At 40.2% G+C, this 275,443-nt stretch overlaps 8 protein-coding genes, 1 long non-coding RNA gene and 1 pseudogene across 14 annotated transcripts; 5 read left to right on the forward strand and 5 right to left on the reverse strand.

Moving 5' to 3' along the window:
- Window positions 1–6,560: 6,560 nt before the first annotated feature.
- On the forward strand, window positions 6,561–8,111 carry slc18a3a (solute carrier family 18 member 3a). The gene has a single exon (XM_076286507.1). The coding sequence runs from the start codon at window positions 6,561–6,563 to the stop codon at window positions 8,109–8,111; it is 1,551 nt and encodes a 516-aa protein (XP_076142622.1).
- A 6-nt stretch (window positions 8,112–8,117) lies between these two features.
- On the forward strand, window positions 8,118–21,416 carry chata (choline O-acetyltransferase a). The gene is made up of 14 exons (XM_076286440.1): window positions 8,118–8,129; window positions 10,590–10,781; window positions 11,136–11,254; window positions 11,947–12,000; window positions 12,869–13,049; window positions 14,522–14,699; window positions 19,390–19,559; window positions 19,636–19,736; window positions 20,019–20,147; window positions 20,307–20,429; window positions 20,536–20,677; window positions 20,786–20,848; window positions 20,970–21,107; window positions 21,198–21,416. Exons 1-14 carry the CDS (start codon window positions 8,118–8,120, stop codon window positions 21,414–21,416), a joined length of 1,821 nt encoding a protein of 606 aa, XP_076142555.1.
- Window positions 21,417–36,441: 15,025 nt separating this feature from the next.
- cunh10orf53 (chromosome unknown C10orf53 homolog) lies at window positions 36,442–37,075 on the forward strand. The gene is made up of 3 exons (XM_076286508.1): window positions 36,442–36,641; window positions 36,786–36,905; window positions 37,011–37,075. The coding sequence occupies exons 1-3, from the start codon at window positions 36,548–36,550 to the stop codon at window positions 37,073–37,075; spliced, it is 279 nt and encodes a 92-aa protein (XP_076142623.1). The 5' UTR covers window positions 36,442–36,547.
- ogdhl (oxoglutarate dehydrogenase L) lies at window positions 37,021–49,841 on the reverse strand. The gene is made up of 22 exons (XM_076286509.1): window positions 49,641–49,841; window positions 49,305–49,475; window positions 48,673–48,775; window positions 47,623–47,738; window positions 47,146–47,300; window positions 46,885–47,031; window positions 46,703–46,793; window positions 46,420–46,599; window positions 45,905–46,033; window positions 45,583–45,762; window positions 45,260–45,412; window positions 44,195–44,297; window positions 43,918–44,046; window positions 43,041–43,191; window positions 41,119–41,246; window positions 40,784–40,962; window positions 40,510–40,581; window positions 39,676–39,801; window positions 39,117–39,189; window positions 38,852–39,015; window positions 38,507–38,661; window positions 37,021–38,174 (listed from the first exon to the last, which is right to left on the reverse strand). The coding sequence occupies exons 1-22, from the start codon at window positions 49,839–49,841 to the stop codon at window positions 38,051–38,053; spliced, it is 3,030 nt and encodes a 1,009-aa protein (XP_076142624.1). The 3' UTR covers window positions 37,021–38,050.
- Window positions 49,842–55,423: 5,582 nt separating this feature from the next.
- On the reverse strand, window positions 55,424–123,644 carry parga (poly (ADP-ribose) glycohydrolase a). 6 transcript variants are annotated; one of them, XM_076285289.1, is made up of 18 exons: window positions 123,505–123,644; window positions 122,582–122,624; window positions 121,804–122,427; window positions 120,631–120,760; window positions 116,471–116,593; window positions 116,235–116,315; window positions 114,741–114,815; window positions 96,994–97,086; window positions 80,954–81,108; window positions 76,790–76,869; window positions 76,605–76,665; window positions 76,075–76,150; window positions 74,609–74,756; window positions 66,383–66,461; window positions 65,738–65,846; window positions 65,372–65,477; window positions 57,548–57,676; window positions 55,424–56,445 (listed from the first exon to the last, which is right to left on the reverse strand). In XM_076285289.1, exons 2-18 carry the CDS (start codon window positions 122,605–122,607, stop codon window positions 56,276–56,278), a joined length of 2,265 nt encoding a protein of 754 aa, XP_076141404.1. In that variant the 5' UTR covers window positions 122,608–122,624; window positions 123,505–123,644; the 3' UTR covers window positions 55,424–56,275. The 6 variants fall into 6 exon arrangements, with proteins under 6 accessions (XP_076141404.1, XP_076141403.1, XP_076141406.1 ...); XM_076285288.1 differs by having other exon boundaries at window positions 122,866–123,644; XM_076285291.1 differs by lacking the exon at window positions 122,582–122,624 and having other exon boundaries at window positions 123,312–123,644.
- Window positions 119,130–119,244, reverse strand: LOC143124963 (5S ribosomal RNA; annotated as a pseudogene).
- Window positions 123,645–126,699: 3,055 nt separating the features above from the next.
- On the forward strand, window positions 126,700–171,462 carry myofl (myoferlin like). The gene is made up of 53 exons (XM_076285293.1): window positions 126,700–126,835; window positions 127,172–127,227; window positions 127,382–127,473; window positions 130,260–130,368; window positions 130,678–130,774; window positions 141,190–141,350; window positions 142,238–142,366; window positions 142,670–142,732; window positions 143,368–143,418; window positions 143,607–143,637; window positions 143,816–143,931; window positions 144,514–144,640; window positions 144,815–144,918; window positions 144,996–145,064; window positions 145,296–145,339; window positions 145,480–145,562; window positions 148,926–148,964; window positions 149,496–149,620; window positions 149,699–149,812; window positions 149,927–150,104; window positions 150,206–150,330; window positions 150,435–150,544; window positions 150,674–150,866; window positions 152,768–152,923; window positions 153,025–153,156; window positions 154,085–154,245; window positions 154,763–154,877; window positions 155,702–155,807; window positions 156,011–156,147; window positions 156,225–156,389; window positions 157,352–157,439; window positions 157,643–157,720; window positions 157,809–157,990; window positions 158,098–158,256; window positions 161,120–161,221; window positions 161,318–161,479; window positions 162,312–162,468; window positions 162,561–162,634; window positions 162,796–162,903; window positions 166,648–166,776; window positions 167,128–167,283; window positions 167,414–167,505; window positions 167,591–167,761; window positions 167,856–168,004; window positions 168,109–168,248; window positions 168,327–168,415; window positions 168,511–168,606; window positions 168,710–168,851; window positions 169,732–169,831; window positions 170,082–170,275; window positions 170,370–170,479; window positions 170,571–170,718; window positions 171,310–171,462. Exons 1-53 carry the CDS (start codon window positions 126,748–126,750, stop codon window positions 171,343–171,345), a joined length of 6,138 nt encoding a protein of 2,045 aa, XP_076141408.1. The 5' UTR covers window positions 126,700–126,747; the 3' UTR covers window positions 171,346–171,462.
- On the reverse strand, window positions 133,873–139,445 carry LOC143124038 (uncharacterized). The gene is made up of 3 exons (XR_012986981.1): window positions 138,582–139,445; window positions 137,986–138,050; window positions 133,873–134,292 (listed from the first exon to the last, which is right to left on the reverse strand). It is a non-coding gene; the product is annotated as an uncharacterized LOC143124038 (long non-coding RNA).
- A 10,452-nt stretch (window positions 171,463–181,914) lies between the features above and the next one.
- Window positions 181,915–185,737, forward strand: LOC143124819 (uncharacterized). Its single transcript, XM_076286510.1, is given in 2 exon segments — window positions 181,915–185,085; window positions 185,088–185,737. Coding segments are annotated over 2 exon segments (3,150 nt in total). The 5' UTR covers window positions 181,915–182,364; the 3' UTR covers window positions 185,517–185,737.
- Window positions 185,738–193,232: 7,495 nt separating this feature from the next.
- Window positions 193,233–198,331, reverse strand: LOC143124715 (serotriflin-like). Its single transcript, XM_076286426.1, has 8 exons — window positions 198,277–198,331; window positions 198,093–198,191; window positions 196,982–197,100; window positions 196,342–196,432; window positions 195,370–195,512; window positions 194,517–194,611; window positions 194,220–194,305; window positions 193,233–193,360 (listed from the first exon to the last, which is right to left on the reverse strand). The coding sequence occupies exons 1-8, from the start codon at window positions 198,329–198,331 to the stop codon at window positions 193,233–193,235; spliced, it is 816 nt and encodes a 271-aa protein (XP_076142541.1).
- Window positions 198,332–275,443: the final 77,112 nt, after the last annotated feature.

Raw genomic sequence — 275,443 nt, forward strand, 5'->3', positions numbered from 1 at the left:
ATTACTTAAAACAAGCATGTCTTTCTATAGATACCTATAGAATACCTTGGATACCTTGGGGGCAGCCGTGGCCTACTGGTTAGCGCTTTGGAGAGTTGCCAGTTCAAACCCCGACCAGTAGGCACGGCTGAAGTGCCCTTGAGCAAGGCACCTAACCCCTCACTGCTCCCTGAGCGCCGCTGTTGTTGCAGGCAGCTCACTGAGCCGGGATTAGTATTTGCTTCACCTCACTGTGTGTACACTGTGTGCTGAGTGTGTTTCACTAATTCACGGATTGGGATAAATGCAGAGACCAAATTTCCCTCACAGGATCGAAAGAGTATATAAACTTATACTTATACTTATACTTACTTATCAGATTCCTGAACACTACAAAATTGTTCTGAACAATTTATTTATTTACTTTTTTTGTTTTGTTTTGCTTCCTCCTTCACTAGGCTGACCTACCTCTTTCTGTAACAACAATTAACAACATTGTTGTGTGGCAATAAAGTCTCTCTATATGTCTGTAAGTCGTTACTAACGGCATTCCTTTCACCTGCGTTGCTTCAACGAAGGGCCCTGGCAAAATAGAAAAAATTAGGTAACACTTTACTTGAAGGTACATAAGAGTGAGATGACACTGTCATAACACTAACCAGGGTAGGAATTTCACGGTGGCCACGACGGCCATGGCCGTCGTAGCCCCTTGCATTGGCCGTGAGGCCCCTTTGAAAATCAGAGGTTTACAGGCCGCGGTGGCCTTGGTGCCCCCTTCTTTCAATATACTGCTTTGCGTCCTACTAATAGCGATTTTTATTTAGCCTGTGGCCTGTCAAAATAATCTTAGCATTCACGGCGCAAATTAATTTAGTCTTTTACGCAGTGGAGAAAGTGACAGAGCAAGAAAGAAAGTGCGTCCAAATTCACCCTTTTCAGTTGAACTACTCGCGAAGTAGCCTATTCATCACACAGACATCACAAGTATCACATGAAAGAGCTTTTTCCTCAGCTTTTAAACGATGTTAGCCGATAATTGCTGTGTTGAACGGTTCGCGAGAAAAGTAAATAATATAATTCAATTTAATCATACATTCTACTGAAGGTTTTGCGTCCCATGATCTCCCTACCCATTCATCTCGGTGGAATACTTTACGAACCCTTCTTTTAACACATGACAAACCATATATCAGAATAAACAGGAGACCTTACCGAACACAAAGGCGTAAAGCAGTCCCCTGCAGTCCCCTGTAGTCCCCCAGTTAGCCGTTCCAGAGTAATCCAGTTTTGAATTTGCAGTAAAGTTCGACATACATGGATGTCTCCAAATTTGGGCTTTTACATTGTTCCACATGATTTCATAACGGGCCAAATACAAAATAAATGTTACAAATATCGCCTAGATATTGGTAAATCAGAGGACAGCTGACTAAGAGTTTGTGAAAGTAGCCTTAAGATCACAAAATGCTAAGCATGCATCTAGGCTATTTGAGTTTCTTAAAGCTGAGCTGTGCTTAAATTGTTCAATACTTGATTTCTTACATAACAGGCCAAATATAAAATAAATGTTATATATAGCCTATATATCTGTAAATATTAGATGATCAGATGATTTACAGTTCTATGTAATATGTCATGTTTCATGTTTTTGTAATGTTTCATACAGTGATGCAGGTCTACTGCAGTGAATAGGCTAAATACAACTTTGATCATTTTTATAGCCTACTACTGTAGGCTATAGTTAACTTTGGCCTTGGTGCCCTGACATGTGGCCTTTGTGCCCCCCACCAAATATGCCCAACTGAAGGCCAAGTGGCCTTGCCCCCGGAATGGTGAAATTCCAAGCCTGACACTAACCCTAACGTCATGACAAAAACCGAATGACACTTGACAGAAGCGAGTGACAGCAACGTTATGTCATACATTTATTTAATTTATGACTTGTTTACAATGTTTATGACACATTCATGACAGTGTCAGGTCACTCTTATGTAGATACCTTCAAGTGTGACCAAGAAGTATTCTCTTTTTACCAGCAGATGTCAGTAGCCTACTAAACTACAGTAGGGGGAGAGACCGGGTATGGTTGTAACATGGGGTGAGTTGTAATAGCACCATTTCCACAAAGCAGGAATAAGATATTAGACATATGATCACCTCAGCATTTGCACAATTCCACCACTATCCCACCACTATCCCACATGTACGGTGTACATTTTAGGACATCCTCAGCTGTCAGACTCAGGTGTCAGACATCAGATGAAAAGGCATCAGGTCTCAGGAAAACCGCTGTCAAGTTTACGGAATTACACAGTCATGTCTCAGACATCAGATGAAAAGGAGTCAGGTCTCAGGAAAAGCGGAGTCAGACGAAAAGTTCTCAGATGAAAAGTTATCAGAGTCAGGTTTCAGACATCAGATGAAAAAGAGTCAGGTCTCAGGAAAAGCGGAGTCAGACAAAAAGTTCTCAGATGAAAAGTTCTCAGAGTCAGGTCTCAGAAAAAGGGGAGTCAGACAAAAAGTTCTCAGATGAAAAGTTATCAGAGTCAGGTCTCAGAAAAATGAGAGTCAGACAAAGAGTTCTCAGATGAAAAGTTCTCAGACTCTTTCTCAGATTTCTGTTAACTGGTACAACAAGCAAACTTATTTGTGATATAATAGGCTACGAAATAGTTGTTTTCTGAAAGCTAGTTCACTCGGCTAAAATAAACCCACGTTGCCATGGATACTACAAACAAACTCGGCTGAAGAATCATACATCACGTGGACTTGAGCAGTGCTCAAACTAGCTTGCAGAAAGAAACAATACAGTCTATGATTATATCACAAATATGTTTGCTTGCTGTACCAGTTTGCTTGCTGTACCAAACCAAACGTATTTGTGATATAATAGCCTAGCCTACTGTAAGGGAAGCTACACCAGGAGCGTTCCTTTTGCAGCGCATAAAAACATTTAAGAGTGGTCTATTTTTTTCGAACGTATGCGCCGCTATCACGTCTGGTGTAGCTATTTCCATTGATTATAGTGGAAGCTTTGTTGCAGCAGATGCAACGCTTCAGTTGTGTAGCTTCCCCAAAGATTGTTTTTGGCTTCCCTGTAATACGAAATAGAATTCTTGTTTTCTGCAAGCTAGTTCACGTTATGATTCTTCAGCTGGATTTGTTTGTAGTATCCATGGCAACTGGAGGACTAAACGGGGCCTACACGAGTGAACTAGCTTTCAGAAAACAACTAGCATTTTATTTCGTAGCCTTTTATATCACAAATGAGTCTGCTTGTTGTACCAGTTAACAGAAATAGCTGTTTTTCTGAAACCTGACTATGATAACTTTTCATCTGAGAACTTTTCGTCTGACTCCTTTTCTTCTGACAGCGGTTTTCCTGAGACCTGACTGATAACTTTTCATCTTATAACCTATCGTCTGACTCCGCTTCTCCTGACAGCGCTTTTCCTGAGACCTGACTCCTTTTCATCTGATGTCTGAGACATGACTGTGTAATTCCGTAAACTTGACAGAGGTTTTCCTGAGACCTGATGCCTTTTCATCTGATGTCTGACACTTGAGTCTGACAGCTGAGGATGTCCTAAAATGTACACCGTACACACATGGTGATTTTTAAGCCTAGAATGTCACCCATTCTAATTTTATAGAGGAAAACTGATTTTGACATAAGAGGTAACATTTTTCACCAAGGCTATATTTTGTTTAGTACTTTTTACTATTGTAGATAAAACCACATGCCTCATATTAAATTAAACTGTAGTCTCTGAGGCAAATCATGCATTTTGGCAGACAGGGGTAGGTGTAGGTTGTAACACTTACATGTAGGTTATTAACACTGGCACATCACACTGTACAAGTTTGTTTTGTGTAACATTGTATACTATTGAGACCAATTTACACAGAAAAACACAAACAGACACCTACGCACACTAACAAACACCCACATATGTACCTCACACATACATTGGCTACTCTGGTTATGGTCATTCAGAGAGAAGTAAATAAAAAGACAATGTTCTCTTGTATTCATAGGCCTATTGCAATGCCCCAAACATGTCGGAAACATATTGCATGGTGTGGGCTCTCTTTTTCTGTCTTTTGTCTAACTCTTACCACTTGCCCCAGTATGAGTTACAACCCACCCCGGTAGTGGGGTAGGTTGTAACAAAGGACGACCTTGTATGTGATTTTCTTGCAGAAATTTGAGTTGGTTCTATCTGAAGTACACAAATGACGGTATTTTAAAAATAAATAAATAAAAGGTTACAGGATTGTAGCTCAAAAATTAGGAGAGTTACAGGTGCTAAAACAAACGTGTTACAATCATAAAAGGTCTCCCCAAAACCTAATCACACATACAGTATTGCAACCACAATGACACAGGACATCACCTCTCACTCATCTGCCACTGCCAACCAACAGCCTGGTACTGACTGTGCGCCCTTCTGCCCTGCGTTATGCTCTTTGTTATCTCTACTGTGTTGGTAGCTATACTGTAGGACATCATGTGTAAAGCTGCCATTTCAGACAAACTTCCATTTCAGCAGTGTTAAGAGTACATCTGACTGTCCCATTGGAGGAAGGTGTGGAGAAAGTCTTTGCCAGAAGATGCCAAAATACAGAGCTAGCTGCAGAATGTAGAGATTCAAGTGTACTGTAATCTGCCACAGACAGAATGATGATGCAGCAACATTACTGTAAGTTTGTCAGGGCAGCTGGAGTTGGGCTAAAGAAGGCAGTAAGTGAGATGGCTGATAGCACCAAGTAAGTGAGCCTCTGACTCTGGCAGAGAAGGAAGGACAGGGTATGGGAAATAAATAATAGGCTACAGAGAAACATTAAAGAATGGCCCCTAGCTGATGATGCACCATCAGTAAAGAAAGCGGACAACTAAATCCAGATTCAGATGATCATGAAGGACGGTCGAGAGAAGGTGGCCATCTACTTTGTGTGACTATTCAATTCTAGCCTGACATATCCATACCCAATTCTATTCAGAATTTGAGTCTGATATCGGATGACCAATTTACACAGAAAAACACAAACAGACACCCACACACACTAGCAAACACATGTATTACACACCTCACACAAAAAAATAAAAAAGGTTACAGGATTGTAGCTCAAAAATTAAGAGTTACAGGTCTAAAGCAAAAGATTTTACAACCATACCAGGTCTCCCCTAATTGATGTCACTGAGTTTCTCACCCACAAGAGGGTGGCAGTAGGCCAAACAATCCAAACAGCAATGCATCTAAATAGGCTAAATAAAGGTGTCGTTATAGTCAACATATCTTTTTTGTTGTTTTCGCATTTACACGTATGTGATCTATGACATAAAAGAGTGTAGCCTAAATTGTTCTCACATTAAGGTAAGTTACTAGTCCATACATCCAATAAACACACGGGCCTATTTCTTGTTCAGATATGCTACGGCAGGTGGCGTAGTTGTTTCGCTAGCCTAGACTGTAAATTAGTGTTATGCTCTGTCTCCCACTGGAGTCGATACTGTTCATGAAAAAGAAATAGAATGAAATGACCGACCAACTCATCATCAGCCATTGGCTAGTGGTAGCCTTTACCCGTGTGGCATAAGTGTTCCTGTTTTAATAGGTCTTGCCAGTGAATGATTTATCTACGCGTGGTCGAGTGAGGATGGGAAGTCTCCAAGACTTGCGATTCTCGTTTCAACAACTGGGATAAATAAATGTCATTTCACACAGCTTAAACATGGAAAGTACTGAAAAGAAAAACAATAATATTTAAATGTTGTGTTGTCAACCCGTGTTCAGTTGCATTGACTAAGTACAGATCATTGCATTGCATTTGTCATGAAATGGCTCGATGATTCATGTTCAACCACACAGAACAGAGTACAAATTAAACTTTAAAATCAAAAGTACACTACCCTAGTTATACTGTTACCACCACATAACAGACCATCGATGCCGTAGCTGTGATGTGCTGACTTGGTAGGGGTTTGTGTGCATTATCAGCATGGAAAACGCGGCTAGCTGGGAATCACAGAAGGGGAGGGGAGGCAAGTCAGCAGTGCGTCACAGCCCTTGGAAAAGACGGTGAAAGCTTTCTAAGGTACTACTAACAAACATGCCACTGTATATCAACCGGTGACATCAGACCAGATTTGCCAAACAGTGATGGTATCATACTTTTCTGCGTCACAGGTGACTGATCATCAGCAACTATCCGACCTTTTTGACAGCGGAAGAACCTCGGTCCCCTTGCAAAATAACTCTCATTTTCAGGATGGAACAGAAGTTAACACAGACTTGAGTTTATTTGGGTCCTCCTCGTCACAGAGCAGGACAAAATACAATGAAACAAGGTCGGATAACCTACGCTGACAAGAAGAAACTTCAGTAGAGCGCAAAAGGGGCGAGCGCAATGAAGTACAGCAACGCGCGAAGGTAAAGAAGTTCGTTTTTTAGTGTTGCAAGAAGAGACTGGAAGTGAGCGTCTAATGTGATCTGTAAGCGTAGAGCACACCTAATATCATACAGATCAAAGTTTAAAAGCTGTGATTCAAGAACGAAGATCTGACAGGTCGGCCAGTCATGGCTTCAGAAGAATCCATCGGTTTAGCGCAGTCTGCTGCTGTGAAATTATCAGAAATGGGGGAAAGAACTAAGCATTTGGGCAATGCCATACAAGACCCCGAGCGGCAAAGGAGAATAATATTAGTTATTGTTTGCGTTGCTCTGTTACTGGACAACATGCTGTACATGGTGATAGTACCAATTATACCCGATTATCTTGTAAGTCTCGAGCAAAAGGCAGAGCACGCCCATGCAGTTTTGCATATGAATAACTCAAACAGCACGGCACACATCGGAAAAGAAAACTTTGATGTGGAAATCGGTGTACTCTTTGCTTCAAAAGCCATTTTGCAACTTCTAGTCAATCCACTCACAGGAACCTTTATTGACCGTGTCGGGTATGACATTCCACTCCTAATTGGACTTACGATCATGTTCCTATCCACCTGTATATTTGCTTTCGCTGAAAACTATGGAACTTTGTTTGCAGCACGTAGTCTGCAAGGTTTGGGATCTGCATTTGCAGACACTTCTGGAATTGCCATGATTGCTGATAAGTATACGGAGGAGGGAGAGAGGAGTCGTGCCCTGGGCATTGCCCTTGCATTCATATCTTTTGGGAGTCTAGTGGCGCCCCCCTTTGGAGGTATACTTTACGAGTTTGCAGGGAAGCGGGTCCCATTCCTTGTCCTTGCCTGCATTTGTTTTGCCGATGGTATATTGTGTCTGACTGTCCTGAAGCCTTTTTCAAACAACACTCGAGAGAACATGCCAATAGGCACTCCCATTTACAAACTCATGATTGATCCCTACATAGCAGTTGTTGCAGGGGCGCTGACAACCTGTAACATCCCCTTGGCCTTCCTGGAACCCACCATCGCGAATTGGATGGAGGAAACCATGAATTCTACTCAGTGGGAAATTGGACTAACTTGGTTACCAGCGTTTTTCCCACATGTTCTTGGTGTATACCTTACTGTGAAATTAGCAGCTCAATACCCTCATTTACAATGGTTCTATGGGGCACTAGGAATGGTTATCATTGGTGCAAGTTCCTGCACTGTGCCAGCTTGCAAAACATTTGGACAGCTCATCTGGCCATTGTGTGGTATATGTTTTGGTATTGCATTGGTAGATACAGCTTTGTTGCCAACACTTGCGTTTCTTGTAGATGTGCGTCACGTGTCTGTGTATGGAAGTGTGTATGCTATTGCAGATATATCCTATTGTGTGGCCTATGCTCTCGGGCCAATAGTTGCAGGTCAGATAGTACACAACTTTGGCTTTGTCCAGTTAAATCTGGGAATGGGACTTGCTAATGTTCTTTACGCACCGGCCCTACTGCTGTTGCGCAATGTGTGCTTAATGAAACCGTCCCATTCAGAGAGAAATATGCTATTAGAAGAGGGAGCCACAGGTCTTTACGACACTATAAAAATGGAAGAGCGCCATAACAAGGGGAAAATTCTCAGTTCATCGGGGAACTGTGTATCAGTTGATGAAAATGGCACCTTTGCGCAACCGAGAGGATATTCTGAAGAGGAAACATCTGAACCAGAATATATGTAACACGCCATGGCACCAACGGTACGGTCGTGCAGCCTCTCCCATTCCTCTCCCATTAGTCAGACTGGGAGTACCTTCAGTGTGATGCATACATATTCTTACCCCCAAATTACTGATTATGTACCCCCCAAATTACTGATTATGTAAGGTTACTTTCTCTGTTTCTTACAGAATTATTCCATTAACCCACCCGTCTTTTCAGACTGATTAAAACTGTAAATCATGGCTAAACGCAATGCTGGACATCTCTGTTAAATTAATGTTCTAGCTCTGTATTACTTGCTTGTTCAAAATCATATTCAGGGATGTATACGGTGTTGCACATGTCGAAATTATATTGCTCGTTTTTCAGTGTAACATTCAGTAGACCGGCCCACCCTTTGCTCTGTTTGTGCTGCTATGACTTTTATGCACTGTCACACGACACTTTCTCGAAAAACGGATTGAACTGAATCCCAAGTTGCATTGTCTGTTGTCTGGATTTGGTGAGAATCAATGTACCTCTGGAATGCATACGTATAATGTTAAATAATTGCTGTATATAGATGTAACATGTGTAAATAAATTAAAATAATACGTGGATTGATTTATTGCAGTGTGTTTTGCTCTTCCAACATAACGACACGATCATAATCGGTCGGTTGAATTGAAAATTAATTTATCCCAGACTTGCCATTAAAACAGCTTTGTTGGGTCAAGCTAAGTCATTTTATTTGAAACAACAGAAGCTGACCCAAAGTGCTTAATGTTAAAGCCCAGTTGATCTATGAGTTTGATATTTTGTTAGGCTAATCATAAAGTGGGTCCTACTACGTGAATGGCATTAATTCTTAACTGACATAAAAAGTTTATTTACAAATAGGCCTATGCTTAAGAATGTAATTCTTTCTAAAGCCTAATTAAGTCCGTGCGTCCTTCCTGATAACGTAAAGTCACAGCCCATCTTGAAACAGTATTTTGTTTGATGTGTTTGGTGATTTAAGTGAAGATTGTATAGAGATCATTTATAGGCTATTGCTGGTTGCAAGATAAATCTTAATGTGCTATTAGAGGTACAATAGCCTAATCTATGACGATATAGGCCTACATGTAGCGTATCATGTAATTCCAAAAGCAAAGAATGCGATAAGTAGGCTACAAGATGAATAATCCGTCGGGTTTTTTTTTGTCCACAGATCTTGGTCACTGAAACAGCAGACAATCTACATGAAGTAGCCTAACTTATTATGTATTTAAGTACAGAGATTAATGAAAACTCCGTTGATTTATTTGATAAACTATCGAAATGTCAAAAAGCATCGTGCTTTTCGACCATCTAGCCTAAGTGGTACCTGAGCGCTTAGAGATGCGAACTGTCAGCGGCTCTGCGAATATAGCCCTCGATGGGAGGAGCTATTTTTAATAGCCGGAATGAAGTATCCACCTTCTCATTGCTCTTACCAAGCATCTCCAGCTTCGCAATGGTGAAGAGGCTAGTTGGCCAAAGGTGGCGGAAGGAACATAGATGTACATTTGGGAACCTGGATTTGTCACCCGAATCAATAATAACGAATATGAAACTTGAAGACAAACTTTCTGCATATTTGAAGGATCTGTCCCTATGGTAAGTACATTTTTTTTATTATTATTATTATTTTATATATATTTTTATAACTAATTTAAACGTTGGTGTATATCCACGTAGCCAATGTCAACTTACTGTACATGGGTCCCTAATCAGAAGTGGGAGAGATGTTCTTTTTTTAGAAGTGGGGAAAGGCTCAAATAAATATTCTGCTGCTGCTTCCAAGGTGTCCAATTCCCTTTATTGGTTTAATTGTTATAGGCTACTGGTTCAACCATACATCGTGTGTATAGCATATAGATGTAGGGCTGTGTATTGTATACGGTTTTATTTTTCAATTCAATATGTGTGTGAATCCACAGAATGTCAAGCACAAGCTGTTAGGCTACCTGTCCTCCACTGGCTGTAACTCCTTTTGATCAGGCAGGCAGAGAAAATGCCAGTTTTGGAGAGGGAACAATCAACCAATCCTGACAATAATGTAAGAAAGCAGCCATCACTCAAGACTGTTTCATAATGGCAAAATATATAAATAAGATTAAAAAGTCTGTTAATCATATGCATGTGTAAAGACTGACTCTCTCTCTCTCTCTCACACACACACACACACACAGTTTTATTTTTTTGGATTTGCCTTGTCTTATAGCATAATATGTAACATTGTTTATCCAAGTTTCCTGGTCTTCACTTAGAGCCAAATGTCTCTGCTTTACAAACCCTGCCACACAAAATGCTGTAAAGTATTACCCCTCTTCATGTGCTTGGTAAAAGTGCATCAAAATAGTTAATCAATTGAATAACTGAATAATACTGGTACCAGGCATGAAACCATTATTGAAGTAGCATATATACTTCATGTATGTAACATAGACACATATTTCCATAAGGTTTACTCTTCTCATTTTGCTTTGTGTTAGGGTTTGCCTAAGCTGCCAGTTCCTGACTTACAGCATACACTGGACATGTATCTTAAGTGTATGAAACACTTAGTACCTGAGGAGAAGTTCAGAAGGACCAAAGGCATTGTGCATACGTTTGGAGCTCCTGGAGGAGTGGGCGAGATGCTTCAACAACAACTTTACAAAAGGAGAGAGAGCAAAGCAAACTGGGTAGGAAATGAGACCAAATCAATTTAAACATTGACCATCAGGTCAAGATCAAAATGATCTATTTGAAATTGCCATGTTTCATACTATGTCTTAACATTAATATTTGCATCTCTCAGAATTCAAGGGGTTATGACGTGATATATGATATATTAATAATCAAGAGAAGTAGTTCCACAAAGCTGCTGTTCCCACCAGCCCATTACGGCACCTATTATTATTAATACATATGTATTTAGTTATCTTTTCATTAAAAAAAATAAAAAATATAGTCCTGCAATAGTCCTTGTCCTGCAACAAAAATAAAATGTATAAGGATGAGCAGGTAATCTCTCTTATTTACTCTCATTTTCACAGGTTTATGACTACTGGCTTGATGATATGTACTTGAATAACAGATTAGCATTACCAGTGAACTCTAGTCCAGTTATGGTTTTCCCAAAACAAAACTTCAAGACTGATAGTGATGCCTTAAGGTACTGCATGCTCAGTATATTTCCATATGTCTCCAAAACATTTCTTCAACTAAATCCTTCATACACAAATTCATTATGGAACTTAAATTTAACAATTAAATGTAGATTTAATTTGCATGTAACTTCAATGGCCAGAACTGCCACCCAACACAAATAATAACTGGTTGAACAAAGGTAGGATCTGGTAGTTTATCCGGTTACACTTTACTTGACAGTGTCAACATAAGAGTGACATGACACTGTCATGAACGTGTCATAAACAAGTAATAAACGTTTATGACATAACGCTTCTGTTATTAGGTGACATTCGTTTTTTGTCATAACAAGTTAGGGTTAGGATTATGATTAGGTTTAGGGTTAGGTTTAGGTTTAGAGTTATGGATAGGGTTGGGGTTAGGATTAGGGTTCATGTGTCATGACAGTGTCATGTCCCTCTAATGTCGATACTATCAAGTAAAGTGTTACCGTTTATCCTTATAAACGGTATATATGTCACTTAGCTCTGACTGAATCAGCTGAATAATGTAAAACCATTGTAATACAGAGTGTGTTTGACTTTGACAAAGCCCATTTGCCTGTGTAACACTTCATACTATGTTCAGAGCATACTCTGGAAGATGCATGCTACTACATGAGTAGATCTGCCTTGACACATCAGCAATGGTATCGTCACTACTTTGACTTCCTTTCAGATTTGCTGCTCATCTCATCTCTGCTGTACTGGAATATAAAACACTACTGGAAACGTAAGTATAGAGATACTTTACAATTCTCACTGTAGTCTGACCCTGGTGTGTTCAATGATAGTGAAATAGTGAATTATACTGTACAGTCGTAGAGGCTGAAACTTTGAGCTTTAGCGTTCTTGGGAGATTTCCCTGAGAAGACAGGTTGAGGACACATCTTTCCTAAGTCATGTTACACGGTAGTCAAGTTAAAACATTTTTTGTCACATACAGCAAACATCTCCTCATGATCCGCTAGCTGCCTGTCCCCTGAATACGCTGTAAAAAACATGGTCCCTGTGGACCACCCAGGCTCCAAAAACGGCAACAAAAACAGTCTGGTCCAGCCTGAACCATGAAACATAAACTGCTGCAGCCAATGACCGATGAGATGCACATTCATGTTTCAATTGCGTGGGAGGGGCAAGCTAGCTCTGTTTTGTTTTGAAACGTCAACAGAAGAACATCCATCTTGTTCGCTCTGGTGGGGAATGGTTGTTGTATACAGTGCACGCAATTTCTGGTTAGTGTTGTAGTGTAGCTTACTTCACAATCGAGCTGGCACATAACATATGTCACGGCCAAACTTTAGCGATTGGGTGAAATCAGATCCAATCGTTTCAAACTTCTACAGAGTCCACACATCCAGCCTGCAAACGTTTGTCAATAGCCGAGATCCCAGACCCTTGTAGAAGCGAAGTGTACCAAGGGGATGGCAAATGGCCAGGCTAATCTAGAAGGAAAATTGTTGCCAAAAATCAATGGGAACAAAAAGGAACATTGCCTAGCAACATTTCTCAAAAAGACGCTTTGTGTATAATCAACTTTAGTGTATGGCATAACTGTCCCAGCAATACAACCTTTTGCTAAATGTAGTATGTGTTTTCAGACATGCACTGCCGGTGGATTTTGCCCGGGGTCAGCTGGCTGGGACTCCACTATGTATGGAACAGTACTATAAGCTCTTCACTTCCTATCGTCTTCCTGGGCCAAAAAAAGACACACTAGTTGCCCAGAAAAGCAGTGTGATGCCTGAGCCAGAGCATATCATAGTCGCCTGCAAAAATCAGGTCAGGAGAACCAAATGCTTTACTATTTGACAATTGACAATGACTTTCTGTTGTATTTTGTTTACAGTGACAAATTGAGGGTGAATGTTTTGTCAATGCCAACGAGTACAATCTTTGTTCAGGAAGATCAAACCTAACCATTCTAAGTTTGCCACACAACTCCTTGTGCAAGCTCTCATCATCCGTTGCCTTAAACCAGTGGTTCTCACCTCACAAGTGGGGTGTGCAGTTGCGGACCTCTCACTTGCAAAATACAATGGGACTTACAGTTGCATCAACAATAAAAGACATCACTGTCTTCAGCCTGACCAATAAAAGACTAAAATGTATCATTCGAAATCTACATTACTGCTCTGTCAACAACTGTAGCAGACATCCACAGGTAGGACAGGCTACCATTTGATTTGCATATCAGTTGGTTGCAGGTAGGTATTATTGCAGGTGCATCCTATAGCGTTAAGAGCAGCCTTTTAGAGCTCAACACATTCCTCCTCATTTCAGGTTTAAAACGCACAAGAGTGCAGTATAGGCTCCACTTTTAAACCACTGTGGCAACCTACTGACTAAGCCAAATAAATCAATATGGTGATATCGCCACAATATTCCTCCTTGTGATACACAAAAAAATAAACTACATTATTATCCAATGCAAAGACTTAAAACATCATCATCATCTAACCATTCTGTTTTTTTTAGAGAATCACTACCTTCCACCACCATGGTGACTATGAATTTTGTTGTACATTGTTTCATTTCAGTGGTTAAACTGAAACGGACACAACAATGCAGTGAATAAACATAATTCCCATACTGCCAAGTGCCAACATATATAGTTAAAGCTTTACAGATGATCCAGAATAGAGCAGCATGCATGTCTCATTTTTCATCAGCTGAAAAGGGCACATATCACACCACTGCTCATCTCTCTTCACTGGCTTCCTGGGTACACTGCAGGCATGAATTTCAAAGTTCTGACAGCATTGAGTAGCAACTCAACAGCACCTAACTAAACCCCTTCATACTGGTCATTATGCCATCTCACACACTATGTTCTGTTAACCAGGAATATCTGGTTGTCCTGCCACCAGTGTCCCAAGCAATATTCACAAAGCAGCTGAGGATTCTACCACACTGGAATCTAAAAAAAAACATCTCTGACCTACCTGGTAATTAAGATCAAAACCAAAAGACATTCTTCGTGGAACTTCCGTTTTGTTTTTGTTTTCATTTTACTTCAGTGTGTCGACTTTTTCAGATGTTTCTTTTAAATTACAAAATTGAAATATCAGTTCCACCTGTTGAACCAGTTGAAAACATCAAAGGGAGAGACAGGTCATTGGTGAAGTGATAACTAGTGTACTTTCAATAATGGTCTCAATTACCCTAAATTAAATGTACATAGACTGTGAGGAAGAGATGGGGTTTAATTTAGTAACCAGTGGTTGCTCTTGCTATCTTATCTTTCATTATAGTTCTTTGTTCTGGATGTGGTGATCAACTTTCGGCGACTGAATGAGAAAGATCTGTACACTCAGTTGGAGAAGATCAGGAAGATGGCAGATAATGAAGAGGAGCGTCTTCCACCTATTGGCCTTCTAACTTCAGAGGGGCGGACAGAGTGGGCTGAAGCTCGCAGCATCCTTATTAAAGGTCAGGAAAATACTATTTACTAGATCACTTATGATGTTAGTAACAATGTTTTGGCCTCAGTGTAGTGTTACAACATATGGTGTTGTAATTAAGTTCAAATTTTCATAACAATGATCATTTTATTAGTCTGGAAGCCAGCCCAAATGTAACGCTGCCCACAAAATTGAAAAAAAAAAGGTCTGGAAATTTGGTCTTCCCAACATTCGGAGGTGTGATATTTCTCAATAACAGACCTGAGCAATCTTCCTGGAATCATGTCAGGTCCCTCAGCCTTCCTAGTGTTCATAGACCTAAAGGTGCGTCTCACTTCCTTTGCTGTTACCGTGAGTGTGAGGTCAGCATGGGTAGGAGCAGCTCCGTTATCTAGTCCAGATATTTCAAAGTGGCCGTAGAAATGGTTGAGCTGCTCTACCAAGGAGGCATTGATGTTGTAGGTAGTTCATGGCTGCCCCTGTAGTTGGTGATTTGTTGTATTCTTTGCCACACCCGTGTTGAATCTTTGTTGGTGAAGTGACCCTCAATCTTCTCCTTGTACACAGCTTTTGCCTACTTGATGCCCTTTTTCAAGTTGTGCCTATTAGGGGGAATCCTGATGCGTGTGTGATAGTGATTTTGATTTTGAACACATCTACACCAGATGTAACAGAGGACAGCAAAGGCATATTCATTCACATCCTGATTAGAAAACAAGGTCCAGTTTGTTCAATTAAAGCAGTCTTGTAGCTGTAGAGATGCATCCCCAGGCCACCTCTTAACGGTTCTGACGGTAGGGTTCTGCTCTATAATGATGGGGTGATACGCTGGAATCAGGGATAGTAAGACTGGCCCAGGTGTGTGTGTGTGTGGGGAGGCTCTGTATCCCTTTTTAATGTTAGAGTATACACAGTCCAGTATGTTATTCCCTTGTGTTGCACACTTGCACTTGCACATGCTGATCAAAGCTGGGTAGCACAGCTTTAATTTTAACATGGTTAAAATCACCAACCAACATTGTTTCATTTGGTCTCACATATCTTAGGCTACATCACCTTGTCTTTTTATTTTTCCGATTTTGTTTACCACGCTCGTGCTGGCCTTGGTGGGTCGCCTATTTCCGACCTTTCTCACAGCACATCAACGGTAAGACCGAGAATTCTCGTCGCAAATCAAAATTTCACTGGAGCTCCAAGCGAATTTGTACACGCAGCCTTACAACACGGTTTACAGTTCTTCGAGTCTCGGTAAAATGTAATTTTTGGTACATAGCTAATTTAGATACACTTATGATGTAGGTATTTGCATTTCTTTAGGACTTCACCGTCTTTATAGAACCGTTTGTATAGAAACCGTTTGTATAGAAATTAATATTAAGAACACCGTTTGTATAGAAATTTATATATACACGCAAGAGGTCGGAAATACGGGACGGTCGGTAATAGGTGATGCTCCGATAGGTCAGTTAATATTCAAATCTCTGCGGAAAACAAGTGTTTGCCGTGGAAGAAATTATGTTTCCAGCCAAGGCTACTTGTGATTGCACATGAAATGCCTTAAAAGTCACGATTCATATGAGCCCCAAAGGGACAAAAATAAAAGCACAAAAACTGACGTCTAGAGGATGCTGTAGCAATGAATCGACATCGCCAGAAGGTCCAAGCGATTCACAAATGTGTGTAGCCACCACGTTATCCAACTACGTCACGGCGACCAATGTGCTACGTGCTCACAACATCCTCTGCAGGGCCTAAATTTCAGCCAATTTTAGCCAGGACCAACTTTTGACTTGAATTGAACATAGCCCTGAACGCGCACAGAACCACTTTGCGGGTGCTTCTCTCTATCTCTCTCGCTCAGCAGGATTTGCCACCGCTGAAGTCAAATTAGCTATTGTGCTTCTACATCAACTGCTAACCAACAGGAAATGAAAACAAAAGTTTAGTGATCAGGAACTGTCAGGAATTTTGCAAACACAAGCATTAAGTTTGAGACGCGAGGGAACATGTGTTCTCCATTTGAGGAACGTTATACGTGCGGACGTGCACAGACAGCTGCAGACACAGCACACAGTAGGCCTAATTTCACTTTATAGAGTGCGCATTCATTATGTGCAAGATGCCTCACCAAAACAGCAATCACAAATTACCAAATGTATCAAGACCTGTGTTGTCACAAACGCATACTCCTATTAGAAAATTAAATCCGAAATCAGTTGGAGTTGGAGCCTAAGGACTATGTTAAGCATCGTTCTCTCATTGATGCCTGTTAACATCGAGGACTTTGTTCTTAATCGTGAACACTCAAACTTGGCCAACCTTATTTTCGGTTTGTAAAATGTTGCCCCCCCCCTCCCAAAAAAGAAAAAAATTGTATTAATCCCCCTATGTGGAGCACTGAAGGGGGGAATCCCACGCCCCACCCTCCATTTTGAAAAATGAATTTTAGGCCCTGTTCTGCACTGTAGGTCACAGAAATGGACCAGAAAGACGTAACCACCACGTCCAGGCGATTCACAAATGCACATGTACGTAGCCATCACGTTATCCAACTACGTCACAGCGACCAATGCGCTACATGCTCACAACGTTACCAGAACACAACTGTGTTAGGTGGGCTGTGTCTGTAGTTATGAAATGTGACTTGAAATGTGACTCTATGATATATTTGTGAATGTCTGACAATTGCTGCTGTGGTGAGCACATTTCACCATCATCCTAAACACCAGGGCCCCCCAGGGATGTGTCCTGAGCCCCCTACGGTTTACTCTGCTGACCTACGACTGCACATCTCAATACCCAAACAACTATGTGCTGAAATTTGCAGACGACACAGTGGTAGTAGGACTTGTCCCTCAAAACGACAGTCAGCATACAGAAAGGAAGTGGCTACACTGGACACCTGGTGCAACAAAAACAACCTTAAGCTGAATGCCAAGAAAACGAAGGAGGTGGTTGTAGACTTTAGACGGAGAGGATCACGACCCCTCCCCCCTATCTACATTGACAGTGCAGAGGTTGAAGTTGTCTCTTTCTTTAAATACCTGGGGGTGCACATCTCAAATGGGCTGGAATGGAGAAACAACACACCATGCCTCGTTAAGAAAACCCATCAGCGCTTCTATTTCCTGAGGAAGTTGAAGCAAGCTGGTCTGTGTCCTGCCATACTCACCTCCTTTTCAGGTGCAGAGTGGAGAGCATGCTCTCCTCCTGCATTACGGTGTGGTATGGCAGCTGCTCTGCTGCAGACAGGAAGGCACTTCGGCGGGTGGTTACGGCTCCCACACACAGTTGCGTGAGTTGTAGTGCTGGAGACGCATCCCGTTCACTTTACATGGGTTTACGTCATCTGTTGCCGAACTGAATTGTAGGTCTGTTGCGTTGCTCCCGTCGCTCACGTTGAGAAGTTCAACTTTTGCTGCACCGGCGGACGGCACCAGCCAATCAAATTACGAACAAGTGAACAACAGACGGCACCAGCCAATCAAATTACGGTTATAACTTAAGTCATTTGCATAGCTACCGTCGGGAACACCCACTGGCATGCGCTGACAGAACGCAACTGTGTGTGGAAGCCATTAAGTTGGCTCAGCGGACCTTCGACTGCAGCCTACCCACCACTGAGGACATATACACCAGCCGGTGCAAAAACAGAGCCTCTCTCATCATGAAGGATGACACTCATCCTGCACACACTGTTGACTGTTTGCCCCCCCCACCTCTGCTCTGATCTGACCATAGACTGCTCCTGACACACTACACTTTAGTCATGAACTTACTCATGGACTTGAACACTGATGTCATTCACTGTGCATAGTGCAATGGTAGATATTTCTTTCTTCCATAATTATAATTATTTATAATTTATAATATATAATTTATATAATATATAATATAATATAATATAATATATAATTTATATTTTTAATTATTATAATTTAATTGTTTTACTATTTTTATTTCTATTTATTGGGGGAGGGGGTTGCTTTGATTAATCAATTGGGACCTGAGTACTAAATTTTGCTTCTACATGAAAATGTAATGACAATAAAGCTTCTTGAATCTTGAAAGCTCTGGGCACATCTCTGTAAAAGAACAGCTCTGCTGCAAGGACACTTAACTGTTAGCTGTTAATATGATACCCTGCTGTCTACCGCAGGAACTCTCAGACACCCACACGCCTTACTCCTCATATCACGCCTCTCTGGCCTCACACTCTGCCCACCTTCACGCTACACGCAATACATCACATCCCACACCAGAGGCTAGAAGACATAGGGCTCATTTTATGGCAACGTCAAGTGATGGCTTGTTGCCTAGTTTGGACAAGGCGCTTGTACAGAGGCAGCAGACCAAATTGTCACCCCTGGGAAGATCTGATCACAGTTTGGTCTACTGGCTCTGTAAGCCCTTTGTCCAAAGTCAACAAGCCATCACCCGCACAATGAATAGATGAGACTGAAGAGGCTCTGAAGAAGTGTTTTGTTAATCTTATGTTCATTAGTCCCCATTTTCATGCCCCCATAGTGTAGCACTTTAGCTGCCTGGCAGCAGCAACTCAAGCTAGGTAAAACCGATTGTTTTCGGTTTGTTTCGTACCGACAGTATTTGGTGTCCTCGAGAAACAGAGATTTATGTGAAAAATCGCCGGAATTCTCCTCTAAGCACTTTTTAAGCAATGTTTACTAACAGTACAGTTCTCATTCTATACTATACAGATTCTACCAACAGAGACTCCCTGGACGTGATTGAGAGGTGCTTGTGTTTGGTGTGCTTGGATGAACCTAGTGGCTTGCAACTTACTGACACCAATCGTGCCTTGCTGATGCTCCATGGAGGAGGCCCAGAGAGACATGGGGGGAACCGCTGGTATGACAAACCAATGCAGGTAGAAGCTCTTCTAAGGTCTAGAGATGATAAATGTTCTTGCCCTAATACTGATACTGATATTGTAACACTCTCAGTTTGTCATGGGGTCAGATGGCTGCTGTGGAGTTGTATGTGAACACTCACCCTTTGAAGGGATTGTCCTTGTCCAGTGCACAGAGTATCTCTTGAAATATATGTAAGTATGAAAGACAAAATTAACTTGAGTGTCAAACAGTTATTCTATACTCAAACCCAACACCTTGGATGATAAAGAAAAGCTTATCAGTCATACCTATTTGTACTGCATTGTTATTTAGATATGTACGCATTACCGTCTCACTCACTGTTTCACTTGAACACATAATTATGGGAATTCCATAGTTGATTTTCCTTTCTCACATGTCCGTAATTAATGAAGTGGCTAGTGGTGAAAGCCCAGAAATGGATTTGTAGCAGGGTTTCTGTGTGCCTCATAAAGGAAAGGAAGCCCATCTAAGTTGGTGAGGGCAGCCAGTGTGAGTGAGCTACCAGCCCCAAGGCGACTGCGTTGGAAATGCTCTCCGGAAATCCAGGCTCTCCTTGCCGCCTCAGCAGACACATTACATCGGCAAGTCAAATGAACAGTACACACGGATGGACACACACACAGACAGCCAGACACATAGACACACAGACACACACAGTATCCTATAGACCTGTTGCTCTAATTATAATCAATGTACTATAGATAAAATTATAACTACTTTAACAACTTATTTATTTGTAGACTCGCTAAAAATCTGGATATGAGTGTTTATAAGTTTACCAAGTATGGCAAAGAGTTCATCAAGAGGCAGAAAATGAGCCCAGATGCATATATTCAAGTAGCACTTCAGTTTGCATATTACAGGTCAGTTTAATTACTAATCAACCAGTCAATTACTTAAAGTGATGTATTTATACAAAGCTAGAATATGGAAGCATTTTCAACTGCAATTTTATTCTCAATAACCTAGGTGTCATAGAAGACCTGTGTCAACTTATGAAAGTGCTTCCATTCGTCGATTCCAAGAGGGCCGTGTGGACAATATTCGTTCAGCCACATTTGAGGCCTTGGCTTTTGGGAAGGCCATGACTGATGGGAGGTCAACATTCTCGGTAAGTTACATTTTTAACAGGAATAATGTCAACCTGAATATCAGCAAAATGTATATGCATTATTTAGGTTTCTTTAAATGCACTATAATATATTGCTGCTTTTTCAAGAATGATGAAAAGATGAAAACTCTTCAGGATGCCATTAATGCCCAGACGAATTACACTATCTTGGTAAGCTGCCATAGCTAAGTATGCATGCATGCAGGCCCAGATCCAGCACTTAGTTATAGGGGGGGGGTATTAAGTATGATAAGAATGACTAATTGTTAACATACACACTTCACCATTTTAGGCAATTACAGGCATGGCCATTGACAATCACCTGTTGGGGCTGAGAGAAATGGCCATGGAGTTACACATGGAGATGCCTGACATCTTCACTGATGAGACTTACAGAGTCAGCAATCAGTACATCCTTTCTACAAGCCAGGTATTAAACAAGATTAAAAAAGGGAAAAAAAAACTTTCATAAATGTGATGTATACATGCAAATATCTCACTGTATCCAATTTCTCTTCAGGTGCCTACTACAGTAGATATGTTTTGCTGCTATGGTCCTGTAGTCCCTAATGGCTATGGTGTATGTTACAACCCTCAATCAGATGCCATTCTCTTCTGTGTGTCCAGTTTCAATGACAGTGATGAGACTTGCAGCAACACATTTGTGAAACATCTAGAGGAATGCCTGTTGGAGATGGAAAGTCTATGCCGCAAAAACAGTGGTATTGCTTCAAGTTGATAAAATGTAGGATTGTGTGGATAAGTTCTGAAATGGGTCCATGAGTTTAATAGTGTGACCCAATAACCTTTACAATACAATAGCCTAACAAATACAATAGCCTAAAATGGTCAGTTCTGAATGCACACATTTTAAATACAAATTTAAGGCACTTTATAAATAGACAATAGACTCGAGTGGTTATGATGAGATCGTATGACATCTACTCTCATGGAAGTGGGATCTTTAGAGTAAAAGACTTTCCTATTTCAGTTCATTTTGATTTCAGGCACCTAGCATCTAAACTGTCACTTGAAATCTTGCTCATCATGATTCCTGAAGGAGGAGGTAGGCAGATTTTGTAGGCTACTGTTACACTTCCATTTATGGTTGCAGATAGTTAGCAATATTAAGCTACCTAATATAATGTCTAGCCTATACCAATATATGCTGACTAGCTAGTCAATTAAATTGTTCTCTGCCAGACATTACATAACAGCGTGTCCTAACCAGATCCAAACGAGCGACTATCTTGTAGCATTCGGTGTTATCTGTCTACACTGAATCGTTAAATATGCCCTTCTATTGCGTCATATTTCTCATTTAAAATAGCAGAGCAACGTGAGCAGAAAGAAAATCTTTCAAAATGTTGTGTTGCATCACACTGCTCGTGTCGCTCGCAGTCAAGACATTCCAATTGAAAACAATGTAGCCTATTTTAACGGGTTTTTAACGGCTAATTTTCAAACACATCGCGTCTGATTAGGGCACGCTTTTAGGGATAATGTTTTGTCCGTCGGTCATTATCGGAAAATAAGTCCGAACAGGACCCCAACACCAATAATGACCGGCGGACAATACATTATCCCACTTATTACACGGCTACTTGCCAAAACGAGTCAAGAAACTTCACTCAATGGGTCTTTTAAGTAAGGGATAATGTATTGTCCGCCAGTAATTATACGAAAATAAGACCTGACAGGGCGAACAGGACCCTGATGTAGCAGCGCAGGGGTCTTGCTTCGTCCTGAAGGGACTTATTTTATGATAATTACCAGCAGACAATACATTATCCCGCTTATGACACGGCTACTTGCCAAAACGAGAAAGGAGACTTCACACAATAGGTCTTTTAAAAGGATTTGATACCATTTTGTGGCTTCCGCTGACAAAACAAATAGAACTTGCAGGGCCAGGTGTTGCGTGGAAACGTCTTACTTGCTGAGTTTCATTTTCAATAAAATTCCATTGCAATAAGCTAATGGACTACTTGCGGAATGATATGAAAGACGTGAATAAAAAGCACAAAACCTGTTACCATTGGCAGCAGTCATTATATACTTTGCAGTGGTAATTATATAGTTTTTATAGGATCTTTCTGCAGCACTCTGAAGAGCCGTGTAATAAATGATTTAATTAGCCTACTATTTAGTGGCTTCCGCTGAGAAAACAAATACTTCGCCACACAAATACAAATAGAAGAAGAAAGTTTCAGGTGTTGTATGGCAACGTATTACTTGCTGATATCAACTTTCCATTGCGATAAATGAACCAACTACTCAGAATGATATGAAAGACGTGAATAAGAAGCACAAACCCCATTTTCCTTGACAGCGGTCTTTATACAAAATTCGGTAACACTTTATTATATATATTATAAGGTTCACATGTTAGCCACCAATACATACCTAATTAATACCTGTATTAAGTGCTATTTCACACAGCAACCTGGGCAGTGAAATGCAGCAATGAGGTTGAGCCATACACTTGCTTATTCTACAACTGTTCTCCTACTATTTGGGATTTATTCAGACAGTATACAAGTACGGTAGGTTATGCATATTCTATTTTGGTACTTACTACTAATTAGTATGTAGAGATCAAGGCTTACAAGGTCATTATTAAGATTATATCAATAATAAAGGCCCAATTCGTCATGAACAAGAAATTTGTGAATACACACCTAACAAATGGTTAATGTTGCCTAACACATGACTTACAAGTCACTAATACAGGTATTAATTAGGTATGTATTGGTGGCTAACATGTGAACCTTAAAATAAAGTGTTACCCAAAATTCTATAATATAAAAAAATATAAATATATTGCTGAAATAACAAGACATCATATTTAATTAAATGACATAGATGGTATTTTATGAAGCATACTGATAATGTAAGAATGGAAGGAAAACTAGTATAGTTGACAATGAAAGTTAAGTGGGTAAAATGTTATGTTGAAGCCTACACACAATTAAAAAAAACACTGGTCAACATGCTTGTTAACTTTACATAATAGATGTTTCATTTCAATGTTGTGTTGTCCAAAATTGTTTGTAAGAAGTGTAACTGATAATTCAACAGATAATTCTGTTGTTCTCACTGCTACATATGCCTACTATAACTATATTTTGTATCTTTATCAGTATTTGAAGATATTTTAACATTTGTATTTGGTATAGAAGTAATGTCATAAATGGGAATGTTGAAGGTGATAATCTTAATTTACAGTATTCAAGGTTGGCCTGAACATGAGAAAAGCTTGTGCAGCTTGTATTACTAGCTTTAGGCAATCATATTCCCTGTTATCACATATCAGAACAAAAATGTATTTCATATTATGCATGTGTATACATAACATGTAAAGCACACTATGTGGCCTCTAACATGCTCTTTTATGATGTATAGGGCAGCATACATATATAAATACATATTCCCTTCTGTGTACCAATCACACAGTAAGTACACTTTGGTTTTAGAAAAAATGGTTGCAAAAATAATTTCAGTGATCAGAGTAACCTAACAGTGTAACAAATTGTAACAATTGTATTACATAAACTTGTTCATATATTGAAGGTGTTATATTTTCAGATATCTAGCCTGTCAGTCCAGTTAGACAGTGTGCTCATGAGATATTTGTGAGACTTAATGAAGCAATAAAATTCAGAAAATAATGTAGCATTATGTCAATATATATTTTCATAGTTTTATGTAGTTAAGTGTTTGAAAAACAATGCTGTGAGTATGTGAAATTATTTCGCACAAATAATAGCCTAATATTATTACTTCTGAGAGACTGCATGGTCAATGGGACCACATCCTGATCAAGCGTGGCCTACAATGAATATATCATGGACAAAAAGTCCCACATATTTGTCCCACATCTATTTGTGGAAATAAATCAATATAAAAAAAGGATATCTGTCTTTATGGAATTCTCAAATTGGAATATTAAGGGAAATGTGATTACAGGTTAAAGATTCCAACATCAGTCTTGAGTTCTTGCTGTGATTACACGTCCATTTGTATTGAGCTTCCAGCAATCTGTAAAAATTTTAGATTTGTACTTGCAGGTGTAAATTCAGCTAGCATATTTGAATCATTCATATTACAACATCTGTGCATCAAGACCTGAAGTATAAACCTAGCCTCATTAAGGACATGGTAAATAATGTCAATGTCAATGTAGAAAGTAAATTTAGAAACCAAAGTGCTGTATGTAACAAGATGATGATAATAACAAGTGAGGAAGCCAGTGAAGGCAAGCTGCACCATCTTGGACCAATTGCAGGCGTGAGAGAGAGGCCTGGCTAACACCAACATAAAGTGAGTTACAGTAGCCTACTCCGAATGGCATTGATTACTCTTTCAAAGTCATTAAATGATAGAAATGGTTGGTATAATGGCATAATCTACTAAACATACAAGTAAATCAATGTTTTTTTTGTTGTTTTTAAAATGTAACTAATCTGTGAAATGTAAAAGAATGTACTTTATTGTATACTTGTCATCTAGTAAAGTGTGCCATTTATAACACAGAGAAAAAGTATATTATTATTTATTATGTTTCTGTATTGTTCAGCTTAATGACTATTAAAATGAGTGAATTGTTTGCATCTTAAAGTGGATGACATCAAATCTTTATTTATCTTTGGCTGTTTATGTCCATTTTTGACTTTAGAGTAAATTGAAAAATGCTAAATTATATATATATATAAAAGTAATAGATGTGATGTGCTCTGTATAAAATAATGGCTATTTTAAGATATACAGTTATGTGCAAAATAATAGCAGTCTAACATAACTAATATGTTTAAGTACTGATTTTGGCAAAAATGATGATACAACATGGGAACAAATTCATGACTAGGTGCAGCAGAGCAATGGCCAACCAACAGACTTAACAGTCCCCAGGAAATGTAAAACACCATGGAGGTACAGTATACCACAGCAGTAGCGACTCACAAAAGAGAATGTAGGAAAGCTGAACGTAAATGGAGATAGAGCAAGTTTCAGGTTGACAATAATATATTCAAAGAAAAACTATGCTCTTACAACTATGAGTTAAGAAAGGCTAGACCAGGGGTTGGCAACCTTTTTTGCCTGGAGAGCCACTTTTACCAAATGTTTTACTTTTTTAATCTCAGAAGAGCCACATAAAGACGGTTACAAGAAAAAGTTTGGATATTTAACTTTCAGTTACTTTCATTCAAAAGAGGATTTTTAAATAGCCTACATTTTCTACTAGTTTTAATGTGCAAGTAACTTGAAATGTAAAGTGGAATGACAGAAGTAGGCTTCCCATGTAGGCTAAACACCACCCCCTATTTTTCCAGTGTCCTTTGGTATGCAAAGTAACATCATAGTTAACAACACAACACTCAATTTTCATTGACATGTCATTGGTGAAATTGAACAGGCCTACCAGAGATTAGATTTGGTGATGGCCTTGGAGTCTGGCTGGCTCATATTCAGTGAGGTGAAGTGTCATGCAAGAATTGAGGCTGTCACCATTTAATAGTCAAGTCATAATGTGAGGTTCTGTGACCATCCTCTGGCAACAATGTTTTGATGATTGATTTGACCTCTATGGACCCTTTAGAAAAGATTTAGCCCCCATGTCCCTCCCAAAAATCCCGGCATTTTTTGCTAGAGCCAAATTCAAAATATTGAAATATTAGAACAAACATTAGCTCGACCTGCTTATGTAATGTCTTGGTTAAATCATCAAATACTGTACACATGTAGCTTCTTTATCTGAATTTACTGCCATTGATAGCAAAACTCTTGAAAAAACAGTGATGCAGCTCAGCTCATCTACTTGCTGTCTTGACACCTTGCCCACAAGCTTCTTTAAAAGCATCTTTGATTGTGTGGCATTTGAGCTTCTAAAGATTGTGAATGGCTCTCTTACTTCAGGCATTTTCCCAGGCTCTCTTAAGACTGCAGTTATCAAACCCCTCATAAAAAAGAAGCCTTGATCCCTCTGTGCTTAACAACTACAGGCCCATCTCAAACCTCCCCTTTATAGGCAAAGTTATTGAGAAAGTTGTATTCAACTAAGTCAATAACTATTTAAATACAAATGGCATCTATGATCAACTACAATAAGGCTTTCGCCAACACCACAGTACCGAAACTGCACTTGTAAAGGTATTAATTGATATCCGCCTGAATACAGAATGGGGTGCCACAGGGATCCATTCTTGGGCCACTCTTATTTAACTTGTACATGCTCCCCCTTGGTGAAATATTTCAACAGTACAAGATTGCATATCATAGCTATGCAGATGACACACAGGTCTACCTTGCATTGTCACCAAACAAATTGAGTCCTATTGACTCCTTGGGCTCTATCTTGCACGGCAGCGCAATTGACTTTCTATACTCGCGCTTTTGTCTTTCCTATTTTGCAGTCAGCGCATATTGGAATTTTCCCTCCACAGGTACATGTGTGCCCACGGGGGCATTTCAGCGAAAAGAGGGGGTGTGTTCCGGCGCAAACGGTCCCTGTTGATATTTTGCAGTTTCAGAAAACAATACCGCCACAGACCAGGAATCTCCTGGTCTAAAGTCAGTGGCGCAAATTCAGATGCTATTTTAAGGGCGCATGCATGGCCACAGGCCTGCAGGAATGAATGCTATGTACACCGATCTACATACACACTGTGCACAGATGGAAACATTCAAAGCCTTGATAATATTTGTCCATTTCCCGGTTTTGTTTGGGCATTGGTCAACTAAAAATGTAGTAGCCTATATAATACATCTACATGCAATATCTTTACAACAACAACGCCTAATTACGACCTATTAATTTGGACAACTTTATACAGCCCTATAAAGGCTAAAGTTACCTTTAGTTTTGTTCCAATTTACCATTGTGTATGGCTTTAAACATTGTGTGCGCTTTAATATCAGTATAAGCATTATTCCAGCTGCGCTAAGGTTTTGACAAGCACCACAATTTTGCCTACCTTGTTGTAGCCCATCTGAAATAACTCCAAGCTTTGCTATATTCCCTCCATCCTCTCGTTGTTTTCAAAAAACGTTTATATCCATGATGGCCTTGAAGTCTTGAGTTTGTGAATTCGCTTAAATAAGCTTATTATGTGCTGTTAACCAGCAACCATAGACAGTAACAGAAAGCAGCAAATAGCCTTGGCTACAATTTCTGTAGTTGCTGCGTCCATTCATTGTTATTCTCTCTCCTACAAAAGTTGTGCGTACATTAAGTGATGATAACGTGTTTACAAACTCTACTTTACATAAAATATTGTAAATAGCCTACTGTCATGCATTTAATGGGATACCGTGCAGAGTTGGAAAGTTAGGTCAACTTGGAAACTGTTTCTCATTGTTGAGTTGCCTGTTGGTAAGGTACAGCTGTAGCTTACACCTGCAGGAGCGCTTGCTTGGGCGCCTGTGTTGCACATTGCACTTTGCTCCTCTCATCTATACGACGCAGTTCCCATTTCTCCAAACCATACATAACTAGATGTACCGCAGAGCGGTACAAAATATGACCGCCGCCCAGTCCAGCACATTTTTTCCACAAAAAGAAATCACGCTGAAAGGCCTATATGATTCTAACTGTCTCACTAAATTGCATTATCCACACTCAATTCTCACTGGTATCTGCTAGACAACAAGTACCAAAACATGATTAGTTCATAGATTTCACATGTAAAATTAATTTTATACAACCCCACCTCCATCTTGCCTGTTCATAATAATTCTGAGAAATTCTTGATTGTTTGTGTTATGTTTATGTTATGTGTGTGGGTGTGTGTGTGTGTGAGTGTGTGTGTGTGTGTGTGTGTGTGTGTGTGTGTGTGTGTGTGTGCTTGTGTGTGTGCCTGCGTATGTGCCTGTGCATGCAAGCGTACATATGTCTACTGTGTGAGTATGTGTCATACGTATGATTACTGTGAATGTATGTGTGTGTGTGTGTGTATCTTTTTGTGCACATGTGTGCACATGAAATGGGTTAACATGACCCCTGGAGGCAAACATACGGAAAAAAATGGTCATCCTAGGCCCTACAGTTCTCAAGATATTCACAGAGAACTGTGTCTGCCCTACCCTCCTTTCGGGGGGTCCAGTCCAGCAGGGGGGCTACAGATCAAAACGAAAAATGACGGTTCCATGCTATCCATGTGGGGGTACATGCCCACCAAGTTTTGTGTACCCCGGTCTTTCAGTGTCCCGGGAATCCTTGTTGGTGTACGTCACTAAATGTACACATATATTATTTTATTGTAAGGCCCCCCATGAACGAAAGTACACAAAACTTGGCATGCATTCGGAGGGATCCTACAATTTTTAACTAGGTGGCGCTATACATGAAATAAGTGGTAATGGGATGGGTTGACATGCCCCCTTAAGACCAACATACATAAAAAAGGTGGACCTCCTAGGCCCTACGGTTCTCGAGATATTCACAGAAAACTGTCTCCGGCCACCTACAGGCCAGTTGGTGTATAGTAACATAAATTAATTTATTGTGTGGCCCCCCATGAACGGAATTCCACAAAATTTGGCGTGCATATAGGGGGTGTCATAATGATCCTACACTTCCAATTTCGTGCAGTTTTGACTATGTTAGGTCACAGATACCTTCAATTACAACACCTCATTTTTACTTTTTTGTGTTTAACTAGGTGGCGCTATACATGAAATGAGTGGTTATGGAATGGGTTGACATGGCCCCTTGAGATCAACATACAAAAAAAATGGTCCTCCTAAACCCTACGGTTTTCGAGATATTCACAGAAAACTGTGTCTGCCCTACCCTCCTTTCGGGGGGTCCAGTCCAGCGGGGGGGCTACAGATCAAAACGAAAAACGATGGTTCCATGCTATCCATGTGGGGTTACATGCCCACCAAGTTTCGTGTACCCCGGTCTTTCAGTGTCCCGGGAATCATTGACGGAAATTTGGGCATGCGAAAAAGAAAGAAAAAAAAAGAAAAAATCTGACTAAACCTATATGACCGCCGCTTCGCTGCGCGGCGGTCATAATTACAAGGACAAATATTGCTACACAAGGGAAATCAGTGTGGTGTCCGATGTGAAAAAATAGGTATAAATCTAGCGTACACATTTCCACGAATCACGGAAGTGTTGATGACATAAATTAGGAAATATTAAGGAATTATCCGGAGTAAAATGAACTTTAGATCAATTTACGGATGATTGGGAGTACATATGTTGATTTGACATCAAAATCATGTCATTCGGATGTGTTTTGAGAAAGTTCGATTTTACCATTTTTAGTCAAAACTCGTTAGCCTGGAAGTGACCCGGGCATGTCATTTCGCCGCTACAAAACGCTATTTTTATACCTCTTCTACAGTTCCAAACAACATTACACTTACGTGGTAGTGAGTAGAGGGTCCCTAAAGCCAAACCGAAGTATCCCGAGGTCTTTATGTGGTCGGATAGAGAGTCCAGAATGAATTTCATCAAGCCAGTACCTTTCCGGAAATGTTGCTGCTGCTGGCATCTTTAGGGGAAAGTCCGTAGGAGTCGATTGCCGAGTGTGGAGTAACACGCTCTGGAAATTCACAATGTCGTCGCCTTTTTTTTTTTTTTTTTTTTAAATATAGTCCAGTATTTCTTTCGAAATTGAAATGAAGTTGTATGCAACAGCAAACCCTAGCTTACTAACAGGTTGGAATTTTGAAATGTCACGTGACGTGATGCAACGACGTGATGCAATCGACTCCTACGGACTTTCCCCTAAAGATGCCAGCTGCAGCAGCAACATTTCCGGAAAGGTACTGGCTTGATGAAATTAATTCTGGACTCTCTATCCGACCACATAAAGACCTCGGGATACTTCGGTTTGGCTTTACACATTTGACTTGCATGATGTCGCAATACATAATACTTTCATAAAATCATGCAACATATTCTACCTTGTCTATGGACATTGTTATTTGCAAAGCCGTTGCTGGATAAACAAATAGCGTATATTCTTTTTCTTTATTTTCAGTAAAAAGCGCTGATAGAGAATAGAATGGGTCCCCTATAGGTGGGTGGGTTCCCATTCCAATGCCCCCTGAAGTGCAATTGGTACAAAGCACTTTTTGGACAAGAGCTCAACAACTTTCTATTCCCCAAAAAATATGAATGATCTATGGCTAGTTGGTCCCTTGGTGGTGACTGACCGTAGTTCATTACAACTGCCAATGGATTTTTTATAATTTTATTAATGTGTTTCATATAATTAAAATTTGAATCCAGTATTACGCCAGGCTATTTAAATTCTGTGACTATATCAATCTTTTCACTCTCAATGGGGATATCTACATTAGGAGTCTGTGTCATTGGCATAAGTTTGTAGTTCTGTAGTAATGTTAGTAGTTGTAGTTCTACATGCATTACTACATACAGTACTGTAACACAAACAAAAGAGGTGGGGTAAACATGTAGTCCAGCAGCATCTTGCACAAAATAAAGTCCTGTTAGAATTTTGGTATGAAAGCAAGCCACCAAAAAGCATGGTGGCACTCTGGGAAATGGTGCGGTCATATATCTTTGATATAATAGTGCTTTCGTCCAAACAGACATTTTCGCGACACATTAAAATCGATGATGTCATTCTGTGTATTCTTAATTATGCTCTAACAGGGTTATGTTTGGTATCAAACTGACCGGTATGAGACTTCCTGCATCACTAGCATGCTTATTTGGCAGTATAACACCTACATCTTGAGTGAATAGCCAAAAAGTATTTTTTTTAACCAAGTTTGATATGATAAGTATGGATATAAGGATATAATTAAGTATGTTCCTGCAATCTACCTGCACCTAACCAGGCTGTGCGTGGATCTTGGTATTATTTGGAATATTTGATATGATAAGTTTTGACACTTAGAGCCCGACTGATTTTTCGGCGGGCCGATATTATCGGCTGATATTAGGCATTTTCCAAACTATCGGTATTGGCAATTATAGCGGCCAATAAATCATTTTAAATTCTGAAGGCTTAAGGAAAACCGAATATTGATCCTTCATTTAGGCTACATTTCCAGTATTGGCATTACGGAGTTTGTCCACCAGACGGCGCAGCGTCTAGCTGCAAGACACGCATGCATTACTTGACTTTGTTCCACTTCACTGTGACTTCCTACAATGACAACACAATGGTAGCTTATGCTTTCACCGCTTTGTGGCTTGCGACAGCACTGTAATTATCTCTTTCGACTGTCATCCCATTATTTTCTGACCATACTGACAGGAGCTAAATTAGTTAGCCACAATGCTAACATTCGCTAATGCGACAGCAGGGCATAGATAGGCTACATTTCTACGATGCATCCTAAACACCGGGCTGGGACACTTCTGTTTGCTAAATAGGTTTTTCTGCTGTTCTGACTCACTCACAGTCCTTGGTGGCCCTGTCAGTGCTTTGTAAAATGTTGCATTAAGACCACAAAAAGTCTACAGGAAATAAATGTGAGTATCTGAGCTAACGTTCATTCCCAAACACCCAGACTCCCTAGTTTCAGTCTTCAATTTCTTGCATTTCAACAAAGGTGTTTCAAGTAAGGAAGAGCATGGTTTAGGCTACAAAGGCTAAAAGTAAAGTAAAGTAACTGAAGTAACATAAAATGTTTTGCTTGCATAAAGGGATAGAGTCATTAAGTATAAACTGCTCACAATGTCGATAATGGCAATGCAGTTATTACAGAACAAAGACCTCTTTTATTGGGGGCCAAGCAGCGAAGCACCTTTTGTACCTTTTCCTATTATTATTCTTCTCCAATAGAATTCTATGGCAGCCCATACTGTACATCCCCACGCATGCGCGCACACACACACACACATCCACACGCACAGACACACACACACTCACACATACAGGCGTGCACACACTCACACACACACACACGCACACACACAGGCACGGACAGGCATACACATACAAGCATACACAAAAGTTGTAAGAGTAGGGGATGGAGTAGGAGATGGAGACAAATTGACAAACGTGGTTTATTTTCTCGGAGAGGATGTACAGGACTGAGCGGCAGTCATATTTTGTACCGCTATGCGCTACATCTAGGCCTAGTCGTGTGGCTATTTATGTATTTTCATAAGACATATGAATATTACTTGTATTTAATGACATACATTTTTCACAATGTTTTGTATTTTAGTATTGTATTTCATGAGCCAGTATTTGTAGTTTGTAACAAAAGTTTTTGATGTATTTGTGCCCACCTGTGGCTGTAGGCTATTGGAGCCACTCACTTGGGGGCACTGTGCTAAGCTAGGCTAGCGGTGGGAGTGTCAGACAGAGGTACTGCCATAGATATATAGTATATCTATGGGTACTGCAGGCACAATGACAAAAAGCGTATGTATCAACTTCTTAACTCTGGGAGATACGATAAATAAGCTAATGTCCCAAAATGTTGGGGTGTTCCTTTAAAGTTGCTTAATGGTGCATCATTCACGTTAACATACTGCATCCTATACTGCAACATACTGCATCCGGCCTGTGTATGACAAAATCCATGTGTTATTGATGAATTTCATCCATAGGTGGTGTTGCAACTGACACATTCCAATAGAACTGCTCAAGCTACAATTAAGAAATTTGGTATAATTATAATTGGCTACATTTGCTCACATCTCCAGGAACATGGCAGCAAATTTTGGGAAATGAGCTTGTTTGCCAATAACTCTTTACCCTATTCTCTAATTCAGCCATTTGTTGAAGTGGGCAAATCATTCAAACTCTTGCGTGCAAATTCACTGCTTGGACCGCGATGGCTGTTTGTACTTTTTTTCGTCCTTCAGTAGCTACTTTCCCTGGGTAGATACATAAAGCGCTTTCAGATATAACCTCCGGAGTACATGCGGAGGTTTGTCAAACGGAGGTCCTACCCTTCGGATGATTCAGATATGATGCTAACCTGCGGACCTAATACTGACCTTATACGGACGTATGTGTGAACGACATACACGCACATTACAGAATCTCCGTGTGGTTGTCGAGTGAGGGGTGGGGGCTTAGAGTTCACAAGATGCGAGATATATGACGCAAAATATATGCGGCCGCTGCCTGTCACAGCTGCTTTTTACAAAGTGTAGCCTATGCATTATAGGCTAAAGAGAAATATATTGTGCGTAGGCTAATACTTGAAGTAGGATAGTCACGTAAGTGCGCACATACAGTATTTGTATGTGTGCTTCGAGTAAACACATTTATCTGTTTTCAACGTTATGTGCCAGAATCTGGTTTGCGTTGGAGAGAGAGCATGCACACACTTTATGGTAGGCTACCAGCCAATTCAGTAGGCTAACTCAAGACTTCAAGGCCATCATACAACGTTTTTAAGCAACAAACAAAATACTACATAACAGTGAAGTTTTTTCATGATTTATTTTTTTCCAAAAGCATACTATCCCCATGCAGGCGCGCTGGGACATATTTTTGACCATGGGTGCTGAATAACAAAATAATGGATGTCCAACGATTTCTCCCCTAGCATGATATGATTTGAATTTAGACAGCTACGCCATTTCAACGCGATGTATGAGTAGGCTAGGCCTAAGAGCGAGAAGTTTTATAATGCCCTTGCCACTCCGACTCATCAATAAAAACTGCGTGCACACACACCAGACCAGCACTTGACTTTACATCATTAAACTATTTCAGTATATTGCTTTTCTGATTGTCAAAACCACACCTAACTTATGGCGTCTCCACTCCACAGCAAAAGTGTCCTAACCACGTTACAGCTGTTTCTATCTGAGCGACTCCAATAGTGAAAGGATTTCAGTGTCATATTTCGGTGGCACTAGCTAAGCTGTCGTGGAACTCGAGATGACATGTCTACAGGTCTCACCAACACGAAATTGTAATTGCAAAAGATGCATCCTACCTCATCTGTTGTACTGTAGTTATTCGAAATTGGGCTTTTCACAATCCAACGATATATCCAAAGTGCGAACTAGTTGGTGATGGTTTATGAAAACTGCAGTATGCATGCTACACGGAGTTCTGACAGGGCTGTGCATGGCCTAATAAGCAGGCAAGATATAACCCACGATCGCCATGGTTTCGTTGTCAATTCGTGTTTGTGGTAATAATGACAGCAACAATAAAACCATCTGTATCTTACGATCTTCATCATTCTTGACAGATCACCAGCCTCCTCTGGATGGTCATATGCATAATTAGCCTATAGCCTACCTTTAGTTTTCATTTAATTTTAAACACGAATCTACTGTCTTTACTGCCGGGAGAGAAAAAAAATCCTGTATTCTTTTCTGTAGCCTAATTCTGCCTAAGGTTATCAATGAACAGAAAACCGTGTTGGCTAACAATTTATTAAATAGCCTACTCCTGTTATTGTCGTCCGTCAACAACGTCGCTGTAGGCTACTGCCTTTTCAGCGCCTTCTGCTAATGATGATTCAGTCTTTTGAATTCGTTTGGCCTTGCCATGCAGTTGTAGGCTACAACGTGCCATTCCCTTCATGTGTTTTATCAAAATGTTGTATGCCCTCATGGACAGTAGCTCCGTGATGTCTGCATCTTTCCATGTCGGAGATTTTCTGGACAGCACTATGCCACTCCATCATAACACTGGCATTTAAGTCAGATTTAACCACATGGACGCACAAAAGAAACGTCACCAACATGCCCTCTCACTAGGTGTGATTTTAACGCATGTTCTACGCCTCGTTCAGACACAGCACATTTACATAATGTCCGGAGGAAATACTAGGTCGGGGGTAGTATAAACACCGGGTGAATTCGGACTTCCATATGACCGGTTATGTCGTTCAGATATACGGCCCCACCGTTTAACATCGGCAGAACCTCCGGTCTTACACGTGTGTCTGAAAGCGCTTATAGATAGATATATCAAGTTCAAGTAGTTTTATTGTCATGTATTTATAAAATGAATTATAAGTAATGAAATTATTAAGCTCAAGAGTCAGCTCAATTTAAAAGAGTAAATTAAAAGCAGTAATTAAGAAGGTGTATTTTGTGTGTGTGTGTGTGTGTGTGGGGGGGGGGGGGGGATGAAAAAGGGAATAATGAAATGGTGTGTATGTGTGGGGGGAGGGGGTATGTTGTTGTGTTTGGGTGGGGGTTCTGAGGTTTGAGGTTGATTAGCTTTGGGGAAGAGAATTACAGTTCAGCATGCTGGTGGCTTGTGGAGAAGCTGTCTCTGTATCTGCTAAGTCTGCGTACTCTTGTACCTATTATAGCCTACTTTATCCATCCTCAGAGGGAAATTACAGTGTACCAGCAGCACAGACAAACACAGCATTCACAGATACATACATACATACATACATTATTCAAAAAATATTATGTCTCTCTCTCTGCTCAGGGGGGACTCATTAAGTGCTATTGCAGTGGGTAAAAAAGTATTTCTGTAGGCTATCTGTCCTTCTTACAGCTTAGTTGGCGTAGCCTCCAACTGAAAATACTTTTTTGTTTGAACAGTAAGTTGTGTAGTGGATGTGAGGTATTGTCCAATATATTTGACTGCCTAAACGTTCCGTTACTTTGACTTCTGTTTGTAGGACGCCGGAAATACAGGGTCGTGTATCAGTGCACATAAAACATTAAATTGGCACTTTGGCTACCTGTGATGGATGCACAAAACAAAAAGTTATAAAGAGTTGTTTAGGAAGCAGGGCCATTTTACAATTTGGCCTGCGTAATAATGCCCCTTCACTTCACGTCACTAGCGAGAAGTGTTGGGCAGCATGCACTTGAAAGGACCTCAGATCTCCGCTGCGCTCTAAAGTCGTTGCTTTATTCACACCTGGCAAGTGGCCGCCTGCAGTCCTGCAATCTTCGTATATTCTTGGCTAGAAAGTTCTGTAGTAGGCACAATGCCTGTCAACACATTAGTGACTGTGCGATATGGACCATATGATTCGTGTGGCATTGTGGATCACAGGACATTGCGTCTCCAGGGCCTCCAAGGTAACCACAAGCGCCATACTAACCGATTTAACTTCCGCTCTCCCAGACTCCGGCAATTCATTATTGTTACGCGGATCCTTGGACATACAGTAGCCTTGGTGAAATGCATAAACAATTATGTTTCTTACTCCTTATCAACAACAGCTACACTACAGGACAACGGCCATAGATGTGTCCTTCAGAAATCGCTGGACTGGAACAAGGTGGAGCTTGTTGTCAATGGAGAATGCGTTTACGTGTGCAACATAAAAGACCTAGAATTTGGTAATGTGCATTTTTTACACTTAACAAAGCAGCTTTCTGATTATATTTCATTCAAAATGTGCCACTGATGTGTGTGTGTGTGTGTGTGTATGTATGTGTGTCTAGGTGGTGATGGACGACTTGACCACCTGTGTGAGGCAGCAGCAACAGCCGTCAAGAATGCTTATTAAACCAGTGACAGTCAATTTATGTTTTGGTCTTTATACTGCAAAGGAAAAATGCTGCATGTACTCTACACACCACTTTAATACTTACAAATGTAACACAATGCTACAAAATTGCATAATGTCAACAGTATGTAGAGGTTGGTGCATCATCAGTATAATTTCAAGATCTACAAATGAAGTTCCTATAAAAGATAGAGTTCATTCTAAGAGATGAATATCACCAGGGTACTTTATACATTCATTTGCAACTCGTGAGACATTAACCTTAACTGTATTGCATTATGAATACATTCAAGCTAAACTCCAGACATCTTAAAGCATTACTGTTTCACCTGAATCCCTCTGAATGTTTGAGAGACCATTGAGCAGACATCAAACACAGACAAGTGTAACACCTTCATAAGGATGTAGCTTATTTACCTATACTAAAATGTAACTTATGTTTACTGATTTTAAAGCCTGTTAATAGCTAATTATAGCATACTAATGCAAAACATTTTCCAGTAATTTTATATGATCTGCATTTCTTCCTCCAGTATTTTCTTCATATAGTTTGTATTTTTTCACCATGGAAAAGACACCTTATGGCTGCTGTGGAGAATATGATCATGTGTCTTTATACCAGCTGTTTGATGTCTTTGGATGAAGTCAAGTGTGACAGTGATGTGAAAATATTCCACAGACAGGCTCAACAAATGGACAGGGTATCTAACGCACAGCCGTTTCTTTGGTGCTTATAAATAGTGCATAATCTATTTGCATACAGCTTTGCCTTAGCATATCCATTATGTTTGCATATTCATTCCATTCCAGGTTATATGCATACATGTTAGGATTGTGTTAGTTAATGGTTGGTTTGCATACTTTATTGTACATTGAGTGAAAGAGTTATCCAAAGTCCAAGAGCAGCTAAAAGTGTTAGATGATGTTGATTGTTGAGTCTACACTGTGCGTTGATGCTGATATGTGCTCAGGGTATTAAAAACTCCTGCCCTTAAAAGCCTCCAGGTTAAACGCGGTATCCATGAACCTTTTCAGCTCAGCCAGGTGGGTGACCTTATTACCTGTGGCAGGAGCTGCAGCAGGGTCACGGCCAACATACCTGCGAAACATGAAAAAGGCAAGTTAGTTGTGCTGCTGTTTGTCAGTCTGGTGTAAGAATGCCTTTATACTCCTTTGCAGTCAAGGGCATACACATCAGATAGCCTACCTTCTAGGACATAGTATTCTGGCTAGACTAATCTTCTAAAATCAGCACATACATTTTACCCATAACACAAACAAAATGATAATACTGTGATCTTTAACAGAATGAGAGTGGGTAAATATATTTGAAAGAGGGATATACGTACTCTATCCCAAATGCAATCAGAGATGGCGGAAGACATTGGTTTTAGTTGTACTAACTGGGCTAATGGACCTACACAGACTCACCATATTGGCTTCTTGTTTGATAGAACAGTGAGGAAACGTGGCCGGACATAATCATAGTAGCCCATGTTCTTGTGCTCCTCTTGGCACCATATTAGCTCCGCTTTTCCGTATTTCTCAACCTCAGCTTTGATGAGGTCAAAAGGGAACGGAGATATCTAGTGGAAAAAAGTATCCAACTGTGATCTGCATTCTGAATACAGTTTGTATGTGCTCTGCACCATATTATACACTGAATATAAGTCTACATCCCATGTAGATTCTCCATATTATAAATCATATTTATCTGACTTTTCAAAGTAAAAAAAAGACTCATGGTGCTAATGACTGATGCAACATGATATTTACCTGTTCAAGTCGAACAATGGCTACATGGCTCTCTAGATTGTGCTTTTTTCTCTCTTTGGCCAATTCATAGTAGACTTTCCCTGTGCAGAAGATCACTCTCTTCACCTCTTCTGGGGTTTGAGAGGCCGGTCCAGCATCTGGAATAATCCTACGGAACTTGGTGCCTGTAAGCAATACATGATGATATCTGAAGTTGGGGTGGCACATTGATATTAGCAGGGGGCAATACTGATATGAAAAGTTCAACAAAACACATGTGTTCTACCTGAGCTCATGTCATCAAAGCTGGATCTAGCATCAGGGTGCCTCAACAAGGATTTGGGAGTGAAAATAATAAGCTAAAAAAAAGAAAATTCAATAGGTTCAGTTTAAGGCTGCAATATTAGCATTAGCAAATATATTCTGATATAACTTTGTGTTAAGTAACTCTCAGACTTATTGCTATGTACACTTGAGACCAAGAAAGTACAGTTTTTAAAACAAAGAGCACAGTTGTGAATTCAAGCACATCTGTCACCGCTGAGTTGTTCATGCAACACAAACAATAAGATCCCCTGATGCTACACATTTTAATCAGCACAGGAATAGACTCTCATGCTCCACAAAGCACTGTATTTATCTCCAACTAGGGATCACTTTAGACAGTTACTGTTGCAGAAAGCAAAGTAAGTTAAAATGTTTAAAGTGTGGGGTACAATTAAGTGTAACGTTTGTATTCTAAATACAAAGATGGCAGAATTGACAATGACAATATCATCCCTTATACATCAAAGGACAATGTCTTTCCAAAAAGACAACTTTTAGAATGAAAAATAACAGCTTACTGGTTTTCTAAATGGTAACAGAATCTGCCTCCTTAGCACATGAAAGTAATTGGCAGGTGTTGAACAATTGACCACTATCCAATTACAGTCATAAAGCTGCTGTACCTCAAAGTCTCCAGTGATTTCCTGAAAAAAGAAAAAGGTTTATAAAAAATCCAGCTCCAATGAATTTTAAGTAAACACACACAACATACTGGTTAGGGGTGTAAGAAAATATCAATACACTTGAGTATGACGATACTATGTTTTGTAAAGCTGTTTCTGTTTGAACTGTTTGAAACTGTATCAGAAAAAATTGTATTGATGTTAATTCCTTTACTCAATAAGTTCACAATAAATATAGCACTATAAACTCCAAGAAAAAACAGTTACTCTTGGTTACTTTGGTTTCCTAACCAATTCTCCTTCAAAAGGTGCAACAAGGGACATAACTGTGCAGAGTACAAGGGGCATAGCTGAGGCATGGAGATGGCCTTCAAACATGGCAATCATACTCCATCAGCATTTAACCATGGCTATAGCACTGTAGCACAATTCTTTGCGTGGCGGAAGGGTTGCATCTGATCAATAACCTATTTGGAGATGAGACCCTGGGGGTGCAGTGATGATGCAGGCTGGTGTTTAGTCTCGGCTGTGGCTCACTCCCCATGAGCAGGCTAGCATAATGCTTTGCCCTTGGGACTGACATACTGCTGAGCACTGGACTGGGAGTTGCTAATCAGGAACACTCCGAACACTGGGCCCAAATGGATAATCAAGGGTCCTTAAGTGCTTACATACCAGAATACTTCAGGCAATCAGTCTTAGGCAAAGGAGGTGGGGAATGACACTTACAGGGTAGCGGTCGGGGTCATCCTTGCTCATCTGTAGAAAGCGCTCAGGCCGTGCTGATGAGTGCTCTGGGCCCTAATGATTAGTATGGACACAGAAACGCTGATGAAGGCAGGACTATGCATACATACTGTACAAACACACTCCACATACAAAAATATACCTGCCTGATGACAGCTCAAAATGATATACGCAGAAAGGAAATATGACCACAAAGATACTGGTCAATGTCCCTTGTCTGATAAAAGGACTAGTGCTGATTGTCAATGCAACTTACCATACCCTCCATGCCATGGGGCAACAACAGCACTATGCCATTGTGACGGACCCATTTGGCTTGACCAGGGCTGATGAACTGGTCTATGATGCATTGGGCTGTGTTGTAAAAATCCCCAAACTGAGCCTCCCAGCACACCAATGCATTAGGACTCGCCATAGCAAATCCAAGTTCAAAGCCTGACATGAAGACCACAAAATAAAATTAACCAAGGTAATGTAACAGCCTTTAATTGTTAATAGCCTAAAAAACTTCAGGAGGTATTACAAGATAGTATATTACTAATCCTTTAAACGGATGGAAATGTAAGTGATTCTATTCTCCAGTGCCCTTACCAAGTACCCCATACTCAGATAGGGAACTGTTGCACACAGTGTAAGGGGCCTGGTTTTGCCATAGATGGTTCATGGGGACACATATACGCTTATCAACTTCCTGATCATGGAGAACATGATGACGGTGACTGCAAAGACAAGAGCACACCACCTTCAGGTAATTAATCTCTCTTGGTCACACCATCCCGCTGATGAATGGTACCTGGAAATCTTATTTCTTCTAAAACAGACATACCCAAAAGAGCTATTCAATTAAGATGTGTAAGACAGAACAGATACAAAATAACTGCTGATATTCAGAAAGTTGTAGAAGAAACTCATTATCATAACAGGGTTCCTATTTGTACATAGACAGTACATATGATTCACAGCTGGTTGTACAGTCGTTTGACTGAGGCAGAGTATATCACATAGGGTTTGACTGAGACAGAGTGTATCACATAGCTGAAGATGGTTGGGGGTAGGGGAATCTTTTCCTACAGTTCCTTCCTCGCGTTCGTTCCCAAGGGAGGGTGGGGGTGGGGGAACAGACAGATATTCTTCCTTCTCTTCAGTTTCGATCAGCACATGGGAGAAGGGGCAGAAACTGAAGTGTATTAGGAGCAAAAGATTTTAACAAGCTTTGCCAGGCCTCTCAAATGGGATGTGTGGCTCACACATCTGAAGTGGCACGATGAGACAATCATTTAAAGTCTCCTTAACATCACAGTAATGATGTCCTGTGCACACGCGCTCACGTGGCATGTACTTGGCTGCCACTGGATAGCGATCACAACTCACATCAGAGACAGGGTGGAACTAGATGTCAGTAGCAAATAGTATAAACTGACAGATTATGTAAACAGTTTTAAACTGGGGGTGAATCTATGTTTACTGTAAGAAGTGAGGTGTTACTTGATTTAATGAACATGTCAGGGGGAAATATGAAGTTACTGCTTTCTTTTAATTTACAGTCCACTGTAATGTCTGCCTTTAGACAGTCGAAAAGGCAATAGTTTTTAATAACTAAATTAAAAGAATTTGGTTTGGCCATGTTCAATTAGCCACAGTCTTTCTGGTATTACATTTGTGATGTGTTATGATACTGTATGTCCCTAAGAATTAAATGTGAAAACCGAGAAGGGGCTGCTGGTAAACAGAGTCCTCTTCCCCAAACCTAGACTTCATCAATCAAGGGACATAAACACAGGACACAGCACATTCCCAAATCCAGATGACTGAATCAGTTACGCTCAGTCATTAACTCCCTAAGTAACGAGCAGGACTAGCAGACTGAAGCGTCCCAATATGTTCACTCCCAGGGTCTCTTAGTGGAGGAGACATGCAAAAGCAAAACAGCGACAGATACATTGATGCTGTGCTGACAGCAAACATAAATTCACAAGCTGATGGGACAGCAGATGGCTGGCTTCACTCTTCCAGTCTAATTTCCTCTCTGTAATGTCATACAAGGGTGCTTATTTTACCTGAACCAACTATTAGTTCTTTTAACACCTACATTCAAATGATAACGGTAGAAGAGAGAACCAGAACTAACTAAATGCATTAATCAAAATGAACTTCAGCTTATTCTCTTAACAGAACATCTCTTCATGAGAGATGACAGGACTAAGATCCTATGACTAGCTATGGGTATGTGTCAGCCAGGAAGAGAGCCAACGAACGGCCATCCCGTCAGACAGCACGGTGAAAACACCATAAGGGCACTGTCTCTCCCTCAGCAGACCGTCTGAGGAGCAGCTGACATCGCCCATTATTCCCAAACCAGACAGATGTGTTTCTTATGAAGGCAAAGTGCAAAACAGCCAAAGGCATTTAAGCACAGTCGTAACAGAATTGGAACATAGTGCTATGGTAGTTGACTTATGTACCACACACACACACACACACACACAGGGGGGGGGGGGGGGGGGGGGGCTCACCTGAAAGTACCTCTCTCGACATCCTGGCCACTGAGTCGGACATGGATGCCATCCTTGAGCAGTGAACCAAAGGCCATGTACTCCCCCAGTGCCCAGTCCACTTGGCGCTTCTGCACCATGTCCGCCCTGCCACGCAGGATACGGGACACCCCTGAGACCGTCGCAAGCAAACACACCCACAAACAAACACAAAACCACTTGTCAATGGACATCTTATCTGCACAAAAATGAAAGTACTCTTCTGATGGTTCTCATGTTGAGAGCTCACTGGCAGTCAGGTTGATTATTGAATGTTGCCACTGACTGACTGAAGGGAAAAGAGAAATACAGGGAATTTAAAGGAGTTTCCGATTCAATGGAGACAGATGACATAAGCAAGTATTTGAACAAGCACAGAGGTGCAGGTTGTAAATAAAATATCTGCTATAAATTTCACTTCATCGATGCAGCTAATTTAGTCAATTCAATGAGCTTTATTGGCATGACTGTAAGTGTTACAATGTTGCCAAAGCAGTAGTTACATCAAAACAATTGCAAATAATAATAATAATAATAACAATTGACATGGACTATGGAGAATAATAAAAATAATAGAACATTAGAGCACACACACACACACACACATACACTCACACACACACACACCCACCCACGCCGCACACTCCATCCCCTCCCCCAAACATACACACACTAGCACACAATGGAGAAAAGAAAAAAAAAGAAAAAAGGAAAGTCTATTATATCTAAATATATTTATATAGTCTACTCCTAGCCATATTGCAAATTCAGATGGAGGAGTTAAAGATCTAAGAAAGGGCTCTTAATATGTTTATATAAAAGTAATATACCTTTCTTCTCACTGAACCCAAGGACCTACCAGGGTGAATGAAAAAATCCTCAAGTGGCACAGAGCTTGCTGTCTGGCCAATGTGCTGCAAAAGCTCCTCCCCTAAACCTGTAGCAGGGCAGCTCATGCTCCGGGGCTCCCCCTCTGCCGTGAAGAAATCTGCAAAGGAATAAATAAAAAAATAAGTCTGCATACTTAATGTCTGTTGGATTTAAAATATACCGGTAATACTTATTAATATAACTCATTATTTCTTTCTATTTAAAACTGTGACAGTACAGTAGGTGTGCTTGTTGCTTTCTAGTACCAGGCCATGGAGAATCCAGCCAGTGGCGAATATGCAGAATCTTCTCATCTTTGGAGCTTGTGTAAGCCTCTTCACAGATCTTGTCATATTTGGCGACTTCCTCCTGCAAACAATTAAGAAATGAACCTCCTAGGCCATTTACAAGAATGACACAGTGAACAATATCGTAATAAGAGAGAAGAATGAAATGCCTTTCCTGAGTACTAAAAACAATTTTATTCTATGCCTCTAGGCTTTAGAGAGAGGGAGAAGAGGGAGAGAGGAGAAACAACCATTGTCTCAGGTTCAAATTATTTTTTTCTAGTGAAATCTCCCTGAGCTTCTGAAAAAGTGACAGGAGGAATAAAGAACACTGTCAGGCCACTGAGACAGAGTATGAGTGGTGTGCTCAAGAGGAATAGTCATGCCTGGCATTCCAGCCATTCAGCATGAGGTCTGGAAAGGGACGGATCATTCAATTATACCCTGGGTCAATGGGTGGAGCAAGATACAAATGTTGTTTTTTGTAAAATAAAGTCTCACATCAGAAAACAATCTCCATCAAGTCTCAGGAAGCATTATATGAAGCAGAATCAAAAGCATTACTCCTTTATGCCCTGAAGCACAGCTCAAGAAAAAAACCTACCACAGCAGAACGACATAACCAAGGCAGCCTAAACAGATGCAGTACAACTGCTCAACGCTTAGTTTCTGTACCACATCACATAACATGACACCAGAGGTGCATTCAAATTTGCAAACATAGGCGAACGTTTGCAAACAGGTTTCTGTTTGCCTTGAGTTTTTGGTGAACATTTGCAAACACTCGCAAACAGTCTGAGGAGGTAGTTCTTCACGAACATACAGTGGAACTGGACGTGAGCTTGACGAAGGTAACAATACAATTACCGTTACAAAACACCAAAAACATGTTCACCACAAACATTCGCCAATGTTTGATGAATTTGAACGCACCTCTTCTTTGTGGTTCAATGATATTTATGTGTAGTATGAACAAATTCTGGCCTTCTAAGAAATAACTGAACAGATATACTGACTTTATTGGGAGAAGAATCCAGACCAAACCTCAAACTCCTGCAGTGTCACCACCCCTTCAGAAATTAGTTTGTCAGAGTATTTCTTCAGAACATGTTGCTGCCGACGGATCTGCTTGTACATAAGAGGTTGTGTGAACATTGGCTCATCCATTTCATTGTGACCAAAGCGTCTGTAACACACCTATACAAAGAACACAAACAGCCACATCAGTATTTACAACCAATGAACCATTTCATATACTGTAGATGCTGTTCAATAACAAACATTGAGGTAAACATTAAATTAAACATTAAAGGTAAACATCAGCTTAATAGTAAAGGTATTTGCTGTTAGAAAAAATGACCACCTACCAAATCTATGACAACATCCTTATTGAATGTGCTCCTCCATTCAGCTGCCACCCTACACACATACATCACGGCTTCAGGGTCATCTGCATTCACATGGAAAATGGGTGCATTGACGACACGAGCCACGTCTGTAGGATAGGGTGATGAACGTGCCATTCTGGGGTCTGTAGTGAAGCCAATCTGTGATAACCAAAAGCAATAATTTGACATACAACACTGTGATCAGGAGGTCAATCTCTGCCACTCAATCACTGCCATTAACAACTTAACAACTAACAATTACTCATTGGACTTCATGGTCAGCGTGGTGAAGGTCTTATACCTGGTTATTGACCACTACGTGTATGGTTCCGTGAGTGGTGTACGAAGGAAGTTCACTGAGGTGGAATGTCTCGTACACAACACCCTGGCCAGCAAAAGCTGCATCACCATGTATTAGGATGGACATTACCTACAAAAGTGTTTCATAGCATTGTGGTTACAAATATAACAGTATGATAGTATACAGATTCAAGACATTATTTTAATCAAGAGGTTTTAGAGTCACTTAACATGTAATATGTTATCTAAAACGTTACTGAGCTCCTTTCAAGTACACTGTCTAAGTTCCCAACTCATCTTACAGTAGTACTAGAAGGTTGAACTGAGGAGAAACTTCAAATATACCAGAGAGAACAAGAGCTACGGCTGACCTCTCTAGCATTTTAGATCATAATTAAGCGATAGAGAGAGGACAAAATACCAATATCCAGTATAATACACACCTTAATTACCAACAGCATATAAAGGAGAAGACAAATCAGTTAAGCATCAAGCAGCCCTGTTGCAGTGACATACCTTTTTGCCCTCTGTGTCTCCAGAGTAGAACTGCTCTGCTTTGGTCTTGCCCTGTACCACTGGGTCCACAGCCTCTAGGTGAGAGGGGTTGGCCATTAGAGACAGTGTAATATTCTTGTCTGTCTCACGGTTGATACGCTCATGGTACATGCCAAGGTGGTACTTCACATCCCCTGAGCCCTGAAACAGATTATAATGGGCTTAATGTGGGACAGCTTTGAAATATTTAATGGGAACACTTTGTAGGTTGCTACAATTAAGACTGCAATATATCGGGCAGTACCTCATCAGCAGCCTCAAGTTTAGGATCAAACTGGCAAAAGATCTGATCCAAGTCTTTACGCACAACATTGGCCAAGACATTAAGTCGACCCCTGTCAGTGAAAAGTTCACATTTGATATTGGACCAATGAAATCAACTGTTCAAGATGGCAAAGATAAAGGCAGAAGTTGAGAGTACTGTACCGGTGGGGCATGCCCATAATCACTGTGTCAATACCAGCCTCACTTGACTTATCAATCATCATCTTGAGAGCAGGTATGAGAACTTCACAGCCTTCTAAACCAAAGCGCTTCTCTGAGGACCATTTTCGAGCAAGGAAGTCTTCAAAACTGTGAAGTAGAGATGGTGCAACCAATAACATTAATATGCCACAAGGGGCAATCACCCTCAAATTCATATACATTCATGAAATGCCCCGGGTGTCCAAAAAATCAAAGTCTGACCGTGTAGATCTGACCAGCCGGGCCAGAAGAGTTCTCTTCTCAGAGTTAGTGAATCGCATAACTCCTGGCATTTCAAACTTTTGCCGGATCCACTGACACTGCTCCACATTATTGATGAACATGTACTCTACTCCAATATGACCACAGTAAGCTGTCTAAATGTTGAAGAAAAAACAAGACAGTAAAAATCTCAGATTTATTAAGCGTAAGCTAAAATGCGGTACAACAATAACCAATAGGGCAGATTTCCCAGAAAATATTTGTTGATCAATAATGTTGTGGAAAGTAAATACAATGTGTACAATACAACTTTAGTAAGTCACTAGTTTTTTATCTACTAACTCTTAGAAAATAAATGGGTCCTTATATAGGCCACAGGCCTCACTCACAGACACTGCCACAATCATGTTTCTCTTTTCAATGACTAATGCCTGGTTCAGTTTCTTACCTTCTGTAAAGAGTACATTTTGCACTCACCTCTAACCTACGGATAATCTCCCGGAGTGGTAGTGTTGTCTCACCGCCCCCAATAAATGTTGTTGAAGGCAACTGGAAAGTCTTGTCCAGATCGGACTCCTCAAGACCATAAATCCCTGAGGCACACAACCAAAACAATTGGGATTCATAGACAGATCAGTCCACAACCGGAGTCAATGACGAACTAACACATGCAGTTCTAAGTGTTTTTTCTCAACAATTCTCAATTATCAACAATTAAAAGTTATGGTCTTAAGCAGCATTTTACTGGCCAAAATGATACATTCTCAGTGTGCACCGTTAGTCTGTGTTTATTGGATGGAGTTGTTTGAGTTTGACTATTCTAAAGTCAGATTTTTCAATTACTGTCTGGGCAGTGTGGAGTTGGCAGATTCTAGACTGCAACCAACAACTACAGTACCAACCTTAGAATGGTGTTTTTTTTTGTTGCCATTTGTTGGGACAGTGTAAAGCACCCCTAGCATGATACTGCATGTATAGTGAAATCTGTATAGACTGGATGCCCATGGATGCAGTTTTTAATCTGTTGTGGCTACATATCTTGAGTGCACTCCTTTTAGTTTTTGCCTTAGCAAAGTGATATGTCATTGACTGGAGCTAAACAGATGTGGGGCTTGTGGCTCAGATACTATTGACCTGTAATATTTTCTCAACCTGCAGTCCATAAATACAGCTCTGTGATTTTCAGATGACAACCTACAGTATGCTGTGCTGTGCAATGGGATTTCCATATTTCCATAGTAGCACTTGTGTTAATCTTATCAATGCCATTGCCAGTATTTCACACTTAGCTTCACTTTATCTACTACAAATAGCTATTGTGTCATTTTTCTTTCAGGTTCATAATGTTGCTAGATATGGAGAAGAAGTTTGTTGTATAAATAGGTGTGCTAGAATTAGGCAGCCCCACCATCCACAAGGTTGGGAACTGCTTTATATCAACTATATCAAATAGTATTTTTTATCTTTGCATTTACATATAAGTATAGAAATAATAATAATAATGAAAAAAATGTGTAACAGTCTTACCTAGTTTGTCAATGGTGGTAATTAAATCTGAGGGGACAAAAGAATCTAAGTCAGCCTCAAGAATTCCAAGCGGGTCCAGCTGTGCCGCATGATGACCGCGGACCTATGAAAACAATAATATGGGGTCAGGAAAGTAAGATATAGCTGACATGATAAAGAGAGGGTAAGTGGGGAGATGATAACCCACACACTGAAAGGCAGCTTTCAACACCATGTGCCAACTGTGGCTTGTTTGCAATAGCTGCGTGAGATATCCCAACAGACCAACCATGTTAGCTGGAATCGTAATCATGCCTCTGCCAAGACAGAATTTAATAAATCCCTTAGATAGTTCTCCCCATTCATCAGAGGGAGACAGAAAACATTGCCACCTGTTTTGTTTAAGAAATCTCTTTCATTTCTGAAAAAGAGGGAGGCTTATCCAAGTAGGGTAATGTTAATAGTGCAATTTGCATATCCACAACATGTAGCAAAGTGTATGCTCATCCTAATGATTATGTATACATTGACCCTCATTCATTTCAAACGTGTGTTTGAATGTTATTGCATGTTATTGGTGCATGTGTCCCTATACAGTACCATGTACTTACAGGATTAGTCAGATGCAACTAGAAAACAGAGACACAGTGTACCTGATATGCTCTGATGAGAGTGTGGACAGCCAAGTGGTCCTCCACCACCTTTTGGGACATTGCAGGGGTCTGAGACATCGCTCTGCCCTGTAGTAGAGAGGAAGGGCGTCTAGCCTCTGTTTTCCCTACAGATGTAGAGGCTTGAGCATTACGGAAGTATGCATCCCAGGACTGAGAGAGGAAGAATCAAGCAATAAGAATGGTTTCCACTCAGATTATTCCCAAGATACTTTGAGTCTTAAAACACACTTGAAAGATAGCAGCCATTCTGTATAGTAGGCCTATGTATTCAAATAAACTGTGGGTAGGCTAAGTGAAAGAGGTAAGCACATGTACCTCATGGACATTCTTATGATCCTCCAGCCAAGCATAGTACATTTCCTCCACATAGCTGGAGCTGCATAATGCTAGAGAGGGCTCGACAGCCCCCGAGGAACAGCCACGGCAGGGGTTGTATCTCCCCCCTACCCCTATTCGCCCTCTTAACCAAAAGCTCCCTCCCCTTAGCGCACCAGCCAGTGCCCTGAGCTGACTCATTTCTGGCCACTCTATAAAATGAAAGAGAAAGAAGTCAACGCACAACACAGCATAAAAATGAATGTTGTTATATAAGCTTGGATATAGCATAGACTACTCCTAAAAGAAAATATACCCCATTTGTAGGCTTAATTGTCCTATTACAGAGTTGTTCTCTTAAGTATTTTCAGTAATAAAACAAAATTGCTTTATTTGTTAGGAAACAATGGGCCTAACCTCGCCACTTGAGTATTTCAATAATTGGAAGCCTGCTACACATTGTAGCCGTAGGTAGGCTACGGTGCTCAATTCCTTCTGTCAATCTAACTGCAATGAATCGCAGGCATTCCTATCATATCATATTTTTTTGCTCACAGAATCCGTCTGGGCGCGTACAGTAATCTAGGCTACTGCATCAGCTTCCCAAAAGGGACTCCCAAAACGATAAAAGTGCGCAACGAGCCCAATAGTCACAACAACAAAAAACATAGTAACCTGCGGTTACCCAACTCTGAGAACCGAAACAGTGTTAACGTTACATACAAACGCATAGTTCATCGCTCTAGGTAGACTGTTGGGAAGAAATAAGCTAGAACATAGCGCTGTAAGCTAAGGTATCTAAGCAGCATTATGCATAGCCTACTAAGAGTATTCTGGCTCACGCACAGGTTTGTTGGTATAGTGATGTTCCTCGGTTTCTTTCCGATGTCTATATCTTTTCCTTTTTTTTAATTTATTTATAAATCACCGCAGAGGTTAACGCGAGGAAGACCGTCCGTTTCAGCTTCGACCCAGGTGCAGAACATTATTTCTTTATTCTGGGTCGGCTGGTTTTCCAGTTCAGATAATCCCTCAACGCCAAATCCGCATAATCCTCGGTTTGAAGCAGCAAAATACATTCGATGAGCATAGAATCAACTACCCACTAACAAGTCAATCCACACCAGCTAACCAAACATTCATCAAATAAATTGCAGCTTATGAAAGGCCACTGCTGAAGTAGGCTATTCCTCGACGTTATAATAGTACAAGCACCTGATGCAGGTTAGTCAATTTATATGCGGCGGCAGCAGCATCATAGTAGGCTACACAGAACAACTTTACAGTGAATAGCACTTGCTGTACGTCTGCTATGACCACAGGTGACAATTGGGCTATAAAAGAGCCTATACAGCGTGACACAAGGAGTCCAGGCATAGCCTATCTATTAAGTAGGCTATCTGGACAGGACGATCTGATTTTCCTCAGGTAATCTGAATCATAATATAGATGTCCATGTTTAACTACGACAAACATCTAGGCTATCCTGTCATCTCAGGGTGTTTTTATGCTTGAATAAATAGGCTACATTTTTTATTTAACCTTAAAATGTCAGGCCCGGTCATGGACAAATCTGTATAGGTTCCAATGATTTCCTGAATTTCTGTTACACAAATAACATTTTCTTATTGATCACATGTCCCTGTTGTATCTAACATAGTCTTGTAATCCCCATAAGAAATACAAGGATGGATTACTGCACGGGCCTACTGGGCCCAAGGGGTCAGGAGGCCCTGAAGCCCAAGCCTTTGCATGGAATCATTGCCTCAGTATCAACAAATCAGGATGTAGGCTATGAATCTGATTGAATTTAGTATTGGCCATCCCCAAAATGCACCAGAATACAGGAAATCACATCAAACAAATTACATTTTTTCTGGGGGAGGACCCCCAAACCCCCCCTCCCACATATGCGACAATTAGTGGGGGGCCCTTAACACATCTGGGCCCAGGGGCCCGGAAGTTCATAATCCGTCCATGAAGAAATATAAGCACTTTTACTAACAAATAGTGGATGGAAAGCAGATAATAAATGTCAGGCACTCATATTGTTATTTATGGTGAATATAGGCCTATACCCCCACACAGTTCATTAAATTTATTTATCAATATTATCTTAAATGATAATGTTTCTTGTGACAGGACTGACTGATGACACAATTGAGTTTATGGATTTGTTTGACAGGGAAACTTGGACATTATTAGGAAAGGCACACATCTCTTTATATAAGGTCTCACAGTTGATGGTCTATGTCAGATTAAAAACCAAGCTACGAGGTCGAGAAAATTGTCCGTAGACCTGTGAGACAGGGCTGTGTGAAGACAGGTCTGGGGAAGGATACAAGGAAATTTCTGCAGCATTGAAAGTGCCCAAGAGCAGTGTTTCCCAAACTTTTTTTCTGGCGACCCACTTTTCAAAAATGACAGACCATCGCGACCCATTTCACTTCAAATCTACCCTGCCACCACCAATATTGTTTTTTTAGGCCACAGGTTCTCCAACTTTTCTATGCCTCCCCCAACCATACATTGCTATAGGATCCCTGCTTTGAATACGGTTGTGTTGCATTTTAAGCACCATCAGCGTGAAAAGTTGGAAATGACTACTGAAAAGATACGTTTTAATGCGCATCCGAGAGTAGGGGAAATTGCCTGTTGCATGTTGCGCAATAGTCATTCGTCAGCATAAGCTGTTCCTGTATTTCTAAAAAAAAAAAAATGTTGTAGGCTACGTTGCGTTGCAGACAAATGTGTCCATAACACTGTGGACGTCAATTCCAATGTAAACAGCAAATAACTCAAGTCGTTATATTGTATTGTTGTATTATATTATATTGTATAGTCGTTATATCAGAACAAGAGGCGTTTGCGCAATAGCTGGAAGAATGCGCCTTTACTTTGGAGTTAGCGAGGTAGAAAACGAGAGGAATAGTGTTTAAAATGCCCATTTAAATTGTAGACTATAATGCACTGGTGTGCATTTTAAATCAGAAATAAGAATGTGAGGAGGTTGCTATTAACTTTAAAGATTGCATATGCAATTGAAACTGTATGCAAATTGAATGGCCTTATGTCCGGTCTATGGATATCTGCTTTAGTTGACAGCACGGTCACTAGATTTTAATCAGTAAAGTTGAGGAGCTGGTATCTATTAATGTTCGTGCAAATAGGCGGATTCATGTCCCTTGCAGTTTGTAACTGCGAGGTACATGGCAGGCGCCCCACAGAACGGTTTCATTTTGAGAGATAGATATCCATGCTGGCACCCCCTCTGCGATGCGTTCGTCCCCCAGTTTCATGCGCCAGTTTCATGAGCTTTTATGACAAAACCGTGACTGTGGTAGTTAACAATCTACATCCTAATAGAAAACTGTTAGCTTTCCTGGTATCAAATGACAAATGGTATCAGTTAGGCCTATAACACAACATCAATTGTGCTGGCGACCCAAATAAAATCTCCTGCGACCCACCCGTGGGTCGCGACCCAGACTTTGGGAAACACTGCCCAAGAGCACGGTAGCCTCCATCATTCTCAAATGGAAAAGTTTGGAACAACAGTCTTCCTAGATCTGGCCGCTCAGCCAAACTGAGTAATCCGGGATGAAGGGCCTTGGTCAGACATGTAACCAAGGACCCAATGGTCACTATGAATGAGATCCAGAGTTCCTTTGAGAGGATCAGAGAAGCATAAAGAAGGACAAACATCAGTGCAGCACTCCACCAATGAGGCTTTTTGGTAGAGTGGACAGATGGAAGCCATTTTTTGCCGGGAGATTCCCAAAAAGAACCTGAACGACTCTCGGATCATGAGAAGTAAAATCTAAAAACTATTTGGCCACAATTCCCAACGGTGTATGTGGAAGAAACCAGGCACTGAGCTGCACTGATGTTTGTCTTTCTTTACGCTTCTCTCATCCTCTCAAAGGAACTCTGGATGTCATTACATGAATTTGCAGGCAACTATGGTAAGAAAAATTATTTGTTAGGCCGTGTCATAGTATCCATCCTGATCACAGCCAGTGATAAGGATGTGACAATCCATTTTTCAGGATCATATTTTTCAAAAGTGATTTTAATAAAGAAAAAAAGAAACGTCTGATAATCTGATGAACGACACATTCCTGAACAGAACAACTAACAAATCAATCACCTAGTCAGTCAGTTTAAGACTTTTTTGCATTATACACGTTTTACTCATTCCAGGACAGATAATTTATGTTTCTGGAAGAATTTCCAATAAATACAGTTTCTATCATTAGCCAAATAAATACCCAGGGCTACCTTTCATAGTTAAGCTATCTAAGTCAATTACAATTTCCATTTTCCTGAGGGATGTGGCATTACTCATTTATCCAACTGGTTTCCATCACTGAGATTTATGGACTTTCACCTTTGCGTGGGCTAATTGCTTTCTACCCCCACCTCTATTCAGTCTTCCGTCTCATCAGTCTTTCTCCAGGAAGGAGCACACATCAATCATAATGAAAATATAACAGTGACTCTAAAAAGGACATGTTTTTTATACAATTGGGCAGTAGAACAAAACGTAATAATAATAAATAAGTGATTTGTATCTAAAGATTACACCCATAAGCACTCATCCAACACATAATGGGATGGCCACAACAACAGTTAGTCTATCAAATAAAAGTGTCAAAACTGCATATTTGGAGCAATTATTTGCAGTTCATATAGAGGAAATTCAATATTTTGGACTTGCAAATATTATTGTACAGCATTGTAGCTACTTCAGAAAAACTATTGTTTTGTCTCATCACTGCAGTGATTTTTTTTAGGGTAGGCTGCCTTTAAAAATGCAACACACATTTGGTCAAGTATTGCTTAATCGTTAAAATGAAAATTGTTTCACTCTTACAATAGGTGGATATAGATGTAGTGGACACCCTTGTTTCACTGCCAAAATACGCAATAGTTACCATGTTAAGGAGATGTTCTGTGATTTTAGAAATGTGTTTAGAAGTCTGCTTGTTCATATCTTACATACATTTTTTTTACTCAATTATTCATTTGGCAGATGCTTTTTCCCCAAAGTGACTTAGCAATAGAATAACATTTAAGAACATTTAAGATACAGTGCAGAGGAGACCAAAACTAGGAATGACCACTTATGATCTCGGCTGCACGGTCGCTTAAATGTTCTTAAATTGGTATACTTGGTATTTTCTAAGGTTGGTGTCACCCTGAGAATAAGCATTCCCATCCTAATGGTGTGCATGTGTGAACATCAGGACAGATCTCACAGTGACTGCCCATTATATATGCCTTGGAGCATCTCCTATCCTATGGAACTTTCCTGCAAGCTTAATCTCAAGCGCCATCCGCAGCTCTAGCCTAGCCGTCTATGGGGAATCAGCCTTGCAACTTTCTCTCCCCCAACCCAGAGAGTCACAAATTGCTTTATGGCAATTGTGCAATAGCCTATACCTTGTCAGTCAACATGGCTCTTCAGAAATTAATCTTTGCCAGTTTGTAAACAAATCCATATGTACCATGCCCAGGGTGAAGGGTGCTAGTCATGAGTGGTATTTACGACAGTTGTGTAAAATACAAATACCCCGGAACTGCAGGAGGAGCACAGTAGCCTGAAAACCCTAAAACTGCATTAAGAAAAATATAATAATAAAATCTGCTGAGCAGATTAACTGGATGGACACACATGAACATCTAACAATGCAGCACAAAGAGCACAAAGAACATGTATAATATAAATGAATACATATATACCAAAGAATAAATAAACCACTGATGCTGGCAGCTTCATACTTGGAGGTTGAGCAGCTTCAACTGTTTAATAATAATAGTTTAATTAACAAATAATTGTACAATGCATAATACAGAAAATATTTACTACCCTATTAAATCCCAAATGTTAAATACTCCATTTCATAAAAACAAAATTAAAAACACAAATTAAGAATAGAACCCCGCCCCCAAATCATGATGTTAAAACGTCATGCAAGGAATATATGAAAAGTTATCAAACCAGCATTGCCTCAATAGAACCATTCGTACGACAAACCTATAGTAGTGGGAAAGTTATTTTGATGATTGTGTTGACTGCAGTAATACCACACATACACTAGATGTGGGAAAAGGATGTAAGCTTTATTTATGCTGGGGATCTCAATCACATGGAACCGTGTTCCACTGCAGTCTGTGTCTAGGGTGTTGTTTTCATGCATATTACTGAATACAACATACAACACCTCAGAATACAACATACTGTCTTCATGTCTGTATTGCAAGATTGACTCATTTCCATCAGTTTAAAGAATCTAAACACCAATAGAAGTGCCCTACTGTCTCATTCCACTGACAATTTTCACAAGATCATGCAGTACATTTGGCCACCATTGATTACACAGTGCTATCTGCAAACAAAAAAATTCAGAATGTGCCCAGAAAAATTTACATTACAGCAACCAAGATTAACTATTGCTATTTTTGTCAATTCTGTAGGACATTTGGTGACTCATTCAGAGTGCTATATTTGTAAGTAAAAGAAGACAAGGCATACTGAGCTTCTGTATACTAGATCTCAGAATGACATTGAAACAATTTTAAAAGTGTTCAGGCATTTCACCAAAAAGCGTTAGTAGATCCCTGTATTGAAGTCAGTCTGTAGGTAGGCTAGGTGTTGCAGCTGTATTCTCAATATCAGTGGGTTCAGGATCCGAGATGAGTCTCTCATAAAGAAATCCATACAAACTCACATCTGGCTGCGGCCCAGAGCAGTTCTTACATACAATGTTAAAGTACTGCTTCAGTTCTCCAAAGAGTTTACCTGAGAGAAAGACACAGATAGGTAGACACATATATAGATAGGCAGGGGGGGAAAAGAAAGTAAATGAGATAAATTCTTAGACCTTATCTTAGACCTTTTCAGTTGCTAGATTTTCAGTTAAGTATTCGGTTGTTAAGTCTGATGTCAACGGGTTTACTAGCGCAACCAGCCGTTTTTTAACAAATTGTAAACCTTGTCACCATCACCTCCATTTTAGTGAGGGTAAAACAAATTGCTAAACTTTAACAGAGAAATTACTGTAGCTGTGCAGCCAGATAATTTAATAAAGGGTAATGTCCAGGCTTCCGCAAAAAATAAGATTTTATTAGGTTGAGGCAACAACTGAGTAGTAGGATCACAATTTTCTTAAAGGCTGCTCTGAATAGCGAAAAAAATACTTTATTTTACTGTCTATGGAGAAAAACGAGCAGGTCTGAAAGCCGTTGGACCCGGAAAGAGAATTATCGGCCCATTTGTGGGGCAGTCGTGGCTTACTGGTTAGGGCTTCGGGCTTGTAACCGGACGGTTTGATCCCCGACCAGTAGGAACAGCTGAAGTGCCCTTGAGCAAGGCACCTAACACTGCTCCCTGGGCCCCGCTGTAGCAAGACAGCTCACTGCTCCGGGTTAGTGTGTGCTTCACCTCACTGTGTGTTCACTGTGTGCTCTGTGTGTTCACTAATTCATGAATGGGATAAAAATTCCTTGTATACGCAGGTATACTTGGCCGAGAAACCTGATTTACTGATTTACATTTACATTATTGCATCATGACCGAATAAATACAGAGTTGCCGTAATCCTGGGTCAAGGAATTAGTAAGAGTGTCCACAGACTAGTCAGGAGTTTATGTGACATTACCTACTACTTTACTAACAGTATAGGACTACAAGGACAGTATAGGAAATCTGAAAATATATATCAAACACTTATTCCATATGCCACTTTATGGAAAAATGTGAGCCAAAAGCTAAAAGACCAAATGTGACACTTAAGATAAAGATGTCAAAACTGAAAATCTGAAAAGTTTCCATATGTAATATCAACAAAATCGCACTGAAGAAAGATGAAAGGAAGAAGAAATTGATTGAAAAGGGCCATTACCAACAGTCACTGCTTTGTCTGTAAGGAATGTATGTAGGTCGCTCACGTCCCTCATCAGTTCAGCATCTCCAAATGTAAAGTAAGCCATGTCCCGTCCACTCTCCGCGGCAGCCATAATTTGCAGCAAGGCTATGGAACAGAGAACATGATCGTCAAAACCAACAATCAACAGACACTTTGAGACTGCCTTTCCAAGGACACCTTCATCACAGGCAAATAGGGTTGCCACCTATGTCTGATAAAAAACCTGGACATATCGAGAACCCGACCAACCGCTTTGTGTGAAAATGTCCATTAGACATTAGACCCACAAGACAAAATTGGCCTTTGGGCAGTAAGATTGTGCATAGCCCTGAAAATGTTAAACATCTTAAGTATTCTCTTACGAGGAAACTTATCCTACTTAACTTATCTTAGCAGACTTGAATGCTTAGATACTGGTGCTTGTGCTTGCTTTTGCTCCCTCTTTGCTAAAGAAATAAGTAGAGGGATGACATTAGATTTGCATTTACCATACCTTAGCCACACCTATAGCCACTTTTATTTAGTACGTCTCAATCAGACATCGGAATAACTTATTATGTTGAACGTTTCATTTTCTTATTTACTGACCTGTAAGTCTTGTGGACACACTGTCATCTTCGTCCTCTGCCTCGCCACCCATATTAACAATAACGAACAACCTTGAGTATTTGACATATTTGAGTATTTGACTATTCAATCTTCAACGCTTCTGTCGCCTGTAGTAGCTGCCAAGACAGACGCGCTAGATAGGCTATGTTACGTCCCTACAATGATAGCGCTTGATAGTGCATTCTACACACAAGAGACACCGACCGCTCTGTGCACATCACATTTCAAGTGGAGAGAAAATAGTAAATTGAACATCCATATTCACATAGCCTTTTGAAAACTGGGACATTCAGTGTGCCGGGAGAGTGGATACATTTCCCGGGACAGGCTATTAAAAAGAAGGACAATCCCGTTAAAACCGGGACGGGTGGCAACCCTACAGGCAAAAGAAACAAAAACTGTCAAGAAACACCTTCCTTGAGGCGAGGCAAGTTACAGCACCCTCCAAATGTATTGGCACCCCAGATAAAGTTGAGTGAAGAGGTATTAAAAAATTATTTTGACAATTTCTCTCACAATGAAAGCAATGACGGAAAATCTAACCTAAAGGAAGCTAATTAATTCTGAGAGAAAATAGTAGCTCATACAGATATACATAAGAAAACATGTGACACAATTATTGGCTCCCCTAGAAATGTATTTTTCTAATACGTTAATAAGAGTGTCTATGAACTGTCAAGCAAAAATCTATGACTTTCTGTTTCACTAAGGTATAATAATAAAAACAGTCACACCTGTAGGTTAAATGGCACAGTCATTCTCCAACATGCATGACTATAAAGGATACACACTCTCCTGTAAATGCCTGACAAACCTGCCTGGACCCATGTGTAGCTTGCCCCAACACACAGTGATGAGGGTGGTAAAGTAGCAAAGCAAAATATTCCATAAGGACTACCGTTGGAGAGTTAGAGACAAAATTGAATCCTGAATTGAATCCTCCAAAAATAAACTTAAGTGATCTCCATGGTCATAGGTTTAAAAGGCATGACGGGAAAAGGCCTTTCTTGTCACTTTACAAATGTAAATGGCTGAAACTGCTATATGATACTAGGACCTGAAATCATGTTCTAGATTAGATGAAAATTGAGTGCACTGGCAACAAACACTCAAGGTGGGTTTGGTGTACATAGAAGGATCACTATGTTGAAAAGAGTACTATGCATACTGATAAGTATGGTGGAGGGTCTGTGATGATGTGGGGTTGTTTTTAATCCAAAGGCCCTGGAAGCCTCATTGTCGTGTACACAGTCGTGTACGGTATTTGTCACTGTACTGTGCATAGCCCACTCACAGAATTATTGTGAACAAGAGCCACAACTGAATGTATGAAACATATCTCATGAGAAACATTCCTTTCCTTGTCCATTTTGATGGTCTTAATTGTTTTCATGGCTCATATTTCTTATGTTGATTCACATGTTTTTCAGTTTTGAGTGTTTGTTAATCACAGTAAAATTGTGTGATGAATCTGATTAAATGTATTACCAACTGAAAGCACTAATACATTTGGATAAATAGAGTCTAGTATTGAAAAGACAAACTGGGCACATTTCTATCCAAACTAAATCTGAAAGGTAAATAATCCATGGGTAACCCACCCTATTAAGGAATTTAGTCTTACTCACAGATTCAAATGAAAATTCTCCCTAGTTTAAATATTTAAAGGGGATGGATGGTGATGGCAGACTAATGACTATGTTAAGACAAATGAGTGTTGCCTGCAACATAAACTAGCAGGTGCTAAAAATAACAAACATCATTTCACCAAAGGGGAAGTGCTGATTAAAGTGCTGTAATATGTATTGTGTGTTTTGTAGCCCTTTTTTGTTTTTCTAAAATAAATAAATAAACACACAAACAGACGCGGCTCGTTCACTTGGGCAGGAGGGGCAGAGCCCTACTAAAGATTCATCCACTAGAAAAGTAGATCCACAAAATATTTTTTAAATAAAATGTTGTTTGTTTATTATTGTAATCAGTGGCAAAGTACTCAATCATGTTACATTTTTGTATGATTTGCAAAGAAATTTCGCAAAGATCGCAAAGATCTCGTTGATCATATCCGTAGTTGTTGTAGGCCTACTGTAACGTTACATTTAATTTCTGGTAAGAAATTGAACAGCGTCTGCTGTTTGTCTATGTAAATCTGTCGACCGATAATGGAACTGCAGCTAGAGCGTGGTTAGTAGAAGGTCGGGTGGGCAGATCATGCCACTGCCCATACGACGTCAGAACTTACTGCCTGTACTGTAGTAGCCTATGCCTACTGTATTAGTCCGCACAAAGTTTGATGAGGTCAGGCAGACAGTTGAAAAATGGCGAGTGAACAGGTTTGCACGGACGTCACGTTCTGGCCAGTAACCATGGTAACCCAGCACGCGCGGCCATATTGGCGATACTCGGTGAATGAAGTACAATGGAGTATTATGCACTTTGGATATCTTACGTGATTGTAGCCGTGTCTAAACAACAGAAAAGCTCATCAAAATGCGTCTAAGATGCAAAGGCATATAGGGCAGGACTTGGACCACAAGAAAATGCGATGTTTCGAGAAATTACAGTTTATTGGCAGCGCAGATCCATATGAGTTGGGTGAGGGAGACGAAGTACCAAGTTCAACCACAAGCGCCCCCTTCCTCTGATAACTTCTGGCATTATTCTCCTTTCTCTCTGTTTTTCTAATAACTTTTGGAAGTTGATACCTACACCAGATGTTTTTCTCAGTCTGACCTATTGGTACAACCTAAAACACGGCAATAATTAACTATTTTCCTTGACGATGTTAGGGATTTACTTCAGTGCCTAATGCTTTCTAATGAGGCGAGTATCTCCAATATGGCAACGTCCAAATCTGATGACACGCTGTGCAAACACAAAATAGTGTGGAGTTTCTCTTAAAGAACTCATTCGAAAGACTTAAAAAGTTTGTAGTTAAATTAGCTATCAAAGACCTAGGACCTGATCAGCCCGACATTAACATCGTATACCAACAAACAAAGGACAAGAGTCGGTCATTTAATCGGACATTTTCACGTTCGTGGTAGGCCATATTTCTGATAAGAAGCTCTGGTTGTCCTGAACGCAATAAAATGTTCTGTTTTCCATGCTTGCTTTTCCGATCTTCTGGGAGACAAGGGGATGTTTGGAGTAGGCTAGTGTAGGTGTGTGTGACATGAAACATTTATCAGAGAGAGCAAAAAACATGAGGCTAGCATCTGAGTTGTGCAAATTAGCCATGCAGCGGAAAGCTAATATTGCAGCACAACTCGATGAGGGCTACAGTGTAAGCAGAGGTGGAAAAAGTACGAAAATATTGTACTCAAGTAAAAGTACCAATACCTTGATGAAATATTACTCAAGTACAAGTTAAAATACCGATCTGAAAATGTACTCAAGTAAAAGTAAAAAGTACAGTAGTTCATTTAAAATGTACTTTAAGTAAAAGTTACTTAGTTACTTTTTTTTTTTGTGGGGGGGGGGGGGGTACCAGAACAACCAGTTTTACCAAAGACTTTCTATTGAGGAGATACAGCACTCAAAAAATCCTCCATAGTAATGCACGGGGTTAGTTTGTAACGCCAATATGGCAGTTGTCTACACATCATATGTCTACACATATGTACGCCGAGTGGAGATACTTGCCTGAAAAGGACGTTGAGAAATGGAGATCTATGTGAAAAATCACCGGAGTTCTCCTTTAAGTTTGAGCAGTAGTTGATTTTCAAAGTTAGTTGCACTCATCCTTGGGTCGCTTTGCAGTGAACAGTAATCCAGCACAACTGAAAAGCCCCTCACAGGCAGCTGAGGCAGGCAGGCCAATATTGAGTTGCAGAGAGTTTTTTTTTATATTTGGAAACGAGCAGAAGGTTCAGCAGATTAAAGGGCGTCGTACTGGGGGGGAAAGTGGGAAGTATAGGGCCCCAATGGTGGAGAGGGCCCGTGAAAAGTGGATAACAGGGGGCACAACATTTTCACCAGGCATTAGTAATAACTCAATCCACACATAAAAAATCCAAACAACTCCATAAGTAGAGTCATGTAATGAAGTGGAATAACACAGGGGAAAAGTATTAAACACGCTAAGAAAAAGCACTAAGGCAAGGAAAGGGAAGGAACGAGCTGGAATCTGTATAGAGAGTAGTTATCCTTTCTATCTGTGCAAATTAATATAAGCTTGGTTAGTAGCCTACATATTGATGGGCTATAAAAAGGTTTTTCATTACCAATAGAAACATTTCATGATGGATAAAAGCAAAAAGCTCTCCCAAGACCTTTGCAACCTTGCAAGATATGTTGCAAAACATATCAATGAAACTGGTTACAGATGCATTTCAAAACATCAGAATCTTCCAGTAAGCAGCATGGGAGCCATTATCTGCAAGTGGAAGAAACATCACTGCATCATCAACCGGCCATGCAAAGGATCTCCTCGTAATATTTCTGACCAGGGAGTCAGAAGGATAGTCAATTCCAAGAGCCAAGGACCACTCGGAGAAAGCTCCAGAAAGACTTGAAGGCAGCCAATTCAATTAAATAGTTGTGGAAGTAACTAAAGATCAGGATTCACAAGAGGGACCCCTGGAATCTGTTTAGAACAATGGGCCAAATTCAGACCTGATACTGCGACCAATAAGTTTTGTCAGGAAATGTCTTGAAGCTGTCTTTACAAACAAAGGCTTTTCCACAAAGTATTGAAGACATTTCAGTAGGCACGTTCAATACTTTTTTCCTGTGTCATTCCACTTTAATACACAAAACTCTTATGTTTGGATTTTTTATATGTGTGTTAATATAATATGTGGTGAAAATTTCGAATACACTCACTGGAAGTTTAGGCTAATTACTTAAAAAAATAATATAAAAAGTTTGACTGACTGGATTTTGTATACAAAACATAGTGAAAACGGTGTAAGGTCACTCTCACTCTCCCTTGCTAAAGAGCTAAATGGTTTAGTCCGCCTGCACGATTCATAAGGTAGTCTATCTTTTGTTTATTTAGTTGAGCATCGCTAGTAGTGGACCACTAATTGTTTTGCTGCTGGTGCAATGTCTTTCTCCAAGAAAGCCAAGTCAGGTTACTAAAAACAAAGGCCAAAACAGGAAAAAGAGAGACATCAAAATGAGGGGAAACGACTGCTAATAAACTTCTTTCCAAAGAAAGGTGAGCACAAACGTCAAAACACGAAATCCCATGGTGTTTGCTTAAATATCTCCGCAATCATTAGTGCTAAAACGAACTGAGACAACCGATTGGAATAGCGGAAAATACACCTTCATAGGTTAGGCTAATCTGATGCATTTTGTGATCCAGTCTCCCATCACTTTCAGAAAGACTGCATGGCGCCAGCTTGATTCATGTCCTGTTGTAGGCTACATGCTGATCATTATCACTAGGCTAGTGGTTTAGGGCACGATTTTTTTTCTCTCCCTTTCCGTTTTTCGTTAGTCTTTTTTTTTTACTCAAGTAACGGATGGGATTTTTGATGTAGCGAAGTAGGCTACAATACTTTACTCAAAATGTAATCAAGTAAAATTTAAAATACCGATTTTATAAACTACTACTATAAAAATACAAAATACAGAGAAAAACTACTCAATACAGTAACGTGAGTAAATGTATTTCGTTACTTTCCACCTCTGAGTGTAAGAAATTGTGTACGAGTTTGTTCACCTGAGAGTGACACAGATCAAGTAAGGCTGATTGCACAGACATTTGATGGGGCTAGTGTCGTGAGAGGAGCATCTGGTGGAGTGCGTAAGAAAGTGCAAGACGTGTACCCTAATTGCTATGCACATCAATTGAACCAGGTGATGGAAAAGGCTGCGTCAGCAGCATCCTCAGTGCGTGTCTTCTTCTCGGATCTTTATGGTTTCTCCGCTTTTTTCACAAGATCTCCGAAAAGATTTAAAAGCTTATTTTGGAGTGTTTCGAAATAATTGAAATATCTGGAGATTTTAATACAATCTCAGTTAGAGAGGCTAAAGGGTTTTCTCGAATGCTCTTAGATCCCGAGTTTTTATTCCTTAGACCTGTTCTACAAGATCATGCCCCGTGTAGATGTGCTCTATGCACAGCTGCAGAAAAGAGCAATTGATGCAGTGGAGGCACACAGGGTTACAGACAAGTTTGTGGCCAACATGAGAACGATAGGCCTACGTGATGTCCCGTGCCTTTGTGCAAAACATACCGGTGTCCAGGATAAGCGCAGGACCGCTTCTAACTTTGCGCAAATTGCCTATGAAGTGTGTGACAATCATAGTTACCGCCACCGACAGATTTTCATTCACTGGCCATTTTTCTGCCGCCATCCTATTTGATAGTTCAAGCTTCCTCAAATAAAATAAACAACTTGAACTTGACTATGAGAGCTGAGTGGTGTAAGGCGGCATGAAGCCTATGCTTGGAGCTCCAGTTTTTGCTTTCGCAACGAATTCTCGGTTTATTTGTTTCCCTCTTGAGTTTTCCCCCCAAAGTAGTTCTCCACTGATCTGAGCTAATTAGCTGATTACCGGTACCTATGTAGCTTTTATTTGTCTGGAATCTCAACATTTTAAACTTCACTTCTTATGAATAAAATAACATTAAGTAGGCTAACCATAGGTTAATAATGCATGAACAAAACGGTATTTTGACCGCAAGTGGTAACATTATGGGATTCCATTCAAGATTTCGCTCATAGCCTAGCCATAGAAAGAAAAATTGAAGAAAAAATGAATAAAATCTCTGTGGACCGCCCTTAGTGTGCGTCCAGCTGCCGGTGACCTGGAACTATGCCAATTTTTTTTTCTAAACTTGATCATCAGACTCTGCCCCGCCTATTTGTCAACCCAGGAGCCGCTACTGCACACAAACAAATAGCCCCCTACTCTAGATCACTCATGGGGTGGCTGAAGAAATCAGTTATCATTTTTCCACATGGAAAATGTATGTTGCAAATAACAGTAAGTGAGTGGACAAATGGTCTTGAGCTAAATGAAAGGCACAGCAGGGCTCCATCATTTTGGTTTGGCTTACTCTCCAACTGCCTTCACCCCAGAGAGACCCCAGGAACTACTGTTGCTATTAAGATGAGAGGTCTCACAGTTAAGACACATGTATGTAACAGCTATAATCATGAGTCCACAATGATGCATGTAGATATTCTTGGGGACAAGCTGAATTTATTTCAAAACTACTCATTTGAATACCTTTGAGTCGTGTATCACCTCCGAATGCTCCACATCCCCAGTTCCCTGTGGCAACAGCAGAGAGGTACTGGCTGCTCACTCCTGGTCGGAAAAATCCACAATATGCCTAAAAGGAATACAACAAACAATACGATGTCATGAGTATTCACCAACCACCGACGTAGGGAATTCAACATGTAATTCCTTTAATTTGGGCAAAAGGGACAGGAGGTGTCATGTACCGTAAAGGAGGTCAATCCAAGTTATAGGAACAATATCGGTGAAACCGATGAGGGATATGGTGGTTCACTCTCAGAGCTGGTGTAAAGCATGCTTTTTATTTCACTTGTTTAGCTCATTTTACCTTGTTTAGCACATTTTACTTACCTTGTTTAGCTCTCTAATCATCTTGTCAGGCTGGAATTGCTCTAGAAAGTGTCTGTACTTCAATGCGTCTAGAGCAACTATCTCTGTGCATCTCCTCTGCCAATCATCTCTGAGTGAGATGAGAACACAACACAAATGGGTTAGGAGAAATGAGGAATCACTTTACAACCTTTTAACAATTTACAATTCAAAAGTATAATATACCAACTGTTTACAAATTCAACTCTCCATTCAATCATGTTCAATCTGGCTAATGTTATCTTGAAATTATCTGGTTTAACGGAGATTGTCACCTAAAAATTGTCACCAAAATTGACACTGCGATTGACGAACAAAATCATTAAGCTACAGTACATTCTTGCACAACAGTGGAAGTGCAAAAGACAAACAGTTCTGCACTGTTCCTGTAAACACCTGAGCCGCTTGAAAGTCTAAAGGTTTCAAGCTGTTGCCTTTGGTGTGTGGACCTGTTCTCTTGGAACAGCTGCTGGACTGATGCCTTGCAAAGATTATGCAATTCCTTTAAACACATTCTACGTTTTTGACAAAAGGCATCATTCATATCTTCCCTAAAACATACATTTAGTTAATACACCTGAGACTGTACATCACTGTATATTTCCTAACATAAGGCAGATTGCCTACCTTGGTGTTTTATCATTGTGACTCTCTTTCCATTTGTAGCTCTCAGAATAGCCAGAGTACTTGCTATACTGCTCTGTTCCTGCAAGATACAATCAAACAATGTGGTAATAGGCGGGTTTACAAAACATGAGTATTCCAAAATATGAGTGCTTAAAAACACCAGATGGAAAATGCTTTTGTACATATTGCTATAATATATTATAATATATATAAAATAATATATATTATATATAATAAACTTAGTTAAATAGCCAGCTGCATGACTTAAAGCCGGGCTACATTGGACATGCACCTGAAATGTTCCATTTGCAGTGCGTAAAAATACTGATGTAATTCTTTCGCATGTGCACACTGCTATCACGTCTGGTGAAGCCAGTTCCATTCATTATAGTGGAAGCTAACTGTTGCAGCAGATGCTCCACAAACTGAATGCTTCAGTTGCGTGCCTGTTGTAGTCCGGCTGTCAGCTACTGTAAATTAGGCATCTAAACAACGACCAATCCTTGAAAAAAAATTGGACTTCTAAAAAGCACCTCACATTTTTTTTAAGAGACTTATAGTTTTGCTTGCATCTAACTCATATAAATGTGAGGTGCATCGCAACAGTCTAGTCATGCACATCATCCCACAAAACAAACATTTTATTTGAGTAGTATTTATTTGAGTATGTTCCAGAAGGGGGGGGGGGGGTCACCTTAATCCAATTTGAGTTTAAGACTGTCCCCGCAAAGGCAGTCCAACATAGAGCATTTACAAGATTAAATCCAGCACTCTTCCAGGTTCCTAACCTGGACAGCACTGCCAACTCCACTCATGTAGTGGGCATGCATTAAGAGCCCAGTGTCATGATGTTAACCCTTAGAACCCTAAGATGTTTTTAGGGCATTTTCACTACCTTTATTCATAAGGATTTATTCTGGTCATTGTAAGTGCCACACACACATATTATATATTGTTTTTTTCAGCAGAGTCCAGGCAATCATTTCATGTATTAGTATTAGCATTGAATTTATTTTGATTTTTAAAGAATTAAAATACAAAAAGCATATTATAAAAATTATTATATTTTGACATGTATCTCACCACAGCAAGCTCATAGCTACATGCATTTCATGTGTGTGTAGGGCAGACTGTCCTGAATCTGGCAATATAATTGCCATGTTGGAGGGATACTCTGGGGCTGAGCAATTTACAGAAATATGTGGTGTGTGATCTACGATGACCTTTCTACACTCCATATCTGTGACACGAACTGATCTGATCTGACCTGACTTGACCAGAGTTTGCGTGTTAGCCTGCGTGTGCCTATGGTGTATGCACTCATAATGATTCTCAAGTTTTTACTGTATTGCCATGAACAAAGTAAAGGCAAAAAAGGTGTTGCTTTGTTGAACAAATTGGGATGCAATGTGAGCCTTGAATTGGATGCCATGAAGGATTTTGCTAGGATCTCAAAACCGGATTATTAACATGCTTTGCCATAGAGAAACACACAATAGCATTGGATTACAAACATGCTTTGCCACAAAAACAGACAAAAACGTGGGGTAAGTCCAGTTATTATTTTGCTGTCACTTCGTCTGTTTTATAACCCAGAAGGATGTACTTGGTATCAAATGATAGTTCTGTGTCTCCTCTTTCATCTGACATGCTTGCCATATCTATGCGATCACGGGTTCGCGAGTAATTCAAACGAGAGTAATGGGGGCGCAGGTGAACGCAGAGAAGTATAGACTGTAAATATGATGCAATTTGGAGATCACAATTAACATTTTGCTAAATCTGACGGAGAATTCATTTAATGCGTAGGGCTGCAACAATTAATCAGTTATTTAATTAGTTGTCAATATTCTCTGATAGCAGTTTCTTAAACGTGCATAGTTTCATCTTTAACTACTACACTTTTAAAGTAAACTAAACATATTTGGCTGGTGAACTAAACAAGGCATTTGAGGACATAATCTGGGGATTTGGGAAACAGTAATCAACATTTTTCCACCATTTCCTGACATTTTGAGGCAGCCCTATTTAATGATGTACAGTAAGAAAGTAGATTGAGAGGGGGTGATACTCTAGTGCAGTGGAAGAGATTGTGGCAAGCATATCTCTAGAAACTACAAAATACCATTATTTTACAACAGTACTATGACATGCACAATCATACATATGAGGACACATGTCAAAATCGGACTATTTGTTTCAGCCATATTATACATCTTATAACCTCTTTAAGAGACCTCAGCATTTTTCAGTGGGTTCACCCCATAAAGCTAGCATTTGAGGGACACCAAAAGATAAGCCTGATGAACTGCAAAAGAGACTGTTGCACTTGTTTAGTGGGTGAAAGAGTGGGAATGAATGATGGCTAAGAAGTGTTGGGGTGGACAGTGGCCTTTCATCATACTGTGTAGAACCTAGCCCAAATACACACAAGGACATAATCCTGACACAAATACATTTTCAGGAAGGAGGGAAGTACAAAGTACAATCTGCCAGTAGCAGATGCTTCTTTCTGAAATAGGGGAGGCAGTCATACAATTAGTCAATTATTATTTTAGTATTATCAGGCTATTATATTGTCCTTTGTAGGCTTAAGTTAACCAGATCCCCAAAACCCCAAATGTTATTTATAAGGGCATTGTACAATTAAAAGGTTCATGGATGTTCAGTTTTGACCAAACAATTCTGAGATCGAGGTGGTCAAATTGGCAACATTCTTTATCACAGCACATCCAGTTAGCCAGTTCACTAGGCATACCAGGGGAGTTGAAATGGCTGTGTATTACTCCTTGATATTTGAACTAAAAGAATTTTGAGTGTTGATCTGCCTTCCAGTTTTATTTGAAGTCTCTCCAGTGAACAATAATATTAGCATCATCTGCCATCTTGCATAGCTAGGCAGCTATACTTAAATAAGCAATTGAAACAAAAACAAGTAACAGACACAAGAACTCTATATTTTATTTTGCACTACCCTACATACAAACAGAAATGGAATGTATGGAATTGCTAGCAAATGACTGAGAATGAGCTGCAGTTTACCTCACAACTGATGGACTGAACTTGAAATCTCCTATGCCAATGTATAATTCTAAAACGCTGCCAGTCAAAAAGAGGTCAAACCACCATGACAGTTCCTCCATTTACTGGAAATGAGGTTTGCAACAAAGCATTCTAAAGTGTCATTGAACTCCAGTGAACAATCCAGCCAAGAAGAAACACTTTCTAACCAACAATATTGATGTAGAGTTAAATTAGGCTAATGGAAATATAGCTACAGACTACTTGTACATATGTTATTGACTTTTTTGTGAGGCGGCAGAGTTTCCCCTGTAATCTTAAAGCAGTCGCCTTCAACATCAATTTACAGTGTGCTTTCATTTTAAATTGAAAGGGAGGCATCAATTTACCCACCCAAAAACCAAAAACATCCTGTTCTCCTGTGTTATTTTCATCCATTTTATATTTAAGCAATATGACATGAATGACAATGGGGCAACAAAGGATATGCCCATGACTGTGATTTGGCCGTAGGCACATTCACTCCATTTTCTCACTCACTAACTATCAAATGTGACGTTATGAAATTAAATGCTCTCTCTCTTTGAATGAATGGAAAGTTTACATAGAACAATTCAATATGAATTGCAGAGTGGTTACTAACAGTAAAGAGTTCAAGAGTTCCTAGGATGATGATGATGATGATGATGATAATAATAATAATAATAAGAAGAATAATTTTGGTGCTGTGTTGCAAATGAATGAGAACTAGGGCTACGAGGATGACAAAAGTCATTACAGTCATATGCTAGAAAAATGCCCACAGGCACCTTTTGGAATATGGAAAAATGTCCAAGTTGCGCACAACGCTGTGCAAAAACATCAAGTCTTACAATATATAAAATATTGCAATATACTATATGCAATCTGCGATACAATATAGCACAGCCCTATAAGATAATATAGTAAAGAAACACTTGCTGTCAAATACATTTGTATTGTTGAAACACCATCCCTTCTGAAGGAAAGACACAGGAGGAATGAACAAGCCAATAGAAGATGCTCTGGGCCCAACTTACACCCCCTCTGTTACAGCAGGTGCCCAGAAAGGAAAGAGTAAGTAGGTAAGAAGACGGATGAGTGAAAGACAGAAGGAGACAAGTGTGTAGAAGGCTAGGGAGTGATGAAAGAGAGGGAGGGGAGAAAAGAGAGGGTCACTTCACATGTAGGACCAAGCACTGAGTGGGAGCATGAAGAATAAGGCAATTCAGCTGTGGAGAAAAGAGGAAAGTCTTGGCAGCCTATTGTAAATCAATGTAATGGATTTACCTCCAATTTGGAAGTGGGAGAGAGAAGGAATGAGAGTGTATGTGAGCGTGTGTAGCTCTGTATAAAAAGTACATATATAAATGAAATAAAATATAATCTAAGAAAACTCACAAGTATGGGTCCCCAACAGATCAGCATCCAGCTTTGTTTTCCTTCACTGACCCCTAATAAAATTGGTGGGTCTTGGGTGTCACAATTGATGACTACATTCCTCTAAGCATGTAAACTCAGTCACAAAGTCATGTTAATTTATCCTTAAAGGTCCACTGTGTAATGTTTTCAGTTGTTTGTTCACAAAATCAACATTTCCGATTCATAAATGTGGCCCCATTCATGTTTAATTACCACCAACACCAATTCAAAGCATACCTATTGGCTTAGAAATCCTACTTTACATATACAGTGGGGAGAATAAGTATTTGAACCCATGCTAAAGTTGACTAAAATGCTCATTGGGTTCAATGCTAATCAAACCAGCTAATAGGCTAACTGAAAAACACACCATGCCAATCTCTAGGTATGGTGAAGGGTATGTGATGATGTGGGGCTATTTTAATTCCAAAGGCCAAGGGAACTTTATCAGGATGCATAATATCCTGGATCCATGAAATAAGTGGCCTTTAAAAATAAAAAATCTGCCTGCCTCTATGGGAATTTATTATAGGGGTCAAATACTTATTGCCCCTGTAATTTAAGGAAGAACATTTATTTATTTACGGTACATTCTTCATTCACTAAGAAAATTGGTGTCCTTAAAGGTTGGATTTTTACTATTTGTTTTAATTAAGGCATTAAGATCAATTTCTAACAGATGTTTTTATATTTTTCTTTTTAGTCAACTTTAGCATGGGTTCAAATACTTATTCTCCCCACTGTACATACTAGCTGAGGTCGACTCTCCATGTACATGCGCCATTTTAAAAAAATGGTGACCAGCAAGGGACATATGGGAAATACAGCTCTGTCTTTGTCTGCAAGCACTTTGGTAACATTAGCTTGGATTCATCTGCAAAATTCACCTACATTGAGCAATGTAAGTTATGAACCCATTTTCTACAAGCCACATGTCTTCCTAACATTTTGACATTGAAATTGTATTTTCCAACTAAATAAATAAAGAGAAAAATAACTTTATTTGTGATCGGTCACTGTCTTAGCAAAACTCTTGTGCTCTTGCCTTTGTCTCAAAGGCTCTAGACCCAGAGACAGTTGATAAACTAACCTACGATAGTTTTGATAGAACTAATAGACTACCACAAAGTTGCTGAACGAGTGCTATTTCAGGTTAGTTTGCAACAATATACAAGTTTAATCAGTCCAAGTTCTTAGCTGCTACCTAGCTAGCGAACATCACTAGCCGTTCCTATTCACTTTCTGTTTACTGTGCTAATGTTAGCTAGCTAGCTAGCAGGTTTGGTTAACAAGCAAAATGAAATAATTTATTATGTGTCCAAAAGACTGTTTCATTGGCATCACACACAAGCAATAACAACTAGATGTACCGCAGAGCGGTACAAAATATGACCGCCGCCCAGTCCAGCACATTTTTTCCACAAAAATAAATCACGCTGAAAGGCCTATATGATTCTAACTGTCTCACTAAATTGCATTATCCACACTCAATTCTCACTGGTATCTGCTAGACAACAAGTACCAAAACATGATTAGTTCATAGATTTCAATGTAAAATTCATTTTATACAACCCCACCTCCATCTTGCCTGTTCATAATTCTGAGAAATTCTTGAATTGTGTGCATGTGTGCATGTACATGTTTATGTTATGCGTGTGTGTGTGTGTGTGTGTGTGTGTGTGTGTGTGTGTGCGTGCTTGTGTGTATGCCTGCGTATGTGCCTGTGCATGCAAGCGTACATATGTCTACTGTGTGAGTATGTGTCATACGTATGATTACTGTGAATGTATGTGTGTGTGTGTGTGTGTGTGTATCTGTTTGTGCACATGTGTGCACATGAAATGGGTTAACATGACCCCTGGAGGCAAACATACGGAAAAAAATGGTCATCCTAGGCCCTACAGTTCTCAAGATATTCACAGAGAACTGTGTCTGCCCTACCCTCCTTTCGGGGGGTCCAGTCCAGCGGGGGGGCTACAGATCAAAACGAAAAATTACGGTTCCATGCTATCCATGTGGGGGTACATGCCCACCAAGTTTTGTGTACCCCGGTCTTTCAGTGCCGGGAATCCTTGTTGGTGTACGTTACTAAATGTACACATAAATTATTTTATTGTAAGGCCCCCCATGAACGAAAGTACACAAAACTTGGCATGCATTCGGAGGGTGTCATAATGATCCTACACTTTTAATTTCGTGCAGTTTTGACCTTGTCAGCCAGAGATATTGTGATGAAAACACCTAATTTTTTGCTTTTTAATTTTTAACTAGGTGGCGCTATACATGAAATAAGTGGTAATGGGATGGGTTGACATGCCCCCTTAAGACCAACATACATAAAAAAGGTGGACCTCCTAGGCCCTACGGTTATCGAGATATTCACAGAAAACTGTCTCCGGCCACCTACAGGCCAGTTGGTGTATAGTAACATAAATTAATTTATTGTGTGGCCCCCCATGAACGGAATTCCACGAAACTTGGCGTGCATACAGAGGGTGTCATAATGATCCTACACTTCCAATTTTGTACAGTTTTGACTTTGTTAGGTCACAGATACCTACAATTACAACACCTCATTTTTACTTTTTTGTGTTTAACTAGGTGGCGCTATACATGAAATGAGTGGTTATGGAATGGGTTGACATGGCCCCTTGAGATCAACATACAAAAAAAAATGGTCCTCCTAAACCCTACGGTTTTCGAGATATTCACAGAAAACTGTGTCTGCCCTACCCTCCTTTCGGGGGGTCCAGTCCAGCGGGGGGGCTACAGATCAAAACGAAAAACGATGGTTCCATGCTATCCATGTGGGGTTACATGCCCACCAAGTTTAGTGTACCCCGGTCTTTCAGTGTCCCGGGAATCATTGACAGAAATTTGGGCATGCGAAAAAGAAAAAAAAAACAAACAAAAAAACAAAAAAAACAAAAAAAATATGACTAAACCTATATGACCGCCGCTTCGCTGCGCGTTAGTGTTTCCGTGATTCCCACACCGAAATAGTGTTTCCGTGATTCCCACAATTCATAGTGATTTTACGGCACAATCCCAAGCTCTATACTCGCATATGGTGCGATCCTGATGGATATTGTCCATCCCGATGTTGTATGTTTCCACCATTCACCAACCATCCATTACTCCATCCATTTGGACCATCTAGGGTTGCACGGCACTCATTACTATTAAATTTAAAAACTTTGGTTTTGTAACCCAAAAATACGTCTAAGCTCATTTACAACCTATCTGCCAGCCACCTACTTTGCGTTTTTCTCATTCCAAAGTGACGTTATGAAAACGCTGCTCTCTAGCTACGAATTAATGGAATGTTCGACTTGGATAATTCAATGCAATATGCGTAATGATTACTAACAGTAAAAAGTCTTGAATGGGGTTGTGTTGGGATACCCCCACTAGTGATGACTCATGGAATGCCTCTTATCCAATCAAAAATTAATAAATAGTTGGACCGGATCTAACTGTTGTATGATATAGAATATTCGGAAGATCAGATCTTATCTAACACATTCCCAACTGGCCTACAGCAATTCACTGTTGGCTGACCTATCTGTGTTTGTAGTGAGAGCATTGCAGATCTCGCACCTTGCTATCTTCATTCCATGATCCAGCTCTATTTCCTCTCTTGCCCACCACCCATACTTTCTCTGTCTGTCACTTACTTTCTGTTAAATTCCATGCTAAAATAGCAATTGCAGTCAATGCAATTAACCTAGTCATAGTGGGCAATGTGTGTTTGTGTGTGCTGACCTGTGATGATAAGGCACTCATTGTGGTCCAGGGCTTCAGTGAAGAGTCGTGATACAATCAGCTCAGGGTTGATGAGGAAGCGGATCTCTTCCTGCACCAGGCCCTGCCCAGTCACCCCTCCTCCAACAAGTCGGTTGGCGAAGTCCACCTATAACGGCAGAAATCACTGCAAAACATCAGACTTTTCCAGACCACCAGTCTTACACACATTTAATAGTGTGACATTCTAGCATCTCTTTTCAGAACATTCCTTTGTAATCTTGCTATACATCAGCACTCTCTGTGTTTGACTTTTCAGTGTACTAAGAAGGAGCTGAGCCACCCAAGGCTAAAAGCCACTGAGCTGTTGAAGAAAGCCCAAGTAAATAAAAACAGTGGAGTGTCTGTATGATGGTCTGTTTTGCAGGCTGTCAGGTCTAGATTCACTGGCCCATAGAGCAAGGGGGAGGTAGGGAGATGGTGGCAGGCTGCCAACTGATCTCACTGATCAGGTCGCTCAATTCCAGGTCAAGCTGTCGCACCTCTTCTCAAAGCCCCTGACAGCCTGTCAGCCCCAGCCAGCCCTTCCAGAAACATCCGTCAGTCTGGCCACTAGGGCCCAGTGGCCTCATGAGATCCCATGCACTGCTACTCGTGTATGCAGCAGCTGTCATCATGCCCCCCCATCCCTTAGCAAAAGAGGCGGTGAAGGAAGGGGGCAGAAGAACAGAACCTCTACAGGTCAAACATGAGGGTGCACTAGCCCTGGTCATGGAGAGCATTTTTGGGGCATGAGCCCAAGTGTGAGCGTACACACATGAACACACACAAACAGCTGAGGAGAAAAGATGCTGGCCTTAATTGACCTGATTGATTGTGATTAAATGTATGGAAGATGATGGAGAACAGCACTTTAAGAATGCCTTAGTATTTATTGTCTGGTATTTGTAAAATGAGCTGTTCAGTCAATCACTCAGGTCCCAGGTAATTAAGCTCTGTATAAGGTCTATGAGACCAAAAGATTCCGTGAATTGACATTCTGACAGTGATGTAATGCCTACTATACACCATTTGCTTAATAGTTATCCTTTATATACTGACATTAACAATGGCACTCTTGCTACAACATGAGTTTGTTAAATAATCAAATAATTTTCAAGAAGACCATGTACACACTATGGAAACTACTTAAATTCATGCAACACAACACATCATGCTGATGGGTTGGGGGCAGACCACCTTTCAGTGTTTCCCACAGAATTGAATTCTATTTGTGGTGGCAGGTTTGCAGAATTAACTTGAATGCAGTTTTTAGCAAATTAGCGCAGCGTGGTTATGATGCTAACCAGATTTAAGCACAATTTAGTACAACCTGGAAAATCATTGTGTGATGGTCAGTGTTGATATTGTGGTGGGCCGCCACAAATAAGTCAATGTATGGGAAACACTGCCTTTTATATTTGGTTCCAGATCATTCAACATCTTACCTGAAGCATGCCATATCCATGATCTTCAATAGTGCCCTCACAGGTAATGTGCAATCGTGAAAGTAGAGTGCGGGAGCTTTAACAGTCAAAAGGACATGTCAATTCAAAGTCTAGAACAGGCTGTTTCCTTAATGTATAGTTACTATGACAACAGACAAAAGTACCATTGCTGTAATTTTGGAATTACAGCAGCAACCTTAAGTTACTGCAATTTAAATGGAATTCTTTAATATGTTTAAATGTAACTTCTGGCTGGATTATACAGTCAGACTGTCAGACTGTGAGCCTTTACAAACAATGGGCTAGGTTACCTACAGGGTGCCAAGCTCCATTAGTCAAAGAAATAGCATTTTGAAGGAATAGCCCCTCAAATCCGGCAAATGCAATCACAGAGAGAATTTTCTAATGAAAAAGACTGGCGACTGGAGGACAAAGCTCAATATAAAACCAGTCAAAGATTTAAATCTTTCCCATTAATCACAAGTCACCCCTAAACCTGCCTGCTGTGGCACTGGGCTTTACTCACTCACCTTTCCCATTTAGGAAAATTGGTAAGGCTTTGTCTGGTGAACGTCACAAGGCCCGTAGGTCCTGATGAGAAGAGAAAACAAACAAGATCACTAAGAGGGCCACAACTGAGCCTCTTCTGACACAGCACATGTATCCACTGACTAGAATATTAGATGTTTGATAGAGCATGCTGGTCAATTCTTACTGGATTCGGTGACTCTCAGGAAATAACACAGCAACGTTTTCAGTTTTTCAATCTTTCGTGGAGAAGAGCCCTCAAACAACCTTTAACAAATGAATTAGAAAGAAAATAACATAATTTCTGAGTTGAAAATATTACATTTCTAGATTTAAATAAAAGTTAATATAATCGTTATTACATGACAAGATTCTAAGCCATTTGTAAAAACCTGGTGGTGTTTTATTGTTCTGTAAACAACTGTTTGATTAAAACTTGTCTGGTGGCTGACAAATCAGCGCACTATCATACATGACTTATGCAAAGCTTGAGCCCTGTGTGCTCCCTTCTCCCAACTACACTGGTGGAGGCCTCAGTCAGAGATAAAATGACAGAGCCCCAGGCCACCACTGTGCTACATTGCTGAAGCCAGCACTGAGAGGAAGCCAGGGGTGGGGGGTTGGGGGGCTTCTTTCCTTAGGTTTCAAAGTACACATAATGGTCTGAAGGTCCTCGATCAAAAGGCTTGATAATAAGACATCCCAACACAGAGGCTACTCTTCTCACATGGGTCTGTCTATGAGTAACACAGACTCTCTCACACACCTGCATTCATCCACTGCACCCCATGCACCAGCCATGCCCTAAAAAGGATGGTAGTCGGGGGGCAGTGAACAAATGAAATAACTAAAGCAAAGCTGATGCACTAAAAGCCCTTCAGGGAAAAAGAGCGAGCTCATTTATTACAGTCTATTCCAGCATGTATTTTTTTCACCCCTCCCTCTTAGTCAGTAGAGCCAATTTTGTGTAATGCAAGCCCAGAGGGCAGCCTGTTTTGACATGAAAATGGTTGCTAAGATGAGAGCAAGCTTTTAAAGTTGGAAACAAAGTATTGCCCTTTAATAGAAAGTAAATAATTACATAATATAAAAATAAGTAACAGAATTGAAACTGTGAGGGAAACGCACAAATACATTTTAGTTATGATGTTTTGTCCATTAAAAAGGCCTGCTGTTATGCTTTAAATGGCTTTTCAGAGTACAGTTCACCTAAGTTAAAAAAAAATCATAGTTTGTCCATTTAACATTCCAACACAGAAAAATATTCAGCAAAGATGTATGAATATGTTAACTTCAGCATTATAGGTAAATTAGCTTATTTGTACAAAAGCCCTTACATTTTGTCGAATGATTTCTTATTTTTTTTGCTTTCTGAACCATTACTTTCATATATTTCACAAGGGAATTATTACACAACTTCCAGATCCATTCAAATCCCACGTTTTAGGCAAACAGCTCTGAGGGTGTCTGCCTATTTCCCTTTTATTGAAGGGCAGGCCTTGACAGCTCTGCCAAAACAGCAATCCACTTATCAACCTCCCTCTTGCAACAATCAGACAACGGACAATTTACAAACTGATGGACAGTCGCTCAATTAGAGAGGGCTGCGGCATAACGATCCATCGCCTACTTGGATTAGCTGTCCTGTCTTTCTGCTCCTGCGCTTAAAACTCCTTAGTGCAGAATGGCTGCAGGCTAAGGGCTTTGCCTGGTTCTGATGGGGAAAAAACAGGACAAAACTGCAGCATCAGACTGGCCACATGCACTATAGGAGATGCATCAGAAATGCCACTTACTCCATTCCAGCCCAAACTAAAATCTCTAGTCTGCAGTAATTGTAATGTAAGAATAGCTTGAAAAACAAAACCAAAAAAGCCAAACATTACTGCTGGTCATGGTTTTGGTTGACACAATTGTATTCAGAAAAAATTATTTGGTTTTAGCCCATGGTGTTAGAGCACATACCAAGTGGGGAGGAGTACAAATCTTAACTGCAAAAAAACATATCGGTCAACCCCTAATCTTAACTGCCATTTAAAGCCACCACAGACTAAGAGATGATAAACAGAGATCATCCAATCTGCAGCTGACAATGGTGAAAAGGAAATGGGGGGATTTGAAGCTCTACAGAGAATGAATGAAATGTGAATAGCATCAGTAAATGCTATGTGCTGTGTGTTCTTCTTGATAAAAACATGGTATATTTGGAAGAAAACAGTGTCAATTCTGAAGCTTTGCCATGGAGAGCTAAATATAATTGTATTCATTAAACAATGATTCATTTCCAATTCAGTGGCTATTTTGGTGCCTAACTATACTTCATGATTGGTTAAAAAGAAGACAAACAGCTCTGGACAATATCATACAGCTTTTCCATAGTCAGGAGTTCAGGAGTGTGTGTGCTGTTGGCCAACATCACTGTACTAATTCTTTTGTCAAATTGATGAATTTAATTAGTTACATCATCATCTGGGCAGAAATTCTGTTCGAGATAAAATTTTCCATGCACTCCCACCCAGTGTGATACCACTTAAGTCAGAACTGGTCACATCTTATTAGTTTAGTGGAGGTCGAGGGGGGTAAAATGGACTAGAAAATGGGATTGTCACACCCATCTGCCAATATGACTGACAGGACCTAATCATTTACAAAATGTCATATAGCTGTAATAGAGAAATATCCCAGCAGTGCATCCTCAAATCTAATAACAGACAGAATAACAGCCCAGTAAATAAATCAGTTCTGCATTCTCATGCAGCGGGGTGGAGCCTAAAGCGGTCAGTGGCTGATGGATGAGGACAAACACATATGAGATGGATAACTCTGCACTTTATCACAGCCTAGTACAGCACAACACTCATCTGTTTTAATTAAGTTTGATAGCCATCATTTTCAGTGTGCCACATGACCAGTTTTCAGAGAGGTTAACAGTAGTGGGTAATCAGACAGACGCCTACTTGTCCTCTCCTATGTACGGCATCCCACACGATCGTATGACACAGGGATATTCATCAGAGTTAGCCAAAAACAAACACTAAATTACAGCCACAGACAACCACCAACGAGCAAGATGACAAATTTAAGGTAAATTTACAATCGCAAAAACACAGAAATATACAGTGGTGGTCAGGAAGACACTGTGCACTTAGTGCACATAATTGATAATTGGTAATCTCCAAAAATGAGTGTGAGGTTAACCATGGTAAGGTTTCCCAATAACATTGGGTCATATTTACCAAGGGTGTATATCTCTTAGACAAACTAACTTGGCTGATCACATGATGACCAGCTGTGACTAATGAAGCCTTAATCAACAAAAATATGATATCTAAGAGGTGTCTAAAAGTTAGTCACCTGATACTATACAATAAGGGGAAAACATTTCAGACATCTGTGGGGGTTTATTTGAAGGTCATCTAATGCAGTTGCCTACATGGATGCGTTGCTCAAGAGGAGAATGTGCTGTGTGGTATGCACTGTAAGTACACCAGCTACAGACCTCTGAAGTTCGCCTACACAAAAGCTGCTATCTTTGCCCATAACAGGAGATCTGGGTCCATGCTATATTTCCTATGGGAAAATAACATGGGGATTTTAAATAACGGCGCCTGTCAAACTGTCGTGGCAACAAAGAAGTCTGAAATGCAGACTGCAATGTAAATTAGCTTTGTTTAGCACCCATGTAGCAAAAATAAAAAAAGTAAGAACTGCAACATTTTGCCATTTGCCTCATGTCTTTGGTGTTGGCTCTAATGGACAGAAGCAAGTTCACTTTACTGGAAAAATTCTGATCGTCCAAACCATGTTCTTGCTGTTGATAAAGATTTTAAGATTTATCGTAATACTTAGTGCTGTTTAGTTGTGGCTATCAGTTTAGGTTATTCAAGAAAAAGTTAATTTCACTTGATTTTGTTTTTTTGTGTGGACACAGAATATTTTGAAAATGCACAGGGGAAAACAATATTTTCAAAAATGTCTGTTGTTATGTGGAGTGAGCCTCATATTTTACAAATATTAACATAGTCTATAAATGCCTGCGCTAATAATTAACCCCTTGGACCTTGTCATTATTCCTTGAAAGCAATTGCTAATATAAATGTATATTGGAATGACCATTTTGAGTGTAATTACACCTGAGGGCATTAGAGAACAAGTATATCGTTGGAAAGATGCTTTAGAAGTTTTCTTCAAGACTCCAAACCGTCTTCAACCGTTTGGTCGAGGTAATGTCCGTGGATTCTTGACAGATTTGTTCAATACAATCACAGCTTTACAATTAATGGATAAATAACATGGTTTTGACTCAACTAATACACCCACAATAACTTGTGCTTTGAATGAGAAACTATACCTGTAGAAATTGATCTCTGGGTAGTTGGCATACTCTGGCTTTCTGGCGTTGCGTCGAGGAAAGGTACAGAAGAAGGCATTGGCCAGCAGGCAGGCGATCTGCTCCTGGGACAACGTGATGGAGTGATTCATCCTCTGCTTCAGCAAGGGGATTGGCTGTACATGGGGAGAGGTGAGGCCAGCAGCACAAGGCCAGGAGAATTAGTTTAACCATTTAACATAAGAGGAGGGCAGAATCACATTAAGCAAATGGCCTGCAGTAATTAAGGTGCTCTGCTGGATTCAGCATCAGCACAGAGGGTCATCCATCTGCGGTGATTGGACCTAAAGAGTCCCTTGATGGCAGACTGGATTACTAATCAATGAAAACATTAATAACAGGAACATAAATACAAGATAAGACCCTGGTGACTGCTATGTAAAGGCAAAGCACTCAGGATAAGCACTCAAAATAAGATGCAATGAAAACTGAAGTCATATGAAGCCTGTACATCTGACAGAAAAAATGTTCAACTGCAAGATGGAGTTCAACTAGATGTACCGCAAAACGGTACAACATTATGACCGCCTCTCAGTCCTGCAAATTCTCTCCACAAAATAAATCATGTTTGTCAATTGGTCTCCATCTCCTACTCCAGCCCCTACTCTAACAACTTCTGTGTATGTAAATGAGTGTGTGCATAGTGTGTTTGTTTTTGTGCATATGTGAGTTTCTGAGTGTGTGTTCACTTGTGAGTGTGTATATGGGGGTAATGGGGTGTGCGTGTGTGTTTTTTTGTGTGTGTGTATGTGAGTGTGTTTATGTGTGTGTGTGTGTGTATGTATGTGTGTGTTAGGGGTGTAACGGTTCATGTAGTCGTATTGAACCGAAACGGTACGGGCGTCACGGTTCGGTGCATGAATTTACACGGAGAATACACGGTATAAAAATACATAAAACTCGTGTGCGCATTAATTAATGTCATGCGCAATTACTGTTAAGTAGCGAGAGTTACGGGAGTTCTTTAGCGACACCTAACGCTAATCTGTAGCCTCGCCTTAGCTCTGAAGCTCTGATTGGCGCCTATGTTTTTTTTGTCAGGTCGTCGGTCAAGTCCGTCAGTCATTAGCAGCACTAAGGTTAGACCCACAAGAGTTAGAGGATCCGCTGGTCTCTTTAATATCGCAAGTTTGAGAACTTCAGTTATAGTAACGTTAGTACTGGCGAAAGAGTGCTGGATAAGATGAAACTGTGTGTCGGCGTTGTTCAGCAGTTGTTGGGTATGTGAGTGGAAAAAATACTACACATATTCGAAGCCATCACCCAGATGATGTAGGCTACCAATCACTGAAACGAGGGGAAAAAACTTCCCCTGCGCATCAGCAGCCTTTGGATTCACATAGAAATAGGGCCAAAAACTATGGCTTAAATTAAATGATTTCGTAATGACAGAAAGCTATGTAAATCGCGTGGTAATTACCTTTATGTTGGGGTAACTTGTAACTTCTTACATGAGGAGCTGGTGTTAAGTGCATAGACAGTAAAATAAAGTGACAACGCTAACCAGGCTAATAAACAAACCATGCTACGGTGAGTTAACGTCAAAGGGCAAAGTCACGTGACTTCTAGTTGTAGTCTGTTTATGAAATGAAAGGAGCAATTTCGTTTTTTTAAAAAAGGCAAAATAGTGTGATATTTTTACAGTTAGTAGGCTAGATTATTACTTTACACACAATAAAAAAAAAATATTGAGGCAAATTGTAGACCCTTCCATATACAACTAAACACAGATGTTGAAGGTCTTGCTTAAGTGGATTTTTAAAAATCATTTTTCTATGTAATTTGCACTTTCAGAAATAAGAGATGCTGTAGGCCTATTTTCAGTTTTTAGCTGATTGTCTTATTTTGTTTACAAGTTACAGATGGAGTCTGGGTACTTATTGTACTGTTTAGCCTACATCTTACACACTTCAGGCTGTTGCAGATAGCTCAGGGAAGAGACTGTATGACACTAGGTGGTACAGCCTGAGACATGTACAAAAAAAAAATGCTTTCTGCATTTTTGTTTTGCTTTTCCCTCCATTGTACCGAACTCGTACCGAACCGTGATGTCCGAACCGAGGTATGAACCGAACCGTGACTTCTGTGTACCGTTACACCCCTAGTGTGTGTGTATGTATGTATGTATGTATGTATGTGTGTGTGTGTGTGTGTGTGTGTGTGTGCGCGCGCATGTGTGTGTGTGTGTGTGTGCAAACATTTAATTGTATGTGTGTGTGCCTGCGAACATTTAAGTGTGTGTGTGTGCGTATATGTGTGTGCTTGTGTATGTGTGTGAGCGTTCCTGTGTATTGTGTGTGCCTGTGTCTTTATGTGTGCATGTGTGCTTGTGCATGCTTGCGTGCGTTTTCTGTGTGTGTGGATGCGTATGTGTGTTTATGTGTGTGCCTGCGTGAGTGTGTGTGCCTGTTCGAGCTGTCACTTTTGTGAAAAAATCTTGTTCGATTTTTGAGATAAGTGTTCATTGAAACGATTTTTTATGTCTAAAGACGTTTCCAATCCACGGACAACTAACAGGCATTAGGACGAACGTAAAGAGGGCGCTTGAAGACGCACAAGCCAGCAATATTTCTGATGATTTATTGGCGTGAAGTTTCGTGCACAATGACAAACAGGAGTGCAACATTCTCGAAAAACAATAAGCAGAGTGGACTGCCATAACATCAGTGAAAAACATTACTGCAGGCTTCAACGTGGCTGTGTTTACGATTAGAAATGTCAAACAAATTTCGTGTAGCCTACGTAGGAACTCACTGCACAGTTTGCATACCGCTTTGTCCTTCTCCATAGTTTGATCTACCCAAAACCCGAAGTGCTTCCATATCGAACACCTCAAGTTATTAGGTCTTATCTCACGTCTCTCTCATGTCGCACAGGTTGATCGCGTTGTCCTCCATTTTTTGGCAAAACACCAGAAGCACAGCAGCCGATTGAAACAGCTGTTTCCGGTGCGTAATATTGGAAGGAATTTTCTTTTTAGCTTGCGGAATGCCTACTGCACTTTCGGAATTCTTTATTTTCCTTTTCTGCTTGTTTGTGAGTTTTGTTACATCTATCTTTTTTATTTGTTTAATTAGTTTAAAAATAATAGTGTACCTATTTCAGTTTTCGAAACTTGTGATTTTCTAACGTAAAGTAACAGCCCTAGTGCCTGTGTGAGTGTGTTTATGTGTGTGTGTGCATGCATGTTTTTACTTTTTCATTTTTAACTTGGTGGCGCTATACCTCAAATGAGTGGATATGGGATGGGTTGACATGGCCCCTTGAGACCAACATACAAACATACAAGTTGGTCATCCTAGGCCCTATGATTCTCCAGATCACACAGAAAAGGAGAAGAGGGTGTCTGGGCCCCAGAGAGGCTATAATGAGGGTTTCTGAAGGCAACACACATTGCCTTATTTCTGTTCCAGTAGCGCAAATCAGAGGGTGCGTTTGACGTCTGGAAAACTGGAGATACTTCATAGGTGTGCAATTATTTGAAAAATAGTTGACGTTGTAAACACGGCATCACAATAGGAAATTCAACCAAGCATGCAATGTTTAATTCGTGCATAACACACGTTTATTAATGGTAAGCCCATAGCCGCATGTAAACATATAGTTCATTATTTAGAAAGATAACGGAGATACACTGAGATGATTGACTAACTAATATAGTCTATTTATTACAACTTTTTTTATGAGTCAAGTTGTTTTGCAGCCCTCCAATCTAAAGGGAGTACTACTGTACATAAGCTTTGAAATGATACAGGCCTGGTTCGACAAATGCTTTTGTCCAAAGCAACTTTGAAAAGTTCATGTGGGGTTTGAACCAAGCACTTCGGTGTCAAAGGCTACATTGTTATCCATTACACTACCAATGACATAGTATTTCCAGTATTATAGATTATATAGTATTGCCTGATTATGGACTCTATGAACTATTGAGCTCTGTAGATTTCTGGGGTAACGGCTGAACTGGAGTAGCGCCTCTCTCTTCTTCATATCTTCCTCCAGAGTCAACCTTTCTTTAAGTATCTGAGTGGTGTGATGCAACTTCCACTTTCTTTTCTATGGGTCTAGTGCAGTTCAATTGGAAATCAGTTGGAACTTTTGCGTGTAGTTTCAGAAATATTTCCCTGTATTCATTTGAATCACTTTAGCTCTTCATTCTTCATTTCTTCTGTTATTTCACAACCTGGCAGATGACCCTTGGACAGGGTGATTTATACTAGAGGGTGACACGGGAATCAATTTTCACTCCCGTCCCATCCCGAGCCCACACAAATACTCCCGTCATATCCCGATCACGTGACTGCCCCCCCAGAAAAATCCTGTCCTGCAAAATCCCGAGAGAAAGGCTCCCGAATCCCGTCCCACTCCCGTTTCGTTCCCTATGTTGTCTAAAGCATTGGTTCCCAAAGGGTGGGTCGTAGGAGATTTTATTTGGGTCGCCAGCATAGTGACAATTTATGTTGTGTAATAGGCCTAGCTTATACCTTATATAGCTTAGGAACTCCTTCTGTGCACATTTAGAACACCGCCAGAACGTGGATATCACTCGCAAAATGAAACAATATTTCTGTCGGGCGCCTACCATTGACCTCACAGTTGCAAAATGCAAGGGACATGAATCAATTTATATTTGCACTAACAATAACGGACATCAGTTCTTCAACATGGCCCATTAAAATCTATAAAGTATCATTTTAAATCGTAAAAAAACCCTGCTGTCAACAATAGGCTAAAGCAGACATCCATAGACCGGACATGAGGCTTATTTGCGTCATAGGCTACAGATAGTTTCAATTGTAGATAGGCCTCTTTAAAGTTAATAGCAGTCTCCTCACATTCCATCTTATTTCGGATTTAAAACGCACAAAAGTGCATTAGATTAGGCTATAATTTAAATGGACATGTAAACGCTATTTCCTCTTTACAATCTTGCGAACTTCACTACAGTAAAGCTGCATTGCCATTTATTAGCTAGTTTCCCATAACAACCACCACATAGTCGAGGTGACGAGGGTTATTAAGATCGGCTTTGAACACAGTGAGCCATACAACTTGCAGGCATGAAAACGGGTCAGGGGTGAAAAAGGTGAGAAGGGCGCGCGAAGAGAGAAATGGCCGTTTCATAGCAAAACAAGCGCGAGTGACATTGTTGCCAATAGTGCATAGCTTCCATGGAGTATGAAGTTGCCTACAAAATGACTAATTTATGACTAAAAAATACCTTTATTTCTTCCTTTTGGCTTGGGCCTAGGATCCTGTCTACCCTAACCCCCCCCCCCCCCCCCCCCCCAGGACCGCCCTGTGTAACTGCACTGTGACTGCGCAGCCTAACGTGTTGCTGCTTCATATCAAGCCTGATATACTTGGAATGACTGCATATCAATGTAAATATACAGTACACACAAGCACAAGTTTAAACTTCATGTAAATGTTATCAATGTTATTTATCACTCTGCCACAATGCTGCTGCTACTACTACTCTGTCAGAAGGTTACGCTAGGACTATGTAAATATACAACACAACTACCTCTATTTTTTTTATATATATTCTATATTTCTATATTTTGATATATGTTCTATATTTCAGTCTCGCACTTTAATGTTTGTATGTGGTATGTCTGTATATTTTTATTTTTTATTGTATATGGCTATGTCTATGTCTAAAGTATGTCTATGTCTATTTAAAGTATGTCTATGTCTGCATGGGAAAGTAAGAAACGAAATTTCAATTCTTTGTATGACCAGTGCATGTAAAAAAAATTGACAATAAAGCCGACTTGACTAAGTGTGAAGGGGCCCACTTGCGCTGTTTGGCAACATGCTTCAGCCTGGCCCTCCTCTCCTCCTCAGTAATCTACATGAGTTCTTTCTTTCTTTCTTTCTTTATTTCTTTGTGACTGAAGTTATCAGACATTTCTGAAGATTTCATAGGCCTAATGGACACGTCTGAATAAGATAAGTCTGAATATTTGTTGGACCAAACCAGGTAATAAATAAACTGGGTAGGGTAGACTAGGCTTTAATTTGTAAAATTGGTTTGAAATGTTTTAACCTGCAGCCTATAGGCTATTTACAGATTGTGGCATTGTGCTAGTGTGTTTAACCAACCAATAAAGTTGTGCAATGAACAGTGTTCACATTACATGTTAAACCCTGTAGACACAGACTAGGCCTACTGATCAGGCCACTGAACGTTTCTTAAAGCAACACCAAAGAGTTTTTTGTACCTTAAAATAATGTTTCCAAAATTGTTTCCGTGGTTCATCAACTCGTAACAGGGTGAACGGCACTTCTGCATTCGCTTCGCGGCCCTCTATCGGCTATAACCGCACTATGTAAGTTTGCCAGATCGGGTAGCGGGCTTGTAGTTCGATGGAATGAGACATAAGAAACTACACATTTGACTTGCATGATGTCGCAATACATAATACTTTCATAAAATCATGCAACATATTCTACCATGTCTATGGACATCGTTATTTGCAAAGCCGTTGCTGGATAAACAAAACCGAGGTGAAGTTAGTTTGATATTTGATATTCGGATATTCGACAGATATAAAAAAAAAAAAATGACGCAGCCGGTTTCACCCCGTGTTTGCAGACAATGTACAAACAGATGACCTGTCTACTTGCTCCCAGCCGACCTTAGGGACCGTCTAAAAAGTACCTTCTGAATTACCTTCATAGTCTTTTTTGTCAATAGATTTGACATCATGTGACCTAGTGACTCCAAACCAATGCAGAATATTTATCCTATATGGGACTCATCGGGCACACCTCTTTTTATGATCACTGTATGCACACTGTATTTTTTATGAATATTTTAAAGAAAATACATTATTTCATATAAGAAACAGTCTCCTTTTTTTCAATACCTCCCAAGCCATGCGACCTAGTGACTCCAAACCAATGCAGAATAATTATCCTATATGGGACTCATCGGGCACACCTCTTTTTATAGTCACTGTATGCACACTGTATTTTATATGAATATTTTAAAGAAAATACATTATTTCATATAAGAAACAGTCTCATTTTTTTCAATACCTCCCAGGTCATGTGACCTAGTGACTCCAAACCAATGCAGAATAGTTATCCTATATGGGACTCATCAGACACACCTCTTTTTATAGTCACTGTATGCACACTGTATTTTATATTAATATTTTAAAGAAAATACATTATTTCATATAAGAAACAGTCTCCTTTTTTTCAATACCTCCCAGGTCATGTGACCTAGTGACTCCAAACCAATGCAGAATTGTTATCCTATATGGGACTCATCGGGCACACCTCTTTTTATGATCACTGTATGCACACTGTATTTTATATGAATATTTTGTAAAAAAAAATACATTATTTCCTATATGAATGGTCCTCTTTTTTCAATACCTCCCAAGTCATGTGACCTAGTGACTCCAAACCAATGCAGAATAGTTATCCTATGTGGGAGTCATCGGGCACACCTCTTTTTATAGTCACTGTATGCACACTGTATTTTATATGAATATTTTAAAGAAAATACATTATTTACCATAAGAAACGGTCTCCTTTTTTTCAATACCTCCCAAGCCATGCGACCTAGTGACTCCAAACCAATGCAGAATAGTTATCCTATATGGGACTCATCAGGCACACCTCTTTTTATGGTCACTGTATGCACACTATATTTTACATTAATATTTTAAAGAAAATACATTATTTCCTATATGAATGGTTCTCTTTTTTCAATACCTCCCAAGTCATGTGACCTAGTGACTCCAAACCAATGCAGAATAGTTATCCTATATGAGACTCATCGGGCACACCTCTTTTTATGGTCACTGTATGCACACTGTATTTTATATGAATATTTTGAAGAAAATACATTATTTCCCATAAGGAATGGTCTCCTTTTTTTCAATACCTCCCAAGTCATGTGACCTAGGAACTCCAATCCAATGCAGAATAGTTATCCTATATGGGACTCATCAGACACACCATTTGTTATAGCCACTGTATGCACGCTGTATTTTATATGAATTTTTTAAAGAAAATACATTATTTCATATAAGAAACAGACTCCTTTTTTTCAATACCTCCCAAGCCATGTGACCTAGGGACTCCAAACCAATGCAGAATAGTTATCCTATGTGGGACTAATAAGACACACCTCTTTTTATGGTCACTGTATGCACACTGTATTTTATATGAATATTTTAAAGAAAATACATTATTTCCTATATGAATGGTTCTCTTTTTTCAATACCTCCCAAGTCATGTGACCTAGTGACTCCAAACCAATGCAGAATAGTTATCCTATATGGGACTCATCGGGCACACCTCTTTTTATGGTCACTGTATGCACACTGTATTTTATATGAATATTTTGAAGAAAATACATTATTTCCCATAAGGAATGGTCTCCTTTTTTCAATACCTCCCAAGTCATGTGACCTAGGAACTCCAATCCAATGCAGAATAGTTATCCTATATGGGACTCATCAGACACACCATTTGTTATAGCCACTGTATGCACGCTGTATTTTATATGAATTTTTTAAAGAAAATACATTATTTCATATAAGAAACAGACTCCTTTTTTTCAATACCTCCCAAGCCATGTGACCTAGGGACTCCAAACCAATGCAGAATAGTTATCCTATGTGGGACTAATAAGACACACCTCTTTTTATGGTCACTGTATGCACACTGTATTTTATATGAATATTTTAAAGAAAATACATTATTTCCTATATGAATGGTTCTCTTTTTTCAATACCTCCCAAGTCATGTGACCTAGTGACTCCAAACCAATGCAGAATAGTTATCCTATATGGGACTCATCGGGCACACCTCTTTTTATGGTCACTGTATGCACACTGTATTTTATATGAATATTTTGAAGAAAATACATTATTTCCCATAAGGAATGGTCTCCTTTTTTTCAATACCTCCCAAGTCATGTGACCTAGGAACTCCAATCCAATGCAGAATAGTTATCCTATATGGGACTCATCAGACACACCATTTGTTATAGCCACTGTATGCACGCTGTATTTTATATGAATTTTTTAAAGAAAATACATTATTTCATATAAGAAACAGACTCCTTTTTTTCAATACCTCCCAAGCCATGTGACCTAGGGACTCCAAACCAATGCAGAATAGTTATCCTATATGGGACTCATCGGGCACACCTCTTTTTATGGTCACTGTATGCACACTGTATTTTATTATTATTTGCCATCATGAATGGTCTCCTTTTTTCAATACCTCGCAAGCTTTTTTCTCGCTAGACATCACAGATCAATATAGAACTGTTCTGCTATGTGATACTAATCAGACACATGTCAATGTGAAATAATATTTTGCATGAACTATTATATTAATTTTTCTATTCAATCTATTATTTTTTTTAAAGAATCATATTTATTTCCTATGGAAAACAGCTTTTTGCTCAATAGCTGCCATATAAGGGGTCCTAGACAACACAGATCAATACAGAACTGTTCTGCTATGGGGTACTTATCAGACACACCTCAATATGAAAAATGATTTGGCATCTACTATTATATGGAAGGTATTGAGAATACACAGTTTCCATAGGAAACAAATGGGAACTATAAAATAGTATGTGCAAAAATTATATTAATTTGAGGTGTGTCTGATTAGTCCCATAAAGGATATTCTGCATTGGTTTGGTGTCCCTACGTCACTTCCCTTGGGGGGGGGGGGGGGGGGTTATGGTTATAGGAAGAGATGTGTCTGATGAGTCCCATATAGGGTAACTATTCTGCATTGGTTTGGAGTCACTAGGTCACATGGCTTGGGAGGTATTGAAAAAAAGGAGACCATTCCTTTTGGGAAATAATGTATTTTCTTTAAAATATTCATATAAAATACAGTGTGCATACAGTGACCATAAAAAGAGGTGTGTCCGATGAGTCCCATATAGGATAACTATTCTGCATTGGTTTGGAGTCACTAGGTCATATGGCTTGGGAGGTATTGAAAAAAAGGAGTCTGTTTCTAATAGGAAATAATGTATTTTCTTTAAAAAATATTAGTATAAAATACAGTGTGCATACAGTGACTATAAGAAGAGGTGTGTCTTATTAGTCTCATATAGGATAACTATTCTGCATTTGGTTTGGAGTCACTAGGTCACATGGCTTGGGAGGTATTGAAAAAAAGGAGACTGTTTCTGATATGAAATAATGTATTTTCTTTAAAATATTAATGTAAAATACAGTGTGCATACAGTGACCATAAAAGAGGTGTGCCCGATGAGTCCCATATAGGATAACTATTCTGCATTGGTTTGGAGTCACTAGGTCGCATGGCTTGGGAGGTATTGAAAAAAGGAGACCGTTTCTTATGGTAAATAATGTATTATCTTTAAAATGTTAATATAACATACAGTGTGCATACAGTGACCATAAAAAGAGGTGTGCCCGATGAGTCCCATATAGGATAACTATTCTGCATTGGTTTGGAGTCACTAGGTCACATGACCTGGGATGTATTGAAAAAAAGGAGACTGTTTCTTATATGAAATAATGTATTTTCTTTAAAATATTCATATAAAATACAGTGTGCATACAGTGACTATAAAAAGAGGTGTGTCTGATGAGTCCCATATAGGATAACAATTCTGCATTGGTTTGAAGTCACTAGGTCGCATGACCTGGGAGGTATTGAAAAAAAAAGAGATTGTTTCTTATATGAAATAATGTATTTTCTTTAAAATATTCATATAAAATACAGTGTGCATACAGTGACCATAAAAAGAGGTGTGTCCGATGAGTCCCATATAGGATAACTATTCTGCATTGGTTTGGAGTCACTAGGTCATATGGCTTGGGAGATATTGAAAAAAAGGAGACCGTTTCTTATGGTAAATAATGTATTATCTTTAAAATGTTCATATAAAATACAGTGTGCATACAGTGACCATAAAAGAGGTGTGCCCGATGAGTCCCATATAGGATAACTATTCTGCATTGGTTTGGAGTCACTAGGTCACATGACCTGGGAGGTATTGAAAAAAAGGAGACTGTTTCTTATATGAAATGATGTATTTTCTTTAAAATATTCATATAAAATACAGTGTGCATACAGTGACTATAAAAAGAGGTGTGTCTGATTAGTCCCATATAGGATAACAATTCTGCATTGGTTTGAAGTCACTAGGTCGCATGACCTGGGAGGTATTGAAAAAAATGAGACTGTTTCTTATATGAAATAATGTATTTTCTTTAAAATATTCATATAAAATACAGTGTGCATACAGTGATCATAAAAAGAGGTGTGCCCGATGAGTCCCATATAGGATAACAATTCTGCATTGGTTTAGAGTCACTAGGTCACATGACCTGGGAGGTATTGAAAAAAGGAGACTGTTTCTTATATGAAATAATGTATTTTCTTTAAAATATTAATATAAAATACAGTGTGCATACAGTGACTATAAAAAGAGGTGTGCCCGATGAGTCCCATATAGGATAACTATTCTGCATTGGTTTGGAGTCACTAGGTCACATGACCTGGGAGGTATTGAAAAAAAGGAGACTGTTTCTTATATGAAATAATGTATTTTCTTTAAAATATTAATATAAAATACAGTGTGCATACAGTGACTATAAAAAGAGGTGTGTCTGATGAGTCCCATATAGGATAATAATTCTGCATTGGTTTGGAGTCACTAGGTCGCATGACTTGGGAGGTATTGAAAAAAGAGGACCATTCATATAGGATATAATGTTTTTTTTTTTACAAAATATTAATATAAAATACAGTGTGCATACAGTGACTATAAAAAGAGGTGTGTCTGATGAGTCCCATATAGGATAGATATTCTGCATTGGTTTGGAGTCACTAGGTCACATGGCTTGGGAGGTATTGAAAAAAAGGAGACCATTCCTTATGGGAAATAAGGTATTTTCTTTAAAATATTCATATAAAATACTGTGTGCATATAGTGACTATAAAAAGAGGTGTGTCTGGTGAGTCCCATATAGGATAACTATTCTGCATTGGTTTGGAGTCACTAGGTCACATGACCTGGGAGGTATTGAAAAAAAGGAGACTGTTTCTTATATGAAATAATGTATTTTCTTTAAAATATTAATATAAAATACAGTGTGCATACAGTGACTATAAAAAGAGGTGTGTGATGAGTCCCATATAGGATAACAATTCTGCATTGGTTTGGAGTCACTAGGTCGCATGACTTGGGAGGTATTGAAAAAAGAGGACCATTCATATAGGATATAATGTATTTTTTTTTACAAAATATTCATATAAAATACAGTGTGCATACAGTAACTATAAAAATAGGTGAGTCTGATGAGTCCCATATAGGATAGATATTCTGCATTGGTTTGGAGTCACTAGGTCACATGGCTTGGGAGGTATTGAAAAAAAGGAGACCATTCCTTATGGGAAATAAGGTATTTTCTTTAAAATATTCATATAAAATACTGTGTGCATATAGTGACTATAAAAAGAGGTGTGTCTGGTGAGTCCCATATAGGATAACTATTTTGAATTGGTTTGGAGTCACTAGGTCACATGATGTCAAAGCTATTGACAAAAAAGACTATGAAGGTAATTCAGAAGGTACTTTTTAGACGGTCCCTAAGGTCTGCTGGGAGCAAGTAGACAGGTCATCTGTTTGTACATTGTCTGCAAACACGGGGTGAAACCGGCCGCATAATTTTTTTTTGAATATCTGTCGAATATCCGAATATCAAATATCAAACTAACTTCACCTCAGTATAAACAAATAGCGTGCGTGCAACAGAGGAAAAGTTCTTTGGTGTTGCTTTAAAAGACAGCATTACCCTGTCAAACACTGCTTTTGTTCCGCACCAGAACAGTTTAGGAGCATTTAATTCAACTATTTAGTTATTCACATTAGCCTTTGCTATACTGATAAAGTATGCCAATTTGCTTCACCTTTTGTCGATCTAGATGGCTCAAACTGCACGTATTCTTCATCAAATGAACTCGTTATGTCTATATTTCTGTCCAGTATTGCTAACTTTAACAGCCTATGCTACGTTGCTACACGAATCTCAACGTCTTTTTCTGACATAAGTTGCCCACCTGTGACATCAATAAGCATCTCTCCTCGCCGGGTTCATTTCAGACGCATATATCTGTAGTCACACAAACAGGGAGGCTATTCCAGCGCAAGCGTTCTGTTCGCGTTGCATTCGCGGCAAAAAAAATAGCTTCCACTGTTTAATAGGCTAAATGCATATTGGCTGCATTCACATAATCGTTGCTGGATCAGACAAGTTTTTAACTGGGCTCTTGTCTCACAACGCATCAAGATGCGTTCGCGTCTGAGCGTGATTTGTAAACTCAGTTGTACCCCCCCCCCCCCCCCCCCCCACACACACACACACAATATTTTCTCATCGGATCTGCGCGAACCACGTAAGTCCCCTATTTTAGATTCAAAACGGCGAATTTCGCCGAAAGGTGAGGAGTTTTCATGCCTGAACTTGACAATTACACTGTATCATAGTGTTAATGTGTTGAGGAAAGCTACACATGTTTAGATTGATTTTGTTACCATGTGTGTTTATTCCTGCCGTTACAAAAACTAGCATCTCAGATAACATTAGCTCACGTTGATATGGCAATAGAAAATACCTTCAGTTTTTGGTGTAGTCGCTGACGCTGATTGATTGGCTCGTGAACAGGGCAGCTGCTTTGTATTGCTCTGATAGGCTACTCTGCGGCTAGCAGTAGCCAATCAACAAACATATTGTGAGTTGTAAGTGGTCCTCTTTTCTATTAGAGCTGGTAAGTCCCGCCCATCCGCTAAACCCCCAGTGGACCTCTAGATTGAAAAATCGTCAATTGACCTCTCCAGAATAAGTCCCGCCTCCGTAACTTCCGTATCCATCCAACTTCCGGGCGTCAATTGTCTATGGGAAATAACATGGCATTTCGAAATATCATACCGGTAAAACATCTGTAGGTAGCGAATTAGAAAAAGCTGGTGGGCAGATTGGCCTACACACTTCTGCCATCTAGTTTCCACTGGATTTTTTGATTGTTGGTGCCGTTTAAGTAGTATACTATAGACTATATTACTTAAACGGCACCGAAGATACGGAAGTTAGGAGGCGGGACTTATTCTGGAGAGGTCTATTCAAGTGAATGTGAGAAAATAATTATTTTCTGGACCCGTTTGAATTGTGCCATGAATGTGAACATATGTTGTCTGTGAATTTTTAATATAATTTTTCATGTTACGGGTTTGACAGTATATTATGATTCTTCGGCTATCAGTTGTGGAAAAGACATAACGAGAAAGACTACATGTCGCCTGTGACATGAGCTAGCTCTAATCGCTAACATTAGCTGAGATGCTAGTTTTTGTAACGGCAGGAATAAACACACATGGTAACAAAAATATTCGAAACATGCCTAGCTTTACTCAACACATTAACACTATGATACAGTGCGATTGTAAAGTTGTATAGTTCACTGTGTTCAAAGTCGATCTTAATAACCCTCTACATCTCGACCAACTGATGGTTGTTATGGGAAACTAGTTAGCTGTCGTCTAGCGGAAAGTTGTAGTCCACAAAGTGCTCTCACACAAAGTTTAACCGCATCAAACTTCTACCCGCTCAATTGTAGCATTCTTTACACGAAAAATTATATAAAAAATTCACAGACAAAATATGTTCACATTCATGGCAAAATTCAAACGGGACCAGAAAATAATTATTTTCTCACATTCACTTGCATTAACGATTTTTCAATCTAGAGGTCCAGCGGGGTTATCGGAAAGGGCGGGACTTACCAGCTCTATGCCTTGCAATCTTTGGGTGCATGTTTTAATTTAATCTCCGGCTCCGTTCACCTCCCGTCCGCTCCCGTTGATTTCTGCCCGTCCCGTCCCCATCACGTCACCAACAGTGAAATTGACTCCCGTACCGCAGGACTCCCGCGGGAATACCGTGACCCGCGGGAGTCCCGAAAAAATGTCACCCTCTAATTTATACTTCGATAAAGTATTTTTTTGTAAGTGCCTAATTATGATGCTCTGATAAAGGCTGTGATGCTAAAACACATAGGCAAAACATTAATGATGTTTATCTGCCGTTGTAATGCTACTAAAGCCAAATTTCCATTGTATGTATGGCACTGTATGATAAGCTATAGTATGGTTCTCATGGGATGAGTACCTCTGTGAATATCCATCTTAAAAAGTCAGCAATCCATGAAGGCAGCTCTGACAGCAGATGTACCGTGGAAACATTGCATATGCAACACATCTGGCCTTTTAAGTTTTGTGTACCTCCTCGTAATGATCCTATTGTTATGCATAACAAGCACAGGGCAAGAGATATAAAATGTACTGGAATTACTCGGTTTTAATTTTAGTCAATATTTTGTGGGGTGGGGGGGGGGGGGGGTCGTTGTCTGAGTATACATGCACTGGAGGGGAATCTATTTATTGACATAACACATTACTCTGCTACGCTAGGTGGCACTTTGCCCCCCTTCCAGTTCATAAACACCAAAACATTCTATATAAGCTTCATTAGCTTGCTAACTAGCAAACTCTGCATTATCAGTGTAACAGTTAAATAGTTGACATTACTTGTTGTTGGGATGTAAGTTCACATATAAATGAAATAAGGTGCAACTTATGAGTATGTAGCATTGTGACATAGGTCTTAGGTAGTTAGCTTGGTAGCCAAGCTAAAAAGGCTTAAGACAACCACGTCAGTGCTGGCTGTAGTGTTATCCAGAGGTACGCATATACAGAGGGCATAGGCTAATTTGTCCAATTGAGTGTATACATAAACGCATTATCTGGGGGGGGGGGGGGTTAGTCCGAATAAAAGATGTTCGATTTTGTCAGATTTTTAGTCGGACTAACATGTTTACATTCATTTTAAATGTCTGGTTTACTCTGAATAACACAATTTTTCTAATGTCATTTAAATGTACTGATTAATGACTCCTGATAGCTCCTGTGTGTTTACCTGTGTGCAGAGGTGAGGGGCACTGAGTGCGAGCTGAACCATGCTGGGGAGAAGGACCTCAAACAGCCGTTGGACCTCATTGTGCTCCAGAGCCTGCAGAAAGCAAACAGGCCAAGGTCAAGATAACTGTAGCACAATTAAACAAATGACATACAACTTAAAATAATAGGCTCTAAGAGAAATAAAGTTAATAATTAGGGTAAGGCTATTTGCAGCCCTGGTACAATTAGCAGTAGGGCTGTAACGATACACCAACCTCACGATTCGGTTTGTATCACGATTTTTGACCCACGGTTCGATCCGAATCTCGATTTTTCTTTTTTTTTTTTTTGGGGGGGGGGGGGGGGGGGCTAGACATTTTATTAAATAACATTTTAATAGCCTCCCTTAGAACACCAGAGGATTACAATATAATATATGTATTATTTTATATCCTGATATAAAAATATTTTTCTGAATGACTGATATTTATGACAGCACACTTTATACAGATTAGCCTAGGCCTACTATTTTTTATTACAACTCTACCTCTTTAATTCAGCTGTCTGGTTGAAGCCTGGAAATATTGTAAACAAAGTAGCATAGCTTAGCCTATCATAGTCTACTGATTGAACTGTTCAGTTTCCCCATGTGTGTTTAAGTTTCAAGGTAATACTTGTTCTCCTTGGGACAGGCCCTTTTGGGAAACGTTGGTATTGAGATGATCAGTCAACTTCAATGCAAGAGTTTTAAACAAATATGTGCAGCATGCTTATGATGCTAAGCGGATTTAATAGTAATTTAGCTAGTCGTCTATGCGTCCTTGCTTTCACGATTGTGAATGTTTTATGTTGCGCGTGTTCATTGAGCAGGAGAGGGAGGGAGAGTGAGAGGGAGGGAGCGCGAGAGAGAGCGGGGCAAGGAGAGGGGGTTTACTTCTATACTGTTTGGTAAAGTTGCACACATAGTCTACAATGAAAGCAAGGAGAGGTATGAAATTATTATTTATTTATTTATTTGTTTTTGGACAACGTAGGCTACCGATAAGTAAAGCGAGAGTTGTGGGTTGCTTTTGCGGCTGCATAAGCTGCAAAGCACTGCGTGAAACACTAGAAAGGGTGTGTCGCGATTCTGCCTTTTCACACCGCGACACAGTATCGTGGATATGAATGTCGCGATTTCGGTTTCGAATCGTAAATCGTTACAGCCCTAATTAGCAGTGTATGCTATTCGTACCCTGGCACAATTAGAAGTAAATTCTATTTGTACCCCGGTGCACACAGCAATGTGTTCTATTAATACCCCGTCTGGTACACATATCAATGTATGCTATTCGTACCCCAGTGCACACAGCAATGTGTTCTATTAATACCCCGTCCGGTACAAATATCAGTGTATGCTATTTGCACCCCTGTGCACAGGGATTAAAGTGAAAAAAAATCATTTGACTGAACTTTTTTCAGGCCATAAGTCATACGTTGTTCATATCTACCTATAGAGATAGCACCCCTTTTGCGGTCGCGACCTATTGGTTTTTAATGTACAAAAACATGCAAACAGCAAAGTAAAGGGAGTATTCGCCTTATTCACACAGCGGCCATTGTTTAAACCAAAACGAGGCTACAGGGTACACTTACTATATAATTAATGCCACCTACAGGTGAATGCATAGAACATAACAATCCTATGGTTTGTGTACGCTGTAGCCTCGTTTTAGCCGCCAATGGCCGCCATGTGAATAAGCGAATTGAGAGTGTTCTTGATTGAGATTGAGTTTTCCTGATGAACAAAAATATATTTTAGTACCATCCCTGACCATTGCTGATTAGCCATTGCTGTTCTTTTCTACTGCAGCAATATTGTAGAAAGGCTTTAACACACTCTTATTTAATTACTTCAGGCCAAAAGTGTTTAAAGGGGAGATTTTTTTCTTGTTAATATGCAATTCAACACCAAGTAAAATCTATAAAATCAAGTTTGCAAGACTTCCCATTTCCTCATCAAAGTAACAAATCAGAACATTCTAGATATTGTTCATATTTCCATTTGTTGCCTCATCCGCATTTAATGATAACATGGTAATTTTGAGTTTTACAGACAACTCAGTTTTCCAATGAGCAGCAATACTGTGTGTGCTCATGCAGGAGGTCTGCGCATTTGTAACGACAATCTGGAGACGGCGCTTTTGTCTTCAGCAACAGATTGTATAAGGTTGACAAGAGGTTGCGATATGGTTAAGGACAGGTCGTGTTGCGCTATGAAGGAACATGCGTAGCCTACTTTCTAAACGTAAAAACGGTCAGCCATAGATAAACGTAGCCTACCTCTGTCGTGGTGGCTAGTTGCACCAGGTAGGGAAGATGTCCTGAAGTGCACGAACGTTAACCTTATGGCGGTCTTCTGATTGGTGGCGTGCTAAAACGTTTTCCTATTGCATCCATAAACAATTTTCTTGCAGCGAACCGCGCAAAAGCAAACTCCTGGCACTTTAATTTCTTTACACCATGGCTTGTTAGTTCTCCCCCGTTTCCAACAGCTGCCCATCTGCATTTATTTTTTAACTTTTGACACCTGCCTTCCTTTAGCAACAACGCATCCATGACAGCTAGTGGCCTTGCCAAATAGACGCACACAAATCATGACGCTAATATGCTTCTGGTAGGCCCACTGGTTATGGTTTTGTGCTATAAATTAATAATATTTTATAGCAAAGTTTTAAGTTGACTATTTTAATTGTATGGTTATTTTTTGTCAACATACACTCACAACCTATTGTCGTTAAAAGTGGGGCCTAAACAAAAAAGGCTACAAGGCTGTCTGTGCGTCACAAACACGACTGACCCCCTTACTCGACACGCTCAGTCAAAACCTTCCGTCGCAAATTGTGAAAAACATTGTTGTATGTCATAACAGACGGGATAATAAATTGCATATAGGCTACGGTTTATATTGCGTCGCTTTACACATAATGTTAGTTGCATTGATTAAAAACTGTAACAATAATAGTAGCCTACATCGGGTGGCATAGCAGGCTATCTGTTCAAGTCATAGGTGACACCCAAAATGAATGACCTCCCCTGACAAGAGTTCGCGATAGTAAGTGTCTACATTGATGCACGGAAAGAACACAGCCTCCGAATTCGCACATAGAGCTCACAATATCATATCCAAAAAAGTTAAACGGATTGGCCAACCTCATCAGCTGTCTCGATTGTGTCACTATAATCCAACTTTTAGACCGTTATAGTCCTCCATACGTGTTCTTTTTTTTAAGCAAACGTCCGAGACAAGTGTGTAGCTACAACATACAAAGCGAAACTCATGGCTGACGTAGGCCGTATAGGACGTATCTTCTTGAGCGGTCACGGATTGAGACACAGAAAGTTCTCAAGAACATTAGGTCTTTAAACATTTACCTAATATTTGTAGTTGCCTTAAAAAAGGAAAAGCAAAGGTGACAGTCCCCCCCCCCCCCCCTCCTATTTTTTTTCTCATCGGATCTGCATCGATCTCAAATATGACATTTTTAAAATCAAATTGACGGAAATCCGTCCTATGACGGAGAACTTTAATCCTTGACTGTGCATTTACTCTAGCATATTGATCACACAATGTATTAAAAAAAAAAAAAAAAAACTAGCAACATGTTTTTGTTTTGGGTGTGAATAGCTCAGCTGTGTAATAGACACTCTGAATAAGGTATGCTGTTTGCATCAATGTATAGTTAGAAGTGGATGCTATACATACCCTGGTGTATATAGTAATGTACTGTATGCTATTTACACCCTGGTGCGTAAACTAGCTAATTGTTGCAATCAAAACATCCGTTTGAGAACCGCTTTCTTGTTCAAATTGTGCGCCTTCTCTCCAGAGACATTGGTACACGTGCACACTCACTCTGGATCAAACCCCGGTCTTCCACGTACTAAAGCATGTCTGTGACCACTGCACTGTCTACTTCCACAACTAGAGGGATGTTTGCAGGTAAACTTATAGTTCATAGGCCTGAGCTTCATATTCACTAAATTTCTGTTAACTAACAAACTGACGGTTGTATGTGTTCACTGAACGAAGATTATGAAAATAAAACACAACTTTTCAATCTAAAACTTTAAAAATTTTAACAGATATTAGTGCCGAAACCTTTCAGAATTTTTAACTTTCTGCTGACGAAAAAACAAATATCCGCCATGTTTTTTGTGCATGTGAGCAATGTCTTTTTGTTGTTATGTCACAGGGTGTGAATAGCTCAGCTGTGTGGCCAAGGCTATTCGTACCGGGGGGTGTAAATAGACACTCTGTAATAATTATCAGTAAAGGAAAAACAATATGATCATCAAAACAATACACATTATCAGAAGCAGATCAAATATGGATGAGGTTGAGGAGACAAATGCCACTAAAATTGTTCTATTATTTAAATAAACCCTGAAGTCCCCCTCAGCCCAAAGTAAAAGCCAGAGAAAAAATAAACGTTTTTAAACTACATTTAAAACGGCCAGTGGTGGTGCAAGCATGTCAGTGCTATCTACCTTGCGGTTAGATTATAGTTCATAGTGTTTGTATTTCTACAGGAGAAAATACAGAGATGACCTATGGAACTTTAATTAAAAATAGCCCTTCCCTGAGTCTATGAGTTAAACCCCCAAAGGAAAAGGAGAGTAATATTAGGCCTAGCTCCATATAAGTTTTCATATGAGAAATAAAAGTAAACCCCCTCAAAACTAGAGGTTAGGTGAAAATATTTTTTTCACAACTGCAAGAAAAAAACCCTGCAAGGCATGATATCACTAAAACAATAACAGTGTACCTTAAAAAAATAAAATAAAGACATATGCTGTCCTCCCATGACTGTAGCAAACTGCAACAATTACTCAATTGATCTATTAATTGTCAAATACTAAATGAATAACCAATTATTTATTTTTTTGGTGAAAAGATAAAAACTTCTTAGATCAACACTATGTAACAATTAGCATGTGATACTTTTATCAGGAAGCTTTGGTATCATCTTCAAATTCATTTTGATAGTATATGGTCTTGGATGGGTGGGGGAAAGACCAAAAAACACATTTTATCATTCACACCAGCCATCTAGGAACACACACAAAAAAAGAGACCAAAATGAACATATAACATTGCTAATTATACTGGCAAAAGACTATTTGAGGTATGGACAAATCTACAGATTCATTGACCATTTAAATAATTGCTTGTTGTCACCCTACACAGTATACTTCATATAACTTCATATATCGTATGAAATGCAAACTGCCCCACACCAATTCATTACTGTCTTGTAGGGGAACCCAAAACTTGCTTGCCTTCTCAGCAACTCTGGGATTCCATGAAACACAGGGGCATTACCACCAACCACAGTGAAGATTTACAACACTCTTATTTAGAAACATATCGGCTCCAAATGTCACAGTGATCAGTCAGCCCTGCCTTTTCATCAAGGTTAGCGGGTGCGCTCGCCAGATTAAATGGGATTCCTGGAACAGATGCAAATGGCCAATCTAGGCAATATGCAGCAGGGTAGTGTACGTCTTAACAGGAAGCCTTGGCTGGCAATTTAGTCAAGGAGCATTTATAAGGGTGCAAAGGAGGCCTGACTAAATGCTGTCATAAGAAATGACCCAGCTGACATCATAAAGCACTCTTCTGGGTGTAATATATGGAGTGGGCTGACAGGCTGGTTTGGGAGGAGAGCTGAGGTAGCAGGAGAAGGGGCTTGATAAATCACAGCCAGGCTGACAGCTTTTCACACAGATTACACCAACACACCATACACTCCATGCACACTGGCCCTGTGGCCTCAGTGTCTTTACCATCTGACAAAATAATCAGGAGGGAGAAGTACTGTCAAAAAATGACTGACTACTAGTACAGCTCAGGATTCCCCATTCTTAAATAAGATCGCTCTCTGGGCACAACAAAAGAACTGCCAGCATAATTTGCAGTTTAACCCCTTACCGACAGAAATGAGGCCGTGTCTGGAAGGGATTTGTCAGGGTATTTAATCTCCTTCATAATCTTCAACAGTTTGTCTTTCTATACTGCACATACCAATTATGCACTTGTTTTACAGAAGACACTGCAATGTTCAGTCAGAGCATGAGAGGGGAAATGTGCTCTACTACTATAGTGTACAGCATTTTGCTATTCATCAGGTCTCAGTGTTCATCAAACCTCATCTGACTTCTTCATTTAATGATCAACACCATGACTACTTTCAAGACATATCCACATTTGACTTTCATTTCTCACAGCCATCATACCTCTGCTGTCAAGCAGTGCACCCAAAGCCTTTCACAGTTGTTCAAGCATCGCAGGAAAACTCCAATAAATGCAATTAAATGAAGCCTTTCACCATAAAAGGAGTTAGACATTGACAGATACAGTGGCTATCATAATTCCTACACAATATAACAACAGTTATATTGTAATGTTATATAGTGATGTTCATAAATCTCCTAAATTAATTTTATTAATCAATTGGCCATGGGAAAACTGCTGATAAAGATGAATGCCGTTTGTGTGTTGTGTGTGTTTTTTTTATATATATATAAAATGGATTTCCATATATGCTCCCCCACAAGCCCTTCAAGATTGTTTTAGTTAGTGTTTCAAAACATGAGATTACAGTGTCCTCTGTTGGTCATAGGTGGAACATCACAACTTTTACTGTCCAAGTAAAGTGTGACCGTGAAATAGACATAACTAAAATACACAAGATACTCTTAGCAGACTAGTTAGGTGTCAAAACCACCAGAGACAACTCACATTAGTATACTGTATTATAATCAGAGTTCTACAGTGCGCCCATTTCACTCGCACATGCGAGTAAAAATGATGACGTGCGAGTGCAAAAAAATATCTAGGCGCACTGGTGCGAATGACTTCTAACCATGTCAATGTTTGTCTACAAAATAGACCGCAACATCGAGAAACAGTACTGGTGCAAAGTGCAAACCATAGAATCACGTCGCGAATGCAGCATAAAACTACACCTCCCATCAACGTTAGCAGTTTCGAGTTGGGACTCGATAGTAGTAGTCGCTTCTATGAAATCCATGAGCGTGCAGAAAAAGCGGAAAGTTAGACTAGCCAGCCAAGATGAAAAGATTGAAGAAATGAGTTCTTCTATCCACCGAATTCATCGGATATAGGAGGAACAGGATGAGATTCTGAGAATGCAGTGAGAGAAGGAAAGGTAACCTAACATGCCTTTTAGCCAGTGATGGGCAGTAACGCGTTAGAAGTAACGCGTTACTGTAATCCAATTACTTTTTTCAAGTAACGAGTAAAGTAAGGGATTACAATTGCAAAAACAGTAATTAGATTACTTTACTTTCCTGCAAGCAGCCTGCGTTACTGCGTTACTAAACCGTGATTTTGCCATAGACAGTAAAATAATTTGGGATTTTGCCATATGGATTTTGTGAGACTAACTCGTGACAATGATGTAGGCTATAGCTGCGTGATATAGATGTAAACAACAGACACACGTGTGCAAGACATGGAGTGCGGGAGAGAGCGCGAACATGGAGCATTTAATTCATTGCAGTTCAGACATTACGAAAAAAACATTAACCTGTACACTCTTCATGGGAAGAAACATGTTGTCTACAGCGAAAAATTCCACCTCAAATCTGAGCAAGCACCTAGCAAGCCGGCATCTCATTGAGACACCCCCAGATCCCGACATGAAGGCTGCAGCAACAGGTGAAAATAGAGGACGTCGCGGGTTCCCTGTAGCCTACTGGCCCGTTATAACAGGAGCCAGGGCATTATAATATTCTGGCTGCATTCATTGTGATTTGGAAAATGGGCAAAAATATAATGTGGTCTTTGCCTTTTTGTAATGGGGCTGGTGAGTGTTGAAGTCTTCAATAATTCGTTTCCCTTAAACCAGCGTTTCTCTACTGGTTCGCGGAGACATGCCAGGTGGGGCGCGAAAAACAGGAGTTTTTTTTTATTTATTTTTTTATCTGTAGCCTAGGCCCAGGTAGCACCCGATGCGCAATGGACGCATGTGTTATTCATAGGGAAGCGCTCGTTTCAAGGCAGCGTGAGCGCATGTTTAAATTTGCAAGCACGTTCACTAATGAACATTTCTTGAAGCTGGCCTATCTTTGCGATATATTTGGAAAGCTCAATGAGTTAAATATCCAGTTACAAGGCAAAGACAAGCACCTACCTCACCTACAGTAGCAGATAAGATTACTGCATTCACCAAAAAACTTGAGGTATGGGACAGGCACCTCGATCGCAACAGTATGCCTTTGACAATCTGAGTGAAATCGCTGAAACGTCTGCTTCGGGAGCCACTCTTGTGATCCCATGTATTAAACAGTAGGCCTACATCACATCCCTGCAAAGTTTATTTCAAAAATATTTCCCAACCAGCAGTGCTCAGTATGACTGGATTATGGATCCATTTAATGCAGCATGTTGGTATTTCATTGAATATATTGTACAATGCTGTAAAATATTGGCTTATGCTTCCTAATATGTTGCTGGAAAACAGAAATATGTGTGTTTAATTTACAATGGCACATTATGTATTTATTTATTATTATATCTGCAGCACCTGCTGAAGAGGATATATTTAGAACTTGTCATTATTTCAATACATTTGACAATTTTAAGCTTGACCTACCACTTTCTTAGAGCAATGAGGGACAGGTGGGGCTCGAAAAGGCCCCCTTGATCAAAGTGGGGAATGAAAGAAAAAGTTTGAGAACCACTGCCTTAAACTAAGCATTTACATGAAGCACAGTAGCCTATGCCGATTGAAACACATTCCACTCAGATAGGTGCTACCAGGCTCATATAGGCTATCACTTTTAATTGCAAACAGAAAATGTCTAGCTAGCTGTTTATACCAACTTAATATCATGACTATTGCTAATATAGTGCCAAATGTGGAGTTTGTGGACTAGCCATAGGCTTATATTTGAATGGAGCTGATCATTATGAGAGTTGTATAGAAGCTCTTAAAGTGACAGTGCACCATTTATAAATGAGTTAAACTGCATCAAATTAGTAGTATTTCTTAAGAAATATTTTAAACTAACAGTTCTGCTTTGGGCACCAAAATAGCCAGCAGCGGCACTGCACACACACAGTTCAAAGACATACTCTTCTTGACATTAGAACAGCCTAAATGTGGCATGCAACATCATTTTCTGTTTTGGTAAATGCATTACTCCTCTCTGCACTGCAACTGTTAAAAGATGTAAATGTTAATAGAGACTTTGGTTTTAATTTTTTTTTTGCTGTATTTACATCTATTCGAATGAAGGAGTATACACACCAAAAAGTTAAGATTGAAACTAATAAAACCAAGTTTTAAAAAAGCGTATTCAGGTTGTGTATAGCTAGTGTGTTTTTGTAAAGTAACTAAGTAAAGTAAATAGTAAAGTAACTAATTACTTTTGAAAATAAGTAATCAGTAAAGTAACTAGATTACTTTCTTGGATAAGTAATCAGTAATCAGTAACTAATTACTTTTTCCAAGTAACTTGACCAACACTGCTTTTAGCCCAGTTGACGTATTGGCTGCAATATGCAAAATATAGCTGTAGCGAACTAGCACAAAAGTAGCTTCCCGTAATACTCCCATTTTATTCAAAGGTAGAACGCTACTGACAACTCCAGGCTTCCACGCATGCTTGTTTGTTTACACCGAATACAAGCTTAAGTGCAAAACGAAAGTAGGCCTAACGTTTGGCTACTGCCCCCATCAATGCAGATATTTCAAATAAAAAATAAGTATAAAAGTATAAAAAATATATATCCTTGATTAGACTATGTTGGGTTTTGTGGAAGAGAAAATGGACTGTTTTAGTAGTAGTATTAGCAGTATGCAGTCAGATAGGTCACCATGGGCATATTTGGATTAGCTACAGGTGGATTCACAAATAAATAAATTATCCTACATTTGCCAGGATACTTGATATACAGGCTAAATGCAAATATGGCAATGTATTATATTATTTTACATTAACAAAATGTAGGAAAATAGAACAGACTGAAAATAAAGTAGGCACTGATCTTTAAAATCCTGTTTCCTGTAGCCTAAATGTTGTCAGTCATTCTTAATATTCGCAATTGGTGCACTGGCATGTTTAACTGTTAGCTGCAGTGTAATGTTAGATTATGTGTAAGTTAAGTACAGAACTGACTGTGCTCCCAAATTTTTGTCTGTGCTCCTAAATGTTTTAACTTGGGCGCACAAGTGCTCCTGGAAAAATGTTTTAGTGTAGAGCCCTGATTATAATGAAGAAGTTCCATATTGTTTCACTGTGTATTCACTGAGTATTTCAATTAGACTAAAGTTCTTGACCAAGTGTTGAAATTCCACCAAATTACTTTAACTCTTATCAGATTAAGGGTATACTATGCAGGTTTAGGTATTTTTGGCGAGTTTAGAGCTCGCTCTAGAGCATAGGTTCTCAAAGTGCGGCCCGCGGAAACATTTCTGCGGCCCGCGATAACATCTGATAACATCTGTGAAACTGTTAAAACTGTACAACTGTACTGTGTGATTTGAAAAGAATGAATCTCCGTTTAGTGGTTTTTCGTGGCCGTCAGGTTTTCCTGTGGTGCTTTGGTAGCTGGAATTGGCCCTGAATAAGGCCTATGCTGATAAGAAGCAAGGCACACTGAGAGTTTGTACTTGAAATGGACTGCAACCAGAACTGTTATATCCCAAATTTGTCTGTTGAGGGTAGAGAACCACAGGGATTGTGTGTGCATTTCATTTTAGCCAGGTTTAGCCTCAGTTATGAATTAAAATCTGTTTAATGCAATAAATATAAACTGTAGAGATGCAACCTAGTCATTAAAATGATTACAAATGGGATTTTTTTTCCAGGTTTTTTTTTTTTTTTTCTCCGCCCACCCCTTTGGTGGCCCTCAGTTCAATGTTGGGTTCCTGAATTGGCCCTCACCAATCAAAACTTTGAGAACCCCTGCTCTAGAGTCACGATGTATTTATATGTTACTCTGCTATTGTAAATAGCAACCTTCTCGCGACTTATCCCCACAATGCAAATGCTTTTGTTTTGAAGGTGAAGGATTAACAACAGGCAAAAACTATCTCCTAAGAGCTATATCTACTGACAAGGTTTCAGATTCTCGTGAGTTTTGGTGGGGCGCCACTCTTGGAAGGTGCATGGCTGGTTTTCTCGGTAGGGACTCGCTACATCTATGCTGTATAGCTATGTGAACAATTCACCTATTACAAGTTCGTTTACCATCAAATTGGCTTCATAAAGGTGAAAATCTTGCATAGTGTGCCTTTAAGAGATTCAGAGAAATGTATTCATCACATACAGTTTATTAGCCTAGAGACTCCAGACCTAAATCTGAAAGATTAACTCATTGAATGCCAAGCTGTTTTCGGGAGCTTTGTCCTAGAGTGCCAGCAATCTAGACCATTGTTGATGATTTTTGTACAGCCACAGCATATTCTGCGTTATAGCTATGAACACATACAATAGCTCGATTAAAAAGTGAGACTATAAGCTCTCGGTGGGTGCAAACCGTGTATTTCTACACGCCTCTGTTCCTGAGAAATCCCAAGCTACAGTGGCTCGTTTTCATCAAAATCGCTGTTTTTTTTTTCTAGAAATGGAGATATAACGTCTTTCATGAAATATGAAGTGTTGCCTGTTACTTACTTGTGTAAACTTTCTGGGAAGTGATCAGCGAGACCTGGCGAGACTGCCACCTAGTGATAGACCCACGAAAATTGCCTGGTTTTGACCTGACGTGAATGAGTCACTGATTCGACCCAAAGCGGCAACCGAGTTATGATAAAATGTCCAGATAAAATGTCCAGATTGTGCGTTTTCATGAGTTTCACGATCGTCATATATTTCATTTCCATTTATAACAGAGTTCCCAAAATCACATATAAGGTGTGTTACAGTTAGAATGTCTAGTTTCGTAATTAAAAAAAAAAGCTAAAAACGTAATATTACGTTTTTGGCACTCAACGCATGGGAAGGAAAAACGTATTATTAAATTTTTGGCACTCAATGAGTTAAGGGTCTGGTCACGAATAATGTAATGGCCCAACTCGAGGGGTGGCACCATTTGAAAATCTCACTGCACGCAATTGGATAACACTATACAACCAATGTTAACTGACTGATTACGGACTTTGACGCAATTGGATAACACTACGACTGTCATCTGTTTAGCTCGCCTCTGGCCCGCCTATATCAGATACACAGATATGATTGGTTCCCCGCAATGCAAGGGGCAAAAGTTATGTGCATCATTACTCATTGCCAGAGTCTCTAGCTGAGCAAATGCTTCCGCAAGAACTCTGGATTCCCAGGGTAACAGTTTATAACAAGTAGTGAATTGTAAGCCTGGTTAGCTTCATGACTCTGTAAAGTACAAAGAATGTAAGTAAAACAGATAAAAAAAAATAAAAGCATAAGTTAATAATAAAATAATTAAATACAATAATAAAGTGACATGAATAATAATAATAATATAATGTTATTAAAATGGGATAGAGTCCAAGGTATTCATTAGAGAGTAGGCATGTCCATGTTGAGGAGTTTAATGGAATGAGGGAAATAGCTTTTTCTTAGTCTCTCAGTTTTGGCCATCAAACTGCAGAAGCGCTTGCCTGAATCCAACTGAACAGGAAGTTGCAGGGATGGGTGGAGTTCTTTCTGTTCCTGCATTGTCTGATGTATATCATGCAGGGAGGGGAGAGGAGCCCTAGAGATGTGCTCAGCTGAGCGCACCACTCTCTGCAAGTTTTTGTGGTCTCTCTTAGAACATAGCACACTGTGATACACTGGGTCAATATGCTCTATATGACTCCAGGGTAAAAAGTTTTTTAAATCACTGGGTGGAACCTGGATTTCCAGAGTTGTCTTAGGTGGTACATCCGTTGTCTGGCATTTTTAACCTTGGATGTGAGTAACCCAGGTCAGGTCCCTGAGAGATGTGTACTCCCAGATATTTAAAACCAGTAACTCTCTCTACCTGTATTCCATCAATCAAGAGAGGGATGTAAGTCTGCTGCTGCCTTCTTTTTAAGTCCACAATTAGCTACTTGGTTTTGCTGACATTCACAGCTGGAGACAGTTTGCCTGACACCAGGCAATCAGCTTCTTCCCCTCCTTCAAGAAGGAAGCCTCATCATTGTTGGAGATGAGGCCCAGGACTACTGTATTATCAGCAAACTGGAGCTGTGAGATGACACGCAGTCATAAATGTAGGGAGAGTAGAGTAGTGGGCTCAACACGCAGCCCTGTGGAGCTTCTGTATTTGGCATGATGGAATTGGAGGTGAGCTGGCCCATTCTCACTACCTGGGGTCTGCCAGTAAGAAAGTTCAAAACCCAGTAACAGAGGGAGGTATTTAGTCCAAGGTCTTTGAGCTTAGAGTCCAGCATGTGAGGAAAAAAATTGTTGAAAGCAGAACTATAATCAATATACAGCAGCCTCACATAATTCCCTTTTCCACTGTCAACATGCCTAAGGGTGGTATGAAGGACATGAGAGACGGCATCCTGATTAGATCTATTAGATCAATAAGCAAATTGCAGTGTTTCAATAGTATTGGGGAAGGAGGAGCAGATGATGTTTTTAATAAGTCTCTCAAACACCTTCATCACTAGCATAATTTCCCAACGATTAGCTGTGGCTTATTCATTGATTTTGCAAAATTACTTCAGCTATGAGGTTAATACACGGGGGGCAGTTAATATGGTATTAATATGGTTTTGTTTCTTATACCTTGCATAGAACACTGTCCTGCGGTTTATACACAATGTGGCTAATACACGGGAAATTACCGTAGTGATGTGAGAGCTATAGGTCGATTCAGGCATGAGGGCTTCTTATTTTTTGCAGAGGGACTATAACCTATTGTTTAAAACAGAACCACTGACTGAGCTAGAGTCATCGAAGATGGATGTAAACACGCCAGACAGCTGATCAGCACAGGATCTCAACACACCACCAGAGATGCCGTCAGGGCCAGCTGCCTTCCTGACATTAACTTATTTCAAAGCTTTCCAAACCTCGTCTTCCGACACGGAGATCACATACTCATCTCTGACTGAGATGCTCCTCAACGCAGCTGTCATTGCAGGTATTGCGCGAACCTGTGAAACATTGTGTAATGTCGTGATGTTTAATGTGAGGAACCATGTTATCACATGGATTCAAAGTTTCAAAGTTCAAACACTCATCATCAAAAGATGAAGCAAACCCGACCTTTCGCGTGTGTGTTGGGGAGCAGTTAAAGCGGTATACCGCGAAATCGCGGTCATTTCTTGCTTTTCAACCGCGGTAAGAAAAAATCCATACCGTCCCAGCCCTACCTACGACTTGTGAATCATACTTACTACGGTAAGTGTATAAGTATATATATATATATAGTATAGTATATATGCTCTTTTGATCCCGTGAGGGAATTTTGGTCTCTGCATTTATCCCAATCCGTGAATTAGTGAAACACACTCAGCACACAGTGAACACACAGTGAGGTGAAGCACACACTAATCCCGGCGCAGTGAGCTGCCTGCAACAACAGCGGCGCTCGGGGAGCAGTAAGGGGTTAGGTGCCTTGCTCAAGGGCACTTCAGCCACGCCTACTGGTCGGGGTTAAGTATACATTACATTACATTACATTACATTTAGCAGACACTTCTTGACCAAAGTGACTTACATATGTCAGCTATATTACAAGGGATCACATTGTCTCCGGAGCAACTTGGGGTTAAGTGCCTTGCTCAAGGGCACAACGGTGGAAGCCGGGAATTAAACCGACAACTTTCAGGCTACTGCACGCTAGCTCAGCTCCTTAACCACTACACTACCACCGCCACAAGTATAAGTATACGTATAAGTATAAGTATATATACTTTTTTGATCCCGTGAGGGAAATTTGGTCTCTGCATTTATCCCAATCCGTGAATTAGTGAAACACACTCAGCACACAGTGAACACACAGTGAGGTGAAGCACACACTAATCCCGGCGCAGTGAGCTGCCTGCTACAACAGTGGTGCTCGGGGAGCAGTGAGGGGTTAGGTTGCCTAGTATATATACTTATACTTATATGTTTGTGTGGGAACTCGTAATTTGAAATATGGTGCACAAGCAAAAAAGCCTATTGTTGATTACTGTTAAAGACTGCATTTGGTACATTTGGTACACATCCTATACCTAAACGGTTCTGTACGAATACGTGTACTTTTACACCCCTAGTCTGAACACAGTTTGACGCTCCATTCACAAATACGGGCCAGATCAAGCACAAATGTCTTCTATGGACCCCGAGCTCATTTTAAGAGGAATGATCTCTTAAGTTCCTAAATATTTACAAACTGTTGTGTAAAGAAGATGTGATGCAACACAGTGGTAAAATAGGACCCTGTCACAACTTTTGCTGGCATCAAACTACCATCATGTTCTTGTTAAAAAAATGCTGCTAATTACTCAACTGATTTGTTTCATTGCGCCCACCTATGCGTCAATAAATCAGAAATTACTGGCATCAACGGCATTGACAATTACTGGCATCAACGGCATTGACAATTACTGGCATCATCGCCTGTTGTCACTGCTTAGTTTCGGAAGCATGGTAGCCTTACGCAGTTGTCACAGCGGATTCAGATTAGTGCCCACAGTGTTTTGTGGTGCACATTTACATATTTCTATACATTTTCATCTCACATAAATCAAATGTTCAGCTCTAGTCTGTTGAGTTAGTAATGCTGCTTCTCTAACTGATGGCCCCACTTTCACTTTAATTAAATCTGGATTTTAATTTATCTAATTTAGATAGAGATAGATAGATAAGATACTTTATTGATCCCCAAGGGGAAATTCAAGATCTTGTTTTCAGTGTGAAACAAATATGAAATAATCAAAAGATTCTGTTTTATACATATGTTTGCTCAACTTTATCAGGGGTGCCAATATTTTGGAGGACAATGTATCTATGTCTCTATGTGCTCAAAATAGAATTTCTGCACATGCTCTGAATTATTGTGGTTCATTGAAGTTGACACACATGGCCAGAATACAAAAAGTTTCTAATGAACCTTAATTTTGGAAATCATCACCAACGCTATACACTACTGTGTTTAAATCGCTTCCCCAGGGCCAGGCAGACAAGGGCTGCCATTGGCTGCAAATGTGGTCCATGTGCTGGGTGTGTTCAAGCTCAATAAACAGCAGTGCCTCTCAGGGCTTATGGGAACAGCTGCTGATGTCATGCTGATTGCCCACCGCTGTCTTAATTGGATGACATTCACAGACAGAACCCTCAGGGAGAAGGCACCAGAAGGGGCAGACTCACACCGATTGAGCGTGTAGCTAGATGACAGACCCAGAAACCAGCCATTTCCCCCCGTGTCTGTGAAACACCACTTCATTACAGGGCATTCAAACACACGGCTAGTCGTACAGTATTCCAAGGCAGCAAGCATAACCTCCACAGGTTGAATATAGAATCGAGATGACACAAAGTAAGACAACTTCATGGAATGAGATTCTGTAGCATACAAGTCTTTACCAGAGTTCTGAGGTGTGACTTGTGAATTGAGTCTATTATAACATGCAAAAGACAACAGGAATAAGTTATTTTATTTATTTGCCAATGAATCCTGGCAGTTAATTCAGCCTAACAAGATCAGGCTCCTATCTAAATGAATGAGAAGAGCTCCACAACTCCACATTAACCCTTTACTGCACTGTTTTCTCTTCATAGATAGATAATACATCCTATTAAGATTCAAGAAGTTCAATGATTGTCTTCTTTATCATCATGTCAACATGTGAATTCATCTTTCCACTCTTCGATAGTCTGTGCCTAAATGTAGATTTGTTGAACATGGGCCCCAAAGTTAATAATGCGATCTGCCAGAAATGTTCCTTTTTTTGAAAGACCTTTTCCCTTTTGAAAGACTTTTGAACTTCAACACTGTTTGCAGATTGCAGGTTTTTGTGTTTTGTGAATTACTTTGAGTAAAATTTCCAGACTTTCACCCAAATTAACATACGTTTCTACAAAACAGTATTTCATAATTCTATACTTTGCCATACTTTACAGGCAAATACTGCACCTTAGATCTACTCTATGGTTCCTTCATTTGTGTTTCCTACCATGGTGACAGTGGAAACAAACAGACCACAAACTGTCATGTTATGCTGTTTCTAACAATGCCACTGGCTCCTTACATTACAGGATGGAGTCAGTTAAGAAATACACCATATTTAGAGTTAGGGGCAGATTTCCCTGTTACTGATCTGTCCCCTCCCTTATACTGTATACTTTAACTTTACCCATCTACTTCATTAAAACTTCACTGCTATTTATAAAGCAGTGCAAGGATACTTTTTGAGTGATCTAATTTTTAATACATTTAATAAGATTTACTAATCTAATACATTTAGTAAAGTTTTTAAACAGATTAGAATAGAAATAACATCTACATTTATTTTTTATTTAATTTATCCTTTATCTAAGCAGGTGAGTCCCATTGAGATCGAAACAGAATCCTGGAGCAAACTTGACATGTTGTTTTCATTGAATTTTCTCAGATAATATTATCATATGCAAATGAACCATCTGCAGTTCTGATAATTGGGAATGTCACGGCCAAAGATAACCCTTTACTAGATCCATTTTGTCCAAAATGTCCCTTCCTAGGGGAAATTATGAAGGTAACTGAATTATGAAATATTATCTGGTAAAAATGAAAAATCTACTTACATCAGTACAAAGTACATTTAGGGCAGTGAAGTCCCATCGCTTGGCATGAGCAGCACTGTATCTCAGAATTGCATCCTAGAAGATAATAATTGTTAATGAAACATACAGATTTACCAGGTGGTAAAAACATGAAAGCAAACTAAATGGTTCACTGAAAATCCTATTGCTTCAGGTAGGACTTTTGGTGCTTCCTGCTGGTTGTTGTGAATAGCTTTCTGAATGGATGAAAACCTTTTTTTAACTTAAAGACCCCCTCCATGCATTGATAAACCCACTGTCTATGGGAGACCAGGTGGAGGTGTAATACATTTTACTTTATGATTTGAGTTTTGCGTTGTTGACATAAAGCCTATGCAACATCTCATGTCTATATGTACTTCAAATACACTAATTCGAACACATTGGCCTGCCACATAAATGACCAAAATCAGACCAGTACTGAGTAATCCAGTCCAAGAACCGAGAAACAGAATGTGAAACTGGAACTCAATGGGAATTAAACTCTTGTTTGCCGCATACTAGATGACAGTTCTACCACTGTATCACCTCACTTCTTTGGCCATTTCAATCCAATTTTTATTCCTTTTCTAACACGCAAAATTCCTTTTGTTACTCTGTTTACAAAAAAAAGCTGCCATCTTTGTCCATATAAGGAGATCCGGTGCACCGAACACGGAGGCAGAGGACACCGGTGTGTAGCAAAACGACTTCCTCGTCCCGCGATAGTTTATATAGGTATAATAATTCAAAATCCTAATGCTATTTTCCCATAGGAAAAATCGCAACATACCAGATCTCATTATATGGGCAAAGATGGCAGCTTTTTCGTAGACAATCTTCAGAGGTCTATTGCTATGCCTGGATTTTCTGCTAAGACGTAGTAGTAGCCATGATATTTATGAATATGTGTGACGACTCCCGAGGCTACTCTGTCATTCCGTCTTTCAGCAGCTTTTGTAATACTACACAGCTCTAAGCCCTGTGCTTTGTTCTGTTCTCTAAACAGTCTGGACTGTAGTTTTATATTCATTCTTGTATACTCTTGGCTTTAATACTGCTGCGAGTTGGCTGGTTGACTGTGGTGACCTCAGAATAAAGAAACCTGCATCTACCCCCTGCATCATGGATGACTTGTTACAATATGTCCATCCCCACCCCACAAGTACAATACTAGTTAAATTTTCTACATAGCCAACTACATGGACCTTTCAGAGATGATGTACAAAAAATCCAAAGCAGAAATCTTCACCTTGATATCAATTGCCTCACCATAGTTCTTGTAACACATAAAAAACCAACATATGGAAATACTACAAGGTTAATAACATGATATTCAATGGAGGGTATTTTTCAATGCATCAATGGTCTAGAAGTTGCCATTTTGAACTTTGACCCTCATTTCCACTGAACTTCATTACATTTTTAAACATCTAAAAAAAGCTGAGAAAAACTTTCTCGATGACATGGGGTTTAGTTTCCATGATGTACACTCACCCTAATGTCCAGAGAACTTTTGCATTCACTTTCCAAAGCTGCACAGATCAAGTCCCATCTACTTTGGACAGTGTTTCCACCCTAAAACATACATATGAACTATTAAACAAACCTTAAAAAGATAAAAACAAAGTTACCATTCCATCATCAGAGTTGTTAACTTGCTGATGACAAACTGTAATCCATTTTGTCAACACATTCAAAACAACTTCACTTACTTACAACCTACAACCTACTTCTGTCTCAACTGGGAAGAGGTTCTTCTCCGAACAGGGCAGCTTCACAGAAACGTCATCCCAAGCATCTCTGAACTTGCTCGGGTATGGGACAGGGACGTCACCTTCTCTAAGCAGATCTGTCTGTTGAAATATCATATAAATCAAATCGTAAAAAGATCATGAGAGATGACACTGAACTATTGTGACAATCTAGCAAGATGGTAAGATCTCACTAAAACCGATTGCTTCATTATTAAAAAATAATGTTACTCCGGTATGCAGGCATAGCTCATTTGTTCCTGGCAAATCACTGGCCTTTGACCCCACAACATTGAGTACCTAAACAATGCATGTAACCTTTGTAATGATTAACTATGCAAGGCTTGTGGCAGATCATTTATCATTCAGCAGATCATCCTGGCATTGTCTAAATGCATTGAGTTGTTGCCATTTTATTTGCTGATTAGATATTTGCGTTAATCAGCAGTTGAACAGGTGTATCTTGTATCTAGAGAGAGAGACTTAACATTTAATGTATTTAGGTCAATTCTGTTATATGTATATGTGTATATGTGTGTGTGTGTGTGTGTGTATATACAGCGGGGGAAATAAGTATTGAACACATCAACATTTTTTTCAGTAAATATACTTCAAGTGAGGCTATTCGCATGAAATTTTCACCAGACATTAGTATCCACTTAGGTAATCCACACATATATAAAAATCCAAACATTAATGTAGAAAAGTAGAGTTATGAGTAAAAAAGTGGAATGACACAGGGAAAAAGTATTGAACACGCTAAGAAAAAGCAGTACACAAAGGCAAGGAACAAACTGGAATCTATAAGTAGTTAGAGAAAGTATCCCTACTATCTGTGCAAATTGATATAAGCTGGGTTAGTACATACTAGTGGGCTATAAAAAAGTTTTTTTTTTTTACCAAGGTGTCACACAAGAAACATTTCATGATGGCTAAAAGCAAAGGAGCTCTCCCAAAACCTTTGCAACCTTATTGTTGCAAAACATATCAATGGAACTGGTTACAGATGCACTTCAAAACTTCAGAATCATCCAGCAAGCAGTATTGGAGCCATTATCTGCAAGTGGAAGGAACATCACTGCATCATCAACTGGCCATGGACAGGATCTCCTTGCAAGATTTCTGACCAGGAAGTCAGAAGGATAGTCAGAAATGTAGCCCAAGAGCCAAGGACCACTCTGGGAAAGCTCCAGAAAGACTTGGAGGCAGCCGGTACAATTGTTACAGAGAAAATCATAGGTAATGTACTCCACCGCCATGGCCTCTATGCAAGGTCATCCCGCATGACTCTTTTGCTGAAGAAAAACTTGTCAAAGCTCGTTGAAAGTTTATTACACAACATTTGGACAATCCTATGAAATACTGAGAGAATGTATTCTGGTCAGGAGAGAGCAAAATTGAACTTTTCGGTTGTCATACTACACACCATATTTGGAGGAGAAATGGCACTGTGCATCACCCTAAAAATACCATACAGTGAGGTTTGGAGGTGGTGGCATCATGGTGTGGGTGGGTTTTTCATCTTATGGTACTGGTAGACTTCATACAATTGAAGGAATGATGAATGGAGTCACTTTGTTTCAGGAGAATCTTGCCATCCACCAGGATGATGAGGATGAGACATGGCTAGACCTTCCAGCAGGACAATGATCCAAACCATTCAGCAAAGGAAACTCTCAACTGGTTTCAGAGAAAGGAAATCAAGGCCTTGACTTAAATCCAATTGAACCGTTTTGGAAGTTTACTAAAGATCAGGATTCACAAGAGGGACTCCTGGAATCTTCAACATTAAAGGACTATCTGTTTAAAAGAATGGGCCAAAATCACACCAGAATACTGTGACTGATTAGTTTTGTCATACAGGAAATGCCTTAAAGCTGTCATTACGAATAAAGGCTTTTCCACAAAGAATTTAAGAAATTTCAGCAGCCGTGTTCAATATTTTTTTCTTGTGTCATTCCACTTTATTACACATAACTCTACCTATGGACTTTAATGTTTGGATTTGTTTATATGGGTGGATTATCTGAGTTAATACTAATGTCTGGTGAAAATTTCATGCAAATAGCCTCATTGGAAGTATACTTACTGAAAAAAAAAATTGACGTGTTCAATACTTATTTTCCCCGCTGTGTATATATATATATATATATATATATATATATATATATACACACACACACACACACACACACATACACATATAACAGAATTGACCTAAATACATTAAATGTTAAGTGCACTGGTGCAACCAATGAAAATGTTAGATCGCACAGATTTTTGAGCACATGTGCAGACATTTACATTGGTTGTTAAGTCCATGGCTGCCTTTGTGAATTTCAGGGTTCCCACTCTAATTCAAAGTATAAGTATAAGTATATATACTCTTGATCCCGTGAGGGAAATTTGGTCTCTGCATTTATCCCAATCTGTGAATTAGTGAAACACACAGTGAGGTGAAACGCACACACTAATCCCAACGCAGTGAGCTGCCTGCTACAGCGGCGCTTGGGGAGCAGTGAGGGGTTAGGTGCCTTGCTCAAGGGCACTTCAGCCGTTTCTACTGGTCGGGGTTCGAACCGGCAACCCTCCGGTTTCAAGTGCGAAGTGCTAACCAGTAGGCCACGGCTGCCCCAAACGCTTACAGCACCTGGTATTCCCAGGCGGTCTCCCATCCAAGTACTAACCAGGCCCGATGCTGCTTAGCTTCCGAGATCAGACGAGAGCGGGCGTGCTCAGCATGGTATGTAAATCATGACTTTCCCCTGACTAAAAAACTGAATTTCCATGACCTACTGTATAATGAATGGTACAATACACTGATCAAAGATTTCAGGAAGCCATGTAGCCTTGAATAATCTTTTCCTTTTTTAGAACAGCAGATGAATAAATGGGCATTGAATAAACAAAGTTGGGCTAACCAAAATGATTCAAGCAAGCAGTAAAGCTAATAACCAGATATACACCAATTCTGCATAGAAATATATGCATTTGTATTCATGTATTTTGGCAAGTGAATTTTAAACTGCTACAGAAAAATTCCCAGATATTCCATGACTTTTCCCCAAAAATGATACAATTCCCTGACTTTCCATGTCTGGAATAGACTTTCCAAAATTCCATGATATTCCAGAAATGTCATGACCCGTGGAAACCCTGGAATTTGTCCAGTGAGGTGCAGGATTAGCCTGGGAGAACCCAGAGGAACCTTTGCAAAGAGGTCATTCACTCCCATTTCCAAGGTTCCTAAAACCCAGGCACCAATCATAAACGTTTCAAATATTTAACATGATGACAACAAAGCAGTATTTGAAAAACGCTTGTTTGTTGAGATGATTGTATAAGTATAAGTACATATACTCTTTTGATCCCGTGAGGGAAATTTGGTCTCTGCATTTATCCCAATCCGTAAATTAGTGAAACACACTCAGCACACAGTGAACACACAGTGAGGTAAAGCACACACTAATCCCGGCGCAGTGAGCTGCCTGCAACAACAGCGGCGCTCGGGGAGCAGTTAGGGGTTAGGTGCCTTGCTCAAGGGCACTTTAGCCGTGCCTACTGGTCGGGGTTCGAACCGGCAACCCTCCGGAAACAAGTCCGAAGCGCTAACCAGTAGGCCACGGCTGCTCTGCATGTCACCTCCTTCATTGTTCTGATTGGTTTTAGGTCTATCAAAGTGTGTCCAGAGGCATTTTGATTGGCGTCCGTTGGTGACGCCCCTTAGCCTAGAAATCTAGACGCACCCTAGCGGCAGAAAATGTAATTTGGATGTTGCTGTTGAAGAACAGCATGACACGAGTTAAGCTTTTTTTAAGTTGGCAAAAGTTTGAACTAGCCAACTAGCTCTGCTGGTGGGAAAACACATTGGACTCATGAGTTGTAGCGCTGTCCTATTGCGTGCAGAGGGAATTTGAAAGACAACCGATTATCCCGCCCCTCGGACTGAGCACTGACAACGGTGAGTCCCCAGACCCTACATTTTAATGTGGGTCTGACTCGTCAGGCTAGACGCCCCTTGGAAATGGGAGATGAATGAACCTTGTCCAGAACCAATCACAATTTCAATTGAGATAAGTCTGGTGCTAACCAGGTTAGTGTAGGATGAGTAGACATCATAATTACCAACAATGACTTACTCTGATCATTACAGAATGACTGGGTGCAGCCTTCAAATGGGGCAATGGATGACCACACAATGGCATCCTCCTAAGCTCATCAACGGATGTTCCCCTCCACAGTTTGTCTCTTCTTTCTTCTGTCAGCTCACTTATCAAAGCCAATGAAACACATTAGTTAGCCTACTTTCCTTTCCCAAATATTTCATTCATTCCAGGCAATGACACAGACAATAATACTCTTACACTGCTATGACAGATAATATTTACCAAGGAAGTCTAGGTAAAGCACTGGGGTCATTCCACATCAATTCAACCAGGGCCTACGCACTTAGGTCTCAAAGGTGGCACTGTGGTAACTCTATATAATTATTATCTATTAATATAATATTGATCTCAATGGTGCATTTTGCCCATGTTCAGAGTGGAAAATAAAAAAGAAAGATTAGCATAAGACACGTCAAATTGGTGTTTTAAAAAAGAAGGGATCATGGAGAACAAAGAAAAAATATATTTAAAAAATCATTGTATATTCCCAAAAGGTGTTTGGGTGCTCTGAAAAAGAGAACCTAAATGATTTTTCAGACTTGTGTGGTCTGTTGTTCAGACCCTGACGGAATTTATTTTCTGTTCATTGCTTTTTGTGAGAGTGTTTCTACTTATCTCAATAAGGAACATAAATCAAGAGCCTATGTTGAGTACTAATATGTCTTATGAAGGCCTAAACAGAGCCCAGCCAAAATCTCCAACATTTTATTCAACTTTGAGGGACAGCTATGACCATGCAGGATAATCCAGACCAAACCTGACGATTTTGCTATATACTATTCCTATTTATGTACAGCATGCAAAATTTGAGCCTCCTACATGGTTTAGTTCTTGTGCTATGGGCTTGTGAACTTTGACAAAAAAAGAGGCCGAACAAAATTGATACCTCCCTGCACCCTGTAAAACTGGCTGTATCTTTGAAAGTATTGATCTTACATAAAAGTAATTGTACAGTGTGTCTCCTGGGTAATATAGGTACACCTGATATTTTTTTTCAGAATTTTTTGGGACCTAAGTGCTTGGGCCCTGGTTGAATTGACGTGGAATGACCCACTTAATATACATAATGCTTAAATTATTGCATAATGCTTAAATTATTCTTTAGGATGAGCAAAACATTGTTTAGACAGAACATGAGAAAAATACCTTTTGATTGATTTTGTCCAGCTGTTCTCTTGTTGATTAGTTATTGTGTTCAAAACTGAAGATGCAATGCAATTAGTCTTGTGTGCATCACTTCCCACAGTGACAACATTACATTGCTCACCTATTTGCTCTTTGGCACTTGTGTCTGACCTGTCTGAAGTCTTTAGCCCTGTTGTTAGACAGGAAGCACTACATGTTTCTACTTGAGCACAAGTCCCCTCCAGAGAGTCTTTGCACATGGAGCTCTCTGGGCTTAACATTTCCACATCCTGAGAAATGCATGGTGTTTCATTTAAACTTAGACATAGACTGGGGCTATCCCCGGTGGGAATGTCGGAAGATCTACAGTCTGATAAGCATGGTTTGGAAGGCTTCTGTCCACTGGGAGAATCCACTTGATTGACAGGCTGGTCAACAATTGCAGGCTCAGCTGACCCACTGTCACGTTCAGAGTCCATGTCAGAAGCTACTAATGGAGAGTTATCAATGACATTCTCATCACTTTTATCTGTAGACTTCTTATTGTGATTGCAGGTTTTAGTAGATGCAGAATCTTTTCCATCAGCTTGAAATGGTTTAAGGAGATGATTGTTTGTCCCCACCCAGTTTAAATCTGTACAATGGCTATAGAGAAAACACAAACAATAGCAAATTAGTTTTTAATTTAGCCAAACAGCAATGTGAATTAGGCAGCTTGATTGCATTTGTCAGATGTGTTTTTCCCTTAGCATTTGTGTATCAATGGCAAATACACACACACAATAAAACTTGCCATTACCTCTCAGGGTCCGTCCTTCCTTCCATTGCTTAAGGGCAGTAAGCTATATAAAAGACGTTATAACAGTCTACTTCAGAGAGAGGATTCTTTTTCGCAACTGAAGGCACTGACTAGCTGGTATATTGATTCTGCATGTTGAGTAAGAACTCATTAAAAATTAAACAAACAATAGGCAAAAGTCAAGAGCACAATGGAAACTGTAAACCCTTGTCAAACTTAATTAGTTTCGTTTACGGGTAAGATCTAAATACGCACAAATAAAGACATGTGGGGAAATCACCTACAACTAGTTCCTAAATACTGATTTTCGAGGGTGCAACGTTCATCGTTGTCCAAGGGAACGGTGTATTTCAGCCAGGAAACGTGTCTTATATCCTTGTTGATGTTGGCTGCGTCTTTCAGCCAGGTAGTGTTACCAATCCTTATTAACGTTAAGTAAGTCTTAGATGAATTGTGGGGAGCATTGGACCATAACGCGGCACTTCTCATCGATTTGTACAATGCCTTAGCTCTAGATCACTTTAGAAAGCATGCGACCTGTCGTTTACTACTGTTTGGCAGTTACTGTTAGCTAGTTGAAACGTTATACTGGTGATTTGTTGTCACGTTAGCTAATAGCTATTTCAATGATTTGCCAAAATATACGGCCTACCGTAGTATTAAACAGAAGGGCGTATCCAACAAGACCAACAATGACAAAAGCTAAATTAAAATATTGTCAGTAACTTACACTGAAAGTCTTTGGTAACGTTACTTCTATCGCATGCTAGCCAACAAACTCTTCAGTTAGCTTTCTATTGGCGTTCATGTCTATTAGCTAGTAATGCTATCGCTAACTGCATTTGCGACTTAGCTATACTGATAGAGCCATATGAATAGTGTAGCAGCTACTTCATTTCTAGTCACATAACAGCGTAACTTACGTTAACAATATGCATAGTTTTTCATTACAATGACTAAATGAATGGTTTGTTCTCCACGATGTTCGGGGAGTTAATGGTCGTGCCACTAGGTTATCGATAGTTTTCCTGCCTCTAAAGATTGTTTTACTTTCAGTGTGTGACGTCTAATTAAAGAGACCAAGGGGGTGGCGCTATATTTTTAAAGAGACATCTCCAGTGGTTGTTCCCGGTTGTTCTATAGTAACGGGCTCTGGTAAAAGACAGGTTGTTGGCTGTTCCTGTGGTTTGTTCAGACGCTAGATGACGCTCATGAGTCGAGACGAAGTAGATATGACAGCAAGCTCACCAGTCTATGCAGCTGGATCCTAGCCCCTAGGGTGCGTCTAGATCAGGGGGTCAGGATTTGGAGGGTTAGGTCGTCTCTAAATGACTTAACGGTGCATTCAGAGCACCTCGGAATGACAAGGACCGCCCCCATGGCTACTTTGTTTTTCCGACAGCAAGTGTTCAAGTGCTTTGCCATCGAATGTGTGACAAACACGGATGCCACAACAAAGGTTCCTAAACAAACAACTGTATTTGCTTAAAATATAGTGTAAGATGCTCGTGAAAGAAAGATATGCAGCTTTTCAAGTGATAAAAAGGGCAAATTCCCAAGTTCACATCAAAGCCACCAGGGGCAGTGGTAGGCTAGTTGTTATTTTTAGCAACGTAGCCTTTTAGCAAACCAGTTCGAAAACAAAACGTTACATTGTATTGCATCTATTTTTTTACAGTCTATGTTTCCAACCCGGGCGGCGGATTTACGAGACAAATAAAAAGCAGCAAGAGCTGCCCAGTTAGGGGCTCGTCATCACTTTTGTCGTCACAGTTCGTTTGTAGTCCATGTGGCTTCATGTCCAAACCCATGAAAGGCCACATGGACTACAAACGAACTACAACGTGACGACAAAAGTGATGACGAGTATAGGAATACTATATCTGTTACAATATCTGTAACATGTATTGTGTTTATTTTCCTGAGGCTGAGGCGGTCCAGCGCACCACACTCGAATCCCTCATCGGCTCCCTCTCCAGTGCAGTCCACCAGCTCCTCTTCTCCATCTTCACCATCCTCTTCTCCAGCTTCACCATCAGCCAGGCGAACACCAGTTCGTGACCCCACCACACCCTCTGGCAGAGCTTCCTCTCCAGTGCAGTCCACCAGCTCCTCTTCTCCATCTCCAGGCGCACTCCAGCTCGCGTCCCCACCAGACCCTCTGGCACCCCGAGGGCGCCGAAGCGGCAGAGGCTCGAGGATGGCCTCTTGGCCTACCTCGAGAGGTCTGATTCTGCTGACTGCTGCACAGAGGCTTGAACAGACCCTGGCGGAGATGAGGGCGATGAGGGAAGATAGAAGTGCCCTCAGTTGTTCAGCAGGATGGTGGAGAAGCAGTGAGGCGGGAAGATTTGTGAAGATTTTTTGACTATTTTTTGACTTTTTACTTTTTTTGTAACATTTGATACATTTGGTACTATTTTTTAACTTAAATTAACCTTTTGTGTTGTAATCTTATTTTGCACTTTTGTTATTGTTGTAACGTTTTTATTCAAAATAAACACATATTGTGTAACTTATCCAAGCCTGAGTGTTTATGTCACCCAAGTATGTTTAGTTACAAAGGCACCTCACTGCAGTCATGCAAAGGATACCTTGCATTGTTATCACACCCATAAATCATATGAGCCATCACACCCGCAGATAGTGTGAACCGTGTCAGTGCAAAGTTGTGGCCAAGGATTTCATAATGGTATGTATCTACATAAGAGTGCCATGACAATGCCACTGTATGGCCCATTGAGTCTGTACTTGGAGGCTTGCAAATATGAATGTTAACAGACTAACTAGCGTTTGTTAAGCATAATGCCGATTGAAACATAGCATATTCCATTCAGATAGCTAGGTGGCTACCATGCTCATACTGCACTTTTAATGGCCAACTGCAAACAGAAATGTCATGCTAGCAGCAACTCATTACATGTTTATATATCCTAACAATGAAGGCTCCTTGTAATAACTTAATATTGTGTTGTCAATGTGGTGCAAACAAACAAGGCTAGAGTGCCTATCAGCTTATACATTGTGAGCAATAGCTGGCAAAAGGACGTTATGAGAACCGTTTAGACTCTCTTAAAGTGGCAATGCACCATTTATCAATACTTATCAAGTGTAACATCAAGTTAAACATCAAATTGGCAGCATTTCTTTAAAAACATATTCAATAGACACTAATGCACAGTAATAGTGTAAATTAATTGGCCTTTTGTTTTGCTTTAGTTGTTTGTGTTTTTTTTTTTTTTTTTTTTGGGGGGGGGGGGGGGGGGGGGGGCGCCAATGTTGTTGTTGCATACCCCTCAAAAATGGGTAGTTGCGCCCCTGAGGTGATACAATGTGTAGTGGGCAGTGGGATAACTAGCTTCTAATGGTTTCCGTTTGTGGTGACTGCTGACTGAGATAAGGGGGATGAGATAGCACAGAATAAATCGCCATGGTGACTTACCATAACATATCCTGCTGCCCCCTATCCCGCTTTTGTGCAACTGGATCACGGATAAATTGAGCCAGGATAACCAATATATCCCGGCTTAATCCCTTATCCTAGTTTTGTGCAATGGCCCCCCGGCCATGTTACAAAGAATCGCAAACACACACGCAGTGGCAGTCAGACTTCGCGGATCGCGTGACCGGCGGCGGTGAGGCAGCCGAAGCTTCGAGCTGGATTCGAACCGGGGATGCTAGCATAATTCATCATGTCGGTAGTATTTCTTAAGAAATTTATAAAATAAAAACAAAAATACTTTGTCATTATTACCATTTGAATGTATATATATATATATATGTATATGAATGTATTATTACCATTTGAATGTATATTTAAATGAATATGAATGTAGGCCTATATATTTGTGTGTGTGTGTGTGTGTGTGAAGTGAAGTGTCCTCATTTGGGGTTGAGGAACTTGGCAACCCTAATTTCGGCTGACTGACCTACGTGCTGTTAACCACATGCAGTGGCTGCTATATGTAGCTTGGACTACATGGTGGTTGTCTAAACCCATCTGTTAGGCTGTAAGAGAGTGACAGAAAGTGGAGTGACACAGATTCATTTCCTCTAGCCTACTCCCATGCGTGTAAAGGCCGTCCCCTCTTTACTTAAACAAAGGTATCCACTAGTGCTTAAGGGAAATCTAGATGTGACATGCCAGTGCGACAAAAGGAGCTAGGATGCTGCGGGTTAAGATAGAATCCGCCAAAGGGATACCTAAAAAGACACTCGGAAATCCAGACCCTTTTGTCACAGTCATATTTTGTGGTGAGCATCAATTAAATTATACCGCAACGTTCAATGTAAAACTAGGCTAATTATAGGCTACAAATAAGCTGTTTAAGGCATAGCTTACAAACACACCAATGCATTGAAAAGTTTAACTTGCACAGAAGCTATACGAAACTTTTTCGATGATACATTTTCGCTTCAAATAATACAGAAATTGAGTCAGACATGATGTGAAGTGGGAAAAATCATGTCCAAGTATTTGCAATTTGTCCTTATAAGGACATAACATCCCCTTTTCCTGTCAGAAGTAGCCATACAGCTAACATGTTCTAACATAATTCTCTGACATAACACATGTTTTGATCTTAAAAGATGAAAAGAAGAAGACAAAGCATATAGACAATGAAGTAAATCCTATCTGGAATGAAGTAAGTGTGATATCTTTACATACCCTATCACTTAGAGGTTGTGATTCAGATGGAAGTACCTTGTCAATTTGTAAAATCCTGTATTGACTGTTTATACAACATACAGTACAATATGCCATGGACAATCTCACTTAGCTTAACTCTGTAATTGCAGGACTTAGAATTTGACTTGAAGGGGCAGTCTTTGGTCTCCTCCTCGGTCATTGATGTAGTTGTGAAGGACTATGAAACCATCGGAAAAGACAAGTATGTACTCTAATTTGCCCATCTAAATTTCCTTTAGGTCACTTTTAAAGATGTAGGCTACCATGAGGAAACTTATTTAAATGCTCTTACCAAAATACCAGTACTTTTCAGTACTTTGTGTTGTGGCCCTGTACATATTCACTGATATCTCATTCACTCACTTAGTTTAAAGGTGTTGCATGTAAACAAAAAAACTGATGGCTGTGCAGTGTCAATTAGTTTGTGTGCTTTGAGTAATGACATTTGTGGAATTTCTCTGGGACTATGTTCCTGATGCTTCTTCATTTTGGTGAAAATGTGGAATCGGAGTTTAAACAAAAGAGAGAGTACAGCTTTCGATTAGTTGCCACTCCCAGGACATAGGACAAATATGTTGAACTGATCTTCCTCAAAAACATGGCAACTCTTATATTCTCTCACTCTCAAGTCTCATGGTGATATAATTACTGTTTGAATTATTTTTATGTGCTAACTTATATTCATATTTAGGCCTACTATGCTCTGTGTAAACCTTTTTGTCATTTTTATAGACCTCATTTACATTAAACAGTTACACTGCTTTTTTGCTACTCAAGTACACAGAAATGATTAAATTTAAAAAATGCATACATTTAAGATACCTTCTGTACTGAGGTTTCCATTGATTCACTTGTGTGACACAACAGTCTTTTATGTATTGTACTCTTAGATTCCTTTGCACATGTACAGTCAAGCAATTTTTCACATTCTCAGTCACTTGAGCCAATTTTTTTGAGCTTGTGGAGACCTGTACCAGCAGATAGGCTGATACAGGTCATGCTTCTAGTATTTCTTCAGTGCTGTTTTATTTGCAACCCTCCATGTAGAGAAAAGATTGCCTTTGTTTCTGTACCACTGCTAGGTGTCACAACAGCCTTCTCCATCAGTGCAGTGTATTGTCAGATACTGGAATGTAGTACAAATGTCAACAAAGAAAAACACAAAAAAGTCCTTTATCTTTGTCCTTGGTTTAACTCAGCTATATGTTTTATAGTAAGAATCAGAATCAGAATGCCTTTATTGTCATGGCACAGAGTACAACAAAATCGGTTAGCAGTCCTAATGGTGCATTCAATAAATACATATAAATACATGTACTGTAAGACTGTAAGTACTGCATTAGTGTTGAGAATACAACATAATATTTTTGGCAGAATGGCTTGGTTTGGTAAGGGTGGGGTGGCAGTGCTGTATATTGTACAACAACTTAACACCCCCAAATACACACACAGTTATATGGTAAAGTAAATTTACATGACCATTAACAACTGCAGTAAATGATATGACAAATACAAGGTGGCCATTAAGACGAGAATTTGAATAGAAAAAGGTATTCATGGCAGGTATTCGTTTGGTAAGCTCAGGAGCCAATTTTGAATGACCGAGGAATGATTTAAATGGACCGCCTTAATAGAGAAACTATGATTGGTTCTGGTAAATCGGCTGAGTATCATCTGATGAGCTAGGCGTGTGAATTATAGTGGCTTGCCTGAACTAATGCTTCATTTGATCTGATGGAATGACACTGTTAAAGTGTAACTCCGGCAAAAATTGACCCCAGGGTCTTTTTCTGCATGAAAACACATCAAATAAGCCGTGGAGACAGTATTTTTCGTTGATCAACCACTACAACCCCGGTATACGCTATAGCCACAAATTGCAAACAGGGGATTAGCTAAGGGCGGTGAGCGAAACGCTTCCCAAATAGCATTTTCTAACCAGTAATATTGTTCAAAACAGCACCAAACCTCTGAGGACCCTGAGCAAGCTACAGTATACTGACGAGGTTTGGTGTTACACTTTAAGACGTTAATACGTATTTTTCCATAAAGTCACTCTCATCTTCAGCCAGTCAATTGTTCCATCACCTATTCATTATTTATAGACCTGGGAGATCAGATGTTGGGAGGGTATTTCTCCCCTGTCAGTTTATTACCTCCACTCTCAACAAATATTCACACTTGATAAATAAAGCTTGCATGTTTTTCAGTGACCAGCTACAGCTATGTGGTTCCGGTTGCTAGTTATTACTGCTACAATACATGTCCTTTTTAATTATTTCTTGCTGTGAACTATCTACACACAGCATACATCTTTAACATAGGAATGGTGCAGCAATTTCTCAACAACACTTCCTCTTAAACTGAAGTAATTTACAAAATTTCTGCCTCGGTTATTTTGTGTTGGTTGTGCAACATGGTAACCACCCAAAAGAGGAAAAGAAACAGTAATTCATCACTGGTTCACTATGATTCATCCTCAGGCCTTAGCTGCTCTATGCATGGTTCAACCCTGGTTGACTTCATGTATGAAAGGGTTAACTTTAGCCTGGCGTAACTACACTCAATTATATTCAGAATTTCAGTCTGGTATCAGTCCATTTTTTTTATTTGATTGTGGGGCGTGTTTCAACCGATACCGAATTCTCCCTGTGTTTATTTTACTGAAAGGGTCTTGCGGTGATTGTAAGGGACCTGGGTTTGTTGGAGTCTTGAATATTATAAAAAAAAATAAGACAATGGTATTCATTTTTTAATATTTGGGATTTTGGTGTGCCGTGGGATTTTTTCAGTGTCAAAAATGTTCCGTCACACAAAAAAGGTTGAAAAACACTGGTTTACAGTAAGGATATGTGCTGTGTATTAACAGTAATATTATAAGAGCAGATTGATATAGTCAGTTAAAAGAGGAGTGGGGTCATTCTTCACCCTTACTCACTGCAAATGGTATTTACTGCATACAAATTTGTGTATCACATTTCTCTCCAGATTTATTGGATCTGCAAATATATCCCTCAAAGAACTGGGCTCTGGTCAAATCAGGTCTCTTCCTGCAAAAAACATCTCTCTTTTGAGTGACAAGAAACAAGATACAGGGGTATGTCATTTGATTTATTACACTTACTTGCAAGTACTTGTCTGCCCACTAACCCTGAGTAATTTGCGTCTTGCCATAGTAAGGTGTGATGCCTGATTAAAGGCATGCTGGTTTTACAGTTGATGAGTATGTAATGTAGAGAGAGTGAGGTCTCTAACCAATGGAAGGAATTTATTTTAGTAGGCTATATCATTTATTCTGTGTATGACTTTGCAGCACTTTATAGCACATATTGACATCTCATTATCTCTCATTGCACTTTATACGTCTCAAAGGCATCTGGTCATTGAAATACAATGTTTGTTTCAGGCTGTAATTAATCTCATAATTGACTATAAGCCTCCAGCAAATGCAACATCAAGTGCAAACAATAGCAAGGATAAAGAGTATGTTGCAGAAGAAACGGGTAAGCACAAGGATTATCCTTCTCTGTAACACTTATTTTGTCAAAATATCCCTTAGACAGACAAAAATAAAACAGACAAAAATGTTTTAACATGTGCTGTTATCTTCTGTAAGAAAGTCTGTTGAAGTTGTATATTCATATAAAGAGAAAGCACACTGTGAGGTAGATGTACTAACACGTGTGCCTTCTTGAAGCTTATATCCTTGCATCATGTGCCTAAGAATGTGACATGCTATGTACAAACAGACCACACTTTGGTAAAGATGCACTCTGCCTGCCCCAAATTCAGAGAATGGCCAGTTGTGGTTTTGCTACTGATCCATTATGGATTCATGGGACAGTTTTTTTCCTGAGTTTTGTGCAAAAACATGATATGTAGAATGTATGAGAACTAGAAGCTGAACGATATGGAATTTTAAAGACCGATACCGATTTCGATATTTGAGGAATTCAAAAACCATCAAATGCTAAATCAGCCTATCAATCTGGTATCCAAATGAATATTGGATACCAGAATATCTCTCCCACTCGCTTCCTATCACTCTCTCCACTGTTCTGTCAAATTGAAGGCATTAACCCCCCCCCCCCAAAAAAAAAAAATATATATATAAAGAAATACATTGAAAAGAGCAGTTGGTAGTGATAATTTGTTTTTAAAGGTGGGGAAGTGGAGGCTACATGTGTGCTGAAGTAGCAGAAATAGGCAAGTAGGTCTCGCTGCAGAACACAAGATCCAAGGGGTGGAGCTGGATCTTGGTCAGGCTCGGGGTTGTGGGACATAACATGTAGTGATTGTACCAGAGTACGCAGATTCTTCTTCTTCTTGTGAGCGTTTATTGGCATATTAGGCACCCTTCGGTGCATTACCGCCACCTACATGATCACATCAATGTACTGTATGGTAGGGCATAAGCGCGGATATAGTGGGAGGAGTTGGACCTAGATCCAGCTCCACCCCTTGGATCTGTGTTCTGCACCCTATTTTGACCCAACTCGAAATAGGGTGACCACCAACCAGACTCTGAAAAGGATGCCAAGTTGTGTCTAAAAATGAGGACAAATTGACCAAAATGAGGACACCCCCCAATATCTGCTTATAGGCCTATTCCAGTTGTGTAACAGTAGCTCCCTCCTGATACCTTAAAGGCACAATCCGTCAGGATTTCGTTTTATTTAATTCACACTCCACACGCCAATCCAGTTGGGGGCAACATGTAGGAAAACAATGATTTGTCACAATGATTTGCTAGTGGTAGAAACGACGAAACGCACATTGCCCATGCCCTCCTCTCCTCCTCCCTCCCCCGTCTCCGCTACTGTCTATCAGAGAATGTCTCTGTGTCTATGGTCGCCGCCTAGAAAAAACCCCTCCTAAATCCGGAAAATGTCTTCTTCAAGCGGCTCACCCTTACCCGATCACTACATATAACAGTTTTTATTAACGTTTTGCTTTTCACACTGGTATTGTTGGTAATGACATTTAAGAAATAAATACAAATTTGCTAGCGGCATTTGGCAAGCGAGTCTTAGCAAAGGCTAGGCCTAGCATGCGTGTAGTAGCGATTGTATGGATGGATAAAACTGAAAATAGTAATAAGGTATTTTTTTCGGATGGAGACAGACGATAAAGATTATATCCCCCCTGCATCGAGTCAGACAAGAGTGGGCAAACGTAAGGGCCAGGCAAAGAAGAAAAGGCCTGGGTGTCTAGTGTCAGTCCCAGACCTGGAGAGAACAGTACAGGGACGGCTCGAGCTGTCAGAGCAGCCAGAGAGCGCGCTGACCAGCAGAGGCGTTTGGAGAACAGTCACCGTGAGTCTGACAGCAACACAGGTGTTCTTGCTACGTAGCCAGTAACTAAAATGCTCCATGTAGTCAGTGGTTACAGCCAATCGTTCTATTTACTATTAGAGGTCATTATTATTACCATTTATTACACGGCTCTTTATAATGCTATAGAATGCTCCATTCACTCCGATGGGACTTCCCAACGTCCTACGGCAGGGGTCGGCAAATAGTGGCCCGCGGGCCAATTTTGGCCCGCCATCTATTCTATCTGGCCCGCGAGATGACGTTAATTTGCTGTTTAAATAATAAAAAATAAAAAAATGAAATTTTTTTTAACCCCATGTTTTTAAAAAGAAAAAAAGGCCTACAGCAATCCCATCAATTTCAAAACATTTATTGAGGTATAGATGATAGTCCTACTAAAGTGACAAAACAACAGGTGGAACATCCTTGCAGTTATCCATGACGCACAGGTCGGAACGGTATTGGCACGCGAGTGCGCGTAATCTTGTGCAAAAAAAAAAAAAAAAGTGTCCTGTCTCCCTCTTCCAGTGGGCAAGGTCAAAAATAGCCTATGTTTCGTTAAATTAATAGGCTTGGCATTAATAAATGCAGGCAGGCTCAACACATACCTCTGCTTCCATTCTTCTTTGTAGGTCCTGCATTCTGAATCAATTTTTCTTTTCAAGGCTTTTGACAACGACATTTTGCATCGATAACTAGCATATAGCAATGTTCAGCTAATCATTTACACGTCATCCAAAAGAATAATATTTGTACACATTAGTTACGGCAAGTTGCTAGGCAAGTCGCCTGTTTCATGAGAGACGACAGGAGATGCAGCAGGCGGCATAAAAACAGCGCACATAAGCAAATAAACGTTTTTAATGGAATTAAATTAAATGCATTTTAAAAGTTAGATGATGTTTATTTTAATATAATATAATAATTCATAATTTAAATAGTAGGCTTATAACCCCCCCCCCCCCCCCCCCCCCATTACAAAAGCTATGGCCCGCGATGCCATTGTCTGAAAAAAAATTGGCCCGGGTCCAAACGTAATTGCCGACCCCTGTCCTACGGTCTGATAATTTTTAATACCGGACCGTTGCTAAGTATAACCAGAGAATGTCAAGGAAAGTGAAACTCGGCAGGCCACGGCCAGCGCTGCATCACTGTCGGGAGATATGCCACGATAATGACCGCCTTACAGAACGTTTTTCCTTACACAATCATCCTCTACAACTAACAATAAAACTTCCCATTCTAAGAGCACAGTGGCTACATTTCATGTAACATAAAGAATACCTGAATTATGACTAAAATGGTATGTTCAACTTTTCCTTTGCACCTTTAGGCTATGAGTTCATATTTAAAACTATGGGCACAAATGTCAAGAGCCAAAGCTACCACTTGAAATTACATTAGTTTAAACAACTCTTTAACAACAAATAGATTCTAAGAAGTCAGGAACAGGAGAGAAAAGCATGATGTTAGTATACCAATCTACCAAACAGGAATAAACTTTACATCTACATAGTGCAACAACATGAATAGAAATGTAACTTTTGGACTATATGAGGCAGGAGGGAAGCAGCTGGGCACATGGATAGTCCTTAGCAGTCTTCAACAGCAAGAAGTTGGGCTAACGAGTCAGGCTTCATGTTGATGAGCCACAGGAAATGAAGAGGTGATCTGCAGCAGGAAATTCAACCTGTTGACACACCAATCTGAACTAGAAATGCAATTCCAAGGAATTACCAGTGCATGAAAATGCTAAAGTTGTGATGTAAAATATCATGTATAGTTAAAACAGATAATACAGAGATGGTTACTACGGTGATGCTAGGATAGACATGGTGGTTGCATAGCTTAATAAAAGTTGATAGTTTAAAAGTAGACTGTTTAAAAGCTGAATGTAGATAGTTTAAAAGTTGTTGATAGACAGTAGATAATTTAAAAGTTGTTGATAGACAGCTAGTTTAATGATAGTTTAAAAGTAGACCGTTTAAAAGTTGAAGGTAAATAGTTTAAAAGTTGTTGACAGACTGGAAGTTGAATGAATGTTGATATTCAAATAGTTTAATGGCTGTGTATAGGTAGATATTTGACGATAACTGAAAGTTGGAATGGCTCTAATGTTTGCTAGCAGTTATGCTAAGATTTTTAACTATGCTAACCATGCTACTTAGCTAATGTTTTATAGCAGTGCTAGCAATGCTAACCTGCTAACCATGCTACTTAGCTAACGTTTTCTAGCAGTTTAATGAATGTTGATATTCAAATAGTTTAATGGCTGTGTATAGGTAGATATTTGACGATAACTGAAAGTTAGAACGGCTCTAATGTTTGCTAGCAGTTATGCTAAGATTTTTAATTCTGCTAACCATGCTACTTAGCTAATGTTTTATAGCAGTGCTAGCAATGCTAACATGCTAATCATGCTACTTAGCTAACTTAACTAACATTTTCTAGCAGTTTTGCTAAACATGCTAACTATGTTAACATGCTAGCATGCTAACTATGCTAACCATGTTACTTAGCTAACTTAGCTAATCATTTTTAGCAGTTATGCTAACTATGCTAACTAACATGTTAACATGCTAGCATACTAACTATGCTAACCAAGTTACTTAGCTAACCTAGCTCATAATTTTTAGCAGTTTTGCTAAAAATGTTAACTAGCATGCTAACATGCTAACTATGCTAACCATGTGACTTAGCTAACCTAGCTAATCATTTTTAGCAGTTTTGTTAAAAATGTTAACAATGCTAACATGCTAACTTTGTTAACCATGCTAACTAGCTACAGTGGGTAGGAGTCATAGTTGATGAAAAGTGTTGACATAGTTGATGACAAGTTAAAAGTTGTTGATAGACAGCTAGTGAATGTATATAGTTTAAAAGTTTAAAAGTTGAATGTAGATAGTTTAAAAGTTGTTGATAGACAGCTAGTTTAATAGATAGATAGCTTAATGATAGTTTAAAAGTAGACCGTTTAAAAGTTGAATGTAAAAAGTTCAGTAGTTTAATGGGTTACAATGTTTAACAGTGGATTATTGTAGTGAGGACTTTTATTTTGAAACAGTTTTGGGCAGAGAAAACAGTTGAATAGGATGTGTAGTCTTAATTGACCGATCCCAAGCCCCTCCTCCCTTTGTCAGTCCCATAGTTACTGTTGCTAAGTCTGACAAGTTTGCAGGAAAGTGTGCGAGAACGCGTGTTCAACATGGGGACAGCCGTACCCCCATTTAGCCTAGTGCAACAGTGTATGCTGGATTTCTGGGCGTCAAGTAATATTGATATATTCAAAAAACAGAGGTCAGAAAGGCCTTCAGTATGCAGAAGGACACATTCACAATGTCCGCTGTCATCAACGAGGTGGAACACCACAAATTGAGGACAAAAAAATCCGGTGTCGTGGATCTTAATGGGATGCATGTTAACTGGATAAACAATTAGCACGTTATCCCGAGCAGGTAGTTTACCTTATTTGCTGCAGATGTGACTCTGATTCAATAAACAGGTCTGTGCGAACATATGGTGTTGACGTGTCCATAACAAAATCTAACCATATTTCGAGGATTAGTAACGGGACCAAGTGCTGCAGATCCAAGTTCACACAACTTGGGAGAGTGACTAGCCTGTTAAGCAGCTCATGTTGGGGAGGTGGAGAGATAGCTTCTCTTCGGTAGGCCGAGAGTCTACTTATTATTTTGAATGGCTGCTTTAGAAGGAAGAGTTCAAATAAACATGATACAAGTGTATTGAAAAGAACCCACTCCGAGTTCAAACCCATACCGCGCATGACATCTATGTCCTACCTATATCTGCAGTTTGCAGACGTGGTTTGTCTTGCACTAGACTTCATCATTATGCTATAATTAATTTAAACGTGGGCAATGTAGTAGGCTAGGTCTAATATTGGCGATTTCGAGACTGCATAGCCTATAGCAAGGCATAGTTTTGAATCAGCACATGATTCGATCTTTAGAAGACATTGTCTATCTCTCGTTCAGCAATCAATAATGCATCGCAGTAGGCGACTATTATTGCGTTTGTTGAAAAAATGATCATTAGCCTATTTCTGTCAACAGTCTTCTATCCCAAGTTAAACATGGCAATGTAGCAAAGCTGAAAGTATGTTCTTGATGTGTGTAAGGCGATACGTGATTGAAGGTGTAGCCTTTTGCGCGTCTTCCAATCGTATGTGCGAGTTCAGTTCCTGCAAGGTAGGTATATTTTTTTGCGTAGGCTTATGTTGTCGTTTCATCAGTGGAAACCAGATTTAGTTATGTTTTTGTGTGTAGTTATGAACACAAATAAAGGGAACATTTTCGTACACACTCAGATTTCTTTACTGAAAAGTAGCAGCCTATCCAAAGTTATGCAAAGTTAGGCCTATGTGTGTTAACGTTTCACACGGTCAGGATATCGGATGTCACTTCTACAAGTATCCCAGGCTTATCTTTGAACCTTTTTGAGCTCTTTAGTTATTTAGTTACTTAGGCTACTCGCAAAAGAAGCATTATAGCATTCGCATAACTGGCGTATTGTCATACAGAACGGACACTAGAAAATTCAAAATTGACCGAGGTTGACCGAGGTCCTCCGAAGTCCTCATTGTGACATAGTAAAAGGGGGCGGGGCTTGGGATCGGTCAATTGACCCAGATTGTATGCTTAAAGCCTGAGGCTGCAGGTGGCCTGAACACCTGCCATAGGATTCTAATTGCTTAATGGCCATATTATGATGTCATAATCGGCAATGTTAAGTCTATGGGGATTTTTAAAAAGTTTTTCTTTAATAGTTTAAAAAGTATAAAAGTTTCAAAGTTGAAAAGTCATACCAACCCGATCTGTTTGAAGACCTACGTTACAAAGTTTGAATGACGTTTCTAAGTTAAACTGTTCAAGAGAAATTGCGTACGGAAAAAGTGGTAAGCGGAATAATAATAAGAAGAAGAAGTAGAAGTTGCCTAGGAAGAACAAGTTGTTGCCTAGGAAGAACAGTACAGTGCATTTTCATGCACTGTAAAAAAGTTGTTGCCTAGGAAGAACAGTACAGTGCATTTTCATGCACTGTAATGAAAGAACATGAACAAATCAGAGCAGGACAGGACTTCTTAATCTGGGGGTTGGGACCCCATTGTGATTGTGAAAACTGCTGGAATTAGTTCTTAAACATAAAGCTACTGTGTCACTAGTCACTGTTTCTACTGTTTTTTAAAGCCTACTTACAAAGATAACTAGATTCCTCTAAATATTACAAAAAGCTTATGAAACAGCAACACTGGCATCTGTCTGGGGAGCAGGGTTTGCTTGACCAACTTTTTAGGAACCTCTGCAGCAGGAAACAAATTACTACCTGGGCTTAAGCATTTTGCCACATTACTGAAATTAGATAATATTACATTTTCCTACCTGTTGGGCAACAGCAATGTAATCGTTACACCTTCATAGGGGAGGACTGGACTGGAATTCTGATCCTGTGAAAACAGATACAAACACACACATGAGTATATTGTGATAAAGACATGTTTGAAGAGCTTCAAAGGAAAATGGTGATGGCCCGACACAATCTAAGCAACTTATAACGTTACCGGAGATAGAGGATAGTATTCTAACGTATCTGAAAGTTATCCTAATCGTGGATCGTAGAGCTAGCATTAGTTGTAATTTTAATATCTTATGCTGCCAACATCATTCGTTGGCGAGACCACAAGCCAGTGAACATCTGAAAACAAAATGTATTTATTGCATATTGGAACATTACAAACAATGTATTGTGTAGGACACAAACCTTGGTCACGTACAAATAATAGTATTTGGCAAACTGCTTAGCATATGCAGCAAGGACGCTATCGCTATGTTGGTAACGTTAGCAATGGCGGTCGAACGAAGTCAATTTACCGCGATCTACAGCTAACAAACATTACCTAGTGGCTCGAGAGCTAATTCTACAATATCTCCTTTGCTTAATCAAAATTATGAATTATGTTTAACAGATGTTTACTTACCAGTCAAGAAGAAATGTCGCAAGTTCAGAATCGAACTGCATCTCCTTGCTATCCAAGCTGTCTCCATCGGTGGAAAGCACTCCCTAGATTAACGTGTATTTGCTTGCTTCCCATCTGATATTCTTTTCGCCTCAGATCGAGTTTTTTTTAGCTGGAGGCGATGGAGGTCTCTTCCTAGAAATTTCGGCCATTCTCGCAGTACACTTCACTGTAGAACTTGAACTCCGTGGGGGAGGGGAGGAGCAGGAGGGGGTGGGAGCAGAGCGTGCGTAATTGCGTTGTCTCTTTCTCGACTGCTCTGGGCTGCACTGAAGACGGTTTGGCCGGTATGTTACTCCCTGTCGCCACCTCAGACGTATTGCAAGACTGGACGACCCGGGGCTAGTCGGTTAGCACGCTAATTCTGGAGGAGATCTCTGCAATGCTATGCATATTCTTCGATTAGAAAATGTCAGTAGTGTTATTTCTTCACATTCTATTGACATGTATAGTTGATTTTTGAATGCATTACACTTCAAAAGTTCACAAAAAAGACACATTGTGCCTTTAAGAGTTGGTTAATAAGAGAGCTAGCAGCCTGGGCTTATAGCTTGATTATTAGCATGCTCGACTCCCTATCCAAGGTGCTACTGTTTGTCAGTTCAAGTACGGTTGAGTGCGAGGCTGAGCCTCGCAATTCAACACAAGGCAATTTACATTCACCCCCAAGCACAACCACAAGCTAAGGATCGAGGATCACTTCATGAACAACTCTGACCCCCGACACATGTGGCAAGGCATCCAGGCTATTACAGACTACAAAACTACTCACTTCACCCCCCTTACCACCGACACCTCCTTGCCTGATGAGTTAAACCACTTCTATGGCTGCTTTAACAGGGACAATAAGGAGGTGGCCATCAAGGCTGTGGTCTCTGCAGAACACCAGCCCCTCACACTCTCCACCCCCAATGTGTGTGCAGCACTGAGCAAGTCTAATGCACGTAAGGCTGCTGGTCCTGATGGCATCCTCAGGGCCTGTGCTGTGCAGCCTACTGTCAGAACAGGAGCATCTCTACAGCACTTCACTCTGCCTTGTACAACCTTGACAATAGCAGCATCTAGTGAGAATGCTGTTCATTGAATTCAGTTCAGCATTCAGCACCATCATCCCCTCCAAACTGATCACCAAACTCAGTGAACTGGGCATCAATACCTCCCTCTGTAACTGGATTCTGGACTTTCTAACCAACAGGCCGCAGTCGGTTAGATAACTCATCAGCCCTCACACTGAACACCGCGTACTACAGGGCTGTGTGCTGAGCCCTCTCCTTTACTCCCTCTCCACCTACAACTGCACACCTGTACATGGCTCTAACACCATCTCACCGAGAGGCATTACAAGTCTCTCCGCACCCGAAGGAGCAGGTTGCTTCTTCCCTTCGGCTGTCACCCAACTGAACTCTTGCTCTGCAACCCAGTGACAACCAATCAACTAAGCCCCCCCCCACCACCGATGTCGCCTTGCCTGTGCCTGTTGATGTGTCCACAACCATGGCAACCTTGACAGTGATGATAAGGAGACAATCAAGGCTGCCCCTCAACAGCTCCCTCCTCCCGGACAATTGCTCTATCCCATCCATAGTATTCTATTTATAAAATGTACATACTGTAATTGCACTTGTACATAGCCATGTTTTACTGCTCTTTATACTGTTCATACTGCACGCACTTATTTTTTAAAATTATATTAGATATATGCAGTGTATTAACAGTAATATATTATACGAAAACCAGACTAAATATGGATATTCAGTATGAACCGTATAGACAAATATGCACAGTACAATTATGTCCAGTGTAGTAACAGTGCCATTGCAGTGTAATAACAGTAACATTATAAGAGTAGTAAAAATAAGTATATGTGCAGGATGAATAGTACAAAGAGCAGTAGAATATGGCTTTGTATGAGCATAATCTCAGTATGTAGATTTATAACTATAAATAGAACACTATGGGTGGGATAGGGTAGTGCAATTGTCCAGGGGAGGGGGCTGTTGAGGGGCAAAATGTCTGCCTCCTTGTTGTCCCTGTCAAGGTTGTCATGAAAAATATCTGACTGTACCTTTAAGTTACTCTGTATAACTGTGTTTATGTTTCGCAAATACACCAACAATCAAGTTAGCCTCCACCACTCAACCACAATGCTAACATTATTTTACTGTTGGACGTAATGTTGAAAAGCTGAAAAGACAATATTCAGAATGAAGTTCAGATGAAGGATCAGTATTTGGCTTTCCTTTACTTAATTTTAAAATGATTATCGACCTCTATAAACGGTGATACCGATAGATCAATAAATATCAAATATCGGCCGATAATATTGCCACACCAATTTATCGGTCAGACTCAAAGTTTGTGAATTCTGCATATGGATACAGAGTACACTTTATAAGGACGGACAAAGTCGCTGTTTTCACTGTGCTTTCTAATGTATGCACTTCTGCCCCTCTTAGTCTAAATAATTATGTGGAAAGTGTAAATAGAAAGGCTAAGTATATATTAAATTGAATGAATGGAAATCTATTGGCTTATGTCTATGTGGTCAAATTTGTTGGTGGCTTATAAGGCAAGGAAGATGATGGAGGTGAAGGAGTTGACAATGTGGTCGATGGAGGGCAGTTGGTGCCTTCTGATGCAGCTCCCCTCCCTGGTCAGCCCAGAGAACCAGCATGGAAGGTTACCAGGAAGAGACACAGGGCCCTGGTGAACAAACCCCAGGATTTCCAGGTATGTGTGTGTGGGTAAAGACACCAGGATGAATGAGTCATCTTTTGAGCTGGGCAAGAAGTGTTTGTACCCACTCAATCACCAAATTTCAGAGAAAGTAGTACCTACAGTATACTACAATGCACTTTTCAAAACTGTTCAAAAGTTTGGGGTCACTTAGCAGTATCCTAGTTTTCGAGGTAAAAGCTATTTTTTTGGCCATTAAAACATCTTCAAATATCAGAAATACTACCTGATCATTAGAAAACCCATTCACAATTATGTTAGCACAGCTGAAAACTTCTGCCCTGATTAAAGAAGCATGACTTTAGATGAGTTGACTATCTGGAGGTTGAGTATCAGCATCAGCTATTGTGGGCTTGATTACAGGCACAAAATGGCCAGAAACACAGAACCTTCTTCTAAAACTGAGAAATGAAGGCAATTCAAAGAGTGAAATGGCAGAGAAACTTAAACTGAATGTCATCGTACCATCTGTCTAGCATGGTGAAGGGAGAATGATGGTCTGGGGGTGCTTTGGTGGTGGTTAAGTGGAGTATTTATGCAGGATATAAGGAAACTTGATGAAAGATGGCTATCATTTCAGTTTGCAATAACATGCCACACCCTGTGGACAGCGCTTGATTGGAACCAGTTACCTCTAAAAAAAACAATGGTGTCCTAGAGCACAGCTCCAAACTATGCAATAACCTTGTAGGGTAGAAGCAGTCAGCTGGTATTCTGTATGGAATGGGAATTGGTAATTGACCCCCAACTTTTGAAAAGGCAGTGTACTGTTAGGACACATTCCACCTTGGCATTAATGGATTCAACATATGTTTTTTTGGAGTAACTTATCTCAAAATCTTTATTTGATAACCAGCTTTATTTCCTATGTTATCCATTAGCTCCGGATCCGAGTGATTGAAGGAAGGCAACTGGCAGGCAACAGAATCAAGCCTGTTGTTAAAGTCAATGTTTGTGGACAAACACATAGGACTAGAATCAAAAGAGGAAATAATCCTTTTTTCGATGAGGTGTGCCACTATTTTGCATTCATTCACACTGAGAAATAATACATTGAAATGTAGATACATATTTTTACATAGCAGGCATAAAGCCTAGACATACTTGCTGTACAGAAATGTAGTTGTTGGGTGGTTGTGTCAGTTAATAGAAGGCTGTTTGTTTCATATATCCTTACGTTTTAGCCACAGGTTCAAACACTTATCAGATTTAATTTTACAGTTGATTTAAATTCACAATATATATAATATATAGATAAAGAAGGTTACAGATCATGTTCTTATAATGTTCTTCTGTTGTCCTGTTAATTTTAGATCTTCTTCTACAATGTCAACATGCTCCCTTCTGAATTGTTTGATGAATATGTCATACTGCGGGTGAGTTTAACTTAGGCTGTGGGTTGGGCTCATGTTGAAAGCCAATATCATCAAGAAAAGTCTGTGGAAATAACTGAAAAAAAGTTTAATAGGATTAAACTGTGAGAGAGGACAAATCCATGCTTCGTGGACAGTGTAATTCGGTTCTTAACAAGAGGCATTGGCAACATTGTATGTGTGCTGAAAGTTTATTTAGAAGACAGTTTACACTGACACTACCTGGAGTAACTTTTCCCCTTGTTTTCCGGGCGACGCCATTTTGAATCTAAGAATCGATAAGTCTATCGACAACACCCCCCCCTTTTTGAATGCTCACGCCTGCAGTCTTCCTTACGTCAACAACACGAGATAATGCCTCGTTTTAAATGTTAAGAACCTAATTACACTGTCAACGAAGTGTGGAGCTCTTGTTAGCCTTGTAGATGGGTTAAAAGAAGCGATTTATGTGCAGTATGAGAAATGTCCTGTTGCTAGCGCTAATAGCGCTATGGAAGAATCTGTAAAAACTGGCTAAGTTCTGAATGCTCTCGGTCTGGATAGGGTCACCCCTCGTCCATGACTCTACTGTATCTAAAACCCATTTAACACTGGATTTCCCCTTTAACCTCTAACGCATATTTCTCTCCTATCTCCAGGTGTATAACTCATACTCAGTAAGGGCAGACAGTCTTATAGGAGAGTTCAAGGTGTGCAGTTATGTTTCTATTATATGCTGAATGTCTCAACATAAATCCAAAATATCTAAACTTCCCTTTGAGTCTTTTTATGTGTATATGTACATGCTAAAATGATTTCTAAACACATTTCTTTCCAATGCAATGAATGCAATTAGTTTGTGTAATCAAAATGAATTATTAATTATTTTTTCTAACAGATGGACATTGGATATGTCTATGATGAACCAGGTACCAGTCAGATACTTAAACCAAAAACCACTGGACCACTGTTTTACTACACCATTGATTAAATAATCGCTGTCAATTTTGTTTGCTTAACACATTGTTTGTTTTGTTTTGTTTTGTTTGTGTGTGTGTGTGTGTGTGTGTGTGTGTGTGTGTGTGGGTCTTTGCTTATGTGACTAAGCTCATGCTATTATGAGAAAGTGGCTTCTTCTGAGTGATGCAGATGATTTAAGCTCTGGGGCAAGAGGTTACCTGAAAGTCAGCATGATGATAGTTGGAACCGGAGATGAGCCACCGGTAAAATCATAACTGTTGTTAACCCAACCTCTGGGCTGTGAGGGCCTTACCAGTATTGTCTGGAATGTTGTTTTTTATATTTGTGACACTTTATCATACAAATGTGATAATATCATTGCTCTACGTAAACCTCAGAACCCTTTCCTTTAATTCATAGACAAATAAAATCATCTCTATAATTGTACTTAAGTAAATGTACCGTAAAGGTATGCACATTTCTAATTCACTGGGAGGACAGTTTTAAGGTAGGCTTTTTGCATAACATAATTTAATGGTCCCCCTCCATATATTCAGTGATCAAAGGCCTTTTCTCCTCCAATAGTTAATAATAATAAAAAAAAGTCATTAGGAATGTGTGATTTCTTTTGTGTGTGGAGAACGAGTTTGTAGTGTATCCATTCCAATAATTGAAAAAATATTTTCTGTGTACTGTTAAGAGACATGAAGGGGCAAACTCTCCTTAGGAGTCATTATAATATGTCTGAAGAGTTACAGGGGCAAACTCTCCTTAGGAGTCATTTTAATATGTCTGAAGAGTTACAGGGGATCCATATGGAACAACACACTGTTTGTTTTCACTAGGTGGAGAAGAGGGATCGCAATGAGGACCAAGATGACGTTGAGAAAAACCTACTTCGACCAGCTGGGGTCTCATTGAGATCGGCTACCCTCACCCTCAAAGTATATCGAGCTGAGGACATGCCTCAGAGTATGTCTCACACATGCATCCATGTGCCTGATTTTGCTTTAAAATCTTCTCTTTCAATGAGTCCTGGAATGTATGTACAGTGTATAAAATGTGTTATGAGGGGACTTCATATGATCTTAAGTGGCAACTTCCAGTCTTTGATACACTGAACATTGTTTTTCAATCCTTTACTAGTGGATGATTCAATTGCACAGACAGTCAAGCATTTCTTTGGAGGAGTGGCTGATTATAAAAACTTGGTGGACCCATTTTTGGAAGTCAGTTTTGCTGGCAAAAAGGTATTATTTGAGCTGTTAACAACCATTGAATCAATTTCCCTAATCAAGAATAATGATGTTTTGCATCTTTGTTGTAGCTTTGCACAAAAATCATTGACAAGAATGCAAATCCTGAGTGGAACCAGCTCATTAATCTTCAGATCAAGGTGAGGGGACAGTGTCATAGGTGCCAGGGTTCCATACTATCAAATAAATTCAATTTCAAATTATACTATTCAGATTCAGTTTTCCAATGCAATGATTCACATTTAGATGATTCAAATTCAGTTTCTGGTGGCACATATTTCAGCCCATATTAAACTCGCTTATCAATTTAAAGAGCAACACTACTATTTATACTACTACTACTACTATGTGCATATTTTCTTATGTTCTAGTTGCCATCTATGTGTGAGCGCATTAAGCTGACTGTATATGATTGGTAAGTCCATATGACATAAATGTAATGGTCGCTAATATGCATTTTAACATCCTACAAACTGTTGTGTGTGATAACAGAAATTGCTATATGCCCTTGCATATGAAAATATATGCAAGTTCTATTATATATATTTTTTACAGGGATTGTCTCACAAAGAATGATACTATTGGAACCACATACCTAAATCTTTCACAAATAGCATCTTCCGGTGAGGAGATTGAAGGTATAGCTCTTACTTTTACTTTACTGTTGTATTTTTCTAATGTATGGTAACCCTTTTCAACTAATAACCCAAATTATTCTTAGCATTTGGAAAGTTCCTGAAAACTCATTACTCCAGTTCTCCAGAGATTTGTCAGATCATGATCATGCTACAAATCTCCTATCTCACATTCTAAAGCTTCTATATCAGACAGATCTAATAAATCTGAGCATAGAGCATTAGGTCTACTATTACAGTAGATCCACTCTTGCCTCAGCTTCCTCTTATTTTGCTGGTGAAGAACCAAGTGAAGTCCCCCTGCTGTCCATTTCACATTTTGTACGTTCAGACATGCTATCTGTCTAACAGTGGCGCAAAGCATGATTGTTTTAGTGATGAGACATTCCTGACAACTTGACACAATTTGTTTCAAACTCTTGATTACAGCCTTTTGTGTGGTTTCTGAGATAATCATGCCAATCCAACACCACCACACTGTCACTTAAATCACATTTCTTTACCATTGTGATGTTTAGTGTCAAAAACAACTAAACCTTAGGTTTTTATGGACTGAATTGCTAACACATTATTGGCTGAAAGGACACTTGCATTTAGCAAGTGTAAACCTTACCCAATGAAGTAGTAAATGTTATCATCAAACTATTGTTGACTTTGACATATTTATTTCATAAAATCTTACTCTGGAAATGCTTTTTAGATGCCATTTTTATTGTGTTTAAGGGAAATGAGAATGAACTGATGTCACTCCATGACCTCCTCAACACTAAAGTTGAACATCTATCTTTTACTATGGAAAAGGACCCAACCAAAATTAATTTTCTTGATCTATGGATCATAAAAAGGAGAGGGCGGACTATATACTGATCTATACACTAAACAAACTGATAGAAATACCCTTTTAAGGGCAGATAGTTACCACCCTCTACCCTTAAAAAACTGTTTACCCTACAGTCAATTTTGTAGACTGAGGCGGATCTGTAAGAAAGAATCTGACTTCTCACATCACAAACAAATTTAGTCAAAAAACAAATTTAAAAGATGTGGATATAGTGAAAAGAGTATTGAAAAATCCACCAAAAAGATCCTCTCAAAAACAAGAGAAGAGTTTTTTAAACCTATTCAAATTTATTTATTACCAAATATACCAAAACATCTGAACAATTTAAAAAAAATATTCAAACTCATTGGCATATCTTACAAAAATATGAAACCATTAAACATTTATACAAGGATCTCCCAACTGTTGTGTTTAAACGTGGCTGAAATCTGAGGGATTAGTTAGTACAGTCTGAATATGTCCCCACCCCTCCACCACCCTCTCAAACACGCTTAACACCTATCCCTGATGGAAATTACAAATGTGGAGCATGTGCCCAATGCAACTCCACTTCAAAGAAAAGATATTTTAACCATCCACACACTGACGAAAAGATAAATATTAAAGGTATAATTTCATGCAACACAAAAGGGGTGATTTACATGCTGACCTGTCCGTGCGGAAAAGCGTATGTGGGGAAAACCTCTCGTGAATTAAAACAGAGGATTGCGGAACACAGAAGTACCATAAGATGCCAAAATAGCATCTATCCTGTGGCCCAACATTTTATGGAGTTTAATCACCCAATATCATCCTTAAAATACACAGGGATTGAAAAGGTGCAACAACCTCAGAGGGGAGGGAACTTTGAAACAATTTTATTAAAGAGGGAGGCTTTTTGGATTTCACATCTATGGACTCTAAGACCCAATGGTCTGAATGAAGAACTGGATTTGAGACCTTTTATTTAAAATAAACTTTATATAGACATGTTTGAATGTGGACAGAAAGTGTTGGATCGGATTGAAAGTGACAATATTGGGTATTTGTACTAAACATGCATATGATGTACTGTAATTAGTGACTATGATGAATTAGGTAAAGACACAATGGGCCCTATCATGACATTCTAAAGTGCATCGTCACTCGTCAAAAGTCTATTCAAATTTAGTAGGATGTCCAGTTCACATTGGGAGGGGATTCGTTCTCAAAAGTGGAGCGCATGGCGTAACAAGGTGTTCCTAGGTCTTTTAATCAGTCATATGGGTGTGTTTGGGGCGTAACATCATTTTAAACCAATGAGAATGACATCTGTCATTCCCTTTAACGGCGCGATATGTCAAATAAATGCATCGGTATTTTAGCATTCAACGGCGCATTTGAAGGAGGCTGCTTGCGAGACCGTATGGAATAGTCATTCTTAAACCATGCTTTACTAAAACCTAGCATAGCCTTCACGCATTTGCACTCGTCTATTATTTGAACTCATTGGCAAAGTGAAACTAACTTCACCAAGGAGTCAGTCAACGACAAGACAGTTATATGCAGTTACTTTCACTATTGACTGACAATGGGTTACCATCGAAAACGTAGGCTGGAAAAAGCAACACTTACCCTAATGTTGCTCAAATGACTGAATAAAACAACATTTATCCTGCAGAGGAGTTGCTTATATCTCGTGACAGTGCGTCTTCAGCTGTGCTCAATACGTGTCTCTCGCCTCTCCCCTAATCACTTTTAACCGTCATTACCAATTTGCAAATGATGGTGAATAACTACTCATCATGAGATGTACAGTATTTCGTGATATCTTTATTCTAATTATGTTTACCATTGTAATCGTGCAATTTGTAATGCTTTGCATGGAGGTGCGCTGGTGTGCGTTCATGAATGATAGAAGGATGGTGCGTGCACCTGCCAATATGACTGTTGACATGCGCTCTTAAAATAGCATATGAACAACTCGCCATTGACTTCTGACCAGGTTTAGGTGGTGTATGATAGCGATTTTTAGACAATGCGCCAGGTCCCTCCCTAGGTTGTTAATTGCCACACCCCTCGGCGCAATGCTTAAAAAATAAAGGTGCAAAATAACGAATTCAACTTCGCGCCGGTGAATAACGAACTTTACGCCATGCGCTGGTGACCCAAAATACAGCCCACAGTGTAGAATATAACTTGAAAAGTTTGATATGTTGTATGCTGACTGTCTTGTAAATTTTGTAAATATTGTAATTTATGAACACTAGTGTTTCTGTAATCGTCTTGATGATAGGCTCCCTTTGTATGTTGTGGTTATGTGCATCATAATTGATTGTGTGGACCTAGCTTGATTACACACCTGGTGAGATACCCAGAGTGCCCTTGATTGACACCTGGTGCTTTAAGACTGGATTTGCTAGTGTCCACATTAGGAACCTTGACAAAGGCTGACAGGCCGAAACGCTGGAATAAAAGAATTAAGAGATAGAGTGTGCAAGTTTTTTCTGACTTTAAAATCTTTGAAAACAAACCTCCTTTGAAAGAACTATGTGTTTCTTTCAAAGAGCCTCACGCTGAGGATGACACTGATGCAACATCTTCAGGTATGTTTCATTTCAATTTAAAAAACAGCTTTCTGCTACTTTTCCCATGACTAAGACAAACCAAGGCAAGTTTATTTATATAACACATTTCATACACATACGCTACCGTTTAAAAGTTTGGAGTCACTTAGAAATGGAGTCACTTAGAAATGTCCTTGTTTTCATCATTAATGTTGTAAATGACTGTTGTAGAAAAATGGCTGATCTTTAATGCAATATCTACATTGCCCTTATTAGCAATAAGCAACCATTCATCCAATATTCCAAAGGCACATTCTGTTTACTAATCTGATATAATTTTTAAAAGGCTAACTGAGAAAACATTGGAGAACCCTTTCGCAATTATGTAAGCACATAATGTAATCTGAAAACTGCTGCCCTGATTGAAAAAAACAATGCAACAAATCTCAGCTGGTATTCTGTCTATAATGGAGCAGAATGGAAATTTCTAAGTGACCCCAAACTTTTGAACGGATTAAGACAAAAAATGTGAGATATACAAGTATTTAAATTGGATGTATTTTTTTTCAGTTGATTTACCAGAGGCACACGTTGGATTCCTACCAGCCTTTGGACCTTGTTACCTAAACTTATACGGCAGTCCGAGGGAGTACTCAGGACTTCCTGATGCATACGAGGAGCTGAACCACGGGAAGGTAAGTGTAGGTGTTTTGCATGTAGGTTATAAAAAAGCCTTGCATCTTTTTTATTCATAAATCTTTCCTGTCTTGCAGGGTGAAGGGGTTGCGTACCGGGGTCGTATCCTGGTTGAACTCACCGCTCAGCTAGATGGCAAACCTGAGAAGAAGGTGGAGGAAATTCCAAGAGATGACATCCTAGTAGCCCAGGTAATAAAATGACATTGAGTCATGTATGCTATGAGTGGAATCAACCTCATAAAATGTTTTACTTTCTCTGAATGATGCTGATAAAAAAAAACATACGTAATCTTTTTTGAGCAGAAATACCAGCGACGGAGGAAATACTCTCTGTGTGCAGTGTTCCATAGTGCATGCATGCTGCAGGAACCTGGTGAACCCATCCAATTTGAAGTCAGCATCGGAAACTATGGCAACAAGCTAGACACCACCTACAAGCCCTTGTCATCTACCACTCAGTACTCCTGTGCTGTATTTGATGGTGGGTTCAAACTGTTCAGTGTCTCTGTTGTTAAATGACACTGAGGACAGCTTAGAGATCATGTGGAAGTCTCACATACTTGGTTTGTGTGGCTTTTATAGGCAATCACTACCACTATTTGCCCTGGGCTAGCACCAAGCCTGTTGTTATCCTCACATCATACTGGGAAGACATAAGCCACCGCTTAGACTCGGTCAACATTATCTTGTACATTGCTGAACGATTGGTAAGCTTGTGGGGTCAACATGAAAATACTATTATCATCAATAAGTTGTGTAGCGCAACTGGTTTGTGCCTGTTCTCAGATGGTGCTGGCTTTTTTACTCACAGCATTCAAACCTCACCTCTTTGAAAACTGCTATACTAGCCAAAGCCTCAGACACCCGACTAGCAGAGATCTGGCTTAAGCTGATCAACTATTTGATGGAGGACCTCAGCAGGTACTGTACATACATTTCCCGTTTTTATCTATTGTAATACTGTGTACTGTAAATTGGATAAAGGCAAGGGAAAAGTTTTACTCTCAGAAGGTCAGCAATACTTAATGACTAATTGACCATCTCTGTTAGCTGTCATATGGCAGAACTGGAAGGTAAACCAAACCTTACAACACTGGATCTCCAGTTGAAGATGTTACGGAATTCAACTATTGCCAGCATCAGAGAGGCTGCCAAACGCATGAAAGAAGGAGCCACTGACATTAGGACCACCATTGCTGATATTGAGGATTGGTTAAATCATCTCATGCAAATATCTGAGGAGGTAACACATTGTGATGAATGATGCAGTTAAGAATAATTACGATGATATGAGCCTGTGTCTACCAAACACATTATTTGCATTGGTAGCATCTATTTTCTATACAAATCCCATGAAGTTCATTATTCACAGCACTCAGCACCCTCAGCCCTTGGCATACAATGTTTTCCTTTTACACAGCACTCAGAGTGTTGAAATATGTTCCATTTTTTAACAGCGCTTGGCTCGTCGATGCTGGCCAATTAGAATCGAGGAAGGGGCTTTCATGAGAAACTGGGAAGTGGTAGTGTAGTGGTGCAGTAGCCTGAAATGTTGTGGGTTCAGCTGGGTACAGCTTCCACCTTTGTGCCCTTGAGCAAGGCACTTAACCCCAAATGGGACAGTGGCCCTTGTACATGACATATAAAAGTTGCTATGGACAAAAGCATCTGCCAAATAAATGAGCTAAATGACTTCCCACCTTGAAGTAGGAGCTCAGTCAGAGGAAAGATGAGAAGGGGCGCCAAAACGGGCAACCCAGGTGCCAATAAATACCCGTGCTACCTCCACAGATGCCACTGACCTCAGCGGCACAGCCTCCGGCCATCACAGGGTCCTGTCCGCCTTGGTCAAAAGGCAAGTGAAGCCTTGTGAGGGGGGGTAGGGGGCTCACTAGGTCTACATTGACATGGTCAAAACGTCTTTCTGGAACCTGGAACTGTGCAGAGCCCTATTGTGGCGATGCACTTTAGCCCGTTGGCGCTCTAAACTGGTGTTTTCTAGTCTCCCTCTTAAGACCATGCAAGGCGAACTTAGCTGCAATCAGCTTCTGTGATGCTTTTGTACCAGGTTGCAAGAGGTTATGGACAGCATCAAAAACTTGCCGCCTCCAGCTGATGGGAACACTGGGCCAAAGGTTGCCTATGGAGATTTCACACAGGAGTGTGGGGCCAGCATTGTCAAAAATCACATCCTCTAACCGTAGCCCCGAATCAGAAGACCTGAGCACCTGCACATCTGGGTCCATGTCCTGGTCCACTGCCATGGTTAGCTGAGTCCTGAACGATTGCTGCCATTTCAATTAGCTAGTAGTTAGCAGTAAGCAGCGTTTCAAAAAGGAAGTTCTGGCAGATGTTTTTTGCCAAACTAGCAGCAATAAATGTGTGAACGAAGCTGGTTGAGGGTGCTGTCAGCTCAAAAACGTGTTTGGTGGACACAGATCCCATTATTAAAGATTACCTCATGTTTTTAACCTGTCTGTATGATGTCTGCTACGTTTCAGAGGACATATCATGAGCGGAATAAGCACTGATTGTCAATTCTACAGCTTGTCAGCTACATATATGGCAGTAGCGGGTGAATAGTGTGTGGAGAGGGGTGGGCCAGAATTCCAAAAATGAGGAAGAAGGTGTAAAGTCACATTTAAAGTCATTTAAGGTCATTAATGCTATGAGGGGATTTTTTCATGAAAAGACCTTCTTTAAGAGCAGGGGTCGGCAACCTTTTCTCTTAAAAGGGCCATTTTGTTAATTTTTTAGAAATAAAAAATAAATCTGTCTGGGGCCACAAATATATCGGAACCATTTTAAAGAAATGAGTTTAAACCTCTCTATCTTTATTAGCTTCAGGCATATGGCATACTCGACATACTCTGTATATGCTGTATTGTGCAGTATAATATTTTCACACTGATAAAGTGTTGGGACAGCTTGAAGCTTAACGACTATATGAAATTGTTAGAAATATTTTATAACTTCCATTTTTAGAGAATGCCAGGGAGCCACTAGAGAGGAACTAAAGGGCCGCAGGTTGCCTACCCCTGTTCTAGAGGAACAGAGAAGAGATTTAGGGATGTAATAAACTGCTGAGTCTGTGTATAATGTTATTTAGACTGCATGACAACTGAAAGGGTTTATGTTCCTTAGCCTCAGAACAGCATACCTGACGTTATCATCTGGATGCTAAGAGGAGAGAGACGGGTGGCCTATGCCAGGATCCCAGCCCACCAAGTCCTTCACTCCACTTACAGTGATAAGGCCATGGGAAAACAGTGTGGTAAAACCCAAACCATCTTCATGAAGGTATAATTCAGTTTGTGTGTGCGCACGTACACACACACACACACACACACACACACACACACACACACACACACTACTTTAATCTGCTGTATTTATCCTAGTACCCCATGGACAAAAAAAAAGGAGCGAAGATCCCAGTTCAGCTGCGAGTCAACATGTGGCTAGGCCTGTCTGCACATGAGGAGAAGTTTAATAGCTTTGCAGAGGGCACCTTCAGTGTGTATGCTGAAATGGTATGAACTGTATGAACTTTACCTTTAAATCTATCTGCCTGCCTGTCCCCTTAACAAAATAAAAGGTAAATAGAATTGATGAAAGAGGACAAAAGAGTTTATTGTCCCCATGCAATTACTGTATAAGCCTACTTTAGTAAACCTAATTTAGGAAAATCTTGGTGATTTGACAACTCAAGGTAATTTTTGTTAGGGTAATTTTACTTTTACTTTTAAGCTCTTTGTCATTAGAAGGGTCATTTGTACATGCTATATCTTGTTTTTGCAGGATAGTCTGGCATCGGCATTGTATGATATGACAATACTTGCATATTTCTTATATTAGGCTATATCAAGGAAAACCATTTTGCATATCATGTTTTTGCATGCCAGGAGAAATATCTGGAATATGGCAAATGAAATAATCATAATAGTGGGATACTCTATGGCCTAACAATTTGCTAGAATATCTGTACTGATTGTTTATTTTGATATGGTTCATCATATGTTAAGTGAAAAATGTAAAAATGATTACATTTTATATAAATTAAAAGTTCATTTTCTTGTGAACAGATTTGTTACTGTTGGATAGCTCAAGTCATGCAATTTCATGTGTGAGTACTCAAAAAGCAATGAACAATTCAACATGGAGTATAAACATAATGCAAAAATAGAAATGGTCTATTTATTTTAAATGTCTCTTACTTTTACTTTTACCTGTTGCTGGACGTATGGTGCCCTGACAGAACTTTATACAGGAAATGTCTTCCTTCCTATGAAGTAGTTGAGGGTATTATTTAGAAACTTAATTTGTTAGTTTAAAGTTATTTATAACTTTATTTTGATTTGCGAACTCAGGTCAGTATTTGAATGTGCCAAAGATGCAAGTGTTGGAAAATGCATTGCCATTCTTGCACTATAGCTCTAACCTACTCAAACCTTCTTTCAGTATGAGAACCAGGCAAAAGTGGGAAAATGGGGCACCGCAGGCCTAGTTGGTCGGCATAAATTTTCCGATGTGACGGGCAAAGTGAAGCTGAAGCAGGAGTATTTCATGCCGCCCAGAGGCTGGCAGTGGGAGGGTGACTGGTTTGTTGATCCTGAGCGAAGGTAAGATTTAACAGCAGACTGTATTTGTACTTACTGAGCATGTACTGAGCTTACCGAGCATGGAGCTGTGTTCACTAAGATGACTGACTCAGAACCACACACTTTGTGAAATGTCCTTTCATGATGACTCACTCAACTACATCCTGTCTAGAGCTCCAGTGTTTTGCTGCTCATTTATCAAAAATCTCTTTTGGCTTAGCGCTTACAATCAGAGGAAGGGGAGGCTTACAGATTGGCTGAAACACACTTAGGCTGTCTTCCTCCTTAAAGTGTGTTTATGCATTCTTTGGTGGCTGAATGTTCCCTCCTCTTGGGTACCCCTCATTCCTTCTCTCTCTGACTCTGTAGTGCCCTGGTCTGTGTCAGTGAAATGTGTGTTCTATTCACCTAGAAAGTAAAAAATCTGTTCTTAGGTTTATTTTTATCTCAAAGAGTTGAGAGGCCTGGAGCACAGTTTTAATACAATGCTGACTTTCAAGAATGTAATGTGTTGGGGTCTTCTGGTTTTGTAATGTAGCTTGCTGACCGAAGCAGATGCTGGCCACACAGAGTTCACTGATGAGGTATTTCAGAACGAGGTTCGGTTTCCTGGGGTGGAGTGGAAACCTGCTCCCGAGCCTTTCACAGATGTGGTGAGGACTAAGTCTCATATCAACACCACTAGACACACACAGCTAGACCAGAATTAAAAGAACAATTTCACAATGTTGTGTTTTTAAAAAAAGGTTATGGCACGTTTTGAATGATTCATTCCTCTAGTACAGTAGATGAGTTTGATTCATTGACAAGTTTAAAGGAACCATATGTAAGATTGTGGCCAAAACTGGTACTGCAATCACTTTCAAATTACTGTAGAGCGGTGTATCCCCTCCCCCTCCCCCCTGACTCGAGGTTGCCAACCCGGATGCCGAAACACTACTGACTTCGTGATTAGTAGCCAGTGTGGGGGCTTGGTGGATATGGAGAGGTAGACTGTTCCAATGGGTAGGGGCAGCAACACAGAAGGCTCTGTCACCAAAAGTCCATAGCCTGGAACGGGGGATGACAAGCGGGTCCTTGCCAGAGGACCTCAGGGACCTTGGCTGGGAGTGATGCTGGATGAGATCGGAGAGGTACTGGGGAGCAAGAGCATTGAGGGATTTGTATGTAAGGAGTAGTATTTTGTAGGTGATGCGTGACTTCACCGGGAGCCAGTGAAGCTGCTTGAGTGTGGGGGTAATGTGTTGCCATCGCTTTGTGTGTGTGAGGATCCTGGCAGCCGAGTTTTGGACACGCTGTAACTTGTCCAGTGCTTTGGTGGGAAGACCATACAGGACACCGTTACAGTAGTCCAGACGGGAGGTGATGAAGGCATGTGTCAGAGTCTCCGCAACAGTGTCTGACCGTGAGGGCCGGAGGTGTGGGTTCATAGGTGTGCTGTGAAAACAGCACTTATGCTCTGTGCTCTGCTCTGCAGAATGGAGAGAAGGCCCAAAGTCCAGAGGCATTCGAGTGTCCACCTGGATGGACATGCGGTGACGATGACTGGGACTTTGATCACAACAGAGCTGTAGATGAAAATGGTAAGAAGGCTGCACTCGCAACTCTAAAAGAATGGACATTTAAAATTAAGCTTGTGGTCTGACTAAAATTGCCACATTATACTGTAGATGTCATTTCTTTTTGGTAAAAAATAAGTTATTTAATTTGGATCTAAAATTGTAAAATACTGTATGTCTGTATATTTTTACCTTACTTCAGTTATCACTGTTATCACTGAAACCAGGTTGGGAATATGGACTCACCATTCCTCCAGATAAGCCCAGGTCATGGGTATCAACAGAAAAGATGTACCACAACTATCGCAGGAAGAGGCTTATACGACACAGAAAGAAGATCTCAGATATGCCTATAAAAGCAATGGTAGGCATATCATTGTCCTTACTTGATTGTACCTTAACTCATTGTGATAGAAAGTAATATTCATGTGATTTCCACAGAAAGCAGAATCAGGAGAAGGTTGGGAATACTCGTCTCTGATTGGCTGGAAGTTCCACAGCAAAGAGCGTTCCTCTGATACCTTCCGACGTCGACGTTGGAGAAGGAAGATGGCTCCTTCAGGAAGCATTGGAGCCTGTGCCATCTTTAAACTGGAGGGAGCTATGGTAATATAGCATTCCTTTACAATGAAAAGGTCTCAATAGTAAATGGTGCAAATGTTATGGTACTTCAGTTTGATGGCCATGGTTAGGAATGATGTCTCTCAAGGAACGTTTGGGGGAGATTAGCCTACCACTGAAGGTACTCTTCAGCTCAACAAGCCTATCATTTGGGGATCAGGGTTGTTGTTCAGGATGCTCACCTGCTTGTGAAGCATCCTCTTTGCCACAAACCTCCAATAATGTCTATGGTCTAACTGAATTCCAACCCCTATGACAGAGCTGGCTTTCTTAATAAACCTGATCAATCTGTTGCCATCCTTCATGCCACATTACCAGGACACCACTGTGTAAAACATGGCACTAGATACAACAGACTGGTAGAATATCTGCAGCATCTTGTTGTAGACGTTGAAGGATCTTAGGCACCATAGGATGTAAAGCCAGTTTTGTCCTTTCTTTTAAAGTGTTCTTAGACCCCTCTAGTCTATCATCTGATGGTATTGACACCTGTCACACCAGATGCTTTCAAACTTTCAAATTTTCATAAGCTTGGACAGACCTTTGCTGGTGGAATATTAATTAGTGGTGTATAAATCCAAGAGCAGGAGGGATGTCAACATGTTATGCATTTTTTTTTTTTTTTGTTAAGATTTTTGCCACAAAAGCAAGAAGGGGGTCTAACTCCCCTACCATGTTTCAAAATTCATGTTGTACTGACTTCTTGAATTTTTAGCTGGACCCTTCAAACTGTATCCCCCTACTTGGTCCTCTCATGGACACATGCTTAACTAATAGCATAAACAATCCCATTGGCATTGATGAAATATGTTGTATGGTCATTTTTTTGATATGGGCAGTTCAGTTCCTTTAAATTCCCTCTCTCTTTCTCTTGCTTTATCTCATTCACCCACACCCCCACCCTATTTCTCTCTATTTGTGTGTGTGTGTGTGTGTGTGTTTTGAAGGGGGTGGATGTTGATGAAAAAGCCAGTAAAAAGGATACAGCTAAACAGTTTGGCGCCAGCACACCCATGGTCTCCTGTAGCTTTGACAGTAAGTACTGCAATTTGGGCCTTGTTGCCAGATTTCCTGACCTGGGCCACCCCCTTCTTTCCTCTTGGGAAGTCTGTTATGGGATACTTGTGATAAAATCTCATGTCTGGTGGCAGTTAGGAATACCGATGTCCTCTCACATTTATTTGTGTGTCACATTAAATACTTCATTGTTCAAATGTTCTCATATTGATGATTTGCAGGATCTTTTATATTCCATCTCAGAGTCTATGTCTATCAGGCCAGGAATCTCCTTGCTATGGACAAAGACAGCTTTTCAGGTTAGCAATGGCTTCCTGTTGTAAATATGAAATAATGAAAATAAAATGTTACAGATTATAGATCATTATGTTCCTGGTTTCTTTGCAGATCCTTATGTGCATGTCTCATTCCTTCATGTGAGCAAAACAACAGAAACAATCACTGGCACATTAAATCCAACATGGGATCAAACTCTCATTTTTGACAATGTTGAGATCTACGGGAATCCCAAAAGTATAGCTCACTATCCACCTAGTGTGGTCCTGGAACTCTATGACCGTGACCAAGTGGTACTTATGCTCATTGGGACTAAATATCCACTTTTTGTCAGGCCCATTTTGATCCATTTACATTCCATTTAACATCATGTAAATCAAACAACTCTGCTGTGTTACAGGGTAAAGATGAGCCTATGGGCAGATGCTTGTGTCTTCCTGTTGTAAATCTAAATCCAGCTGTACCAGTGACCCCCAGATTGCTATGGTATCCCATCACACTGAAAGGCAAGAGTGCTGGGGAGATGCTGGTGGCATCAGAACTCCTTCTGAAAAACAAGGTATTCTGATCATTTCCTCCCCAATAGTGAGGTTAGAAAGCAACAATTATTAACCCATCAGTACATTTGGATTCTGGACAGGACACAAAGAGATTTTATATCCAATGTGGCTTTTTACCTACAATACCCTCCAGAATTATTGGCACCTTTGGTAAAGTTGACTAAAAACAGGTATAAAAAATGATCTTTTGGCCATTTATTGTTCTCCCACAATGAAGTCAAGGCAAGTTTATTTTAGGGCTGTCAATCGATTAAAAAAATGAATCTAATTAATTACATACTCTGTGATTAATGAATCTAAATTAATCACATATATATTTTTTGCTGTGAAAGTATTTTAAATATTTAAATTCAAATGAATCATTGAATAATCAGCATTAGTGACATTAAAGTTCAAAAACTCTTATTATTATTTTCACTGTTCAAATAATTGCCAAAATAATCTATGATATGACCTAATATGCTGAAGAAATAAATTCAAAAGTGCTTCGGGAAGAAGTTTTTTTTTTCACATACAAGGCATTTCAGGCCACAGATATAACCTAGGGGACACAATGAAAATAAAATAACACTCCCCTCAATGTCAACACTTATTTCTTTGCATTGATGTGCGACTATAGAGTTGATGAACTCCGGTGATATGCAAATTCCTTGCTGCAGACATTGCAGAGGACTTTATTTTCAACACATATTTTTTATGAACACCATCAGGCCGTTTTTAAAAAGTAAATGTTCCAATCAATGATCCAGGCAGCACGTTTTCTTCTCTCTCCTTCATTTTACAGTTTAATTTTTACTGACTAGAACGGCTCGGGGTCAAAGGTCATATGGAATCGATTAATCTGCACTAATTTTTTTAATCAGTTATTTTTTCTCAAATTAATTAATCGAAATGAATCAGTCATTTTGACAGCCCTAGTTTATTTATATAGCATTTAATACACAGAGGTCATTCAATGTGCTTTACATAAACAAAAGCAAACAGTAATAACAAATAAAAGCACAGAAGGGCAATATAGTTAAAGAATAATTCAAAAAGGTAAAGATCATAATAAAAAGAAAACATAAAATGCACAAGGTAAAATTGTTACGTAAAAAAGTAATAAAAGACAAGGTAGAATATTTTCAAGACAGATTCAGAATTTGTAACTCACCGCAGTTAGCAGAAAGCATCTGAGAACAGTTTGGTCTTAAGTCTAGATTTAAAACTGGCTACAGTTGGGGCCTTTTTGATGTCATCCGAAAGTTGGTTCCAGAGCTGAGCCGCAAAGCAGCTAAAAGCAGCTTCACCATGATTAGTTCTAACAGTAGGTTTTACTAACAGGTTTTTCAGGACCTGAGAGGACGAGAAGGTGTGTACTGCTGAAGCATGTCTGATATCAGGTATTTAGGTCCTGCTCCATTTACTGATTTATAAACAAGCAATAGTGCTTTAAAGTCAATTCTGTGACTTACTGGAAGCCAGTGCAGGGACTTGAGAATTTGAGTAATGTGGTCAGTTCTTTTAGTTTTTGTTAGAATCCTAGCTTTTTAGGAAGGCCTGTGAACAGTCCATTGCAGTAATCAACCCTGCTGGAGATAAACGCATGAATGAGTTTTTCTAAGTCATGTTTTGACATCAGCCCTCTAAGTTTGGCAATATTTTTGAGGTGGTAAAAAGCTGATTTAGTTATCGCTTTCATGTGGCTGTTGAAATTTAGATCACTGTCAATTTATACACCAAGATTTTTAACAGTATCCTTTGCCTTCAACCCTTTTGTGTCAAGGAGAATGGCAACCTTAAATCTTTCCTCCTTTTTACCAAATATAATTACTTCAGTTTTTTCTTTGTTCAGCTGAAGAATATTTTGAGACATCCAGGCGTGACCTCACTGCTAATAGATTAAAGGGCATGCCAGGTAAAAGCCTGTCCAGTCATTTAATTACCAATGTAAACAGCAGAAGTTGTGTGGTCTATTGTCAAATGAAATAAAAATTGCCTCTTTGGCTAGAAACACTTTAGGTGTGTTTGGCGTACATAGAAGAATGACTGTACTGGAAAGAACCCCATGCCTAATGAGAATTATGGTGGAAGGGCTGTGATATTGTGGGGCTGTTTTTATTCCCAAAGGCTTTGGGATACCAAGGTGCATGGTATCATGAACCCCAAGAAAAATCTGAACATTTGCTGCCAAAACACTAAAAGTGGGTCATGATTGGATCATTCATCAGGTCAATGAACCAAAACAAACGTCCAGATCAAAACAAATATGGTTTACTAAACACAAAATCAAGCTTCGGCCATTGCAATCTCAGTCCCCTGATTTAAATTCCATAGAAAAACAGTGGGGAGTCAAAGAAGAGAATGCACAAGTGTATACCTAGGAATCTGGACGTCCTGGGGAGATTTTGTAAAGACGAATGGTATTAAATCCCTTGCTTTGTATTTTCCAATTTCATGTGGTGTCATAGGAGAATATTACAAGGTGTTTTATTCACCAAGGGAGGCTTAAGAAGGTATTACAAGTAGGGGTGCCAATAATTGTGAGCGACATGTTTTTGTTAAGAATATTTATTTCTTCATGAGATTTTCCTTTTTCTCTAAAATAAATTTACTTCCTTTCAATGTTGGATTTTTACTCATTGTTTTCATTGCAAGATTACAATAAATCACCAACAAATATTTTTTTATACTGGTTTTTAGTCAACTTTACAAGAGGTACCAATAATTCTGGAGGGTACTGTAGCTGAATAAAGTTAAGATAATGATAAAGCAACAATTTGCCTTTCCATGACTTTTCCAGTTAAATGGCAAATGAAATTTCAATCTTAGGCCTCATGATTCTTAAATATAACATATGCCATTTTTTGTTGCTACATGTAGTCAGATGACACCGAGCTGCCCATCGTTCCATCAAGAAAGGATGGGAAGTTTTACATGGTGCCTCAAGGGATCAGGCCAGTGGTTCAGCTCACTGCCATTGAGGTGTGAAGCAGACAGGTTCATCAAGGTAATCAATTTAAGAGCTTGTCTTTACTTTCCATGCTTATTTTTCTGGTTTTATGTATTTGTGTATCACAGATTCTCACCTGGGGATTGCGGAACATAAAGAGTTATCAACTGGCTGCAGTCTCCTCTCCAAGTCTGATTGTTGAATGTGGAGGGCAGGTTGTTCAGACTGGAGTGATCAAAAACATGAAAAGAAACCCTAATTTTCCAGGATCTGTGCTGTTCATGAAAGTGGTATGGGATATGTTGTAATTCTCTATTGCATACACCTAATTTTCTCTCAGGTAAAGTCCACATGGAAACGATGAAAATTATGTTCTATGGAAAACACTGTGTGAATAGGCAAAATGCACATTTTTGAAAATACTGATCACATCATAGTCCTGATCAAAAAGCCCCACCCCACCCCATAGCATTTTAAAATTACACGTGAATGGGAGAATTTGGGTTTAGAAGCACACAGGTTATGTTACTGGTATTGCAAGGCCACGGTTGCCTGCAAGCTAATATTTGTTCTAGCTAGCTCTACACCAGACATTATGCCAAACGTAAAACGACCAAAGCATGTAGCAGCCTTGATCTTGAAAATGTACTTTATTTGACAGTTGAATTGGAAATTGATTGTTCAGTAGGATTAATGTCAGTCTGACATGAGTCAAGGTCATAGATATTAAAAAGCTAGATACCACATTATCCGACGAGTTCTATTACAGTAGGTGGCATCGTAAACACGGCCGCCATATTGCTGCGGACAACACGTTTACTGTCTATGGCAACACTTGTAGGTAATCGTTTTCAAAACCTTTCATTCTTGTGTGGATGAGGCCTTAGTGGCATTGAAGCTAAACCAGTAGTAAAAACAGCATGTACTGTAACTGTGGTGCTCCTCAAATTAATTGGTAATACCTAAAATTAGTTTGGTTTTTGGCACTAATTTCTTTAACACAAATCCTTTCACTGGTGAATTAGTATTTTGACCTTTTGTTAAATTGTCTTTTGTATTTAGGGGTAGAACTTGATCTTGTTTCCCTCTGTCTTCTCCCTTTTACCCCCATCCTCTCCACAGCTTCTTCCTAAGGTCGACATGTATACTCCTCCTATAATGTTGAAAGTGATAGACCATAGACCATTTGGCAGGAAGCCTATTGTTGGTCAGTGTACTATTGACTCCCTAGATGAATTCAGGCGTGTGGAAAATACTGAAGTGGCTTGGTCAGCCAAAGGTAGCCACTAAGTTTACACTGGGGAATACATTATACCAATTTTGTATAGGAAATTGCATGTGTAAACTACTAAACTCTGCTCTCTATGTTAGTGTCAATACTCTCCACGGGCCTTGAAGATGTCATATTAGACATTGAGAAGACACAGACAGTCTTTAACACAAAGGTAAAATTAAATACAAAAAAAAACAAATATTGTATTTGGTGGGTAACAACATATATGAAAGGCATTGTTACAATACAGATACACAAACCCAAACATACCCCCACCCCCTCCTCTTGTTGGTGTTGTTATTGTTATACTGACCTCTTAGTGTTTAATTGCAGACCATTGCAGAGGAAGACTCTGTTGACTGGTGGAGTAAATTCTACTCTTCTATTGGAGAGAGTGAAAAATGTGGCCCCTACTTGCAAAAAGGTTTTAACACCTTAATGGTGAGTCTGCACTGAAATATGTAGCTGGTTTGTTTGCTGGTATGACTGCAACTTAATAACAAACTACAGTAACAAACTGGAGATGCCTTTCCTGAAGGAAATACTTGTGCACGCAAAGTTGTAGTTAGGATGTTGCTAGGGTGGTTGCAAGGGTGTGACAAGGCTAATCATTGTGGTTGCTATGCTAATTAAAGTGCTATGCTGGTTGCTATGGCGATTGCTAGGTTAACATTATGGTAGCAACCAGATCAATGGATACCTTGTCTTAGCTGAATTACTGAAGCTAAGCAGGTGTGGGCCTAGTTAGTACTTGGATGGGAGACCTCCTTGGAAAAACTAGGTTGCTGCTGGAGTGTTGGTGGGTGGTCAGTAGGTGGTCCTGACTCACTGTGGTCATTAAAGATCCCATTCTCACAACCGGTGCAGTGTCAGAATGCATTAGAACAGATTCACGCCCCTTTTTAGGGGAAGACAAGCATTATATCATTGATTGCAATGGGAAAGACAGCTAGTAGTCACACATTACTTCTAGTTATTAATTCACAGGACATTCAATCCTTTGGTAACACTTTACTTGACAGTATCAACATAAGAGTGACACTGTCATGACACATGAACCTTAACCCTAACTCTAACCCTAACCCCTAACCCTAACTTGTTATGACAAAAACCAAATGTCACTTCATAACAGAAGCGATATGTCATAAACGTTTATGACTTGTTTATGACACGTTCATGACAGTGTCATGTCACTCTTATGTCAATACTGTCAAGTGTAACCAATCCTTTTACTAGCACAACGGTTATGAAGAAATATGTACGTAACTGACTCATGTCGAACCTTTGTACATTACCAACCTAATTCGTTTCCAATACCCCAATGTTGAGGACAAATTTAGCCCGTAGCTAACACTTACCATAATGTCCTATGTAAAATGTTAGCTTGCTAGGTAGCTAACTGTGGAACTTAAGTATAACATAGCCAGTTATCTCACCTAGTTGTAGGAAATTCGTATTTCAAGTGATAGAATTAAGGGTTGACTTTTGTTTAGTTGACGTTATGACATATAAAGTTAAAGGCACACCAGGCAAGCCTGATGCTTTTTCTCTACGAAACTCCCCCTCGCTCGGTCTGAAGCTCTTTTCCTTTTCTTTGCGTCTTCCGTCAAGGGTTTTCGCTGCTTCTTTGCCAGCTCTGCCATTATACACACGTTTACAACAATCTCTAGCGTTTCGTTAGCCTGCCTCTGTGCTGTAAACTGATCATGCTTCGGTCGGCGGGTACGATACACTGACCTTGCAAGCAGCATATTCTTCCTACACAGGGATGGATTACTGCACGGGCCTACCAGGCCCAGGGGCCCAAGGGGTCAGGGGGCCCTGAAGCCCAAGCCTTTGCATGGAATCATTGCCTCAATATCAACAAATCAGGATATAGGCTATGAATCTGATTGAATTTAGTATTGGCCATCCCCAAAATGCACCAGAATACAGGAAATCACATCAAACAAATTAAAAAATGTCTGGGGGAGGGTCCCCAAACCCCCCCTCCCACATATACGACAATTAGTGGGGGGTCCTTAATACATATGGGCCCAGGGGCCCGAAATTTCATAATTCGGCCATGTTCCTACAGGCAGTAGGGGCGGGCGAGAGAGTCTTTTACCCATTTTACCCAACGAGTCATTTAACCATATACCGACTTACGAAGATGAGTAATTAACACGAAAACGTTGCCTGGTGTCCCTTTAAGCTTGCCGAACTTAGTTATGCTCAGCCATAAGCAGCTTGACTGTGACTACTTGTTCATGACACTGGAACTGGAAACTGGAAATATCAAAAAGTAGGAATGTAATGGTCACCTTAATCCCATGGACACACAGATGACTCTCACACCAACCTTATTTTTTTTTGCCTTTTATTCACATTTGTTTAATGATTTAGTAAGTACAAGCCTTTTTTGCTCCTACTTCGATGCAGCTCCACAGGTTTCCATTCAATCAAAATGGTCATATTTCCCCTAAAAGGGAACGTGTATGTGCAGCACAAAGTTCCCGGATGTGCCGGTTGTCCATATGGCACTTATTGCAAAGAGTAGGGGATTCGCTGGTGTCCTGGCTAAATTTCCAACCTGGCTCATTCAGGCCACATTTACACATAGCCGGGTATTTAGAGAAACAAATATTTCCCCCCCTCCGTTTTCAATAATAACATCGTGCACACAACATTGTTTTCAAAAAACTTGTCATTTACATCAACCCGCATAAATACGCTGTTGAGCGCCATAATAACTATGCCAAACCTATGGGTGGCAGTGTAGGGAAAGGAATAAAGCCATGTTGGCCAATCAAAATCCTCAGAATCGTTGGTAGGCAATGCACCTATGACCTGCGTCTTGGAAGGGAAAGCTGCAGTAAAAATGCTGACCTCCGTGCGATCCTTCGCCTCTGCTCCTCCGTGCAGAACTAGCAGTTGTTGCAAATGCAAACAGGCCAGAAGCGTTTGCACAAAAGTAAAAATTAGTAGCACCTTAACAGCATCCATGATAATCCTGATCAGTAGCCAAAGAAACTGTAAACATCAGGCGCTCACATGACGTTAACGATTTTCTGGCGCATAATGTGACGTTTAAGAAGCTAAAACGCCGTTTATCCCTGTTGACACGGCAGCACATAACCGGCGTTATCAGAAATCTCCACTTTGGCCGGAGGTTTTAGAAATAATCGTTTTCTGTGATAAAAACGGGGTTTTGGTGTAAACGAGAGGCCAAACCGCAGGGAAATATCTGTGTTTTCCCTTCGTGTAAACGGGGTCTCAATCTGGCCCCCTAATCATCCCCCATTGTACCGGTAATTGGCTCATTCACTCCCTCACTCTCCACCTCAAGCTGGTGTGTGGTGAGCGTTCTGGCACATTCTGGCTGCTGTGCATCACCCAGGTTGGTGCTACACATTGGTGGTGGTTAGTGAGGTCCCCCCTTCCATATGAAGCACTTTGAGTGTTGAGAAAAGCGCTATATAAATGTAACGTGTTGTTGGTAGTGGTTAATGCTAGGGTGTTGCTAGGGTAATTGAAATGGTTGGGATTGCTAAGGTAATTGAGATGATTGATAAGGAGTTGCTAGGGTGCCTAGGATTAATATTTCTAATTCAAGTTCGTGGTTTCTGTGTTAAAGGGTTCTTTAGTAACTGCATGCAGAAAATCCAGGAAGAGAGTATAAGGTGAAACGAGAAGAAGGGCATTGCATGTCAGGAAGGAGAAAAACAGGGGGAAAGGAGGATACAGAAAGAATAAACTAAATGGGAATGAATAGAGTGTGAAAAACAGATAAAGACATGGTTGAAATTGAAAATAGAAAATGAAGAGTAATTGAAAGAGGGAGAGAGAAAGAGACAGGGCAAAAGTGACAAAGTGAAGAAAATAGAAAAAGTGAGAGAGGGGAAGAGAGGAGAGAGATAGAAAGATCCATTTCATTTTTTTTCATTGAAAAGTCAGTCAGCAGTCAGTTGAGAACACAGGTGCAAGCTAGCTTGATAACCTGTTATGATGACACAAAGGCCTATGTCTATGAGAGAAAGCCCCCACTTTGGTGTGCAGATACATTTTGTATTATTTTTAACAATTTCACACAATCCAGAAAAAATAACATGTAGCCTATGTGAAATTATAGGCATTTGTGGGTTGTTGCCTGCTAATTGTATTAGCATAAGACAGAAAATATTACACAATATTTTCACTATTCAGGTATATCACAGTGAACTAGAAGAGGTCCCAGAGTTTCAAGGACTGACTGACTTCTGCAGCACCTTCAAGCTACAGAGGGGGAAGACTGAAGATGAGGATGATGACCCCACAGTGGTGGGAGAATTTAAGGTGAATCTGCAGATTGTAAAAGTGACATTATTTAAATGGCTGTTTGGGGGGTTGTTTATTGTACAGTTACAGTAACATAGTTTTGCCCACACAAGGCAATTTAACTGACCATTGAAGTACACTGAAAATGTTAAAACGGATGGTTAATGAAAATGCTAAAATGGATGGGAAAAATAGGTGTGTAGTTCCACTAGATGCCATCTACATATCCTCATTGTTTTGGGAACTACAAAAAGAAAATAATATCTGAAAGAAATATATGATGGCACATTTAATATATGATGTCTACATTTAGTTTGGAGAATACAGGTTTCTTTGTTCAGCTTTCATTTGTTGTATCTGTGCCTAAAGGGATCTTTCCGAGTTTATCCCCTGTCTGATGACCCCAACATCTCTCCACCTCCTCGCCAGTTCAGAGAACTACCTGAGAGCACACCTCAGGACTGTCTCATTAGGATATATATTGTGCGCTGTATTGACTTGCAACCCAAGGACAACAATGGTCTTGTGAGTGCTTTGGCTAAAATTATGTCTTGTAAATGTACCACAGAAAATACAGATTTTCATGCTGGAAATAGCCTTTATATATCTATATTGGAAACATAAATACTGGCTGTTGCAATTTCCCCCTCGTCAGTGTGATCCTTACATCAAGATTTCACTGGGAAAACATTCTGTGGAGGACAGAGAGCACTACAAACCAAATACCCTTAATCCAGAATTTGGCAGGTAGGATGACAAAGTTCAAAAGCAAACCATGAAAAAGCTACAGTATATTCCCACTAACACATTCTTCTTTTATATGTCTCTGCAGAATGTTTGAGCTATCCTGTTTTCTCCCACAAGACAAAGATTTGAAAATATCGATCTATGACTATGATTTACTAAGCCGTGATGAGAAAGTTGGAGAGACAGTGATTGACCTTGAGAACCGATTGTTCTCTCGCTATCGTTCATCCTGTGGGCTCCCAGAATCATACTGTGTGTAAGTGTGCACAATCCCATTTTTTCTGACGATTTCAACGATATACTTGAGAATTTGTACAGCTATTGCATGTGTACATTTACTTTTTAAAAAGCTCTGGGATCAACCAGTGGAGAGACCAGCTGAGGCCATCACAGATTCTTCAGAATCTGGCTCGACTAAAAGGAATTCCCCCACCACAGATTGAAAACAATGGCAGTTCACTCTCCTTTGCTGGAAAAATGTACAGCCTGCTTGATTTTGGTAAGAAAAGGGAAAATGTAGGGATTTTTGCTTCTTACTATTCTTAATGGCTTAATGTAAAAACGACTCTTGACAAAGAACACCATTTGAAACTACTGTAATAGAGGCAAGTAAAATGATCCACCAACACCTTGGACCACCAAAAGAGCGAATCTGCCTACACGTGCTAAAGACACAGGGACTAGTACCTGAACATGTGGAGACTCGAACCTTGTACAGCACATATCAGCCGACATTGCCACAGGTTAGCATGTGCAGGTACACCACATATTAGATCTACACTGATAATGTACATTTGATATAATTTAGTTTATCATTTTAGGGCAGAATTCAGATGTGGGTTGACATTTTCCCAAAAAGCCTGGGCACTCCTGGCCCTCCCTCTGACATTCGTCCAAGAAAAGCCAGAAGGTAGGATTATATAACCCCCAGTGTATTGGAGCTTTGCAGTCTCATTTTGAAATCTCATAAATGTTGATTAACATGTCTTGTTTATTTGTATGCAGATATTTTCTACGAGCAATCATCTGGAACACGAGTGAGGTGATTCTAGATGAAACTAGCATCACAGGAGAAAATATGAGTGACATTTATGTCAAAGGGTAAATGCCATTCAGGACACACAATATGTGACATTCTCATTTATTGGGCCCTTAATTAATCATTTAAACTGTTTTGCATTTCCATGTTCATTCAAATTGACAGGTGGATGCCTGGTATGGAGGAAGACAAGCAGAAGACTGATGTGCACTACAGATCACTTGATGGAGATGGGAATTTCAACTGGAGATTTGTCTTTGGATTTGACTACTTACCAACAGAGCAGCTGTGCATTGTGTCCAAAAAAGTAACACCTGCAATTGGGGGAATTCACAGATTCACAAACAACACACACACACACACACACACAGTGTAGATCTGAGCACAGAAATCATCTTACGACAGGGCTCACGTGTGATTCATGAAACCTTCGCATCACTCGAATTCCAGCATAAGAATAAACGTGTGTTGATAAATGTGGCGCCTGGAAACGAGTGTAATTTAAATATCACGCCCTTATGCTCCTTTTATAGGCCTCGCCCCTAGAATTTACGACATATATGTCCAAAAGAGAAACATTTGTGATCTTGAGATGGCCACAGTGACGTTACAAGTCCAGCTGAAAAGAGTAATCAAAAAAGCCAGGAAACTATGGCGATTTAAGTGCAACAACTTTATTTTCGCAGAGAGAACGCATACTACAAATACATTTGTTACAAAACCATACAACACTGCCATTTGCCCTTTGAAAATAATACAAAATAATTTATGACTGTTGCACTTTCCAAAGAGAAAGTCATTTTCTCCACATAGCCTATGGCTACCTTAAGCCACCAAATGTGTCAACATAACAAGCTACATTACGGCAAGTAGGCTACAGGAAAAGTCTTATGTCCAAGATATTCCATAAATTCAACTCTTGAACTTTCCATACACGACACGAGTTGAGACTTGACATTAGATTCGAGCTTAGCCCACTCACGTTCAGATTGATAAATGCCATGCTTTGCGTGGAAATGAGCGTACGTCTGTCTGTCTTATGCCCGTTTTATGTCGTACTCATGTTTCATAAATGAGGGCCAATGTCATTGTGTGTGTGTCATGTGTGTAAATTGTGTCGACAACTTGCAATGTGATGACTAACTCTAAATGGTGGAATGGTGCCCTAACTGATCTTTTATTAACAGGAACATTTCTGGAATCTTGACAAAACCCAGCTCAGAATACCACCAAAGTTGATTATTCAGATATGGGATAATGACAAATTCTCCCTGGATGACTATTTAGGTAAGGTCACTCTATGTACAGTACACACTGCTCACACTTTTACAAACGATCACCACTGTAACTCATCTGCTGCAAACATGTTTTAAAACATTTGTATCAAGGCATTGAAATAACATTTTACAATATGTGTTAATCTTCCAGGGCCTATTTAGATATTAGTACATGTTGTATTTGTGACACATACGTTCATTATTTGCATTCCATTTGTCATACAGCCCTATTGTAACGTCTGGTACATTGTCATTTGCAGGCTCTCTTGAGCTGGATTTGCTTCGGCTCATCCCACCAGCTAAAAATCCAGAGAAATGTACACTCAACATGTTACCAGATATGGCTGGTAACTCAAACAGTGAATCCTCCCGATGCAACTCCCTGTTTGCCCAGAAGTCTGTGCGAGGCTGGTGGCCATGCAAGATGGAGCAGGATGGGAAGCAAGTGCTGACTGTGAGTGTAGACTGATGATACTGTTATACCAGTGAACTCTTTTATTTATGCACATGTGCTTAAATAATGGGTGCCTGTGCTCTCCTGTCCCAAGGGTAAAGTGGAGATGACTCTAGAAGTGGTGGATGATCATTTTGCAGAGGAAAGGCCTGCTGGGAAAGGAAGAGATGAACCTAACATGAATCCACAACTAGACCCTCCAAAGTGAGAAAATACAACCATATTGATATGAAATTGCCGTTCCATCCAAAAATGCTTTCTAACTCACTTTCTTTATCTTCATTTACCCCAACAGCCGTCCAGAAATGTCCTTCTTTTGGTTCACAAGTCCATGCAAAACCATGAAATATATTATGTGGCGGAGATTCAAGTGGCTCTTTATTAAAATCATAATCCTCTTGATAGTATTACTGTTCCTGGCAATCCTGCTGTACTCTTTACCAGTAAGTTTTTTGCTTGTGTGTGCATTTCCATTACATAATTCCATCCAAATTTACAGTATTTTAGTCAGTCTATCACGTCACATGAGCATGTTTCTGTTGGTCTCATTTACAACAAAAAGGCTGTCGTGGAGAAGCTAGACATTAGATTTGGCTATCGTGTCTGTTGTACAAGATGTTTACAGCCCAATAGCCTAACTTTAAAAACTAACTTAAAACAGTGATTTAAGGCATTTGTCGACAAGAAAGATATGTGTTGCCGTTCTCCCTACAGGATTCACGGTAGGCTGATTGGTTAGGTCTATCAAATTGTGTGGAGATGCATTTCCCCCTGTATCGGTGGAAACACGCCCCATAATCACGTCCCAATGCATCAGTTCCAGACTCATATTCTGAATAGAACTCAGTTGGCTACACTAAACTAGCTATCCATGGTATTAAACCATTGGTGTTGTACTACAAGAACACCATATAAACACAAACATACAGCTTACCATCATACCATGTCACAATTCAGGTGCTGTTGTCCTTCTGCATGTGATTTCTTGTTATATATGATTACTCACTCACAAAATCTTTTCTTTCTTTTTGTAGAACTACATCTCAATGAAAATTGTGAAGCCATTCTGAATGGAGAATATGTGGTTAGGTGCTGATGGATGTGACTCAGACATGCATAAGTACTGTTATATGGAAGAACAAATACCCTCTACAGTGCCCTTTATAAACCTGTGCTTTTTCTTCTGATTATGATTATGCAACAACTTCATTTGATTTTGCAAAAACCTCATTGTTAATGACCTAAGTCAATGAAAAACTGCTTTGTGTTTGTGTTAATTGTACATTTCACTTTACAAACCAACACAAGGTGGGCTTACAGGGACACTTTTTATCTGATTAGAATAATAATGGTTCAATTGGAATAAAAAATAACACATATATACATCTTGATCAGAATAAAACTGCCGATTCGCTTAGAATTTTATTCGGAATGAAAGAGGTGGTGTATTCCGTTCTTATTCCAATTGAACAGCCATGTATACGGTCAATCGGGTTGCCCACTGTAACTTCTCAAGCAAAAGCAAAGCAGAAATGGCTATTCCCCTATGTCTATGTAAACCCACCTGAGTCAATTACTGATATTGTTAAATATCACCACTGCTACCACATTTTTAAAATGGGGCAACCCCAATCTTTTTTGTAGACCACTAGCTTATTATATATATATATATATATATATATATATATATATATATATATATATTATATATATATTTTTAGGGCTGTCAATCAATTAAAACATTTACTTAACATTTAAAACATTTATCAAATGAATTACATACTCTGTGATGAATTAATCTAAATTAATCGCATATAGAATTTTTGCTGTGAATGTATTTTAAATATTTAAATTCAAATGAATCATTGAATTATCAGCATTAGTAACATTAAAGTTCAAAAACTCTTTTATTATTATTTTCACTGTTCAAATAATGGCCATAATAATGTATGATATGACCTAATATGCCGAGGAAATAAATTCAAAAGTGCTTCGGGAAGAAGTTTTTTTTCACATACAAGGGATTTCAGGCCACAGATACAGTATAACCTAGGGCAGGGGTTCCCAAACTTTTCCTTGACAAGGCCCCCCAAATACCACTAGGTTCTGGCCAAGGACCCCTTGATGTGTTATTAAACCCATCGATAATACTACGGCAAATTTAAAAATACATTAAGCTAATCCTAATAATTATTTTAGCCACAAGCACTTTGTGATGGAGCATACAGTGTGTAAAATTACATTTGGGGCTTTCTACTATATGAGAGCTATCACTCTACTATTATTCCCAGTCATTATCATGGAAAATAATGTTCAGATATGAGACAAATTATTATAATGGCATTGTATAACAACCCTCATAGTAATGGGTATATTTAAAATTTTTCAAATGTATTTATTTGTTGCTTTTATTTTTCTTTCCAACTTGCTGAGGCCCCCCTGGCACCCCCTCGCGGCCCCCACTTTGAAAACCACTGACCTAGGGGACACAATGAAAATAAATGAACACTTCCCTCAATGTCAACACTATTTCTTTGCATTGGTGTGCGACTTTAGAGTTGTGGAACTCCGGTGATATGCAAATTCCTTGCTGCAGACATTGCAGATGACTTTATTTTAATCAACACTTTATTTTTATCAACACCATCAGGCCGTTTTTTAAAAGTAAATGTTCCAATCAATGATCTAGGCAGCACATTTTCTTCTCTCTCCTTCATTTTACAGTGTAATGGTTACTGACTAGAACTGCTCGGGTTCAAAGGTCATACGGAATCGATTAATCTGCGCTATTTTTTTTAATCAGTTATTTTTTCTCAAATTCATTAATCGAAATTAATCAGTTATTTTGACAGTCCTAATATACACACACACACATATATATATATATATATATACATACATATATATATATACATACACACACACACACACACTTTTGCACTTAAAACTATTGTCAATGGCTTGCTAAAACAATCAGATAGCTGAAATAAACCACCTTGCGCTTGCAGATATGACTGTAAACCAATGCTTCTCAATGTTTTTGTGTGCCCCACCTCCACCACCACCAGACATGCACAAACAATATTCGCTATGAATATTTTGGTTCTAACATTGTAGATTTGTGTATTTTGCTTGATCAATGAACTCTTAATTTCACACTCTGATTAAACCAAACAAACCTGGTAGGCTTCATTCAATTTCAAAAATAGTATTATTTGCCTGACAGGACCCTCATGTTTAATTACGAAAGCATTTCTACAGCAAGTTGGTATCCACAAAAATAGAACATGTGCAACGGATATGGATGACACAGCGTTCTGGTATCAGAAAGATAATGCATGCAAAGTACAAGGTAGTAATGTGGTTATGCGGTTATGTAGTATAAATTGGTTAAAACAGTTGTATCACTTTGGCAAATGGTTATAGTTATTTTCAAACTTACACATGACATTTAACAGGTGCTGTGCATTATACCCCCCCCCCCCCCCCACCTTTTTTTTTTGTTAATGTTTTATTATGACCGCCGCGCAGCGAACTTTAAATTAAGTAAAGGAAAGCCAAAAAGTGATCCTTCATCTAAATTTTCAGTATTGTCTTTCCAGCTTAACATTACGTCTAACAGTAAAATAATGTTAGCATGGGTTGAGTGTTGGCCGAGTAGCATTTCGATTTCAGACGGAGGAGGGGGGGGGGGGGGGGCAGTTTCCTACCTGAAACTAGAAAGTTGCTAGGTTGGTAATCGCCTACAGAGGGCCGTACATAAATCCACATAACATTCGCCATGTTATGAGGTAAAGATCTAGCTTTGTTAGAGGTTATAAAGCCATGGGTGGAGATTTAATAAGCATAAGGGGCACTTCCTCGCCAGTGATCTGGCTTGTCAGGTCCAACACCTGCCTCTAGAATGAGAGTATCTGTCGACACTCCCACATACAATGAAATAAAGTTCCTTTTTGGTCTTACATTTGACGTAGGTATCTGATATGTGGTGCAATTTAGCTGGGGTTATGTATCTACTTATCCATTTATATTGCAATAGTTTGGAGTTTGTATTTATGGATTGGGTTTGAGCTAGATAGCATGCTTTTGAGCCTATTGCAGTTAGAGGTAGTCTTCTGTGCAGTGTATAATTTAATCTGTCCTTAAACAGATTACCTATAGTGCGACCGCATTATAGCCTATAAGCTGCCTCCCTTGCCTCCGCTGCATGGCGGACATGCAATAGCCAGCGTCACGAGACTCTAATAATATATATATAATACCGAGCACTAAGTTAAGCAGCGCTTCCGTAGCACTATTGAGTAGACGTTGCTGTGTCGAGCACATGAAGAATTGTGCCAGTAGCATCGCCGGTTCGAATCCGGCTTGATGCCGTGGCTGCCAATGTCATGCGGTCTCCCGTTATATTACGCTAGGCTGTCCGGTGGTCAGCGCATTCTCACGCGAACTCTTATGAAGCCAAGTGCATGACTGTTTGTAACTGTTTGCTTTCTGTTAGTTGTGCTTTTTACTGAGGGCATTCATATTAATCATTGATATCAATTGGAACAGCCAGATTGATACTCGCTGCTGTCTCTCGCTGCCGTCTCCCTTTATTACGCAGCGCGCATTCCCGATTGCAGGGGTGGGTCACGCGATCCGCGGACTCTAACTTCCAGCGGCAGCCCCGTATGTTTGCGATTCTTTGTTACTGTTTGTTTTCTGTTTTTTGTGCTTTTTACTGACATCATTCATATTAATCATTTATATAAATGGTGATAGTCAGAGAAATAAAGTCCATTTGATGAAAAGGAGAATGGCGGACCTCGTCTCAGACCTGCACGTCATAACCGGCGCTATACAGAGACTCTGATGTATGCAGAGCACAACGTAAAGCATCCCTTCCTTAGCACTATTGAGAGAGCGTTGCTCTGCCGAGCACATGAGGAATTGTGCCAGTAGCATCGCCGGTTCGAATCTGGCTTGATGCCTAGCTTCCGTTGTCACACGGTCTCCCGTTATATTACATGCGCTGTCCGGTGGTCAGCGCATTCCTGAGTGCAGGAAGGCACGCGAACACTTATGAAGCCAAGTCCGTGACTGTTTGTAACTCTTTGCTTTCTGTTTGGTGTGCTGTCACAGCAGAGAAACAGCCAGAGAAATAAAAATCAATTTTACGAAAAGGAGGACCTTTCACCTACACGCAATCGCCAGCGTCATGAGACTCTAATAATGTATATAACACCGAGCACTACGTTAAGCAACGCTTCCGTAGCACAATTGACAAGACGTCGGTGTGTGGAGCACATGAAGAATTGTTCCAGCATCGCCGGTTTGAATCCTGCTTGATGATGTGGCTGCGCTGTCACGCAATCTCCCGTTAATTTTACCGCTGTCCGGTAGTCAGCGCAATCGCGAGTCCGTGCGTGCGGGCGGGCACACACAATCACTTATGAAGCTAAGTGCGTGACTTTGTAACTGTTTGCTTTCTGTTTGGTGTGCTATTACTTAGGGCATTCATATTAATCATTGATATCAATTGCAACAGCCAGAGAAATAAAAATCAATTTTATGAAAAGGAGGACCTTTCACCTACACGCAATCGCCAGCGTCACGAGACTCTAATAATAGGCGTGTTCGACTTGAGGCAGATCTGACTTGATGTGATGCATGCTGGGTTGAACACAATGCATACTGGGATGGACGCAATGCATACTGGTTAGAAATTCTGTCCGACTTCTGTCAGCCGGGGAGGGACTTACCACCGTGACACCATGTCACATGACCTTAAAATCGTCAGTCATCATGCTTATTTTAATGAGTAAGAATGAAAGTTCTGCTGTATTTATTGCCAACAAAATTCTGCGATATCTCCCGCGAATACGTGACGTCAGGCAGACTGTAGCCTGTCTGTCCGGGATGAGCTGCCCTCTGTTGTAGCTCCTCCCGGCTAGCCTCTGAAGAACACGTTTACGTAGAAAGCCAGACCAAGTCAGATCTGCCTCAAGTCGAACACGCCTAATGTATATAACACCGAGCACCAGGGTTGGGTAGTAACGGATTACATGTAATCTGGATTACGTAATCAGATTACAAAAATCAAGTAACTATAATCAGCCCAGATTACAATAAAAAAATTGTGTAATCAGATTACAGTTACATTGTTGGGGATTACCTGATTACATTTTATCATGCAAACAATGCAACTTTTTTATGATAGCCTAGCTATCTTTTAATTTGACAAGCTTCGGGCATGCCGGTTCGATCCCCGACCAGTAGAAAAAATGTGGGCGGGGGAAGTGGTTGAGCACTGCTCTCCCATGCCCACATCCACGGCTGAAGTGCCCTTGAGTAAGGCACCTAACCCCTCACTGATCCCCGAGCGCCGCTGTAGCAGGCAGCTCACTGCTCCGGGTTGGTGTGTGCTTCACCTCACTGTGTGCTCATTGTGTGCTCTGTGTGCTTCACTAATTCACGGATTGGGAGACCAAATTTCCCTCACGGGATCAAAAGAGTATCTATACTTACTAACTTACATACTGTTGGGGCAGGTCTCTCGGCACACTGCCTGATCTTTTCCTCCTAATCTTAACGTAGCCTCATGTTTTAGTGTTACCGTTTACTTTGAGAAAGTCACCAGGTCCCCCTGGTTGAAAAACATCCCAAAGAATAATTTTCTCACCCACACAATTGAAATGGACATGTCCCTGGGTCAAAAATGGACATGTCCCTGGGTCAAAAAAATCCAGCGAAAGCTAAATTCAGTGTCCAGGTGTGCCCTTATAAAGGTTAAGCTGAGTTGTGCATGTTTGGAGAATAGTGATCCATGATCACATCCATGATGACTAAGTGATCAATTTTGGGATGGGGTGAAAATTTCAACCACCAAAACACCACCCCCAAAGTGGAGATTAGCTATAGAAATGTATTAGTTTTGGGTGTTTTTCAGACAATGGGACCTGGTGACCTCAAAGTAAATGGTAACACTAAAACAAGGGGCTACTTTAAGATTTTTGGAGGAAAAGATCAGTTAATTCACACAGGAATGCTTTACTCAGAGCAAAGATATTTCTTAGATGTAATGAAATAATAAAGAGAAAAATAGAATGAGAAATCTTTCATCAATTCAGTGGGGGTGTCTTTTACTTAAGGGACATATTTATTGAAGTAATCTAAAAGTAATCCTAAAGTAATCAGATTACGTTACATGTTTTTGGTAATCCAACTGATTACGTTACTGATTACAAAAATTGCCATGGAATCTGTAATCAGTAATGGATTACATTTCAAAGTAATCTGACCCAACCCTGCCGAGCACTACGTTAAGCAGCGCTTCCATAGCACAATTGACCTGTCGCTAAGCCCCGCCCCCCATTGTTACCGTGTGAAAACTCGGACAAACAAACCAGACTTGATTAGAAATACATTGTGGACAATGGCAGCTGACAGTATACAGGGCTGCCAACTTTTCAAAAACCCTTGGAGTGAGATTTGGTGGGGCCAACCAAAATTTTGCTGCGTACATTTTTGTTTGGCTCATTCAGCATTATACCGTACAGTAAAAAAACGTACATCAGTGGTTCTCAGGTGTAGGGACCAGGCATGGACGGATTATGAGCTTTCGGGCCCCTGGGCCCAGATGTATTAAGGGCTCCCCACTAATTGTCGCATATGTGGAAGGGGGGTTTGGGGGTACTCCCCCAGATTTTTTTTAATTTGTTTAATGTGATTTCCTGTATTCTGGTGCATTTTGGGGATGGGCAATACTAAATTCAATCAGATTCATAGCCTACATCCTGATGTGTTGATATTGAGGCAATGATTCCATGCAAAGGCTTGGGCTTCAGGCCCCCCTGACACCTTGGGCCCCTGGGTCTGGGCCCGGAAGGCCCGTGCAGTAATCCATCCCTGGGACCAGGGTCCCAGAGTTATATGAACATTGGTATCAAAGGGATAGCCTACTACTAGGACCATGGGCGTCGGAGGCATTGTGAAAGTCGGTTGGATATTTCAGCGGGGGGTATTGGGGTCCTCCCCCAGAATTTTTTTTTTGGACTAGATGCATTTTCCTGAATTCTGGTACATTTTAACAGGTTATTTAGATACTTCTATATAACAAAATAAAGCCAGCCTACGAAATTAATAAAAAGTAAATCATGCATAATTTAAAAATAACTCAATAGGCTACTTGGCTACGCAATAAGGTTTCCATTACAGCACCGCGGACGTTCAATGAACGCATGAAAGCGGATGGTTTGTTTGAAATCCCAACACTCTTTCAACTACATGGAACGTAATAGTGATCATCAAATACCTCCCCAGATTTCAGTGCCCATCAGTCCCAACATTTAACAATATAATCAAACAGTCCAAAAGTAAATTAAATATCAAACTAAACCGAAAATGTCATGCTTTTGAAGGCCTACCAGTATGCCGCTCCAAGAAACGCATGTCTCAAAATAAAACTCGCATAAGAAATAAAGGGCTGTCTCGAATACAACCCTGCCCCTAAAGGCCTGTACTTTGTCTTAAGACCCCGGCCATAATTTGAGGATTTACTGTATCTAAGTAGACAAACTGGCTTCAGATATCCAACAGAGTGAATAGAGATTGTGCAGTCTTAGCTGTGGTTAGTGACGTGATGCTGTTAATGGGGAGTTTTACATAGCCTAGCGTAAACCTATAGTTTATTATTTATTTGCCGTACCTATAAGGCTTTTTACCTTATCAAAAGTGAGGGGGACGACTGATCTCTTCGACACTGCGGGGGATTTGGCGCTTGTCACTGTGTGTGTGTGACCGAAGCGGAATGGGAGAATGCGTGTAACAAAAAAAAAAAAAGTTTATGAGCGATTTACGCGCAAATGGGAGAAAAAGTGTGTGTGTGGGGGGGGGGGGGTCCAAACTAACAATTTTAAAAAGTGGGTGGGTGTTTTGTAAGAATTTAAGAAATGTTTGTATATTTTAACTTTTAAATGCATCAATCAGGTGCACTTTCAAAATAAATTCAGAGGTCAGACTTGCTTATTTTTATGGAAATATTTGTGCTGTAGCCTAAGCTATTTTGCACTTCAGAATTATAACCATGCACACACAGGTGGAATAGTTATAGTGATATTGTAATAAGTTCACAACCACAAAAACATATGCTACATTTCACAGTTCAGAAATGTTCAAAAATGTGTGTACATTTCAGCACTCCATGAAATTATGCAGAAGTGGTCACCTGTGTTATTCAGCTAGTTTATTTAAGATAATATATTGGTCATTGTAATGGCCATAGCCTATAGCCTACATGCTATTCCTTTTTCAGGATGTACCCATATCTGCATGATGTGAATGTTTGCATATGGCTTATGTCAGGCTTTATATCAATATTTGTGTCTCGTTATTTGATTTTCTTCATATTTTTGTATTAATGTCACTAGGAAGCATGCCAATATAAATATATTCATTTATCTGTAATGGGATTGGCTGGAACCTGACAATATAAGAACCATGATAGTGGGATAATCTATGGCTGAGCAATTTACAAAAATGTATGTAAGCCTACTGACAAATAGTTTACATTAGAATACATTATAATTTCGCCCCAATGAGGCTATGTAGAAATGTGTTGCAATTTCAAAACCGGATTACTCAGGAACCACTTATTGCACAGAGGCATGCTTTATATCCTCGTATTCGGTAGGTTTGCTGTTTATTGTGAAATAGGGTTTTCCACGTGTTGTGTGAAGGGTTAGTGAAATATTAAACCGAGAGTAATGGGTAAATGCAAATATGATTAGCCTAAATTGCACGTCGGTTCAATGTTAATTCTCTCGCGAACCATTTATCACAGAAACTTGGCGCTAATATCATTGGAAAGCTTAGATTCCGAACGTTCACATGATGTGATATCATATGTATAGGTTTACCTATACATATGACCTACCAGGTTGACACAGCGTGAAAAATACTCAATAATACTCAAAGCATACCTGAAGCCGGGGAAATGCGGGGGGGATGCGCCTGGGATGGCTTCTGAAGTAGCATCGCAAATGAGAGAACATTTTGAAAATTCCACAGACAGGGGGTGCTCTTGAACCCTCTCACCGTCTCTGAAAGCATAACCGTGGCTCAACAGGTAGATCTATAGATAGGCTAAACTCATTTTTCAGGCATCTGACCGACCGGGTTGACACTTCAGCGTGAGAAATCGGGGGTGTGGCGTGTGAGCGTGTGAAACTAATCAAATGCGTGTGTCTCACGGCCAATGCGTGAGAGTTGGCACCTATGGAATTGAAAATATTTCTGGCATCTTTCTTGTGTCTTTATAGATCTAATAATTTATAGCCTAGTGTAAAATGTGCAATCTCAAGTTCCGACCTAAATAAATAAAGGTCGTATAAGCCAGGGGTGGGCATAGCTTTGATGAGTCGTTGAAACATTGGCTCATTGTCGTTTTCGATTATTTGCCGACATCCCGGCGATGTCTTGCCAATGAGCAAACGATGAGTCGTTGAAACATTGGCTCATTGTCGTTTTCGATGATTTGCCGACATCTCGGCGATGTCTTGCCAATGAGCAAACGCTTCCTATGCGATGTCTTCTAGACTATAACGGCATTCATCGGCCCGACATCGGTAAGATTTATGCGTGCCGTCTGGGGCTGTGTGCGCGCAGTTTTTATTGATGAGTCGGAGTGGCAAGTGCTGCGCATAGTTGCAGTGGAATGTGGCTGCCCAGGGCATTATAAAACTTCTCACTCTTAGACCTACTCATACACGGCGGTGAAATGGCGTATTTAGCTGTCTAAATTCGAATCATATGCTGGGGGAGAAATCGTCGGACATCCATGATTTTTTTTCTTATTCAGCACCCCTGGTCAAAAATATGTTCCTGCGAGCCTGGAAGTAGGCTATGATTTGAATGTAGACTGTTGTCAAATTTGGCAAATACAAAACGGGAGAAACAATATGGTTCATGCTCTCTCATGCTGTTTCATTCGTGCCGAAAAGGAGGGAGAATGAAACATTAAGCACGTTTCACTTTTGCATAAATAATTCCTGAACAGTTTTGGTCAGGGCTGATAATGCAACTGTATTTGACAAAGGACCGATATAGGCTATTTGCTAGTGACAAAATATGAGCTTTCAGTGTGATACGATCTCTTTGTAGATTACATTTAATTAAAACGTGTTTCATCTGTTCTGGCTATCCAGCTATTTGGATCTTACTGTATCACACTCAATGAACAACATCTCAACACTAAATGAATGATGATCCGTAATTGTCATCAGATAGCCTAGTCATATAGGTAGACATAAGATGAAATAATTAATTCGATAATATTTTCCATCTTTGCAGAGGAAAGTTTTGTGTAAAGGGAATTAAAGGCCTGTCTCATATAGACGCCTGTCTCTAATACTAGCCTGTGCAGTTTGGCGATTTGGGAAAATAAAAGCCTGGGCTATTATTTGGAGTTCCCTGTCGCAGGAACTGCGACCTATTACTCAATGGGACTTGATCGCCAGATCATGTCATCCAATCGAAACTCTATAATCACGCCGAATGGCTGATGGATGCGTCAGCACACGCAGAGCCCGCCCCCAAGGCGAGGCTATAAACTCCACTGACGCGCATCCATCTTCCTCTTTCTTGCTTCGCATTGCTCATCCCATACGAAGCTCTCGTCGAATTTTTCCTACAAGCACTTTCGTTAGGCTACCAACTCATTTGTATTTGTGTTCCTTAACACTAATACTGAGTGCCTGCGAATCTTTTGTATTGTCATTGACAAAGATGTCCCGCGCTTACCAGGAGTGCGGCCACCCTAGGGTCAAGGGGGGGGGTCTGTGCGTCGACTGCCTCGGAAGGGCCCACGCTGAATCAGCACTTTTGGAGCAGGACATCTCGTGCCGCGCCTGTGCCCTCATGCCTCTGGCTAAAGTGAGGAAACGATTGGCGCATTGGGACAAAGCAACGGTACCTCCAGCAGACGCCGACCCACCGTCCTCGCCTGCTGAGCTGGAGCTCGACTCGCAAGAGGAAGCTATGGAGTTGAGTCGTCCCACTTCCCTAGCCACTGTTACACCCACCGGAGCCACCACGGCCGGCAATGTGCCCCCATGATCCTCCCACGCAGCTTCCCTCCGGAGTCGGAAGATGTCTTCCACTTCGGATATGAGTCAGACTACGAAGAGTTTGCAGACTCAGCGAGTGAGGACTACCCGCCGTCCGCTCAGGCTGAGCCCTCCGAACCTCACGCGATCCAGGCCGCTGGCAAGACTCTAGGAGCTGAGCTGCACGAGCTAGCGCAACGCGCCGCTGCTAAGCTAGGCGTCCCTACTGCTACACTGCCAGTTCACGAGGCTTCCTTACTGGATGGAGAGTTTTTCAGCGCGCCGCCCTCTCGTGGCCACGTGCCGATTCCACTCTTCCCTGATGTCCATAAAGAGCTAACGAAATTTTGGGGCAACCCTTTTTCCGCTCACTCCCCAGTTCGAGGCTTCGACTCGTACATGGACGTGGACCACGCCAAGGATCTGGGCTACCTCGAGTTCCCGCCCGTGGAGGACGTGGTGGCTAGCTACCTCTCCCCTGCTGCTCCCACTATGCGTCTAGGCAAGAAGCCCGCGCTGCCAACGCGCGCGGGGAAACAACAGACCGCCATCACTGAAAAAGCGTACCTCGCCGCGGGTCAGGCAGCGTGCGCTGTTAACACCCAAGCCCTGTTACAGCGTTACCAAGCTAAGCTGCTGACTGAGCTCTCCGAGACGCATGTGGACCAAGATGTGGTGACCGAGCTGAGAAAAGCCACTGACCTCTCTCTCCGGCTGACTCGCTGCGCGGCCCAGGCTATCGGCCGCAACATGGGTGCGTTGATTGTGTCGCAGCGCTATCTTTGGCTTTCACTTTCTCGCCTCTCAGACGCGAAGAGTCCCCTCCTGGACGCACCTGTGAGTCCACAAGGGACCTTTGGCGAAGCAGTAAACCTCATGACTGCAAAATTTGAGGCGGACAAGAAGAACAGAGAAGCACTACAAGGCTTACGAGTTCAAAGTCCTAGCGTTCGGACTTGCCCTCTCTCCCTTCGTGTTCACGAAGTGCTTGGAGGCTGCAATTGCGCCTCTACGCCACCAGGGTGTGCAAATTTACACTTATTTAGACGATTGGATCCTATGTGGACAGTCAATAAAAGAAGCCTCTCTTCATGCCACAATGATGTTGTCTCATCTAGAGAGGTTGGGTTTCGTTGTAAATCACGCAATGTGTTAACACCGGCTCAGACTGCTTCCTTTCTGGGAATGGAATTGAATTCCAGGGAAATGCTTGTCCGCCTGTCGCCAGAACGAATAATGAATATAAAAATATGTCTCAGGATTTTCCGAGTCAGGCAGCGAGTGTCATCGCTCACCTGCCAGAAATTACTGGGAATGATGGCAGCTGCGGCAGTAGCCCTGCCAATGGGCCTGTTGCATATGAGGCGTTTTCAGATGTGGTATGTCTCACACAAATTTCACCCGTCCAGGGACAGGCACTGCCGGGTATTAGTTACTCCCCAGTGCATGAGGGCCCTAACTATCTGGAAGAACAATCCCTTCCTCCTCAGGGGGGCGCCACTGGGTGGCGTGTCACGCCGTGTGACAGTGACAACAGATGCATCAACCACGGGGTGGGGTGCAATCTGCAACGGCGTAGCAGTGAACGGACGTTGGTCTCGGGAGCGAGCCAAGTCGCACATAAACGTGCTGGAACTCCTCACAGTCATGCTGGCGCTCCAACATTTTCTCCCAATGTTGAGGGGGCAGCATGTTCTTGTCAGAACGGACAACGGTGGTGGAGGAGATCTGGGCTCGCTTTGGCAAGGCCGATGTAGATCTCTTTGCGTCGCGGGAGAACACACAGTGCCCCCTGTGGTTCTCGCTAGGAGGGGACGAGCCGCCCCTGGGGGTGGACGCGTTGGCCCACCCATGGCCGAGGGCGCACCTCTATGCCTTCCCCCCAATAGCCCTTCTCCCCCACACTCTGGCCAGAGTGAGGGAGGAGCACAAATCTCTCATCTTGGTTGCCCCGATATGGCCCAACCAACCCTGGTTCGCAGACTTATGCAGTCTGTCAGTGGGGACTCCATGGGTACTCCCTCATCGGCGGGACCTGCTGACACAGGCGCGCGGCCTGGTGTGGCACCCTCGACCGGCGCTGTGGAAATTGGCAGCCTGGCAGCTGAAAGGGTGAGGTTCTCAGTGGCGGGTCTGTCTGATGCTGTGGTGGAGACCATCCAAAGCGCTAGGGCCCCGTCTACACGCTCCTTGTACACATTAAAGTGGCGTGTTTTTGCACAGTGGTGTTCTTCAAGGAGTCATGACCCTTTTCAGTGCTCGGTCAGTGTAATCTTGTCTTTTCTTCAAGATTTACTTGAACAGGGGAAGGCTGCCTCCACTATCAAGGTGTATCTGGCAGCCATATCCGCGTGTCATTTTGGCATCAGTGGCGTGAGCCCAGGCTCGCATCCGCTGGTTTCTCGATTTATGGCAGGAGTGAGACGTATTAAGGTTTCCCACCCCACTCTTTTTCCGGCCTGGGACCTGTTGGTGGTGTTACGTGGGCTGTCAGAGCCTCCCTTTGAGCCTCTACAGTCCATAGATATTAAAATGCTCTCGCTTAAGACTGCTTTGCTGCTGGCATTGGCATCTACAAAGCGGGTGGGTGAGATACATGCTCTCTCAGTACATTCGTCCTGTCTGCGCTTTTCAGCAGGTGGTGAAAGAGTAGTTTTGTGCCCTAATGCTACTTTCACCCCAAAAGTCGTCACTACTCCTTTTTAAAGCCAGTTAATTGAACTGTGTACAGTAGTTTCTCGCCGCCGCCATTCGCTTCGGCAGAGGATGAGAGGATGAATAAGTTATGTCCAGTGCATGCCCTGCGCCATTACTTGGATGGCACAAAGGGGTTCAGGCACTGTAATCAGCTGTTTGTGTGTTACGGGGCAGCCTCAAAGGGTAAAGCTCTATCTAAGGACAGGCTTGCACACTGGATAGTTGAGGCCATTGAAATTGCCTACAAGAGCCTCGATATGGAGCCGCCAGCGGGGTTACATGCACACTCCACAAGGGGTGTGTCATCGTCGTGGGCTCTTCACAGAGGCCTGTCTGTGAGTGACATCTGTAAAGCCGCTGGGTGGAGCTCCGTCCATACTTTTGTACGGTTCTACATGCTGGATGTGTCAGGACCTTCGGTCTCACAAGCAGTGTTAGGAGCTAGTGGCACTGAGGCCTGAGCTCTGATGTTGCATAAGCACCTTGTTGTATATTGCATGTGGTTTTTTCACCAATGTTAGGATATACAGGATAATGCATTGTTGCCCCCTGGTTACACCCTCCCCCTTATAGCACGGGTGGTCAGGGGTCTGTTATGTCTTAGTACTGTGTTATGACAGCATATTTTGTGAAGGGATCCCTCTGCATCGACACAGTTCTGTGCGTGTATGGATGCGGTCCCATTGAGTAATAGGTCGCAGTTCCTGCGACAGGGAACGTCTGGGTTACAGATGTAACACCGGTTCCATGAGTAGGGACCAGACCTATTACTACGTAAGCACAGTGTGTCTCTGCTGAGGTGCTCAGCAGCGAAAGAGGAAGATGGATGCGCGTCAGTGGAGTTTATAGCCTCGCCTTGGGGGCGGGCTCTGCGTGTGCTGACGCGTCCATCAGCCATTCGGCGTGATTGTAGAGTTTCGATTGGATGACATGATCTGGCGATCAAGTCCCATTGAGTAATAGGTCTGGTCCCTACTCAGGGAACCGGTGTTACATCTGTAACCCAGACGTTTTACGGTACTTTCCTCTAGAAGCTATCAAAAGGGACTTAATTATGCTATGGAGGGGTGTATTCAAAACTTTAGAATACATACAAGGTGACAAGCAGTTGTGGCGAGTAGCCGTGCAAATCCCACTGACGTTAATGCTAGCTAGCTAGCTAGTGGAAGATTGATACTAAGATATGTTAGGTTACGTTAATATTTGATGTAGTAAGAATATAGTAGTTGGTTAATGAGCATTTTCATCTTGGGATTTAACAGGGAACCTGTGCCCACGTTGTTGGCTTAGTTGCCTACATTACGTCGAGCTGTTGCAAACTACAGTAGTCCTGTAGGCTACTTTTGATGAAAATATACCCCATTTTCTAGCCTCTTGGGGTAGCCTACCGGCTATCAGTATTACCGTACACGTCCCCAATGCAAAACGTTTGACCATGGTTATCCGTTGGGGTTTTTTGAGTTAAAAACTCCATAAATAACCATTAATTTGTCATTTTATGCCTGCCCTCTGTTGTTTCCTATGGAGTTGTCCGAGCTGATGTCCGAGTCCCGGTGAGGCTGGACTGTCATTGGCTCATCAGCATTCTAAGGGTGGCGCTTAGCGACAAGTCAATTGACAAGACGTGGCTGTGCGAAGCACATGAAGGATTGTGCCAGCATCGCCGGTTCGAATCCTGCTTGATGACGTGGCCACCGCTGTCAGGTGATCTCCCGTTAATGTTACCGCTGTCCCGTAGTCAGCGCAATCGTGAGTCCGTGCGTGTGGGCGGGCACGCGCAATCTCTTATGAAACCAAGTGCCTGACTGTTTGTAACTGTTTGCTTTCTGTTTGGTGTGCTGTTTACTGAGGGCATTCATGTACAGTTGAGACACCTTAAATATCTTGCTTGCACAACAAGCCCAAGTTGTGATTTTTGCTATGCACATGCATATTAGTGCCCTCTTTGATCATGGAAAATTTGAACGACACAAGTAACTCCCATCCAAGGATATCGGCAAATGTTTGTTTTCCAAAAGTAAGAATTTCACTTCACCTTCGACAATGAATAGCTCATTACACTTATGTTACTGTTAAACATAACTGGTATCATTACAAACATTATTCTGTGTCCTAAAAACTGGCACATTCTATGTCATTGTGTCATGTAAGGTCATTGCAAAATCTAGAGAAATGTGTGAGGTGGTCAGCGGGCGACAGTTGAGACACACATTGGATTGTGTTATTACTTGAACATTCCATTTGTAGGCTACTGTTCGCGATATCTGTTCCTGTGTCACATTTTGTACTGTAAACTACTTATGGGTATTATTGATTGATAATATTTTAGTCTATAAGCTAAGGAAATGGCATGTGGAATATCGTGTGGAAAATCACTTCTTTTCAGTATCTATTTTTTGTTTGATTTTGTGTGGGCAAAAAGTGTCTCAACTACTCAGTCTACCCTACAGCGAAAGGTGCATATGAAGCACAGCTGAAGATGCACTGTCACAGATGTAAGCAGCAACTCCTCTGCAGGATAAATGTCCTTAGGTTTTTTATTCAGTCATTTGAACATTATTGGGGCAAGTGTTGATTTTGTCAAGCTAAGTTTTCGATGGTAACCGATTGTCGGTCAATAGCGAAAGTAACTAGATAGGGCATAGCAGTACAAAATATGACCGCCACTCAGTCCTGCACATGCTTTCTGCAAAAATAAATCCCGCTTGTCAATTTGTTACCATCTCCTGCTCCATCCCCTACTCTTGCAACTTTTGGGGGCAGTTGTGGCCTACTAGTTGGGGCTTGGGGCTATATTGTGCAAACAATAATAAAAAATATGTAGGCCTATCGCACCTGTATATTGACTGCAGTGCCCAATAGCCCAATGAATCAGAATCAGATTGTGCTTTAATCAGGATGAATAAAGAAAAGAAATGCCTTCCCATGTATAGCCTGACCCGTGTATTGACCTCATAGCTGAAGAAATTTAGCAAAATCAGTGTTTAAACTAACAGGCTAATAGTCAGTGAATTACGGTAACATTTGTGAGCTGCTCTGAGGAAACACATGTGAGGAAATCCCTGCTCTAGAACCAAAGTGGTTCACAGGTCAGCACTCTAAAAGAACTGGACATGTGGTTTCAGTGTGAACAGTCCATGGTGCAAAGTGGTTCTGAATCACTCATGTTCTGTTCTCCAGATTCAGCAGAGACTGAGGGAGAGGGGGATGCCAGCAGACACCAAACTTATCTGGATGAGACAACCAGATGGAAAGATCTTCCAAGAGAAGAAGAATGTCAAGAAATAAGAGACAGATGAGATTTAAAACACATTCTGCTGTTTTTCACAGAGGTGTAAATGCCAAATTGCACACACAGCACAGTAAACTGAGTGGTAAGAATGTTAGTTTGTTCTTTTCTAAGACAACAAAAATGTCTGTCTGACTCACCTGTCAAAATCCTGTGTAATCATAAAATCTGTAACACTGTCTCTTGTTTCAGTTCTTTTCTGTCTGTGGTTATGTTCCATTGCTGAGGAGTTTATATGCTACTGCAACTTCATAATCCACCATACCGTAGGGAGGGACACACGGCATAGAAACACTTTTACAAATCAACTATTAATGACAACTACTCTAGTTGTAACCAAAGATTCTAGAGCGGAGCTCTGTTCTAGAATCTTTTAATTTTAATTATAAATTATTTTAAGGATACATGATAGTCTGAAGTTGTATATGTTGGTACATTTTCTACAAGAAATAAAATAATCCCCCAAATAATCTATTCAGTTGAAGGATTTACACTTTGTTGTACAGCTTTACTCTTTTGTCACTATTTTAATCCCTTTAAATTTAAACTATTCTTTTGTCCCTATTTTAATCCCTTTTAATTTAAACCTATGGGATCAGCGGAGTTATGGAAGAATATTAGATTCAAAAGTTTTGTACGTGTGTATCACGTTTTGAAACTGTAGAAATTATTTGTAACTGTAAAAATGATCTGTACAAGTAATTGTCAATATCACAAATATGCCCTACACTTACAAATCTATTCTACGGGTACGGATCGCGGATTTGTACGAAATATTTTACCATTACAAATATATTCTACAATTACAAATATATAAATTACAATTACAATATTCTACGTACAAAAAGTTGTCCTACAGTTACAAATATTTTCTGCAGGTGCATAGACTTTTGCACCACCTTAGGGATAAGAAGAGTCATATGTACTGTGTGTGTATCAGGATTTGTAACTGTAAAAACGATTTGTGATTTAACAAAAAATAACACAAACGATTTTAACTATTACTATGTCCTTCACTTACAAATATATTCCACAGGTACTAAACCTTCCACAGTTCCACAATTACGAAACTATTCTGCCATTACAAATCTCTGCCGCTCGCACAAGTATTTTCTGCAAGTATACATGGATTTCCATGCAACGTCACGAAAACATGCGTGCGCAACCAAGAGGCAGAAAGCATCATAGAGCAGCATAGAGCAATGCAAAAGAGCAAAAGAATAAAATACGTTTTTGTGCTGAAAACTGCACCAATTCGAAATCACGATGGTTAGAGAATGTTAAATATGTTCAATATCCCTAACGGAATGCATGTCTTCGCCAAAAATGACAAAATACGATGTTATATTAATAATGCATATGAATGGCAAACTTTGAAATATAGTCTGAAATGAGATTATCATCGTTATTATCATTGAGACAACAGGGGTATACAATAAAATCCGATTGTAGCTTACAGCAGCCGACTATTTAGGTTAAGTTTATAACGTTGTGGACGGCCTTCTGCCCCACGGCTGCGCGAGCATCTAGTTTTGTTGGTAAACGGGAAACCCATGTATAGGCCTACGAATACTTTTGAGACTGTTCTGGCACTTCCTGTTGAATAGCCAATGGCGATGCTCAGGTTTGGCTAGCCAATCAGGAATCTAAGTTCACTAACCAATCACAGAGCCAGGAGTGTGTACCAACGTGGGTGGGTTGTGTTGGTGGTGTTGTGCTTGCGCTGTGCACGTTAACTCCATGATGGTCTAAACTCTAAAGAGAATCTGTGATGCTGTCATGATGACAAACTTCTCTCCATTGATCTGTTAACTTAGCTCGCTCTGGCATCTCAAGCGTACAATGACCATCCACATCATTGTGTTGTTTTCCAGGCGAAATTATGTCCATTTTTCTCCCAATAGCTGGCCTCATGCAATGTGGACCTTGGTATAAACTAGCAAAATAACCTAGCTATCAAAACGTAAACGCCATAGGCTAGTGACCTAAGCCTAACATACTAAGAGTCTGTCTCAAATGGTGTACTTACGTGAGTACACTTTCGTTTAGTACACTATGTGCACTGTGTGCTTACTGGCGGAGTGCACAAATTTTAACAAAATAGTATTGTCTCATATCAAACACTAACTCCGTGCACTTCACGGAAATGACGATCGCAAACATTTTAACATAACTTTATTGGCGTCCTCAACTCGACAGTGACATGGTCATACTGTGTCAAAACATGAACCGTTTATGTTATAACTTGCTTGTACCTCCGTAAAGTCTGTTTTCCACTGCTGCTGTTTCAGCTTTCTCAACCGCGATTTCCACGAGTTTGAAAACGCTCCCTCCCCTTCCGTTATTTGGCCAAGATGGGCGTTGCACACTCAGTTTTTTGACCGTTATGAGTGCACCATCCGGGAACTTGCAGCGCCCTTCGTGTCGTTGGAATTGTCAGTGTGAACCCTCATGCACTCAAATTAGGTATTGTAAGTGCAGAAGTACGCGATTTGAGACAGAGTCTAAGACTTCTCTGTCATGACAATCCACAGCACAATTTAAGTTTTCTAGAGCAAATAGGCATATGGTCTTAATTTTCTCTCGCAACAGCTGGCCACTCGGCATAGACTAAAAAAATTATTCTGTGGAAATGCATGGATTCCAGTTTCTTCCAGTAGCAGCAACTGGAATCCATGCATTTCCACTGAATTATTTTTGGAATCTGATCCGTTATCATACCTGTTCATTCATACTCGTCGCTCGACTTATCGTGACTAAATTCAAGATGGCTGCAAACGCTAAACTCTGTGAAGATACTGTCTGTATAAATCGTCTTGTAAGTAAACTACCAGTGCTTTTTCAAAGTTCTCAATGTCTCGTTTTAAATGTCAAGGCCCTCGGAAGTCTACCAATGAAGTATAGAGCTACTTTGAGCCTCATAAAAAGAATTGGGAACGTTACTTTAAAAAAGTAATTAGTTATAGTTACTCATTACTTGTTCCAAAAAGTAACTGAGTTAGTAACTGAATTACTCTATGATAAGAGTAACTCGTTACCAGGGAAAGTAACTATTTGCGTTACTGTTAAAAAAAAGTTGCTAAATGTCAAAGAATTTGGATTTTTTGAACAGTTTTAAGCAGCCAGTTGAAATGAGTAGAACAGACAGGTGTTTGTAGGCTTCATAACTTTCGATATTTATTAGATAGATAGATAGGCTACTTTATTGATCCCCAAGGGGAAATTCAAGATATTGCACATCGACAGACCTACGGTTGATCTAGCTTTTGCTGCTTGGAGGACTTTTCTCCGAGTCCTTCTTTGCTAGTGGATGGCGAGCTGTCATCTGTGGTGGAGGTATCGATGTTTTTGGCCACTAGCTTTAGATGCGTGTGTGATATGCTTCATTAAATGTTGAATTTTGCTTACAACGGATGTCGACAAAGTCTTTGCTCCTGGACATAATGTACACATTACATGCACGTTCTTGCCTTTGACCACAATTCTCATATTATTTCAATATCATGAAACATGACACTGCCTTAGCCAATCATAATCGCTTATGTCATTATTAACCCACCTCCTCACTAGCTGTGAGCCAGGGGTGCGTTCTGATTACACAGTTTATTCAATCAATACATAGTAACGCACCACATTTAACGTCCAGTAATGTTAACGCCGTTGTAACGATGGGAAAAGTAATTATTAAGATTACCCCGTTACTGAAAAAATAACGTTACCTAACGCCGTTCTTTTAAACGGCGTTATTCCAAACACTGCTCGTAATTGGTGTAAAACAGTGATTTATTTGCATGGCTAGGCCAATGCCCGAGGCACCCCCATCGAAAAACTGTTTGTAGCATCGGCTAACTAGCGCCAGATTCCTGAGTGCAGGGGACATTATACTGTTACATGAGACATACGTTCACACTCGGTATCATGTTTCAACACACTTTAGGTCAATATCACACCGGAATTTTCCTTTAAATGCCCTACTTTTCACCCAAAAGCCAAATAGCCTAACATTTTGTGAAGAGTGTGTGTGATAGACACAGACACAGACACAGACACAGACACACACACACACAGACACAGACACAGACGACACAGACACAGACAGACACAGACACAGACACACACACACAGCTCAAAAAAAAATAAGGGAACACTTCAATCACAAATTGGATCAGTACTCCGACATTGTTTGGTGTTGAGGTAACTGTTGCCTCCATCTGATTTTGCAATAAGACGTTCTGTGAAAGTAGTTTGAGAAAGGAGAAAAGGAAGGAAGAATTTTTATATATATATATAAAATATATATATAGCAGTAAAGAATACAGTACTGTTACTGTAAACAAAAAAAACTCAAATGTAAATGCACAACATAGTATTTGCAAGGGATAGGAGTGTCAGGTCTATAGATCCTGCCTTCAACTGGGATCTGGCCACATACAGTATACTCAGACATCAAACAAATTCCTTGCGGGCTAAGAAATGGGCTGACCCCACCTCAGTGTCTCGGCCTGTCTCTTCCACTACGTGCCATTGGCACACAAAAGAGAATTCTGGGGAGTGAAGGGGCAAGTACAAAACTGTGCACGAGTACTCAATGTGAAAGCACACAATGGCTTACCTGAAATCTATTTTTAGTGCTAAGACTCAACAGAACACAAGATCAGTCTTTCAGATGTTTGTGGGTATTACCCACAATATATTATTGTATTATATTGTATATATTACAATATAATTGGTTTTATCTGACCCAGCTGACCATTAAAATCACTGTAAGAATGTTTACTTTGAAAATGAAGACACCAGCAAACATGATGCTCAGGTGATCAGCTTTTTATTTTTCTAATTGGACAAGCATGTAGTGGCTTCGGGTTGACTGGCAGTCGGGGATGCAGGCTCAAACAATCTGATTGGTGCATATGCAAGACGCGGGGCACCAGGAAGCCACAGAGTCATGGTCGCAACCCCACTGTTGTTTCAGCTTTGGGCAGTTGCTCTCCTGGTCCACGTACGGACAGGGGTTGGCTACAGGTGGGAGAGAGGGAGACAGAAGATGTGTCAGAAGAGTGGAGAGAAAGGCAGGCATAGATATTAGAAAGCTAGATACCGCATTGACTGTCGAGTTCTATTAGGTGGCATCGTAAACGCGGCCGCCATATTGGTGGGGGCAGCACGTTTACTGTCTATGGGGGGGGGAGTGACAGCAAAACTTGCCGCCATCATAGATTTGATTTTCAGTTAGAGTCACGTGTTTCTCTATTGGCCTCCAGTTATTGTTGCCCCCACCAAGATGGCGACGTTATTTACGTACATTCGGGAGCCCAATGTGGTATCTAGCTTTCTAATATCTATGAAGGCAGGAGGGAGATTACGGACCCTAATTGAAATGGCAGGCAACAAAGTTTAAAGTCTACAGTTGATTTAATAAAGAGGCTAAATCTATTTGCCAATTTAATACCACAAGTAAGATCATAAGCACAAACATTGGTGGATCAGTTCAACGCTCCCACATGACCGCTTTAGTTCATGCACGAGACACGCTCACTGAGTAACTTTGCCAGTCATCAGTTAGGGGCATAGCACATCAGTTATAATGGGCACAGTGAGCTGCAGTGACTAAAGGATAGAAAGAAAACAAAGAAAGGAGAGAAAGACAAGATCAAAAGTGAGCATGAGAAATGGCTGTGATGAAGAATGAGACGCATCATAAAAAAAAGGAAGAGCAGAAAAGGTACAGCATGAGAAAACAATACAGAGTGAGTGTGTGTGTGAAAGACAGCGGGAGAGAGAACAGCAGACAGGGGCAGATGAGACATGTCTGAGGGGGAAGATGAGGCTGTTTCAAGAATAGTCAAGATTCATGTTTCTCTACACTGAGACTTACTGCACAGCTTGTCCTCACAGGCATTTGGGCAGTCCCCACAGGAAGGGCCAGACTTGTAGGGCATGGTCTGCTGAGAGCTCATCCTACTACGGGCCAACATAAAGAATGGGATTCAGTTAATACATGGAAAGCAATGGGGAATTCATATGGATGTACAAATAGATTCAGGGTAAAACATGGATATGAAGTTGTTTTTTACATGTTCTTCTGATCTGACATAACATGCGTTTCAAATACAAAACAATGATACCAATGAGGTGTGCAATCATGGTGGGCAGTGCGGTGAGCCGTACTCACGGTGGGCAGTACTGGCAGACGTAGAAGTACTTGAATCTGGAGTTTGGGCAGTAAGCCATGGCACAGCCTAGCTGGTCTGACCTGTACGACACAACCTGAGTGGTGAGAAGGAGAGAGGGGAACACTGGAAGTGAGGTGTTGCCGTGGCGATGGTGGCCATGCCGTCTTCGAGGATGGATTGATCGATCCTCAGAGACGGATAGCAAAAGTAGTGGTGACGTATGTCAATGAGGCTAGAAGTTTACCTTCCTGTCTGAGAAGTTACGTAATGGAGAGTGTGTATGGGCCAATCCCAAAGTAAGCCCTGAGGATTAAGGAGTAAAGACAGACTTATTTGATCTCAGGTGCTACAGTAAGTGAGTGAGTGTGTGAGGCCACATGGGCTCAGATAGGTATAAATGGGTTTGGGACAGCACTTCACAAGATCACATGTTACCTTGGTGACGTTACATAACAAAGATGCTGCTGATACTTGCCGGGTGGGGAATTTAAATTTTAAGTTTGTAGCTTTTCACATTGCCAAGGCATAGGAGATGCCTGCCTGATTTCACACTCTTAAACTCTTGTTTTACAAGCTGGTCGTGTGTCGTGCTGTTGTTTACCTTTGTGATTTCTGAATTTCCCTACGGTCTCTGTGGTAGACGTCACAACGCTTTGAACTGGGGGGTAATTCCCTTTGGTGAAGTCTGCACTGATGCAGACCCACAGAAAGGGCTCGGTAAGTGTATACTCAAACCCTCAAGCCCTTTGAAATCCGACATTGGGACAGCCCTAAGCCCTGAATTTCATGAGAACGCGCAGCAAAGTCTGAGTGCGAGTCCAGACTGGGGGGATTGGGCCCATGTGCGTGTACCTGGGTGTAATGTCCCACGATGCCACCGTTGATGGATCCAACACTGTACTTAAAGTCATTCACCTCATCGTACCAGGACCAGATAGCATTACTCCAGGAGTTCCTATAGCTGGCCATGTACAGGTTCTCACAACAACCACTGGCTGTAAGCAGAGAGACAGAATGGAGAGGACTCTTGAGGGAGAAGGAAAAGGACAAATGACAGACGGAGCTCAAAATCATGAGGATAAAGTGGCCCATCAACAGGCTTAGCACCAAACAATTTCCATGATGACAAATAGACTCCACTTGGAATTTTACTACATAGATAGTTCAGATTGGCTTTAAAGGGCTGGATCACTCCTGAGAAAGCCAGGATAGAGATGTCCCCATTCTTCCATTCCCAGAGTGTCGTTACAGTGTGCAGACAAATGTTGACTTCAAGGGTATTTTTCTTGTGACGATTGATTCAATTGTGAGTCACAACTTCACGCATGAAAGTGCTTGATATTGAGTGCTGAAAATAAGCATGTTGGCATTGTAGCTGGACAGTGTCCTGGGAAGTCCTTGAAATCTGCGTGAATGATTTCTGTTGATAGCCCTGCGCTAAATGGTGATGTGTTGGAGGAGAATGGGGGGAAAGAAGTGGGAAGCTTAGCCATGCTGAAGTGTAATGTGGTAGAGCTAAGGAGGGTTCAAATCTTCCAAAAACAGAAGGGCCTGTTATGGCTGTCAATCTTTTCCAGGGCTTCTCCCAAACTTTGTTTAGACAATCATAGATCTATATGTTTGAGAACAAAAATGTTTACTTGTGTGAATATGACTAGCACGTGTATGTGTCTGTATATGCATGTGCCTACTGTAAGAGTGTGCACAGAAAAAAAAAAAAGTCAACGTAAACAAAAACTTAACACAAGTATGTAAATTAACTTAAAAACAATGAAACAAGGCAACTTAAATGTCATGTTGAGTGATTAGTGCGCGTGTCCATACTGCTGATCTGTCTCTCGCTGGGTTCGCTGTGTGTCATGGAGCAAGTGTCAGCCCACCTCTGTGCGTTGGCAGCAGCCTCATTGTTCCACCTCTGTGACAGACACACTTAAGACTTTCTACCATCTTCCTAAAATGGCTTGTCAGTCTGATGGTACTAATCAAGAACCAAACAGGTGGGGATAGCAATTGGAGTGAAAGCCTAGGGCAAAAAAAAAAAAAAAAAAAAAAGTAGCACACACACACAATTGAGCTAATTTGCCTTATTCACCCAGAACGAGGCTACAGGGTACACTTGCCATTACACCTCAGATGGTGGTGGCAATGCACTTTTTGCTAATTGCCAAAAAAAAAAAAAATAGCTCACCGAAAAAGGGTTCGCTGGCCTGTTCTTTTTCAGTGCGTTGTTTTGGCAGTTTGCAAACGGAGTGCATTGCCACCACCATCTGCTGGACTGAGGTGTAATGGCAAGCCTCGTTCTGGCCACCGGATGAATAAGGCGATTTTGTTTCAGCATACGCTCTGCAAATGCTACACTTCTGCTGTGGGTCCAGTGGACTGGCAATTACTTCGAGTCATTTATTTATCCAACCTCACTGGTTTAAAAAGACAGAAAAACTACAGGCTGATGCAATAGTTGTACCATCTTAAGCATGTTGCTTGCAGTGGGGCTCACTCCTCTCCTCAGCGTGTTGTGTTCGTTGACGATCTCGGCGGCGATTGAAAACGAGCTAACCATGGAGAGCTCGTACTCTTCTGCATCTAGTCAGTCACACACACACACACACACAATCATACCAAATCACCTGGGGCGTCAACCCAAACAGCCTCACAAAGAATTTGTTTGAGCCATGTTAGCAACTTCCCCACTAGAATTTGATGGCCTTACCAGTTACTCCACCTGTGGCAGATGACGTTGTCAAGTTTTGGAGAATTGGAGCTACTGTTACCATATAATCTCCACTTAACCCATCTTAGTAGTTCATAAATTAAATGAATTTCAGTGGGGTGGTGGGGTTGCATGTGGAATGGTATAGGGAGATATCTAGGCTATATCTATATATACACCCACACACACAATGTACACACTGCATGTAAAAATGATTAAGTCACAATGAGTCAATGTCCTTACCAGCATTTCCAGTTTGGGCAGTCGTTGTCTGGTTTTGAGGATTTGGCATTGCAGTTACCACATCTTCACTTAGCCCATCTTTTAGTTCACAAAATGAAAGTGGGGTGGTTGTATGTGACATATATTCATGCAAATAGCCCGTTATAGTAACCAAATGCTTGTGGGTTTGAGAAAGAATACTTTTAGATACTTTCTATGTGATCTCAATGGAAATGCAAAATTTGTTTGCACCTCCAACAGCATGGCATACCTGGTTACCACCCCAAAACACCTGTAGGTTTGTGTGAAAGAAGTCCTTACCAGCATTTTCAGTTTGGGCAATGGTTGTCTGGTTTTGGGAATATGGTTGGGATGAGAACAGCATCTTCACTTGCACCATCTTTTGGTTTACACAAAAATAAATCATACTGACAGAAACCTAGACAAAAAAAAAACAAACCTCTTCAACAGTAACTTCAGTTTGTGCTGCAGCAGTCTGATTCTGGAGATTAGGTGTTGGAGTGGTTGATTGAACATCTTCACTGGGAACACCTTGGGATTCCATTCAAGTTTAGACATTTGAGTTCAACACAATCAACATGTAAGAATATAGGAGTAGGCCCCTACTACAGAAATAACTCACCATTAGCTCCAGTATGGGTCTGGTTGTTGGGGTTTGGTGTTGTAACATCAACCTCATGGCCAACTTTGTTCATGACCTCCCTCTTTGGAAGACAGAAGACTGCTCAGATGAGCAGAAGAAATTATGACTTAAACCAGGATTTTAAAAGACACAATACAACTGCCAAAAGATTAATACTGCTCACCATAACTGGCACTAGCAATGAGAAGCCACACAGACACTTTTGCCAGTACTGCCATGTTAGATCACTAAACAACAATGGAAAGGGGGATTTCAAGCAGTCATTATTATGGAGGCTTATAAAGGCATGATGCCTCATTCTCAATTCAGTGATAATTAGATGAGTCCCAGGTGTGCATGGTTTAGTGATGCACGCCAATGTCCACTGATTCCCCCACCTGTTAGATTTTGAGCACCACTGCAAAATCTTCTCATGATCAGTAATATCACAACATTTACTTGCACAGTGTAAAACGAATGTAAAAGCACAACAACCAATGTCATCTTGAAATTGTTTTGTGAATGGTTAAGTTAAAGGAGAATTCCGGTGTGATTTTGACCTAAAGTGTTTTGAAACATGATACTGAGTGTGAACGTATGTCTCATAGCCCATCTCGGCTTGTCCCCTGCACTCCGAAATCTGGCGCTAGTTAGCCGATGCTAAAAATAATTCCGTGGAAATGCATGGATTCCAGTTGCTGCTACTGGAAGAAACTGTAATCCATGCATTTCCAAAGAATTATTTTTGGAATCTGATCCCTTATCATACCTGTTCATTCTTACTCGTCGCTCGACTTATCGTGACTAAATTCAAGATGGCTGCAAACGCTAAACTTCGTGAAGATACTGTCTGTATAAATCGTCTTGTAAGTAAACTACCAGTGCTTTTTCAAAGTTCTCAATGTCTCGTTTTAAATGTCAGGGCCCTCGGAAGTCTACCAATGAAGTGTGGAGATACATTGAGCCTCGTAAATAGTGTAAAACAGTCATTTATTTGCATGGCTATGCCGATGCCGAGGCACCACCATTGACCGCCTTGTTGGTAGCATCGGCTAACTAGCACCAGATTTCGGAGTGCAGGGGACAAGCCGAGATGGGCTATGAGACATACGTTCACACTCGGTATCATGTTTCAAAACACTTTAGGTCAAAATCACACCGGAATTCTCCTTTAATCATCAAATTAGTGCATCAAATACATAGTCTTGCCAACCCATAGAGCCCCATTGTGGAGCCGGAAATTTTGAGTACACCAAAGTATGCGTCCCCAACTGCCGGATGCTAACTTGCCTATGTTGGGCAATTTGCATAATTGACATAACTAGATGTACCGCATAGCGGTACAAAATATGACCGCCGCTTAGTCCTGTATATCCGTTCTGCGAAAATAAATCACACTAATCAATTTGTCTCCATCTTCTACTCCATCCCACACTCTTGAAACTTTTGTGTATGCTTGATTGGCATGCCTGTGTGTGTGTGTGTGTGTGCGGCTGCACAGAAAGTCACAAGTAGGGCAGTTCATCACAGTTCATCCATTGCAACTGGATTGATGAAAGATCACTTACACCTAGGCTACATTGTATTTGGGAAGGTAGCATAATGTTTTATTTTATTTATTTATTTATTAATAAACATAACCCTCTCTGTCAGTTCCATGCAGTTTTCAACAGATATCAAGAAGAAAGGTCTTGCCATGGATTTTTTGTGAATGTTTCTTCTTCTTCGTAAGATTTTAGTCATCTTTAGTTCATATAATACTTTATTGTCAATGCACAAATTAAATACCAGTAGTCTGAAACGTAATGCAGTTTTACATCTAACCATGGTGAAAAATAACTGACATGTCCAAAAGGGCCTTCATGAAATGCGTCGGCTAGACTGTTCATACACATTTTAACGGGCCAAGTTGAAGAGCTGTTGTCCGTTATTGTTCGTGCAAATATAGGCTGATTCATGTTCCCTTTCATTTTTGCAACTGTGAGGTCCATGGCTAGTCTGGCTTTCACCAGACCAGACCAAGCTCAATCTTTTCAGAAATCGAAAAAGAAATTGCCGGCAGATCAGGCTAGTCCATGGTAGGCGCCCGATATTGTTTAATTTTCCGATTGAGATATCCACGCTCTGGCTATTCTAAATGCAAAAATGCATAGAGGGAGTTATGACAAAACCGTGACTGTTAACAAACTAGATCCTAATAGAACGCTGTTAGCTTTCCTAAGCTACATAAGGTATAAGCTAGGCCTATTTACAACATAAATTGTCAATAGGCTATGCTGGCAACACAAATAAAATCTCCTTTGGAAACCAATGGCTTACAGTATCAAGCGGACTTAAGCTGCCACATCGTGGCGAAAAGTTGTAATACATTTCACGCAGCTCCGTGAATCACGGAAAGCGCGAATGAAGTGGCCACTTCTAAATGGGACCCACTGCACGTCTGTGGCTAAAGCAGCCATAATGAAAGCCATAATGAAAGTGTCATTGTTTAGATACTTCACACACACATGCTTTTTAATCTCACAAATTACAACTACCAAACTGGAATCAAAGCACATCGATTCCCCTCTCACACCCTGCACGCACTTCAAACAAATAAACAGGCGTCTCAGTCTCACGCATGTATAGCCATAGGCAAAACTGTATCGGACCGGTGTAACATTGGTAAATCATCCATTGCACAGAATGATTTTTGTAGCACGTGTAACAAATAATATTACGATTATGTGCACAGCTCTGCCCTGGACACATCTCTCAAAGTGCGCACTAAAATATTTGGTTTAAATTTAGATGTAGATCACACGTTAATAAATTTACATTGCAGCGAGTTGACACAAATTTCACAATTACATCGTCTCAGCCCTAGTTACTTTACTTTGAACCATGCTCTTCCTTATTTGAAACACCTTTGAAAATAGAGTATTGGAGTAGTGGGTGTTTGGGAATGAACGTTAGCTCAGATGCTTTTTGAGACTTTTTGTGGTCTTAATGCAACACTTTAAAGCACTGACAAGGCCACCAAGGACTGTGAGCAAATCAACAGCAGAAAAACCTATTTAGCAAGCAGAAATGTCCCAGCCTGGTGTTTGCATCATAGACAGGTTATCTTTCAGGTATATTTTCCATTTGAAAACCACCGTGTTAGGGAACGTTGTGGCTAACTCACTTAGCTTGTTAGTAGGCCAGAATGAGATGACAGTCGAAAGATAGTGCTGCTATCAATTTGCTTGGTATAACCGCATTTATAGTTTTCTTCTACAAATGCAATCAAGTTGGCCTCCGTCACTCACATTATTGTACCTAGGTCCTAGGCTATTGATATTATAAGAGTAACGTACCTCTAGTAAAAACCAAACATGTCCGATAAACATTCTCAGATTTATTTCGGCTTCAAGAAGAAATGGGAATTACATTTCATGTGAAAATCATCCTATTCTTGTTAGACATTCTCTGCGGTAAACTTGTAGGAAGCGTCCATTGTTTTTCCAACCCACTTTAGATTAACTTCCAACAAAGTTATGTCTTGCTGCTGCCATCTGATGGACAAACTACGTAACGCCAATACTGGAAATGCAGCCTAAATGATGATGAATATTAGGTTTTCCTTTAATTCTACTGAATTTGTAGTTATGTATCGGCCGTTATAATTGCTGATACTGATAGTATGTGCGTGCCTGTGTGTGTGTGTGCATAAATGTGTGCATGTGTGTGTGTTTGTGTGTGTGTGTGTCTGTGTGTATGTGGATGTGTGTGTGTGTGCATGTCTGTGTTTCTGTCTGTGTGTGTATGTGTGCGTGCATACTGTACGTGTGTGTGTGTGTGCAAACATGTGTGTGTGTGTGTGTGTTTGTGTGTGTATGTGGATGCGTGTGTCTGTGGATGTGAGTGTGTGTGCATGCCAGGGATGGCATGTATATTTTTTCTACCTGCCACTGTGGCTGGTGGATTCAAAAATCTAACCAGCCACTCAACTTTTTTACCAGCCACTAGAGAAACGGCATGAAAATGTGATATCACGATTATAGTAGGCTACCCAAAATGATCACGGTAATCGGCATTATTGCAATACGACTAAAATGTGCTGAGTTTTGCCCTAAACCTACCAGCTGTCCTCCAAGCACAGTAGCAACAAAACTAAAGGTCAACAGAACCACATTCATATGCTATAGTGTCTTGTCATAAAAGTGGTGTGGCTCCTTTAAGACTCCGTTTGTGTGAGTTCTGGAGCATCCTATAATCCAACTCTCCAACTTGATCTAACTATAGTGTACATTATCTGATTTAAATATTTACAGGTAGGCTATATTTAACATTTAGCATTTATTTTCTATTTGGCCCGTTATTAAATCATGCACTGAACAATTTAAGCACAGCTCAGCTTTAAGAAATGTAATATGCATGCTTAGCATTTTGTGAAACTACATTGGAAAAACTCTGGTTGTACAGTTATCTAGGCGATATTGTTAACATTTATTTTGTATTTGGCCTTATCATGTAAAAGCCCAAAGTTGGAGACCATGTAGACATTTGCTTCAATTTCAAAACCGGATTACTCTGGAACGGCTATAACTTGTATAAGGGAATGCTTTACACCTTGTGTTCGGTAAGTTCTGCTGTTTATTCTGATATACGGTTTGTAATTTCTTGAATGAAAAGTTTGTGAGATATTCCACCACGACGAATGAGTGTGGCGATGTCCGTCTGTCTGCCTGCCTCATAGGTCTAAATAGCAGCGTGTCGCGGGCCGGATTAAAATAGCTATACGGGCCAATTCAAAAGAGAACTATTTACGTGTGAAGATATAACGCAGATCTACAGATCTCATTAGATTTATGTCTATGCAGTCATCCTGAAATAATCTAGCAGTGGCACATGAAAGCATAGTGACAGTTTCTTAATGGTAGTGAAGTGAAAGTGAAGCGCTGCACCAGTGCCTATATGCTGCGGTGGCGGCTCACTACGAGTTGTAGAACTTCAAATCAGCGCGATTATAGGCTGGTAACGTTAGGCTAGGCTACATGATCCCTACAGACACTTTCTTATTTTTAACCGTCAATAAGTATGAAAATTAGACCGGATCTGACTATTTGTGGTATGCTAGCTCTACCCGCCACAGTGGCTGGTAAGTTGACCAAATTCACCCGCCAGCGCACAAAACTACCCTATACAAAACTATTTGGCGGAGGGCGGGTGGTTAATTTCCATCCCTGGTGCATGCGTGCGTGTGTGTATGTGTGCGTGTGTGTTGATGTATGTATGTGTGTTTGCGAGAAAGAGTGCATGTGAGACAATATCCTCTTCCAGCAACCCTTCGCTCAACACCACCATCTACAGGCCAATGAGTGTACAGTCACTAAATGTACACATAACTTAATTTTTTTTAGACCCCCCCATGGATGAAATTCTATGAAACTTGGCATACCCCCAGAGAATGCCAGGTTAATCATACACATAAAATTTGGTGCAGTTCTGAACACCTCAACTGAAGATAGTGGCGATTAAAGCAGAATGATATTGCATTTTCATTTTTTACCGGGGGGGTGCAAATCACAAATGAGTGATTATGGGCCAGGTTGATGTGGGCCCTTGAGACCAACATACCATAACAAATTCGTCATCCTCAGTGCCACGGTTCAGGTAGCTATTTAGGAAAAACAGCATTTTTTGGGTTTCTGGGGGCCCAGCGCGGGGGGGGGGGGGGGTTGGGCGAGCTGCCCCCGGGGACGAAACAAAATTTTTCCGCTACATACCCACCAAATTTCATGTGCCCCGGTGTTTCGGTGTCCCGGGTATCGTTGACCAAAAAAGCAGGACGTAGATGACGGGAAGAAAAAAAAATGCTTCGCTAGCGGCGGTCATAATAAGAGAGAGTGAAAGAGTGGGTATGATCATCATCATCTTAACAAGCAACCAGCAGCAGGATCTGCATTCACTTGCACTCTGTGCCGAGACATGTTTTCCTTGCTTGAAAGTGGCTTCTAAGAAGTACACTTTATTTATAATAAATGTATTTATATTATTTATTTATAATTTTAACATACTATTTACATACATCATAATAAAATATTAAAAATGAATTATGGAAGTTTAAGTGTAAAATAAAAAACTTTCACATTTCAAAAATCGCTTAAATTACAATCTGATTAAACCCTTTTAAAGCTACTGTTCATGCTAAACAGTTAATCACTATTTAAATTATAAAAATAATATAATTGGCACCTAAAATGACATACTCTTGGCCCTGAATCTGATCAAACTGGTCTCAAACAGAAAGGAGTCAATGGTGTAACCGGTTACACCATTTGACATTTCTACTTAAAAGCAACATTTGCAGGCATTATTATGGACAACTATGTACACACTTGACCTTTATGTGAATATAGTTTTTACATTAAATTCAATATTGTATGATTATTATGATTTATCAATATTTTCAGGAGGTCATACCATTTCACATGTAACCTAAGCTTGCCTGACCATGGCCTAAAACACTATTTTGTTAGTTTTTTTAAGAGAGTTACTAACCTTGACTCATAGCAGTGTGGGTCTTCAAGGGTCTTTCTCTGACATAATTTTCTGTCACATGAAATACATAATACTTACAAAATGGCTCCTTAAATTGTGGTTACACCACTTGACATTTCAAGTGGTTGATGTGACAGACATGATTCCCCATATTAATTAAAACATTCAGAACAATGGGGTTCTATTACTTCTATTAAATATAGAAAAGTTCTTGTGCAAGATCATGCCAGATTATTTTGGAAGGGATTTTGGAGAGAATTTCACATTTTTTAGTGTAATTATTTGGTTCATGTTTTTGTGGTTACACCGTATTGACATTTTTACCCAAATTCAGTTAATACTCTCTCAAAATTTAATAAATCCAAAACTTTAAGATTAGAGTTTGATGAAAATGATATTTGAAAATAATTTGTCACAATTGTAAATGTATCTATATGTAGGCTACAAAAAATGAGCATCAAGTCATTGACCCAAACATTAAAATATAAAAAACATGCAATACATTTTTTTCTCATCTTAACATAAGTAACCAACTGAGAAAGTTTCATGGTGATCCGGTCCGTGTAGCCTATCAGTTCGATTTTCTAAACACAAACGGACATTTAGAAAAACAGAAAAATGGATTCAAATATCCAATTTTTACATTTTTCCGCCTTGACAAATTAAAAACTTGGATCTTTGAACAGTTTTTCCAATTTTCTGTTTTTATTCAGAGGATCAGGAATTTAGAAAATTAAAAAATTGCATCTGGGCTCCAATTGAGGTCCGTGTAACGCTTTGCAGTGCTATGTTCTATTTGCAGAATTCACATGAAAAAATATAAAAATAGGCTTAAAAATCCGTTATCCATTCTTTAGGACGGCACAGTAAATGGGTTATTGTTGCATATTTGGATTTTCAATTAAGCACAGTTACGGTTTTCTGTTCAGAAGTTAAAAATTTAAATGATGCGTCAATTTTCTAATTTTCCTTTTTTGAGCTTTTGGTTGGACTGAACCACGAGCACCTGGGGGAGAACACCATCTAGCTGGGCCAGGCTAGATGGTGGAAGAGAGCGCCGCCTAAGTTGTGCGTGATTTTGACTCATTACTTTAGTGATTAATAACTAAAACTTCGCCGATTTTTGGGAGATGGCACGTTAAACATAACTTTCAGCCTATGTTGAACATATCTACAGTATATTTGAATACCATGGCCATGCCATACCATAGCAAATAATTCCCCAAAGCAGAATTCTTTGCCATCGACGTCAGTCTAGGCTATAGAGGCTACCCCAAGCACTGTTAGACATGGGACATTTTTGCTTATTTAACACTTTACGCTAGACTATGTTTCATTAGGCTAAACGAAGACACAACAGTGAGTATATGCCTAATTTATCAGTTTATCTATTTATTAATTTCAACAGCAAATAGCCTACATTGCTATAGGCTACGGCTCAAGTCCATTGGATCATGTAGGCTTCCAAAGCCTCCCAGAACATGAACATTCTACACACGTACTCATAGGTATCAGGATGCAGCAATGTCTCCCTCTGCATTTGAAGTTCTGATCTCGAATTGACATTATCAATCGCTTGGCACCTTGATGCAAGCTGAACTGTGTTTGATAGGCCTCCATCTCTACATCCGCTGATAAAATGTGATCACCAACACCGCGCGCCAATATGTATCAGGGCAACCCCCTACGCTTGTGGTTCACCCCAACAAAAACGGTAAAAAATATTAACTGAATTTTACTTTTGTTTCCAATCCAGTTTCTGTCTTTTTCTTTATCTTGCGTGACTAATGACACATTTCGAAAATAGCAGCAATTATCTATTTGCTGACCAGTTAAAAAAATTGAGAATTGGATTATTGAACACATTTTTTATTTGGATCAGATGGATGGAGCAAATAGAACAAAGCACTGCAAAGCGTTACACGGACCACCCTACGACCTTACACGGATCGTGATATCTATTTTTTTTTACCCTCACTTATACTGTCTTGCCTTTGCCTATTTATGCTAATTATGCAAACTGCTCAAAGTGCAACTTTAGACAACCAAAGTTGAATTCCATCCACTAGGCCTATAGATGACATTTCTGCAATAAAACTTTAGGGTACTCAACATTGGGTTTATTATTGGGCCTATTGGGATTATGACTAGACTAATGGGGGAAACAGCAGCAGGTGCATCAGAGACGTTCCTGACATGCAACCGTGACGCAGTAAGTTAGCACTACATGAGGGAAAGTGAAAACCAGCGCCCCAAGTGGTTGCGTTCCTATCGAAGAGCAGCTTCAATGTTAAGTCCCATAGACCTATTTTAAAAAAAATACTGTGAAGCCAAATCAGCGATCTTATCCACCAAAAATATTTTTCAGTGTCTATACAGTAATAATCTTCTAACTGTGAAAATGTCAGACCCTATTTTGCCTTATTTAAAAAAATCGAAATTGCTCCTTTTGTTTCATAAACGAACTACAAAAAAGCCACGTGACTTTACCCTTCCACGTTACTCATGGTAGCATGGTTTGTTTATTAGCCTGGTTAGCATTGCCACTTAACACTTACTGCCAGCTCTTCATGTGAGTAGAAGCACAACACCAGTTATCCAGACATAAAGGTTATCACCACGCGGTTTACATCACCTTCCGTTATTACAAAAATATGTAAGCCAGTTAAGCAAATTGCCGTATTGATCAGTTAGAGATGAAGCGCCCAAACCTGTGACGTCACATGCAACTGTAGTTTGTTATCACCATGTTACGACAAAAACTCAAAACAATTCAACTGATCCTAAAAATAAGGTATGACCACTTGAAGCAATAGAGGTGACCCCAGTGCCTAACATATGTAAGGCATTAAATTAAGATCCCAATGTGCACCGAGATATATTTTTTCTAAAAAAAAAATCCCATCCCCTCCGCTAAACTCTAGGAACGCAACCACTAGATGGCGATGAGATTACTTTCCCTCCCTATCAACACGATGTAGGCGGTAAATGAGGAGTAACCTAGTCGGGTGTAAATTCAACCTGCAGGAGGATACCAGTGTAGGATCACCTTCATTTAAACAGTATGTAGCTGCTAGTAACATATGGCTTGGATGTTAGTAATAATTCCGTAAATACAGAAAGAAATGAAAAAGCAACACTGATGTGCAGGGTGTCAAGCTAATTGATTGTTTATTATGAATAGAAGCTATTGGTAGCTAACCTAGCTAACAAGTTATCACCATTGAGGAATGTAACCGTTAATGTTAACACTAGATTCTAACGTTACCATTAACTGATAAATGTGAAGAGGTAACTCTAAAAGATGGCTGCATGCCTAATATACTTTGTCATAAATACCTTATGACCTTAGTTTGCGGAATGGTGGTAACTTAGGCCTATCATCTCCCGACTTTTGAATGTTTGTAAATATCAATGTAATTTAGCATTTACTTTACTTAACGTTAACGTTAGGAATAAAGCTATCATAGCTGCCCAAAGCCTGTTTGTTAACTTAGCACAGAGCTGGCTAAGTATCACATTCAGTGAGATCTACTGGCGTTAGGGTGTTTGCCAGCGCGGTGAAGTTGGCTGGACGTTTGATATTCAGTTGATATGTAAGGGACTAATGTATTGTCCACCAGTAGCTAATTATGTAAAGGATAATGGACGACACGGTGGTATCAAAGATCCTTAATATACAACCGTCTCTGGTGGTATGTTCACAGAAGTTAATGCACTACGAGGCCGCGTCGGGGCCGTTTTACAACCTCGACCGTGCATTAACTTCTGTGAACAGACCACCGTGGAGTCCATTATCCCGCTTATTCCACTGTTGCCACTTGCGTTGTGTTCATTTCCTGTTACAATTTAAAAGTTTTAATCGCTAAAACTGTCTTGTTTGTAGAACTAATTTCTCAACTCACAGGACAAACTGCCGTTACTAGTTCTAACCAAAGATTCTAGAACAGAGCTCTGTTCTAGAATCTTTGGTTCTAACTGGATGGTTGCCAAAGTCCAGTCGTTAGTTCTATCTCCCGTTGTCAAGCGGGCGTATCCCAAGATTCTGATGAACTTTAGCTTTGAAACATCCATAGATATATACACTAGATGTCGCCTTGACTACTGCTGTTCATTGGAACGAATGCGTCAATCGAGACGCCATCTTGCTTCAGTGATCCACTCCTCTATAATGCATTAGCGTCAATCTGGGCAAAGATCTAGCGAAAATAAAATCACCATAAATCGTCAAAATCTCAAGCAATTATCTAATTTTTTGGGTTGTTCCAACTGACAGGCATGTATTTATGGTTCAGTCTACAGAAAACTAAGCTTAAGACGATAATAAAGATACATTTTACCCGTCTAGCCCCATAGACTCCCATTCATTCTGCACTAGCTAGCGGCGGCCCCTAGAGGAACAATGAGTAAACTGCAACCAGGTTCGATACAATGAAAGTAAACAGGCTCTTCGTAGACAGGCTCTGGTTGAGGCCACATACCCCTCGTCTCGTTTACTCATGTAAGTTGTAATCTCACCAGAAGTTGCTGTAGATCTGTAGAACATTTACCTCTGCTACTACATAGGCTACGCCAGTCGTTACTTTTATAATCATGGGTCAGTGCCATGGGCAAACGAGATGTAGCTGAATTCATAAATGACAAAGCCATGAGAAAGGTGATTTTCTTACGTTTCAACAACAAAGAAGCCGATCTGCCATCATTGTGAGAAGTTCCCAAATTTGTCGCTAATCGCTAAAAAGGTTTTCTATCGCTGGGGATGGCCAAACGTCGCTAAATAGGTAACGCTGACAATACAGGAGAACTAGTTTAGCGATTCAGATCCCTGTACAAAGATGGCGGCGGTGTTGACGCATGCTGAGAAGCAGAAGGCGACATCTAGTGTATATATCTATGTGAAACATCGCTTTTACTGCCTGCTGTCATCCATCTAGCTAAAAGCCACCTCCGTCATATGCTACAATGTTGCAATGTTCTGAACGTCTGCATTTTACAGCTCGGATGCAACGTGACAGTTCATTTAAACTTCACAACGAGTTCGGCGAATTAATATACAAGTGTGATACGGCCAAAAAAAATGGATCTACTTCATAGGCAGATAACATACGGTTAATGGTCGTTCTAAATTACGTAGGACAATGGGAAATTCAACCAAGCAGTGGAATAAAAAAAAATAAGTCCTGACAGGGAGAACAGAACCCCTACGCGCAACGGACAGGGAGAACAGGACCCCGACGTATTTCATTCATTAATTTTAGGTGAATATTTTTTCAAAATTTGAATCCTACAGTACTTCCATGTAAGTTGACATTTCAAGATAATTTGACTTGTAGTACGTATGTGAGAGTTTGGGAAGTACTACAGAATGAGAAAAAGTCATTTAATTTATTTTTGGGTAATATAAATTCAAATTGAGTTCTGCTTCCATGACATTTCAGGATAGTTTGACCTGTAGTAACAGTGTGAGAGTTTGGGAAGTAGGCCTAGGCTACAGCAGTGTGGGCAGTGAAAATTCCTGTGTAAGACCTACGTAACACAGTTTGAATGAAGTTTCTACGTTAAATGGTTGAAGCCACATTAAACGCAGAAAAAGCGTTAGAACAAAATTAAGAAGAAGAAATCGGCATAATCCACTCTAATTAGTAAGACAACACATGATTTCTACCTTAATGTCCTGTTAAATTAAATATTTCATGGCGCTATTGCGCTGCATGGCCACCAGATGACGCAATTTCACTGCTTGCTTTTACATTCAAATGCCGCCATCTAGTGGTCTGAAAAATGTAATGCAGCCCATTATATTTATTAGAAAAGCAGCGACCGTTGAATAATCTTGTACTTCCTTGTCAATTATTTGTGTAATCCATCTGATATATTGTGTTTTTATTTTTAAACTTCGTTCATTTATAAATTGTGGAGTATCATTAGGGTACGTTTTGGAATGTCATTACTCTGACATTCAACATTAAACGACTACAAATTTAGGCAATGGGCATTCTTAGGGGCTGACACTTTGCATCAAATTTCTCCTCACTGCTTAAGCCAAGTTCTGTTATTCCTGTTCTATACAGTGGGTCCCAGTTAAGTTTGGACGGGTTCCTTCAGGAATCACGCACCCCATTTTCTCAGCAGAAATGGCACAAACTGCAGTTGACACAAACAACCACAAGGTGTCACTTTGGAGTTCTGCCACTACTATTTTTGATGCGATCTGACTTACTGCTTCTATGATGCAGTTTCCAAGTCAGTAGAACAATCAGAGAAAGCTGAGCCATTACCAAACATATATGATAATTAGGGGTGTAACGGTTCATGTATTCGTATTGAACCGAAACGGTACGGGCGTCACGGTTCGGTGCATGAATTTACACGGAGAATACACGGTATAAAAATACATAAAACTCGTGTGCGGATTAATTAATGTCATGCGCAATTACTGTTAAGTAGCGAGAGTTAAGGGAGTTCTTTAGCGACACCTAACGCTAATCTGTAGCCTCGCCTTAGCTCTGAAGCTCTGATTGGCGCCTATGTTTTTTTTTGTCAGGTCGTCAGTCGAGTCCGTCAGTCATTAGCAGCACTAAGGTTAGACCCACAAGAGTTAGAGGATCCGCTGGTCTCTTTAAGATCGCAAGTTTGAGAACTTCAGTTACAGTAACATTAGTACAGGCGAACGAGTGGTGGATAAGATGAAACTGTGTGTCGGCGTTGTTCAGCAGTTGTTGGGTATGTGAGTGGAAAAAATGCTACACATATTCGAAGCCATCACCCATATGATGTAGGCTACCAATCACTGTAACGAGGGGAAAAAAACTTCCCCTGCGCTTCAGCAGCCTTTGGATACACATACAAATAGGGCCAAAACCTATGGCTTAAATTAAATGATTTCGTAATGACAGAAAGCTATGTAAATCGCGTGGTAATTACCTTTATGTTGGGGTAACTTGTAACTTCTCACATGAGGAGCTGGTAGTGTTAAGTGCATAGACAGTAAAATAAAGTGACAACGCTAACCAGGCTAATAAACAAACCATGCTACGGTGAGTTAACGTCAAAGGGCAAAGTCATGTGACTTCTAGTTGTAGTCTGTTTATGAAATGAAAGGAGCAATTTCGTTTTTAAAAAAAGGCAAAATAGTGTGATATTTTCACAGTTAGTAGGCTAGATTATTACTTTACACACAATGAAAAATATTGAGGCAAATTGTAGACCCTTTATACAACTAAACACAGATGTTGAAGGTCTTGCTTAAGTGGATTTTTAAAAATCATTTTTCTATGTAATTTGCACTTTTAGAAATAAGAGATGCTGTAGGCCTATTTTCAGTTTTATAGCTGATTGTCTTATTTTGTTTACAAGTTACAGATGGAGTCTGGGTACTTATTGTACTGTTTACATCTTACACACTTCAGGCTGTTGCAGATAGCTCAGGGAAGAGACTGTATGACACTAGGTGGTACAGCCTGAGACATGCACAATAAAAAAAAATGCTTTCTGCATTTTTGTTTTGCTTTTCCCTCCATTGTACCGAACTCGTACCGAACCGTGATGTCCAACCGAGGTATGAACCGAACCGTGACTTCTGTGTACCGTTACACCCCTAATGATAATACAATAGCGTGAGTTTATATATCTTATACCCTATTTGTCACGGTTACTTATAGATTTGATAGTGTAACGATAAGCGCATGAGACTTTCAGCGGGGGCACGGGAACTTAAATTGATCACGGTAGTTTAAGCTTACACTTGACAAAACATTCTAATATGAAAATGTAGATGCAATTGTTGTAAGATGGTGCAGCTTAAGAAAGCACCGTGCGCAGGGATGGAGAGAGAAAGCAGAGGGGATATGTGTGTTAGAACTTAGATGCGTGTGGAAAAAGTGGACGTGCTGTTGAGTCATATTCAAAATAATGCAAAAAATAAATCCGCAGATAAAACCAATTATCCTCATTCATTGCAACCGCAGCATGCCTGCTTGCCGACGTTCAAACGAATAAGATATCAAAGCACCTTTTGCGTTTGAATGTAGCACGATTTTTTTAAACAGCTAGACAAATGATTTAGCTAATTGATTATAGCCTGTACACCAGCAATTGTTGAACATTTACCTGTACAAGTACATTGACAGTAGCCCAGCCTAACAAGCATGTTGCATGTTGTAGGCCTACTGTAGAAATTTCACTTAAATTGCAACCACAACATGCCTGCTTGCCGGCGTTCAAACGACAATGAAAAAGATATCAAAGCAACAAGTGTTTTTTCTTTTCTTTTTGAGCACGTCCGAATCCCAGGACATAACGCACTGGACCTTATATAATAGGCTCGAGATATAAATCCAAAGGGGGCAGATAGGGGCCTACACTTAAAAAGATTGAACGAAGCTTCCCGAAATTTGAAATTGCGATCAGTGACTGGCATCGGGTGAACGAAGCTTTTCGAAGTTGAACAGGCTATTAAAAACTATTTGCGCACTTCAATGTCACAGGAAAGACTGGGCTCTCCCTTCTATGAATTGAAAAAGACGTTATGATTTCATTGCTGAGTTTGCGGCAAAGCAAGATATGGCGAGTCAGTGTCATTTATTTGTCCATGTTAGCCTACAGACCAGTTTCCATAGTGCACATCTTATCAACAGTTTGAATGTCGTGTGTGTTTCTGCTCATTGACAAATACCGTTCAGCACAATGATTCATGACCAATTAATTTCCCCTGTTAAAGTGTTCGCCTTTGTTACACTATTTGGTTTCGTGATGTAGCCTATGATAAACACCATATGGCCAAATATGTGACTCAGCTAATGTTATAGGCTATACAATTTCCAGGGTGCTTGCGCAAGTCTTGAAAGTCTTAATAAGTATGGAATTTTGAAACACTGTTGTCCAGACCTTGAAAAGTCTTGAATTTTGTGTGAAAGTCTTAATAAAGTATGGAAAAAATGTATGGTAGAATCTTACAGTATGCTCAGGCATTGTGAAATGAGAAATAGGAAGGTAGGCTATAAAACTATAATTTTACTAACTGGTCACGTACTGTATTAGCTGTATTGTGGAATGATATCCAATCAACGCTTGCTTAGCCTAGTCTGGCACCTTTTCGTCACTGCTGAGGTCTATTGACACATAGCTAGCCTAGTGGTCAACAGAAATGGGTCGTTGCGTGTTTTCGAATTTATGGCTGAAGTTAAATGAAATTAAAAATTAGAGTCTTTGCCATACTGTGCAGTTTATTTTTTGTTCTAACCAAGTGCACTAGGTCAAATGTATGCACTTTTGTGAGTGTTGTGATACAGCTTGTTCAGAAGTTAAAATGAGATAACATAAAGATATGTTCAGTCATGTTAAGGACAGAAAAAATGAGATGTGAGTGAGACTGAATTCTACATACATTCATCCATCCATTCATGTTTTTTTATAGATAGTTTGGTAACATTTTACTTGACGGGTGAGTTCTTAACACATTCATAGCAGCTGTCATAAACTTCACATAAAGCATTCATGACTGTTTCATGAGACATGACTCAACATTCATACCAAACCTTTCATGAATGTGGAAGACAGAACGACAACAACTCGTCAAAATAAAAGTCCATCAATCGCAAAGCAGCATTGCCGTTTTTGTTCCAAACCTCTTACCTGACCATGTCACATCTGAGTCAATGGGCTAGTCCAGTGCCAAAAAGACAGAACATGGTCAAGCAAATCATTTTTGTTTCATAAAAATGTATTTGTTTTATGATGTAACCTTTGCAGATAATTTCTCATCTTTTGCTACTGGGAATGTCCAACCATTCCAGGTTACACAAATACAAGTCGAATGTAGGCTATTTTGCCTCCCAGTGTTAAACTCAGTGATTACAAATACTTCACAACTTGTATAGTAAAGTGACATTCAATGTAGACTTCATAAGATATTCATGAAATATTTACAAAAACGGCAATGCTGCTTTGCGATTGATGGACTTTTATTTTGACAATTTTTCGTCGTTCTGTCTTCCACATTCATGAAAGGTTTGGTATGAATGTTGAGTCATGTCTCATGAAACAGTCATGAATGCTTTATGTGCAGTTTATGACAGCTGCTATGAATGTGTTATGAACTCACCCGTCAAGTAAAGTGTTACCGATTACCGTTTTTGTGACACTTGTTTGATGTGAAATTCATGTACTTGTGATTTTCATGTTTTGAAACATTTTCATCAGTAAAAGCATAATTTACTGTGAATAATGCATTTGTTCATTGAATTCTAGCCTAAAAAATTAACATTTCTAATAAACACAGTTGGTACAATCTCAACCAATGAAGTAGGCAGTAGGCACACAAGTATACAAGTACATAAAGTTAAGGTCTTGAGAAAAAAAATTCCAGTTTTAAAAAAGTCTGGAAAAAGTCTGGAATTTTAATTTGGAAAAAGAGCAAGCACCCTGAATTTCCCCTCTTAAAGACAAACTGGTGTAGCTTATTAGACTAGGCTACTATTAAAATGCACCGACGGTAGCCTTGGCTATGTGTAAAGTAAGCTATCGCATGATTTCATGCACGTAGGTTCATGCATCTGTCAAGTTCGCACAGGGTCTCGCACCCCCTTGCGACGGCCCTGCAGCTCCTGCTAAGACAGCGAGGAAAAAGTTAAAATACGCGATAAACTCGGGAAAAGTTTGCTCGGTTTGTTTCGGTCCCGGTGATTATTTGTGAAATTGTGCAAACGACAGCCTTTTCAAAGCATTTCAAGGAAGGAGTCGTAGCATGCAAGCTCCCAAATTGATCCAGTAGCCTACAGAAGGCATCAATAGCCTAAATTGTTGGGACTGGGGAGGGTCATGCGTTTTTTCTCAATCACTTTGGAGGGTCATAGAAACATTTCTTGCTGGCGAGGGAGGGTCACGTCTTTTTTGACTAACGCTCCCAAAACTCCTCCGGTAGCCCCTTAAATAAATAATGAACAGTCCCTAATTGATTATAGCCTGTAGGCCTACACCAGCAATTGTTGAACATTTACCTGTACAGGACAGTAGCCCATCCTAACAAGCAGATGTTGCAAAAGACATCAAAAGACGCAATTAATCAGAAATAAATAATGTAATCTGCATCGCTTTATTGAACAAACTGCAAGCAACAAGAGGGTTGAGTTCGCTGTGAGGCCAAACCCAAGAGCAGAGCCTATCTGTTAAGGCACTCGATAGGCTATAACGAGCTATGTGCGCCTGGAAAGACAATAGAAGATGCTTTCTAAATAGCACAGCGAAGACGGCTCTGGTCATCCCATACCCTCCCCCCACTTCCTGTAGCCTACCATTATGACTTTGCCGTTTAGGGACATTAAGCTTTTTCACGTTAAGCCCCCCTCCCCCACCCCCTTCTTTCGCAAGCAAGGGGGGCGCGGGGCACAAAGTAACACTTTTTGGTAGATAAAGGAGGGTTCTCCGCGCATGTGCATGGTGAAACCATGAAATCGGATGGCATTAAAAGACTGCGGTTGGGAAAAGCTAGAGTTCCAAATTGTATAACTTTTTTTCCAATATGAACTATGCCTATATACCGACTTCGTCATCGTTCAATTAATCTCTTGTGTTTAAAATTTGCGGATAGGCCAGCGGTAAGCTTGTTTTTATGCTGGCAGCAAAACCAGAACGGTTCGCAAACGTTAATCTTTATTCTAAATGCCATGGCGATAAAGAGAAAGAAGTCCGAAAAGGAATTTACCTTAGACTAGGCTATATCAGAGCCCGTCTACTGACATTCTTTGGCTATAGGCTACTGAAATAGGTTAATGATGTAAAGTCAAGTGCGCTTCTATGGGACTGGTGTGTGCGCGCACAGTTTTTACTAGGGGTGTAACGGTACACAGAAGTCACGGTTCGGTTCATACCTCGGTTCGGACATCACGGTTCGGTACGAGTTCGGTACAGTGGAGGGAAAAGCAAAACAAAAATGCAGAAAGCATTTTTTTTGTACATGTCTCAGGCTGTACCACCTAGTGTCATACAGTCTCTTCCCTGAGCTATCAGCAACAGCCTGAAGTGTGTAAGATGTAGGCTAAACAGTACAATAAGTACCCAGACTCCATCTGTAACTTGTAAACAAAATAAGACAATCAGCTATAAAACTGAAAATAGGCCTACAGCATCTCTTTTTTCTGAAAGTGCAAATTACATAGAGAAATGATTTTTAAAAATCCATTTAAGCAAGACCTTCAAAATCTGTGTTTAGTTGTATATGGAAGGGTCTACACTTTTTTTTATTGTGTGTAAAGTAATAATCTAGCCTACTAACTGAAAATATCACACTATTTTGCCTTTTTAAAAAAAACGAAATTGCTCCTTTCATTTCATAAACAGACTAGGCCTACAACTAGAAGTCACGTGACTTTGCCCTTTGACGTTAACTCACCGTAGCATGGTTTGTTTATTAGCCTGGTTAGCGTTGTCACTTTATTTTACTGTCTATGCACTTAACACTACCAGCTCCTCATGTGAGAAGTTACAAGTTACACCAAAATAAAGGTAATTACCACGCGATTTACATAACTTTCTGTCATTACGAAATCATTTAATTTAAGCCATAGGTTTTGGCCCTATTTGTATGTGTATCCAAAGGCTGCTGAAGCGCAGGGTACGTTTTTTCCCCTCGTTTCAGTGATTGGTAGCCTACATCATCTGGGTGATGGCTTCGAATATGTGTAGCATTTTTTCCACTCACATACCCAACAACTGCTGAACAACGCCGACACACAGTTTCATCTTATCCACCACTCTTTCGCTGTACTAACGTTAATGTAACTGAAGTTCTCAAACTTGCGATCTTAAAGAGACCAGCGGATCCTCTAACTCTTGTGGGTCTAACCTTAGTGCTGCTAATGACTGACGGACTCGACCGACGACCTGACAAAAAAAACATAGGCGCCAATCAGAGCTTCAGAGCTAAGGCGAGGCTACAGATTAGCGTTAGGTGTCGCTAAAGAGCTCCCGTTAACTCTCGCTACTTAACAGTAATTGCGCATGACATTAATTAATCCGCACACGAGTTTTATGTAGTTTTATACCGTGTATTCTCCGTGTAAATTCATGCACCGAACCGTGACGCCCGTACCGTTTCGGTTCAATACGAATACATGAACCGTTACACCCCTAGTTTTTACTGATGAGTCGGAGTGGCAAGTGCTGCGCATAGTTGCAGTGGAATGTGGCTGCCCAGGGCATTATAAAACTTCTCACTCTTAGACCTACTCATACACGGCGGTGAAATGGCGTATTTAGCTGTCTAAATTCGAATCATATATGGGGGAGAAATCGTCGGACATCCATGATTATTTTGTTATTCAGAACCCCTGGTCAAAAATATGTTCCAGCGCGCCTGATCGGTATTGCAGTATGGCTTATTCAAAATTGCTGTGAAATAATGGTCCTAACCACTTTAAAACAGTGTGGCTGAAATAAAAAAACAAACAGCCTACAACAGTAACATTTTCAAATGCAACTTCTAGGCCTACAGTATTAGTTAACAACTGATCAATATGCATTCATGGACTGACATTGATGAGAATAAACTGCAGTCAATAATGTGCATAACAATGTCCATAACACATATCACCACTAAAATTAACTGTGGCTAAGAAAGGTACTGTGTGTGTGTGTGTGTGTGTGTGTGTGTGTGTGTGTGTGTGTGTGAGAGTGTGTGTGAGAGAGAGAGAGCTATGGTACGTACACCCACCCACCCCCACCCCCGCAAAAACAAATTCACGCGTGTACAATATTTGTCCGTTTCCCGGTTTTAGGTCCGTGCATTGCAAAAAAAGTAGCCTACATAGCATAACAATATCCACATGCAATAATACAACAACAACGTCTACGATGACCTATTCATTTGGACAAATTGATACAGCCCTATAGCTAAAGTTACCTTTAGTTTTGTTCTAGCGTACGGTGACGTCTGGCTTTAAACAGCTGTAATCTAACGTTCTGACAAGCACACCAATTGCCTACCTTGTTCTTGCCCATCTGGAATAACTCCTCTAGCTTTGCTGCCTCCATCCTTTCTGTTTTCGTTGTTTAAACTTGTGATATCCATAACTAGTGAATTAGCCCAACATTGTGTGCTGATAACCATATATAGATAGCCGAGTAAAAGAAAACAACAAGTAGCCTAGTTGTGCCTGCGTGCGTATTCTGTCTCCTGCTCAAACAAAATGTGTGCGCGTTAATTTTGATAACGTGTTCACTAACTTTACACGATAGAAAATTGTGAATAGCCCAGTGTTTCCCCTAGATTTTTTTCCAGCAGCGGTGCTGTTGATCGCAGGAAGCGCCCCCCCCAAGAAAAGAGAACATTTTGAAAAAATTACTCCTTAAATGGTGACTTCTGGTGGATTTTGTGAAAGAAATGGACAGACTGAGTTACAAATTATGACATAACCATCAACACAAGCATTTACAAAGCATGATTATTGCAGTACTTGAACAGGATTATTCATGTTTTTCTTTCACCTTTTTCATTTACATTATTAGTATTAGCCACTTTACAACTGTACATTGTAGGCCACTGTAGGCTACAAACTATTACTATTTAGAATATACAGTGCTGTGCATAAGTTAAGACATTTATATATAATAACATTTTTTAATTAAGGCATTAAGACAAAAGGCAAAAAATGTTTTTTGTTCCTCCCCTTAGTCAATTTCTTAACTTTTGCACAGCACTGTATAAACTATATAAACTTCTCTTTCATGTCATTACACTGTATTGGTGCTGTGCAAGTCGAATTGAGTGCCTGTCACTTTAATGCCGTGACGGCCCGTGATGCTTGCTTGATTCTCACGGTTTTAAGCTAACTTAGTAGCGTTGTTGTGCATGGTGCATAAGAATATGTGGATGAAATGAATTATGTTTCCCATGTCATTTGGTAAAATAAATGGTCAAAAACTCGAAGAAAATCTATCTTGGATTATAGCAGATACAGTAAGTGTCTTGTATCTAATCTATAATTTTGGTGAGCTCTACAGGAATTACAAACTATCTCAGATGTAAATGGTTGCGTATCCTATTACTCAAATTCAATTAAACCCACCAATAGGCTAGCTAGACCTTAGTTTCACAGCCTAGGTATGTTAGCAACACAGGGCTTGAAAGCATTGCCTGTATCACAAACAAAAACGAAACAATGCATGGAATTTATCTGGGAGGTAGGGGGCGAGCTATCTCGCTGGCGTGTTTAATTTGGTTCCTTGGTTAACATACTGTAGCCTACGTTTTTTTGGCACAATTGCGTCTGCTAATAAACTTAAACATAAACACAAACAAGCGTGATCTGTGGAATCCCCGACTGCGCCTTCAACGTTAGCCTACTATTATTTGTTGACATGAAACCTGAACGAACGGCAGCTGTTCCTGAAGTTTACTTGCGTCTATTTTTTTTTTAATTAGGCAACTTTTTTTGCAGTGGCGCTGGAATTCCAGGAGCGGCGCTGCGCCGCTGATGAATACATTGTAGGGGAAACACTGTAGCCTGATGGCATGCAGCTAATGGGATACTGTGCATAGTTGGGAAAGTATGGTGAGCCAATTTGGTGTGATACACATTACACACACACAAGGAAGTTTTCTCTCGTTGAGGGACTGACGTGCGGGCCGTTCAAAATCATCGTGCGGGCGTATGTTTGACACCCCTGTTTTAGAGAGAAGGAGAGACACCGGTGCAGCTCAGATGTCTTCTTAATTTTCTTTATTCTTCAGTAAAAGGTGCAGAACATTATTAAACTTCGATGTTTTTGACTAACGAACATCGAAATGTTAGTCAAAGTTTAATAATGTTCTGCACCTTTTACTAAAGAATAAAGAAAAATAAGAAGACATCTGAGCTGCACCGGCGTCTCTCCTTCTCTCTAACATTTTTTGGCTTTTGGCTAAAATCATTTGAGTTTCACTAGTCACATGTTTTAACAAGCAACACTTGTTATTGAACTAATAACAGACGTGTATCGAAAATTGACTTTATTTTCCATACGGAGAAATAACAAATAATATGCAGAGTCTAACCAAGGTCAATCTTGCCAAAAAAGCCCTCAAACCTGAAAACACATGAGGCAAAAGTGCAAAACATCACAAAACTAACTAAACTAACACGCGCATATTTTTGTATTGCAATCATTGTAGCCTACAGTTGTAACAGCGCGTAACAGTCGTTTTACTCCCCGTATGCGCTCATTATAAAGAACGTTTAACGTGTCCCAAAAACAGCTATCAATTCATCACCAAACGTCTTATAAACAAGTATTGCCAGGAGCAACACCTTGCAAAAAATGATAACAATAGGCCTAGGCCTTTATATGGCTCTGGTCCTGCCTAGATTCGAACTCAGAACTACTTGAAAGTTGCAGACCTGTTCTGGAAATACGTGCATTAACCCACTCGACCGTCAGACAACGCTATCTGCTTCGAGTAGGCCTATTGGGTAGGACTGTAGCCTACACTGGTTGCTGTGGCACAGTCTTGAGTGACCGAATTCGTTTTTCTTTGTCATATGAATGCTGTCATTTTGTTAACATTACTGTTAAGGAGATGCTGTAGGCAAAGTCTATATTTCAACCTCGTTAGTGTAGTAAAAAAAAATCAGAACTATTCACAAGGTTTCTGGGCAGCATATTTATGTTCTGTTAGCAAGCGAACTTCTCATGACTACCGACAAAGTAGCCTACTGCCAGCTGACGAAGCTCTCATTTTAAAACATTACTGAGAGACAGACACTGTACAATCAAGAAATCTTGCCACTGAATCCAAAACTATGTTTAACATTATGTACAAAGCTTAGGCTACAGTGGACTAGCATGTTGCAGGGGCTGCTAAAAACACAGAGAAACGCACTGAAAACTCGGCCAATCACAGCCCTTGCTGTCGAATGAGCCGTCTGGTTCGACCGTGGAACGCCACAGCGGACTATGCTGCCCCCAAGCGGCTGTAGTTGTACTTACATTTCACCCAGCTGCGTGAATCACCATGATTGTGAATGAAGTGTCAATTTTTAACTGGGACCCACTGTATATGTTGTTGTAGTTTATTATTAAAGTGAAATGGTTGCTTGGTAAATTTTTTAAGAGCTTCAATCCATTAATTTTCTGTGGCACACCTGATGATCTCTCACAGCACAGTGTGCCCCGGGACAATGGTTGAAAAAAAAAGGCGCTACACAAACATACCACAATCCTCTGTTTCTTGTAGGAAGTCTTGAAGGAAGTTCATAATGTTGACTTCTCTACTGTATTTCAGAGAGCAGTCATCTTCCGAGGCAAGTTGTAGTTCAGCTGTCAGTCAAAACGCATCAGCCAATAGGAATGCACCCCAGAGAAACCCACCCACATGTGAACTTTGTGCCAGAATCGCAAACGAAAAGACAGGCAGCGCAAACGCGAGAGACAGAATCGCAACTGTAAAGCCAGCAAACAAACGAATGTTGTCACCAAAAGAGAGTTATTCAAACAGTCAAAGACCAATTCATTTTGCAACTACACAAATAATTTGTTTGCGAGTTTTAATTTTTTTCTTTGACTTTATTTTTTTTGTTTTAATTTTATATTTGATATTTTGATTAATTGATTTTTGTTTGAATTTGAAAAGTATTGTTTGAACATTTTGTCACATATTACACTCCATACGGTCCTAGTAGCGAAGCTGCGAAGGCACCCATTGAGTTACTAGCTTTTCCTATTATCATACTTCTGACATTGAAGTCTATGGCAGCCCATAGAACGCCTGGCTAAAAAGTGCTGAAATTTGGCAGAAAGTCCACACTCCACTGACCACTCACGCTCATTTACGGATCTCTAAACCCAGCCGTCTAGCGCCACCAACGGGTCAAAATTTGGCCGAAAATTTAACCGCTGGGTCTAAAAGTTATGAAATTCGGTGCACTGATTCAGGACCGTCCCATGATCACTCTGACCAATTTACAAAACTCTATGCCGAACACTCTAGCGCCACCATGGGTCAAAACTGGATTGCATTCACGCATGTGACCATTGAACGGTGCATCCGATTTTCACAAATCAGGCACTGTTTGGAATCCCTGGACCGACCTGAGTTTAATGACTCCTATTCCGTCACTTTCCGCCATATTCGACCTCTGCCATATTGGACTTAGTCCAAACTCTACGAAAAGTTTCAGCGGTCACAAATTTCATCCGATTTTCACAGAACTTGACGGAGATGATCTTCTGACCGAGCCGCACAAACGATACTTGCCAGTAGGGGTGTCATGATTCTCCAAATCCTCGATTCGATGTAATTTTCGATTTTAAAGTCACGATTCGATTCGATTTTCAATCTTTTTTTTAATATTACTATTAATGCATTCTTTATATGTTATTTACTCTTTTTGGCCTTTTCTGTTTCGGGGGGCTTTTATTTTGAAAGCGCTTTTTATTTTGAAACCGTTCCAACCGCGAGGTTGTAATGTAAACAGAACCAACATTAGGCTAAAACAGAGACGTGAACATAGTGAAATGAAACAACACAGAATGATAATTGGATCGTTTCAGCACACTCCGAAGAGACCCAAGGTTAGTGTTCATGGAATATGTACTTATCAATGTGCATTTTAAGCCTTAAAGTAACTTTGGACTGTAACTAGATCATCTTTTCACTTGCTAAGTTGAGTAGGCTTAGTTTTAATTGACGTGAATGAACAAATACTTCCACACCGGTGATTTCAAAGTAGCAAGAGGGGCTTTGATTTCGGTAGGTTGATGTATATTTTAACTGGCTGCAGCCTAAAATTAGAGGAGTGTTGACGCTGCAGTTCAGCACGTGCGTTTGTGCGTCTTGGCATACATGCTGGATGTGACATTGGGGGTGTGGCTGCATCGTCGATTCTACTTTTAAGTTCGAAGTTCGAGGTTGAGATGTAATTTCGATCGATTTCGATATAAAATCGAAATCGTGACACCCTTACTTGCCAGATTTTTCAATTTCAACTTTGTTTGCCAGTGACGGCCAATCAAATATGGCGACGGAGCTGCCAATCTCGGTGACGCTTTGAGTTAACATAACAGAACTCAACACCATTAGTCAGGGCACTGTCCCAATCACTCACAGCAATTTTTATATACATTAAGCTTAAACGCTCTAGCGCTACCACCAGTAGTGGTAGTGTCTGAATCCTTGGATCATCCCGAGTTCATCGACCCCTATCCCGTCACTTTCCGTCATATTGGACCTCCGCCATCTTGGTTTTAGTACAAACTAAAAGTTTCAGCAGTTACAAATTTCGATTTTTGTGGAACTTGGCGGAGATGATCTTCAGACCGAGCCGCACAAACAATAAGTTCTTACTTGTCCGATTTTTAAATTTCAAGTTTATTTGCCCGTGACAGCCAATCAAATATGGAGATGAAGCCGCCAAACAGGAAGTGAGCTCTTATCTCAGCAAGGCTTTGATATATGAAGTCCAAACTTGGCAAGGGGACTTGTTAACTGATTGTGATGACACACTAGGGAAACATTGGTCTCTATAGGGGATGCTGCAATACAGGAAGTGAGCTAATATCTCAGCAATGGTTTGATGTACAAACTTCAAACTTGGTATAAGGACTTGGTACATGATTGTGAGGACGCATTAGGAAATTGGCATCATTTGGCCTCTATAGGGGGCGCTGCAATACAGGAAGTGAGCTAGTGCTGCCACTAACGACTAATTTTCTAACGACTAATCTTTCGACTAATTTTTCGATTAGTCGGCTAATCTAAACGACTAATTTTTTTAAAAATCAAGTGTTTGTTATTTTGTTGTGTCCGTTTTATTTTGAACTCAACTAAAGGGAAAACGTTAAATATATATCACCCTACTTTTGTTAGAAACTGTATTACTGTAAGTAAACTGTTCAAAAACATTATGTATTAAAAAAAAAACACCCATTTAAAATGCTACCTTCAGATCTAATGTCAGACCTTTGATAGACTTTAGTATGCCAGTGTTGCCATGGACATAGACAACTTCTTTGACCTGTGGCCCGGTCATGGCATACTTTGGGGTCATAGGGCCCACCTACATGAACAATTATTATTGTTATGCTATATTGTTATACATGCACTTCAAAGCAGCCAGTGTTTAAAGTGCTAACATTGTTCACAAAAAGTTTGTGAAAACATGCACATCAGAGGACTGCTTTACTAATGTAAAATATAATTACAATAGTTCCATTGCTTTTGCATGGTTGCATGATAAATACTTCTCAAAACAACAGCAATTATATGGGTGTCATCGTTTTGGGATGTTTCCCTCATGCAAGCATCATACACTGGTAGGCAAATGGAAAGAATATTGGCATATTCAATTATGCCACAAGCTTTTGGCCACGTTATTCAAATTTGACTATACAATACTCTAGATAGTGTATTATAGTCTGTGCTCTGTTTTTATGGAAGTTGCATAAATCCACATTGTTCTATTAAATGTAGTTTCATAATTAAATAGCCTTCCAATAGGTTGAATTGGAGCTTTGCTACCAACGTTATCAAGTGGTTTCAGTTTCTCTCGCGCATTGAATGAACTCTCATACCACCATTTAATTGTATGCCTCTATGTTTTCTTTTTCTGTCGGTCCGCAGTTCCTTGATCAAATGCGCAGCAAATTATCAGACGAAGCCCGGGAATAATTTCTCTCTGCGGCTCCGGACCAGCAGTGTCCACGTTACGGCCGGTGCTGGTCCGCGCGGCCCATAGTTCGAGAAACGCTGGACTTTGAAAGGCGACAGTAGTTGAGGACTTTGCAAATGAGCCTAACATCAGCATGTTCAAAACAAGTAGGCTACAGGCACTTTGCGTGTCTTACCACATAGGTTACCTCACTTTATCAGTTGGCTTGAACGCTAAAAAAATATGCGTCGAGACTTCGTTTTAACGTTTTTTTGTATGAATGAATTACAGTAATGACACGCAGTTGCGTTGTCAACGTGAGACACTCTTCACTTCATTTATTTCAATTTCCACAATACTATATTAGTCAGTCTGGACTAGCGTAACCTACTAGCTTAGCTCTCTCCACTTAGCTCTGCCTAATAATGAATTGCGCAGAAAGCAGGCAGGCAAGAAGCTTTGCTGCTGGCGTTAACACTTGCGTGCATAGCTGGGTTTAAAACATGACTGCCAAAGTCTTAGTAGCCTGTTTAACATCCAAAGACAATCATTGTACTTTTCAAGAGTTAATAACATAGAGTTAATATAACATTACAGTGAGCCGTTTGAGACCAAAAATAAATAGGCGGTCAATAGTAAAACGACTCTTCGACTAAAAAAATTGCCGTTGACTAATTTTCATGGTTGATTAGGTCGACTAAGTCGACTAATCGCGGCAGCACTAAAGTGAGCTCTTATCTTAGCAATGCTTTGATGTAGAAATTCCAAACTTGGTATAGGGACTTGGTACCTGATTGTGAGGATGCTCTAGGAAATTGGCATCATTCGGCCTCTATAGGGGGCACTGCAATACAGGAAGTGAGCATGTATCTCAGCAACGCTTTGATGTATGAAGTCTAAACTTGATACAGGGACATTAGCTGATTGTGAGGACATGCAAGGGAAGTGGTCTCATTTGCCCTCTTGGGGTGCTGTAATAAAGAAAGTGAGCTCACATCTAAGCAACGGTTTGGTGTATGAAGTCCAAACTTGGTAGAGGGACATGGTAGCCTCTAGGGGCACTGTAACAAAGTAAATGAGCTTATTTCTCAGCCGTTCTTTATCCAATTGCCATCAAACTTGCTGTGAGTGCTTGCACCTATATTTTAAAATTTTTCTTTTAAGGATTCTCCCCATTCTTCATCTGAAATCTTCAAACACAACTCTTTCCCCCATTGTGTTTTTATATTAATTTCCATAGGTGTTGCATTTTGCAGGATTGAATAGATACTTGCTAATTTTAGTATTTTTAGTTCTATTTTCTGCTATAAATTTTTATATACAGTTGTCTAGCCCCCCCCCCCTCCCCACCCCCCTTTGTTCTGTTTAAAATAACTCCTTACTTGCAAGTATTTAAAAAACTGTTTGTTCTAAATCATATCTAGACACAAGTGTTTCATATGATTCTATGGATTCTAAAATCTTGTCTGTTCTATATGGTTGAAAGTCTAAGTCATATACCATTTCTCTAAGTAGGATACAGTCCCTCTGCACGTTCAATCTTTTACACATTTGTTTCCAATTATTAATTGTATTTCCAATGCAAAAAGTCTGAAGATATTGTTTTTGTGCTTCTGTCCTTAAGTATGGTAGAGTCCCAATTAGTCCATTTGTTAACTCTTTTTCTACACTAATCCATTTTGCCTTGGGGTCAGACCTCATCCATTTCATTATTATCAATACTTTGTTGCATAATAATACTCAGATCCGGCGGCAGACACAAAATCACGGACGGGCATTATACCTTTCCAGGGGGGGCACGGGAACTTAAATTGATCACAGTAGTTTAAACTTACACTTGACAAAACATTCTAATATGAAAATGTAGATGCAATTGTTGTAAAATGGTGCAGCTCCTTTAAGAGAGCCCCGTGCGCAGGGATGGAGAGCGAGAAAGCGAGAGGGGATATGTGTGTTGAGAACTGAGATGCGTGTGGAAAAAGTAGACGTGCTGTTTAGGGGTGTAACGGTACACAGAAGTCACGGTTCGGTTCATACCTCGGTTCGGACATCACGGTTCGGTACGAGTTCGGTACAATGGAGGGAAAAGCAAAACAAAAATGCAGAAAGCATTTTTTTTTATTGTGCATGTCTCAGGCTGTACCACCTAGTGTCATACAGTCTCTTCCCTGAGCTATCTGCAACAGCCTGAAGTGTGTAAGATGTAAACAGTACAATAAGTACCCAGACTCCATCTGTAACTTGTAAACAAAATAAGACAATCAGCTATAAAACTGAAAATAGGCCTACAGCATCTCTTATTTCTGAAAGTGCAAATTACATAGAAAAATGATTTTTAAAAATCCACTTAAGCAAGACCTTCAACATCTGTGTTTAGTTGTATAAAGGGTCTACAATTTGCCTCAATATTTTTCATTGTGTGTAAAGTAATAATCTAGCCTACTAACTGTGAAAATATCACACTATTTTGCCTTTTTTTAAAAACGAAATTGCTCCTTTCATTTCATAAACAGACTACAACTAGAAGTCACGTGACTTTGCCCTTTGACGTTAACTCACCGTAGCATGGTTTGTTTATTAGCCTGGTTAGCGTTGTCACTTTATTTTACTGTCTATGCACTTAACACTACCAGCTCCTCATGTGAGAAGTTACAAGTTACCCCAACATAAAGGTAATTACCACGCGATTTACATAGCTTTCTGTCATTACGAAATCATTTAATTTAAGCCATAGGTTTTGGCCCTATTTGTATGTGTATCCAAAGGCTGCTGAAGCGCAGGGGAAGTTTTTTTCCCCTCATTACAGTGATTGGTAGCCTACATCATATGGGTGATGGCTTCGAATATGTGTAGCATTTTTTCCACTCACATACCCAACAACTGCTGAACAACGCCGACACACAGTTTCATCTTATCCACCACTCGTTCGCCTGTACTAATGTTACTGTAACTGAAGTTCTCAAACTTGCGATCTTAAAGAGACCAGCGGATCCTCTAACTCTTGTGGGTCTAACCTTAGTGCTGCTAATGACTGACGGACTCGACTGACGACCTGACAAAAAAAAACATAGGCGCCAATCAGAGCTTCAGAGCTAAGGCGAGGCTACAGATTAGCGTTAGGTGTCGCTAAAGAACTCCCGTAACTCTCGCTACTTAACAGTAATTGCGCATGACATTAATTAATCCGCACACGAGTTTTATGTATTTTTATACCGTGTATTCTCCGTGTAAATTCATGCACCGAACCGTGACGCCCGTACCGTTTCGGTTCAATACGAATACATGAACCGTTACACCCCTAGTGCTGTTGAGACTGGAGCTAGTCATATTCAAAATAATGCAAAAATAAATCCGCAGATAAAACCAAAATCCTCGTTCATTTGCTAACCACTTTCAGATAGAGTAGAACTTCGGCCCTGTTCTCCAGAAGAAAAAAAACAGTAAAGGTTAACGCTATCAAAAAAACCCAAAAACTACTAGGCCTACTTCTACTAACTACGATATGAGATATAGCCTACCTGCGAGCTGATAAGCTATTTGTCATCGGATGACAGGGGTTGGTGCAGAAGTGAAGTAGACTGCGCCACGTAACCTCCTCTCCATTTAGGTGATGGGCTTACCTAATGTTCCTGATTGATTAGCTACGGAATAATACAGATTTTACACGTTTTATTTGCTACTTGCTAGATTGATAAACGTATAATATAGGCCTACATTTAATAAGTGTTCAAAATCAATCTATGGGATTAGGGCTGGTTGGAGCAGCCAAGCTCGTCCAGGGCGGGCACAGATGACTTCCAGGACGGGCCTGGCCCCCCCCTCCCCCAAACGGCGCCCCTTGTATTGCCAGATTCCAGACAATCGTGCACATAATATTTCGGTAACACTTTATAATAACTACACACAATTCATTATTTATTAAGCCTTTGTTACTTATTAGTTAATGTTTTTTTTCATCATTAGTAATTTCTAATTTATCATCAGTAAAGCATTTGTTCACACAGTTATAAATAGTTTGTTCATAGTAAATAAGCCTATATCTTAAATATGTTTATACATTATTGTTAATACTTAATAAATTATGCAATAATATGTTTTTGATTAATATTTCCATTATTTAACAGTTGTTACATACACATGCACTAATGATTAGTTAGGGTGAGGATACATATTTTATAAACCACTTCCTAATACTATAATTAATAATTAACTCAGGAGAACCACTTGTATTTCTACTGGCATGCTTCCAGTAGTGGTGAGATTCTTAGTGAGATTACTACAAAAACATGAAGAAATAAATGAGACGCAATGTTTATTCTTGATATAAAGCCTGACAATACAAATATTATCACATCATACTTTCCCAGATATGGTTAGCCCAGGCTACAGCATGTATATATGGCCATTGCAGGACTATTAACTATCTTATCTTAGATTAAAGGAAAATTCCGGTATTTAGCCCTTTGAGTCCCTTTTCTGGTTTGTTTTGGATGAACTAGAGTGGTGGACACCGACATTTTGACAATTGGTCCTGTCTCGACTTTTCTGACTCGTTTTGAATCGCCTTTGACTAGTCAGAGTGGCTGCCTACAGGCATGCTCAAACATGTCCTAAAACAACAACCCTTAACGTTCGTTTGACTAGTTAGTTTGACTTTAGTAATGTCGCTGTTTGGTCGCAAGTTGCGTCGTACCATGGTGGTTGAGCAACGTCGTTGCTAACTTTTCTAGAAAAGACCCCCAGTACGGAACTAGCATATCATTTAGCTTTCACATTCATTTTGACATGTCAGAGGTAGCCTATAGGCCTGCAGCTACGTGTCACTTGATGGTGCGTTGAGGCAAGGATAATTGACAGCATTTTTTACTTAATAAATGAAACGAAACTTAAAGAAAGAAATACCGTTGTCCTTTGTGGTAGATATAGCCATGTGACTGCAACTAGGCGACGACGGTGCGTTGAGGCAGCGATAATGGTTTCGTCAGCTAGTTTTACTTAATAAATTAAATGGAACTCAAAGAAAGAAATACATGATGAGGACATGACCTCGGTGGTAGATACGGCCATGCTCGCAGTTTATAAATGGTCAGTAGTGGGATCAGGATAACTCCGAAGTCTCCTTTAGCCTTGTCTTTGTTGCCTTGTTGCCTGATTTCCTTAAAAAAGTTTCTTATAACAAAAAAGGAGATAGCAACTATCAATAAATGACAAGGCAGCTGGAACCTGCCACTCTCTCTCACCCTCGCTCTCGTGTGCGCTCATGATGAGTTCTCAATTAAATGGAGTAGCATAACGTTGAAATCTGCTGCATAATGGAGATTGAGAGGACCCATATCATTATTGCATGTAACATGCTGTTGCTGCATTTTGACACTGTAAACGTTGGGAAGAATGAAAAGCAGTTTGAGGTAAATCTACTTATATTTATTGGCTGAATTTTGGTGCCCCCGATGACCCTTGGTGCGTGTGGTGGTAGCAGCGGCACTGCTCACAGAGATTATTTTGCAGTATTTTTAAAATATAAAAATACAATAAAGTATTTTGATAGAAAATAGTCATTTTCTTCAACCCAATAAAATACAAATTACAAAAGAGCATAGTAGCTTTTCATCATGCCGTCGATATGCAGTGTAATAGTTGGAAAATTAAGATAGACCCAATTTGAAGTAAATGGACACAGAATGTAGAAGACACAGTGCCAGTATTTTACCTATCAAGTAGGCCATCTTGCACCCCCAACACACTTGCAAACACACACAGAGTCAAGGGCCTTTTCAATACACTTTTTTCTCTATCACTTCGTCTGAAACAGAAAAAAGGGTTATGCTCCTACCTGTGAGAATAAACATCTTGTTGTTTTTTGCTGTTGTAGCTGGTTAGGCCACCAGGAAGCTGGTCATGCTGGTGTGACCAGCCTGTCATGTCGGATACAGCTGGTGTAAGATGGTCATGCTGGTGACCAGCCTGCCAAACTTGACGTGTAAGATAGTCATGCTGGTTTGCTAGAATGACCAACATAAGCTGGCATGACCAGTTAAATCAGCAATGTAGACCAGCAACACCAACTAAAATGACCAGCTTGAGGTGGTACGACAAGCAAAACCAGTTGAATCACCATCGTAAGCTGGGTAAACCAGCTGAAGGTATGTTTTCGCAAGAGATTTGCCGGTCTAGCTGGTCAACCATCATAGGGTGATCAAACAAGCTGGTCAACCAGCAAACCACCTTAGGCTGGTCAGGCTGTTTTTTTCAGCAGAGATGTATTTCATTTTTGAAGTAATCCAAAAGTATTCAGATTACATTACATTATTTTTGTAATCCAATGGATACTGATTTATCAGTTTGTATCGTTACTGATTACAAAAATTGTGAAGTCTGTGTTTAGTAATGGATTACATTTCAAAGTAATCTGATCCAACACTGCTAGTAGCCTACAAGCAAGAAAACTCTGATTGGGAAGTAGTGCAATCATCATGAAAATGAGTAATTAGTGAATATTTTTCCCCATAAATGGCCTACGTTTCGTATCCTTACTACCATTGGCGATCAACCAGAACAGTCAGACGTCCCTTACACAAACCATAGCGACAGAACAGACGGTGAAGTACTGTGAAGCTTTATGTCGGATACAAATCTCTAGCGTTAATAACTGTAGTTGTTTTCTCTTGATACTCTGTAATAATGTCAACTTTCTTTGACCCTGATCACATCATTGACCTGATTTGCGTTGTCCTTCTTGAACTAAGGAGAAGTTAAAATCGAATATCAAACGTCCAGCCAACTTCACTGTGCTATGGGAGGCTCTCTAATAAGGCTTCATTTTCAGCTAGCATTCCATTGACCCCCATTCATTTTGGCGTCATTTTGGTAGCTTACATTTGAAACGTTTAAAGACTCTATTTGTCCATTGTTTATTTCTAAAGAAACACAACAATGTAAGAAAGCCTCCATTACCTTGTATCTCACGTGATGGGCCCATATCAGCCGTTTTTGTAAAAATAGACTGACAATGATGTCATGACCTTACATTCTGTTGCAAAGAAATTATCGTATAGTCAGGAGAAGCTCGCAATGAATATGGGAAAGTATGTGGGAAGCACAAAACCATTGACAGCGGTCATTATATGTTTTCAGCGGTAATTACGTGAATTTATTATCCGCCTCTTCACAATGCTAGTATGCTATCCATTGACTTGAATGGGGTTTCTACCAGTCAATTATATTAATTTAATTACCGCTGAAAACATATAATGACTGCTGTCAATGGCAACAGGTTTTATACTTCTGATTCACGTCTTTCATATCACTCAGCAAGTAGTCCGGTTACTTTTTGCGAAGGAACTTCATTCAAAAGTGAAAGCAGACGGTTGATCAGCTGTGTTCCAAAGAATGTTTGATTCAAGTTCAGTGTGTGTTGTGAACTATTTGCCGGTCATTATCTGGAAAATAAGTCCCTTCAGGGCGAAGGAAGTTTGTGAAGATGAGGCCATGTTACGTTTTGATTTGTTGAACACTGTGATCCTGAAGGAGAAGCAGGCTGCAATTTGATGAGCACGTAAAAAACAATTAATTAATTCATTAAAAAAACAATTTAACTATAACATCGTTGGGAAATATATTTATTTATTCATTTATCTTAGGTGCCGGAACACAGTTCCGGACCGTTCCGGCCCACTTTAACCCCAGGTTGCTTGTCTGTTTCGTAAAGTGTCGCCAAAGATCCTTGACTACTAACTCCGCTTTAACCCTCTCTGGCGTCATGTGAACATTCATACCAGAAATGTCTCTGATGCGGAGCTGCTGCAGACAGTCTGATTATTACTCTCTCTGTCTCTTTTGGCTGGAAATGCTTCCAAAACACCTGCCTGTCGTGTAAAAAATAGGCCTCTTTCTAGCTGGCACACGTTTGAAGCGCGGCAATAAAAAGACAATACTGAAAATTTAGATGAAGGATCAGCAAATAGCAGAGGTGGGACCAAGTCACTGTTTGGCAAGTCACAAGTAAGTCCCAAGTCTTAGCAGTCAAGTCCAAGTCAAGTCCCAAGTAAAGACGGAGAAGGGCAAGTCGAGTCCAAGTCCAAGTCACATCAAAGCCAAGTCGAGTCCAATTCCAAGTCCCAATCTCTTTCAAGTCATCAGGTGCTCTTCACTTAATAATGCCATTATTAAACTATCGATCATAATTTTAACACATCAATCTAATCTACAGTATTTTTTTTTATAAATGCAGATTGAAATATGTTCAATGTTTCTGTCTTGAAATCCTTTACGATATATGCATGCGCATACCTGTGAAATATACGCATGAGCATACCTGAGTAATCTGTACGAAACGGATAGCTGCCTGACACTCAGCACAGCAGCATATTGTTTTTCCAAATTGCGGCGTCCACTGTAAGGATGAGTAATAATTTGACTGATGGCATTTCACTGCGCTAGGCCACAGATTTGCCTGCAAGCAATTTATTAGGCTGTCTGCCAGTGGCGACTCATAGGGGAAGCCAAGGTCATGGTTAATGATTACAATAAATGGTGACGAGAAGAATCGTCACATAGGCTACATTAGTAAATTGCTGCGTTAAATATTTTACGTTTTTATTAGGGCTGTCAAACGATTAATTAAAAAAAATAACTAGTTAATCTCATATTTTGAAATGAATTAATCTAGATTAATTGCGATTAAAAAGTAAAAGCTTCTTATATGGCATATTAAATACAGCATAAATCACAAAATGAATGAGTAACCACAAAGGTAAAAGTTTGATGATGTTTAACTCATTTGTAAATGGGGCACTGTCACTTTAAGCCCATTGTGTGCCACTGTCCACACAATCTCCTAATGATCTTTTTTTACCAGCTCCATTCTAATAGCTATGGCTAGTCCACAAACTCTTAACGTTGTGCCACATGTTATGCACAATATTATGATAAGCATGATATTAAGTTGGCACTAACAGCTTTCATTCCTTCGGAAATAAAAGCATGTAATGACATGATGCTTGCTAGACATTTTCTGTTTGCAATTAAAAGTAAATTATGAGCCTGGTAGCCAGTAGCCTTCTAGCTGAGTGGAATGCATTTCAATCAGTAGCCTATAATATCATGTGCTTCATGTAAACGAATTATTGAAGCCTTCAAGACTCACCAGTTCCATTACAAGAAGGCAAAGACAACTCTTCATATTCTTGTCCATTTTCCAAATCACAGTGAGTGCAGCCTATGTGCCCTGGCTCTCACAGTTTAGGCTATAACAGTAGTGAGAACCAGATAAATCCGCAATTTTCTATAATCTCGTCTTTGTTGCCTTCATGATTTCCTTTTATACGTTACTTATGTTAAAAGGGAGATATCAATCATCATCAACAATGACAGGCCAGCTGGAACCTGCCACTATTTTCTCTCCCTATCCTGCGCGCTGAGACGCGTTCTTAATTAAATGGAGTAGGCTAGCATTCGCTCAAGTTGGATCTTAATGGAGAGGACCCGAAAAGTATCATCTTTATGTAACATGCTGTTGGTGCATTTTGGCATTGTAAACGTTCTCTAACAAGAGTGCAAATCAGTTTGCAATAAAGCTACTATTTATTTAATGTTGGTCCTTCCTCTGTCTCTTGATTCCCTACACACAGTGCGTGATGCGTGTGGTGGTAGCAGCAGCATTGATCACTGTGCTCTGCACGCTTGTGTCCACTGTGCTTTGTTTTTTCGTCGCGGAAGTGAAAGCATCTCTGGCGTGACTGGTCCACGATCAGGAAATGTATTTTTTGACTCGAGACATGTCAAGTCATTACAAGCAGAGACTTTCTAATGAGGAGACACAGCACTCAAAAAATACTCCATAGAAATGCATGGGGCTAGTTTGTCACGCCAATATGGCCGTTGTCTACACATATTCCACCCCTTCCTCGGCAAAACGTCGACATGTGAATACATTGAGCCAATCGTGTGGTGTGATGTGAATACATTGAGCCAATCATATAGTGTGTTGTGAAGACATTGTGCCAATCATGTGTTGTGATCTTGCCGCTGGAGCAAGATCGGTGTCGTGAAGCCTTGCGCACGCGCAGTTCGACCTAAAGACTGTGCCCGATGAGTGCCCATAAAACGTTGGTATATGGCCGCTGAGTGGAGGGACTTGCCTAAAAGGACTTTGTTACAAGTCAAAGGGCCCTATCATGACATTCTAAAGTGCATCGTCACTCGTCAAAAGTCTATTCAAATTTAGTAGGATGTCCAGTTCACATTGGGAGGGGTTTCGTTATCAAACGTGGAGTGCATGGCGCAACAAGGTGTTCCTAGGTTTTTTAATCAGTCATATGGGTGTGTTTGGGGCGTAACATCATTTTAAACCAATGAGAATGACATCTGTCATTCCCTTTAACGGCGCAAAGCGCGATATGTCAAATAAATGCATCGGTAGTTTGGCATTCAACGTGAAACTAACTTCACCAAGGAGTCAGTCAACGACAAGACAGTTATATGCAGTTACTTTTACTATTGACTGACAATGGGTTACCACCGAAAACATAGGCTGGAAAAAGCAACACTTACCCTAATATTGCTCAAATGACTGAATAAAACAACATTTATCCTGCAGAGGAGTTGCTTATATCTCGTGACAGTGCATCTTCAGCTGTGCTCCATACGTGTATCTTGCCTTACCCCTAATCACTTTTAACCGTCATTACCAATTTGCAAATGATGGTGAATAACTACTCATCATGAGATGTACAGTATTTCGTAATATCTTTATTCTAATTATGTTTCCCATTGTAATTGTGCAATTTGTAATGCTATGCATGGACGTGCGCTGGTGTGCGTTCATGAATGATAGAAGGATGGTGCGTGCATGACTGTTGACATGCGCTCTTAAAATAGCATATGAACAACTCGCCATTGACTTCTGACCAGGTTTAGGTGGTGTATGATAGCGATTTTTAGACAATGCGCCAGGCCCCTCCCTAGGTTGTTAATTGCCACACCCCTGGGCGCAATGCTTAAAAAATAAACGTGCAAAATACCGAATTAAACTTTGCGCGGGTGAATAACGAACTTTACGCCATGCGCAGATGCCCAAAATACAGCCCAAAGAGGCAAAGTCCGAGTCATGTCTCGAGTGAATAGTATTCAAGTCCAAGTCAAGCCGCAAGTCATGCCGAATTTTATCAAGTCGAGTCTGAAGTCATTAAAATCATGACTCGAGTCTGACTCGAGTCCAAGTCATGTGATTCGAGTCCACATGTCTGGCAAATAGCTAATATTATCGGCACACCGAATTATCGGTTAGGCTCTACTTCACTCTTCAGTCTCATGTAATCAGAAAGGATAAAGTATAGTATACTTAAGTGCCCTGTCCTTTCAGATGAACCTGCACATTAGAGAAGTTGAGGAGCGAGCCAAACTGCTTCGGTCACTAAAAACTGAGACAGAAGACATCAAGAATAGATTGGTGACAGTCTCTGCCAGGTGCCATGAACTGGAAAACATACAACCATCAGAGGTACAGGTAATGTCACAGAACGCTGTATTAGTCCTACATGGCTGAATTACATTTTTGTGCTTCATTATACATACTTCAAAGTTTGATTAAATCCAATAGCCGAAATCTGAACAACTGGCACCAGAAAGGTGGATTTCAGGCACAAAATGTAATGTAACATTAAAATTGGTCAAATAATATAACATATTTATCATGTATTTGGACGTTTATTTATTTGTTGTAGATTAGATGAGGGGTCTGGCTGTTTAAAGAAACTGATCAGGGGGTCGTTTCCAGAAAGCATCGTTTGCTAACTTGCGTCGCAACCTTGGTAGTACGCTCCATCGTTCTTGGATTTGGTGTTTCTAGAAAGGGTAGTTCGAACTCTCAATCACAAACAAGGACGCAAAGTTTGGTCGTTTGAACTACTGCCCCTAGGCAGTCGCACTTGTGTCGTTCCTTGGTAGTTCCTGTTGGTGTCTGGAGCGCCTAACCAAAAATCACAACCGCCTAACCAAAAATTGCGAAGTGGATGTTTATCTCGTGACTCAATGATTGATCTATCCTGTAGCTTAATTTTGATTAAGACACTGACTCCCCTACTTGGCTCATTCTTGCTATTTATGTTAATTCGAGTATTGCCTTGCTTTTAGTATTATAATCTTCACAGACTCTTAAAACAGCAGTGATAAATGGTGTAGTGGCTAGAGCAGAAGACTTGTTATCCCAACGTTGTAGGTTCGATTTTCTTATGATGTGAGATGGTGAACTGTGTGACACGTAGATTCAATTGTTTTTGACTGATGTCTTGTAGCCTATGTTCTCTCGATGTAGAGTAACTACATACATAAAAATGTATGGTCAAAACCTATTGTTGTGTCTCGTAGGCCTAATCTTACTCAGAGATGGAAAGAAGAAATAGGATGCGAACTCCGGCCGAGCGCGTAGTGCACTGATGCACTACCTTTAAGCCACGAGACAATTAGTAACATTTGCGATACCCAGATATTTGTCCAGGCTATATATTTTTTCCAACATAGATATTTAACACAAATAATGACACATATTGGTCGCGGCTTCAGTAAAATGTTTTATATACTTGCAATAGGTTTAGGTTTTTGCAGATGACGATGACAATGTCAGCATTAATCACTCGGTTTAAATTAGAAAAATTTCAACATAGGCCGTGGCAGAGAATTTCTAGGGGGTGGGATATAGAGCTGCACAGTCCCGCCCACAGCCGATGCCGGATGTAAAAAGTCAATGCAATTTCTCCATTGACAATTGCGGTGTAAGCCATAAAAACTTAACTGCACGTGGTAGACTTAAAACCAGCTATGGTTGTACTAAGCGATTGTATATGCTCCTATAGACACCAAGAGTTCGTGGGGCACTAACCTTGTTTTGAGATAAATGCCTTTTATTCGCGATCTCTTGGATAAGTACTTCATTACCCACAATCCTGAACAATCCCACAATCCCACAGTGATGCCTCTGATTGGTGGAAAGGCCGTTATGGTCATAGTTTGAAACTTTCTCAGCGGAAAAATATTGACAAAGATGGAGGAGTTTTTTACTGCCTATGGCGAAAATCTTAAAAACTTTCTTGACGAATATTGGTACTTGTATCAACAAGGATTGGGGTTTATACATCACACGAACTTAGTCAGGGCCAATACACTATCAAATAGACCACTGTAAATGTTAGTTTAAACACTCAAACTTTTCAGGTAGGCTAGCACTAGCCGACAGGCTAACCTTTAGCATTTCCGACATTGTATGTCATCATAGATATATACACTAGATGTCGCCTTGACTACTGCTGTTCATTGGAACGAATGCGTCAATCGAGACGCCATCTTGCTTCAGTGATCCACTCCTCTATAATGCATTAGCGTCAATCTGGGCAAAGATCTAGCGAAAATAAAATCACCATAAATCGTCAAAATCTCAAGCAATTATCTAGTTTTTTGGGTTGTTCCAACTGACAGGCATGTATTTATGGTTGAGTCTAGAGAAAACTAAGCTTAAGACGATAATAAAGATACATTTTACCCGTCTAGCCCCATAGACTCATTCATTCTGCACTAGCTAGCGGCGGCCCCTAGAGGAACAATGAGTAAACTGCAACCAGGTTCGATACAATGAAAGTAAACATGCTCTTCGTAGACAGGCTCTGGTTGAGGCCACATACCCCTCGCCTCGTTTACTCATGTAAGTTGTAATCTCACCAGAAGTTGCTGTAGATCTGTAGAACATTTACCTCTGCTACTACATAGGCTAACGAGATAGCTGAATTCATAAATGACAAAGCCATGAGAAAGGTGATTTTCTTACGTTTCAACAACAAAGAAGCCGATCTGCCATCATTGTGAGAAGTTCCCAAATTTGTCGCTAATCGCTAAAAAGGTTTTCTATCGCTGGGGATGGCCAAACGTCGCTAAATAGGTAACGCTGACAATACAGAAGAACTAGTTTAGCGCTTCAGATCCCTGTACCATGATGGCGGCGGTGTTGACGCATGCTGAGAAGCAGAAGGCGACATCTAGTGTATATATCTATGGTATGTCATTATATAATGCAGCTAACATTAGCCTACATGCTGCAACACAGGTATGAATATTATGTTTTAGTGAGTGTCCAAAGGGGTGAAAGCCACTTTAAATCGGGTCACATTATTGACTGTTGTGTGTCCGAGAGTCAGTTTGTGGGTTTTGTAAGGGTCAGCAGCATGAGGGACAAGACCTACAAAGTTGTGGTGAGTTAGCTAAGCAGGGAGGTTGTAATGTTAATGCTGCTAGCAGTGCTAGTTAACATTAGCTAGGCTACTGTAGCCTTCATACTGTATGATTCATATTAACCATTAACCTAGGAATACTTCGTGCATTTAATGAACATTTTGTGTAATAATTCACGGCAAATTAATAAACTGAATATGGTGGTCCAAGAGCAGACCATGCATCAGCCCGACTGAGCAGTGATGACAGCATAGGATGAGTCAGGTAACGTGAAGCACTGCCGTTAACGTTAACCGCTTTCACACACACGATATAAAATACACGATGATAAATATAAAATTCAATATCAAAACACTATTATTTACACGATTACTCCTGAAATAACTGCTATTAACTGCACATTCACTATATAAAAATCACTGTTTGGAGGAAAGGGTTTGCTGCTGTCGCCGGTTGGAAATGAAATATTTCGCGCTGGTTCGTGCTGGTTATATATTTTTCAGTGAGGCCCGGTGGTTTATGGGATGAGTAGTTCCTTCGCTCGGAAATGAAAATATGTACACAGTCTTGTACCTTTGTTTTTTTTTGGATTTTCTCTTCGTTTTTTCACTCGAAATGATATGTTGTATGCTTATGAGTTATGCCGTAGCTGGTTAGCCTAAGACATGCTGTAAAACTCTTGAGATACGGATTTTTCCAAACGTCAATGGGACAAATGAATGGGAAGCTTACATCCGGCACCTAACCGCGTTTTGTCTGTGGGCGGGACTGTGCAGCTCTATTACACGTTGCCACTGTTTCCACCAATGATATGTATCGCTGCATCATCAACAACGTTGGAACTACAGTGTTCGAACGTCGGAGGTAGCGAATTGCGACACAGGTACGATGCTTTCTGGAAACAGGTGTAACGATGTCGTTGTTTGGTCGCAAGTTGTGTCGTACCATGGTGGTTGAGCAACGTCGTTGCTAACTTTTCTAGAAATGACCCCCAGGAAGGGGATGTTTGTATGACCATTCTACTGAATTCGTGCAAATTCAGAGGTTGAAACATTTTTAAAAAAGTGTCTTTTTTCCCCAAAACTTTTAATTCACATGCATTGTATAACATCTAAGGTACACATTTCTAACAATTGGACATTTTATTGTCATATTGTCTTTTTATACAGTTTTAGAATGTTTTCCTTCTCCCGAAATGTGTCACTACCGAAACACAATAACAATTAACAAAATAAGAAGTTTTATGATAACCTAGGAATTTCTTTACCTTCTAAATATATTTTTTAGAATGTTCGTAAAGCATTTCCATGATTCATAAAGGTCATTTATGAGATTAATTACATTTTAAAAACAATATTTCTTTGTAAAACACAAAAAGTTGATCATACCATTTTCAAATTTAAGTATGTATTACTATAAATATATATTTAACCAAACACCACCATGTTATCTTGTCAGATGATTAGATATACTCTTTTTTTAACAAAATATCCCATGTTTCGGTTGTGACGGCACATGTTCGGTAGTGTTTCGGTAGTGACTACTACATCAGACTTCAGTATTTTGTGTTGATAAAAATGACGAATAAGTCACAAATGTTGCACATAATGCAGCTAGCACATATAACAGACTTTTTTTTTTTTTAAAGAAATCTGGGTAACACTACTAAACGGGTGAGTTCATAACACATTCATAGCTGTCATAAACTGCACATAAAGCATTCATGACTGTTTCATGAGACATGACTCAACATTCATACCAAACCTTTTATGAATGTGGAAGACAGAACGACGACAAGTTCTCAAAATAAAAGTCCAACATCGTATTTGTGTAACCTGGATACCATTAATATAGGGCTCCAGCGCATGGCGTAAAGTTCATTTTCCACCCGCGCAAAGTTTAATTCAGTATTTTGCACGTTTATTTTTTAAACATTGCGCCCAGGGGTGTGGCAATTAACAACCTAGGGAGGGGCCTGGCGCGTTGTCTAAAAATTGCTATCGTACACCACCTAAACCTGGTCAGAAGTCAATGGCCAGTTCATGCTATTTTAAGAGCGCATGTCAACAGTCATATTGGCAGGTGCACGCACCATCCTTCTATCATTCATGAACGCACACCAGCGCATGTCCATGCAAAGCATTACAAATTGCACGATTACATTACATTACATTTACATTACATTTAGCAGACACTTCTTGACCAAAGTGACTTACATATGTCAGCTATATTACAAGGGATTACATTGTCCCCGGAGCAACTTGGGGTTAAGTGCCTTGCTTGCGTTGTGCTCAAGGGCACAACGGTGGAAGCCGGGAATTGAACCGACAACTTTCAGGCTACTGCACGCTAGCCCAGCTCCTTAACCACTACACTACCACCGCCTATTACCACCGACGATTACAAAGGGAAACATAATTAGAATAAAGATATTACGAAATACTGTACATTTCATGATGAGTAGTTATTCACCATCATTTGCAAATTGGTAATGATGGTTAAAAGTGATTAGGGGAGAGGCGAGAGACACGTATGGAGCACAGCTGAAGACGCACTGTCACAAGATATAAGCAACTGAATGTTTTTTTATTCAGTCATTTGAGCAAAATTAGGGTAAGTGTTGCTTTTTCTAGCCTATGTTTTCGGTGGTAACCCATTGTCAGTCAATAGTGAAAGTAACTGCATATAACTGTCTTGTCGTTGACTGACTCCTTGGTGAAGTTAGTTTCACTTTGCCAATGAGTTCAAATAATAGACGGTTGCAAATGTGTGAAGGCTATGCTAGGTTTTAGTAAAGCATGGTTTAAGAATGACTATTCCATACGGTCTCGCAAGCAGCCTCCTTCAAATGCGCCGTTGAATGCCAAAAATACCGATGCATTTATTTGACATATCGCGCTTTGCGCCGTTAAAGGGAATGACAGATGTCATTCTCATTGGTTTAAAATGATGTTACGCCCCAAACACACCCATATGACTGATTAAGAAACCTAGGAACACCTTGTTGCGCCATGCGCTCCATGTTTGATAACGAAACCCCTCCCAATGTGAACTGGACATCCTACTAAATTTGAATAGACTTTTGACGAGTGACGATGCACTTTAGAATGTCATGATAGGGCACTATTCAAATTTAGTAGGATGTCCAGTTCACATTGGGAGGGGTTTCCCATAATCACTTTTAACCGTCATTACCAATTTGCAAATGATGGTGAATAACTACTCATCATGAGATGTACAGTATTTCGTAATATCTTTATTCTAATTATGTTTCCCATTGTAAATCGTGCAATTTGTAATGCTTTGCATGGATGTGCGCTGGTGTGCGTTCATGAATGATAGAAGGATGGTGCGTGCACCTGCCAATATGACTGTTGACATGCCCTCTTAAAATAGCATATGAACAACTCGCCATTGACTTCTGACCAGGTTTAGGTGGTGTACGATAGCGATTTTTAGACAACGCGCCAGGCCCCTCCCACCCCTGGGCGCAATGTTTAATAAACGTGTAAAATACCAAATTAAACTTTTCCCGGGTGAAAAGCAAGTTTAACGCCATGCGCTGGTGCCCAAAATACAGCCCTTAATCTCTCCAGCCTTTATATGTCATGAATATCTTATGAAGTCTACATCGAATGTCACTTTACTATACAAGTTGTGAAGTATTCGCAATCCCTGAGTTTAACACTGGGAGGTAAACTAGCCTACATTCAGCTGACCCATATTTGTGTAACCTGGAATGGTTGGACATTCCCAGTAGCAAAAGATGAGAAATCATCTGCAAAGCTTACATCATAAAACAAATACATTTTTATGAAGCAAAAATTATTTGCTTGACCATGTTCTGTCTTTTTGGCACTGGAGTAGCCCATTGACTCAGATGTGAGATGTGAGAGGTTTGGAGCAAAAACGTTGTCGCTCGTCGTTCTGTCTTCCACATTCATGAAAGGTTTGGTATGAATGTTAAGTCATGGCTCATGAAACATTCATGAATGCTTTATGTGCAGTTTATGACAGCTGATGTGAATGTGTTATGAACTCACCTGTCAAGTAAAGTGTTACCGAAATCTGTTTAATATTTCACTGAACAGCTGATGGACATTTGGGTGTTATAGGATGCAAGATAGAAAATGTTATTATCCTTTAAGAAAGATTTATTAAGTGTTCAAAAATGGTCACATTTAAAAGTATTAGTATCTAACATGTTGACAATTGCTCAACGAACACATACTGTATAACCTCCAGATCTCATTTTAGTGTTCAATTTGTTACCTTCAGGGCCCTATTTGAAGCATACGGTTCAGGTGTATCTAGGGAGTGTCTAGTTCACTTTTCCTAGTTTGACAGCGGAATAAGTGACGGCAGGTGCATAGTTCAAAATGATTGTTCTAATGTCCTATGGTTTAAGTTTGCAATACTTCGGTTTATCTGTAGGATGCCCATGGACACTATACCGCCGTGTGTAAGGCTATTTTGTTTTGATTGTTTTTACGCTGTAGTATCCCTTTAAGCATGAATGTTTGTTAGGTATAACCCATAACTGCCAACACTCCCGTCAGACAGACCAAGTAGTTAAGTAAATCCGCAGTTCAGTTATTGTTTTTTAAATGCAAGGCAAGGTTCCTTCCCAAATTTCAACAACGAAAACAAAATGAGGGTGGAGGGGTGGTCCACTGTGTAGGAATTCTAGACCATGACCCGGATCAGGAGTAAGGTTTAGGGAGCTTTAGGTAGGTGTGCAGTATGTTAGTAAACCTCCTTTCAGACGCCTATAGAGTAGTGTTGCAGGCTGGGCTTTTGTTATAGTTTTTTTTATTTAAAAATTAACAGGGAACAGATTAGAATGTTGGTCAAACTATAATAAGGAGAATAGCAATAATAAACAACAATGTCAATTCAATCAATAGCCTACAGTAATAAAATAAGCAATGAAAATGAGGGAAAAAGCAATAATAAACAATAATATCCATTCAATCAATAATATAAAAACAATTACATGGTAAGACTACATTAAGGAGAATGTCATTAATAAACAATGTCAAATTAATCAACAGCCTAATGGAAGTAAAACAATATTATACAAACCATAACGCATAAGAAGCGCTTAAAGAACTAAGTGCATGTTGAACAGGAATGTCTTTAGACCCCTCTTTTAAACGACCCAAAACTACCACAGGAACGGAGAGCACTGGGCAACTCATTCCACCAACATGGAACCACTGAGGAAAAGAGTCTTGAATTAGACCTAGTGTTTATGACTGGTCGACACAACAGACGCTCATCAGAAGACCGCAGTGGGCGGTTGGGGATGTACGCCTTGATTATTGAATTAAAATAACTAGGAGAAGATCCAGTCAGTGTCCTATAGGCCAAAGTGAGAGATTTAAATCTAATTCTGGCTATAGGAGCCAATGGAGAGTAACTAGGAGAGGAGTTACATGTGTCCTCTTTGGCTGATTGAGGACCAGGAGTGCTCCAGCATTCTGAATCAGCTGTAATGATCTTATTACACAAGCGGGTTAGCCAGCTAATAGTGAATTACAATAGTCCAGCTTGGAGATGACCATGGTCTGAACAAGAAGTTGTGTGGAATCTTGTGTCAGATAAGGTCTGATCTTCCTAATGTTGTAAAGCATAAACCGACATGATTTTGCAATAGAAGCTCAGAATGCTCAGAGAAGTTAAGTCGGTCATCAATTACAACGCCCAAGTTACGTGCTGATCTAGTTGGGGTCAGTGAAGTAGAGTCAAGCTGGATGTTAATCTGTTGGGGAATAGCTGTTTTAGCTGGAAACACCAAAAACTCAGTTTTTGAGAGATTAAGCTGAAGGTGCCGATCTTTCATCCAGGCTGAAATATCCTTAAGGCATGCATACATCCGGTGGGAAATGCTAGAGTCATCAGGTGGGAAAGACAGGTAAAGTTGAGTGTCGTCTGCATAACATGATAGTCAAATCCATGGGAGCGAATGGTCTCACCTAAGCAGTGATGCCAGTAACGCGTTACTTAGTAACGCGTTAGTCTATTTTTACCACTTTTTTCAGTAACGAGTAATCTAACGCGCTACTATTTACAAACCAGTAATCAGATTAAAGTTACTTATCTAAGTTACTGTGCGTTACTATTTTTGTCATTTTCCTTAATAAAAAGATATATTCTTTGCTTTCTTCTTGTCTTGGGGATAAATGTCATGTAGGCTATGCTCACGTTTTCAGCATGAGGACAATTCACGTGCAGCGACACAAACGAAAACAACAATGGAGGGAGAGAGAGAGATGCACATTTCATCAGTCATTACTTTGAGTTTGTGTCAGCTAAACATGACAACATTAAGGTACATTGTACATTCTGTGCTGGCGACAAAGTGCTGTCTAGCTAGACATCCCAAGTCTCCCGAAGTTTTGGGAGTCTCCCACATATTGATAGCGGCTTCCTGACGCCCGCAAATTACATAAAATCTCCCGGAACCTAGAGCGAACAAGAGCACGCAAGCCAGACCGGACTTCAAATCAAAGATTCGCTTAGCTTAATGCACACACAACGGAGAGGGAGAGAGAGAGGAGTGGTGCGTTTGTGCCTGAAGCGCATCCAAGACAGAGAGCATCCTGGTCTGTTTTGCTAAATCAACCAATCCGTTTTCAGTGTAAGTGCTTATATCTCTTTTCTCCCAAACATAATTAATCAGTTCAGTCAGTGTATCAAGGAATAGAAGCGTCATGGCAGCGTCAGTGCCCCTCAAAAAGGAAGATTTAAGACCCATTTCACATCAGACTACACAAAAGTGTACCCAATTGTCTTAAAAGATTAAAACATAATGATAATCTTGCACACTGCACTGTTTGTAACAGCAACTTTAGCATTGCTCACGGCAGGTTAAATGATTGCAAAAGACTTGTTGAGGTGAGTTTAACAAGTGTAATTTCATTTGCATATTACTCAGGCCTATAGGCTACAAGATGGCTAGTTGCCAAGGCTACATGAAAAATAATCTACATATTTTACTATAACAATTTCTATCAATAGGCCTTCCTTATTTGGTGTACTTAGACATTATTGAACAAACATCTGAATTTCAGTATCTAAGTAGGTTAGGTTGGGATGTCTGCTATACATTGCTGTTAAAATGCACTTCCAGTATAGTGAGTATTTGCAAAACCGGTTATCATTTTTATGTTGAGGCGTTGGGGGTGTTGTCGGCAGCTGCTGAAAGTAACTAATAAAGTAACTTGTAATCTAACATAGTTACTTTTAAAAGTCTGGCGACCTCCAAAACATTGGCCAAGTCTCAAGACCCCCTTCTCTCCAGCCAATGAAATTTGGTTTCATTTTGGAAAATGTTGCAAGACTGGCATTGGAGGCAGAGGCAGAAAATATCTTCTCTCATCAGTTAGCTACTGTATGTCAACATCAAAACCAAGCCTTTGACAATCTAATTTATTGTTTTCCAAAGGATAACTAGCACTCATCCAATGTATAACTGGCAGTCCTGTGGCAAGAAAAGGCTGCATAATGTTCTGTCACTGGTAAGCGTACAGCATCTTTGAAGTTATTGTTGCAAGAGTCGCAGGTAGAGATTTGAGTTTGCATAAACAAAGCATCCACATTCGGAGGAACATTATGGAAACACTGTGAATTGTAAACCTATATCTAGGTCTACCTATGTCTGTTTTCGCGACCCCTCCCATATTTTTGTCAACCCCCCTGGGGGTCCCGACCCCCATTTTAAGAAACACTGGCTTCCAGTAGCAGCATCTGGAATCCATGCATTTCCACTGAATTATTTTTGTATTCTGATCCCTTATCATACCTGTTCATTCCTACTCGTCGCTCAGCCTATCGTGACTAAATTCAAGATAGCGGTGAACGGTAAACTTTGTGAAGGTACTGTCTGTATAAATCGTCTTGTAAATAAACTACCAGTGCTTTTTCAAAGTTATCAATGTCTCGTTTTAAATGTCAAGGCCCTCCAAAGTCTACCAATGAAGTGTGGAGCTACTTTGAGCCTCGTAAATGGTGTAAAACAGTGATTTATTTGCATGGCTAGGCCGATGCCCGAGGCACCCCCATCGAAAAACTGTTGGTGGCATCGGCTAACTAGCGCCAGATTTCTGAGTGCAGGGGACAAGCCGAGATGATCTACAGTATGAGACATGCGTTCACACTCGGTATCATGTTTCAACACACTTTAGGTCAATATCACACCGGAATTCTCCTTTAAATATGCTAAAATGCATTTTATTTATATAAATGTATTGTATGTTCTGAACTTTTATACACAAATGAAAACTACATTTTCAAAAAAAAAACAACTAAAACAACTTGATTAATTGAAATAAATATGTGTTCGGTAGTGACATTCTTAAATGTTCCAGCCTGATTTTGAGACTGCATTTACTCAAAAATGATTGCACTGATCTACTCACCATGTGGCCATGAGAGCGAGAGGGATGCACACATAGATATATATATAGAATGGCTAGATGTCTTATGGCGGAGTCTCCACCGGCATCACCGGCGGCCATCTTGTCACAGACAAGCTATCTGGTGGGCTCTGTGGTACCTGATGGCTCTTCTTCTACTAAAGGCAGAACAATGCCCCCAGGCTATAACAATGACACCTTCAGGTCACTACCTGTCATTACAGTGCACCATTGAAACACAATGTTATGAGTTAGCGAGCTGACTGTGGCAAGATGGCTGCCCGGTGCGGATGTCGACCTCCATTGGCCAGCAGCGCGGACGACACATCTAGCCATTCTATATATATCTATGGATGCACACACACACTTCCTGGTCCAAAATGGAGTGATGTGGCTAAAATCATTACCATCCTATGGGCTAAACCTTACAGTGTTTCCGTGACATAAAAATGTGGGACAACATTTTTTTATACAGTATAATGATTTATGATTTTTGAAAAAAAATATATGGAATAAATATATTTTTTGGATTGCTTTTTATCATAGGTATTCAAAAGATCTTTATAAAAACATCAGTGGAAAAAATTACAAAAATGATTTCATATTTCTTTTCATAAGGTGAAATTTAGGCCTTTGGGTTTGGGACAGCCACCTCTCAATTGAAAGTACCCTAAACATAATGATTTTATATTAAGCTTGATGCTACCTCAAATATTGTTTTAGTTCTTAATAGATAATAAAAAAGATCTTCATAAATATGTAACTGTTGTTCCTTACATAGCCACTGGGCTAAATTGTAAAATGTAGTCCCAATTAGAGGCACTGGTAAATAATCCATATTTAGTAGGGGTGTCACGATTCTCCAAATCCTCGATTCGATGTAATTTTCGATTTTAAAGTCACGATTCGATTCGATTTTCGATCTAATTTAAATATTACTATTAATGCATTCCTTATATGTTATTTACTCTTTTTGGCCTTTTCCTTTTTTTTTCGGGGGGCTTTTATTTTGAAACCGCTTTGAAACCGTTCCAACCGCGAGGTTGTAATGTAAACAGAACTAACTTTAGGCTAAAACAGAGACGTGAACATAGTAAAATGAAACAACACAGAATGTTAATTTGATTGTTTCAGCACACTCCGAAGAGACCCAAGGTTAGTGTTCATGGAATATGTAATTATAAATGTTCATTTTAAGCCTTAAAGTAACTTTGGACTGTAATTAGACCATCTTTTCACTTGCTAAGTTGAGTAGGCTAAGTTAGTTTTAATTGACGTGAATGAACGAATACTTCCACACCGGTGATTTCAAAGTAGCAAGAGGGGCTTTGATTTCGGTAGGTTGATGTGTAGGCCTATATTTTAACTGGCTGCAGCCTAAAATTAGAGGAGTGTTGACGCTGCAGTTCAGCCCGTGCATGTGTGTTTGTGCTTGTGGGGGTGTGGCTGCATCGTCGATGCTACTTTTAAGTTCGAAGTTCGAGATTGAGATGTAATTTCGATCGATTTCGAAATAAAATCGAAATCGTGACACCCTTAATATTTAGTAATCCTGATAAGTCTGTATCTAGATCAGGGTGATCCAACACCAGAGTATTTTGAAAAACCAGCATAAAAGTAAAATGGATTATCTGATCTCCGAATCCGGATCATTCAGGTTGGTGGTACTGGGCCCAGCTGTTACAATGCTTCATCACCACCTGCTTTATTATTTACTGTATAGCTATATTTATATATCCCCCGGGGTGGCAGTGGTGTGCTTGTGTTTGAACTGATCATCCCACTTTGGTCTATGGTCAGGAGTAGGGTGAATGTGAGCATGATTAGACCTGTAACTTCAAGATCACAGAGAGCTAACAGTTGCACTGTTACAACAATAATATAACCGTTTTTTTATTCAAGCCTAGTTTTAGGTGTACATGTGTGATGATGAGAAGTTCCTGAAACAAGGTTAAACAGTGGTCTCTCTACTTTATTGTTATTTTGATAGGTCTATAAACCTACATCTGATGTTGAAACAGTTCAGGAGCTCCTGCGAGATGTGAGTGTGATTTCTCAGTTTCTCTACATTTTATCTCTCAAAGCAGATTTAAGACCTATATATGTAAGTACAGGGTTAACTTGGTGTTTGTGCTTTTCACATCATCTCAATGTTTGAAGTGATGTGGTCATTTTTTGAAAAGGAGCTTTTGAACAGCTTCCCAAGGCACAGTGTCTCTGCTGGTATTCTTTCCTTTCCCCTCTCTTGCTTTTATTTTGCCTGTTGAAAAGGCCCTGGAGAAGAATCAGCAGTGGCTGGCGTACGATCAGCAGAGAGAGGCTTATGTCACAGCAGTGCTGGCCAGAATCTACCAACTAGAACAACAGCAGGGTAGGACCAGTGTAGCCATCCAGCAGCACAACGATCCTGATTCAAAAGGTGATGTTTGATCACCAGTTTATTTCAACATCACCACAGTTGACATGAAAGACCAGAGGTTGATGTAAACCATAAAAAGGCAACACACTATTATGTATATATATATTTGTATTTTATTTGGATAGGACAGTGAAGTTTGACAGGAAGTAAGTTTGAGAGAGAGATGCATTGTGATCAGGAAATGACCGCAGGTCAGACCCAAACCTGGGTCCCCTTGGGCACTTGGTACACATGGTATGGATGCTGTAGCCAGTTGCACTACAGCACCCTCCAACTATTATGTATATTCAAGGAAGGCGAGGCTAATTCTCTCTCATCTGTTGGTCAACAACAGCAAACCATGGTTTAGGCAGGCAAGACAAATATCCAAGGGGGACACCAAATTACTGACATTGTAATGGTGTAAATGTAATTTTTTGGTGGTATGCTCCCAGAGAAACTTTTAAGGAGAGAAAAACACAAAATAGTCAGACTAAAATAGGAAAGATACATTTTCTTTTCTTTCGAAAGCTTAAAGAGTAGGAGAGTCTCACTCTACTCCTGAGCTTAACATTTATATTAATTTAGTATGGTTAAAAACATGTATAAGGAGTTGACTTGCTTTTGTCATTTCAGTCAGGGGAAGCCCAGATAGCCTGGTATTTTTTCCAAAACCAATTGGATGAACTTCATTTGCAAATGTTACAGATCTGGATAAAAGTTGATTTTGATTCAATTTAATGTAGTGAGTCGGGTATTGTCCAACAAGCAAGCTCGTTCAAGCAAACATCACGAATGTCCAGACTCATAAGATGTGATTTGAATTAACAGGGTTAGAATTTTTTTTTCAATTTGTGCTATAGACCAGTGGTTCATAAACTGGACCCCCAGGGGGGTCGCCAAATATATTTGGAGGGGTTTGCCATAACCCGACCGACCCTGTCAATTTAGAGCCACCCAAATATTTATTTTTTTCCCCTTTTAGTCCGACCGACTTGCCGGTTGTAAACTTGCGTTAATACCGACCGATTGTTTTTTTTACTCTAAACAACCAATACAAATGCAATAAAATAATATTTATTTTAGTAGGCCCAAGTATTGTGAATATAAATTGCCTACATGCAAACGTGGCTCACTTAAAAAAAAACTGTGGCGTCATCTCTACACCATTGGTTTTACGCATGTCACACTATGGCCTACGCTTCGTTTCATTCACACAAACTGATAACGCTTTTACTTGGCACGAAGATCTGGAAGAACTGTGGCCAGATCTTTTCTCATCCCTTCTCCCCCTAGTCTAACGGTGACCGTGTCGGAGTATTGAAATTGGTTGTGGTCTATTCAGCATTTCTCAAAATATGGGTCCGCAACATGGAGACTGCTGGTCCGCGGAGTCGTGGAGTGAAATTAGGCCCGGTGCTTCATCTGATAATTTGCTGCGCAGTTGATCAAGAAACCGCGGATCGACGAAAAAAGAAAACAAACGTTTCTGCTATCGATGTCATTAAACATGGAGCCCTACAATTAAGTGGTGGTATGAGCATTCATTCAATGCGCGTCTGCGCGAGAGAAACTGAAACTAATCGATAACGTTTGTATCAAAGCTCCGCTTCAACCTGTTGGAAGGCTATTTATTTATTTAACGAAACTTAATAGAACAACGTTGTTTTTTGGAACTTCCTTAGAAACAGAGCAGAGACTATGGCAAGCGATTTTATCATTTACCCGCTAAGTTTGACTATCTGGAATTAACATTGTAGATATCAACAACGTCTTTCTGACTAGTCGCAATTACATTTTGGATAGTTGAAATTGTCATTCAAGATATCTGTAACGTAATTGTGACTAGTCGAAACGTCAGATAGAGATATCTGTAATTTAGTTTTGACTAGGCAAAACTGAATTACAGATATCTGTCATCACGTCATTGAAAACAACATTCAACTCGTCACACATCTTAAATGGCAATTGCAGATATCTTTAATTCAGTTTTGACTAGGCAGAATGAAAGGTGAAGATATCTCAAACGTCATTATGACTAGTGCAAATTATTGTGCTAGACGTTGCTCTTTAGTTCCGTAGCAGAGCCCGTCTAGATTTCTAGAGCCCATCTACTTAGACATTCTGTCAGCTAATTTCCCCTCCCCAACATAATCGAAGAAAAAGTGGGCTTATTTCCTTATTTCTATGAATGGAAGAAGAATAAGCATGCTGTAATGTCGTAGCCTACATAAATTAGTAGGCTACTAAATGCACCAGCACCATCTACAGGAAATTCCATTCATAATGGTGTTGGCTGTAATCGAAAAAATCAAAGCAACATTGAATCATCAATTCTTGCTGCCAGCTGCTGTCTTGTATAGGCTGCAGCATTAAAAAGACGATTAAAAACTCCTTCGCCCTCTGGCTGCTCTGACATGGTGCTAATTAGTGCTAATTACAAAGTTAACAGTTAACAGGTGCTATGTGATTTGATGATTTGAACAACAACACGCTCTTCTCCCGCCTAAAGTGGGATGCGGGCCTAATTTGCATAGCAATACAGATATCTCTAACGTCATTTCGCCTAGTCAGAACTCTAATTCAAGATATCTATAATTACATTTTGACTAGGCAGAATGAAAGTTATAGATATCTCCAATTTCAGATATCTCTAATCAAAACTCATTCAAGATATCTATAACTTGATAATAGATATCTACAATCAAATTATGACTATCCCTTACTCCAGTTTGAGATATCTACAACGTCATTTTGACTAGTCAAAATTCCATTTACAGATATCTACAATGTCATTTCGCCTAGTCAAAACTTAATTCAAGATATCTGAAAAGGAACATGTAGATATCTTGAATTGAAGTGAATTAAAGATATCTTCAACTGGAGTTATGACTAGTCAGAATCAAATTGTAGATATCTCTAACTGGAATTGCAGATATCTACAATTCAATTGCAGATATCCGTAATTCACATAGTGGATATCTGCAACTGAATTGTAGATATCCGTAATGATAAACCCCATAGAAATGAATGGCAAATGTGGCGTCATTTGTCCTAGGAAGAATGTCTTTGTGGATATCTGAAATGACAATTATGGATAGGAAGAATTCAATTGCGGATATCTAAAATGTTCGTTTTGACTAGGCAAAACTGAATTACAGATATCTGCAATACATATCCAGTCTAGCGGGAAAATGTTAAAATCGCTTGCCATTAGAGACTGTATAATACACTGTATAGCATTGAGTATTGTATAGTCAAATTTCAATATAACGTGGCCAAGAGCTATTGTAGCCTTCTTTCTGGGTACATGTAGATGAGCCCTATGACCCCAAAGTCTGCCATGACCTGGCCTCAGGTCAAAGAAGTTTGAGAAAGGCTGGTCTATATAACATGCATCAGAATGAGGTTTGCAATGGTCCGCCTGAAGGCACGGGTTGAAGACCCAGTCAGTTACGTCACGATATGCACATTTGTGTAAATTCATTCCTACGTAATCACCATGACCAAAATTGTACTTTTTTTTTTTACTTTGAATCTTGAAAAAAAAAATATTGACCTACCTACCGACCCATTTTTATTTTTTTTTGGCTGTTACTGCAAACAAAAATATTTTTAAGGATGGCCTCATTATCGGGAAAAATAAGTCCCGACAGGGCGAACCAGACTTCCTTCACCCTGAAGGGACTTATTTTCCTGATAATGACCGGCATTCTATACATTATCCCGCTTATTATCCGGCTATTTGCCAACACAAGAAAAAGAAACTTCACATGATATGTCTCTATATTTATTTGTTACCATTTCGTTGTGGCTTTAAGAAACTAACCCTAGTTCAAAACACGCACTGAACTTGGATCAAACATTCTTTAGAACACAGCTAATCAACCGTCTGCTTTCACTTTTGAATGAAGTTCCATTGCAAGAAGTGACCGGACTATTTGCGGAGTGTTATGAAAGACATGAATTTCATAAAGACCTGTTGCCATTGACACCGGTCATTATATGTTTCAGCGGTAATTACAGTGGGCATCGCTTTCAAATGACCACTTCAGTCGCGCATTACGAGGCGTGAAGCTGCGTGAAACTTTAGTACCACTTTCAGCCACTGTGCGTCGCTCTGCCACTGTACATCCATCTGCCTGCCGCCCCTTCTGAAAAATAAGGAGGCTACCATTAAACATAATTGTTGCCGAGAGTAATCCCAGCCTACGAACTCAATAACAAAATAAATCATGCATAATTAAACATTACCTCGATTTAGGCTACTTGGGTATGGCTTAAGGCTTGACTACACGGTGGTAACGAAAATCGAAATCGAAATTTGCTGTCTACATTATTGTCAGTGTTGGGGGTAACGCAACTACGCAAATCAAAACAGTATCTTGTGTGATAATTGAGCCAGTAGAGAAATAACTGTTCAGAATTAATCTGTAGCCTTGGGTAGGCTTCTGCAGAAAACAATGTTGTTGCCGATTTAATACTATCTGGCGACGTTTTTAACAGGCTACGCAATAGAAGCTTAGACAACTATGACCCATGTTTTGGTTTCGTAAATTAATTTGCCCTACTTCTTGACTGCAATGTAGTCAATTGAATTCTGTACAATAAACAAATACATCTGCTTTATGCCGCAGAATTACATTCATATTTGGCTGACTTCTACAGACGCACAAAAAAACACTGCCAGGCCATCCTTAAAAATATTTTTGTTTGCCGTAACCCGACCGACCCTGTCAATTTACCGACCGACCGATTTTTTTTTACTCTAAACAACCAATACAAATAAAATACTATTTATTTTAGTAGGCCTAAGTATTGTGAATATAAATTGCCTACATACAAACGTAGGCTCTCTTAAATAAAACCCTGTGGCGTCATCTCTACACCATTTGTTTACGCATGTCACACTATGGCCTATACGCTTCGTTTCATTCACACAAACATCTCGACTCAACGCTTATTACTTGGCACGAAGCTCTGGAAGAACTGTGCCCAGATCTTTTCCCATTCTTTCTCCCCTCTAGTCTAACGGTGACCGTGTTGAAGAATTGAAATTGGTTGTGGTCTATTCAGCATTTCTCAAAATATGGGCTTAATCCAGATTCGAACTCTTGGACAGGGGACTGATAACTGCTGCGTAACGGCGGCTGTCATCAGCCGGCCTTTACGCACTGCGCCACAGAATTGACGCCGTGGGTGAATAGGGATAAATAACAATAGAGTACACAACTGTTTTACCAGCACATTTAAATGACTTGACTAAAAAAGGTGCATAACTGGAGGTACACCTGTTATCTGAGCAGTCTGTACGTCCTCATTTTGCGAATGCAAGGACGATATGAGTCTGTTGCATTTCGTTAGATGTCCGAGTCACACATAATGTTTGAAAACCACTGGCTCGTAATCACAATAATTTAACACACGACAGTTGGATACTTCATCATGTTCCCATGCCTACATTTTGGTGAGTAGCATAGAGATTGTTAAAACAATAAAGTATGGCTCTCCGTTTGGGACATCGAAAACTTTTATTATTATATTTTTAATAGGGTAGACTACCGTCGGAGATGCTGACTTGCAAAGGCCTCGGGATAACACGTTATCTCCACTATCATCAGTCAATGCCCCCTTGATCAAAGTGGGGAATGAAAGAAAAAGTTTGAGAACCACTGGCTTAACAAGTTACCTGCAGTCCAGAACACACAGAATATTGCAACAGAAAGTTGCCTTTATAATCAACTACTATTTGTTCCAACAGCATTCAAACAAAGCCTTTATAAAAGTGAAAAAAAAAATGATTCCATAAGAAGTAAAATAAAATACTGTTACTCTAGTAACTGTATCCCAAGCTTCAGCTCCCCACATCTGCGACAGGCGGACGTGACACCGCTAAATTCTCAGCTTGTTTATACCCCACACTGAACGCGTAAGACCGCTAGGCCCATCACTGTGGGGTGCGGTAGCCTACTCTCTGGGATTTAAGTCAAGCAATATAACCATACAAATGTTTCAAAATGAGTAATTTCGGCTTTGTCTGAACTGGCCATTGTAGGCTATGTAAAAAATAAACAAGTAGGCCTATCCCCTATCCCAGGGATTCCCAAACTGTGGTACGCGTACCCCCGGTGGTACGCGAGCTGCCACTAGGGGGTACGCGAGATGAAAAGGGCAATGGCGGAAAGGAGTTAAAAATGATTAATTAATTAATACTCTAATTAATTCATAAATAATACATAATTTCGAATCAGGTTATAATGATATGGAAACGTGAAATCAAAGGAAATCATTTGTAAACTTACAAAATAAGCTACACACAATAGGCTACACGTGATTTCCTGCGGGCAGCCAGAATATCTGGCGCGTTAGTTTCGTTGAAGTATAGGCTAGGTAAAAGGCTGTGTAAACATGGAAAACTTGCTAAAAACAGGGACACTGTCCAAAAGGCCTAATTAAAGCGATGGAAGAGGAGAAGCGAGAGAAACAGAGCAGGACACAGGTAACGATGGAATGGGATGGGGGGCAGACTAATGAAGGTGGAGATGGAGCGCAGGGGGATAAAAGAAAGAACGAGACAGAAAAGACTGCGCAAAGAAAACGAAAGTATGATGAGGCATATAGCCCTAGGCTTCACGTGGATTGGGAGACAGACTGCCCAAAGCCACAGTGCGTGGTCTGCAGTGAGATGCTATCTAACCAGTCTAATGTGGTTCTCCACACTGTTTTTTTTAGTGTGAGAGCTCATAGACCAGTTGCACATTTTGATTATGTTATCATGTAGGGCGGCTAATTAAACAACGATGCCTGGAATGCGTCAATAGAATGAGTTACTTTTTTATGTGTTGGATGGTGCGGGTACGCGAGCCGAGTCAAGATGTAGAAGGTGGTCCGCGGGGAAAAAAGTTTGGGAACCGCTGCCCTATCCAATGATATCGGCAAATGTTTGTTTTCCAAAGTAAGAATTTCACTTCACCATGCACCTTCGACAATGACCATCATTTTGTGTAAATGGGCTATGCATTGGGTTAGACACCAGGGGCCATATTCACAAAGCCTTTTATCTAACCACTAGGAGTAGGCTACTCCTAAATAGCAATAAAAGATTTTAGCTAGGAGTTTCTCTTATTAAGTTATTCACAAAGCCTTTCAGACCTACTCCTTGTAAGGGAAAATGACTAAGCTGAGCGCTCTAGAATCTTTGTCTAAGAGTGAGTGAGTCTTCGTTGCTATGGATGACGTTATTACTCATGCACGAGCTTGACTGAAGTGACCACCTTGATTGGCTGATGATTGTAATGCGGGAATGATTCCAAACACCTCCCTTACGATGAGTGGCAGGTGACAGGTCTGAGAATGTGTGCGCTACACAATGACAGAAGATGATGAATAACTGAATAAAAAGGCCTAGCCTAAATGAATCAAGAGTAAGGCAAAACAAATAGCCTAGTAGCCTAATGAAACATACGGATTGATGTAGTATCTTTGTAACATTATTAAATGAATCTGTTACTATGCCTATGCCTACGTTTGCAAAAGAGAACATTTTAATTTGATTCACAATAATGTTACATTTAATTTACATGTTGACAATGAGTAGCCTAGTTTTGGTTGTTGTTGGTGGCGTTATTGCATGTTATTTATGCCTACAATGCAAAATTGCTTCCTCACGATTGGAAGCTCCTGTAGCCGCATAGGATTTCAAAACAGGCGAAATGCCACAAAACCGGTTCGTGAATAGGTCTGTGAGTTAGGAGTCCTCTCGACTTCTTTTAAGCTGTCACAGCTGGTGGGAAGGTGTGATTTGTTGGGGGCAGGGCCGGATTAACTGGGCACAAATGTCTGATGGCCCCCCCTGCCCCCCAGTCAACGTGAATCGGGTGGTCAGTTAATAGGCCTATATCGTGAAGATTTTTCTTGCCATCTAAGGCACGAGCGCATCTGTGAGGCCAAGCCTCACCAAGTAGCCCGTTTGTTTACAACTAACATTACATTTAATTAAACTGCTTATAGGCTATGCTGAAATAGTTTTCAACATTTTGAATATTAGTGTCGGGTGGTGAATTAGGAAATGTTCTCAAAGTAGCCTTATGGCTGAAAGCTGCTTGGGATTCCCCCCTGTCAAGCAATATAGCCATACAAACGCGTGCACTCATTGTTTCAAAAGGAGTAATTTCGGCTTTGTCGGAACTGAAGAGCTGTGGACGGCAAGGCAGGGCATGCCCAATGAAAATAAGATAACGCAACGCAACACAACACAGACCCCGCTTCTCTCGCGTCAGTCACTGAAATGAATAAAACACAGAACCCGCTTTTCTCGCGGCAGTCACTGACAGTAGCCTAGAATAAATGCATGGGGAAAAACACTTCCCCATGACAAAGACATCGTAAAACACTGAAAGTTAATATTTTGTCACTAGCAACATACATCTGTCCTTTGTCAAATGTGTTACGTTCCAAGTAGCCTAATGCGTAATTCTGCTTCATAAAGTTGAACAAATACATTTGCTTAATAACTTAAAAAGGTGCTGGTGAATTGCAGGTTTTAAAGTTCATATATAAAAAGAGGTGGCCACCGCACACTGTTATATTTCTTAGTGATTTTTATTGAGATTTTTATTGAGCTCAATAAAAATCACTAAGAAATATAACAGTGTGCGGTGGCCACCTCTTTTTATATAAATACATTTGCTTATTTCACAGAAAAATATAAATAGCCAGTTTAGGGTCTACAGTGCAGAGTTGGTAAGTTATGGTAGGCCAACTTGGAGTGAACATAGAAACAGGGGAAATTCTTTCTCTAGTAGCTGAGTAGCCTGATGGTAGGCAGGTGCGCTCGTAGACATACGGCCGAACATGCAAGCGCCAATGAATTGTGATCTCACGACAATCACGCCGTTAAACTTAAATAGGTTAACATGACTCTAAGTTCGCCTTCAAGCAAGGAAAACGATGATTTGAAGACATCTGTTTCGTTGGAAGGGCAAGGGGGTAGCAACAGGGCAACACAGAGACAGGCCCGATGGCAGGGCTAATGTTATGACAGTATTAAAATATGGGATATTCTACGGGAAAACATTAAAACGGCAAGACAGCGGGGGAAAGTTAAAATATGTGATAAACACGGAAAAAGTTGGCATGCATTGTTTCGGTCCCCGTGCACAGGGATTATTTGTCATATTATTAACCACATATGATTATTTGTGAAATTGTGCAAACAGGTGCAACACATTAGAAAAGGAAGGACTGGTAGCATGCAAGCTCCCGGGAAAGATTGATTTAAGAACGTTATCACAGTGTGTCTTCGTGGCGCAAAGCAGACAAGCGACAGCGACAATGCAAAATTGCTTCCTCACGATTGGAAGCTCCTGTAGCCGCATAGGATTTCAAAACAGGCGAAATGCCACAAAACCGGTTCGTGAATAGGTCTGTGAGTTAGGAGTCCTCTCGACTTCTTTTAAGCTGTCACAGCTGGTGGGAAGGTGTGATTTGTTGGGGGCAGGGCCGGATTAACTGGGCACAAATGTCTGATGGCCCCCCCTGCCCCCCAGTCAACGTGAATCGGGTGGTCAGTTAATAGGCCTATATCGTGAAGATTTTTCTTGCCATCTAAGGCACGAGCGCATCTGTGAGGCCAAGCCTCACCAAGTAGCCCGTTTGTTTACAACTAACATTACATTTAATTAAACTGCTTATAGGCTATGCTGAAATAGTTTTCAACATTTTGAATATTAGTGTCGGGTGGTGAATTAGGAAATGTTCTCAAAGTAGCCTTATGGCTGAAAGCTGCTTGGGATTCCCCCCTGTCAAGCAATATAGCCATACAAACGCGTGCACTCATTGTTTCAAAAGGAGTAATTTCGGCTTTGTCGGAACTGAAGAGCTGTGGACGGCAAGGCAGGGCATGCCCAATGAAAATAAGATAACGCAACGCAACACAACACAGACCCCGCTTCTCTCGCGTCAGTCACTGAAATGAATAAAACACAGAACCCGCTTTTCTCGCGGCAGTCACTGACAGTAGCCTAGAATAAATGCATGGGGAAAAACACTTCCCCATGACAAAGACATCGTAAAACACTGAAAGTTAATATTTTGTCACTAGCAACATACATCTGTCCTTTGTCAAATGTGTTACGTTCCAAGTAGCCTAATGCGTAATTCTGCTTCATAAAGTTGAACAAATACATTTGCTTAATAACTTAAAAAGGTGCTGGTGAATTGCAGGTTTTAAAGTTCATATATAAAAAGAGGTGGCCACCGCACACTGTTATATTTCTTAGTGATTTTTATTGAGATTTTTATTGAGCTCAATAAAAATCACTAAGAAATATAACAGTGTGCGGTGGCCACCTCTTTTTATATAAATACATTTGCTTATTTCACAGAAAAATATAAATAGCCAGTTTAGGGTCTACAGTGCAGAGTTGGTAAGTTATGGTAGGCCAACTTGGAGTGAACATAGAAACAGGGGAAATTCTTTCTCTAGTAGCTGAGTAGCCTGATGGTAGGCAGGTGCGCTCGTAGACATACGGCCGAACATGCAAGCGCCAATGAATTGTGATCTCACGACAATCACGCCGTTAAACTTAAATAGGTTAACATGACTCTAAGTTCGCCTTCAAGCAAGGAAAACGATGATTTGAAGACATCTGTTTCGTTGGAAGGGCAAGGGGGTAGCAACAGGGCAACACAGAGACAGGCCCGATGGCAGGGCTAATGTTATGACAGTATTAAAATATGGGATATTCTACGGGAAAACATTAAAACGGCAAGACAGCGGGGGAAAGTTAAAATATGTGATAAACACGGAAAAAGTTGGCATGCATTGTTTCGGTCCCCGTGCACAGGGATTATTTGTCATATTATTAACCACATATGATTATTTGTGAAATTGTGCAAACAGGTGCAACACATTAGAAAAGGAAGGACTGGTAGCATGCAAGCTCCCGGGAAAGATTGATTTAAGAACGTTATCACAGTGTGTCTTCGTGGCGCAAAGCAGACAAGCGACAGCGACAATTGGCAGGGGAGGGTCATGTCTTTTTTGACAATTCTGTCAGAGGGTCATTGAACAATTTCTAGCAGGCAAGGGAGGGTCATGCAACTTTTGACTGAAGCACTCAAAATTCCTCCGGTGGCCCCTTCAATAAATAACGAACAGTCCCTAGATTGCTGCTGGGCTATATGTCTTGGTTCATGTCTGTTAACAACTTATTGCCGTCAAACGCGTATCAGGCGGTTGCATCCATTACAAACAAACATGCAATGTGAACGTCTGGGATTGGGGAGAGCACTAAATGCTCTACTGAATAAGCACAAAGTCAAACCTTTAAATAAAAAACACTCTTTAATAATCAAAAAAATAAACCGCTAAAGAAGTAAACTTGTGACCATCAAAAATCATTTATCGCCTGTAACTCTGTGATAACAGGACGTTACAGGAAGGCATTTGGCTGAGCAACGGAGGTTAATATGCTCTATATTTTGTCCAAATGATGTCTGTCTATCATCGTTGCACTCGGAGAAAACCAGAATGTTTAATTTGTCCTGCGTTTCTTCTACGGCTGCAAACGGGATTCACTCGCAGTTAACCAAATATTTCTTTATTAGGGCAGGGCAGGCATATTTCCGGCTATTAAATTATTTCTAAACAAGTCTGCTAAAGTCTGTAGTTAAGTCTGTTTAGGGGTTTCCAGGCTCCATTTCTTTTTACGAGACACCCTGCTCACTTGAGACATCTGCCGGTTGTTTGGGTTGTTGCAGCGTCACAGGAAAAATACAAATTAAAGTCGCGTGATACCTCGTGATCCCGTGCGCGGACCGCGAGGGAAGCTGGCCAAGTCGAAGCACTGCCCACTGTACATGGTGCATATTTGACTGTAGAGTGTTAGGAAATCCCATTCAAGTCAATGGAGCGTTCTACTAACATTATGAAGAGCAGTATAAATTGATTTATTACACGGCTCTTCATAATGCTGAAGAATGCTCCATTCACTTGAATGGGCCTTCCCAACGTTCGGTGGTCTGCCATTTCTCGATAACAGACTGTTGCTAAGTATAACAGACCGCTGTCAAGGAAAATGTGTTTTGTGCTTCTAATTCACGTCTTTCATATCAATACGCAAGGACTGGAACTTCATTCAAAAGTGAAAGCAGACGGTTGATCAGCTGTGTTCTAAAGAATGTTTAATTCAAGTTCAGCGTGTGTTATTGCGAACTATTTGTTTCTCAGAAAAAGCCACGATGAAACGGTAACATAGGTAATTACATGGTGCATATTTGACTTTAGAATGTTCAGCGGTAATTACATGGTGCATATATATGAAATCCCATTCAAGTCAATGGAGCGTTCTACTAGCATTATGAAGAGCAGTATAATAAATTGATGTAATTACCGCTGAAAACATAATGATATAAACATAAGGGATTTTAAAAACCGAAATATCAACTTTTTTATTACTTTTTACTGAGGATTTCAAAAAATTACAAATCAGCCGATTTTCTTTTTTTTTTTACAAACACAATGTAAACGTGCGTTCTAATATTTAGCATATTGAAAAGTTCTGATCAGGGTGGGATAATGTGTTTAAATAGGCCTAACTATCTGGTATCCTAATGAAAGGCTCTTATACAATACATTTTCATTCAACACCCATGTTAACAGGTTAGAGCAGCCACACTGCCACCATCATATCCGTGCAGAAATACATTAAAATAGGGTGACTGTAGTGGTTGATGAGTGTACTAACCCCCAGTCCCCACCTTTCTTTGTATTGGTACACTGTATTAGCAGGCTTCATTAAGGTATGGGATAAACTGGTACTTGGTTAATGTGATAAATCATTCTGGGTCAACTCCAGTCCACTAGGGAGCAATGGTGTGTGCCAGGTCACCGCACTCACCGGGTTAGGCAGGATAAGAGAAGGAGTTTGGGATCCTACTTTGAATTCCATTGTCTCCATGCCTAAACACCTGCCTTCTTTGTTCTTTAACTTTCAAGTGTAAAGAACTTGGTTTGTGCTGGCCCAAGTTCCCCTAGGCTTGAAGCCAGCTACATGACCACCAACCAGACTCTGAAAAGGAGGGCTAGTTGTGAGGACAAAAATGAGGACACCCCCCATTTCTCCTCATAGGACTATTCTTATCTATCTATCTTTCTATCTACAGTACCCTCCAGAATTATTGGCACCTCTGCTAAAGTTGACTAAAAACTGGTATAAAAAATAATCTGTTGGTGATTTATTGTAATCTCACAATGAAAAAAAAAATTGGAAAAATCCAACCTTGAAGGGAAGCAAATTTATTTTGAGAAAAAGAAAAATCTTATAAAGAAATAAATATTTTAAACAAAAACACCTCGCTCACAATTATTGGCACCCCAGATTGCCAATTGCCAATAAGTCAGCTTGTAATATTCTCCTATGACACCCCATAAAGTTGGAGAGCACAAAGCAAGGGATTTAAGACGTTCGTCTTTAAAAAAAATCTCCACAGATTGTCCAGATTCCTAGGTCCACATTTGTGCATTCTCCTCTTTGACTCACCCCACTGTTTTCCTATGGAGTTTAGATCAGGGGACTGAGACGGCAATGTCCGAAGCTTGATTTTTGTGTTCAGCAAACAATATTTGTTTTGATCTGGACATTTGTTTTGGTTCATTGACCCAATAAATGATCCAATCATGACCAACTTTTAGTGTCTTGGCAGAGATTGACAGATTTCCTTTGAAAATGTTCAGGTTTTTCTTGGTGTTCATGATACTATGCACTTTAATTAGGTTTCCAAGGCCTTTAGGAATAAAAAACAGCCCCACAATAGCACAGCCCCTCCACCATAATTCTCATTAGGCATGGGGTTCCTTTCAGTATAGCCATTCTTCTATGTACGCCAAACACACCTAAAGTGTTTCTAGACAAAGAGTGCAATTTTCATTTCATCTGACAATAGACCACACTTCCAGTAACTCCACAGTAACTCCTGCTGTTTACATTGGTAATTAAATGACTGGACAGGCTTTTACCTGGCATGCCCTCTAAATAATCTATTTGCAGTGAGGTTACTTTTGAAGATTTTTTTTTTTACCCCAAGATGATACCTTTGTCTGTAACTCTCCAACAGTGGTTCTTATGGAATTTTTTACCTATCTTACCATCCTCCATACTGTACATGGTCGCAAGATAACCATGGGTCCTTGTCCAAGCATGTTTGTCACATTTCCAGATAATTAGAACCTTTTAATCATTGTTTTAACTGTAAATATAGGCATTTTCAACAAAGTACCTAGTTGTCATAGACATTCTCTGACTTACAAATGTAAATACACTTTCTTTTATTTAAATTAAGTGTATTCTCTTGTCTTTCCAATGTTGAAAAATGACTAGGGGATTTAGCCTCTGTGTGACTTTATTTTTATACAGTACCATAGTGAAAAAGAAAGTCATGAACTACTTCTGAAAGTTCACAGACAAAATGCTTCTGTTTTTCAGGAGTGCCAATAATTGTGAGCGATGTGTTTTTGTTAAAAATATTTTCTCAAAATAGAATAGATTTACAAAAGATTCACTGAACAAAAATGCTGATGTGGTACATGAAAATGTAGCTAAAAATGTGGAGAATGCAATGCAATCAAGCATTTTGGACGATATATTTTCACAAGCTGGCAGAAAAGGCAACAGGCCGATGTGCGTTTTATTTGGAGACTGTTTTGCGAGACAGAGACTGAGTTTGCTGCTGATATTCTGGGGATAGGCTACAACATAGCCAATGTACGACTTTAGCCTTTTAATATATTTGCTGCATTGGATCAGTCTTCCTAGAACAGGCAAGGGCTTTCTAGCCTCACGTCAGCAGCGCTGCATCACCCATATAGCCTACATTAAAACAACCAGCGGATGGTGGGCGGGTGCCGTTTCGAAAATTGGTCAAAAAACTTTGGTGTTGATGGATGGCTGATGGATGATAAGTTTTGCTATGCAGTTATGGTTGAAATAATAGCCCATCAGCGCATCTCTAGTGTGTGTGCCTCTCTCTCGCTCAGAGGGGAGGGAGAGGCTGAGGGTCGATCCAGCATGGATTCTAAACTCTGTGGTGGATAGGATCTACAATTAGGTGTTAACAATACTACTACGCTAGGTCGAAGTACTCCCAAGTGCTATTGCGCCACACATTGTAGTTCTCCGGTTTATTCGCTTGGAAAATCGCCACGTTTCACGTTGCGTGGCCGTAGCATTTCTATCAACTACTCGTGCAACTGTATTTAAGTTGCTAAAACGTGGATGTTTTTGATTACTTTTACGCTTAGTTGCCGTCAAAGCCCGCTAGCATAGCAACATGCTAACACAGTCCAGCCGCGCACCAGAGCGTTTGAGTGCACGTACGGACACGGGAGAGGTATGACTCAACTCGTGAAAGTTAAGGTAAGAACATATATTACTACTGACATTGGGTGGCGTGTTCCTTTAACTGTATATGTATAGATATAGTATACTCCTATGATTTAAGTTTTCAATTTTCTGCTCTGCCGCTCTTGCACGTTCCATGCCCGAAATTCAACCATGCTTAAAGGAACCGTATGTAAGATTGTGGCCAAAACTGGTACTGCAATCACTTTCAAATTACTGTAAAGCGATGTATCCCCTCCCCCTCCCCCCTGACTGGCAGAGCTGGCAACCCGGATGGCAAAACACTACTGACTTTGTGATTAGTAGACAGGTAGAGGGTGGCGCATCAGGCCAAAACACAACAGGACAACATCAACATCAGTTGAGGGCTGCAACTTCACTTTTTAAATGACAATATCCTGGCCGGACTACTGTTGTCAGTGATATAAGTATTTGAAATGAACATGATTTCTTAATGTCTAGTGACATATCAGGGCCATTTTATGATGAATTGAAATACATTTCTTACATACGGTTCATTTAAGTTTGACCGTGGCACGCTGTAAATCATGCTTATTTTGCAAGCAGCAAACACAACACAAATTTTTGTCCCATTCACTCAATCCAGCGCAAACTAGCAGCGAGTGCAGTGCATGCCGCCTCCTATCTGTGCCTTATCACCTTATGTGCGACCGCAGAGAACGCATTGTTTTTTTGATCATCGATTGCTACTTATAAACCTTGTTTGCTGTGGAGTACTTGTCAAAAAGGCAGACAAACATCTAAAAAGGAGGACACTCCTCTTTGACTATTGCACTTCTATGCTTTTATCAGCTATTCATGTTTGCTTTTGTTAATGTAAAGCATATTGAATGACCTCTGTGTATGAAATGCGCTATATAAATAAAGTTGACTTGACTTGACTCTACCTAGGTCCGGACAGAGGGCTAGAAATCATGGGAATGATCACCCTAGACCAGGGGTCGGCAATTACGTTTGGACCCGGGCCAATTTTTTTTCAGACAATGGCATCGCGGGCCATAGCTTTTGTAATGGGGGGGGGGTTATAGGCCTACTATTTAAATTATGAATTATTATATTATATTAAAATAAACATCATCTAACTTTTAAAATGCATTTAATTTAATTCCATTAAAAACGTTTATTTGCTTATGTGCGCTGTTTTTATGCCGCCTGCTGCATCTCCTGTCGTCTCTCATGAAACAGGCGACTTGCCTAGCAACTTGCCGTAACTAATGTGTACAAATATTATTCTTTTGGATGACGTGTAAATGATTAGCTGAACATTGCTATATGCTAGTTATCGATGCAAAATGTCGTTGTCAAAAGCCTTGAAAAGAAAAATTGATTCAGAATGCAGGACCTACAAAGAAGAATGGAAGCAGAGGTATGTGTTGAGCCTGCCTGCATTTATTAATGCCAAGCCTATTAATTTAACGAAACATAGGCTATTTTTGACCTTGCCCACTGGAAGAGGGAGACAGGACACTTTTTTTTTTTTTTTTTGCACAAGATTACGCGCACTCGCGTGCCAATACCGTTCCGACCTGTGCGTCATGGATAACTGCAAGGATGTTCCACCTGTTGTTTTGTCACTTTAGTAGGACTATCATCTATACCTCAATAAATGTTTTGAAATTGATGGGATTGCTGTAGGCCTTTTTTTCTTTTTAAAAACATGGGGTTAAAAAAAATTTCATTTTTTTTTTTTTTATTATTTAAACAGCAAATTAACGTCATCTCGCGGGCCAGATAGAATAGATGGCGGGCCAAAATTGGCCCGCGGGCCACTATTTGCCGACCCCTGCCCTAGACAAACAACGCAACCAACGCTAACATTGTTTTACTGTTGGACTTAATGTTAAGCTGGAAAGACAATACTGGATATGTATCACTATCACTATTTGGCTGTCCTTAATAAAAAAATAATTATCGCCCGTTACAAACATTCTTACCGATACCTAGGCTAATATTGGCCCGATAATATCGGCACACCGATTTATCGGTCAGGCTCTACTTTAGAGATGCACCGACATGGAATTTTTGGGCCTTGAAAAAAATTGTGAGAAGTGAATCAGGGACAGCATTTAAAAAGCATAATTTAATTGCAGTAATTAATTACCTACCACCAGTGATGGACAGAACTCATAATAGTCCTCAATGGTACAGCAGTCAACAAAATAGCAGTAGCCTAGCCCTATGTGTTGCTCCTTTAAGTAAACCTCACATCAGTGAATTGTGAGTGAGTGGCCACTGGCCAGCAACAGTGAGTAAACGCTAAACACAGATAAACTAGGCTAAGCTGGGGAAAAAGCTATAGTGGCAAAATCGGACTGTATCTTATGTTTTGAGGAAAAAGTATAGCCAACCAAGCTGAAGTAGCTCAGTGTAGCCAGGCAGGCCTTACATACAGCTAGTTGGGAAATGAAGGCTTTAAAAAATATCGGTGCAAATTATCGGCCGGATTTCTGTTATAGGAACAATAATGTTATTATTATATTACAATCAAATATTTTAATTTGTTCATTTGTCAGCCACCGATATAATATTGCATTCCTACTCTACTTCACTCTTCAGTCTCATACAATCAGAAAGGATAAAGTATAGTACATGTATAGTGCCCCTGTCCGTTCAGATGAACCTGCACATCAAAGAAGTTGAGGAGCAAGCCAAACTGCTTCAGGCTCTAATCAACACCTGTCATGGAAAGTGATTTGGGAGGCAAAAATTGTCAGATGGGTGCAACTTTATTTGTGCGTGCCTGACAAATGCATCAATCTCAAACTAGCAAAGACACTTTCGTCACACCTAGCACCCCGTTGCCCTGGACGGAAGATAGGGCCCTCAGACATTTGTGCATGTTTTCTAACCTTTGGTAGAGGATTAGTGGGCCATCTTGTATTTTTTTCCCTTAAGTGTGTATCCATGGTCTACACACTAGATAAGGCTAACATTGCAATGTTACAGTAGAATGTGGAGGAGAAAAAATAGTTGTTTACCTTTATGCCACAGTGTCTGTAGAAACAAGGAGCAACAAATGAACTAATTAACTAATTAATCGATACTAACACCATCAGGTACGCCATGCACTAGACCCGTTACAGTTTGCATACCAGGAGAAAGTGGGAGTGGACGATGCCATCACTTATCTTCTACACAGGACACATTCTCACCTAGACAAGAGGAAAAGTGCTTTTAACACCATCCAACCCCTCAGACTGGGAGACAAGCTCTTGCAGATGGGTGTGGATGCTCACCTGGTAACCTGGATTACAGATTACCTGACCGAGCGACCACAGTTCGTCAGACTGAAGAACTGTCTCTCTGACACTGTGATCAGCAGCACCGGAGCGCCACAGGGAACTGTGCTCTCAGTCCTGTTCACCCTGTACACATCTGACTTCTGCTACAACACCGAGTCATGCCACATGCAGAAGTTTTCTGACGATACTGCAATTGTGGGGTGTATCAGGGACGAGCAAGAGGATGAGTACAGGAGCCTGGTGGAGGACTTTGTGCAATGGTGCAAACTCAATCACCTTCAACTCAACACTTCAAAGACCAAGGAGATAGTGGATTTCCGCAGGTCTAAGCCCGCTCTGCTACCAGTCTCCATTGATGGGGTCAATGTGGAGGTGGTAAGCACCTACAAGTATCTGGGTCTCCACCTGGACAATAAACTGGACTGGTCAGCCAACACTGACACACTCTACAAGAAAGGGCAGAGCAGGCTGTACTTCCTGAGGAGGCTGCGGTCCTTCAATGTGTGCAGCAAGCTCCTCAGGATGTTCTACCAGTCTGTTGTTGCCAGCGTCCTCTTCTATGCAGTGGTATGCTGGGGAGGAAGCACAAAGAAGAGGGATGCTGGGCGACTTGACAGGCTGGTAAGGAAAGCTGGCTCTGTAGTGGGAGCTAAACTGGAGTGCATCACTTCAATAGCTGACAAAAGGACCCTGAACAAACTGATCAACATCTTGGACAATGAATGTCATCCACTACAGCACTATTAAAAAGCAAAAGAGCTTGATCAGCTGGAGACTTCGCTCACTGCCATGCACAACTGAAAGGCTGAGGAAGTCATTTGTCCCCAGGGCCATTGTTCAATGCTTCACTAAAGGGAAGAGGAGAGATAGACTTTTCTGCATAGTCTGTCTGCCTCTCCACCCTCTCCATGTTTGAGTACTGACTGCCCACTACTGCTTTACTACTGTTTTACTACTGTTTTACTACTGTCCACAGCCTAATGTTTTTACTACTGTTTTACTGCTACACTGTTTTTCATGCTATATTAGCACACATGACCAATGGCTTTTGCTTCAATACTGAATGGCTGTAACCCTATTACCTCAACCTATTCTTGCACTGACATAGTTTTTTATATTACCTTGTCTTCATTATACTTTACTCTCTTATTTGTCCATATTATTTATGCTGGTCTCTAGACCTTATTCTTGCACTGTTGCACTGTTGGACTACTGTTGGACTACTTTTTGCACCTTCACCATGACACTCACTCTCTTGAGCACCTTACCATGCACACAGAACTACAGGACTACTGTTGGACTACTTTTTGCAACTTCACCATGACACTCACTCTCTTGAGCACCTTACCATGTTTTTGCACCTTCACCATGACACTCACTCTCTTGAGCACCTCACCATGCACACAGAACTACAGGCCAGTCCCGGCCCTGTCACTGCAAGCGTCTCATGCTTGATCACCCTCAAGCACACTGTGAAATTTAATTTATATAGTATATTTAGTATTTAGTTTTGTTATTTTTTCTTATCTTCTACTGTCTCTATTGTACAGTGGAGTTTGGTTATATGTTTATACTTACATTTCTGCTGTAAGTGCATGTTGTGTGTGATGTCTGTATGCTACTGAGACCTTGAATTTCCCCTTAGGGATTAATAAAGTATCTATCTATCTATTTATCTATCTATCTATCTATCTATCTATCTATCAGCAGCTGCCATTGGTTGTGTACAAAAGCAGTGTTCAGTGGTGCTCCTCTGTCCTCACATAAAACCTGTTCCGTATCAGATAAGCTCTTATGATTTGTTCCTAAGATTGCAGTGATTTGTCAATTTCGAATTGCTTTGCCTGGTGCATGGATTATGGTACAGCGGATTGGATGGATTACGTACAAACAACAAATCTACCATGTTAAATGCTTGTTACAAAATAATAATTTCCATGAAAACAAGTACTAGACATTTTTCGGTAGGCCAAGGTGACACAAATTCTCCTCTCAATTATCTATGCAGGAAAAACTCTGGTTTTCCTACATTTGGCATGGTGCTTTTTAAAAATTTAATATTTGCATTTTGTAATTATGTGATCATCAGTCTAATGTATTGACTAATCACAGCCCAAGCATTTGACATTTTCTGACATTGCAGATAGAAGCTGTCAAGAAGCACAGGGGCAGTATGAGAAGTACTGTGAAGAACAGCTGAAGCAGGAGCTTCGAAGTATTGCTCAGGCACAGGCAGAGCTGGGTCATGTGAAGAGAGAGGTTCATGACAAAAAGGAAGAACTTTGCCAAGTGCAGATTCTGATCCAAAGCAAGCAGAAAGATCTGGACCAGGTACAGACACACACCCAAGAGAAGCAGGAAGAGCTGGATCAGTTGCGGCTCCAGATCAAAGAGACCCATGGAGATCGGAGTGAAATACAAGACCTTCTTTGCTGCAAATGGACAGAGCTAGAACAGCTGCAGAATGAGATCCAGGTCAAGCAGTATGAACTTGATCAAGTGCAACACCAGATCAGAGACAAGCAGAGCGAGATGAGTCAGTTGCATCAGCAGCTGAAAGACCATAAGAGAGAACTTAAGAAAGTGAGTTATAAGCCACAGCTAAAGTTTTGATTTGACAGTATTACTATTTATGGTTAGATATTCCTGTGTAAGTAATACATGCCACACTACTAACTACTCACTACAGTTGTGTTCGTAACAATCTCCTTGTTGGTGCCCCCCCGCCCAATCCCAATCCTCCCCCACCTTTCTTATGCAGCCCTTGCCACTTAATCTACTAAACCCCTCTTCTACTGCACTTTTTACCCCCCCCCCCCATAAATGCACAAAGAGGCTGACACCAGTTATCAAGGATCTTTGGCTGAACCATTGGAAAAAGCAACTATGATTAAAAAAAAAAGCCCCGAACCCTTAGGCCTCATAGGCCTCGGAGGCCTATAGCCTCCACTCTACAGAACTTCATGCATTTCTGTTACTAAATATTTATTTCTATAGGGGGTGCAGCTGCAAGAGGTGTTGCAGAAACAGCAAGAGGAACAGACCAGGATTGCCGTCCTAGAAAAGCAGGTACAGTACCTGAACATAGCATTCCTCAGTGCTTTTCAAATGCCCTGGGAATCATGCCAGGTATCTAATTAAGCACCTAATTTGATTGAACACCACGGTTAAATAGAAACCAAAGATTGTGTCTAATCTCCTACGTGTGTCATGATCCTGCCCATTAAGTCCCTGTAATCCTTATGGCCCTGATGAAGTTGGACATCTGTCGTTGGAAGAGTTTAATTTTATTTTAAACTGTTTAGTCATCAGACCTCAAAAAGCAAGTTTGAACTCGGTAACGCTTTAGAATAACATGTGCTTATTAGGTATTAACAGTGCATAATAAGCAGTTAACAATTCATTACTAACAGTTAGTTAACTGTTGTTATCCTTAAATAACATTAACTAACTGTTAACATGCAGCTTGTAAGTGTTAATAAGCAGCCTTATAAGTTACTTACAAGCATATTTGTAAGTAGTTACAAGCATAGTTGTAAGTGTTAACAAGCAGCTTGTTAATGCTTGTTAATGGTGTATAAGACTAAGAGGTGGATAACTAATACGCTTATAAGACCTTTCTTACCTATTTGTAGTAAATTTTGCAGCCCCCCAATCTAAAGCGAGGACCATGTAGTCTATAGTTCCACAAGCCCAACCTTCTATCTCTCTATATACTGTATCTCTCCATCTAGCTTGGTTTAGCTGTGAGAAATACACCTTCAAAATTGCTGCTGTGAGCAGGAATCAAACCCCGGTCTCCTGCATCAGAGAGTGCATCGCTACTTCTTGAGCTACACTACTTTTCTTATACAGCTGATGAAATTGTTTATGTTGATTCTATATTCCGAAGTGCTATATCACACTAGCTATGCTTTTTACAAATATGTTTCTGATGGAAAAGTGGTGTTTAATTAATGCAGAAACAGACCGCCAATGTTCGCCTCTGTTCAAGGCAAACTGAAACATGTTTCAAATCGATCACGAACGTTCGCCTATGTTTGCAACTTTGAACCAGAGCTTTGAATGCACCCACTTATCGTCTTTAAGCCTCGGTTGCTAGGTAACCAAACTATATACAAAGCTGGCATATCTTTAGACTGCTGACAAACTGACAAACTGTTTTATGCGTTCACTGAACAAAGATTAAGGAAATTAAACACCACTTTTCCATCAGAAACATATTTGTAAAAAGCATAGCTAGTATGATATAGAACATCGGAATATAGAATCAAAATGAACATTCATCAGCAAATTAGGAACAATAGTGTAGCTCAACAAGTAGCGATGCACTCTTTGACGTGGGAGACCGGGGTTCGATTCCTGCTCACTGCAACAATTTTGAAGGTGCATTTCTCACAGCTAAACCAAGCTAGATAGATAGATACAGTATATAGAGAGATAGGAGGTTGGGCTTGTGGAACTATAGGCTACATGGTCCTCGCTTTAGATTGGGGGGCTGCAAAATGTACTACAAATAGGTAAGAAAGGTCTTATAAGCGTATTAGTTATCCACCTCTTTGTCTTATACACCATTAACAAGCATTAACAAGCTGCTTGTTAACACTTACAACTGTTAACAAATATGCTTGTAAGTAACTTATAAGGCTGCTTATTAACACTTACAAGCTGCATGTTAACAGTTAGTTAATGTTATTAAAGGATAACAACAGTTAACTAACTGTTAGTAATGAATTGTTAACTGCTTATTATGCACTGTTAATACCTAATAAGCACATGTTATTCTAAAGTGTTACCTTGAACTCAGAAACTCTTCACATTTACATATTCTTTCCTAAAAGCATTGTAAGAACATTTTTTCTTAAGGTTTCACGCTTTGCTGAAGATGTGAAAACACAGACATGTGAGAAACAGCATTTGCAGCGGCACCTTCACAAAGTTTTAAAAGATCTAAGCAAAGCACAGGAATACATCTCCAAATTAGAGGATGAGGTTAGTATTTGGGTAACATCATGGTCTGTATTGGTGTTTATAAGGGTCTATAATGCTGTTTTTACCCTTTTTTCTGAACTTTCCTCAGTTGGATAAAGCTCAGAGTAAAACTGACACCTTTGAGGAAATGACCAGTCCTGGGCTTGAGAAGCAAGTGAGACGAAGTGTTCAGAGCCTCAAGGGATCACCAAGAGTGTCCAATTCCCTGAACGAGAGCTTTCTGGAGTGTCCTAACTGCAGAATCCAGTATCCAACTAGTCGTCACAGGGAGCTAGTGATTCATATTGACAAGTGTTGTGGATGATAGCTTACTTTTTTATACACAATAATACAGTATGTTTTAATCCATAATAAGACTTTCAGAATACATTCATTAATGTAAGAAGTTGTCAGATTTATAGGTGTACCTTATAGGTGTTTATAGGTGTTCAGAATGCAAATCTTATTTTAGTTACATTTTCAAGGAAGCAAGGAATTTTATGGAAGTAAATGCATTTTCAAAATAATATTACATTTGTATTTGTATTCAATTCCATAGGGTCTAATCTTAGGACACCTGCTGTCTCCCAACACAAGACATTTTGCAAATCAGATCATTGGCTCACACCAGATTGCATGAGTAAAGCTGCATATTATACTATTTCAGGCTAGGGATTATCATGGCATGGTGGGGTTAAGGGGCAGGAGAGGCTCCTGGTCATATGAGGAGAAAAATGGAAGCATTGGTGTCAGAGAGGAATAGCAGCATTTCAACAGCCTCTACAATGAATGCTTGTTTTGAGTATATGGAAAATGAAATGATAATCATAACAGAGAGTCTATGAGGCATATTTTTAATGGGCTTGAGTGGGCTTGAATACAGAATGAGACTGCACTGTGAACAGCATCAAGCTTTTATTTGTGTCAAGAGAATTGAATATATGTTTTTGCATACAAAATGATTTGTATATGTCAAATTTGCTAAACACTAAACTGTTGTGGAGAATCAGGTGTTGCAGTGATGCAAAAAGTTAATGAGGCTTTTAGGAGAGTTTTTTAACTTTAACTTTTTAAATTATCTATATTTTCTAGCCAGGGTTGGAATTTCACGGTGGCCACAACGGCCATGGCCGTCATTGCCCCTTGCATTGTCCGTGATGCCCCTTTGAAAATCGGAGGTTCACAGGTCAATGTGGCCTTGGTGGCCCCTTCTTTATTCTGCTTTGCCTCCGACTAATAGCAATTTTTATTTACCCTATGGTCTGTCAAAATAATCTTAGCATTCACAGTGCAAATTAATTTAGTCTTTTACGCAGTGGAGAAAGTGACAGCGCACGGCAAGAAAGAAAGTGCGTCCAAATTCACCCATTCTTCTCTGTTGAACTACTCGCGAAGTAGCCTACTCATCACACAGACATTACATGTAGGCTATCACATGAAAGAGCTTTTTCTCAGCTTTTAAACGATGTTAGCCGCTAGTTGCTGTGGTAAACGGTTTGCGAGAAAAGTAACTTTAATTCAATCATATTTTACAT

The sequence above is a fragment of the Alosa pseudoharengus genome, unplaced genomic scaffold (genome assembly GCF_046254945.1).
Source record: "Alosa pseudoharengus isolate Yale_2024_CS ecotype anadromous, Long Island Sound unplaced genomic scaffold, YU_APseudo_1.1 YU_APseudo_1.1_scf_15, whole genome shotgun sequence".
Taxonomy (NCBI): domain Eukaryota; kingdom Metazoa; phylum Chordata; class Actinopteri; order Clupeiformes; family Clupeidae; genus Alosa; species Alosa pseudoharengus.

What these genes read in the sequence shown, in the direction of transcription:
- LOC143124715 (XM_076286426.1), bottom strand. Translation starts at nt 198,331, where the DNA reads ATGGCAGTACTGGCAAAAGTGTCTGTGTGGCTTCTCATTGCTAGTGCC. An exon ending in CATTGCTAGTGCCAGTTATG is followed by an intron (nt 198,192 to 198,276) that starts GTGAGCAGTATT and finishes TCATCTGAGCAG; the next exon opens with TCTTCTGTCTTCCAAAGAGG. An exon ending in CAAGCAACATGCTTAAGATG is followed by an intron (nt 196,433 to 196,981) that starts GTACAACTATTG and finishes TGTCTGTCACAG; the next exon opens with AGGTGGAACAATGAGGCTGC.
- cunh10orf53 (XM_076286508.1), top strand. Translation starts at nt 36,548, where the DNA reads ATGCCTGTCAACACATTAGTGACTGTGCGATATGGACCATATGATTCG. An exon ending in GCGTCTCCAGGGCCTCCAAG is followed by an intron (nt 36,642 to 36,785) that starts GTAACCACAAGC and finishes TATCAACAACAG; the next exon opens with CTACACTACAGGACAACGGC. An exon ending in CATAAAAGACCTAGAATTTG is followed by an intron (nt 36,906 to 37,010) that starts GTAATGTGCATT and finishes ATGTGTGTCTAG; the next exon opens with GTGGTGATGGACGACTTGAC.
- ogdhl (XM_076286509.1), bottom strand. Translation starts at nt 49,841, where the DNA reads ATGAGTCAGCTCAGGGCACTGGCTGGTGCGCTAAGGGGAGGGAGCTTT. An exon ending in ATTATGGGCATGCCCCACCG is followed by an intron (nt 46,794 to 46,884) that starts GTACAGTACTCT and finishes TTTCACTGACAG; the next exon opens with GGGTCGACTTAATGTCTTGG. An exon ending in ATCTGAGTATGGGGTACTTG is followed by an intron (nt 40,963 to 41,118) that starts GTAAGGGCACTG and finishes TCTTCATGTCAG; the next exon opens with GCTTTGAACTTGGATTTGCT.
- parga (XM_076285289.1), bottom strand. Translation starts at nt 122,607, where the DNA reads ATGGAAGGAAGGACGGACCCTGAGAG. An exon ending in ATGGATATGGCATGCTTCAG is followed by an intron (nt 74,757 to 76,074) that starts GTAAGATGTTGA and finishes CTGCCGTTATAG; the next exon opens with GTGGACTTCGCCAACCGACT. An exon ending in TGATTAGAGAGCTAAACAAG is followed by an intron (nt 65,478 to 65,737) that starts GTAAGTAAAATG and finishes TATTCCTTTTAG; the next exon opens with GCATATTGTGGATTTTTCCG.
- chata (XM_076286440.1), top strand. An exon ending in ACTGATAGTGATGCCTTAAG is followed by an intron (nt 11,255 to 11,946) that starts GTACTGCATGCT and finishes ACTTCCTTTCAG; the next exon opens with ATTTGCTGCTCATCTCATCT. An exon ending in TATAAAACACTACTGGAAAC is followed by an intron (nt 12,001 to 12,868) that starts GTAAGTATAGAG and finishes ATGTGTTTTCAG; the next exon opens with ACATGCACTGCCGGTGGATT.
- slc18a3a (XM_076286507.1), top strand. Translation starts at nt 6,561, where the DNA reads ATGGCTTCAGAAGAATCCATCGGTTTAGCGCAGTCTGCTGCTGTGAAA.
- myofl (XM_076285293.1), top strand. Translation starts at nt 126,748, where the DNA reads ATGCTGCGGGTTAAGATAGAATCCGCCAAAGGGATACCTAAAAAGACA. An exon ending in TCAGTGTGTATGCTGAAATG is followed by an intron (nt 153,157 to 154,084) that starts GTATGAACTGTA and finishes ACCTTCTTTCAG; the next exon opens with TATGAGAACCAGGCAAAAGT. An exon ending in TTCAGCTCACTGCCATTGAG is followed by an intron (nt 161,222 to 161,317) that starts GTGTGAAGCAGA and finishes TGTGTATCACAG; the next exon opens with ATTCTCACCTGGGGATTGCG.